This window comes from Hyla sarda, chromosome 4 (assembly GCF_029499605.1).
Source record: "Hyla sarda isolate aHylSar1 chromosome 4, aHylSar1.hap1, whole genome shotgun sequence".
Taxonomy (NCBI): domain Eukaryota; kingdom Metazoa; phylum Chordata; class Amphibia; order Anura; family Hylidae; genus Hyla; species Hyla sarda.
The window spans coordinates 101,048,441-101,336,798 of record NC_079192.1 but is presented as its reverse complement, the minus strand read 5'-3'; the positions used below and the strand labels follow the sequence as shown (position 1 = coordinate 101,336,798).

Here is a 288,358-nt window from a genome sequence, read left to right as displayed (position 1 = left end):
ACATATACAATATGTCTACTTTATGTTTGCATCATAAAATTGATGTGTTTTTACTTTTGGAAGACACCAGAGGGCTTCAAAGTTCAGCAGCAATTTTCCGATTTTTCACAAAATTTTCAAACTCAGTATTTTTCAGGGACCAGTTCAGGTTTGAAGTGGATTTGAAGGGTCTTCATATTAGAAATACCCCATAAATGACCCCATTATAAAAACTACACCCCCAAAAGTATTCAAAATGACATTCAGTCAGCGTTTTAACCCTTTAGGTGTTTCACAGGAATAGAAGCAAAGTGAAGGAGAAAATTCACAATCTTCATTTTTTACACTCACATGTTCTTGCAGACCCAATTTTTGAATTTTTACAAGGGGTAAAAGGACAAAATTTTTACTTGTATTTGTAGCCCAATTTCTCTCGAGTAAGGACATACCTCATATGTCTATGTAAAGTGTTCGGTGGGCGCAGTAGAGGGCTCAGAAGGGAAGGAGCGACAAGGGGATTTTGGAGAGTACGTTTTTCTGAAATGGTTTTTGGGGGGCATGTTACCTTTAGGAAGCCCTTATGGTGCCAGAACAGCAAAAAAAAAACACATGGCATACCATTTTGGAAACTAGACCCCTCGGGGAATGTAACATGGGATAAAGTGAACCTTAATACCCCACAGGTGTTTCACGACTTTTGCAAATGTAAAAAAAAAAAATAATTTTTTACCTAAAATGCTTGTTTTGCCAAAAATTTTTTATTTTTAAAAAGGGTAATAGCAGAAAATACCCCTAAAAATTTGAAGCCCAATTTCTCCCGATTCAGAAAACACCCCATATGGGGATGAAAAGTGCTCTGCTGGCGCACTACAGGTCTCGGAAGAGAAGGAGTCACATTTGGCTTTTTGAACGCAAATTTTTCTCTGGGGGCATGCCGCATTTAGGAAGCCCCTATGGTGCCAGGACAGCAAAAAACCCCCCACATGGCATACCATTTTGGAAACTAGACCCCTCGGGGAACGTAACAAGGGGTTAAGTGAACCTTTATACCCCACAGGTGTTTCACGACTTTTGCATATGTAAAAAAAAAAAAATTTTTTTTACCTAAAATGCTTGTTTTCCCAAAAATTTTACATTTTTAAAAAGGGTAAAAGCAGAAAATACCCCCCAAAATTTGTAACACAATTTCTCCCGAGTACGGCGATACCCCATATGTGGCCCTAAACTGTTGCCTTGAAATACGACAGGGCTCCAAAGTGAGAGCGCCATGCGCATTTGAGGCCTAAATTAGGGATTGCATAGGGGTGGACATAGGGGTATTCTACGCCAGTGATTCCCAAACAGGGTGCCTCCAGCTGTTGCAAAACTCCCAGCATGCCTGGACAGTCAACGGCTGTCCGACAATACTGGGAGTTGTTTTGCAACAGCTGGAGGCTCCGTTCTGGAAACAGTGGCGTACCAGACGTTTTTCATTTTTATTGGGGAGGGGAGGGGGGCTGTGTAGGGGTATGTGTATATGTAGTGTTTTTTACTTTTTATTTTATTTTTTGTGTTAGTGTAGTGTAGTGTTTTTAGGGTACAGTCGCACGGGCGGGGGGTTCACAGTAGTTTCTCGCTGGCAATTTGAGCTGCAGCAGAAAGTTTGCGGCAGCTCAAATTTGCAGCCAGATACTTACTGTAAGCCTCCGCCCATGTGAGTGTACCCTGTACGTTCACATTGGGGGGGACATCCAGCTGTTGCATAACTACAACTCCCAGCATGCCCGTTGGCTGTCGGTGACTGCTGAGAGTTGCAGTTTTGCAACAGCTGTAGGCACACTGGTTATGTATCACTGAGTTTGTGACCTAACTCAGTGTTTCACAACCAGTGTGCCTCCAGCTGTTGCAAAACTACAACTCCCAGCATGTACGGTGCATGGTGTACGGTGACTGCTGAGAGTTGTAGTTTGCAACAGCTGGAGGCACACCGGTCGTGAAACACTGAGTTAGGTAAAAAAAAACTCTGAGTTTCACAACCAGTGTGCCTTCAGCTGTTGCAAAACTACAACTCTCAGCAGTCACCGACAGCCAACGGGCATGCTGGAAGTTGTAGTTATGCAACCAGCAGATGCACCACTACAACTTTAGCTGTTTGTGCAAGCTGGGAGTTGTAGTTATACAACAGCTGAAGGTACACTTTTCCATAGAAAGAATGTGCCTCCAGCTGTTGCAAAACCATAAGTCCCAGCATGCCCATAAGGGAATGCTGGGAGTTGTGGTGGTCTGCCTCCTGCTGTTGCATAACTACAGCTCCCAGCATGCCCTTTTTGCATGCTGGGATCTGTTGCTAAGCAACAGCAGGAGGCTGTCACTCACCTCCAACGATCCTCGCCGCACAGGTCAGTCCCTCGTCGTCTCCGCCGCCGCAGCTGCTCCTGGGGCCCCGATCCCAACAGGGGCGCCGGGGATCGGGGTCCCCAGCACCCGGGGTGCACGTCCCGCACCCGCTCACGTCCTCCGGAAGAGGGGTGGAGCGGGTGCGGGAGTGACACCCGCAGCAGGCGCCCTGATTGGTCGGCCGGTAATCCGGCCGACGAATCAGGGCGATCGTGAGGTGGCACCAGTGCCACCTCACCCCTGCAGGCTCTGGCTGTTCGGGGCCGTCAGAGACGGCCCCGAACAGCCAGTAATTCCGGGTCACCGGGTCACTGGAGACCCGATTGACCCGGAATCGCCGCAGATCGCTGGACTGAATTGTGGGACATAATGACCCCCCTGGGCGATATGCCGGGATGCCTGCTGAACGATTTCAGCAGGCATCCGGCTCCGGTCCCCAACCGGCTAGCGGTGGGGGCCGGAATTCCCACGGGCGTATGGATACGCCCTCGGTCCTTAAGGACTCGGCATGCAGGGCGTATCCATACGCCCTATGTCCTGAAGAGGTTAAGACCAATGGAACAGAGCATAGTGAGGAAGATAATCTTTAGTGTCAAGTGCAGAGAGATCCAGGAATATCAATAGAGAGATGTTAGAGAGAGATCATTACAGACTTTAGAAAGGGCATTTTCTATAAAGTGTAGGGTGCAAAAATCAGACTGTGAGATGTTTAACCCCTTAAGGACTCAGCCCATTTTCACCTCAAAACAATCTTCGTTTTTGCACTTAAATTTTTTCCTCCTCATCTTCCAAAAATAATAATGCGTTCAATTTTGTACCTACAGACCCATATAAGGGCTTGTTTTTTGCGTCACCAATTGTACTTTGTAATGACATTACTTATTTTATAACATAATCTGCAGCGAAACCAAAAAAAATGATTTGTGGGGTGAAATGAAAAAAAATACAACATTTTTCAAATTTTTAGGGCATTCGTTTTTACGCAGCACACTTTTCAGTAAAAATAACACATTATGTTTATTATGTAGGTCCATATGGTTATAGTGATACCACATTTATGTAGGTTCTATTTATTTTACTACTTTAAAAAAATTATAACTACATGCACCAAAACTAGTATGTTTAAAATTGTCATTTTCTGACCCCTATAACTTTTTTATTTTTCCATGTATGGGGCTATATGAGGACTTATTTTTTGTGCCATGGTCTGTAGTCTTTATTGATACCATTTTTGTTTTGATGGGACTTTTTGATCGCTTTTTATTAATATTTTTATGATATATGAAGTGACCAAAAATTCCCAATTTTGGAGATTGGTATTTTTTTACGTGCACGCCATCGACCGTGCGGTTTAGCTAACCCTATATTTTAATAGTTCTGACATTTACGCACGCGTAAATCATACCACAAATGATTGTTATTTTTTTTATTACATTGTTTTATTTAAAAATTAGGAAAGGGGGGTGATTCAAACTTTTATGGGGAGGGGGGCTTATTCCCCTTTATTCTCTTATTTTTTTAGCCCCCTTAGGAGGCTTTACCATGCAATCTTTTGATTGCATACATTGATCAGTACTATGTCATAGCATAGCATTGATCAGTGTTACCGGCGCTCTGCTGCTCTAGCCTGGAGCAGTAGATCGCCGATCGGATGACGAGGAGGCAGGTGAGGACCCTCCTGTCGTCAGTAAACTGATCGGGACATCGCGATAGTCCCGATCAGCTCGCTGAGCTGCCGGGATAGTTTTACTTTCAGTTTCAACTTTGATCGCGGCATCTAAAGGTTTTATGCCGGGCATCAGCCCGATCGGCTGTGCCCGGCATTAGCAATGGGTCCTGGCTGCCCACAGCAACCGGGACCAACGGGGTTTAACCCGTTTCCATTCGTGAGAACTTTTTAAACCCTGTTAGCGGTAACGGGGGCGTACTTGTACGCCCTGCGTCCTTAAGTGGTTAAGAGCGCGTTCTACTTAAGAGATAGCAGATTAGGCAGGAATTAACGAGGGACTTTGAAGATAAAGGGGAGATTGGAGACCGGGTGATAGTTAGCTGCATAGTATAGGTCCAGAGATGGTTTCTTTCAGTAATGGAGTTATGACAGAATGTTTGAAGGAGGAGGGAAAGAAGTCAGAAGAAAGGGAGAAGCAAAAATGTTAGTTAATTGACTGATGACAGCAGACTTGACAAGGTGTGAAGGAATAAGGTCACCAGAGCAAGTTGCAGGGCAAGAGGAAGAAAGGATCCTGGAGACTTTATTCTCAGTTATTTGCTCAAAAACTGAGAGTGATGAAGAGGCAATGTGGTATTGAATGGGGTCAATACTGGTAGATTGGGGCAGGAATAGAAAGAGATTGGGGACAATGAAGACTGTTATTTGTCTATAAGTTGTTTGGTATTTATGGCGTATAGATATCTATAAAGTTAAAAGTGTACAGAGGAAGATGAGAATTTTTTATCACTTATATAGATACAGTGGTCGGCAGGACCTGCTTCTGATATTTCATATGGGTGTATCTAGTCAGGGGGCTTGAATGGATTTAACAATTGTGGCGGTGACGGTGGTGCTCAATCTCGGCAAAGAAATTGCAGAACTCCAATAAGGTAGTAATAGAAAAAATGAGAGGCCACTCACCAAGTCCGTGTTCCAGAAATCTTGCTTTATTTTCAGTGCATTAAAAATGCCAGCAGGACAGGGTCAGAGGCCTGGATGGCATTGCAACAGATGGAGCTGCAGTGTTTATAAAGCACTGTGTTAGAGCAGTGTTGCCTTTAGCTGTTGCAAAACTACAACTCCTAGCATGCGCAGACATCCTTTGTCTGTAGTTTTGCAAGAGCTGGAGGCACACAGCCAGGGCCGACCTTTGGGGTGTGCGAGCTGTGCGGCCGCACAGGGCGCCATAGCAACAGGGGCACCGGGCGGCCAAAACACAGCTCGCAGTGTAACAGGCCGGTGTGAGGTGAGATTTTCAAACCCATGCAAAAGAGCAAGGGCAGAGCACGAGGTCGCACGTCTGCATGAGATGATTAAGCCACGCCCCCTTATCTCCCCCTCCCGGAGGATGGAGGATGCAGCTCTGCATTAGACAAGAAGACACAGCAGGGGGAGAGAGAGGACGTACACAGCTCCCTCCCCTCCCCCTGCTCTGTCTTCACAGGACCTAACTTACCACGGGGAGGTTGCAAGTTTGCTCGGGGAAAACACAGAGCAGGGGGAGGGGAGAGAGGACGTACATGCACAGCTCCTCACCTCTCTAATGACATGTATGTGTGAAGGAGGACATACTGCACTGCATGGGCTGGGGATGATTTCTATGTGTGAAGGAGACATAGACTGAAGGGGAATAAATATCATCCTGGGGATCATTTCTATGTGTGAGGGGGGGACTCCTGAATGACATATGCTGGGAGTTGTAGTCCCTGTTATGTTTGTGTATGCCAGTGTATGGTGTATGAACTACAACTCCCATTGTTTGTTGTTACAAAGATTTTTTTCCTCTTTGTGTATGTTTATGGGGTAATGGGGGGGGGGGGGGGCACACGATTAGCTCACACAGGGCACCTGAACACCTAAGGCCGGCCCTGCACACAGCTCTAATACAGAGTTTTACAAAGATTGTACCCCCAGATGTTGTAAAACTACATCTCTCATCATGCGAGTTGTAGTTTAGGAACAGCTGAAGGCTGTAATGGTGCAGTGGTGATCTCCTATACTGGATGCCAACACACTTTATGGCCGGTATCCAGTATGCTGCAAAATACAGAGTAGTCTGTCTGCATAAAGACAGATGACCCCTAGTAGCGGCTGTTTTCATTTTTATTTTTTAGTAAACTTGACATTTTTTTGTATAAATGTATATAAAAAAAATCTTATCAGTAGTACTACAAAATATAAAAAGTTTTTCAAAATGACAGTGCCTCTTTAACCTGTTGGGGACGGAGGGCGTACCTGTGTGCCCTCCACCCACTCCCTTTCTATAAAGCGGGGCGACGCCGTGGGCGTCATAGCGGGTTGGGCCCGGCCTCTGACAACGGCCGGGACCCGTGTCTAATAGCGCGCGGCACTGATTGCGGTGCCGCGTGCTATTAACCCTTTAGACGCTGCGTTCAAAGTTGAACGCCGAGTCTAAAATGAAAGTAAACTGTTCCCGGCTAGCTCAGTGGGCTGGTTGGGATCGCTATGGCGAAATCGCGGCATCCCGAACAGCTGAAGGACAGCAGGAGGGTCCCCTACCTTCCTCCTCACTTTCCAATCGCCGAATGACTGCCTGAAATCCTATGAGAAATTAACTTTTTTTTGTTCACTTTTTTCTGCAGTGTTATAGCCCCCATAGCCCCCTATAACACTGCAAAAAAAGTGGAAAAAAAAGTTAATCAAGATCATTTAACCCCTTCCCTAATAAAAGTTTGAATCACCCCCTTTTTCCCATTTAAAAAAAAAACAGTGTAAATGAAAAAATAGACATGTGTGATATCGCCGCGTGCGGAAATGTCTAAACTATAAAATATATCATTAATTAAACCGCACAGTCAATGGCGTATGTGCAAAAAAATTCCAAAGCCCAAAATAGCGTATTTTTGGTCACTTTTTATGTCATGAAAAATGAGTAAAAAGCGATCAAAAAGTCTGATCAATACAAAAATAGCACTGCTAAAAACTTCAAATCAAGACGCAAAAAATTAGCCCTCATACCGCCCTGTACGTAGAAAAATAAAAAAGTTATAGGGGTCAGAAGATGACAATTTTAAACGTATAAATTTTCCTGCATGTAGTTATGATTTTTTTCCAGAAGTACGACAAAATCAAACCTATATAAGTAGGGTATCATTTCAACCGTATGGACCTACAGAATAAAGATAAGGTGTCATTTTTATCGAAAAATGTACTGCGTAGAAACGAAAGCCCCCAAAAATTATAAAATTGGGTTTTCTCTTCAATCTTGTAGCACAATAATTTTTTTCCATTTTGCCGTAGATTTTTGGGTAAAATGACTGATGTTATTACAAAGTAGAATTGGTGGCGCAAAAAATAAGCCATCATATGGATTTTTAGGTGCAAAATTGAAAGGGTTATGATTTTTAAAAGGTAAGGAGGAAAAAACGAAAGTGCAAAAATGGAAAAACCTTCTGTCCCCAAGGGGTTAAAAATTCCCAATGCAGAGACATTTAGCTAAGTATTCAGGTTTTCCCAGAGAAATGTCAGGTTTCTGTTTTTCTGTTGCAAAGTTTGACGCAAAACCAAGCAGAAGTGGCAAGCTCCATAAATTAGGTGCAAAACTTTACTTTTATTTTACTCGTTATTATTCATTTAATTTCTTAAAGGGGGTACTCCCGTGGAAAACTTTTTTTTTTTTAAATCAACTGTTGCCAGAAAGTTAAACAGATTTGTAAATCACTTCTATTAAAAAAATGTTAATCCTTCCAGTACTTTTTAGGGGCTATATACTAAAGAGAAATCCAAAAAAGAAATGTATTTCCTCTGATGTCATGACCACAGTGCTCTCTGCTGACCTCTGCTGTTCATTTTAGGAACTGTCCAGAGCAGCATATGTTTGCTATGGGGATTTTCTTCTGCTCTGGACAGTTCCTAAAATGGACAGCAGAGGTCAGCAGAGAGAACTGTGGTCATGACATCAGAGGAAATGCATTTATTTTTTGGATTTCTCTTTAGTATGATAATATGATTAATTAATTAATACATTTTCATTTACTTTCCCAATTTTTCAACTATATGCCTTTTAGTTGAATCACCTGCCTTAGAAATTAGAACTCTTCGCTATTTTTTAAATGAAAAAAAAAATATATAATATTGCATTGACTTAAAGGGGTACTCGCCTGGAATTTTTTTTTTTTAAATCAACTGGTGCCAGAAAGTTACAGATTTGTAAAGTACTTCTATTTAAAAATGTTAACCCTTCCAGTACTTATTAGCTGCTATATGCTCCACAGGAAGTTCTTTTTAAATTTCCTTTCTGACCGCAGTGCTCTCTGCTGACACCTCTGTCCTTTTTAGGAACTGTCCAGAGCAGGATAGGTTTGCTATGGGGATTTGCTCCTACTCTGGACAGTTCCTAAAATGAACAGAGGTGTCAGCAGAGAGCACTGTGGTCAGACAGAAAGGAAATTCAAAATGAAAAGAACTTCCTGTAGAGCATACAGCAGCTGATAAGTACTGGGAGGGTTAAGATTTTTAAATAGAAGTCATTTACAAATCTGTTCCCACAAAAGACGCGTTGCCGGGCACCCTCCCTAGGTGCTGTGCTGATGGGACGGAATGCACTGGTCTGCGGCAACAGATCAGGCTAACTTCAGTCGGGCTATCCCCATGCAAACAACTATAAGAGGTTGTGCTGACATGTGTGAGGCAGTCAAATGGTAATCCAAGTACAGGTAAGAAGTGAAGAAAAAACAGATCACAGACCTTTAGTTGCAGATGATCAGGAACTTCTTTATTGAAGACTTGGGGACACCATATGCTGGTGGAGCAGGACACCGGACAGTTCGTGGGCTAGGACCGTATCGCGCTTCATCGCTTCATCTGGCCCTATGAAGTGCTGAAGCGCGATACGGTCGTACCCTTGAACTGTCCGGAGTCCTGCTCCCCCAGCATATGGTGTCCCCAAGTCTTCAATAAAGAAGTTCCTGATCATCTGCAACTAAAGGTCTGTGCTCCGTTTTTTCTTCACTTCTTACCTGTACTTGGATTACCTAATTTACAAATCTGTTTAACTTTCTGGCACCAGTTGATTTAAAACAAAATATTTTCCAGGAGAGTACCCTTTTAAGTATTCGGACTCTTTACTCAGTACTTGGCAGTGATTACAGCCTACAGTCTTCTTGGGTAACAAGGTTTGGGGGAATTTTTTGCAATTCTTCTCGGCAATTCTTCTCCTCTTAAGCTCTGTTAGGTTGGATGGGGACTGTTGGTGGAAGACATTTTCAGGTCTCTCTTGAGATGTTTGATTGGTTTCAAGTCAGGGCTTTGGCTGGGCCACTCAAGGACATTGAACGTTGCCCCTAAGCCACTCCTGTGTTGTCTTGGCTGTGTGCTTAGGTTGACTGTCTTGTTGGAAGGTGAATTTTCATCCCAGTCTGAGGTCCAGAGCATTCTGGATAATTTTTTCATTAAAATGATCTCAGAACTTTTCTCCATTCTCCTTTCCTTAACCCTGACCAGTCTCCTTGTCCCAGCCACTGAAACATACCCCTACAGCATGATGATATCACCATCATGCTTCATGTAGCAATGGAATTGGGAAGTTGATGGGCAGTGCCTTGTTCCCTCCAGACATAAGGTTATAATTAACTCCTTATTTTCCTGCATGTAGTAATGATTTTTTCCAGAAGTACGACAAAATTAAACCTATATAAGTAGGGTACCCTTTTGACCGTATGAACCTACAGAATAATGATAAGGTGTAATTTTTACCGAAATATGCACTGCGTAGAAACGGAAGCCCCCAAAAGTTACAAAATTGTGTTTTTTTTCCGATTTTGTCGCACAATGATTTTTTTTTTCTAATTCGCCTTGGATTTTTGGGTAGAATTACTAATGTCACTGCAAAGTAGAATTGGTGGCGCAAAAAATAAGCCATAATATGGATTTTTAGGTGGAAAATTGAAAAGGTTATGATTTTTAAAAGGTAAGGAGAAAAACACGAAAATGCAATAACTGAAAAACCCTCCATTTTTAAGGGGTTAAGGCAAAAAAGTTTAATCTTGGTTTTAAAAGTCCAAAGAGTTTTGTATCTCACAGTCATTTTTTAGACTGTAATATTTATTGAAACAGAGGTACAATTGTACATATAACAAATGAGCAAAAAGGAAAAAGAAAGGCAATGCCCATAAGGGTCAATTAGCTATAATGAGAGAGTATCAATGTCAAAACATGGAGCAAGCTATCATGGATAAAGCTATCAGAATTAAAGAGTATTATGATAAAACAGGGCACAATCATAGGATCACACATCCAAGAGACAATACAAAAGCCAAAACAGAAAAGACATAAGGAGACACAAGAGGAAAAAGGCAGGGGAGGTGGAATATGGAATATAAAAAACCTAAACAATGTTCAGAGCATTTCATATAGGCATCCCATGGATCCCACACCGGGAGAAACTGGTCGACCTTATTGGTCAAAGAAGCTGTGATGTATTCAAGAAATCTACTCACAAACACAGGGGAGTAAATCAGACACAGAAGGGGGAGCCTGACTCTTCCAAAATGTGGTTGTCAAAGTAACTTCACCTCAGTATACTGGGACAATATCACAGCATCTTTCTTATGTTTAGAGCTTGAAGCAATATAATGACCACGGACTACCACTTTGTTAGCTTCCCTTAAAGTCATAAATGAAGATACTGAGCCTTCATTTTCAGTACAATAACAGTCAAGATAAAACTGTACAGAGTCCCGGGAGGACAGAGTTTTAAAGACAGAGTCATTAAAGAGTACCTCTCATGGTCTTGTTAAATGTTATAATCCTCCCAGTTCAATGCCCCCATCATGATAAACCACCCCCTGCCTTTACTTTTATTATTTGTTAGTTTTCTACCTTGATATTACTCTGTATTTTCTGCTCAGTTTCAGTCAGTTTCACAGACTGGAAAGGGTCGTTACCCAGCAAGCGTGACATCATCTGAAGCCATACAGAGGAGAACTTCCTCCCTTACTCTGCTACACACAGCCCAGAGCAGTTTAGTGTGTGAGATGAGCTCTTATTGGATAGGGCTGCACACACCGCTCTCAGCATTTCCTGATTTTGGACTTCTGCCAGGCCATCAGAAGTCCAAAGTCTGTGCAAAAGATGGGGGAAAATGTGCTCTGGACAAGTAGGGAGACACCTAGTGGCAGCTTTTTTAAACAAAAATTAAAACAATTTAAGTATATTAGAATTTTTTTTATTTACCATAAGGAGTGCAATAGCAAAAATTAGTTTTAATGAAATTAATTTAAGTCTCCAGTGACAGTGTCAAAATGGAGGCGATAAAAAAGAAATGGATGGTCTCTCCTGTCTTCTTTCTACAAAAATAATAGTTAAAGATTATATGAGCCATGTGTAAATATCTTAATAAAAGAGAATAAAACATTAAAAAATGTATGCATTATGCATAAGAAACATGTGGATTTATCATTATGTGATTAATTTGCCAAAGGTCACATAAGGAATGCGAGCAGATACATTTCCTAAATTCTGTGGCTAAGCATATCTGTGTAGAAGAGGAAAGGGTGAGCAGTAAGAGAGTGATATCCATAGAAGGGGAGAAAATAAGATTAAATCACCTCTGTCATATTACCTTCTAAAATGACAAAGTGGCCCCCTGGGTCTAAATGTGAGGACACCACCTGAAGAGGAGCGAGAAATCAAGACACCCACCAGAGTACCCCTTTAAGATGTCTGGGACCCCCCGCGATCTCCCTGCAGCCCCCGCATTCTATGCCCCCTCCAGTCATGTCTATAGGAGGGGGCGTGATGGCCGTCACGCCCCCTCCCATAGACATGAATTGAGGGGGCGTGATGTCACGTTCCCAGTCCCGGAAACCCAAAGGTTTCCGAAACTGGAGACACAGCCCTGCAGGGAGATCGAGGGGGGTCCCAGCAGCGCCCCCCCCCCCCCTGCGATCATACATCTTATCCCCCATCCTTTGATATTGGATAAGATGTTCTTGCCCGGAATACCCCTTTAATCCTTCCTGTACTTTTTAGGGGCTGTATACTACAGAGGGAATGCTTTTCTTTTTGGATTTCTCTTCTGTCACGCCCACAGTGCTCTCTCTGTATAGGAATGCTAGAGAAATTGATGTTAGAGAAATTGATTTATCTGTGCATTTACCCAAGAGGACAAATCATTGCAAATAAAAACTCAGCTTACAAAATAATTGAGAAAGCACCCACTGTTGAAATTCGGGGATGGCACAAACACGACTAAATTCTTCTAAACATTAAAGGGGTACTCCGGGCCCTAAAACATCTTATCCCCTATCCAAAGCATAGGGGATAAGATGTATGATAGCGGGGGTCAATCTGTCACTCTGCACCCACCTTTGTGAGCTCTCCGCAGCACTGGAGGCTCTGAGTGTGAAGCGTGACGACCACAGGGCTGGAGTATCATAACATCATGACTCCTCCCCCGTGTGATGTCACGTCTCACCCCCTCAATGCAAACCTATGGATGGGGGCGTGACCCCTCAATGCAAGCCTATGGGAGGGGATGTGATGGCCGTCACGTCCCCTCACATAGACTTGCATTGAGGGGGCGGGGCATGACATCACACAGGGGAGGAGTCGTGGCGTCATGATACTCCGGCCCCGTGGTCGTCACGCTTTACACTCGGAGCCTCCAGCGCTGTGGAGAGCTCACAAAGGTGGGTGCGAAATGACAGATTGTGGGGGTCCCCAGCGGCAGGACCCCTGCGATCATACATCTTATCCCCTATCCTTTGCATAGGGAATAAGATGTATTAGAGCCGGAGTACCTTTTTAAGGCCAAAACTGTCTGCGTCCTTAAGGGGTTAAGTGTAGTAAGCTCATTTGTTATGACTGAATATGGAGAGAAATGCGTAGTAAGTTCTCAGCAGATAATTCCCCTGCCATAGACGACTAGAAATAGTTGACATACAGAGGATTTGACACATTACTAGACTGGCTCCAGGTGGCAGACGGGTTAACAATCCCCATTACTTTTTAGTTTCACAGCAATGAGTATTTTAGTCAGATTACTCATGTCTGTTATAAGAGGACTGACTGTATACATACACAGCAACACAACCAGCTGGGAACAACCCATTCAAGCAGCACGGCTTCAGTATCCTCCCAGGACAGTGAAAAGGTCCTTTGTTCTGGACCCAAACACCTGGGTGAGCCCTGGCTGCGGCTGTTTTTTCGGAGGGTATAGCAGCTGCTACACGCATGGGAGAACATGGCTGAACCACAGCCAAAACCAGGGCTCCCACTATTCCTTTCCATCGTGTGTCCCCAGAGATCTGGTGCAAAATCCATGGTCATTATGTGGTCTCACAGATGGACAGTGACCACAGAAGATAAAATACATTTTTATATACTTTCTCTATATTTTCTATTATTCCTTTTTAGACCTATTTAGAAGCATAGAAATTAATGAAAGAATCATATTAGCTGCTGTTAAACACCTGCAATGACTGGAATTCTCAGGCAGACTTTCCAACTAGGGGCAGGGCTGTTTAAAGAAATTTGGGGGCCCAAGCAAAATAGACATGGAGCCACCCCCTCCCCACCTTACGCACGCAAAGCCTACAGGAACCACAGCATGGCCATACAGTTTAAGTTCACACCTAGCACCCCCAGATTAACCCCCTCCCCCCAGTAGGCAGGTAGTACCCCAAAATTAACCCCCTTCCCCCAGTAGGAAGGTAGTACCCCCAGATTAACCCTCTCCCCCCAGTAGGCAGGTAGTACCTCTAGATTAGACACCCCCCCCCCCCCCCCCCCCCCCGGCTGGTACCTCTGCTAATGCAGTTACTGGGAGTTCAGGGCAGAACCTTCCCCGGTCCCCAGATAAGGGCTTGCACAGCTATGCGTAATGCGCGATGATGATGTTCGCGCACGTCACACTCTCAGAATACCTTGGGCCGGCGTCAGGATGTAGTAACGCCAGCCCTTGAATTCTGGGAGGGTGACGTGACATGAGCAAACGTCAATACGAGGCCGACGAGCGTAGCTGTATGGCACTTAACTTGGGGCGGGGTCATCCTGAGTTCCCGGCAACTACAGGTGAGCTGGGCACACAAAATTGGAGCCGGAGGCCGAGCGGCTTTAGTCTCTGCCTCCCGTTCCAGGCTCTCGCACTGCTGGCCCGGCTGGCCAACAGGGCGAGCTGCCGAACCGGGATAGGGGCAGGAGGACAGCCGGGACCGGGGCTCCGCTCAGGACCGGGGCCAGCTCGGGGCCCCAAGCAATTGCTTGGTTTGCCTGTCCTTTAGCGACGGGCCTGACTAGGGGGCACTGTTCTGTACAGGAATATAGTTTATGACTGGGCAACAGGAATATTGTAACACTGCTGGATGTGGATACACTGACCTGTGTGGCTGATGACATGGGCCGTATCGGGGAGCGGAGTCTAAGGTGCTGCTGGTCTTCACCAGAGCCCGCCGCAAGGCAAGAGGGGCTTTCTGCGGCAGGCGACACCCAGGTCACTACCCCCAAAACAACTCGACCACACAGCTAGCTGGGCGAGGCGAAGTACAGTAGGATGAGGCAGAGGCGTAGTCGGACTAGCAGAAGGTCAAGGCAGGCGGCAAAGGTGCATAGTCAATAACGTAGCGGAAGTGTCAGAACACAGGCTAGGCAAACAGACAAAAGGTATGCTTAATCTCAGGCAAATGGCACTGAAGTTCCGTCAGGGAAGAGTGGGAGGTGCAGGGACTTATAGAATAGTGTCAGGTGTTGCACATAATTATGGACATACTGGCCGTGTAAATTTGAGCGATCCGGCACCCTAGGAGATGGAGACACGCGCTCCAGAGCTGAGAGGCAGCGGAAGAGGCAGCAGAGGACCGTGGTAAGTGACAGGCTGGGATTTGCATGCGGGCGCGTCCCGCGATGCGAATCCCAGCCGGCAGTAGGGGAGAGCGGAATAATGCGATCATGGCCAGCGCAAGTGGCCAGAGCTCAGTGTGTAACAAATATAAGGAATATAAAACAGTTTTTTTACCACCCTATTACAGAATGAAATTCTTATTTCTGACATTCCTTATAAAAAAAAAAAAAAAAAAAGATATTAATCCAATTCAGCCTATTATGGCTGCAATGATGTATAAGTATCTCTGTTGTCCATCTTACATAAAAGCCATGAAATGTATTTTATGTTTTGCAAAAACATAAAATCAAGATGTCCCGGGTTTCCCACAAAAAATCATATGCGTTTTGGGTTCCTACATCATGGTCCTTAGTCATGGCTTTATTTTCTATTGTGCAATGTATGCGTGAATTTCCAATTTTCATCTTAGAAAATTATTTCTCAACTCCAAATATGGCAAACAGAATAAAACCCTAAATAAGTGATTTGTCTTGAGAATTTGTAGTAATTATAGTCTGTAATATTTTTACACTCCAGAAATGTATCCAGACCCCTCTTGAATTTTTGTGAGCGAGTTCCCCATCTCAAATTCTACTGGCATAGAGTTCTATAGTCTCACTGCTCTTACAGTAAAGAATCCCCCTATGTACTGGTGTAGAAACCTTCTTTCCTCTAGACACAGAAGATGCCTCCTTTTTATAGATACAGTTCTGGGTATAAAAAGATCATGAGAGGAATGTATATCCAGCCCACTAATATATTTATACATATCTAAAAACATTAGAAACATGTATTTCATGGTCTCTATTATCATCCTTTTGCATAGTGAGAGTCCATATATGCACTGGTTCACTGTAGATCTCCATTATCCAGTGTCATCACCAGCCAGGAGGTACTCTAGGCCAATGCCTATTTTCTGTATGGGATATACTGTATGGCTATTTCTCTTTAAGGAGCTGCACCCAACTAAGATGTCTAGTAATGATATCTCATGGTAGCATACTGCCCCTATAGAGACATGCAGTATCCCATTAAACAGATTAGATTTGTTGTAAGGAAAATGAAGAAATCCAGTCTTCTTAAGTATGATGCCACAAGGTTTGCACACCTGGATTTGGGGATTGTCTACCATTCTTTTCTGCAGATTTTCTGAAGCTCTGTCAGGTTACATAGTTGCATAGTTAGTATGGTTGAAAAAAAGACATACATCCATCAAGTTCAACCAGGGAATTCAAGGGGTGTGGTGGGATAAAGGGGAAGGGATGGGATTTTATATTTCTGCATAAGCATTAATGTTCTTTTGTTCCAGTAATGTATATAACCCTGTTTTAAAGCTTTCAATTGTTCCTGCTGTGATCAGTTCCTGAGGTAGACTGTCCCATAAGTTCACAGTTCTTATGGTAAAGAAGGCGTGTCGCCACTTGCGACTAAACCTTTTCTTTTCCAGACGGAGGGAGTGCCCCTCGTCCTTTGAGTTTTTCTCCATATTTTTTGTATGGGCCATTTATATACTTACATACGTTGATCATATCCCCCCTTAAAGGACAACTGCAGCGGAATTACACTTATCCCCTATCCACAGGATAGGGCATAAGTGTTTGATCGCGGGGGGTCCGACCGCTGGGACCCCCCTCGATCTCCCTAACGGGGCGCCGCCATTAGCGCCCATGGTGACGTAGCGTCGACCTAGAGGTCGATGGTGATGCCCCCGTCTCCTCCCCTTCCCCATACAGTTCTATGGGGGATGCGGGAAGGCACGAATGCTGCCTCCCCACCTCTCCCATAGAGATGTATGGAGGAGGCGTACCGGCCGCAACGTCATGCTGCGGCTGGCACGCCCCCTGCACGGGAGAGCCGCGGCCCCATACAGGAGATCGCCGGGGGCCCCAGCGTTCGGATCCCCCATGATCAAACACTTATCCCCTATCTTGAGGATAGGGGATAAGTGTTTGTACCGCTGCAGATGTCCTTTAAAGGGAACCAATCATCAGATTTTACCCTATATAACGCTTGGCAAAGCGTTATATAGGGTAAAATCTTTATTTTCACCATTCCCGGGGGATGCTCCTGCCCCCAGGAATGGTGAAGATATGAAGTTATAAACTAGTCACCGCCGCCGCCGTAAGTAGTCACCTGGGCGGTGAGCTCTTCTCACCTACTCCTGTTCTTCGGCCGGCGGCGGTGACTAGTTTATAACTTTATATCTTCACCATCCCTGGGGGCAGGAGCGTCCCCCGGGAATGGAGAAAATAAAGATTTTACCCTATATAACGCTTTGCCAAGCATTATATAGGGTAAAATCTGATGATTGGTTCCCTTTAAACGTCTCTTCTCAAGACTAAACAATTGTAACTCTTTTAATCGTTCCTCATAGCTAAGATGTTCCGTGCCCCATATTAGTTTAGTCGTGTGTCTGAACCCTTTCCAGTTCCACAGTGTCCCTTTTATGGACTGTTGACCAAAACTGAACAGCATATTCCAGGTGAGGCCGTACCAATGCTTTATAAAGGGGAGTATTATGTCCCTGTCCCTTGAGTCCATGCCTCTTTTTATACATGAAAATATCCTGCTGGCTTTGGAAGCAGCAGCCTGACATTGCATGCTATTCTGTAGTCTGTGATCTACAAGTACACCCAGATCCTTCTCTACCAGTGACTCTGACAGTTTAATCCCCCCTAAGACATACGACGCATGCAGGTTATTAGTACCCAGATGCATAACGTTACATTTATCCACATTGAACCTCATTTGCCAAGTGGATGCCCAGACACTTAGTCTATCCAAGTCATCTTGTAACCTATACACATCCTCTATAGACTGTACCGTGCTACAAAGCTTGGTGTCATCTGCAAAGATAGAAACAGAGCTGTTAATGCCATCCTCTATATCAGTGTTTCCCAACCTTTTTCGGGTCGGGGCACACCTCAGAAAAATTTTTTTCCTCGGGGCACCGCTACCGAGGTTGTCAAGCAAGAAAAAAAAAAAAAAACGATAAAAAACGCAATGCACTATATCTATTTATGTAGTTTAAAGTGCTGCTTTATACAGCAACTCACCAATGACTTCTTCTCTAATTTGCATTGTTGCCTTCTCTTCTCCATCTGGTCTGGGCCATCATCACGATTTCTTCCACACACAATTCTTCACCTTTAAACCACCTGCAAAACAAATCTATTAGGCGCCAAACTTTTTTTCTTTTTTTTTTACATGGGTAACAGAGGGGTGTAGAAGAGTGGATATGGGTGACAGAGGGGTCAACATGGGTGACAGAGGGGTTTAGAGGGGTGTAGAGGAGCGTACATGGGTGACGGAGGGGTGTAGAGGAGCGTTCAGAGGGGTGTAGAGGAGCGTACATGGGTGACAGGGGTATAGAGGAGCGTACATGGGTGACAGGGGTGTAGAGGAGCATACATGGGTGACAGATGGGTGTAGAGGAGTGTACATGGGTGACAGATGGGTGTACATGGGTGACAGAGGGGTGTAGAGGAGTGTACATGGGTGACAGATGGGTGTACATGGGTGACAGAGGGGTGTAGAGGAGTGTACATGGGTGACAGATGGGTGTACATGGGTGACAGAGGAGTATAGAGGAGTGTACATGGGTGACAGGGGGGTATAGAGGAGTGTACATGAGTGACAGGGGTGTAGAGGAGTGTCCATGGGTGACAGAGGGGTGTAGAGGAGTGTACATGGGTGACAGATGGGTGTACATGGGTGACAGAGGGGTGTAGAGGAGTGTACATGGGTAACAAATGGGTGTACATGGGTGACAGAGGAGTATAGAGGAGTGTACATGGGTGACAGGGGGGTATAGAGGAGTGTACATGAGTGACAGGGGTGTAGAGGAGTGTCCATGGGTGACAGAGGGGTGTAGAGGAGTGTACATGGGTGACAGATGGGTGTGCATGGGTGACACAGGGGTGTAGAGGAGTGTACATGGGTGACAGATGGGTGTACATGGGAGACAGAGGGGTATAGAGGACTGTACATGAGTGACAGAGGGGTATAGAGGAGTGTACATGGGTGACAGATGGGTGTACATGGGGGACAGAGGGGTGTAGAGGAGTGTACATGGCTGACAGGGGTGTAGAGGAGCATACATGGGTGAAAGGGGTGTAGAGGAATGTACAAAGGGGTGTATAGGAGCGTACATGGGTGACAGGGGTGTAGAGGAGTGGACAGATGGGTGTAGAGGAGTGTACATGGGTGACAGAGGGGTGTACATGGGTGACAGAGGGGTGTAAAGGAGTGTACATGGGTGACAGAGGGGTATAGAGGAGTGTACATGGGTGACAGAGGGGTGTAGAGGAGTGTACATGGGTGACAGAGGGGTGTAGAGGAGTGTACATGGGTGACAGGGGGGTGCAGAAGAGTGTACATGGGTGACAGGGGTGTAGAGGAGCATACATGGGTGAAAGGGGTGTAGAGGAGCGTACATGGGTGACAGGGGTGTAGAGGAGTGTACAGAGTGGTGTTGAGGAGTGTACAAAGGGGTGTAGAGTAGTGTACATGTGTGACAAATGGGTGTAGAGGAGTGTACATGGGTGACAGAGTGGTATAGAGGAGTGTACATGGGTGACGGGTATAGAGGAGTGTACATGGGTGACAGAGGGTGTAGAGGAGCATACATGGGTGAAAGGGGTGTAGAGGAATGTACAAAGGGATGTATAGGAGTGTACATGGGTGACAGGGGTGTAGAGGAGTGGACAGATGGGTGTAGAGGAGTGTACATGAGTGACGGGTGTAGAGGAGTGTACATGAGTGACAGAGGGGTGTAGAGGAGTGTACATGGGTGACAGAGGGGTATAGAGGAGTGTACATGGGTGACGGGTATAGAGGAGTGTACATGAGTGACAGAGGGGTATAGAGGAGTGTATATGGGTGACAGAGGGGTGTAGAGGAGTGTACATGGGTGAAAAAGGGGTATAGAGGAGTGTACATGGGTGACAGAGGGGTATAGAAGAGTGTACATGGGTGACAGAGGGGTGCAGAAGAGTGTACATGGGTGACAGGGATGTAGAGGAGCATACATGGGTGAAAGGGGTGTAGAGGACTGTACAGAGTGGAGTTGAGGAGTGTACAAAGGGGTGTAGAGGAGTGTACATGGGTGACAGGGGTGTAGAGGAGTGGACAGATGGTTGTAGAGGAGTGTACATGGGTGACAGATGGGTGTACATGGGTGACAGAGGGGTGTAAAGGAGTGTACATGGGTGACAGAGGGGTATAGAGGAGTGTACATGGGTGACAGAGGGGTGTAGAGGAGTGTACATGGGTGACAGAGGGGTGTAGAGGAGTGTACATGGGTGACAGGGGGGTGCAGAAGAGTGTACATGGGTGACAGGGGTGTAGAGGAGCATACATGGGTGAAAGGGGTGTAGAGGAGCGTACATGGGTGACAGGGGTGTAGAGGAGTGTACAGAGTGGTGTTGAGGAGTGTACAGAGGGGTGTAGAGTAGTGTACATGTGTGACAAATGGGTGTAGAGGAGTGTACATGGGTGACAGAGGGATATAGAGGAGTGTACATGGGTGACGGGTATAGAGGAGTGTACATGGGTGACAGAGGGTGTAGAGGAGCATACATGGGTGAAAGGGGTGTAGAGGAATGTACAAAGGGATGTATAGGAGTGTACATGGGTGACAGGGGTGTAGAGGAGTGGACAGATGGGTGTAGAGGAGTGTACATGAGTGACAGAGGGGTGTAGAGGAGTGTACATGAGTGACAGAGGGGTGTAGAGGAGTGTACATGGGTGACAGAGGGGTATAGAGGAGTGTACATGGGTGACGGGTATAGAGGAGTGTACATGAGTGACAGAGGGGTATAGAAGAGTGTATATGGGTGACAGAGGGGTGTAGAGGAGTGTACATGGGTGAAAAAGGGGTATAGAGGAGTGTACATGGGTGACAGAGGGGTATAGAAGAGTGTACATGGGTGACAGAGGGGTGCAGAAGAGTGTACATGGGTGACAGGGATGTAGAGGAGCATACATGGGTGAAAGGGGTGTAGAGGACTGTACAGAGTGGAGTTGAGGAGTGTACAAAGGGGTGTAGAGGAGTGTACATGGGTGACAGGGGTGTAGAGGAGTGGACAGATGGTTGTAGAGGAGTGTACATGGGTGACAGATGGGTGTACATGGGTGACAGAGGGGTGTAGAGAAGTGTACATGGGTGACAGAGGGGTGTAGAGAAGTGTACAGAGGGGTGTAGGGAGGTGTACAAGGGTGATAGATGGGTGTAGAAGAGTGAACATGGGTGACGGGGGCATAGGGGTGACAGAGGGGTGGACAGGGTGTGGACATGGGTGACAGGAGGGTGGACAGGGGGTCAGAGGGGTGGACAAGGGGGTAAAAGAGGGACAGGAGTGACAGGGGTGGACTGGGGTAACAAAGGGACAGATGGGTGAACAGGAGGGTGGACATGGGTGACAGAGTAGACAACGGGGGTAGACAGGGGGGTAAACATGAGTGACAGGGATGTACAGGGGAGTGGACAAGGCAGACGTGGATGACAGGAGGGTGGACATGGGTGAGAGGGGGGGTGGACATGGGTGACGGGGATGATAGGTGGGGGGACATGTGTTAGTGCGGGTGGACATGAGTGATGGGGGGTGGACATGGGTGACAGGAAGGTGAACATGGGTGACATGGGTGACTGGGGGGATGGACATGGGTGACAGGGAAGGGTGGACATGGGTGACAGGGAAGGGTGGACATGAGTGACAGGGAAGGGTGGACATGGGTGACAAGGATGTGGTCAGAGGGGTGGACAATGGAGGGTGAACATGGGTGACAGGGATGGGCAGGGGTGACAGAGGGTTGGATGGGGGTGGACATGGATGACAGGAGAGTGGACATGGGAGACAGGGGGTCAGAGGGGTGGACAAGGGTGACAAAGGGACAGATGGGTGAACAGGAGGGTGGACATGGGTGACAGGGTAGACTACTGGGGTGGACGGGGGGGGGTAAACATGAGTGACAGGGTTGGACAGGGGAGTGGACAAGGCAGACATGGATGACAGGAGGGTGGACATGGGTGAGAGGGGAGGTGGACATGGGTGATGGGGATGACAGGTGGGGGGAAATGTGTGAGAGGGGGTGGACATGAGTGACGGGGAGGGTGGACATGAGTGACAGCGAGGGTGGACATGGGTGACAGGGAGGGTGGACATGGGTGACGGGGGGGTGGACATGAGTGACAGGGGGAGGGTGGACATGGGTGACAGGGGGAGGGTGGACATGGGTGACAGGGGGAGGGTGGACATGGGTGACAGGGGGAGGGTGGACATGGGTGACAGGGGGAGGGTGGACATGGGTGACAGGGGGAGGGTGGACATGGGTGACAGGGGGAGGGTGGACATGGGTGACGGGGAGGGTGGACATGGGTGACAGGGGGAGGGTGGACATGGGTGACAGGGGGAGGGTGGACATGGGTGACAGGGGGGGGGTGGACATGGGTGACAGGGGGGGGGTGGACATGGGTGACAGGGGGGGGTGGACATGGATGACGGGGGGGGTGGACATGGGTGACTGGGGGGGGTGGACATGGGTGACTGGGGGGGGGTGGACATGGGTGACTGGGGGGGGGTGGACATGGGTGACTGGGGGGGGGGTGGACATGGGTGACTGGGTGGGATTACATGGGTGACTGGGTGGGATTACATGGGTGACTGGGTGGGATTACATGGGTGACTGGGTGGGATTACATGGGTGACAGGAGGGGGGGGAAGGGTGATAGAGATGGACAGGGAGGTGGACAAGGCGGACATGGCTGACGGGGGGGTGACAGGGGGAGGCAGACATAGCTGACAGGGGGGGGGACAGATGGTGGACCTGGGTGACGGTGGGGGGGGGGGGGTTTAGACAGGGTTGAGAAGGTGAACAGAGGGGTGGAAAGGGTACGGTACCTTAAGCAAGCCGGCCCGCGCAGCTTGCACTTCCACAGCAGGCACGGGAGTCCGGCGCAGGTGCAGCTCGTTCCGCCCCAGGCAGGGACCCATTTTCGGCTCCCTGCGCCGTAAGGGAGAGGGGGACGGAGGGTGAAGGAGGGGGACGCGGGGGACACAGGGAACAGAGGAGGAAGGAGGGGGAACACGGGGGACGCTGGAGACGGAGGGGAACACAGGAGACGGGAGGAGATGCAGGGGGACGCTGTGCGCGCAGTGCGCACGCAGACTTCCCTTCCCCCCTGCGCCGTCAGGCCGGGGCGGGACATTTAAAAAAATAATAATAAAAAAAAATAAAAAAATCACGGCAGAATCCCGCGGCACCACGGGCAGTACTGAACGGCACACACGTGTGCCGCGGCACCGCGGTTGGGAATCACTGCTCTATATCATTGATAAATAAATTAAACAACAGCGGTCCCAGTACTGAACCTTGGGGTACACCACTAATAACCGGGGACCAATCAGAGTACGAATCATTGACCACCACTCTCTGGGTACGATCCATAAGCCAGTTTTTAATCCAGTTACAAACTAACATTTCCAAGCCCAAAGACCTTAACTTACCTGTCAGACATCTATGAGGGACAGTATCAAATGCTTTTGTAAAATCCAAAAACACTATATCCACAGCCATCCCTCTGTCCAAAGCTTATACTCACCTTTGTGGTAGAGGGTGTAATGCTAAGGGCAGATGGAATTACCCTATGGGCAGATGGCATTAACCCCTTGTATTCATGACGCAAGGGCGTGGTTTATCCTCGATACCACCCGAAGGTATACCGCTGGATCAATAATGACTCTGACACCAAGTTACGGATAACGGTAGCTTAACTGAGGGTAGACAGATGGTAAAGCCTAAACAGTTCAGCCAGGGCCCACGGAGGTGATCAGTGACTTAGAGACCTTAAGGGCTTGCTGGAACTTGTAGTAGATATGGTCAATTTAATGCAGGCAACGCTGACTTGACAAATGGTGACTGTGACTGACTTGACTGGACTGATGACTGACAATACTGAGACTGTGGCTTACTTGTAGCTGCTTGTGGCTGCAGACTGGCCTCCTATGACTCTGGACACACACTTAGGCTCGACTGCACCTCAGCAAAGACTTGTAAGGAAAGAGAGAGAGCTAGCTCCACCCAGGGCTTATATGGGGGAGACTAGCAGGGAGCCCATAAATCACCCCTGGGACCACCTGGTCACTGGTACTTCCTGGGTAACAATCACATGACAAGTCACATGGTAACAGTCTTAACCTCTTAAGGACGCAGGGCGTACCTGTAGGCCCTGCACCCGGTCCCAGTATAAAACGCAGGGTCACGCCGTGACCCCGAGTCATACCACGTCAGTCCGGACGGCTAATGACAGCCAGGACCCTGGGCTAATAGCGTGCTAATAGCGTTCAAAGTTGATCGCCACGTCTAAAATGAAAGTAAAAGCTTCCCGTTGACCAATTGGTGTTTGAATTGTCATGTCTTTAACGATTCACTTTAATGTATTCAACATCCTGTCTTGTTACTGAATACCTGACTTTATATAGTGATGGTACGCATCATATGTGTGTACCCTATCGACAACCGCGTTTCTTACGATGCCTGTTAATTGATGGTGTTTTTGTACTTTACTTGAATTTTGTACTTTGAATAAAATTAATAAAACGTTAATATAAAAAAAAAAAAAGAAAGTAAAAGCTTCCCGGCAGCGCAGTCGGCTGATCGGGACCATCGCAGTAAAATTGTGATGTCCTGATCAGCTAGAATGCAAGCGGAGGTCTCCTCACCTGCCTCCGTCGTGTCCAATCGGCGATTAAATGCTCCAAGCCTGAAATCCAGGCTTGAGCAATCGACCACCAATTACACTGATCTTTGCCATGTTAATGCATGGCAGGGATCTGTATATGAGATCGGTATGTGCAGTGAAATAGCCCCCTGGGGGCTATAACACTGCAAAAAAAAGGGTATTATTTAACACCTTACCTAATAAAAGTAAGAATTCCCCCCCCCCCCTCCTTTTCCCATTTAAAAAAAAAAAGTGTAAATAAAAATAAGAATAAACATATGTGGTATCGCCGCATGCAAAAATGTCCGAACTATAAAAATATATCATTAATTGAACCGCCCGGTCAATGGCGTACGCGGAAAAAAATTCCAAAATCCAGAATAGCGTATTTTTGGCCACTTTTTATATAATGAAAAAAATGAATAAAAATCTATCAAAAAACCCAATCAATATAAAAATGGTACCGATAAAAACTTCAGATCACGGCGCAAAAAATGAGCCCCATACCGGCTTGTAGGTGGAAAAAGAAAAAAGTTATAGGGGTCAGAATATGACAATTTTAGACGTATACATTTTCCTGCATGTAGTTATGATTTTTTTTTAGAAGTAATACAAAATCAAACCTATATAATTAAGGTATTATTTTAACCATATGGACCTATAGAATAAAGATAAGATGTAATTTTTACCGAAAAATGCACTGTGTACAAACGGAAGCCCCCAAAGTTACAAAATGGTATTTTTTCTTCAATTTTGTCACACAATGAATTTTTTTTCCCGCTTCATCATGGATATTTTGGTAAAATGACTAATGTCATTACAAAGTAGAATTGGTGGCGCATAAAATAAGCCATAATATGAAATTTTAGGTGCAGAATTGAAAGCATTATGATTTTTAGAAAATGAAAAATGAAAGTGAAAATGCAAAAACGGAAAAACCCTGCGTCCTTAAGGGGTTAAAGTGACAACAATTTCTGAACACATTACATGGTATAATACATTAGAAGCATATTTACATGGGGGACAGATGCAAGGGGGCCCAGGGGACACTGTAGGGAGGCTGCCTGACAGGGCAGCAAGGATACGGGGTAACACCTCCCATACCGGGCCACCAAATCTTCATAAAAGCAAATTAGATTAGTTTGACAACTTCTATCCTTAGTAAACCCATGCTGGCTATCACTTATAATACTATTATCCCCTATGTATTCCTGTATGTAGTCCCTTCAAACAATTTCCCACAATGTCCTTCAAACTATTTTCCCACAATGCACAATTACCGTTCTATAATTACCTGGGGAAGACCTAGAGCCCTTTTTGAAGATTGGTACCACATTTGCCTTGCACCAGTCCCTTGGCACAATACCAGACACCAGAGAATCTCTAAATATCATGAACAAGGGTACAGAAATGAATGAACTTAGTTCTCTAAGAACTCTTGGGTGTATTCCATCCAGTCCTGGAAATTTGCTTACATTTACTTTACTTAATTTATCTTTTACCATCTCTACATTAAGCCAGTTCGGTACATTACTTGATGTGTTACCAGCATTGGCCCGGCCTGTGTCAGCTCCTCCCTCTTCCTTGGTATATACAGAACTAAAGAACCCATTCAGTAGCTCCGCCTTCTCTTGATTGCCAGTGACAACTTCCCCATTATTATTATTATTAAGGGGTCCTACGTGCTCTGTCCTATTTTTTTTTTATTCATATATCTAAAAAAAAATATTTAGGATTTGTTTTGCTTTCCTTGGCCACCTGTCTCTTATTTAGAATTTTTGCTGTTTTTATTAAATTTTTTACTGATGTTAGTTAGCTCTTTGTACTGTTAAAATGCTATAGCTGACCCCTCAGATTTGTATTTTTTAAGGCAATTTTTTTGTTGTTTATTGCTCTTTTGACATTATTTGTCAGACATGTAGGATTTAGTTTTAATCTTTTATATTTTTTTCCCTTGTTTTAACTGTTTATATTTGTTCCCCTTAGGAATAAATTTAGCTGTATAGTTATTCAGAGTTGATTTGAAAATGTCCCATTTATCGTCTGTATCAGTATTTGAGAACACAGTAAACAGCAATCCAAGGATTGTATGTAATAGTCCCCTATGGGGACTAGAAAATAGTGTAAAGAAAGTAAAAAAAAAAAAAAAAAAATCATAAATGTGATTTAACTCCTTCTTTAATAAAAGTTTGAATCACCCTCCTTTTCCCATAAAAAATGCCGCATGCGTAAATGTCCGTAATATAAAAATATAAGGTTAATTAAACCGCAGGGTCAATGGCGTACACTTAAAAAAATACCAAATTCCAAAATTGCATATTTTTGGTCACTGTTTACTGTATACCCTAATAAAATGTATAAAAAGAGATCAAAAAGCCCCATCCAAACAAAAATTATACCGATAGAAACTAAAGATCACAGCGCAAAAAATTAGCCCTTACACATCCCCGTATATGGAAAAATAAAAAAGTTATAGGGTCCGAATAGAACAATTTTAAACGTGCAAATTTTCGTGCATAAATTGACGTTTTCTTTTTTCCAATTTTGTCCCACATATAATTTTCCTTTCGTCATAGATTTTGTGGTGAAATTATTGATGTCATTACAGAGTAAAATTGGTGGTGTAAAAAGACAAGCCCTCATGTGGGTCTGTAGGAGAAAACCTGAAAGCGTTATGATTTTTAGAAGGTGAGGAGGAAAAAAACCAAAGTGCAAAAATCTTAAAACCTTACAGGGTTAATGTGCTCTATGTAAGTCTAGGAGAGAATGGTTGTCACATATTTACACGAATAGCGAAAATTTTTCCTTTTTATACATTGTGTATACATTTTCCATGATTTTACAGATGCATTTTGTTTTTTACATTGAATTATGCCTGTAAATACACCCCCCTGTGTGACCATAGCCCAAGCAATATTTAACTATTTATGGTTTACCATGCAGCTTTTACTGTTTGAATATATTTTAGATGTGGTCAAAATGTTTGCATTATTTATGATATACATGGTGGTATGCATTCATATTCCCCTTATAGCTCTGTATTGTATATTTTTATATTTGCACCCCATTGAGACAATACAAAAATAATCTATGACGACGTTGATGAATCAGTGTCTGTTCATGCTTATATCTAGGTATGTAAAGTTATGTTCATGTGCATTTGTATGCGTCCAAATATTGGTCTAAAACCTGAGCCGGTTCCAACACCCACGCACACACACAGAATTTATATTTATATGTGTGTGTGTATATATTACCATTTCTTTTGTTCGCCTTTTGTTCAAGGCCGAGTTAGTAGTTATGGCTCTAGACAAAAGGAATTTCTTATAATTAACGGAATAATAGAGTGTTTCATCCTGCCATTAACCCATAACAATAGTTGGCTGATCCCAGACCCTCCCAATTAGAGAGCGTAGGATGTGTATTTGTGTTTATATTGGTTCAATTTCAAATATTTACTAATTGCTTCACACGCTGAAAGTATCACTAGCTTCACACTTCTTTAAACGGATTTTCGTACTCCCACCCATTGGCGGAGACTGGTTCCTAGGGACATCATACTGTAAAGCTGTACAATGTGCTGGACAAGTAATTACACACCCAGAATCCCAGTCTACTGCTAGAAGACTTATTAACATAATTGTAGACAGTAGCGATTTGTTGTCCTTTTCTCTTGCGTTTTAGCATTTTATTTATGATGACAATTTTATTGCTGAAATTGTTTTATATATTTCATGGAGCACGCTAATCTATTTATATATTCTACATTTATGATAGCGCTGTACATAACACAAAGGACTTGGAGGGCAGAGGGTCCTTGTGTCCATAAGATCATTATGTGGGACAAACACAACACAAGCCATGATCAGATAAGCCAACAACAAAATGAGAAACTATTTGCAAAATTGGAAAACAAAGTCACAAATGCTAGATATGTCTGATTGCTACAGGAATACAATAAAAAAAATGGCACAAAATAAAGGTTTTAAGTCATTTCACTTATAACACATATGTACATATGTGAGATCGATAATGTGCCCTAAATTCTGAAGTCAGGGCACCCAAGGTTGCATTTTTATGTTAAGGTAGCCCCACACTTGTAGGCGTTCTCCATCTATAAGAATAACATTTTCTAAAATAACATGTTTGACTCTTTCTGTATCTTTAATTTACTATAATGAAGAATTACTGCAAAAAGGTTGTTACTTCTCCCATTATCAAGATGGGTAGCAGTCAGGCTCCCACTGATCAGTCGCCTTTAAAGGAGTACTCCAGTTCTGAAAAACTTATCGCCTATCCACAAGATGGGGGATAAATGTCTGACGCTGGGAAGGGGGGGGGGGGGTGTTCGACCGTTGGGGACCCCCCAAAATCTCCAGCTCCCAACTTCCAAGATGAACTGACCACTAGAAGACAGCCCACTTAGCCAGTCACTGGCTGAGGCAAGATACTGCTGCGGCCTGTTATAAAACTTATTCAATTAAATGGGCACTGTCATATTAAAAAACCTTTGTCATGTTATAGAGACATGTAAAATGTCGTGATCAGTCTGGGTGTGCAGACCCCAACTGATCACTAGTACAAGCCAGGAGAAGCGTGCGCTTAGCATGTTTTCTCAAAGCTTTGTGTCACCTTAATGACTCCCAATGTCTGTCTATGGGACTGTCTGAGTCACTGCACAGTGAGCAGAGAGGGAAGCACTCAGACATGCTCTTCTCTCCCTGCTTGTTCTAGCAATCAGTCGCGGTCTGAATGCGTAGACCTGGACTGATCAAACTTTTGACATATCTCTAGGACAGGTCTTAAGTTTTTCAAGGCGACAAGAATACTTTAAAGTAAAAACTGGTGTAGTTGTTTTAATTAGGGATCGACCGATTATCGGTATGGGCGATATTATCGGCCCATAATCACGATTTTGGGCATTATCGGTATTGGCAATTACCTTGCCGATAAGCCGATAATGCCCCCCGCACTGCCTCACGACCGCCCTGACCTGCCGCACCGCACCCCCGACCCACCTTACCGCACCGTGTCGCACCCCCTACCGCCCCAGCCCCATTGCCTCCCCCATCCCCGGTTTTATAATTACCTGTTCCCGGAGCCCACGCTACTTCTTGCTCCTGCTGCGTCCTGCGTTACGCTGTGCGCAATGACGAGTGACGTGACGTGCACGACGTGACGTCACCATCAGTGCACACAGTGACAGTTCAGGAGGACGCCATCGGAGCCAGATGTGGACCCCGGGAACAGGTAATTATAAAACCGGGGATGGGGGAGGCAATGGGGCCGGTGCGGTGCGGGGGGGGCGGTCACGGTGCGGCGGGTCAGGGGTGCGGTGCGGCGGTCGCGGTGCGGCGGGGGGAGCGGTGGCGGTGATAGGTCTCAGGACCCCCGGACAGGCAGGGGTAGAGAAGTGGGTGGCGGCGGCCTATGGCACCGCAAAATCCACTGCAGTGCATTGATTTGAAGCGCCCACTTTAAATCAATGATCTGCAGCGGTTTCGCGCGGGGGGATAAATAGCCGATAACTTATATCGGAATATCGGTTTAAGTTATTGGCTATCGGCCCTAACCTCCACTGATTATCGGTATCGGCCCTAAACGATATCGGTTGATCCCTAGTTTTAATAGACAAAACATGATAATATATCATGTACTCACATCCTGAAGATTGTCATTTACTGTCTGGCTCCTTTATTTATGCCCATGCTCTGCACCAACTGATCAGCATGCAGGGCTTCATTCCCCGCTAGTCATTCATGCATATTTCATTTTGTTTATTGCTGGGAAATTGTGTGATGACCATACATTTTCAGTGGGTGCCCCGAATCTCTCTATTGCATTAAATGGTCTTTATAGGATACATGCATAAGAGCTAAGTTAACCAACCACATTATTACTAAAAAATAACATATATTTTTTTTTCTTTTAACAGAGATGTTTAGAAGAAAAAGACAAAGTTTTATTTAATTTTTTTTTCCAGATTTTATATAACCACTTTAACCCCTTAAGGATGCAGGACGTAAATGTACGTCATGGTGCGGTGGTACTTAACGCACCAGGACGTACATTTACGTCCTGTGCATAACCGCGGGCATCGGAGCGATGCCCGTGTCATGCGCGGCTGATCCCGGCTGCTGATCGCAGCCAGGGACCCGCCGGCAATGGCCGACGCCCGCGATCTCGCGGGCGTCCGCCATTAACCCCTCAGGTGCCGGGATCAATACAGATCCCGGCATCTGCGGCAGTGCAAGATTTGAATGAATGATCGGATCGCCCGCAGCGCTGCTGCGGGGATCCGATCATTCAGAACGCCGCACGGAGGTCCCCTCTCCTTCCTCTGTCCGGCTCCCGGCGTCTCCTGCTCTGGTCTAAGATCGAGCAGACCAGAGTAGGAGATCGCCGATAACACTGATCTGTTCTATGTCCTATACATAGAACAGATCAGTATTAGCAATCATGGTATTGCTATGAATAGTCCCCTATGGGGACTATTCAAGTATAAAAAAAATGTAAAAAAATGTAAAAGTAAAAGTAAAAAAAAAGTGAAAAATCCCCTCCACCAATAAAAAGTAAAACGTCTGTTTTTTCCTATTTTACCCTCAAAAAGCGTAAAAAATAAATTTTATAGACATATTTGGTATCGCCGCGTGCGTAAATGTCCGAACTATTAAAATAAAATCTTAATGATCCCGTACGGTGAACGGCGTGAACGAAAAAAAAAGTCCAAAATAGCTACTTTTTTAATACATTTTATTAAAATTCTTTTTATAAAAAATGTATTAAAAGTTTTTTTATATGCAAATGTGGTATAAAAAAAAAGAACAGATCATGGCGCAAAAAATGAGCCCCCATACCGCCACTTATACGGAAAAATAAAAAAGTTAGAGGTCATCAAAATAAAGGGATTATAAACGTACTAATTTGGTTAAAAAGTTTGTGTTTTTTTTAAGCACAACAATAATATAAAAGTATGTAATAATGGGTATCATTTTAATTGTATTGACCCTCAGAATAAAGAACACATGTCATTTTTACCATAAAAATTTTTTACCATTTTTTGTACGGCGTGAAAACGAAACCTTTCAAAATTAGCAAAATTGCGTTTTTCTTTTTAATTTCCCCACAAAAATAGTGTTTTTTGCTTGCGCCATACATTTTATGATATAATGAGTTATGTTATTACAAAGGACAACTGGTCGCGCAAAAAACAAGCCCTCATACTAGTCTGTGGATGAAAATATAAAAGTTATGATTTTTAGAAGGCAAAGAGGAAAAAATGAAAACGTAAAAATTAAATTGTCTGAGTCCTTAAGGCCAAAATGGGCTGAGTCCTTAAGGGGTTAAGTTAAGAGGACATAAGGTTTTCTGGGGAAAAGGGTGGGACTTACAGTATGCTGCTTTTTTTCCTGCTGGGAAGTGGTACTTGACTTTGCTGAGACTGCAAATAACACCAAACCAAACCCCATCCTAATAGATAAGCCCTTATGAAAGACTAGTTGAAGTATCAGTATAGTGCTGACCTTCTGTTTTATCTTTGTCTTACCTGGATCCTAATGACTCAGAATCCCAGTGAAAGACAACTGTAAAACTAATAAAACGTCAGATGGAAGTTCCTCAGAACTATGAGCTAATAACATAAGTCCTTTTCAGACAGTGACCAAATGTTTTGAATGGCACTTAATGTAATCCACACAAACCTAAACAATTTACATTGGTATGAGCTGGGATATGAAGATCAAGTCTACGTTTAGTTTTTCTCTCTTTTTCTCCCCCTAAGAGATTATTTTTATATCTAGTTTGGATTAGTGATATATGAATGGATTAGAAGGACTTGGATGGGGTCACCCTCTTTGTGATGTAAGCCACTACTGGGGAAATTGGGAAAGTCTAGTAATATATAATTGGAATTGAAAAGGCTACAGGGGACATATATTTGGTCTATTTTATTTTCCCTTTTCCTGGAATAATATATTTATGCTGTGTAACTAAAATTAGCAATAAGGATGGAATTTAAAACTAAATAAATGTTTACGGTAATTCTGATGTCTTTGACAGATGTGCCTCAGATTGCATGCCTTCCTATATTGTATAGCTGTCCTCAGATTGCGTGCCTTCCTGTATTGTATAGCTGTCCTCAGATTGCATGCCTTCCTGTATTGTATAGCTGTCCTCAGATTGCATGCCTTCCTATATTGTATAGCTGTCCTCAGATTGCATGCCTTCCTATATTGTATAGCTGTCCTCAGATTGCATGCCTTCCTATATTGTATAGCTGTCCTCAGATTGCATGCCTTCCTATATTGTATAGCTGTCCTCAGATTGCGTGCCTTCCTGTATTGTATAGCTGTCCTCAGATTGCATGCCTTCCTATATTGTATAGCTGTCCTCAGATTGCATGCCTTCCTATATTGTATAGCTGTCCTCAGATTGCATGCCTTCCTATATTGTATAGCTGTCCTCAGATTGCATGCCTTCCTGTATTGTATAGCTGTCCTCAGATTGCATGCCTTCCTGTATTGTATAGCTGTCCTCAGATTGCATGCCTTCCTATATTGTATAGCTGTCCTCAGATTGCATGCCTTCCTATATTGTATAGCTGTCCTCAGATTGCATGCATTCCTATATTGTATAGCTGTCCTCAGATTGCATGCCTTCCTATATTGTATAGCTGTCCTCAGATTGCATGCCTTCCTATATTGTATAGCTGTCCTCAGATTGCATGCCTTCCTATATTGTATAGCTGTCCTCAGATTGCATGCCTTCCTATATTGTATAGCTGTCCTCAGATTGCATGCCTTCCTATATTGTATAGCTGTCCTCAGATTGCATGCCTTCCTATATTGTATAGCTGTCCTCAGATTGCATGCCTTCCTATATTGTATAGCTGTCCTCAGATTGCATGCCTTCCTATATTGTATAGCTGTCCTCAGATTGCATGCCTTCCTATATTGTATAGCTGTCCTCAGATTGCATGCCTTCCTATATTGTATAGCTGTCCTCAGATTGCATGCCTTCCTATATTGTATAGCTGTCCTCAGATTGCATGCCTTCCTATATTGTATAGCTGTCCTCAGATTGCATGCCTTCCTATATTGTATAGCTGTCCTCAGATTGCATGCCTTCCTATATTGTATAGCTGTCCTCAGATTGCATGCCTTCCTATATTGTATAGCTGTCCTCAGATTGCATGCCTTCCTATATTGTATAGCTGTCCTCAGATTGCATGCCTTCCTATATTGTATAGCTGTCCTCAGATTGCATGCATTCCTATATTGTATAGCTGTCCTCAGATTGCATGCCTTCCTATATTGTATAGCTGTCCTCAGATTGCATGCCTTCCTATATTGTATAGCTGTCCTCAGATTGCATGCCTTCCTATATTGTATAGCTGTCCTCAGATTGCATGCCTTCCTATATTGTATAGCTGTCCTCAGATTGCATGCCTTCCTATATTGTATAGCTGTTCTCTAAAAGATTATCCTTTACATTGAAATACAACCCACTGTAAGGGGGTTTCCTATCATAGATCATTATAGCATATGTGGTGTCCCAGAACCAAAGACTGTCCTGTGGCTTCGGACTGCCTCGGGGGGACCTGTGGCACTGGTGTTCGGCTCCCCTAAAGGACTAGTTATCCCTATTATTATGTTCAAGCACTTTATCAGGGGTTTAATATATTTTCATAAGTATTATATCATATGTGATTTCTATATACCTTATTTCTATATGTTTTGTACCTGTAAGACTGAGGAGCAGTGCAGGCCCATGTGACCCTGTGTGCCCAATGGGAACCCCTAAATTCTTAGCCATATAGTGTAGGGGGAAGGAGTTGCCCCAGTTCACAGTTCAGTTCCTGTGTGAGTTCATGCTGAGCACAAGTGTGGTAAATGTGTGAGGTGTGTGGAGGGAAGGCCCAGAACAAATCTATCTTATCCAGTCATTCTGCAAGGATCAGAAGTTCTTGCCCTGGTGGAGATCTCTGGAGGAGACATCTACAGGACCTTGACAGAACCCTAGCCTAACCCTGGAACAATTTTCAGTCCTATCTCAAGTCAGTATCAATGTATTGGGTGAAAGCACCATAAGCCCCAACAAGGCAACAGGGTTTCCAAGGGGTTACGCTGCATCCTCTCACTCTGCACCATACTGTCTGTGTAATACCATCTGCGCCCTGCTCAGTAAAGACAGTTATCCGTAACCTGATTTTGGTGTGTTTCTTTACTCTCGTGTCTGGCATAGGAGAAGCTGTCTCCAACCCCGGACCCTGTATAGGCTAATGGTGCCCTGGCATCAGGAAGTAATAAGGTATTCCTAGCACCCCCATGGCACCACACATATATCTATGGGGCCAGCCATCAGATCTATAGCAATTCTTAGGAACTGTATTTCAGTTTCCTGCATAGTGGCATTCCTAGGTGCCTGCTATGCAGCATAGCTTCAAATCTGTGGCCCCTTCTTAATTCTCAGAATAGGCCAGGGTCTTAAAGGTAGTGACATATAAAGCCTAACTTTTGGAGATGTGGATTACTTGAGTTCCAAAGGCTTTGGTTTGGGGCTAAACTAAAAAGCAGAGTCTAACGGGGAGTGGTGCATTTGCCCATAGCAACCAATCAGATTGTTTCGTTCATTGTTAAAAAGGCCTCTGAAAAATAAAAGAAGCAATGTAATTAGTTCATATGCGTAACTGCTCCACTTTTCCTCTGCACAAGTTTTCACAAAATATCCCCCTAAGCCTAAGAGATTTTCAAGTTTTCACCCTTTAACCATTATATAAACCAGTAGATTAAGCTGCAGGGAGTCCACAGTTTGTTCCCTAGAGTAGTCTCTGTAAGCAGCAGCTGATGTTAGACGGTGCTAAAGTATGGTACCAAATCAGAAGATCAATAGAGTAGTCAGAAAAGTCATGGTGCTCATAGTTTTTTCAAGACAGTAGATAAGCTAAAGTTAATGGCAGGTAGAGTTCTTTACATACTGTAGATGGGCTGAATGGCAGGTGGAGTTCAGTAAGGTAGATGGTCACATTGTAGACAGACATGATTCAGTATCATGCCAGGTCTGCAACTAGTAGATAGGTATGTAGAACACCCTTGCACTATCACAGGTACCTTTATGGCTCCTGCAAGTGATGGGAGATGGATCTTTAAAAAGTTTTGGGGGGACAAGACATTTGTGGAGAAGACAGAACTTTGGGCCACGCTTCTTACATGACTGGGAGTGAGTGCATATATAAAATACAGCACCAGAGGTCCCAGCTAGAGGAAAGCAATGTTGGGTGATATGATATAAGGGAAGCATGGCCAATGGAACTAGAGCAGCAGTGATAGCAATAAGCTACAATATCTTAGCTTTTCAATCCTTATAATGGGAATATCCTTTTAGGAGTAATGTTTGGCATTTCTAGCTTGTAGGGTGCAAGTGGACTGTTGTGTAGATGTTTCTATCCCTGTCTTGGAGTGTTTCCTTACACAATATTGGAAAGCAGGATGCATAAGCAGTGTGGCAGTATTATATTCAAGGATATAGTGTGTGGCAGGGTTATATTTCGGGGGCATAGTGTGTGGCAGTATTATATTCAGGGGGTATAATGTGTGGCAGTATTATATTCAGGGGGTAAAGTATTTGGCAGGATTATAATGATTTTGTCTTTATACAGAGGATGAGGATCTACTGAGAAAGTGAGCAACCAATGATGTCCGGGTGGACTCTGCAGAGAAGATGTAGCTGGAAGACGTCCTGACGTCTGGACCAATTGAAGAAGAAAAGGAAAGATGTCACTCAGGTCACTTTGTATATTCTTCTGACTCTCCCATAAGCTGGAGTCACTTGTAAGGTCTGCAGTAATGATGGCTGTACCCATGCTTGGCTCTCCAGCTGTTGCAAAAGTACAACTCCCATAATGCCTGAGGCTCTACAGACATGATGGGAGTTATAGCTTTACAACAGCTGGAGAGCAACTGGAACCAAGGTGGGCTGCTTATTTTAAAATGCCCGGGCGTATTTTTGATACCAGTCCAGCCCTGCCTGTTAGTCACTTATATAGTTGTGTATTCTTTTGACTGTGTCCCATCAGTGCTGTAGTCACTGATATCTTTGTGCAGCCAAGGCCTGGTAAGGGGGTCATCCGGGATTGGGGAAGCGGGTCGTCAGGTGGTTGAAGGGCCCAGGGCAATTTTTCACACCGGGGCCCTGTGGTTTCTAATTACGCCCCTGCTTAAGGGGTTAAGCAGCACTCAGCCCACTGGCAGAGTGGCAAGAATAGTGGCAATCTGCCAAAATGTTACAAAGTTGGTGTTGTGCAAAAAAAAAATTTGTGACTTTTGTACACCAGAAAATGTCCAAAACCCCTCTGGTTAACGGAATCAAAAGCTACTCCTGTGACTTCATATTGTTCCTTGGACTTAGCAGCAAGGAACAATATTGCACCTGGAAAACAACTAGAACTGAGAACAGCTAGTCCGGCACTGCCAATGCACAATCCGACATACAAGTGAACAGTTAAAGTCTTTAATAGCTGTACAATTTGTGGTGCCCTGGCAGCTAACAACAGGTAACTTCAACAAGTAAATGAAAAATTGAAATAGCCGACACTCACCATAATTCTTCCCATATTACAAAGGGGATAGACGCAAACAGGGGGGTACCACAAGGCTACAGCATCCCTTTAAAGGTGTGAAACGGCTGCTGTAGCCTTGTGGTAGCCCCCTGTTTGCGTCTATCCCCTTTGTAATATGTGAGTTTCTATTTCTAATAAAGAAGAAGCTGAAGAATTATGGTAAGTGCCGGCTATTTACATTTTTCATTTACAATATTGCACCTGCAGAGTGCATTGACTGAATAATTGACTGGAGAAATACAGAAGGATGCAAACCCAGGGAAGGGTAGCATAGAGGTTGAAACCAGGGGTGAGAAAGACAAGGGGGTGAATAGGTTTACAGTCCAATGGTTAGAATCAGTAGAGCATGTACAGACAAAATCAGTAGGAAAAGGGGCTACCATATAATGTAGAATTCTGTAAACAGAAGCTGGAAGACTTATAGAATTAAAGCGCTTAATCTATGTGCCTTTTTTAAATCAAAATTGACAGCCATGCCAGAGCCCGGATTGGCTTGATGTCCTGTCCCACAGCTGGGCCGACCAACCCTCCTCACTGCCTATTCTCTCTGCTGAGCAGAACGACGGATCCTGCAGGAGATAGATCAGTGCCACAGGAACCCGGACAGGTAAGAATCTTATACAAATATTTTTGACTTAAAAGATTGGGCATGTTTTTTTTAGTGATAAAACACAGTAGAGAGCACAGCATGCTTGTAATGCTGCATCTCTCTGGCTTCAGCTTGGAAAAAATTGGAAAATGTGTTAATATATTCTAATTTCTAATAATTTCTAAAAATTTCTTCCTGCATATTAAAACAGTTGTTAGTTTTCTCATTGTTTTGGTGGCTTTTTTTCTAAATGCAAATATAAAGAATGAATGAGGAGAATGCAGGTGGTAGCAGTTCTGCGGTTAGTAGACTTTGATAATCGACCTTAGTGACCCTGTTAAGTGGCGCCCTCTGCCCCCTTTTATATACAGTTCTCCTGTATGGCTCCCAACTCTCATCATGATGCCCGCTCACCAGGCTCTGTAAACCTCCCATCGTTAGGAAGTGTTAGAAAGCTGGTGAAGTGACAAATGAGCCTGTGAAAGCTCGTTGTCCTAATTAAACTCTGACAAGGAGAAGTGACAAGAGGCAATGGAGGGGAAACAATGAGAACAGTGTGTAAGGACAGATCCTACGCTGGGAAAAGCTATGTGACTAGGGACAAAAGCTCTTGTTTCCATGTGGTAAACCATATAAGACCGCCAGTGCCAACATCTCTCAAGACCAAGCTCTAAGACCAAAGCCTTCCATCTTCGATGACCAACCACTTCCAATACACATGTAGGAAAACACAGTAGAAATATGCTGAAGAGAACACTGACATTGCACATATAAGAATGACATGAACTTTATTTTAAAGTGTACTTGTCACATCACAGAAAATATATATATGTTACTCAGTAGGTCATGCAGATTCTTTACATACCTTTTTATGTGCCTAGCTTCTGTATTTGGCTCACAAATCCCTCTGTTCTGCTGCTCACTCAGTCTGACATCCAGTGCTCAGGAAGGGTCATGTCCGATGCAAGCACTGAGCCGGCCTTCACTCACCATGCATTCACTTCCTTCCTTGAGTCTGCTGTGCTTTATCTCTTTATTCAATCACTGCAGGATTCTCTGTAATCCCATTCTTTCTCTTTTCATACAGGAGTCTGACAGACAGGACAGGAGTAAGCACAGAATAGTGTTATTCCTGCCCTCACTTACTGGACTTCATCCCAGACTGTGCTTTAGCTGGGACAAAGATAATGCTTCAGCCGGACAGGATTATGTTCTGGATGGTATGGTGACCCCTTAGTGGTCTTTTGTTATATGCCATTTTAAGCATAGAGTTTGTATATTACAGTACAAATTTGATTTTGCAAGAAATTATAACAATTATAGATTCTTCCTGGAATTATTACCGTATTTTTCGCCGTATAAGACGCACTTTTTCTTCCCCAAAACTGGGGGGGAAAAGTTGGCTATAACAGAGACTTGGTTGGACGATAGCTGTGACTGGGCGGTCAACATACAGGGTTATAGTCTATTCAGAAAGGATCGGACAGAACAGAAAGGGGAAGGAGTTTTGTTTGTCTTTATGTGAAATCAAGTCTGAAGGCCGCACTGCGGGAGGATATGGGAGGGAAACCATAATGGGTAGAAATATATGGAGATAAAAATAATAAAATTCTGATAGGGGTTTGCTATAAGCCACCAAACATAATGGAAGAGGCAGAAGATCAATTAATGAAGAAAATATACAAGGCAGCAAATCAGAATGATGTGATAATAATGGGGGCTTTAACTATCCTGATATAAACTCGGAGACTGAGACCTGTGAATCTCATAAAGGAAACAGGTTTTTGACTATAGCTAAAGACAATTATCTGTCCCAAATGGTGCAGGGCCTGACCAGAGGGGGCGCCCTACTAAACCTAATATTAACCAACAGACCTGACAGAGTAAATAATGTGCAAGTAGAAGGATACCTAGGAAGTAGTGATCATAATATAATACATTATAGCTTGTTCTTCAATAAGGGAATCTCTTGAGGGGCCACAAAAACAATGAACTTTAGGAAGGCAAAGTTTGATCAACTTAGAGAAGCCCTTAACATTATAAATTGTGATAATGTCCTCAAAAACAAGAATACTGACACATAATGGGAAACTTTTAAAAATATCTTAAATTCTCACTGTAAGAGGTATATACATTATGGGAATAAAAGGGTCAGAAACAAAAGAAACCAACATGGATGAATAAAAATGTCAAGGGGGCAATAAATGACAAAAATAAAGCATTTAAACTACTAAAACAGGATGGCAGTGAAGAAGCATTAAAAAGCTAGAGGGGAATATGTAAAATATGTAAAAAAAAAACTGATAAAAGCCACAAAAATAGAGACAGAAAGACTCATTGCCAAAGAGAGTAAAACTAACCCCAAAATGTTCTTTAACTATATAAATAGCAAACAGGTTAACTTTTGGACAGTAGAGATCACACTCACCTCGATGGGCCCACTGAAGGTTGGCTGGCATCATTACGGGAAGAGTTACGGCAGTTGCTCCATAACAAGTATGCTGTCAATGTAGTTCGCTTGAAGCAGAAGCTCTTTCTCCATGGAGATAAAGGGGGCAGACTGATGTCTGCCATGATCAAAAAGTGGAGAACTCAGTCGTACATCCAATTTGTCAGGACACCTGATGGGCAACATATTACTGACACTGCTTCTATTGCCTCAGTTTTCTCAGCCTACTACACCTCTTTATATAACATACCTACCGCCTATAGATCATTACCAGACAGGTCATCTGCAATACATTCCTTCCTTGATAAATTGGACTTTCCGGGTCTCTCAGGGGAGGAGTGCGAGGCGTTGCAGGCTCCCTGTACAGAAGATGAAGTAGGGAGGGTCCTTTCCTCCTTCCCGATGGGGAAGAGCCCGGGGCCGGATGGCCTCAGTCTTTCTTATTTTAGGACATTTAAAGACACTCTACTTCCCCATCTGACCGTGTGGTGTAATGCACTGCTCTCGAGGGAGTCCTTGCCGCCTCAGGCTCTGGAAGCGCACATCACTGTCCTCCCTAAAGAGGGCAAGGATGCTGCGTTCTGCTCTAATTACAGGCCCATCTCTTTGTTAAATCTAGACGTGAAGATATGGGCCAAATTGCTTTCCCTGAGGATTGGACAGCTCCTCCCGAAGCTTATTCATGTTGACCAGACAGGTTTTGTTAAGGGTAGGGAGGGTAGAGACAATGCCCATAGGGTGCTTCACCTGGTCCGTCATGCACGACACACTAACACTCCCCTACTTTTGTTAGGGACAGATGCCGAGAAGGCTTTCGATAGGGTGGCCTGGGATTATTTACAGTGTACTCTGTTGAGATTTCCTTTCCCCCAGCCTTTCGTACAGGCCAATATGTCCCTTTATTCTGATCCGAGGGCTTGTATTAAGATCAACGACACTCTGTCTCCCTCTTTCCTGGTTAGAAATGGGACCAGGCAGGGTTGCCCCCTTTCATCAACTCTGTACATCCTTGTAATGGAGACACTTTTACAGGCCCTATGTCAAGATGGGGGTATACATGGACTCAAAGTGGGGGGGTCGGACGCATCTGGTGGCAGCCTTTGCGGACGACTTGTTGATTATGACCAATAATCCCCAGAACTCACTTCCTAAAATACAAGCCATTATAGAACACTATGGTGCTCTGTCCAATTTTAAAGTAAACAATACTAAATCCGAAATTTTGAATATTAATCTTCCCTCGTCTATGGCCGCTTCCTTACGTGCTTTCTCCCCCTATCGTTGGGCTCAGACTGGAGTGAAATATTTAGGTATCACTATCCCTCGCTCCTTGGACAATTTATTTGCAGCCAATTACGCCCCCCTACTCACCAAGTTGAGGACCCAGATAGAACAATATAAGCTGTCCTATCTTTCCTGGATAGGCAGACGGAATCTATTACAAACATACATTGTCCCGATGTGTTGTACACGTTAAGGATGGTGCCTATTGCCTTAACACAGGGCTACCTTCACCAATGGAAACGACACACATTCTTGTGGTCAGGTATGAAGCCTCGGCTGCCCTACACTCTCCTTATTCGAGACAGGGGTTTGGGTTGCTTAGGTGTCCCAGATGTTTCCCAATTGTATACTGCAGTCCACTTGCAGAGGTGGGCAGAGTTGGTCGCCGAGCTAAAGCTCCCCATTTAAGATAGGTCTATAGAACACTACCAGCTGACACAGACCACCGGACTGGCCTCTAGAGCCTTGTGGCTCCCCTCAGCTCATTTGATCATACAAGTGACTAACCCATTGACGAGAGCGACCATGTTGGTTAAAAGGACATATCACAAGAGACGCACTGACGGTAGCTTGACCCGCAAACTTTTGTCTCCAGCGATGCCCGGCTCCTCAGTTCCTTTCCTGACTCACCCTCGAACGACCATGGTTGATGACATTTGGCTGCAGTTAGACCAAGTCCCTATTAGGGAATTATGCCCTAATAATGCACCTCCTTCCCACGGACATGTCCAGACGTTGTTGCAGACTACCACATTAAATTTCTTTCATGGCTATCTGATCAGAAGGGCATGTGTTGCGATGCTTCGGGTGTACGTCCTTGGAGCCGATCTTCACTGGCTGGAGAGGGTGGCCTTAGCTGCCTCCTCGTCAAAACATACATTGCGATTGATACGCTCCAACCTGGTGCAGGGGGTCGATTCCCCAACCCCACTGTTCTTACTCTCTTGGGAGAAGGAACTTGGAGTGTCCTTGACAAAGGATGAACATAGAGAGGTTCTGAGACATTCTCATGGCTTCTCTGGGTGTGTTAGGATGCAAGAGGGCCACTACAAACTCCTTACCAGATGGTTGCACACACCTGACTTGCTATATCACAGGGGTCTGGGTGCTGGAGGTGCAGAACCGACAGGGGCACCTTTCTACATATCTGGTGGTCGTTCCCGGCCATAGTGCCGTTTTGGGAAGACGTGGGCAGGCTTATCTTAAGCGGTCACCTACTTTGGTACTTTTGGGACTCTCTAATGCTGATTGTAACCTTCACAATCGATCGTTAGTGACTCACTGGCTACAGACGTTGCCGCCTACGGTGGCGCAATGGCGACAAAAGGTCCGTGACTTGTGTAGAATGGAGGAGTTGGTGGGCTGGAGCAAAGGCACACATGGTAAATTTCTGAATATTTGTCACCGTGGTTGAAATACTCTGAGAAGCAACTCCGTGACCAAGTCCTTGCCTTGCCTCCTCCCCCCCGTACTCCCTTCCCTGAGCTCTCCTGCTGTCTGCTGATTTCCGCTTCTCCCTTTTTCCAGCTTTTTCTTCATTCCCTAGCTCTTCCCCCTGGACCGGACCTCTCCTCTCTTTTTCTTCATCTCCTCTCCTCACCCTTCTCATGTCTCCTCCCCTCTCTCCCCTTCCTCTATTTTTTCTCCTTCCCTCTCACCTGCTCTCTCCTTTCCCTCTCCCTCCCCCTTTTTTGTTTCTCGCTTTTCTATAATTGCACCGCTTAAAAAAAATCTCAAACCATTTTAACAAAATTAGTATGTTTGAAATTGCCCTATTTTGACCACCTATAACTTTCTCATTTTTCCGTATATGGGGCGACATTAAGGGCTCATTCCTTGCGCCATGATCTGTAGTTTTTATCAGTATCACTTTTGCTTAGGTTTTACACATTTGGCAAATGTGGTGCCAATATTTAAAAAGGGGTCAAAAGGTGACCCAGGGAATTATAGACCTGTTAGTTTAACCTCCGTTGTATGTAAGTTGTTTGAGGGTTTTCTAAGGGATGCTATTTTGGAGTATCTTGATAAAAAATAAATGTATGACCCTCATATCAGCATGGCTTTATGAGGGATCGGTCCTGTCAAACTAACCTGATCAGCTTTTATGAAGAGGTGAGCTCCAGACTGGACCAGGGGGAATCGCTGGATGTCGTATATCTGGATTTTTCCAAAGCATTTGATACGGTGCCACATAAAAGATTGGTGCATAAAATGAGAATGATTGGGCTGGGGGAGCATGTGTGTAAGTGGGTAAGTAACTGGCTCAGTGATAGGAAACAGAGGGTGGTTATTAATGGTACTTATTCTGATTGGGTGACTGTTACTAGTGGGGTACCACAGGGGTCCATCTTGGGTCCTGTTCTATTTAATATATTGATTAATGATCTTGTAGTGGGGTTGAATAGTAAAGTAGCAATCTTTGCAGATGATACTAAACTCTGTAAAGCGGTAAACACTATAGAGGACAGTGCACTGTTACAAATGGATCTGGATAGGTCTGATGTTTGAACTGAGAAGTGGCAGATGAGGTTCAACTCTGATAAATGTAAGGTTATTCACATGGGGAAGAAAAATCCATGCTGGCATTATGTATTAAATGGGAGAACACTTGGGACGACTGACGTGAAAAATGACTTGGGAGTCTTAGTTAACAGTAAATTTAGCTGTAGTGACCAGTGTCGGGCAGCTGCGGCCAAGGCAAATAAAATCATGGGGTGCATCAATAGGGGCATAGATGCCCACGACAAGGAAATAATTCTACCACTGTACAAATCACTAGTCAGACCACACATAGAATATTGTGCACAGTACTGGGCACCAGTGTACAAGAAAGATATAGTGGAGCTGGAGAGGGTTCAAAGACCAGGGTAATACAGAGAATAGGAGGACTACAGTACCCAGAAAGATTATCAGAATTAGGGTTATTTAGTTCAGAAAAAAGAAGGCTTAGTTCAGAAAAAAGAAGGCTTATACACCAGCACAGACGGGGATTCTTTACTGTAAGAGCAGTGAGACTGTGGAATTCTCTGCCTGAGGAGGTGGTCATGGTTAACTCGGTAAAATAATTTAAAAGGGTCTGGATGCATTTTTTAGAGAATAACAACATTACAGGTTATGGATTCTAGATGTTAGGGGCAGCACTCCGGCCATCCATCCTGGCCGTGAGAGCTCCCCTCTGTCATTGCCCCATAATGAGGACGTCACAGCTAGTGATGAAACATGTTAGGGGGGGGGCACTGTAGAAGTGTTTTAATAACAGCACTAACACCCAATATTGCATACACTGCAGGTATTCCAATAGAAAATGATTATTAGAGTACACTTAATGAGTGACTGATACTGGATACAGAGTGGTGTTAGATGTGCTGGTTTTTTAATTATTTATACTCACCACTTGTCATAATTTAGATATCCTAATAAAAGTTACGTTTTAATAATTCTAGTGAGGGATAAAAGTTGACCTTTTTACTCTGTCCTTTCTTTGACAGAGTTGCCTTGCAAGCTCCCCTCTTTATGCCCGTCCCAGGACTCGCGGTGCGGGACGCGCCCGCACGCGTGTCCTGGGCGTTGCTAGGGGCAACGCTCTGGTCATTTTGTCCAGCCATGAGCGCTCCTCATCCTGTGCCCGCGGCGGCTCCGGGACTCGCTACAGGAAGCGCCCAAATGCGCGTCCCGAGTATCCCCTCACCTTGCTCTGTGCCCAGCAGTCCTTTTGTCCTCCTTCGCCGGTGCGTGCATCCCTTTTCTTAGGGCGCACGCACTAGCATTGCTAAATTTAAAGAGCCAGTACGCCCATAATTGGTTCTTCTCTGGGCGGACTCTATATCAGTCCGGCACCTCCCTAATATGGTGCCGGATCTAGAGAAAGTGTTTCTGAGCTTGTGCCATATTAGTGTTTTTGACCTCAAGCTTGTGACCTGACTTTGCACCTTTGCCGTCTGCCTCCTGACCTTGTGCCTGTGACCCGACTCTGCTCCTTTGCCGCCTTCCTCCTGACCTTGTGCCTGTGACCCGACTACGCTTCTTTGCTGCCAGCCTTCTGACCCGTGCTATGTCCGACTACGCTTCTTCTCTGTGCTAAGTTCTTCTGGGCATCCTGTGTGGACGGATCGTGCCAGGGGTAGCGTCCTGTGTGCCACCTGATCAGCGGATCCACTTCCCAGCCGTCTATGGTAAGACCATTACAGTAAGATACGGCCATGGATCCAGCCCATGTTCCTCTGCCAAGTGTTTCCGACCTCTCTACGATTGTGGCTCGACAGTCTGCACAGATTGAACAACACCACAAGCTTATCACCTGCCCTCTGCTGCACAACTACAACTCCCAGCATGCCCTTACTGTAAGGACATGCTGGGAGTTGTAGTTGTGTGGCAGGGGCGGGTGACAAGCTTGTCACCTGCCTTCTGCTGCACAACTACAACTCCCAGCATGCCCTTACTGTAAGGGCATGCCGGGAGTTGTAGTTGTGGGGCGGGTGACAAGCTTGTCACCTGCCCCCTGCCACACTAATACAACATAGGAGTTGTAGTCATGCAGCGGGGGGTGCATCCGCACATATCCCACACCTCATGACTATAACTCCCAGCATGTCCTTATTGTAAGGGCATGCTGGTAGTTGTGGCCGTGCGGCACAGGAGATGCGCGGGCAGGTGACAATAAATGTATTAACCTATTTTTCTATTTTTCTTTTTTTTTCTTCTCATTTCCGATCCATGTATCCTGTGGACTACTTCGGATTTGGTGGACTGCGTTAATGATCAGCATTTTTTTTCTTTCTTTCTGTTTAATGTTAATAAAATGGTTAACGCGGGCTTGTGGGGGAGTGTTTTTTTTAGAAATTTTTTTTTAAACGTGTTGTGTTTTTTTTTATTTACTTGACAGGCTTAGTAGTGAAAGCTGTCTTATAGACGGAATCCATTACTAAGCTTGGGCTTAGTGTCAGCCACCAAAAACAACTAGCACTAACCTCCAATTATTACCCCGGTACCCACCGCAACAGGGGTGCCGGGAAGAGCCGGTACCAACAGGCCCGGAGCATCAAAAATGGCGCTCCTGGGCCTAGGCAGTAACAGGCTGGGGAGCTCCAGTAAAAATGGTCTTCCCCACCCTGGTAACTGTTACGCCGAGCGCTCTGGGTTCCCACTCCTCCCCGGAGCGCTCGCAGCGCTCGCAGCGCTCACCTTGTCGCAGCGCCCCGGTCAGACCCGCTGACCGGGAGCGCTGCATTAGTGTCTCTGGCGGGGATGCAACCCGCGAAGCGGGATGCGCCCGCTCGCGGTTCGCATCCCAGTTTCTTACCCGACCTGTCCTCCGTCAGTTCAGTCCCGGCGTGCGCGGCCCCGCTCCCTAGGGCGCCTCTGATTGGCGCCTGGCCCAATTAGTGAATACACCTGTGTCTTGCCTATATTACCTCACTTCCCCTTCCCAGCATCGCCGGATCTTGTTGCCATTGTGCCAGTGAAAGCGTTCCTTGTATGTTCCAAGCCAGTGTTCCAGACCTTCTGCCATTATCCCTGACTACGATCCTTGCTGCCTGCCCTGACCTTCTGCTACGTCTGACCTTGCTCTTGCCTAATCCCTTGTACCGCGCCTATCTCAGCCGTCAGTTGGGGTTGAGTCGCTATCGGGTGGAACGACCTGGGGGTTACCTGCCGCAGCAAGTCCATCCCGCTTTGCAGCGGGCTCTGGTGAAAACCAGTAACCCCTTAGACTCCGTTCCCCTGGTACGGCCCACGTCATCACCCCACTGACACAGAGGATCCACCACCAGTATCCTCACAGTACCCGGATCCTGACAGTAACGTCAGGCTGTTTCTGCTTGGTTGGTATTTTGGTGAAAATAAAAAATAGGGGGAATCCTATGCATTTAAAAAAATATTTAATTATTTATGCAAAAAAAAAGCATAAGGTTCCCATTATTTTTATTCTTAGCCAAATATCAACCAAGCAGCAAAAGCCAGACGTTATCAGGGTGGGCAAGGACCATTGTTACTGGCCCTCCCCAGCCTTAATAACGCCAGCCTGTTACCACCTAGGCCCAGGAGCGCCATTTTTGAGGCACCGGGCCTGTTGGTACTGGCTCTTCCCGGCACCCCTGTGGCTGTGGGTACTGGAGAAATAATTGGGGGTTAGCGCTAGCTGATTTTGCGGCTAACACTAAGCCCGGCTTAGTAATGGACTCCGTCTATAAGACGGCTTCCACTACTAAACCTGTAAAGTAAATTAAAAAAATACACAACACGTTTAACAAAAATTTCATTCCAAAAAAACACTTTCCCAAAAGCCCTCATTAACCATTTCATAAACATTAAACAAGAAAAAAAAACACTATCGCATCTGAACCGGAAACTCAACATTGTGATGTTTAACTTTGCTGAGTTGCTTATTGTATTGCTGTTTTATGCCTTTTTGAAAAAATTCTAATAAATTCATATTGCAAAAAATAAAAAAATAAAACACTGGTCACCATAGTCCTCTGAATCAAAAGTAATCCACAGGATATGTGGATCTGAAATGAGAAGTAAAAAAATAATAATAATAATAATAATAAAAAAGGAGTAAGTACATTTAGGGTAAAAAAAAGTGGTAAAAAATTGTAATAAACATATATATATACATCACACATTTTTTTCAAAGCTGCAAATTGGTGTTTGGAAGTCATTTATTGTTTTTTGCTTATGTGTGCTAAAAAAATGGTATTCAAAAGTGATTTATTAGTTTTTGCTTATGTAAGCCAAATTTATCAACCCCCTGTGATAATATAATAAATGTGCCATACATAAGCAAAACTAAAGCAAAAATAAATGCCTACAGAACTTGCTTACCAAAGCAACGATGATAAATGTCCCCCTTTGAGTCCACAAAGACTTCTTCCTTCTTTGTAGTCTACGGTCTTCATCCTCATCCACCTCATCCACTACCCGATTCCTCTGGAGTGCGGGCTGTGGATACCTTAATCAGAGATTTTGTGTCTATTTGCCAGGAGATTCGACACTCGTTCCTATCCTCTTTCTCCCAAATGAAGTCTCAAGCGGACAAGAGAAGAAGACCTCCTCCATCTTTTTCTGATGGTGACAAGGTCTGGCTCTTTTTCAAGTATATATGCTTTAAAATTCCTAGTTACAAGTTGGGTCCTCGTTACCTGGGTCCATGTGGGATTCTTCAAAAAATCTACCGTCTCTTACAAATTATGTCTGCCCTCCGCATTGCAAATTCTTTCCATGTCTCTCTGATTAAGCCCTTTGTCATTAAAGGACATCTGCAGCATTACAAACACTTATCCCCTATCCTCAAGATAGGGGATAAGTGTTTGATCGTGGGGGGTCCGAACGCTGGGGCCCTCAGCGATCTCCTGTACGGCGCCGCAGCATGACGTTGCGGCCGGCACGCCTCCTCCATACATCTCTATGGGAGAGGCGGGGAGGCAGCATTCGTGCCTCCCCGCATCCCCCATAGAACTGTATTGGGACGGAGAGGAGACGGGGTGTCACCGTCGACCTCTAGGTCGACGCTACGTGCCTTAGCGCTCACCATGAGCGCTTATGGCGGTGCCCCGTTAGGGAGATCGGGGGGGGGGGTCCAAGTGGTCGGATAGGGGATAAGTGTGGATAGGGGATAAGTGTAATGCCGCTGCAGTTGTCCTTTAATCTCTTCTCTCAGTAAGTTGTTGCTCCCACTCCTGTTTCTGGTTCTTCAGATATTTTTGAGGTTAAGGAAATGTTTGCTACTAAAACTATTAGAGGAAAATGTTATTTTCTTGTATACTGGAAGGGGCTTGGTCCAGAAGAGAGGTCTTGGGAACCAGAGGAGAATATTTTTGATTGCAGTCTGGTTTGAGACTTTCTTAGACCCAAGTAGGGGTACTGTTAGGGGCAGCGCTCCGGCCATCCATCCTGGCCGTGAGCGCTCCCCTGTTTCTGCCTGTTCCGGGACTCGCGGTGCGGGATGCGCCCGCACGCGTGTCTCGGGTGTTGCTATTCTGTTCGGCCTTGAGCACTCCCCATCCTGTGCCCACGGCGACTCCAGGACTCGCTAGGCGGGACGTGCCCGCATTTGAGTCCCAAGCGTCCCCTCACCTTGCTCTGTGCAGAGCAGTTCCTCTGTCCTCCTTCCCCTCCCCTTAGGGCGCGAGCATGCCGGCATTGCTAAATTTAAAGGGCCAGTAGGCCCATAATTGGTTCTTCTCTGGGTGAACTCTATATTAGTCTGGCACCTCCCTAATATGGTGCCAGATCTTTGTGCTTAGCGCCCTAGAGAAAGCGTTTCTGAGTTTGTGCCATATTAGTGTTTTTGACCTCCAGCTTGTGACCTGACTTTTCACCTTTGCTGCCTGGCTCCTGACCTTGTGCCTGTGACCTGACTCTGCTCCTTTGCCGCCTTCCTCTTGACCTTGTGCCTGTGACCTGACTACGCTTCTTTGCTGCCAGCCTTCTGACCGGTGCTACATCCGACTACGCTTCTTCTCTGTGCCAAGTTCATCTGGGTATCCTGTGCGGATGGATTGTGCCAGGGGTAGTGACCTGGGTGCCGCCTACCGCAGCAAGACCCTTCCGCTTTGCGGCGGGCTCTGGTGAAAACCAGCGGCACCTTAGACTCCGCTCCCTGGTGTAGTTCAGCCATTGTCCACACAGGTCAGTGGAGACACTTCCCAGCCGTCTAGGGTAAGACCGTTACACTAGATCTATAGGGACAGAAGGTTGATCCAGGGATCTATTCTGATTGCCAAATTTGGAGTCGGGAAGGAATTTTTACCTCAAGTATGAGGGTTTTTGCCTTCCTCTGAACTCAGTAGGGACTCATTAGGGATATAGATTGAACTTGATGGACTCTGGTCTTTTTTCAACCTTATGAACTATGTTACTATGAATCGTGCCTTAGCTGTGGAGCGACACAATGCCCAGTCTGCTGGTGTGATACTCTCAAGAGCCTTCGAATAAGACAGTCGATTACTCCTAATAGTAATATGAGGGACAAAAACAGCTCAGCGTTATGTGCAGGACATCCTGCAACCACATGTGTTGTCTCTCATGGCCGAACTTTCAGCTGTTTCTCAACAGGATAATGCTTGCCCAAACACTACAAGGGTTTTCCAGGAATGTCTCTGCCAGATTGCAACACTTCCTTGGCCTGCCAATCAAACATAGCTAGTTATTGCCAATCATTGTCAAACATGGCTAGTCACCTTGTGCAACCTACAAGTATGTAGGATTTACAAGGCCGGCTGAAACATTGGTTTGAAAATGTGCCACATGATGCCATACATACCCTGTATGCCTCCATGCTTAATCATATCTTATCTTGTATCCAGGTTACAGGCAGCACAACAGGGTTCTAGAGCATACTTTCACTTGTGCAGTTCTCTCCAATAAACGTATCCTTTCTCTGAAATATTGTAATCACTTACTCATGCCCCTTAGCTGTCCTGATTTAGGTACCCACTTTTGGGACCACCATCTGCTGTCCAGCTTTCGGAAGCTGTTATCCCACTTTTGGCCCCCAGCTATAACAGAGCAAAGAGCCATTTGCTCCTTGCCCTGTTAATCTTTTCTGTGACTGATGGCTGCAATATCCAGCAGTCACAAGAGGCCGCTCTCCTCCTCTAAGCCCGACACACTAGTGACGCTATCGTGCACTGGAGCATGAGCGGAGGAAGGAGAGAAGCAGTCATACTACAGAATAAGCAGGACCCAACAACCAGGTAAGTATGTTTTGTTTATTTTTATTAATTTTGAGGGAGCAACTATCTATAGGGGGGCTACTACCTAAGCAGGAGGGGGGGCAACTAGATACAGGTAGGAAACTATATACAGGGGGCATCTGAAGAAGGTCTGCCTACAAGGGGCAACTATATATGCAAGAGGGAACTATATACAGGTGGTCAACTATATACAGGTGGTCAACTATATACAAGGGGTAAATATATATATAAGGGGAACTATCTGTGGGGGGGTCTGTTAACAGGGGTCAACTATATTTGGGGGCACTATCTAGAGGAGGTTTGCCTAAGGGGGCAACTATATACAAGGGGGTAACTATGTACAGGGGCAGCTATATACATGGGGGCAACTATATACAGGGGCAACTATATACAAGGGGGCAACTATATACAAGGGGGCTACTATATACAAGAGAGCAAATATATACAAGGGGAACTATCTGCGGGGGGGGCTGTTAACAGGGTGAACAATATACATGGAAGCAACTATATACAGGTTACCAACTATGTACAGGTGCGCAACTATATAATGGGAGAAAATATATTAAGGGGGGCAACTATATACAGGTGGGCAACTATCTACAATGGTGCAACTTTATAAAGGTAGGCAACCATATACAAGGTGAAAACTATATACAGGGGGCAACTATATACAAGGGGGCAACTATATACATGTGGGCCTCTAAATACAGGGGTGCAACTATCTAAGGGGTCTGCCTATGGGAGCAGCTAGGGGGTCAACCTACTCAGGGGCACCTATGTAATGGGGAAAACTACATTAAGGGACCTGTCTACCCACTAAAGCTACTTAACTAGGTAATGGGGGACCTACCTGCTCTTCCACAACTTATTAACCCACTATACTGTGTGGGACATCAAGGGTGGCATTATTACTGTTGAGGGAAATGTTTTCTTCCATCAGATTCTGCAAAGACCAGTCATAACTGGAAGAAATCATTAAGACAGTCTTAGCTGTGTGGAGAAAAAAAAAGAAAAGTGAGCATGTGAGTCTACCAATGTAACTGCATTGTAATATGGTCTGTTGTGGTAATATTGCTGGTTGGAGGTCTTCATAAACTCAGGGACATAATTGCTGTTAAAGAGGTATTCCTATTCCGCATGTGGCGGCGTAGCTGAGGGCGTGGATAGGGGTGTGACTGAGGGCGTTGATAGGGGTGTGACTGAGGGTGTGGTTAGAGCATGCTGAGATGCTGACTTGTCCCTCTTTGCTCTCACCAAAAATTGGGAGGTATGTTTACCTATATCATCATTACATTCAGACATATAAAGTTGCATTTGATTCCAACAACTCTTTCTTGGTATCGCCCTACAGTGTTGCAAAGTAATTACCAAAATGTTAGCCTATGTTGTTATACATTATTAGGATCTAAGGGGGCTTGTGCAATATGCTTTATAGGATTAACTGATACTAGAAGACATTGTTACTTTTTACATATGGTATACCAGTGTAGTTTATGGTTTTTCAGGACTTTCTTTTTTCTATATTGTGCTGTCTTTAGCAGATAAAAAACAAAATAAAGGCTATAACTTTTATGTTTTTTTGTAATTTGGCATTGAGGCCAGGTGATAGTGCCAGTTCTGGAGAGCTGTTTGGAAAAGGTGGAGCATATCTAAACAAATGTCCTCACCGACAACCACAGTCCCAAGATCAATGGTGAAGGATAACATTTTAACAGAGAGTATATTAAGAGATGACAGTGAGTATGGAGCTCTATTATTTCAGCTTTGTTTGTGCATTATCCCAGAGAACTCCTATAACTCTCTTGTTAACCATGTAAAAATATCATGTGAACTAATATAAAAAAAAATGGGCAATTCAGTCTGCTCTGTCAGGGGGTCACATTGATCTGACAAGACCAGATGCTACTGAATTCATGAAAACAGCTGGAATTAGGAAGCAGGTGTATTTTGGAAAGAAAATAAAGGAGAACAAGGACTTCCTTCCTATCTAATTTTCATCTTGTTGATTTATACTCATGAGATCTGTTTTCTCACTCATGTCCAAAAAAACTTGGAGACAAGAAGCAGTTCCACCGCCAATGCAGAGAGCTCTACAACATCACAGAGAAATGCTCGAAATCTCAGACTGTTCCTTATTTCATGGGATTATTACATATGTACAAGAGGTTTTAACCTCAGCCTATCAAAACCAATTCTGATACATGTCAACTCCAACTTTGTCTCTTGTTTTACTTACTTATTTAACAGAGAACTGTAAAGCTTGGTTCTGTCCTAATTCGCTATATACAGTTTGCCTGAATTCCCTTAACCGTGCCCCACTTCTCATTATGTACTGACATTGGCATATATCAACAAAAATATGGGCATCATGTACTTGTTCCAATTTATCCATCTGGACACTTCATCTGGATTTATTATATTTTACCATTGATAAATCTCCTATAGACCCTAGTTTTAACTTTCAACTCTATTTATGCTACAACTTGCCTGTAACTATACATCTAAGGCCCTTTTCCCACTGCCATTACTCCCTGTCAAGAACGGCTGTTAAAATCTCTTTTTTGTGTGTGTGTGTGTGTATATATCTTTAACGGCCGTTCTCGTGACGGGGTACAATGGGCAGCAACGGGTCCCGATGTCTCCCATTTACTATTATGGGGCCATTGGGTGCTGTTGTTTTTTGACGGGAATATCAAGAGAAAAAGATGGCGCAAGTAGTATTTTTTCTCCAACTATTCACTTCGGCTCCCCTGACGGACATCACGCTGCTGTGTCCTAACGGCAGTGTAAAAGAAGCTTCAGCTGCACTGTACATAGGTTGGGACTGGCCTCCCAAAGTTCCAAATCATTTTCCAACTGACAATACAAGAAGGAGACCCAAAGGTCCAGCAGTAAATGACCCGATCTGGAGATAACTGTAGAGTAGCCATACACATATTTTGTATAGATGGAGGTTTCAGGCTATGTTCACACGATGGAATTTCAGTGTGGAATTCTGCATTGGAATATGCCATGGAGATTCCGCAGTAGCAATTGATTTTAATGGGATTTTGCTGCACTGTTCACATAAAAACGCAAAAATTCTAATTCCGGTGTTAGCAGAAAGAATAGACATTTCTTTCTGCGGACTAGTCTTTCTGCAGACCCTGCACGGAAATGCACGTCTATGAGACAGCGCATTTCCGAGCAGTCCGTACAGACATTCACCATGACCGCGGAGCGCCAGCAGTACTGCCGGCGCTCCGTAGTCATGGGTAATGTCTGCATGGAGATTTTCTGTGCGGACAATCCTGTGTGAATATAGGCTCAGAATCAATTCCTCTATAGGGCCCAACGAACCCCAGTCTGACACAGGGTGTGTAGCATGTTGTTTGTATTCCAGGCAATAAAATACAGTATGTTATATTATGATATACTGGATATTTCCCAAGGTCTTTTGGTCCAGCTAAATGGCAAAACTCTAGAGACAGAATTATCATTTCTTTCTACAGCTGGCCTTACATTCTGTGATAATCCAGTACATGTATCTGGTAACTGCAACAAGGATGATTAATGCATCTATATTAGTAACTTGAGCCATGTCTAGAATACATTTTCAAAGGCTGCAATAATATTTTATTAAAGGAGTATTCCTGAGGATATTGTTAACATTTAGGCTGGGTTTGCACACAGTGTTTTGGTCAGTATTTTTAGACCCAAAATACTATAATTAAAAGATTTGGTAGGGTCACACATTGCATATACACAGCATATTTTATGCTGCTCAATATCCACTGGACAGAAGGAAATACGATGGGTATTCTCCTATGAGCAGACACACAGGGCTGCCTAGCGGCAGCACTATGTACGCAGTGAGGTTTGAAAGTGGGCTTTCACGTCACAGTCACCTTACTGTTTGTCTGCTCATTGGAGAATACACAGAGAATTATTAATTGATTTTAAACAGCGTGAAATATGTGTGACCCTACCCCCAAAACTCAAAACCATAAATCAATCGAATTCCTTCTTTTCAATGCATAGAACAGAAAGCCCATATAATCAGAGCTCCAACCAACTCTGTTTGAATCAACTGAGTAAACACGTGTGTAGGGCTATGGAGGTGCTAGCAGCACGCCAACATTTAAACAGCATTTGTCGTGAGTAAGAAATTTTTGCAATAACTCACATTTTTTTCAGGAAGATTCTTCCTGCTTTATTTTCCTTATTTCATATTGCACATAGACAGTCTCGCAGGACTTGGTAAGTTACATATAGCAGCAACACATAGCAGTAGTATCTGTGCTTTCACCAGTCATGGCACAACGTTTCAGGGGCGGACCCCCTTATTCATGGGCTAAGACTGCTGGGAACAAGAGCTTCTAAGTAAGTCAATCACAGCTGATACTAATTGGACTACCATTGTAAAGTGTGAACGTGCACATATCAGTTAAGAGTATTTCAAACCAACTAACAGCATAATATGACTTATAAAATTGCTTTAAAGCTACAATGTTCATTCATACCTTTAGGTATGAGAGTTTCGAGTTCCGTGATCCAAAACGTTTCACGCTGAAACAAGCGTTTTCGATTTAGATTTTCATTTGTGTGAACTGTTACCTGTTCTATCACCTACCACCTTAAATCTGATACTTGATGTTCATGTTCTTTGAAATGTCGTGCTACTGTTGTTTCACCATATTTGTTAGATGTAATGTCTGATTCGTTTTGTTCATTTTTTAGAGTTTTTCTAATTGCAGCTCTATGTTCATTCAAATTTTTATGTTCGTAGATGTCTGACCTATATAGCATTTGCCGCAAGGGCATTTTAATAAATAAATTACATTCGTAGAATTGCATGTAAAAAAAAAAACTTTAATTTGAATTTTTTGTCCTTTTGAGGGATGATGAATAACCTCACCTTTGATGATACCACTACAATTAATGCAAGAGAGACAGGCAAACGTGCCATGTCTCCGCGAAGCTAGAAATGTTTGTCTGTCTTGCTTTTTTTTTTTTTTTAGAAATATCACTTCTAATCAATTTGTCCCCTACTGACTTTCCTCTTTTATGTACATACATCGGTGGATTTATAAATAATGTACCGTTTTGGGATCTGAAGAGATTACTTCTTTTATCATAGGTGGTAACATGCAATACTCTACTTTTGGACGATGTATTCCTATTATGGCATAAAAGTGAAGAAGAATTATTGCAATTCGTTGAGAAGCTAAATAGGCTACATGATACGATAAAATTCACAATTACATATGATAGTGAGAATATACATTTCCTGGATGTAAAAGTAACAAAAACAGCAGAAGGTTTTAAGACCACCTTATACACAAAGCCAACGGATAAAAATAATATGCTTCATAGAAAAAGTTACCATTCTCCCTCGGTTTTTAAAGGGTTACCTAGGAGCCAGTTTATTCGGGCACGAAGGATTACTAGTACTGACGAAGAGTATGAAAATATAGGAACAAAAATTGTAAAAAAAAATTTTTAAGAGAAAGGATATTCAAAAAAATATGTAGAAAAAGAAAAAACAAAATTAAGGAATATACCAGACAACAATTGAGAAATCGATCAGAAAAATAAATAAAAGAAAAAAATTGAGTATTGTATGTTACCACCTAAGATAAAATAAGTAATCTCTTAAAAAAAATTAAAAAATATTGGGGTTTATTAAAAACAGATCCCAAATACGGTACCTTATTTATAAATCCACCGATGTATGTACATAAAAGGAAAGTCAGTAGGGGACACATTGATTAGAAGTGATATTTCTAAAAAAAAAAAAAAAAAAAGCAAGACAGACAAACATTTCTAGCTTCGCGGAGACATGGCACGTTTGCCTGTCTCTCTTGCATTAAAGTAGTTCTCCAACTGAAATCTTTTATCCCCCGCTGTGCCCTGGCTGTAAAACTATACTGGAACAACGAGGGATCATAGGCAGGTAAGTGAACTTTTATTATGTATAGTTTTACAGCCTGGGCACAGCGGGGGCTTAAAAGTCTTAGCTTTGAGAACTCCTTTAATTGTAGTGGTATCATCAAAGGTGATGTTATTCATCATCCCTCAAAAGGACATAACATTTAAATTAAAGTTTTTTTTACATGCAATTCTACGAATGTAATTTATTTATTAAAATGCCCTTGCGGCAAATGCTATATAGGTCAGACATCTAGGAACATAAAAATTCGTATTAATGAACATAGAGCTGCAATTAGAAAAACTCTAAAAAATGAACAAAACGAATCAGACATTACACCTAACAAATATGGTGAAACAACAGTAGCACGACATTTCAAAGAACATGAACATCATGTATCAGATTTAAGGTGGCAGGTGATAGAACAGGTAACAATTCACACAAATGAAAATCTAAATCGAAAACGCTTGCTTCAGCGTGAAACGTTTTGGATCACGGAACTCAAAACCCTCATACCTAAAGGTATGAATGAACATTGTAGCTTTAAAGCATTTTTATAAGTCATATTATGCTGTTAGTTGGTTTGAAATACTCTTAACTGATATGTGCACGTTCACACTTTACAATGGTAGTCCAATTAGTATCAGCTGTGATTGACTTACTTAGAGGCTCTTGTTCCCAGCAGTCTTAGCCCATGAATAAGGGGGTCCGCCCCTGAAACGTTGTGCCATGACTTGTGAAAGCACAGATATTGCTGCTATGTGTTACTTCTATATGTAACTTACCAAGTCCTGCGAGACTGTCTATGTGCAATATGAAATAAGGAAAATAAAGCCGGAAGAATCTACCTGAAAAAAATGTGAGTTATTGCAAAAATTTCTTACTCACGACAAATACTGTTTAAATGTTGGCTTGCTGCTAGCACCTCCATAGCCCTACACACGTGTTTACTCAGCCTACCCCCAAAACACTATAGGGAGGTTTATCAATACATTCAAGAAATCAATAAATGATTCCCCCACCAGCACACAGGCTCGCTGGATATATGTAGAGGAGCACACCTCTATATTACTCCTTCACATCGGAGGCTGCCCATACACCCTTCCTGAAATCCTAGCCAGCTCTGAGCTGACGGAGATATAAACTACAGGTACCCTTGCTAGCAAGCATAAAATGTATTAAATTCAACAACCACAGTCCCTTTTGGGTGAAACCATGCTAATTCACCAAGCGTGGCGGAGAAGAGCAAAAAGTCACATAATTAAGCAAAAATGTTCTCATTGTGTGATTTTTTTTGCCCTTTTTTTTGCCATTTTTAACAAATGTCCCACCCACCCCAACTGTACACCTTTTTTAGACATTATCCCCAGGCTTATCTTCTGCTGCTCCCAAGATGTCTGCCTTGGCTAGCGATAGGCTGAGCTGCTGTGTGATGGTTGAGCCCCAGCTCCAGAAATAAGGCCAGTGCTGGTGCTCAATAATCACACTGCCATTGGGACTATCACCGACCAAGGTGGGACATCGCTGCAACAGAAATGCATATTGCTCTTAAAAAATTGCATTCTCAGTATTTAAATTGTATTCCAGGATCTGCTTCTCTTCAAGTAACACTGGAGAACTTCTCAGACGCCTTTCATGAGGTTTTAAATGTTATATAGTTTGAAATCCATGTTCTTTTTTCAGTTTTTTTTTTTTCTAGGCTTTCACATCCCTGCAATGGTTTTTCATGTTATGCTGGAACCCTGGGTATTTCTAAATATCAAACTTATCGAGGGAGATTTATTAAAACCTGTGTAGAAGAAGAGTGGTGCAGTTGCCCATAGCAACCAATCAGATCGCTTCTCTTATCTTTCAGAGGCCTTTTTAAAAATTAAAGAAGCGATCTGATTGGTTGTTAATGGGCTGATGCTCCACTTTTTCTATGCACAGGCTTTGATAAATCTCCCCAGTCCTCCAGGAATACCCCTTTAACAATTGGCTGACAAGCTCCTTTTTAGCGATCCAGGAATGATGTTTAAACCCAGCAGATTTGTAGTACAAACGTCTGTGACTGATTAATACATATGAATTTCGGAATAAAAAAACTCTGTGCACCTACTGCTAAAACAACTCTATTTCACCTAGAAAGATTCAGAGAATTTTCTGCTTAAAAAAGCTGAATGGAGTGTGAATGGCCTTTAAATCTTCACACTCCAGAAATGGGAACGGAGGATGGGAGAGCGATATTGGCGGCAACAGGGGACTGTAAAGAGAGAGAGGTAAGTTTAGGTTTCTTTTCTAATTGCAGCAGCCAGTGCATATAGGGATTTAAAAAAAAACTAAGAATGCCGGAGGAGTACCTCTTTAAGGAGTTCACATATATCAGGCACCTGGCATAGTTTCCCTCTGGCGTGCACTGGAGGGAAACTGATGCTAGAACTGATCACATTCATTTGAATGGGGCAGTTCACAATCATCCAGCATCTTAATTTTGACTCCGGGTGGTTGGACACGCCGGAGACACCGGACAGGGGAACGCAGCAAGCTGTGCACCGTCCAGAAACAATACCGGATGCCGTACAACTGATGACAACTTGTCATCAGTTGGGGTGTCAGTTGTGCCGAGATATAGGCGGAGTTCACCTATGCCGGACATATGTGAACCCAGCCCAACCCACAATTTAGTGCATTTCATGTAAGGGAATTCTTTGGTGGAAATTGCCCCAAACTTTCACAAACACAGTATTATTTATCTCCCCCTCTGTTTTGAGATTTAGAGAAAGGGCCAGCTTTAAGGTTGTGTGGCCTTTGCTACTGTGCAAAATCATTCTCCAACCATGATGGGGGCACTGCATGCCAACATTTAAAATGGCAACCAATAAAAAAGAAAGGTACATGAAATATACATTTCTTTATGATCATAAAAAGATAAATTCATGAAAAGTTTAAAAGTCATACATCATAGAGGTAAATAGCGTCAGCACCAGACCATAACTCTGAACATAATGAAATGATGCATAGAAAATACAATTCTCATGAACATATAAAGGTGCTTAGTGCAAACACAGCAGTCACTTGATCAATGCAAGACAACAATGGTGCCAAAAAAACTGAAATAATCAATACACCATCAATAATAACAACAGTGCAAGGCCCTGGAAGATGCCATCCCAACATACATTTTAATACGTGACCTATGCCGCCAAACTAACTGGAAACATTCACAAGGCTCACTTTTTTTGCAAAAATGGCCTGGGATTGTCCCAACAAAAACTGGACTGTTGTGAAGCACAGCATGAAAGAACATACAACCAGGGAGAGTGATGGGCAAGGACTGGTATCACTCCTTCTGACAATCTAATCCTGTGCTGGGATCTAAGTTTATTTTTTGGTCTTGGTGCTGGATTACTTTTAAGGTTTGGGATCTGATTAATTTTGGGGTCTGGTCTGGGGCCTTAATAATTTTTTGTTCTTGTCTGTGGGTACTGCCATATCAATTAAAATGCAGGGTGCAGCAGTTTATGTCTAGAAAACATAATTAACAGGAAACAAGCTACAAAGAAATATTTCACACACATCCCCTAAAAATTAAGTCAATGGCCCTGATTTACTTGTCACGTCTGGGCAGGGAAGAGTAAAGCCCTAAACTCACCAGCTCCCACTTGCCCTGCCTACTTGTGTACCCGCCCTAGGCGACGGGTCCACAACCACGGTGACAGTCCCTGCCTGAATAAGTGCAGGGAGTCAAACATCAACAAAATAAACTATAATACAGACTGAGGTTGGGACACTGTATGGAAAAACACACACTAACAGAAATAATAACTAAACATACACACACAATAAACCACAGTCCACACGCCAAGTCAGTACCAAGATATAACAGATGTGCCAAATCGCAGAAACTGAAGAGGAGTCAGAGAGTGGAACCAATGGGTCAAATATGCCAGAAATACAGGATACAGATCAATTGCTAGCTAGGAGTATGAGCTCTTTCAAAGGCAGTGTATGAGAGCAGACTGCCAGCTAATATTGGAGCTAGAACAGGTGAAAACCCAACAAGGTCAGCTGACCATCAAAGAACAGGGCGTTTCCAACGTAACCAGAATAACAAAAGACCTAAGTGCAGATTAACCCTTCAGGTGGTTCTTACATTACTATTGTAGAGGCATTTGCCTCTGCACCTCTGATGACGTGGCTGGTGCCACAAAACATGTAGGGAAAGCTGTTAATATTTTAATCATCAGTATCCCAGTCAATTCTTTCAGTGCGTACTGTAGATGTCTATTATCAATACTCTCAACTGAGAGCAAGTTATATTAATCAGTGGACTGTAAGCTGAGTTTTAACTATTTGTGGAACCAATTTTAATGCATATAAATAAATGTGATAATTTACAATATACACAAGTAGGGAGGTTCAAAGATAAGGGGTTTTATACCCTGTGATCCCAGAAGGACTTGGGGTTTGGTATAAAATGTAATTTACCTTATTCTAACGCTGTTGTGTTTATAATATGTAGATAGAAAGCACAATAACATGCAGCAGAAGTGAGGAGCCAAAGACATCTGAGGGGTGAATGCTGCAGATATAAGCAGGGCCGGCCTTAGATGTTCAGACGCCCTGTGCGAGCTAAACTTGTGGGGCCCCCCACCCCTATTACCCCATAAACATACACAAATAGGAAAAAAATCTTTGTAACACATTTAAAAAAAAAAATATTTAATTATTCCCCTGCCCCCTTAATCAGTCCCATGTCCCCCTTAATCAGATGCAGTATAGTTCCCCCGCATTAGGTGCAGTATAGCTCCCCACAATAGGTGCAGTATAGCTCCCCACAGTAGGTGCAGTATAGTTCCCCACATCAGGTGCAGTATAGCTCCCCACATTAGGTGCAGTATAGCTCCCCACATTAGGTGCAGTATAGTTTCCCAAATTAGGTGCAGTATAGTTCCCCCACATTAGGTGCCATATAGTTCCCCACATTAGGTGCAGTATAGTTCCCCCACATTAGGTGCACTATAGTTCCCCATATTAGGTACCATATAGCTCCCCCACATTAGGTGCAGTATAATGTTCCCCCACATTAGGTGCAGTATAGTTCCCCACATTAGGTGCAGTATAGCTCCCCACATTAGGTGCAGTATAGCTCCCCCACATTAGGTTGGCAGTATAGTTCCCCACATCAGGTGCAGTATAGCTCCCCACATTAGGTGCAGTATAGCTCCCCACATTAGGTGCAGTATAGTTCCCCACATTAGGTGCAGTATGTTCCCCCACATTAGGTGCAGTATAATGTTCCCCCACATTAGGTGCAGTATAATGTTCCCCTACATTAGGTGCAGTATAGTTCCCCACATTAGGTGCAGTATAGTTCCCAACATTAGGTGCAGTATAGCTCCCCACATTAGGTGCAGTATATCTCCCCCACATTAGGTGCAGTATAGCTCCCCCATATTAGGTTGGCAGTATAGTTCCCGACATCAGGTGCAGTATAGCTCCCCACATTAAGTGCAGTATTGCTCCCCACATTAAGTGCAGTATAGCTCCCCACATTAGGTGCAGTATAGTTCCCCACATTAGGTGCAGTATAGTTCCCCCACATTAGGTTGGCAGTATAGTTCCCCACATTAGGTTGGCAGTATAGCTTCCCACATTAGGTGCAGTATAGCTCCCCAAATTAGGTTCAGTATAGCTCCCCACATTAGGTGCAGTATAGCCCCACATTAGGAAGAAGCAGGTTCCCCACATTAAGTGCAGTATAGCTCCCCACATTAGGTGCAGTATAGCTCCCCACATTAGGGGCAGTATAGCTCCCCACATTAGGTGCAGTATAGCTCCCCACATTAGGTGCAGTATAGCCCCACATTAGGAAGAAGCAGTTTCCCCACATTAGGTAGTAGCAGGTTCCCCAAATTCGGTACAATTGTCGTTCCCCCCATTCCCTCCCCTCCCCCCACCGACTCACACATACACAGGCAACCACACATGCACATACACACAGACAGACAACCACACATGCGCACACACACACACACACACACAGACAGACAACCACACATGCACACACACACACACACACACACACACAGACAACCACACATGCACACACACAGACACCCACACATACACATAGACAACCTTACCTGACCTGCGCTGCGCTTCTCTTCTCTCCGGCGGTGCCCTGACGGGTCTGCAGAGGTACGTCACATGTGCGACGTCCCTCTTCAGACTCCGGCCGCCAGCCAACCGGAGACGCGGAGGAGGTCGGGGTAAGTGAAGCCTTCTGGTGTAATGAAGAAAACTGTGCCCTGAAGCAGAATGTGACCCTCCGCATAGGGACACAGTTGAGGGAGGGTAGTGGGAATGTAAGGAGAGGGAGCGGCCTGCAAAGCAGAAAACTGTGTCCCTGTGCGGAGGGTCACATTCCACTACAGGACACAGTTCTCTTCATTACACCGGAATTTAGCACTGCTTGCACGAAGCAGGGCTAAATCCCAGGCGTGGGGCAATACAAATTATATATACTTGGTGCGAGCTGTGTCGGACGCCCGGCTGAAAGTCTGAGCTGAAAGTAGAAGAAAAGAGAATGCCTCCTAACATGACACCTGTGAGTGAATAGATGTGTATGTTCATTCTTCCTCTTATCTTATCAGAATGAATTAATTTTAAAGTCTTAAGCAAGATGCATGGAAAAATTTTGGAAGCAACAATCCACAGTATATCCTTATCAATTGGCAGTGCATACTGAGAACAGTGGTTGTAAATGATACAAACTATGAGCTTTACAAAGCAGGGGTTACAGTGATCTCGTAATTCATTTCTCTATCTTAGTTATGGTTCTATATTTATTTACCGTGGTCAGTTATCGTACTGTATATGTGCACTGAGCTCAGCTATAATGCAGTATTTATATAGTGAACTTGTATTATTCTACTGTGCTTGGATTGGTGCCATATTCAGAATTAAAGGGGTACTCCAGTGGAAAACATAATTTTTTTTTTAAATCAACTGGCTCCAGAAAGTTAAACAGATTTGTAAATTACTTCTATTAAAAAATCTTAATCCTCTCAATACATTTTATGGGCTGTATAATACAGAGGAAATGCTTTTCTTTTTGGATTTCTCTGATGTCACGACCACAGTGCTCTCTGCTGACATCTCTGTCCATTTTAGAAACTGTCCAGAGCAGCATATGTTTGCAATGGGGATTTTCTCCGGCTCTGGACAGTTCCAAAAATGGACAGCAGAGGTCAGCAGAGAGCACTGTGGTTGTGACATCAGAGAAATCCAAAAAGAAAAGCATTTCTTTTGTAGTATATAGCCCTTAAAAAGTACTGGAAGTAATTTACAAATCTGTTTAACTTTCTGGCACCAGTAGATAAAAAAAAAAAAATAAAATAACGTTTTCCACGGGAGTACCCCTGTAAGTTTGTTTCTTGAGAAAAAAAATATTTTTATAATTACACGCATGAGTGAGCATGAATGCAATATTACATATTTTTTTTGTTGTACATGTTGTACATGTATAGTGTACAGAACTGCCATAACTGTCTTTATGGAATTCTCGTTTAACATCAATACATTTTCTAGTGATGACTAATGGGTAGAAGAAGAGTTTGTCTTTGTGTCCATCCAACCTGAAAATGGCAGTGTGTCGGGGATTTCAGCCTCTAAATTAGGGTTCTCCAACCAGGGTGCTTCCAGCTATTGCAAAAAATACAACTCTCAGCATTCCTGGACAGCCGTTGGCTGTCCGGGAATGCTGGGAGTTGTAGTTTTGCAACAGCTGGAAGCACCCCTGTTAGAAAACAATGCTCTAGATGTAAACAGAAATGTTCTCACTGACAAACAGCAGGCAGAGATCCCAAAATAGTGATTAAACAAAATGGGAGGGAGGATTTAATAAGATTGTCATTTCATATGTCAGGCTAAATGCAAAGAAGTAGTAAGATGACAAAAAAAGGATAAGTGTATGATCGCCGGAGGTCCTACCCCCAACTATCATAAAAATGGGGGTCCAGAGTATTCCGTCTGAATGGAGAAGTATACACTAACAGTAAATTCACTGTCTATAAGACTTCCATGCATAGCCAACTACAATACTCGCTTGCTCTCATAATTGCTTGGATTCAATCATTTAGTTTTACATTGAATTCTGCAACATAAAATCTGCAGCTTCAAATCCTGCGCATCAAAAATGCACAGGATACCGCATGTGTGAAGACGTCCATTTATTTTTTATTTTTTTATATTCAGAAAGAAGTTTATTGAATAAAAACAGGGAAATACAATCCACAAGGGAAATAAGTCCAACGCAGTGGAACTATTTTGTGCAAGGAGGGTACTCTATCAGTCATTATGTAGCTAAGAGAGGTGGCTGAGACCCGGAACTAACACAGTACCCCACAAACAGCCAGCAGTAAAGGAACCACAATAACAAAAGGCATAGAAAAGGTAAGGTAAGGAGGGGGCGAGGGGATTAAGCAGGTGGGGGAAACAGGGGGAGGATGAGGTGTAGAGTAGTCGGGAGAAGGGAGACAAGAAAAGGAATGCATGGAAAGGGGGGTAGGGGTACATCAAAACATAAACCAGAAAAGCTTTGCTCCTCCAGTCACCTCCATCTCAACAGCAGCCGTCCACCATCAGCAGTCGATGCTGCTGATCAAATAATGTAGAATGTAATAATTTGGAGAAGAGGTCACTCCTAATGTCTAGAGTGTCAGTCTGTTCTGTATGGTGAGGTTTCAACGAAGGCCAACCATGGTTGCCAGACTGCAGTATATTTGGCGTTACTGCCTGAGGAATCTGCCAACAGTTCCTCCATGCGGCAGATGAAGAGTACCTCCTTGTACCAGTCAGAGATAGTCGGGGGAGAGTGTCTTTCCAGTGTCTGAGGATCACTGCCCTAGCGGCAACCAGGAGGAATTGAGCTAGAAGCTTAGACGGCGACCTCCGAGACACTGGCAGGATACATAACAGGAGTACCTTGGCATCATTGGGGTAGGACACACCAGTGACTGTTGTTATACGTGAAACCACTACTGACCAGAAAGAGGAGAGATGGGCATGACCACCAAATATGGGACATTGTACCCCAGGCACCCCCGCAACGCCAGCACAGGTTGTAGACTGACGGAAACATTCTGTGTAACACAGAAGGCACCCTATACCACCTGGAGAGGATTTTGTAATTGTTCTCCTGTGCCCGGCACGAGATTGACATCTTATAACACAGAGTGAAGGCACGAACATTTAGGGGTTAATAACATCTGCCCCTCACCTTCACACCCCGAGACACCACATGGGTGATCCCGCTGTATGCGTAGCACATCCGCTGCAGGGATGGTTACATTCAGAGCCACGCTCTTGGACATATTAATCTTATGGTTACTGAAGTGGGAATAGAGTGAGAGGGCTTGCATTATCGCTGGCAAGGAGGTGTGGGGAGAGGAAACATAAAAAAGGACAACAAAAGGAAAATCAAGTCGGCACAACCACCTCAATCCTGATCAGGATGCATATACAACCCCCTAAATGAATGCACTGCTACCGCAGCTGAAAGAAAGTCTGTACGAGTGGTGCTCAGTTCCAAGAAAGCAGTAGCTGTATAATCTGAACAGGTAGAGGAAACGAACGGCTACTCACTCTGATCCACGGTATCTTTATTCAGAACAACAGGTGCATAAGACAAACAGGCACGTTCACAGCAGGAACGACGTTTCGTGTTTGCACGCATCTTCCGGCTCACTGGTATGACGTGGTGGAGGTGCAGCTATAAAGCCGTCACCACGGCAACCAATACAACAAATGCAGGCGCATGCGCACCAAAGCGCTGCAATATGACAGATATGATACGTATAGTAGTGAATTAAAATCAATGCAGTGCAAGTAACAACAGAACATAAAATATATAGTAGCATGTTTACAGGAATACGTTCATGTCATTTTTATCATTCAATCCTGGTGGACCCAGAGCGTTGGTTCTCATTCGCTTTGGTGCGCATGCGCCGGCATTTGTTGTATTGGTTGCCGTGGCAACGGCACAGAACTGACGGCTTTATAGCTGCGCCTCGTCATACCAGTGAGCCGGAAGAAGTGTGCAAACACGAAACGTCGTTCCTGCTGTGAGCGTGCCTGTTTGTCTTATGTACCTGTTGTTCTGAATAAACATACCATGGATCAGAGTGAGTAGCCGTTCGTTTCCTCTACCTGTACGGAACATAAAGAAGAAGGTCGCCTGCAAACGCAGAGCAGAGGTGCACGTCTCCCCCCCTGGGAGAACCACAAAACAGTGGGGTCCATCCATAGTGCATTCAGTAAGTGTTCCATACAAAGAACTTAGAGAAGGGGAGAGAGCGGGCAGCCCTGGCGCTTGCCACCAGACAGAGAGCCATAGACCCTTATGTGCGCCTGCGGGTCTCTATAGAGGGTTGCTACTCCACCCAACATGAACAGACACAGGCCTATCTGCGCCAGGGAGGCCTCCATGAACCTCCAATCCACCCGATCGACCGTCTTTTCGGCATCGAGTGAGAGAAGCATCAGAGGTAGTCGTTGGGCAGTGGCACGGTGTACTATAGAGAACACTCGCACAGTGTTACGTAACGATACTCCAGCCCCTGTATTGCCCGTCATTACGCATGGAGCGAGTCTGCTCTGTGCAGTAATGATAGCAGGGTTCCACAGCCGAGATCCCGGGAGGCCCCAGCAGCGGGACCCAGGCGATCTGACATCTTATCCCCTATCCTTTGGTTAGGGGATAAGATGTTTAGGGGCGGAGTACCCATTTAAGGGTGGGAACCATAGCAAATGAGTACCTCGCGCAGCACACATTTAAGTGCTTCCCACTGCACCGGTAGTGGGGTCTGGTCAGTGGCGTGATCAGAGACAAAGTCAGCAATCGCCCTCCTCAAGTTGGATAAACAGAGTAGGGACTTATTAAGATGCCACATGAACTGCGGTGTGCTGAGAGAGGGGATGCGAACAGTACAATATACCTGGGCATAGTCCGAAAGAAAAACATGTCCTATTTGCGAGGAGGATAAATAAGGTAGATAGTAGTGGGGCATAAAGATGTAATCTAACCTGCTATACAGTAACTGCCATGTGGGCTAGAATAGTGCGTGTAGTCCCTGTCCTCCAGATGCTGGAGACACCACACATCACATAGCTGTAGAGAGTGTAGCAGGCTGCTGAGGTTACTGAGCTGGTGATAAGAAATAGCCAAGTTCTGTGTGGACACATCCAGTAGGGGTTGGAGAGGTAGGTTAAGGTCACAACCCAGTATCAACATACCCTGGGCAAATGCAGAAAGATCTTCTAGAGTCCATGTTAGAAAGGGGACTGGGGAGTTATTAGGGGCGTATATACTGTAGACGCTACTGTCACCACCTGGTCCAGGATCGTTCCTCTGACAAAAAGATTGCGAGCCTCGGGGTCGGCCCTCACGGATTGCACAGGGTAGAGTCCGGTGAAAACCTATGGAGACCCCCTTTGAGTGGTTTTCTGGAATGGTACTATGGAACCAGGTGGGGAAGTAGCGGCTCAGTCTATCCGGGACATGACCCTCCTTAAAATGAGTCTCCTGGAGACACAACCTTCTGTTTTTGCATGTGGTACAATACCTGGGACCTCTTCTCCGGGACATTGAAGCCCTGGACATTTAGAGTAGACAGCTTTACCTCAGTCATGTCGTCTGACTATAAGGAACCGGAGCACAGCACAGGACGATCGGGAGGCGAGCAACAGACAAAACAAACAAGTATCAGGAACAGACACGTATTTTGTTGCGTATTTTCTGCAGCTGATTTTGCTACCCCTTGACTTCAATCAGTATGGAAATAAGCAGCAGCAAATAGGCAGCAAAATAAGGCATGTGTAATCCTACTCTTAAGGAGTTTCAAATTGTCAGTGGGACAGCCTCTTTGAAGCACTACACCATAATAATCATTAACAGACTGAGGCTAAACAGCATCCCTGCATCCCCCCTTACCGGGAAAATCCCCCAAATACATTATGATTAGCCGTTTCACAGTGGGGATGGAAGGTGGATAAGAAGTCACTTTCTCTATGTAACTCTATGAGCCACCTATAAAGTTACAGTGAGTACAATTACTATTATTTAAATAAATACATAAATAAATAAAAGTAAATAAATACATAAATAAATAAAAGTAAATAAATAAATAAAGCCCTGAACTAACTAAGGTATGCTCAGTTATATTAGAGACCCATAATGAAGCCCTATGTATGCTGTTTAGCTGGGAAGAGAGATACTAGCAGCCTAGTACTATTCTAGATGACTGATGGTGCAGACACAAGTTCCCAGTGATCACACAAGATCAGAGCCAGTGCATACAGTCCTGTCCCTGGGACCCTTATCACTATGATATTAGGAAGTTGTGAGGGGCTGGTGGGGGTGTGGAGGGGCAGCTCCTCCATCCAATCACATCCCTGTCCTCCCCCTATGTCAGGATGCCTCTGAACTTGTGTTATTAAAGGGAGAGGAGCTTCCCTACAGTGCACAGAGCAGGACAACAAGCAGGACAAGCATCAGGATAGTAAAGAAGAATTCATATCCTGCCTTATCATGACAACCAATGGCACCATGGAAAATGGACTGTCTGACAAGAAGCTCCATATGCTGCCCAGACCCATCCCCAACCTGGAGGTCCTGCACACTCAGGTAACACCTGCTCAATGCACCTTTACCTATGCGGATAGGATGTGTGATGGCATAGAACAGTCATGGCTCCTGAGCTATGGATATATTGTATTTATGTGTTATATTGTATATACTGTTTGAACATGTTGTGATGGAACCTGATCTGCTGTAAGGGGCTCTTTATAGTAGACTGAAGATAAAAAGATAGATTTGAGATTGATTGATTGATAGATGGATAATGAATAGATAGATAGATAATGAATAGATAATTAATAGATAGATGAAATATAGAGATCTATATAGATGATAGAAAGATATATATATATATATATATATATATATGAAATAGATAGATAGATAATAAATGGATAGATAGATAATGAACAGATGGATAATGAATAGAATAGATATATAATAGATATACAGATAGATGGATATATAGATAGATAGAGACAGATAGATAGACAGACAGAGACAGATAGATAATGAATGATTGAATGAATATATAGATAGATATGAGATAGATAGATAGATATGAGATATATAGATTAATAGATAGATAGATAATGAATAGATTTATAATAGATAGACAGATAGATAAACAGATAGATAAAAGACAGACAGATAGATTATAGACAGATAGATATGAGATAGATAGATAATAGACAGATAGATAGATAGATAATAGACAGACAGATAGATAGATAATAAATGGATAGATAGATAATGAACAGATAGATAATGAATAGAATAGATATATAATAGATATACAGATAGATAGATATATAGATAGATAGACAGAGACAGATAGATAGATAGACAGACAGAGACAAATAGATAATGAATGAATATATAGATAGATATGAGATAGATAGATAGATATGAGATAGATAGATTAATAGATAGATAGATAATGAATAGATTTATAATAGATAGACAGATAGATAGACAGATAGATAATAGACAGACAGATAGATTTATAGACAGATAGATAGATAGATAGATAGATAGATATGAGATAGATAGACAGATAGATAATAGACAGATATATAATAGATATACAGATAGATAGATAGATAAATATGAGATAGATAGATAGATATGAGATAGATAGATATGAGATAGATCGATAGATAGATATGAGATAGATAGATAGATAGATAGATAGATAGATAGATATGAGATAGATAGATAGATAGATAGATAGATATGAGATAGATGAATAGATAGATAATAGACAGATGATAGATAGATAGATAGATGAATAGATAGATAATAGACAGATGATAGATAGATAGATAGATAGATATGAGATAGATAGATAGATAGATAGATAGATAGACAGCCAAAGCTTGGAAACATGAGTCCAGTTTCATTGATGTCAGTGATGTTGATCTTCAGAGGTGTAAAAAGACTAATTCATAGTCCACATCACATGCACAGATGTAGCAAAAGTAAAAGTATCCTATAATTCATCTCTGTATTGTGACATTTCACTCAGTAGCTCAAAGAAATGCAACACAAGTTGTACTAAAAAAAGCAAACTCAGCTCTGCTACATTTGTAGACTTAAAGATGTTACAATATAATAAAATAATTGTGTTTCACATTTCCCTGTGAAAGTCTGGACTTTTAATGTGGACAAGGACAAAGACATCATTTCTCCCAAATATGATAAACATTCCATCATTTTAGATCGGCACATATATATATTTTTTTTCCAGCTTGACCATCTGTCCCTCTAGATCAGTGTTTTCCAAACTGTGTTTCTAGCTATTGCAAAACTACAACTCCCAGCATGCCCAGACAGCCTTTGACAGCCTTTTGTATCAGCTGGAGGCACACTAGTTGGGAAACAGTTCTATAGAGGATTATTAAATTGATGTAAATATATTTGTTTGCCTGATCATGTATCCAAATCAGCATGTTCATTTTGACTAATATCTTTATTACTACATTTTATAACCATTGTATTGCCACAGATGCAAATGATGATTACTTTCAGGACACTATTGATTATTTGGTACAACATAGGGTGTCTATAGCTTGTATGTACTGTATAGAGAGACAGCCAGTTATTATGGAAAAACCCCAACCTGCATATCAATGTAGACAGGTAGAACTCTGCAGAATGTTCAGTATATACAATTTTATGACTATACGTGATATTCTTGTGAACATAGCACATGTGCAAGTGTGTCTGTTTTTGTATAGTTTGTACCCCCAAAATTGTAAAGTGCTGCAGAATCTGTTGCTATATAAATGAATATTATTATTATTAGTGTGATGTTTATGCTATATATATATATATATATATATATATATATATATATATGTCACACTGTATGCTGCATTAACATCTCGTTTTTTTGCAATACGGTTCCCATATTAGTTTTTTTGTAAAAAAAAACATATGTCTCAAAACCGGACCGAACCGTATACAACCGTGTACAACCGTATATACCTCTGTATGGTTTTAACCGTATACAGTTTGAAAACGGATGTCCGGTTGCATATGGTTTATTAAATTTTTACGATTTTATGTTTGTCCTTAATTAAATAAAGTTCTTCTTGTTCTATTTGTGGGAAGAACTTTCGGTGTGCACTGCACATGTGCAAACTGCAAAACCGTATTGTGCAAACCGGATGGAACCGTACGCACATACGGTTCAGTATGGTTCTCATAGACCACCATTTAAAAAAAAATAAACGTATACTGGCTGTATCCGTTATTTTACCTGGACATAAAACCATAGAAGACTACGGTTTTGTGTATGGGAAGAAAAATGGATAAAACTGTAAATGATGCAAAACGTACACAACGTATGCTACGGTTGGCATACGGTTTTCTATGAAATGTCTATATGAGCGGTTTGCAATATGGTTCAATGTGTTTTTTACCCTGAAACCGGATACGGGAACCGTATTGTAAAAACGAGATGTGAATGCAGCCTTACTGTTCCAATTTAACATGTGCTAAAATTAAATAAAAAATCTAGTCTCCCCCCCCCCCCCATCATTCTGCACTCAGTACGCTATAATGACAACGTTAGACTTCTAAAATCTGTTAATTGGATTGATATAAGTATTCAGACTTTTTACTCTGGACTAAGTTGAAGCCCCTGTGGTAGTGATTCCAGCCTCCAGTCTTCTTGGGGTTAATGCCACAAGGTTTGCACACCTGGGTTTGAATATTTTCTGTCATTCTTCTCTGCAGATCCTCTCGCTCTGTAAGGTTGGATGGGGACCATCGGTGGAAGCCATTTCTATGTCTCTCCACAGATGCTAAATTGGGTTCAAATGAGGTCTCTGGCTGGGCCACTTAAAGGGGTATTCCAGGCAAAAACTTTTTTATATATATCAACTGGCTCCAGAAAGTTAAACAGATTTGTAAATTACTTCTATTAAAAAATCTTAATCCTTCCAATAGTTATTAGCTTCTGAAGTTTTCTGTCTAACTGCTCAATGATGATGTCACGTCCCGGGAGCTGTGCATGATGGGAAAATTTCCCCATAGGAACTGCACAGCTCCCGGGACGTGAGTCATCATTGAGCAGTTAGACAGAAAACAACAACTCAACTTCAGAAGCTAATAACTATTGGAAGGATTAAGATTTTTTAATAGAAGTAATTTACAAATCTGTTTAACTTTCCGGAGCCAGTTGATATATATAAAAAAGTTTTTGCCTGGAATACCCCTTTAAGAACATTTATAGCAGTGTTTCCCAACCAGGGTGCCTCCAGCTGTTGGACAACTACAATTCCCAGCATGCTCGGACAGCCAAAGGCTGTCCGAGCATGCTGGGAGTTGTAGTTTTGCAACAGCTGGAGGCACCCTGGTTGGGAAACACTGATTTATAGAGTTGTCTCTTCGCCACTCCGGTGTTGTCTTGGCTGTGTGCTTAGGGTCATTGTATTGTTGGAGGGTGAACCTGCACACAGGATCTTTGAAGGTAAAAGTCAAAGTGATCATTGGGTCCTTGGTCACCTTTCTTACCAAGGCCCGTCTCCCATTATTAGTTTAATGGGAAGAGTCTTGGGTGTTCCAAATTTTTTCCATCTGGGAAATATGGAGGCAACTGGGCTTTGGGGATCTTCAGTGCCTTCTCTAGATATCTGCCTCCACACACTCCTAGCTCTGAGCTCTACAGGCAGTTCTTTCCCCTTTATGCAGTTGAGGAAGGCTGTTTCAAGCCAGATCGTGTGCTGCCAGCGTTCGATATATGATTTGCATCAATAAAAAAGATTTTGCTGAAACTTGTCGAGTGCCGGGATCTTTCTACATTACTTTCCCTCTTTATGACTTGGTTTATGCTCTGATATACATTGTCAGCTGTGAGACCATATATAGACAGGGCTGTGTCTTCCCAAATCCTGTCCAATCCCCTGAATTTACCCCAGGTGACTCCAATAAAGGTGGAGAAACATGTCAGAGATGATCAAGAGAAATGGGAAAAGCCAGAACTAAATGTCAAGTGCCATAGGGGGAGATTTATAAAAACTTGTGCAGAGGAAAAGTTGTCCAGTTGCCCATAGCAACCAATCAGATCGCTTCTTTAATTTTTAGGAAGGCCTGTGAAAAATGAAAGAAGCAATCTGATTGGTTGCTATGGGCAACTGGGCAAGTTTTCCTCTGCACAGGTTTTGATAAATCTCCCCCATAGTGAGGCTAAGTTTCTACATGTTTTTTTGTCCTGCTTTTTTTGTTTGAAAGAAAATGTAAGAAAAAAACACCTGAAAAAACGTCATTGCAATTCCCTGTGTCTGGCGTTTTTTCAAGTGTTTTTTCATTTGTGTGGAAATTTCATTTTTGGCTCCTTGGCAGTTTTTCCAGCCTTTCCAAGTTGGATTTTATGAACTTTTTGGCTTACTCCAGAGAAAATGGCAGCTGTTCCTATTCCTGGGAACAGACCCTTTTTTTTTCACAGGTGAAAAAACGCCAAGTAAAAACGCCAAATGCAAAACATACATGGTGGTTTTTAATGGCGTTTTTTCACTTCCATAGACTTCTATGGGAGAAAAACACCACAGTTTTGACAAAAAAAAAAAAAAAAAAAAACGCCAGTGGCTCAACATGCTGCCACTTTGGAAAACCACCAAGGAGATGAAAAACGCCAAAAAAGAGAGAGAAAATACCAAAAGGATTAAAAATAAATTAATTAATTAATTAAAACGCCTACAGGAAAAAGAAGACAGCGATTTCTCATTGATTTACAGATAAAATCTGGCTGCAGCTTTTTTTTGGCCTAAAAAACGCCATGCGGCAGATTTGGCATTTTTTTCTGCGTTTTTCCCAAAAAAAAAAAAAAAAAGTCGAAACTTAGCCTGAATGGTCTGAATACTTATGTCCATGCTAAATTTAATTGTTTTTCTTTTTAATAAATTTGCAAAAGTGTGTTAAATTCTGTCTCCACATTCTCATTATGAGGTACTGATTGCAGGTAAATGGAAGAAACGAGATTTTTTTTTTAAAGGGGTACTCCGGCGCTAAGACATCTAATCCCCTATACAAAGGATAGGGGGATAAGATGCCTGATCGCGGGGGTCCCGCCGCTGGGGACCCCCGTGATCTTCCACGCTGTCACACCCCCTCCATAGGCTTACATTGAGGGGGCGGAGCATGACTTCACACGGGGGCGGAGCCGTGACATCACTATGCTCCTTCCCCGTGATCGCCAGTAATCAGACCCGGAGCGAGCACTCTCCGGGGGCTGATTCTAACGGGGTGCGGCGTGGAAGATCACGGGGGTCCCCAGCGGCGGGACCCCCGCTATCAGGCATCTTATCCCCTATCATTTGGATAGGGGATAAGATGTCTTAGCGCCGGAATACCCCTTTAATTTTGGCACAAGACCGCAACATAACAAAATGTGAAATAAAGTGTAAAGGTCTGAAGACTTTCTGAATGTATCGTCGATGACTAAATATTGTAAAAGCCTCCTTTGTGTCAATACAGATCAGTATGACTGGGAATAGATTTCAGTATGTAGAAGACCTGTAAAATATAACTAGGGGTGAGGCTTGGCAAGCAACATGCATGTGATATTCCTATGTGGTGCAAATAGCATCTGTAAAGTATTCATACCCGTTCACTACACTTTTGTATGAAGGAATGCAAATACAGCAAACCTGTTACAGTGCTCCCTCAAGTTACAATATTAATTGGTTCCAGGACGACCATTGTATGTTGAAACCATTGTATGTTGAGACCAGAACTCTATGGAAACCTGGTAATTGGTTCTAAAGGCACCAAAATGTCATCCAAAAAATAGGAAAAAGTGAGAATTAAAGAAAAATAAGTAGATAACTAATATTGATAAAGCAAATCCCTACGTATAATAGTAATAAAGATCTGCTGGGAGCTGTAAATCACTGTCTATGTCAGTGTTTCCCAAGAAGGGAGCCTCCAGCTGTTGCAAAACTACAACTCCCAGCATGCCCGGACAGCCAAGGGCTGTCCGGGCATGATGGGAGTTGTAATTTTGCAACTGCTGGGGGCACCCTGCTTGGGAAACATTGGTCTATGTAGAGGACAGGAGCTTCTTCAGGGTCCTGTACAGTACACACAATGTCCTAAAAAAGTAAAATGGAGTCGCCATCACCTGGTGTCCAGAGGAGCAGGTAACCCTGATACAGGTAAAGAGTACAGAACATGTAATACCTCCCTGTACTGTAGGGGGCGCTGACAGACACCAGTCAGTGCATACACTTCAGTAATACAGGTAAAAAGTAGTACAGAACATGTAATACCTCCCTGTACTGTAGGGGGCGCTACCAGACATCAGTCAGTGCATACGCTTCAGGAATACGGGGGTTTTACCAGTAAAATGCCCATTCTGATTGGTCAGTTCTTCCTGCCATTGACAGGTTTCACGGATCTGGACTGTCTGTACATTGTATGTTGAGTCTGGTTTCAAGTTACAATGGTCCAGAAAATACCATTGCATGTTGAAACTATTGTATGTTGAGGCCAATGTAAGTTGAGGGATCACTGTATATTCACCTATTGCTAGAATAATTCCAATTCCATGTGTGATCATACTGGTAATGAACAACAGTCTGCAGGATCTTCAGATTCTCTCTTGATAGCTGATACATACAATTCTATGACATCTTTATACACAGAATAAACACTGTTTTATCAACAGCCAATATTTTCATGCTATCAAATGTGATGAGTGCTAAATGAGTGATTCATTTTTTTCATTACCACTCTGGTTGGAAATTGCTCTTTGAGCTGTTTTTAGTGCATTAGTTTAATTGTACATTGTGTTATACACAGACAAGTTTTTCAATACAGGTCATGTACATTTGATGTCTGCCATCTTCCACTTTATACATAATAGTTTACATGGCTATCCAAATAACAATAGTCAGAGTCAGCTTTGCCAAAATTGCATGATTTATAAATGTTGGAGGAACATGAAGAAGTCAGATAATTTGGTGATCACTTACATCCTAGAGAAATTCCCATGTCTTTGTCTATTTCCAAGAGACATGTGACAACACTGTGTACATTCATGCTAACTTCTTGGGTGCATTCACATTACATAATATATAGATAGTTATATGCAGGTGGCATTATTTAGTGGTATATTAGTACCGTACAGCAGACAGAACAGGCAGAGTGCATTGTGCTATGTAAAATACAGAATGTGACTTTTTCTATTGCGTGGATATCAGCATTAAAGGGGTATTCCAGGTTAAAAAAATGTGTGTATATATATATATATATATATATATATATATATATATATATATATATATATATCATCTGGCTCCAGAAAGTTAAACAGATTTGTAAATTACTTCTATTAAAAAATCTTAATCCTTTCAGTACTTATGAGCTTCTGAAGTTAAGGTTGTTCTTTTCTGTCTAAGTGCTCCCTGATGACACCTGTCTCGGGAACCGCCCAGTTTAGAAGCAAATCCCCATAGCAAACCTCTTCTAAACTGGGCGGTTCCTGAGACACGTGTCATCAGAGAGCACTTAGACAGAAAAGAACAACCTTAACTTCAGAAGCTCATAAGTACTGAAAGGATTAAGATTTTTTAATAGAAGTAATTTACAAATCTGTTTAACTTTCTGGAGCCAGGTGATATATATATATATATATAAAAAAAAAGTTTTTTCCTGGATAACCCCTTTAAAGGGGTACTCCGGCCCTGAGATATCTTATCCCCTATCCAAAGGATAGGGGATAAGATGTCTCACTACGGGGGTCCCGCCGCTGGGGACCCCCGTATTCGCTACCCACCTGTTTGAGCTGCACGCCTGAAATCACGACTCCGCCCCCGTGTGACGTTACCCCCTGCCCCCGCTATGCAAGTCTATGGGAGGGGGCGTGACGGCCGTCACGCCCCCTCCCATAGACTTGCATAGCGGGGACGGGGGTGACGTCACACGGGGCAGAATCCCTTGCATAGGGGATAAGATGTCTCAGGGCCGGAGTACCCCTTTAAGTAATATATGCATTGCTCCTTCTTAAATATATGTAATATAGTCTTGCATATATGACATGTCACACGTCTTTGTTTGCTGTTTATTCATTCAGATATTCCTTAACAATGACTGGCACCAGTCGGTGAGCGGCCAGTCGTTTCCGGTGTATAATCCAGCCACTGGGTCAAAGATCTGTGATGTGCAAGAGGCAGACAAGGTGAGAGAGAGAACCCCCAGAATGACACTGTGTATGCCACTCTTTTACATGAGATGCAATTCTTCATCATTTTACCTTAATACAGAACTAGAACTATAGGCAATATGTATTATATAAACTGACATTCAGAAATCCATTCCATATAGAAATGAATAGAGGTCCCTTTAGACTGCTCATTGTGTTATCTCTCTTGTAGTACAAGTAAGATTACAGAATGAACTGCTATAGGACTCTCCTTATATTCCTAACCTTTTCTATGTCTGTTCAGTATTCCAGAATCTATACTTATATAGAGATACTTATGATAGTAAGCAACAAATTCAATTGATCCAACATATCACTATTCTGATGTTGCAGATTGAGGAATTGGTGTCCTCCAAGGGATCACTCATAATGGGGCAGATTGACCAATCATATTGAGACAGAACTCTGGCTCACAAGTCTTGCTCCACATTTATTAAGTGTTTTAGAAATTTTTTGCCCCCTAGCTATGCAATGAAGTGGCTTAGTGGAAAGGGTATGGCTTACAATGCACCTCGTTGCACAAAATTTTGGTAAAAGGTAGGCCAACCATGAGATATGCCAAATTTAACACACGGCATGAGTCACTGTAATACATTTGGAGTATCCAGTCTAGTTCTAAACTACCTAAATTTAAGACAGTATTAATAAAGCTACCCCCATGTGTATGGAGAATAGATGCCTCCATACAGGAAACAACTCCATAGAAGAGACATAAAGAACAGTAAATGTAAATTCATAGTCTTCTAGCAGCTCAGTAGTGCTACATGTAGCTGCATGAGGCACTTAAGTTGTTCATTGTAGTTTCTAGGAGTATTGGTGCCCACAGTGGAGATTCCAAAATAGTTCCCCCTCCCTATTATTTTTAGTGCCTCGGGGGCAGACCCAATAGTAGCGCATGGTCAGCTGATACATGTAGTCCCACAAATTCAGCAACACGTTATCTAACAGTCACTACAAAAGTAGAATAGAGTGGCTGCACTGTACATAGTAGTTCTTTATACCGTGGGGCACTTCCCAACTAAGGATGTCCCGGCTGGTGGTAACTGGAAGGCCCTTGGTGGCAGGAGTGCTTGCAAAAACCAAAACATCAGGACTCGAGGGTGTTGCAGCAAAATGGGTAACTGTACTGAACTTCATTAATTGTTTGACTGCACTTTTGCTTGTTAACATGTATTGGCGAAGGGTACACAAGAGATAAAGGGTAGAGGATAAAGTTTGAGATTGTGGGAGTCCGACTTCTCGCCCCCCCCCCCCCCCTGCAATTTCTAGAATGGGGCCCCAACTCCTTCGTGTTGAATCGAGCAGTGGGTTGACACACGCACCATGCTTCATACAATGGCTATGGAGCTACTGAAGAATGATGAGTACATGATCTCCAATCGCTCCATAGATTTTGACTGACGCAGTTGTTTGGGTGTTGACCCACCACTCCATTCAAAACAAAGGAGTAGGGGCACCATTCTAGAGATTGTGGGGGACCCAGAAGTCAGATTCCCAATGATCTCACACCTATTCCCTATCCTGTGGATTGGGGATAAGTAAAATTATGTTGGAATACCCCTTTAATTCCTGTGTACCATTGGCTTATACATGGTAACAAACAAAAGTCCAATTAAATAGAATAAAAGTGCAATTTACATATAATACAACAACTGATCACGTGATACTTTGTTTAACCATATAAACACTGTACATAACCATGGTTACCATGTAATATTCTGGAAAGTTTGGGATGTAAAGATGATAATGGAGGTGGTCTCAGTATAGAATTTAGAAAGACTTGAAATTATCTAATAAACACTCAAGACTTAGTTGTGTATCCATTTGTATCTGTATCCATGTTTAGCACCAAAGTCTTCCGTAGGTCAGTTCCTGTGATACAGAGTTCCCAGGATTTCTTACTACCCGTTTGTTCCATAACATCATACTATTAACACAGTGTGGTATTATCTGTATAAATACATACACCTATAACAGGTTCTTGTCATATCTAGCAGACAGAGCAATATCATTTACAGATGACAAAGCAGTCCATACAGTTTTGAGATCTCTAATGGAAACTCATGTCTGTAAGGTTTTAGAGCAGAAGATCAACCCCTCTCCAAGTAATAACTCAATTTCCAGTCCTGATAGTTCTATGTGAGCGTATCCTTTGCTATGCTTGTATATTGTGTGTATGTAGACCTTATTGTTGTTCTGACACAGTGGAACAGTGAGAGGTGGTACAATCAGTTTCTGAAGAGTTTCAGCATGGTCATCCCATACGTGCCAAGGGGTTACAATGGGAAATATAGTGAGGTGAAGTCTTATAATATTGTGGTAGTGTTCGGTCATCCTCAGTTAATGTGCTTGTATGTTTTTTAATAACACAAAGGTACTTTTACCGCTTGAAGAAACAGCCATGCTCTCCAGGGACAGATCAGCTCTCAGTTTTCAATTGCACATGTCAACTGTATTCAGTTCTCCCCTTTTATCCATGATACAAATCAGCACTTGGATGGAGAATCAGCTTAGATTGGAATACAGACGTCTGCTAACATAGAACAGTTTAGCTTTGTTCGTGGTTGCTCATTGCCAAAACACTCTTGAAGAACCGAGAGCAAGAGATACAGAAGCCTATGTAATAGACTGTCTGGCCGAGCCGGATTATGGAGAGGACACAAGGGGCCTGCGCCCCAGGGCTAATCTTGGTTCACTGCAGTGCGTCCTAAATATATATTGGCATATCGTCAAAAAAAGTGATGCCAATGTATACCATGCACGGCACACTGCAGCAGGCCATTCACTTTAATGGCCCGAACGTAGTCAGCAATTGACTTTGTTCAAGCCACTTCCCGTACAGATATGTATAATTATCAGGACTCAATGGTAAGGTCTGCTGGGCTACATTCAGGCCGTTAAATAAATGGGCCATTAAATATCTATAAATCATATTGGAAAATGTTATAACTTTTCATTATACAGAAGTTGTGTTAACGCTAAAACCAGAAATGCCCCTTTAAGCACATACCCAGTATCCCTATAGGGCAAATACAAGCATATGCACAAAACAATGCTAGTAGCTTAGACCACTAATACTAAGTGTCATATGAACAACTTCTACTGCAGCATTTTCATTTTTTGTGGTATCCTTAACAGGCAGATGTGGACAAAGCAGTGGAAGCGGCAAGAGCAGCGTTCCATAAGGGATCCCCATGGAGGAGACTGGATGCCAGTGGTAGGGGGAAGCTTCTTCACAAGCTGGCCGACCTTTTGGAGCGAGACAGAGTTATTTTGGCTGTAAGATCATTTCCATTTTATTTGAGATGTGGTTATAGAATGATTCTAGGAATATTACATAGCTGTAGGGTTCATACACTCTGGGGAAAATAAATCCCTATAGCTGTGTACTTTCTTATGACTCCTTTCATGTCATTTTGCTTACGGCCAGAGCTATTGTTTTACAGACTTTAGAAACGATGGACACTGGAAAACCATTCCTCCACGCCTTCCTCATTGATCTTGAGGGCTGTATCCGGACCTTGCGCTACTTTGCTGGATGGGCTGACAAAATACAGGGAAGGACAATCCCAGTGGGTAAGTTTTTGGTTTATTACTTTATGCATAGCTTTTGTGTTCTGTTTACATGATACATTTATTACCTGCATTGTTGCAGTGTAGATATGACAAAAGTTGCATATATCTGCAGATCTTCAGTGGTTATTTAGGATTAGCATTTTATTATAATCCCCATTGAGATAGAACTTTGTTTACTATTAGGAAATACCGGTGTCATAGAGGGGATCCCCTGCTTTGGAGGGGAACCACAGTGCATGAGCCGCCAATAAGGAGTGGCTCTGGCTATGGCAGATCTGCTGCATCCATGTAAATTGCATCAAATCAACTGGCTCCAGAAAGTTAAACAGATTTGTAAATGACTTCTAATAAAAAAAATCTTAATCCTTTCAGTACTTATGAGCTGCTGAAGTTGAGTTGTTCTTTTCTGTATAAGTGCTCTCTGATGACACATGTCTCGGAAACTGTCCAGAGCAGAAGCAAATCCCCATAGTAAACCTCTTCTACTCTGTGCGGTTCCCAAGACAAGCAGAGATGTCAGCAGAGAGCACTGTTGCCAGACAGAAAAGAACAACTCAACTTCAGTAGCTGATAATTATTGGAAGGATTAGGATTTTTTAATACAAGTTATTTTCAAATCTGTTTAACTTTCTGGAGCCGTATGGACACGGAATGATATTCTCAAATGAAAATGTGTATGCAGCTTAAAGGGGTACTCTGGTGGAAAACAATTTTTTTAAATCAACTGGTGCCAGAAAGTTAAACAGATTTTGTAAATGACTTCTATTAAAAAAAATCTCAATCCTTCCAGTACTTATCAGCTGCTGTATGCTCTAAAGGAAGTTCTTTTGTATTTCTTTTGTCTGACCACAGTGTCCATGTCAGGAACTGTCCATAGTAGGAGCAAATCCCCATAGCAAACCTATCCTGCTCTGGACAGTTCCTGACATGGACAGAGGTGTCAGCAGAGAGCACTGTGGTCAAACAGAAAGGAAATTAAAAAAGAAAAGAACTTCCTCTGGAGCATGAAGACGGTTGAAACTATATTTTATTGTTACCCCAGCAAGTTAAAAAAAAAAACATTTCTGGCCATACCGTCTATTTAATAATCCTGCTATGGTTGACAATGAAGAATCAACAATATAGCGGTATATAAAAGTTTACAGTTATTTTACCATCGCTGAATTAATTTTTTGCTATGATATTATCTTGACACAGTTATCACATGGTAATACATTTAGAACAAAGGTCCTACTTTCTAAGCTCCCTGAATGGTAGGACCACCCCCTCTAGCAGATCGAGTGTAAACTACAGGCCATGTAAAGACCACATTTCCTGAACGTACAATGGCCCTCATTTACTAAGAGTATTGTGTAGGTTTCTTTGTGGGTTTTAATTCCCTACAATTTATTTTCCACGGTATTTACTAAGGTTTCCCTACATTTTCCACTTTCCCTACATTTTGCTTTTTTACACATGCTCTTATCTGTCAGGTTTTCCTCAGCTCAAATCCACCACATTTTATAAACCTTAGTAAATATGTTGGGTTTTTGTGAAAATATCGGGAACACGCCCCTTTTCCGAGACAACGCCCTTTTTTCCTGGCAGCCACGCCCCTTTTTCTGGTTTTCTTAGCAAAATGGAGAGTTAGGCTGGGTTCACACTACGGTTTGTAACTACGGTTCCCGTATACGGCTGGGCTTAATCACGGCGCCCGCACTCAGCCGTATTCGGGAACCGTAGTTAATGTATGTCTATGAGCCGACCGGAGTGAACCGCAGCCTCCGGTCGGCTGCTTTTTCGGCCGTATGCGGTTTCCCGACCGCAAGCAAAAACGTGGTCGACCACGTTTTTGCTTGCGGTCGGGAAACCGCATACGGCCAAAAACGCAGCCGACCGGAGGCTGCGGTTCACTCCGGTCGGCTCATAGACATACATTAACTACGGTTCCCGAATACGGCTGAGTGCGGGCGCCGCGATTAAGCCCCGCCCACCCATCCTCCCAGCCGTATACGGGAACCGTAGTTACAAACCATAGTGTGAACCCAGCCTTAGTCGGGTTTTTTCAATTCTGGCACAAATTCTGGCGCAATGCGACAGAATCTGGTGCAATGCGACAGAATCTGGCGCACAACCCGACAAAACATGTCGGGTTTGCAATAGTAAGTGAGGGCCAATATACGGTGGCAGCTTTTATCTCCTGCCAAGCATTCACAATGTTTTATCACAAGTGCCCCACCTTTTCTTTGTGCCATAAAATATTATTATGTTCTTTTAGATGAAAGTTATCTCTGCTATACCGTACATGAGCCTATTGGAGTTTGTGGGGCCATCACACCTGTGAGTATCCCTTGTATTTGCGAATAGCTCCTTTTACCAGCAGTGTTTTCCAAAAAGTGTGTCTCCAGCTGTTGCAAAACTACAACTCCCAGCATGCCCGGACAGCCGTTGGCTGTCCGGGCATGCTGGGAGTTGTAGTTTTGCAACAGCTTGAGACGCACTGTTTGGAAAACACTGTCATAAGGAAATATCAGGACATTGTAATTTTTATCTAATATATCAACATATATAATCCTTACAGTGGAACTTTCCCCTGCTGATGCTGATTTGGAAGATGGCCCCAGCTCTATGCTGTGGGAACACCTTGGTAATAAAGCCGGCTGAGCAAACGCCACTCACGTCACTTTATATGGGATCATTAATAAAAGAGGTAGGCTTATATATCGGTGTAATGCTCTATATTTGGCTACAGAGCATCATCATGGCAGCTGTCTCTTTTGTGAAACTGAAAAATCTATATATTTTTTTAATTTATATGGCACCAACATATTTCACAGAGTTGTACACAGCATGTCATCATTCGCATTGGGGTTTATACAGTATTTAAAGGGGTATTCCAGGAAAAAAAACTTTTTTATATATATCAAGTGGCTACAGAAAGTTAAACAGATTTGTAAATTACTTCTATTAAAAAATCTTAATCCTTTCAGTACTTATGAGCTTCTGAAGTTTAGGTTGTTCTTCTCTGTCTAAGTGCTCTCTGATGACACGCGTCTCGGGAAACGGACAGTTTAGAAGAGGTTTGCTATGGGGATTTGCTTCTAAACTGGGCGTTTCCCGAGACACGTGTCATCAGAGAGCACTTAGACAGAGAAGAACAACCTTAAAGGGGTACTCCGCCCCTGGCATCTTATCCCCTATCCAAAGGATAGGGGATAAGATGTTAGATTGCCACGGTCCCGCTGCTGGGGACCCCGGGGATCGCCGCTGCGGCACCCCGCCATCATTACTGCACAGAGCGAGTTCGCTCTGCACGTAATGACGGGCGATACAGGGGCCGGAGCAGCGTGACGTCATGGCTCCGCCCCTCATGACATCACGGCCCGTCCCCTTAATGCAAGTCTATGGCAGGCGGCGTGACAACCGCCACGCCCCCTTCCCATAGACTTGTATTGACAGGGGCGGGCCGTGACATCACGGGGGGCGGAGCCGTGATGTAACGACGCTCCGTCCCCTGTATTCCCCGTCATTACGTGCAGAGCAATCTCGCTCTGCGCAGTAATGATAGCGGGGTGCCGCAGCAGCGATCCCTGGGGTCCCCAGCAGCGGGACCCTGGCCATCTGACATCTTATCCCCTATCCTTTGGATAGGGGATAAGATGTCTAGGGGCGGAGTACCCCTTTAACTTCAGAAGCTCATAAGTACTGAAAGGATTAAGATTTTTTTATAGAAGTAATTTACAAATCTGTTTAACTTTCTGGAGCCAGTTGATATATATATATATATATATATATATATATATATATATATATATATATAAATAAAAGTTTAACCCCTTTAAAACTTCAGTTTATTTGGGTTTATACAGTACTTAAAAGTATGTTTATATAGCGTGGGAATGATCCAGGGTACCCAGAGAAAACTCACACAAACAGGAGAACATACAAAGTCCATGCAGATGTTGCCCTTGTTCATATTTGAACCCAGGACCCCAGCAGTTTTTTCACCCTATAAGATTTAAAGGAGAACTCCGGTGGAAAACATTTTTTTATTATTTTTTTTAAAATCAACTGGTGTCAGAAAGTTAAACAGATTTGTAAATTACTTCTATTAAAACATCTTAATCCTTCCAGTACTTACCAGCTGCTGATACTACAGAGGAAGTTGTTTTTTTTCAGTCTGACCACAGTGCTCTCTGTTGACACCTCTGTCCATGTCAGGAACTGTCCAGAGCAGGATAGGTTTGCTATGGGGATTTGCTCCTGATCTGGAGAGTTCCTGATATTGACAGAGGTGTCAGCAGAGAACACTTTGGTCAGACAGAAAAGAAATTAAAAATGAAAATAACTTCCTGTGGATCATACAGCAGCTGATGGACGGATGGAGTACTGGAAGGATTAAGATTTTTAAATATAAGTAATTTACAAACCTTTTATATTTTGGCACCAGTTCATTTGAAAAAAATAAATAAATAAATAATATATATATATATACATATATATATATATATATATATATATATATATATATATAGATATATACATAGACTTACATTGAGGGGGCGTGTCATCAAGACAACAAGAAGGGGCGTGGCAGTTACGTCACGACCCCCGCCGCCTGCTCCAAGGGTTTGGAACAAAATGTTCACGACCGCGATCAGACATCTTATCCCCTATCCTTTGGATAGGGGATAAGATGTCTGGGGACGGAGTACCCATTTAAGTGGAATTTACTGTTTTGTATTTGTTTTTTATGTTGCAGGCTGGTTTCCCTTCTGGTGTAGTGAATATAGTGCCAGGTTATGGGCCCACAGCTGGATCTGCCATATCACATCACCCTGACATTGACAAAGTTGCATTCACTGGCTCTACAGAAGTAAGTATGGAGAATTGTAAACTTAAAGGAGAACTCCAGCCAAATTAACTTATACCCTATCCACAGGATAGGGAATAAGTAGAGGATCGCGGGGGGTTCAAGCGCTGGAACCCCCGCAATCTCCATAATGAGACCCTGACTCTCTCGGTGAGGAGTGCATGTCCATTCATTTCTGTTGGCGCGCCGATGATGCCCGAGTGCTGTACTCGGGTCTCCTCAACGCTGCCATAGAAATGAATGGAGTGCATGCTTTCTGCAGCACATGCTTCTCATTGAGCGCCGGGTCCCATTCCTGAGATCGCAGGGGGTCCCAGTGGTTGGACCCTCACAATTAGCTACTTATCCCCTATCTAGTGGATAGGGGATAAGAACATTTTTGCTGGAGTTCTCATTTAAAGCTAAAGTAATTTGTACCGTGTGCTGTGCATAAGCAATGTGTGATCTAATGGAAAATACAAATGATAGATTTTCCTGACCTCATGATACCATAGTTATACCATTATTTTGGAATTCTTTTACATGATAATATCTCTTGAGATTTAGTGTCAATAAGAACTTTATTTTACTAAGCACTTTAAGATATGGCATTTGTGTAAGGGTTAAAAAACAAGAAAAGTATAGTAGGCAATATCATGTGCTCTATTGCACTGTTGTTACTAATATCTAAGTTTTGTAAATTAGCTCTCCTTTACAAGTAAGAAGATTATAACATATTAGTTAAAGGGGTACTCCGCTGCCCTGCTTCCGGAGCTCCGCTCCCCAGCGTATGGAAGTTTATTGTTCCGAACGCTGTGTGCGGGTTTCCGTGTTCAGGGCCGCCCCTCGTGATGTCACGCCGGCCCCCTCAACGAAAGTTTTTGGGAAGGGGGAGTGACGGCAGTCGCGCCCCCTTCCCACAGACTTTCGTTGAGGGGGCGGGCATGATATCACGAGGGGCTGGGCGTGACGTCACGAGGGGCGGCCCTGAACACAGAAGCCCGCACACAGCGTTCGGAACAATAAACTTCCGGACGCTGGAGAGCGGAGCTCCGGAAGCAGGACAGCGGAGTACCCCTTTAAATCAGAGTCTCCTCCAAAACCAAGAGTCTCTGATATGTATACAGCTGTTTTGGTGTTCTTACCCCTTTTCTGTACAGAGAAAATACTGTTTGGCTACAGAAATAACTAAAAATGTTTGATCAGATGACAGCTATCTCTCCTGATTGGCCCATACACATTTATACTTGGCTCTTCTGAGTGTGCATGTGGCTTCAATGGTGGTAAGAGGACAGTAATCGCCCCATATGATGCCATTTTGAGATGGTGAAAAATGTTATGGTGGAATTATCCTTTAAATCACCGCTAAGAGTTCAGTGTCAGGCTTGAGAATGCGTATCTGCAAGTGACAGACCTGTTCACCCTTTTACTGCCAAGTGTCAGGGTTAGAATGGAATTGAATTTACTTCATTTATTATACTTCATGTACTAATATACCTTTGCTATCTTTTTTGTACATTTCAAAAGCTGAAAATGCAAATAAAAATGAAGTTCCAGAATTAAACTAGAAGAATGGTCAGAACTCTGGCAACTGAAATTTAATGTGGACAAGTGCAAGATAATGCACCTGGGGCGTAAAAACTCTTGGGCAGAATATAGAATATTTGACCCAGTCCTGACCTCAGTATCTGAGGAAAGGGATTTAGGAGTAATTATTTCAGAAGACTTAAAGGTAGGAAGACAATGTAATAGAGCAGCAGGAAACGCTAGCAGAATGCTTGGATGTATAGGGAGAGGTATAAGCAGTAGAAAGAGAGAAGTGCTCATGCCACTGTACGGAACACTGGTGAGACCTCACTTGGAGTATTGTGTGCAGTACTGGAGGCCGTATCTCCAGAAGGATATAGATACTCTAGAGAGAGTTCAGAGAAGAGCTACTAAACTAGTACATGGATTGCAGGATAAAACTTACCAGGAAAGGTTAAAGGACCTTAACATGTATAGCTTGGAAGAAAGAAGAGACAGAGGGGATATGATAGAGACATTTAAATACATAAAGGGAATCAACACGGTAAAGAAGGAGAACATGTTTAAAAGAAGAAAAACTACCACAAGAGGACATCGTTTTAAATTAGAGGGGAAAGGTTTCTGCAGTAATATCAGGAAGTATTACTTTATTGAGAGAGTAGTGGATGCATGGAATAGCCTTCCTGCCAAAGTGGTAGCTGCAAATACAGTGAAGGAGTTAAACATGCATGGGATAAGCATAAGGCTATCCTTCATATAAGATAGGACCAGGGACTATTCATAGGATTCAGATTATTGGGCAGACTAGATGGGCCAAATGGTTCTTATCTGCCGACACATTCTATGTTTCTATTGGTGAATAGTAAAAATAAAATATTTGTTTACAGATTCATTAGAAATATAGTTTATATATTACCCACCTTTCATATAGGTCTTTGTGATTACAATGAATAACATTATAAATTACACCTTCATCTGTTTTACAGGATATAAAATAAGTTATGTGCTGTATAAACCCTGTAACTTACATAATACAGCTGAATTGTATGAAAAATAACCTTAGAATGTAATTGCCTCTAGTGGTCATAGGTGGTAGTATGGCTATTATTAACGTTAGTGCTTTGTTGACTTATAACTGCAATGCTTGAAATATTTATTTTATTTTGTAAAAAAAAAAAAAATGATTTTATGTAGAATAAAAGTGTTAAGTAAAACATTTCAGAATACTTCTTTAGTTTTCTGCTTATTTGCTATCTTTGAAAACTCAATGCAATATATTTGTGTAAAGCAATGGCGCCATCTACAGCTTCCAGCTGAATAATGAATGTTACAATTTGTGCTGGAGAATAAAATGTGACTTTATTTGTGATCTTCTGCATCCAGGTTGGAAAACTGATCAAAGAGGCAGCATCTGCGAGCAACCTGAAACGCGTCACTTTGGAACTTGGAGGGAAGAACCCCTGCATTGTCTTTGCCGACGCTGATTGTAAGTTCTAATGCACTGGGAATCATGTATCTTTTTCCAACTTATAAACTTATTTTCCCTCCAATTGTATAGAAGTAAAACTTAACTTTTTTTATATTTACTATAAATAGTATATTTTGGCTTTATAAAATAGGACATCTCAGCATTCTCCAATTTATTCTGTTTTTGGCAGTGGAACTGGCTGCAGAATGTGCACATCAAGGCGTCTTCTTTAACCAAGGACAATGCTGCACAGCCGCCTCCCGAGTCTTCGTAGAGGAATCAGTGTATCCAGAATTTGTCAGGCGGAGTGTGGATTATGCAAAAAGACGGCTTCTTGGGGATCCTCTTGACCCCAAAACAGAACAGGGTCCTCAGGTACAGGCATAGAGCAATGATGTACTTATTATAAGACAATAGATCATGATGAAAGTTAAATATGTAGAATCGCAGAATTCGAAATGAACAATTATACTAGAAATTATGTATTTAGCATAAAGATTCTCAATATGTAATTAATGATAATTATATACAACCAGGTAAGTATATATCCACCCAATGTATCAATTAGTGCTGTAGGATGGCACAGGAACCCAATAAGGATCCCTCACCCCATTTTCCACTGTTCAGATCATGTGCCCTCAGCTGTATGGGGCAATCACTCATCATTAATTCATATCATGTACCCAGATGTGGGGAGCGGTAAGCGATGCGCATTTCCCTGGCTGGTTAGGTGATGTAAAAGAAAACATGATTCATTAAACCAGACCTTCTTCCATTGCCCCATGGTCCAGTTCTGATGCCCATATGCCCATTGTACTTTTGGCTGTAGACATGGGTCAACATGGGCACTCTGACCCCTACACAGTTATAAATAGTAAACTGAGATGCACATCTTTGTATCATAGCCAGCACAAATTTTTAAAGGGGTACTCCGCTGCCCCAGCATTGGGAACATTTTGTTCTGAATGCTTCGAGTGAGTGGCAGGTGTCGTGACATCATGGTCACGCCCCTTGTGACGTCACACCACACCCCCTCAATGCAAGTCTATGGGAGTGGGGGGGTGCCTCCCGCACCCAGCATTCCAAAGGAATGCCGGGTGCTGCACAGAGATTGCGTGGGTCCCAGCTGCGGGATTCTCGTGATAAGTCATCTTTTCCCCTATTTTTTGGATAGGGAGTAAGATGTCTAGGGGTGGAGTACCCCTTTAAGGCAATTTGTACTACAGTGGCTCTTCCCTAGGATTGGACCAGATGTGCTAGCCTTGGGTGCCTATGACCCTCTCTCTAATTCACTGGGGGCCCTTACAACCTTTGGTAGCTGCTAACCACTGTATAGTGGGACATCCCACAAGACCTGCCACTTCCGTGATGCTCTCACAGTTTAGCCTGTGACAAAATCTCTTTTTGCCTTATGCCATTTTTTTCTGCATACTGCACAGCAGCTTCTAGAACTAATTGTTGCTGCCTCATTTATTTCACTAGTGGTTTTAATGTTATGGCTGATTGGTGAACAGATACAACAGATGGACTTTTAGTGTCTTATTTACATGTTATGGCTGTATAGATACGTCAGATGGACCTTTAATGCCTAATTCGTGTTCTGATCACATCTGTCCCTATGGTCCTCAGATTGATGAAGAGCAGTTCAACAAGGTGCTGGAATATATACAGAGTGGAAAAGATCAAGGTGCGAAATTAGAGTGCGGTGGCTGTGCCCTTGGAGAACGAGGATTTTTTATTAAGCCCACTGTATTCTCTGAAGTGACCGATGACATGAGGATAGCAAAAGAAGAGGTAATTTAATCGAATGTTTATCTGATATATTGGTGTTCAAACAATTGATGACTAGTGATGAGTGGCAGGGGCCATATTCGAATTCGATATTTTGTGAATATATTGACGATTATTTGTCCTATGTTCACGAAATTCGCATATTCGCTATGTTCGATCACTTTTTTTTCCATGCGCAAATTCGCATGGAAAATTCTTGTATAAATTAGCATGTGAAAAAAACTAAAAAAAAAGGAATATTCGTCATTACGAATATACAGCACTATATTCTAAATATTCGCGAAATCGCGAAGTGCCGATATTTGCAAAAAGAATTTGCATTAGGAATATTTGTGCTCAACACTATTGATGACCCTATTAACATGCAAGCACATATTTATCCAATAGAAGAGTAAGATGTTGCCACTTATAAAGTGTCTACTATAATAGCAACAGACATGCAGGGTCTGAGCTTCAGTTTCAGGAGTCAAGAGGAGAGCGGATTAGTGTTACTGAGACCCTGACTGATCAAAACTGTGTAACATAAGAATAAATTACATCCAGCATCCACATCATGTATTCAATTTTATTGTGGCAGCATTATATTACAAGCAAGGTTTCGACTCTTCCCATTTGTATGGGTTTTTGTCAAGCATACTCATAGGAAGGGTTGAAAAGTTTCTTGTAATGCTGCTGGAATTAAATTGAAGATGTATAGTGGATGCTGGCTGTCATTGTCACGATGCCGGCTGGCAGGTAGTGGATCCTCTGTGCCAGAGAGGGATTGGCGTGGACCGTGCTAGAGGATCGGTTCTAAGTCACTACTGGTTTTCACCAGAGCCCGCCGCAAAGCGGGATGGTCTTGCTGCGGCGGTAGTGACCAGGTCGTATCCCCTAGCAACGGCTCAACCTCTCTGGCTGCTGAAGATAGGCGCGGTACAAGGGAGTAGACAGAAGCAAGGTCGGACGTAGCAGAAGGTCGGGGCAGGCAGCAAGGATCGTAGTCAGGGGCAACGGCAGAAGGTCTGGAATCACAGGCAAGGAACACACAAGGAACGCTTTCACTGGCACTAGGGCAACAAGATCCGGCGAGGGAGTGAAGGGGAAGTGAGGTGATATAGGGAAGTGCACAGGTGTAAACACTAATTGGAACCACTGCACCAATCAGCGGTGCAGTGGCCCTTTAAATCGCAAAGACCCGGCGCGCGCGCGCCCTAGGGAGCGGGGCCGCGCGCGCCGGGACAGAACTGACGGGGAGCGAGTAAGGTACGGGAGCCGGGGTGCGCATCGCGAGCGGGCGCTACCCGCATCGCGAATCGCATCCCGGCCGGAGGTGGTAACGCAGCGCCCCGGGTCCGTGGAACCGACCGGGGCGCTGCAGTGAGGGAAGTGTAGCGAGCGCTCCGGGGAGGAGCGGGGACCCGGAGCGCTCGGCGTAACAGTACCCCCCCCCTTGGGTCTCCCCCTCTTCTTGGGGCCTGAGAACCTGAGGATCAGACTTTTGTCCAGGATATTGTCCTCAGGTTCCCAGGACCTCTCTTCTGGACCACAACCCTCCCAATCCACTAAAAAAAAAGTTCTTCCCCTGACCTTTTTAGAGGCCAAAATCTCTTTGACAGAGAAGATGTCCGAGGAGCCGGAAACAGGAGTGGGAGGAACAGATTTAGGAGAAAAACGGTTGAGGATGAGAGGTTTAAGAAGAGAGACGTGAAAGGCATTAGGGATACGAAGAGAAGGAGGAAGAAGAAGTTTGTAAGAGACAGGATTAATTTGACACAAAACTTTAAAAGGACCAAGATAGCGTGGTCCCAACTTATAGCTCGGGACACGGAAACGGACATATTTAGCGGAGAGCCATACCTTGTCTCCAGGGGAAAAAATGGGAGGAGCTCTTCTTTTCTTATCTGCGAATCTCTTCATGCGAGAAGAAGCCTGTAAGAGAGAATTTTGGGTCTCTTTCCATATGGTGGAAAGATCACGAGAAATTTCATCCACAGCGGGCAGACCAGAGGGCAAGGGGGTAGGGAGGGGGGGAAGAGGGTGACGGCCGTACACCACGAAAAACGGAGATTTGGAGGAAGATTCAGAGATTCTGAAATTATACGAGAATTCGGCCCAAGGTAGAAGATCTGCCCAGTCATCCTGGCGGGAGGAAACAAAATGTCGTAAATAGTCACCCAAGATCTGGTTAATTCTCTCTACTTGTCCATTGGATTGAGGATGGTATGCAGAAGAAAAATTTAATTTAATCTTGAGTTGTTTACAGAGAGCCCTCCAGAATTTAGACACAAATTGGACGCCTCTATCCGAGACGATCTGTGTAGGCAACCCGTGAAGACGAAAAATGTGTACAAAAAATTGTTTAGCCAACTGAGGCGCTGAAGGAAGACCAGGAAGAGGGATGAAATGTGCCATTTTGGAGAATCGATCAACGACCACCCAAATAACAGTGTTGCCATGGGATGGGGGTAAGTCAGTAATAAAATCCATACCAATCAGAGACCAAGGTTGTTCGGGGACAGGTAGAGGATGAAGAAAACCAGCGGGCTTCTGGCGAGGAGTCTTATCCCGGGCACAGATAGTGCAGGCTCGCACAAAGTCCACCACATCAGTCTCTAGAGTCGGCCACCAATAGAAGCGAGAGATGAGTTGCACAGATTTCTTGATGCCCGCATGACCTGCGAGATGGGAGGAGTGACCCCATTTGAGGATCCCAAGGCGTTGGCGTGGAGAAACAAAGGTCTTTCCTGGAGGAGTTTGCCTGATGGAGGCTGGAGAAGTGGAAATCAGGCAGTCAGGAGGAATGATGTGTTGAGGAGAGAGTTCAATTTCAGAGGCATCTGAGGAACGAGAGAGAGCATCGGCCCTAATGTTTTTATCAGCAGGCCGAAAGTGAATTTCAAAATTAAATCGGGCAAAGAACAGAGACCACCTGGCCTGACGAGGATTCAGCCGTTGGGCAGACTGGAGGTAGGAGAGGTTCTTGTGATCGGTGTAAATAATAACTGGAAATCTTGATCCCTCCAGCAGATGCCTCCATTCCTCAAGTGCTAATTTAATGGCTAGAAGCTCTCGATCCCCGATGGAGTAGTTCCTCTCCGCCGGAGAGAAGGTCCTGGAAAAAAAACCACAAGTAACAGCATGCCCGGAAGAGTTTTTTTGTAGAAGGACAGCTCCAGCTCCCACTGAGGAGGCATCAACCTCCAATAGGAAGGGTTTAGATGGGTCAGGTCTGGAGAGCACGGGAGCCGAAGAAAAGGCAGACTTGAGTCGTTTAAAGGCGTCTTCCGCTTGAGGAGGCCAAGACTTGGGATCGGCATTTTTTTTTGTTAAAGCCACAATAGGAGCCACAATGGTAGAAAAATGTGGAATAAATTGCCTGTAATAATTGGCGAACCCCAAAAAACGTTGGATGGCACGGAGTCCGGAGGGGCGTGGCCAATCTAAGACGGCAGAGAGTTTATCTGGGTCCATTTGTAGTCCCTGGCCAGAGACCAAGTATCCTAGAAAAGGAAGAGATTGGCATTCAAACAGACATTTCTCTATTTTGGCATAGAGTTGATTATCACGAAGTCTCTGAAGAACCATACGGACATGCTGGCGGTGTTCTTCAAGATTGGCAGAAAAAATCAGGATATCGTCCAGATATACAACAACACAGGAGTATAGTAGATCACGAAAAATTTCATTAACAAAGTCTTGGAAGACGGCAGGGGCGTTGCATAGACCAAAGGGCATGACCAGATACTCAAAGTGTCCATCTCTGGTGTTAAATGCCGTTTTCCATTCATCCCCCTCTCTGATGCGGATGAGATTATAAGCACCTCTTAAGTCCAGTTTGGTAAAAATATGGGCACCTTGGAGACGATCAAAGAGTTCAGAGATGAGGGGTAGGGGGTAGCGGTTCTTAACCGTGATTTTATTAAGACCGCGGTAGTCAATGCAAGGACGTAGAGAGCCATCTTTTTTGGACACAAAGAAAAATCCGGCTCCGGCAGGAGAGGAGGATTTACGGATAAAGCCCTTTTTTAAATTTTCTTGGACGTATTCAGACATGGCAAGAGTCTCTGGGACGGACAGAGGATAGATTCTGCCCCGGGGTGGAGTAGTGCCCGGGAGGAGGTCAATGGGACAATCATAAGGCCTGTGAGGAGGTAGAGTCTCAGCTTGTTTTTTGCAAAAAACGTCCGCAAAGTCCATATAGGCCTTAGGGAGACCGGTTACATGAGGAAGCACAGGGACACGGCAAGGTTTACTGGGAACCGGTTTTAAGCAGTCCTTGGAACAAGAGGGCCCCCAACTCTTGATCTCCCCAGTGGACCAATCCAGGATTGGGGAATGGAGTTGAAGCCAGGGAAGTCCAAGAAGGATTTCAGAAGTGCAATTGGGGAGGACCAACAGTTCAATCCTCTCGTGATGAGATCCGATGCACATTAGAAGGGGCTCCGTGCGGAAACGTATAGTACAGTCCAATCTTTCATTGTTTACACAATTGATGTAGAGGGGTCTGGCGAGACTGGTCACCGGGATGTTGAACCTGTTGACGAGAGAGGCTAAGATGAAATTTCCTGCAGATCCAGAGTCCAAGAAGGCCACAGCAGAGAAGGAGAAGGCAGAGGCAGACATCCGCACAGGCACAGTAAGACGTGGAGAAGCAGAGTAGACATCAAGGACTGTCTCACCATTGTGCGGAGTCAGCGGACGTCTTTCCAGGCGGGGAGGACGGATAGGACAATCCTTCAGGAAGTGTTCGGTACTAGCACAGTACAGGCAGAGATTCTCCATGCGGCGTCGTGTCCTCTCTTGGGGTGTCAGGCGAGACCGGTCGACCTGCATAGCCTCCACGGCGGGAGGCACAGGAACAGATTGCAGGGGACCAGAGGAGAGAGGAGCCGGGGAGAAGAAACGCCTCGTGCGAACAGAGTCCATATCCTGGCGGAGCTCCTGACGCCGTTCGGAAAAACGCATGTCAATGCGAGTGGCAAGATGGATGAGTTCATGTAGGTTAGCAGGGATTTCTCGTGCGGCCAGAACATCTTTAATGTTGCTGGATAGGCCTTTTTTAAAGGTCGCGCAGAGTGCCTCATTATTCCAGGATAATTCTGAAGCAAGGGTACGGAACTGTACGGCATACTCGCCAACGGAAGAATTACCCTGGACCAGGTTCAACAGGGCAGTCTCAGCAGAAGAGGCTCGGGCAGGTTCCTCAAAGACACTTCGAATTTCCGAGAGGAAGGAGTGTACAGAGGCAGTGACGGGGTCATTGCGGTCCCAGAGCGGTGTGGCCCAAGCCAGGGCTTTTCCAGACAGCAGGCTGACTACGAAAGCCACCTTAGACCTTTCAGTGGGGAACTGGTCCGACATCATCTCCAAGTGTAATGAACATTGGGAAAGAAAGCCACGGCAAAACTTAGAGTCCCCATCAAATTTATCCGGCAAGGATAGTCGTATTCCAGAAGCGGCCACTCGCTGCGGAGGAGGTACAGGAGCTGGCGGAGGAGATGATTGCTGGAGCTGTGGTAGTAACTGTTGTAGCATAACAGTCAGTTGAGACAGCTGTTGGCCTTGTTGCGCAATCTGTTGTGACTGCTGGGCGACCACCGTGGTGAGGTCAGCGACAACTGGCAGAGGAACTTCAGCGGGATCCATGGCCGGATCTACTGTCACGATGCCGGCTGGCAGGTAGTGGATCCTCTGTGCCAGAGAGGGATTGGCGTGGACCGTGCTAGAGGATCGGTTCTAAGTCACTACTGGTTTTCACCAGAGCCCGCCGCAAAGCGGGATGGTCTTGCTGCGGCGGTAGTGACCAGGTCGTATCCCCTAGCAACGGCTCAACCTCTCTGGCTGCTGAAGATAGGCGCGGTACAAGGGAGTAGACAGAAGCAAGGTCGGACGTAGCAGAAGGTCGGGGCAGGCAGCAAGGATCGTAGTCAGGGGCAACGGCAGAAGGTCTGGAATCACAGGCAAGGAACACACAAGGAACGCTTTCACTGGCACTAGGGCAACAAGATCCGGCGAGGGAGTGAAGGGGAAGTGAGGTGATATAGGGAAGTGCACAGGTGTAAACACTAATTGGAACCACTGCACCAATCAGCGGTGCAGTGGCCCTTTAAATCGCAAAGACCCGGCGCGCGCGCGCCCTAGGGAGCGGGGCCGCGCGCGCCGGGACAGAACTGACGGGGAGCGAGTAAGGTACGGGAGCCGGGGTGCGCATCGCGAGCGGGCGCTACCCGCATCGCGAATCGCATCCCGGCCGGAGGTGGTAACGCAGCGCCCCGGGTCCGTGGAACCGACCGGGGCGCTGCAGTGAGGGAAGTGTAGCGAGCGCTCCGGGGAGGAGCGGGGACCCGGAGCGCTCGGCGTAACAGTCATTTATTCCTTTGTCTGGAAGTCTGCTGGATTCTGGTCCATTTGGCCTGTCCATGCATTCGTTGTGATTATTTGAGTGTTATAACCTGTGAAAAGTTGATCATTGATTTTTAATATGTTGTAGGATTTATGTTAAGCAACAACTTTCTAATATACTTCTTTTAAAATATATATGTATATTTTTTTTTATTTTAAAATAGACCTGAAGTAGTGGCCACCAGGGGTCTCCCTTTCAGGTACCACCGCATTCCCTATCACCTTGCGCTGGGATTTTGGTCTTCTGCTAGCCTGGCAGGAGACCAAAATCAGGAAATGCAGGCGGGACCTGATTTCAGCACAGCACTTACTCTCTTTGTGGTGGTGGCTTACGGTAAGAAATTACCCTGTTTGTGCACACCAAGAGTTTTGTGGTGGCCACTAGTGCAACTGACTGAGGTGCAGTGTGTATAGATCCTGTTCGTGACTCAGGGTGGTTGGATGTGCCACATTGTGACGCCAGGGCACCGTTAACCTACATGTCTGAGGATACGACAGCTTCTCCTGGGCCAGATGCGGGATAATAAATACACCAATGCCAGGTTACAGATAACTGTCTCTTTACTTTGCTCTAGGTAGCAGAACTTAAAAAATACAGACTTTGGTTGCAGTGGGATGGGCAGAGTGGAACCCGGGGAGACTAACGCCTTGCTGGGAGTGGCTATTGAATGCAGCTTTTAGATTAGTAGCAGCACATGCTGACTTGAAAGACGTAACTTGACTGACTGAAGTAGAGATTTTCCCCAAGAGCTTTTCTTACCACCAGGCTTTGACAATTCACCTGAGCGCAGGGGTCTTTTCCTGAGATTTGGCATGGCTGTGGAATTTTGTAGACTTCTTCTCCCTTTCTCCGTTAGGCTTCTCCTCAGCTTGCTAGCTGGAACGCACTCTCCTTACTTTAACTGCACTGGACTGTAGCTCCTCTCACACGAAACTCTCCTCACAATTGAACTCTCCCCCCCCCCCTCCTACACTGAATTAAGGGCTAGGTTTGAGGGTCTCCCATTGGGTACCAGAGTCACCTGATCCCTCTGCCACAATCCCTTAAAGGTACAGAGCAGGAATTAACACATAACATGACACAGCAATAAATCATATTATTACAGGTTAGACAATGCAGCGATGGGCCCAACATACAGACAGCAGGCATGCCCGAGGCAATCTTTAGCCCACAGGAGAGCCTTTTGGTGCTGGGACACCACATCTGCCTTTCAATCATGCAGGGGAGAGTGAGCGCTGTGTGCAGCGTGGCAGGTCTGCTCCGATCCCCATCCTCTCTGTATTACACATGTACGAGTGTAGCATAGAAGAGAGAGGGCGGAAGTTCTCCCGGCAGGGTTTCAGATGATGTCGTGACTGCTGGGGAACGCCTCCTCAGGAGTGCTGGAGACAGAGGGTAAAAGAAGGAGGAGGGATAACAGGATGGGGGGAATTAATGAAAAAACTTTATAATGACAGGTACGCTTTAAATCAAGTTTATATGTTAGACATATTTTTACAGAATTTAAGATTATGTATTTTCTAATTCTCCATTTTACTATATTTATTTTAAAATAATGCTGAAATCTTGCAGCTTCTATTCTCACCATTAAACATAAAACTAAGCTGACACTTCCTGTTCTGTCTGTGGTGATAAGGAGGAGGCTTCTTGAAAGTGTTCAGGCCAGAACTACAGAAAAAGGTGACACCAGCAGATAGAAAATACAATAGATGAAGCTCACAGCTTCCCTACCTGTAGAATGACCTTTGCAAAGGTCACAGAAAATGGCCAGTAGTGTTTTCCATTCATGTCAATCTGACAGCTTCTGTCTATTGTTGGTTATGTCTATGTAAAGCATATCTTTAAAGATGGCTGCCCCAAAAAAAATGTACAACGAGCTACATATTTTATTGACATGAGAACTAACACACCTGCCAGTTGTTTAATACAAGTAAATGATTTGCAGGCCATAAATGCTAGTTCCGTCACTAAGTTTGCCAGACCAACTCTGCATATCAGGACATTGTAACATAAATCCATCTGATAGTTTATCTCTGTGCTTCCTGCAGATTTTTGGACCTGTTCAGTCCATTCTGAAATTCAAAAGCATAGAGGAAGTGATAAAGAGAGCAAACAGCACAGAATATGGACTGACAGCTGCTGTGTTCACAGAAAGCCTGGACAAAGCCCTCAACGTCGCCTCTGCCCTGCAGTCTGGAACAGTATGGTGCGTATTGGGGATATTGGGTGGTGTGTTTGTTTTTTTTCTAATATTTTCCTATAATTTATATTTTATTAACTTGGCCCACATTTACTAAATTGTTTATACCAGTTATTGGCGTAAACTGCATCAGAATGTGGCGTGTGATGCATTTCTGCTAAATTTGAAAAGTGATGAGATGAGCGGGAATGGTTTCCAAAGAGCCAAGGCAAATGAGTCAACACTGGAAAATACAACCATTTGTTAAATTTGGGGCAAATCACATCAACTACCACCTTCATTTTATCAAACTGCAAAGAAAGAATGAAGCTGCGCTCAACCACAAATGTAGCTTGAATTACTTTTATTCCTTCATGTTAAAAGGCAACTTTAGGATATCAATCCCTAGTGGGGAGCGAGAGACACAGTTCTCAGTTGCGGGAGGAGTACCACTGGATTTACTAGTTTTGCATCATAGAAGACGCTTCTTCCGGTCAGTTGTGAAACTGGTCGATCCAGTGGTACACCTCCTGCACCTGAGAGCTGTGTCTCTTGCTCCCCGCAAGGGATTGATATCTCGAAGTTGCCTTTTAACATGGAGGAATAAAAGTAATTCAAGCTATGTTTGTGGGTGAGTGCAGCTTCATTCTTTCTTTGCCATTTGTTGGATTGTTGGACTATACCTGTTGGTTACTAGCACCCAACTCGCATTACAGTCAATACAGGTCACTTCCAGAAAACGTTTCAGAGCATTTAGTTTGCTACCAGGTGCAGTGCCTGATTGGGGTTGGTTCTTGTATTCTTGTGTTATTTACCTCCTTCAGTTTGATTGGTGTAAAAAAATCCAACCTCACTATGTTTGGGCTATTGACTGTTCTTCAATGGGGTCCTCACACTGAGCAGCCTCTATTACCAAAATGATGTGTAGGAAACCAGGTGACCCTTGTGGAATATTGTTACCTAACTAATGTAAAGAGACTGTGGGATAAAGAAGACCTTAAGTGGACATAATTCTCTGTTCCCTCCAATTTATCCTTGATGTATCAGGACATCAGCTATCCAGAGAGAGAATCCAGGAGCCAATGTCTTTATCCAATACATTTGAACCAAGTATGAGTTGCCCCAGTTCCATATGCCAGAGTATATGGATGTCATAAAAGGGGTCCCCAGTACACACCCCCTTCTATTAGCCACACTGCAGAGCCAATGTTAAAGTGTCTGATGGACCTGGCCAGTGTGTATATTGAATAATCATTTATTCAGTTTAATGGTGTAATACTAATATAAATGTGTAACACTAAATGTTGCTGCTGCATGAAAAATAGGGTATAGCTAGATGTGACGGCTACCACCCATGTAGCTGGATCTGCACAATCAGCTGATCACCCTGTTAGCTTTATTCCTAATGAGAATTCTCAATAATTAATTCCTTGTCTGCATGTTCCCTATTACACTAAGGTGATGTGCAGCTAATGAACAGGGTGTTTTAAAGGGGTTGTGTCATCAGAATATTATTGATTGTTTAAAACAAGTTTTTGTGTGAATTTTTCGTGTTTTTTTCCTTATAATTCTTCATTTGCTGTCTATATTTTTAATACTGTCTATATTTGCTAAGCCTATAACTAAGTTGAGACTTCATCTAAGTGGCCACCATTGAAATCCTTAGGCTCTATCACCGTACGGACCTGCATGATTACCACTGACAGCAGTGCAGTCTGTGCATTTTTGAATTTCTGCAGTGGAACGGAAGACCCATTCACACCAATGTGAATACAGTGGAATCCCCATAGTAGTGGAGATTCTGTAGTGTGAACATACCCCTATTATCACAGATAGAATTGCAGTAAGAGAAGATTCCAATAGACAGATAAGACAGTAGATAGTGTTTACAGTTCAGTCTTCTCCCTGTAGAATGATCTCTGCAAAGGTCACAAAGCATGCCTAGAAATCTTTCCCATTCATGTCAATGGGACAGCTCCTGTCTATTATTGTCTATGTCCATAGGAATGGCTGTAAATAATATTTCTAAATGCTTTTAAAAACAGCTCAGGCAAGATGGCTGCTCTCATAATAATGTAAAAAAAAATTAAAATGAAAAAATTACAATCAGAAAATAACAGATTCCAAAAAAAGAACTTGTTTGTTTATCTGGCCCTACTATAAGAACCCTAGGCTATACTTTCCCTTTAATCCTATCAAAACCATACCGGGCCTTTTACACATGGCAATTATTGGCCTGTTTTGAACAATAATCACCCTGTGTAATAATCACCCTGATTTATATTGTAGATAAGTACAGTCAGACTCATGTGTATTGCATAAAAGGGTTTATTCATGTAGTTTTCTTTTTCCTTTTAATTCTTTATTATTATATTTCAATTACAATAATTATAAGTTCTCTAAAAAAATTCACCTTTACTTTAATATCTTCACATATTGTAACAATTTACAAATAGAACCCCCCCCCCTTTACAATTCTCAAATCTGGGTTCAGTGCCCTGTCCAACCCACATATATTAATTTCATTTACTTCTATCACAAATCCCTCCTCTTCTCTCCCCCTCCCCAACCCCAAGGCTACGGAGAAGAAGAGAGTAGAAGAGGTAAAAAAATTGCCTTCACTCTTTTTCTTCTCTCTCTCTTTTATTTATAATAAAAAATAATTTTTAAAAATGATTTTCCCTCTCCTCCCCACCGCCCAACCTTCCAACTTTCATTTTGGGCCCCACCACACCACTCATTTTGCCTCCTTCCACTTTCACAACCATCCTTTTCCTCAGGTTCTCGGCTGCTTTTTGTTTTCAGAGCTATCTACCATCTCTTATTTTCCTGTCTATTTTAGCTTGCTCCACTTACCAGCAAGGAGTGCTGCACTTCCGTGCAACCTCCCTTCCTGACTTCCTCCCGATCTACTGATGGTATGTTTACTACACACCATCCATGATCAAAAAGCTCGACGAGAAGCCACTATTCACTCAACTTATCTTATTTTACTCGCTGAACTATTTAGCAGCTTTTTCTGTTTTCTTTCTTTTCTCTTTTTTTTTTTTTTACTTTCCTTTTTTCTCTTTTTTTTCTTTTCTTCCCATTTTTTTCCTTCTTCTTCTCTCCTCTCTCTCTCTCCCTCCCTCCTTCCATCTTCCTTTCTTTTTAAAGGAGGCAAATCCTCATTCATTCCTACACCAATTTAGCACATATAAGCCTTTATACTCACTCCTTAACTTCTTTTGCAGGATTAATTGCTACAATGCTCTCCATGCACAGGCTCCATTTGGAGGCTTCAAGATGTCAGGAAATGGCAGAGAACTGTAAGTTGAATTGTTCAGGCTATAGGAGGATACTTGTCTCGTACATAAGCAGTGTGTGTAGTAGTCAATAGTAGAGAATATGTCAAATGATAAAGCTGGTTTGTGTGGTCAGGGGACAGGGAAAAAATGATTGAGGTGCAGAGAGGGTGGCTTTGCTGGCAAGCCCAGGAGCTTGAAGAACCTATTAAAGGGGTACTCCGGTTGAAAAATATTTTTTTAAATCAACTGGTTCAAGAAAGTTAAACAGATTTGTAAATTACTTCTATTAAGAAATCTTTACCCTTCCAGTACTTTTTAGCAGCTGTATGCAACAGAGGAAATTATTTTGTCTTGTCCACAGTGCTCTCTGCTGACACCTGATGCCCGTATCAGGAATCCCCATAGCAAACCTATGCTGCTCTGGACAGTTCCTGACACAAACAGAGGTGTCAGCAGAGAACACTGTGGACAAGACTAAAAATTCAAAAAGAAAATAATTTCCTCTGTAGCATACAGCTGCTAAAAAGTACTGGAAGGGTAAAGATTTTTTAATAGAAGTAATTTACAAATCTATTTAACTTTCTGGCATGTTTCAAGTGTTTATTGAGTAAATTTATGTGTATTACTAGATTTGTATCATATATTTAATCCCCACTATTTTCCATCTGAAAATGGGTAGCAGAGAATAGGACAGCATCAGGTGGATGCAGGTATGAGGCCCACTAAAGCAGGGGAAGTTATCTGCCATGATATCAGAAGTGGATCTACTTCAGTATTTGTCCCTTGGGTGAATATAGTGGCAGCGCACATGCTCAACTACAGCTTCATTTACTCACTATGGAACGGCAGAAGATAGCCACACATTGTACTCTTTGACAGTCCCATAGTAAGTGAACATGGCTTTCAAGCATACCCGCTACTGCTCCATTTACCCTTGCCTTCTACTGCACTATAGGATATAGCCAAAGCTAGTGAACGGAGAGGGGAAAACAGCACAGCTGAGCTGCAGGAGTCAGATTTATGCCAGGCACCATCACCACCATTAGGAACTTGCTATGTTTAAAAGGGCACTCTGTGCCCCAGCGTTCGGAACATTTTGTTCCGAATGCTTGTAGCAGGTGGTGGGGGTCGTGATGTCACAGCCCCGCCCCTCGTGACGTTACGCCCCGCCCCTCAATGCAAGTCTATGGGAGGGGGCGTGACTGTGGCCATGCCCCCTACCATAGATTGGCGTTGAGGGGGTGTGGAGTGATGTCACAAGGGACGTGGCCATGACGTCACGACCCACCACCCGCACCCAGCATTCTAAATGAACGATGGGTGCTGCACAGAGATCGGGAGGGTCCCAGCGGCGGGACCCCCGCGATCAGACATCCTATCCCCTATCCTTTGGATAGGGGATAAGATGTCTAGGAGCGGAGTACCCCTTTAAGAGACTGTGCCTGGGACATGAGTAAGTATTACAAGGTCTTCCCAAATCACGAAAGCTCATATACATGTTATAATAAAACTAAAAGATTGATATTTATGAGTGGCATTCCAATTTAATTTGTCTATGGTTTAGTTTAATATCATCCGATCCTCTGTGTCAGACCATGTCAACCTTGTTTTCCCATAAGTGCTGACTGGGGGCCCGATGGTCCTCCTCAAACATGAGAGGTGTGCAGTACCATACAGTGCATACCAAAAGATGATAGAGGTGACACTGGTACAGATTTTGCATTAGGGCTGAGGAACTACAAGCTACACATGAATGAGACGATATATGCAGTTGTATACTAGCAAGCATGATTGCATTTAAAGTTGATAAGCTATATACACTGGAGTTGTGCTTGCTTAATATATGCTCATAGTTGTGTAAGCCCATGTGGACATCTGCTCTGTATGCAATGTGTTCTGCTGTACAATACTCTTACTAACAATTCTTTGCCTTGCAGGGGTGAATATGCCCTGGCAGAGTATACAGAAGTCAAAACTGTGACAATCAAACTATCATCGAAGACACTGTGAATAGTAAAGGGCGACGTGGCAGTGGTACACGATTCTGCTTTAGCAGGACACACAACTCTAAAGAACAATAAAAGGAATATTTTTATTGTTATCATTATACATTCCAGAAATGTCTTCTTTACCAATCTGACCCCTGGCTATGGGAACATTCTAATCCATGTGATTCTGCAGAGAGTATGACAGTGTCTTAGACAGCTTTACCTATACTATGGTCCCGGTTATATGTCACCAGAACACCTCTTCATGACATGGACGCAGCACATGCCACCCGAACACCTCTTCTTGACATGGACGCAGCACATGCCACCCGAACACCTCTTCATGACATGGACGCAGCACACGTCACCAGAACACCTCTTCATGACATGGACGCAGCACACGTCACCAGAACACCTCTTCATGACATGGACGCAGCACACGCCACCCGAACACCTCTTCATGACATGGACGCAGCTCTGGAAATTGCAGAGTTCACATAAGTTGACCCTGAAACATACCTGTATCTTGCTTTCTGAACTCTGCTATGGCGTCTTTGTGATTTGGAGAAAATATAAGTAATTTAGCAGATTTCGATTTTTAGCTCTAGATCTAGAAAAGGAGACGCATGTGGCATTTGAATTAGACAGCTTCTCACTAAGAGCTGTACATAACCTCCAATTACTTGACTGGACACAGACCACTACTCCACTGCTGGCCAAGAGTTTGTTTTTAGGATCAGTGGTGAGCCCAACAAAACAGGTTGACCTCTCACCATCATTCTTGGCTTTATGTTATTGAAATTATTTAGATTTTTGACACAATGTCTCTTAAGGATTAATTTTTGCCTATATTTGTGAAATCCCTCTCGTCATTCCCCCCCCCCCCCCCCCCCCATCAAAAAAAAAAAAAAGTTCAAAGAAGAACCACTTCCTTCCTTAAACAGGCACTACAATACACCATGTCTGAGAGAAATAGCATCATAAATTTAACTTCTACTAAACAGAAATGGCAAGCTCAGGAGGTTTAGCGGTAAATCTTTTTTTTAACTCTTTATTTTTCCAATTCTTTCCATTTTTCCAGCTTGCATACATTTATAATACATATATACAGGAAAATCCAAACAAGACGAAAACAAAAAAAAACCAAGAACAAGATACAGGTACAACTTAACGGAGGTTGTATAAAATCATGTGCTTAGTTTGACACTTAGATTGACTCTAGTTTAAAGAGGACCTGTGGCCAACGCAAGGTTTTTTAGATTTTAGTGCCATTGAATAGAGTACAGTGCCCTGAACACACACCTGTTTACAGTTTCTTGATGTGCCTTCCTCTTATTAAGATATGTTGATTTATAATACGTGTGACAATTCAGAGAATCAGTCAGATAGGCGTGAATATAATTTTAATGACGGGATTGAATATCAATGATGGGCATGATTATATAGTCAGGGGGTGTGTATTAGGCATACACTTACCTTAATGTAAAACATTCACACCCACTGACTGTATAATGCACCCATCACCTGATATTCACTTCTAATATTAAAATTAAGTTTACACCCATCTGACTAACTACCTGAATTATCAAATTATAAACCATCATATCTGGGGAACAGAAGGGTGTATCAAGAAAATATAAGGTGTGTGACCAGGGTACCCTAAGCTATTTAAGGATCATGCAATTTCATTTCTTGGGGGTTTAGCCACAGGACCTCTTTAAAGCAATGCAGTGATAGTAAGAGGGCCAGAAGCATGTCCACCATATATGTCCAGAGGAGGCATCTACTTTTGTATAGTCTGAATTTTTTTTGCACTTGTTTATTTATATGGCCAAGTTCTATAGCTCAGACATACATTTTGGTTGTGGAACTAAAGATGCCAAAAATAGTACATCCTATATAGTTACAAGGAGAGATGGTATATAATGCCAACCTTAGTGCTCCCCTGCTACCACACTGCTTTGTATTGTATTTATATTAGAAATACAGAAAGGGAAAAAAAAAAAAAAAAAAGGAAAAAATGTACCCCAGAGTGACTCCATTTTTTATTTCATTTTAAAGAGTTTGCTGGTCTTAACAAATTGCAATAATGTTTTATAGCACTTAACATGCTTAACTGTGAGGGTAATATAGAAATTAAAACCTATTTCCAATCTGTTTTTCACCTTAAGGCTTAAACCATTTGACCACTTGGTGAGCCCATCACATACTCTGAGTGTCTTCCCAAATATGGTTTATCGAAAACCTCCTCTGTATCCCTTCTCTTTCTGTCAGTAGGATCAAATATTTTGTCGTTGTTACTGTTAGGTAAAATTAACCCATGAAACACACCTTATCACACCTATCTTGCATAGAAGTTTTACTGCTTTGCAAACACTCAGGGGTGGTAGCAGATTTTTTACCACGTACCCCTTCCCCAAAGTGGAGGTAAGAAAATCAAAAAGGTCTATGTGGTAAGCCCCGCCTTATTTAAAACTTTTTAATTTTTAGATAAAAAAAATTACAGACATAAAAATAGCTCATTACACTTGGATAATAATGCAGAACAAGATCCCGGTTATATCAGTTTGCTATTCTCCCCAAAAATCTGAAAATATATCACAGTGAAAAATAACATGTACATAACCAATGCGTTATAAGTTCGGTGTTGCGTATTTTTGGATTATTATTTTTTAACATGTAAATATGTCTTTAGTCATTCCCCAAATAAGCACGCCATAAACATCCTTTGCATAGAATTCAACCAGGATAACTTCGTCCTTCCTAAGCATCTGAAGGACCTCAAGTTCCGTTAGCTCTGGGGGACTCGCAATGGTCCCAGTTCTTTGCTTAGATCTGCTTCAAGATACAATGAGTTCTGGCCATAACCTCCAGATTATACTGACTATATTCCTAGTAGTGCCATATGTGTCACCCAACCTTTTAGTAATACCAAGATGCCGGCTCCTAGTACAGCCTATAGTGCCAGATCGTAGTTAAAGCTCAATGAGGTTAAAGCTCAAAGTTCAATTCACACAGTGCATTTTATCCACCGTATATACTCGAGTATAAGCCGACCCGAATATAAGCCGAGGCCCCTAATTTCACCCCCAAAAAAACAGGAAAAAAAAAAAAAAAAAAAAAAAAAAAAAAAAAAAGTTATTGACTCGACTATAAGCCTAGGGTGGTAAATACATCATCCCCCCATGTCATCATCCCCCCTCCCGTCATCATCCAGACCCCCCCCTTTAGTTTTCTACTCACCTCCCCTCGGTGGGAAGTTAGGGTGAGCTGGTCCAGGCCATCTATGCTGCAGGGACTGTCCAGTGGGGAGGGTTAGTCGTTCCAGGCTGTACATTTTCACCGGGAGGCCCTCTTCTGCGCTCGCTCCGGGCCGGCCCCGGACTAGTGATGTTGCCTTGACGACGATGCACAGGGACGTTCATGCGCATGAAAGTCCCTGTGCGTCGTCGTCAAGGCAACGTCACTAGTCTGGGGCTGGCCCGGAGCAAGGGGAGAAGAGGGCCTCCCGGTGAAAATGTACAGCCCGGAACGACTAACCCTCCCCACCGGATGGTCCCTGCAGCATAGATGGCCCGGACCAGCTCACTCTTCCTTCCCACTGAGGGGAGGTGAGTAGAAAACTAAGGGGGGGGGGGGGGGGTCTGGATGATGACGAAGGCCCGCGCAGTGGTCTTCAACCTGCGGACCTCCAGATGTTTCAAAACTACAACTCCCAGCATGCCTGGACAGCCGATGGCTGTCCGGGCATGCTGGGAGTTGTAGTTTTGCAACATCTGGAGGTCCGCAGGTTGAAGACCACTGATGAAGGGATTGACAGGCCGAGAGTTCACTCGAGTATAAGCCGAGGGGGGCGTTTTCAGCACGAAAAATTGTGCTGAAAAACTTTGCTTATACTCGAGTATACACGGTATGCTTCAAAATGAGCCTTAAATTTTGGGGTATAGTTCCATATTTCCATACCATTGCCAATGTCAACATGTTCCATGTAATGTCCTGTTCTGGATTTTTGTGCATCAGCAGAGCACACTGTCCCACTCCTCTACTACCTGGTTATATCACGGTTATGATTCTGTTTTTTAAGGTTTATGTTAAGAAGAGATTCAAAAGAGAAAATTAGTAAAAGCTAGAATATTACTCCTGGTTTTTCTTACAACCAGACAGTATAAACCTGGCCTAAGACTGCACCATATTGCCAGCAGACACATATATGTTCCACACATGTTGCTGTTTATATGTTATTTCTGGGTACAGAATATTTTATATTGTGATAAGATTATGTACTTTTGTGCTTTTTTTTCTATGAACCAGTAAAATATAAAAGATTATATATTTATGGAATAGACTGCAATTAATCATCTATGTTTTTTGTATTTTCATAGTGTAAAATAAATACTATATAATGTTTCAACAATTGAGTTTTATGTTTTTATTTTAGCATCAATGGAATCTGGAGTCTAGAGATAATGGGGGGAATTCACAGGCACTGTCTCATTCTAAGAGTCAGTTCACACCTATTCAATGTAATCTCTGTAATACCTCAGCAACCCAGCAACCTGGGCCTATTCATTTTATGTGTTGAACATAGTCTAAAACTGGCTGCGTTCGGAACAACTGCAAGTGTTTATTGTTTTTTTTGTAGGACTGAGGAGTGGTCAACCATGCTTTAAAGAGTATCTGTCATCAAAATATTTTCTAAACTAACTAAGATTATATTCCATAAATACTCCTAACACCTCTCTTTCCCTTATACATTTTTTTTGGAGCTTTAAAAATTTCTGTGTCATACCTTTCCCATTGCTCTCATTGTGTGAGCTCCCAGCAGAAGAAAGTGGGCGTTCCCCATCAAACACGATGTCACTAAAGCCTGTGCCTCGCCATGCCCTGCACAGGCTTCCAGAGTTTGGTCTCCTACCAGGCCGAGAGGAGACCAAACTAACTGTTTGACTTGCGGCAGGGAACAGAACAGAGCCACCTAGTGTCCATTTTTTTCAATAACATTAGAAACATATAAAGGTTGATAATTTTAACAGCAAGTAAATAGCAAAGTGTCTTATAATTACATACGGAACAATATATTAAAAGTTTAGTTTGGTGACAGGTACTCTTTAAGTTCCGCAAAAAAAAAAAATATATATATATGTTAACAAATGTGAATAACAAAGTCACTTTTGGACTATGTTTGGCACTTTGAAATTAATGGGTTCAGAGAGGACACTCTGTGGTCTCTGGATTGCTGACATTTACCACAGAATCTCACATTGGATAGGTTTGCACAAAGCTTAACACAGCGCAAACTTAGACGACAGACTACAAATGTGCCCAATTTACCACAGTAGCTCAGGCAGTTTAAAAAATCTGGCACATCTTTGGATGGTCTTGTCTAACTTTGCACTGTCTAATTTAAGTTTCACCAACTATTGGCAAATCCTATATACCAAAATATTGGTGTATGGCACAGTTCATTTTTGGTGCACTAAGCATAATACAGTGGTCCCTCAACATACGATGGTAATTCGTTCCAAAAGAGCCATCGTTTGTCGAATCCATCGCATGTTGAGGGATTCGTGCAATGTAAAGTATAGGAAGCTGTACTCACCTGTCCCCGTCGCTCGCGATGGTGTCCCAGCCGCTCCCGATGGTGACCCCGGGCCTCTGCTGGGCTCTCCGCTGTCTTCTCCGGTCCTCTGCTGTGTTCCCCGGTCCTCTGCTGTCTTCCGCAAGGCCTTACTGGGCCTGCGTAGCGACGTCATTACGCCGCTGCGTACGCCATTCCTATTGGATGATGTGCGCAGCAGCGTATTGACATCATCGGAGAGGGCCGAGAAGACACCGGAAGACCAGCGCTGGACCCGGAGGGCACCCTGGAGCATCGTGGAGGGGATAGTAATACTTACCGCACCACACGGGGAACATTAAGCTGCTATCCGGCAGCAGCTTGAGCATTTTGCGCTGCCGGATAGCACTTAATGCGATGGCCCAGACATAAAAAAGCATTGTATGTCGATGCTGACATCGACATGCGGTGGCCTCTGAGAGGCCCTCGTATGTCGATTTGATCATATGTCGGGGCCATCGTAGGTCGGGGGGTCACTGTATATGTTTTGGCACATTTGTAAACCAATATGTTTCTGTACGATAGAGCATAATTTTGATAATAGTTTAAAAGGGTACTTAAATAGGCTCTGAAAGGAGCCTGTGCTGGGGACAGCATCCGCTCCATTAATTTCCATGGGAGCGCAAAAGAGACCCAAATACAGCACTGGAGCTGTATGCTCCTTTCAGAGAGCAGGGGCCCATGCAGGAGATCGCAAGGGTCCAATCAGTCGGACGCCCCCCCCCCCCCACGATCAGACACTAATCTCTTATGCTGTGGAACTATACATATTTGATATCACTGTATTCTTAGCAATCTGTATAATAAAGGGAAGTTCTTTTTTTTTTTTTCACACAATAAACAGCTGGGAAAAAAAGTGGAAAAAGTATGGTGGAATTGCTGCGTTCATCTGCATTTCCTTCTAAAAATGTATTAAAGATTATCAGTAGTTTATATGTAACCCAAAAGGGTTTCACTGAAAATCACAATGGGGGAGATTTATTAAAACCTGTGCAAAGGAAAAGTTGTCCAGTTGCCCATGGCAACCAATCAGATCGCTTCTTTCATTTTAACAAGGCCTTTGCAAAATGAAAGAAGCGATCTGATTGGTTGCTATGGGCAACTGGGCAACTTTTCCTCTGGACAGGTTTTGATAAATCTCCCCCAATTTGTCTGACAAAAACTTGATAAATAAATCACACGTAAGCAAAACCCGGGAAACCCACTTACAAAAACATTTTTTAAACCAGAAAAGTTTTCCCTTATGTTAATAGCCAAAGTTCTTTATCTTCCCTTTATTACCAGTAGCGTTGCTAGAGAGTGACGGGGAGGGGGGACGTACCGCATCGGGTGACACCCTGACTGGCCGGCCTGGCACTAAATAGCTGCACTCCAACTATCCCGCAACAACCCATCCAACCTCCACAGAAATTAAAAAATATTAAAAACATACTATGCCACACCAGGAATATCCGTACTCTCGAGGCTTTTTTGTTTAATATTGAGCCCGCATTTTGTGACGTTGGTGGGCGGAGTCTTGCGTCGCTATGCTAGGCCGGAGTTTACGTCAGGAAGCAAGACAGCGCAGCACTAACAGGCACATAAAAAATTGTGAAGCCACAAATAAAAATAAAAAACGGCTCAGTACATTACCCACCCCAAAATGTCCATGAAGCTGTATTACAATGTATGTTTCTTTTTTTAAGGAAACATTTTACGTAGTCTGTAAAAATTCTTACACAATTATTTTGGGCCTTATTGTATTTTAACACAACATAAATTTTTAAATTTAGTGGGTACGCCAGTGGGTACCACCGTGTCCTAAAATTAACAAGGTTTGTGCAGTGTGTATTTTCAACCTTAATATTAATAGTGTTATTAGCTTTGTTTCATGATGCAGAACAAGAACAGTTGTTAGAGTGGGTGTTAATTTCCTTTTCTGCAGATGTATGCACTTTCTGTAAGCCAGGTTGGACCTGGAATACATATGCGACTTTTAGATTCAAAAAAGTTTTTATTTTTTGTATAAACAAAGATAACAAAAACAAGAGAAAAAAATTGAAGTAGGCATAAATACTAAACATGCGACTTTTAAACGGAGATACGACTTTTTTCTTCATAAATAGCGACTATCGCATTTAATAAATGCATTACCACTGCAAAGTAAAAAAAAAAAATTACTACATGAGCAGATTTCAGAAATGTGCTTTGGAGTAAGCAAAAATCAAAAAGTCGCAGCATGTATAGAAAAGTTGCACGTCTGCAAGTACGTGCAACTTTTTTACACAAAAAAAATCTACTACGGAGCTTGATAAATCTCCTTCTGGGAGACCTTATTTTTTTTAGATACAACCGCATATTTTTTTGTTTGATTATTGCCTATGTGAACATACCCTCAAGAAGCGAAATGGGTAACACAAACAACATGGATGCAAATTCCCTTTAAGTCTTTTAAAGTAATAGGTGTCTGATGTTTGATTGCGGGACCCCCTGCCATCTCCCTGCAGCACCCAGCGTTCGTTTAGAAAGCCGGCTGCGGCTCGGGAGGCTTGTGACATCACGGCTGCGCCCCCTCAATGCAAGTCTATGGGACAGGGCGTAGTGGACTTGCATTTAAAGGGAGGGCGTGATGTCATGAGGGGGCGTGGCTACAAAGTCAGCGCCGCATTGCTAGTCATCAGGCACGGAGCAAAGTTCGCTGTGTGCACCGAATGACTACGGTGCCACAGCAGAGATCGTGGGGGTTCTCAGCGGCAGGCCCCCCCCCCCCGCAATCAGACATCTTATCCTCTATCCTTTGGATAGCGGAAAAGATGTCTAGGGGTGGAGTACCCATTTAATAGCAGATGCATTCACACCATGTTTATGAGATCCTGCTGCCAAAGTGGGCGCTCCCGTATCCCAGCCTGGAGCGGTGCCAAATCAATCGACGCCAACTCATTTAAATGAGCCGAATGGAGTCAGATAGTGACTCCGCTCGGCTCATTTTAGCCCCGTATCTGGCTTTGTGGCCGGACTGAAAACTGTAGCATACCACGGTTTTCAGTCCGCCCGCCATAACCAATCCGGGGCAAAAATGACCCGACCGGAGTCACTATCTGACTCCATTCGGCTCATTTAAATGAATGAGATTCGGCACCAGATCTCATAAATGTGGTGTGAAAGCCCCCTGGGGGAGATTTATCAAAACCTGTGCAGAGGAAAAGTTGACTAGTTGCCCATAGCAACCAATCAGATCGCTTCTTTCATTTTCCACAGGTCTTTTAAAAAATGATCTGATTGGTTGTTGGGCAACTGGTCAACTTTTCCTCTTTACAGGTTTTGACAAATCTCCCATGTGGTTCCCCCCCACCCCCACCCCCCCCCCCCCACTTTTATTATTGCGTGAGTGTCTGTGGGCGTTTTTAATCACAATTTCAAAGCATGTTGGATTTTAAAAAAAAATATATTTCTTCCCCAACAATAAAAATTCGAAATAACATTCCAAATGAATGATTGCACACACGTTTATATATAACAAGGGAAACTAGTACCAAGCAAAATCACTTGGAAAAAACAAAACCGAAATATTCCCAAAGGTCAGAAGTGAAAGGATTGGGTAATGTGGGGTTGTAGGGATTTTGTTTACACTTGTTTCACACTACAAAATGACCGTACGAAGTTCCTTCTAAAAATCAGCTGAAAACGGGAGTTAAAAAATCCTATACAGCCGTTACAAAATCCCATTATAGTCTATGGGATTTTTCTAATAGCCGTTTTAACCCGTTATTAATAACGCCCGTTATTTTGTGACGGAAGATGGTAATGGGAGAAATAGTGCATGCATGCCGTCATATTTTTTTTTGTAGAAAACATGCATAAACACGTCGCTTTCTTATGCCAAATTGTTGCCACTCCCCTTTTTTAGGGTTTTGTGAAGTTTTTTTTGTGTATTATGGCATCTTCATGTTGCACAAAAAAAAAAAAAATACAAAAGAGCTTAGTAAATGAAGGCCAGAGTGTTCCCCGACTTGTTGCACTTCAGCTGTTGCTGTCAGAACATGATGCCAGTTGTAGTTTTCAAACAGCTGTTGCAAAACTACAACTCCCAGCATGCCCGGACAGCCAACGGCTGTCCGGGCATGCTGGGAGTTGTAGTTTTGCAACTGCTGGAGGCTGAGCTAGAAAACCATAAGTTGAGGAACACTGCTATAGAGAACATGATGGGAGTAGTAGTTTTCCAACAGCTAGAGAACTGCAGGCGGGGAAACACTGCTATCAGGACTTGATAGGAGATGGCGTTTTTCAACAGCTGGAGGGCCACAGGTTGGGGGGGGGGGGGGCACCATTAAAGTTGTGGTAAAATCTGGTGTATTTTGTTAAGGGGGTCAATACAAAACGACACTGGGCAATGAAAACCCCTCAGCAGCAGCAGTATGGCTTCTATTCCTCATCTCTACAGCTAGGCGATATTAGCAGACCGAGATTCTATGCGTCTGTGCAGACGATGCGATTTCCTGGTACAGTCCTACCAGTCTGAACACAGCATCACGAGTGTCGCGACTTCCCTGATGGAGGCAGTCGGCACCTAATAGCGGAACTCCAGCCCGCCCGCCATCCTCCATCTCTAGGAAATCGCCACACTCGCTCCTCCCCATAGGGATTGAGGAAGTGCAGACAGAGCCCTGTGCAGACGGGATGAGGTGCCGTGACCGGACCTACCGCTGACTGCGACACCGGGGGGAGACAGGTCAGTGGTCCCGGCGAGATGGGCAGGGGGCACAGTCAGCTTATGGGCACTTCTTTCTGAGGGTTACTTGATGATCTTCTGCACTGGATTGCACTTCTTATGCACAAGTATGCGCTTTCTATGCACAAGTATGCGCTTTCTATGCACAAGTATGCGCTTCTTATGCACAAGTATGCGCTTTCTATGCACAAGTATGCGCTTTTTATGCACAAGTATGCGCTTTTTATGCACAAGTATGCGCTTTTTATGCACAAGTATGCGCTTTTTATGCACAAGTATGCGCTTTTTATGCACAAGTATGCGCTTTTTATGCACAAGTATGCGCTTTTTATGCACAAGTATGCGCTTTTTATGCACAAGTATGCGCTTTTTATGCACAAGTATGCGCTTCTTATGCACAAGTATGCGCTTCTTATGCACAAGTATGCGCTTCTTATGCACAAGTATGCGCTTCTTATGCACAAGTATGCGCTTCTTATGCACAAGTATGCGCTTCTTATGCACAAGTATGCGCTTCTTATGCACAAGTATGCGCTTCTTATGCACAAGTATGCGCTTCTTATGCACAAGTATGCGCTTCTTATGCACAAGTATGCGCTTTTTATGCACAAGTATGCGCTTTATGCACAAGTATGCGCTTTTTATGCACAAGTATGCGCTTTATGCACAAGTATGCGCTTTTTATGCACAAGTATGCGCTTTATGCACAAGTATGCGCTTTTTATGCGCAAGTATGTGCTTCTTATGCGCAAGTATGCGCTTCTTATGAAAGTCAGTGTGAATAAAGCCTAAAACTGACATGTTCTATTTATTCTGTGGGTCAATATGGTCAAAATGATACCCATAGTTACATGTTCATCTATTATTGTACTACTTTCAGAAAAGTTTAACTTTTTGTAAGAAAATTAGTATGTTTAAAATAGTTCTATTCTGACCCCTATAATTTTCTTATTTTTTAGTATACAGAGCTATATTAGGGTTCATTTTTTTGTGCTGTCACTTTTGCATTTATATGTGACTTTTTGATCAGTTTTTATTTATTTATTTTTGAAGGATGTAATGTGACCAGAGATCAGCAGTTTTTTTTTTACTTTGGTATTTATTTTTTACGTTTATGCTGTTCACAGTACGGGATTATTAACATTATATTTTTAATAGTTCAGACACTTCCACACATGGTGGTACCAAATATGTTTGTTTAATGGATTTACATTTTTATTTATTTGTAAAATGGAACGAGGGTCATTTCTTTTTTTTTTTTTTTTTTTTATTAAGGGAGGGGCTTATTCATATGTATTAACTTTTTTTTATTACATGTTTTAAGTCCTTGTAGTGGAATTTTTATAGCAATCTTATGATTGCTAATACTGTTCAGTGCTATGCATAGGCATTGAACTGGTCAGTGCTATTGGCGATCTACTTCTATAGACTATAAAAGAAGATCACCTGAGCCGGCCAGGAGCTGCCATCTTGACTCATCGGATCCCTACTATCTCGCTGCAGGTGGTCCAATGACTCATCAGATACCACAACTTCTTTAGGTGCTGGGATCAGTATTGATCATGGCAGTGTTCCACCTTGGCCATTGATTCAATAAGCAGCAATGTAATGTATTGGGCCCAGATACCAGAAAGAATACCAGGGCTGAGGTTCAATACAATCACATTGCCGCACAGTCAGTCACAGGTCAAGACAGGATACTGACCTGCACTGTGACATCTCAGGCACCAGATCCAATAGGATCACAGCAGAGGTCGGGGCAGCAATACAGTAGACACTTTTTTTTATTATGCCATCAGCATGGGTATGATTTAAAAAATTAATTAAATTCGAGCCAGTGTACCCTTTAAGGAGAAAAAAAGGGGCAGAACCACTCGTATAAAGCTTCAGGGACTGCAATTGTTTTTTTTATTTTTTTTTATTTTTTTCAATTGCTGTTGTTGAAATGTTGTTTGTCTATGATGCAGATTTGTCAGTGGTAAAACTGCAATAGATGATAAAAAACCACAAAGTGTGAAATGATTACGAGTGCGCTGCCGTTGCGGCCCAGACAGTGGCTGGCAGCGCCACTCTATTAGGAAAAAATCTTTAAGGAGTTGCAGGCCTTATCATCTCTTCAGGGTCCCGGCCGTCGGACCATCACCTATCAGAAAGTGATCACATATTCTAGCTATGGACTTTGTAAGGGGAAGTGGAGTGGCCAATATATATTCGAGTGAACTTGCAGTAATGTGACCTCTTCCTACTATTGGATCAGTACTAGGGAAAATTCCTAGAACTATTCAAAAAGGAAACAAAAAGTCTACAATAAAACTTCAGTATTGCGACATTGTTTTTCTTGCTGTGCTCTTTGGTTGTGGTGTGACCGCAGCCTTATACTTTACATTGCTTATCATTTCATATCTTTATGTGCAGAAATACTCTGACTGTAACAATCTATCCAGCTGTTAATATGCCTCTTCGCCATCCTGCTAAATTGAAGGTTCGGTGGGCTATACAGAGGCAATTCTCTGTACCCTCTCATCTAACTCTATAGAGCAGTGTTTCCCCATCAGAGTGTCTTGAGCTGTTGCAAAACTACAACTCCCAGCATGCCCGGACAGCCAAAGGCATGAGACATGCTAATGGAGCTTTGTGTAGATAGATTTTTATACTATTTCTCACAGAAAAGGATTGCAGTAACAAGTGTTTTGCTATACACATGTTTATTCCCTTTGTGTGTATTGGAACTAAACCAAAAAAGGGAGGGAAAAAATCAAATTGGACATAATGTCACACCAAACTCCAAAAATGGGTTGAACAAAATGATTGGCACCCTTTCAAAATTGAGGAAATATAAGATTGTTTCAAGCATGTGATGCTCCTTTAAACTCACCTGGGGCAAGTAACAGGTGTGGGCAATATAAAAATCACACCTGAAAGCAGATAAAAAGGAGAGAAGTTCACTTAGTCTTTGCATTGTGTGTCTGTGTGTGCCACACTAAGCATGGACAACAGAAAGAGGAGAAGAAAATGGTCTGAAAACTTGAGAACCAAAATTGTGGAATAATATCAACAATCTCAAGGTTACAAGTCCATCTCCAGAGATCTAGATTTGCCTTTGTCCACAGTGCGCAACATTATCAAGAAGTTTGTAACCCATGGCACTGTAGCTAATCTCCCTGGGCTTGGACGGAAGAGAAAAATTGATGAAAGGTGTCAACGCAGGATAGTCCAGATGGTGGATAAGCAGCCCCAAACAAGTTCCAAAGATATTCAAGCTGTCCTGCAGGCTCAGGGAGCATCAGTGTAAGCACAAATTATTCATCAACATTTAAATGAAATGAAACGCTATGGCAGGAGACCCAGGAGGACCCCACAGCTGACACAGAGACATGAAAAAGCAAGACTACATTTTGCCAAAATGAACTTGAGTAAGCCAAAAATCCTTCTGGGAAAACATCTTGTGGACAGATGAGACCAAGATAGAGCTTTTTGGTAAAGCACATCATTCTACTGTTTACCGAAAACGGAATGAGACCTACAAAGAAAAGAACACAGTACCTACAGTGAAATATGGTGGAGGTTCAGTGATGTTTTGGGGTTGTTTTGCTGCCTCTGGCACTGGGTCCCTTGAATGTGTACAAGGCATCATGAAATCTGAGGATTACAAACAGATTTTGGGTAGCACTGTACAGCCCAGTGTCAGAAAGCTGGGTTTGCATCCGAGATCTTGGGTCTTCCAGCAGGACAATGACCCCAAACATACGTCAAAAAGCCTCCAGAAATGGATGGTAACAAAGCGCTGGAGAGTTCTGAAGTGGCAGCAATGAGTCCAGATCTAAATCCCATTGAACACCTGTGGAGAGATCTTAAAATTGCTGTTGGGAAAAGGCACCTTCCAATAAGAGACCTGGAGCCTTTTGCAAAGGAAGAGTGGTCCAACATTCCGGCTGAGAGGTGTAAGAAGCTTATTGATGGTTATAGGAAGCGACTGATTTCAGTTATTTTTTCCAAAGGTTGTGCAACCAAGTTAAGGGTGCCAATAATTTTCTCCAGCCCATTTTTGGAGTTTGGTGTGACATTATGTCCAATTTGCTTTTTTTCCACCCTTTTTGGTTTAGTTCAAATACCCACAAAGGGAATAAACATGTGTATAGCAAAACATGTGTTACTGCAATCCTTTTCTGTGAGAAATAATTCATTTTCTTGAAAAATTGTACGGGTACCAACATTTACGGCCATAACTGTATCTCGTGACAGCTTTTGTTTTTGAGCAATTTAAATTTTTTTTTTTTTTTGTCAAAATGTAGCTCTTTTAGCCTAGGTTCTGCCATTGTGCTCCGACATTTGGATGGGTTGGAGCACATCTGACACCACTGGGTCCTGACGGATCTAATTGACTTGAATAGCATCCGTCTGGTGTCTGTATTGTATTCGGGTGTATTTTAGAGGAGTTAAGCAGGGACTTCTAGGAAATGGGCCGTCTCCATAGATGGAAATTCATTTCCAAGCAGATTATGTTAAAGATGATGTTCAGCGGTAATAAATAGAGATGAGCGAACTTACAGTAAATTCGATTCGTCACGAACTTCTCGGCTCGGCAGTTGATGACTTATCCAGCGTAAATTAGTTCAGCCTTCAGGTGCTCCGGTGGGCTGGAAAAGGTGGATACAGTCATTGGAAAGAGTCTCCTAGGACTGTATCCACCTTTTCCAGCCCACCTGAAAGCTGAACTAATTTTATGCAGGAAAAGTCATCAACTGCCGAGCCGAGAAGTTCGTGACGAATTGAATTTACTGTAAGTTCGCTCATCTCTAGTAATAAACATTCCCTATCCGCCGGTCTGATTGCGGTGTTCAGACCCCCTCGTGTTCTGCTGTACGGGGCCCTGGCTTGGCCCCAACTCAGCTCCTGTGTGTGATGTTTCGTGCACAGCAGGACAGCTGATCCAAACAAGCCCCCTCCTTTCATTTCTATTGGAGAGGCTGGGGACGCAGCATTTGTGTGTCTCCTCCTCTCCATAGAGATGAATGGAGGGGGCTTGTTTCGACCAGCTGACGTGTTGGGTACAAAATTCACTCTAACAGAGCAGAGCCGGGGTCCTGTATGGGAGTTTGCGGGGGCTCCTTCAGATATGGGATAAGTTTATTACTGCTGGACATCATCTTTAATTCTTTTTGCAGAAACTGGAATCTGAATTTCTGTAGTAGATGTTTCCGCCACGAAAATTCCAAAATGTGCACAGCGCAGCAGGATCCCATTGAAAACAATGGGACTCTGCTGCAACGAAATTTCCGAGCAGAATTTTTCTGCCGCATTAAGCTCAGAAATTCCGGCATGTGAACATAGACTAAGGCTATAGTCATATGTCTTTGTTTTTCAATAGGCAAATCTAGTATGCATTTACAGGAGGATCTGTTGCAGTAATCCAAAACTAAAATTCAGATTTCCATGCAGATGTTCCAGCTGCTTCCTTAGTGCATTCTCTCCCCCCCCCCCCCCCCCCGACTCTGTGTCACAGTACACTTTAGTAGACATTTTTTTTTCCTTTGGTACAGCCAGAAACCTGTGCAGATTTGTTTGTAATGCATGTGAACACGGTTGCAAAAATCCCGTTACATGTATTGAATCATGTATTGAATGCAGCAAGTTAGTAAATTTGGCCTAGAATCTGCATCAAAATCCAGAACTTTTGACCAGGGGCCCTTTAGAGCTTTGTGGATCTGTCGGACTAGAACTCCCGTGGAGGACACGTCTACATCACAGTTGGCTTAGTAAGTGTGAGATCATGTTTAGTTTTTGTTTTCAATAAAGCTGGAATGAATCATGAAGTAATGTGAAGATATCTATTGGCGCAGAGAGAAGATCTAGTACTGTGGTCTTCAACCTGCGGACCTCCAGATGTTGAAAAACTACAACTCCCAGCATGCTGGGAGTTGTAGTTTTGCAACATCTGGAGGTCCGCAGGTTGGAGACCACTGTTCTAGTAGATAAACAAATGTTACTCTGACTCTCACCATAAAGTATTCCAGCTTATTGTGGCCAAACATGCAAATTGTTTGCAAAAATGAAGGCGTTACTGTAGCAAAACAGCAGCTCACGTGGGTGGTTTACAGAGCAGAAGGTTACAGACCAGAACAGCTACATTTTAAGAACGCCACCACTGCTTTCGGTTTTAAGGTATTTTTACCTTTTATTTACACGGTACGTTCATTTTATAATTCTTTATTTTAAAAAGGGATTTATCAGCCTTTTAACACCAGTTTTATTCCCTGTTCTTTGTTCACATTAGCAGAGACAAAATAGCTGTCTGAGGAAACTAAAAATGCCCTGGTACCTAACGTACCAGGATGTACATTTACGTCTTGTACATAAAGCGACTGCAGGAGTTGCGCTTACTTCATGCACGGCTATCAGCAGCCAGGGACCTGCCAGTAATGGTGGACATCAGCGGTCACACTGATGCCCGACAATAATCTTCAATACTGATCACGGCATCGGAAGTATTATGAAGGGCGTACAGACACAGGGCCACTGGAGCGCTGGTTAAAAAAAAAAAAAAAAAGCTTCAATAATTCAGTAAAAGTACCGTATGTAAGCCCCTTCCCCAGTAAAAATTTAAGTTCCCCTCTTTTCCCATTTTACTAAATAAACAAATAAGTCTACATATTTGATATGCTATGTGCATAAATGTCCCAGCTATTATAATAAAATGTAAATTGTTTCATACGGTGAACAATGTAAACGTAAAAAGAAAAACTTAAAATTGCTGAATTTAATCACATTTCAGAAAAAAACGTGATTACAAAGTCATATATGTGAAGAACGACATAACATGGCGCAAAAAATGAGCCCTCATACAGCCCTGTTTATGGAAAAATGAGAAAGTTATAGGGGTCAGAATGCATCAATTTTAAACATACTTATTTTGTTTAAAAAGTTTAAGGTTTTTTAATTGTCCATGTCAATTTGGAAAAAGTCTGGGTGACATGTCTCAGAGCTGAGACCCCCACTGATGAGCAAGAACAAGCAGGGAGAGGTGCGGTGCCTGGCATTGCTGTTCACTCCCTGCTTGTAGAGATCTTGCTGCTCACTGCTCTAAGTCTATGGAAGAGCGAGACAAAGATCCAGCCAGGGAGTAAACTTAATGTATATAGGGTGCGCCTTTCCATAGTTTGCCTCTGGCAGCAGAGATTCACCCTGAATATAATACACTACATGTAGCAAAAGGTTTTACAGAAGCCATTCACACACTGTGGAACAGATCTCTAGGGAGTTGAGGGCATAATGCAGATTTTCAGGTTTCCTGTTGTGGATATCTCAGACTTTACACACTGCAATGGTTAAATGTGGTATCCCGGTACCGTATTGCATACCGTACCTAGTGTAGAGGTCCCCAAAGTCAGAGTTACTACGTTCAGGTAGGGTTCCTCAGGTGGGACAGCCCGTAGTCACCTCTCCTCAAGTCTATCTCTAATAATAATAATATATGTATATATTTAATAATTATATATATTTTATGGTAATGTATAGTAGAGAGCACTGTGGACAAGACAAAAAAGAAATTCAAAAAGAATTTCCTCTGTAGCATACAGCTGCTAATAAGTACTGGAAGGATAAATATTTTTTAATAGAAGTATTTTACAAATCTGTTTAGCTTTCTGGCACCAGTTGATTTAAAAAAAAAAAAAAGTTTTCCACAGGAATACCCCTTTAACAAACACTAGGTTCCTGCAGCAGTGGTCGTGATGTCATGGCACAACCCCTCCATTCATGACTATAGGAGGGGGCGTGTCAGCTGACACCCCCCCTCCCATAGACATGAATGGAGGGGGTGTGGAGTGGCATCACGAGAGGCGTGGCCATGATGTCACAATCACGGCCTCCAGCTCTGAGCGTTCTAAACTAAATGTTTAGAACGCTGGAGCACTGGAGTACCCCTTTAACCAGTTAAGGACCCGGGGCGTACAGGTATGCCCTAACACCCCTCCTATCCCTGATATTGGTCATTAAGAAGCGATGACCAATAGCAGATCGGGGGTGGGAGGGTTAACTTTCAGTTCCCCCGTTGTGCCCACCCACAGTAGGCTTGCCAGAATGGGGAAAGCGACAGGGACTAGTACCGAAGTCCACTTAAACATCGGCGGAGGCGACGATCGGCGGCAACAGAGGACGGTGATGCTGCTCCCTGGATCCTACAGAAGACGGTGAGTTGCCTATACAGTGGTCTCTACACTGTAGCCCTCCATATGTTGCAAAACTACAACTCCCAGCATGCCCAGACAGCAAACAGCGGTCTTGGCATGCTGGGAGTTGTAGTTGCGTACCTCCAGTTGTTGCATAACTACATCTCCCAGCATGCCCTTCGGCGATCAGTACATGCTGGGAGTTGTAGTTTAGCAACAGCTTTTAGGCACACTGGTTGGAAAATACTGAGTTAGGTAACAGAACCTAACTGAAGGTTTTCCAACCAGTGTGCCTCCAGCTGTTGCAAAAATACAACTCCCAGCATGGCACAGTCTGTCAGTACATGCTGGGAGTTGTAGTTTTGAAACAGCTGGAGGTTTGACACCCCCCCCCCCCCCCATCTGAATGTACAAGGTACATTCACACGGGGGGATTTACAGTAAGTTTCCTGCTTGAAGTTTGAGCTGCGGCAAATTTTTCGCCGCAGCACAAACTCCTGGCGGGAAACTCACCATAAACCCCCGGCAGTGTGAATGTACCCTAAGAACACTACACTAACGAATAATAAAGGGTAAAACACTACATATACACCCCCTTACACTGTTCCCTCCCCCCCAATAAAAGTGAAAAACGTATCGTATGGCAGTGTTTCCAAAAAGGAGCCTCCAGCTGTTTCAAAACAACAACTCCCAGCATTTCTGGACAGCCACTGACTGTCCAGGCATGCTGGGAGTTTAGCAACAGCTGGAGGCACCCTGTTTGGGAATCACTGGCGTAGAATACCCCTATGTCCACACCTATGCAATCCCTAATTTAGTCCTCAAATGCGCATGGCGCTCTCTCAATTCAGAGCCCTGTCGTATTTCAAGGAAACAGTTTAGGGCCATATATGGGGTATTTCCGTACTCGGGAGAAATTGCACTACAACTTTTGGGGGATGTTTTCTCCTTTTACACATTATGAAAAGGAAAAGTTGGGGTCTACACCAGCCTGTTAGTGTAAAAAAAAAAAAAAAAATGTTTGCACTAGCATCCTGGTGTTGCCCCATACTTTTTATTTTCATAAGCGGTAAAAGGAAAAAAAGACCCCCAAAATTTGTAACACAATTTCTTCTGAGTACAGAAATACCCCATATGTGGGCGTAAAATGCTCTGCGGGCGCACAACAAGGCTCAGTAGTGAGAGCGCACTATGTACATTTGAGGCCTAAATTGGTGATTTGCGCAGGGGTGGCTCATTTTACAGCGGTTTTGACATAAACGCAAAACAATAAATACCCACATGTGACCCCATTTTGGAAACTAAACCCCTCATGGAATGTAACAAGGGGTATAGTGAGCCTTTACACCCCACATGGTGGTTGAAGAATTTTCATTAAAGTTGGATGGGTAAATGAAAAACAAAAAATGTTTCACTAAAATGCTAGTGTTACCCTAAATTTTTCATTTTCACAAGGGAAAATAGGAATAAAGCCCCCCAAAATTTGTAACCCCATTTCTTCTAAGTAAGAACATACCCCATATGTGGATGTAAAGTGCTCTGCTGGCGCACTACAATGCTCAGAAGAGAAGGAGCGCCATTGAAGAGAAAATGTGTCCGGAAATGAAGGCCACGTGTGTTTACGAAGCCCCCATAGTGCCAGAACAATGGACCCCCCCCCCACATGTGACCCCATTTTGGAAACTACACCCCTCATGTAATGTAATAAGGGGTACAGTGAGCATTTACGCCCCACAGGTGACTGACAGATTTTTGAAACAGTGGTCCGTGAAAATGAAAAATTTTATTTTTCATTTGCACAGCCCACTGTTCCAAAGATCTGTCAAACGCCAGTGAGATGTAAATACTCACTGCACCCCTTATTACATTCTGTGAGGGAGTGTAGTTTCCAAAATGGGGTCACATGTGGGGCGGTCCACTGTTCTGGCACCACGGGGGGCTTTGTAAACGCACATGGCCCCTGACTTCCATTCCAAACAAATTCTCTCTCCAAAAGCTCCTCTCCTGAGCATTGTAGTGCGCCAGCAGAGCACTTGATGTCCACACATGGGGTAATTTTCTCCTATTAACACTTGTAAAAATGTAAAATTTGGGGAATAACCAGCATTTTAGTGAATAATTTTATTATTATTTTTTTTTTTTATTTACACATCCAACTTTAACAAAAAGTGGTCAAACACCTGTGAGGTGTTAAGGCTCACTGTACCCCTTGTTATGTTTCTTGAGGGGTGTAGTTTCCAAAATAGTATGCCATGTGTATTTTTTTTTTTTTTGGCTCTTCTGGCACCATATGGGCTTCCTAAATGCGACATGCCCCCCAAAAACCATTTCAGCAAAATTTGCTTTCCAAAATCCAAATGTGACTTCTTCTCTTCTGAGCATTGTAGTGCGCCAGCAGAGCACTTGATGTCCACACATGGGGTATTTCCATACTCAGAAGAGATGGGGTTACAAATTTTGGGGGGCACTTTTTCCTATTACCCCTTGTAAAAATGTAAAATCTAGGGGAAAACCAAGCATTTTAGTAAAAAAAATAATAATAATAATTTACATTTTCAAATTCTTCATCAAATTTTGGAATTTTTCACCAAGAAATGATGCACGTATTGACAAAATTTTATCACTAACATAAAGTAGAATATGTCACGAAAAAACAATCTCTGAATCAGAATGAAAAGTAAAAGCATTCCAGAGTTACTAATGCTTAAAGTGACAGTGGTCAGATGTGCAAAAAATGGCCGGGTCCTACAGTAAAAATTGGCTGGGTCCTTAAGGGGTTAAGGAGCCAGTTTATTCTTCTCAGAAGATGAGCAATAAATCTTTTATAGACATCACCACCATAGTTTTTTGACAGGTGCTTTATATGGCCTGTCTATCTGGTCCCGTTAAACCTACAGAGATCAGCAAAATTGACCTTGTGTTGGTTCATTGTGGAATCTGAAACCAAGATATAAAAGAGGAACTTTTACGATTCAGGGTGTGTACAGTGCAGACCGTGTGCCCTTGTCTCGTATGGATTCTTTCGTTTTGTATTGTTAGCTATTACTATCGTCAGGAGTCGGGAGAAATAGGCATTAACTCAAGCAAGAAAAAAGCATGCCGCTACGAGAATGTGGTAAAAGGGGGCAGTAGTGAGGAATGAGGACTCGGTGTTGTTCACATCATGATTTTAGTACATGTTTAGAACAAGAAAAACTGACAAACATATGCAGTTTTATGTCTGCACTTACTTTTTTTTAGCCATCTACTTTTAGGGTACATTCACATGTGCGTATTTTCTGTTGCAGATTTGCTTCAGGATATTTATCTGCCCATTGACTTCAACAGGTAGCAAAATATGTCACAGCAGTCCTGCAGCAAAAAATATGCATGTTTTAATGAGTCACACGTGTCATATTTTGCTGCGTATTTGCTGCTGCTTATCTTCCTACCCTTTAAAATCAATAGGTAGCAAAATCGGCTGTGTATTTTGCCACCCCTTGACCTCATGGGGTAGGAAATTATGCAGCAGCAAGCAGCAGCAAAATACAGCACGTTTGACCATACCCTTAGGGCTCGTTCATGCGAGCGGATTTTGCTGCAGATTTTTAGCTGCTTATTTTCTGCTGCTTATTTTTTGCTGGTAAGTCAATGATAAAATAAGCAGCAGAAAATAAAAAGCAGCATATCAGCCTGCGGAAAATCAGCACAAAAATCTGCTCATGTGAACGTACCTGTCAGGATTCGGCAGGCTGGAGGTGGATCCTCTGTGTCAGAGAGGGATTGGCGAGGACCGTGTCGGTGGACCGGTTCTAAGTTGCTACTGGTTTTCACCAGAGCCCGCCGCAAAGGGGGATGGTCTTGCAGCGGCGGTAGCAACCAGGTCGTATCCACCGGCAACGGCTCAACCTCTCTGACTGCTGAGATAGGCGCGGTACAAGGGATTAGACAAGAGCAAGGTCGGACGTAGCAGAAGGTCAGGGCAGGCAGCAAGGATCGTAGTCAGGGGCAACGGCAGGAGGTCTGGAACACAGGCTAGGAACACACAAGGAAACGCTTTCACTGGCACAATGGCAACAAGATCCGGTAAGGAAGTGAAGGGGAAGTGAGGTAATATAGGGAAGTGCACAGGTGAACACACTAATTAAAACCATGCGCCAATCAGTGTCGCGCCGGGACAGCACAGACGGGGAACGAGTCTGGTAAGCGGGTCGGGATGCGCACCGCGTGCGGGCGCGTCCCGCATCGCGAATCGCATCCCGGCTGGGGACATTATCGCAGCGCACCCGGTCAGCGGGTCTGACCGGGGCGCTGCGAACAGGAGAATGCTGTGAGCGCTCCGGGGAGGAGCGGGGACCCGGAGCGCTCAGCGTAACAGTACCCTTATATCGTAGTAAAAAAAACATGCTGCCAATAACTGCATAAAGCTGCCACAGAAACTTGAAGTAAGATACAAAGGGGGGAATTTATCAAGGGTGGTGTAGGTGAACAATTTTAATTACACCTAATAATTTGTGTTGATTTGCCAAATGTATTAAATGGTTGCATGTCATGTGATAAATATGGTGCTAGTATGCGTGTTTTGGGCCTGGGCTGGTGTAGATTTGTGACAAATTGAGGACTAGTTGGGCAAAAAGTAAAACCAATTGGTAAAACCAATGATAAATTCCCCTATGTTTTTTAAATGGGTTGTTTGTGTTTCTTAACATACTTTGTGGAACCCAACCCTAGGTAAGACCTACACGCAGACTTTTGTAGAGAGATTATCCCATTTTAAAGCTTTTTTTTTTTTTTTTTTAAATAAAGGTTAGGCCATCAATAGCTCTTCGGCCACCCCACCGATCAGATAGATGTGCCACAAAGCTGTGGCGCCAGAAGTAAACACAGTGGGGGGAATTCATCAAAGTGTTTACCCTCTTTTTACTCTATTTGTCGCATTTTTTGTCGCTTGTCGCTGCCTGTGACAAATCTTTGCACTAAACCATTTATGCAGTTTTCCAGTCCCGACTTTACTACGTGTTAATATAGCCCTTTATTTGCAGTGGTCACGAATTCATCATGTGCGACAAACAGCATAAGTCGCATGTTATGTCGCATCCTATGTTATTTAGGCGCAATTATACACCAGGTCTTTTCTGGTGTATAAAAAAACTCTGTCCACAGCTACTTTCTAAATTTTCATTATTTGATCTTTTAACCTGTTACTTTCAGTAATTTTTATTGAGAATTTTTACATAAAAGAGATACATTGAAACATAAGATCCAAAAGGATCAGAAACATAAACAGTAAAACAATGTCCAGTGGACAAAAATACTAGATACATGTTTCATACATCCAACGTACAACAAATGGGAAAGTGTACATAAAGTAGAAACATAAAGCTCGTCCAGCCCTGTGGATAATGGGATAAGCCTCTGGGTGATGAGCTATATACCTATGAAGACAGAGGTCTTATGCCTTTAGTAGACATGTAATTGGAGTGTGTGAGTTATCAAAGCCTTAGGTGAGGGAGGGAGGGCTCTATGGGTTTATACAATAAGGGGATTCTATCCAATCAAACCATGTCTTCTCAAATGACGAGAATGTGCAGGAAACGGAGGCCAAAATCTTTTCAAAGGTGTAGGTGGTGTTTATTTTATGTATAATATGTGTCCTAGTTGGAACATCAGAGGATCTCCATAGGCCCGTCAGTAGATTTTTTGCAACAATATATGTTATACATAATAGGGCTCTCATGTTGTGTGGGAGTAATTGAATGTTTAAAAATAAAAGGGCAGATTGTGGGGACCATGGTGGGGGTATGTCCAAGACTTCTACAATAAGGGTTCGACAAGTGTCCCAGTAAGTTTGTATCAAGGGACAGGTCCATAAAATGTGATAAAGTGTGCCCCTGTTGCCGCATCCTCTCCAACACTCCCCTGAAGATCTTTTAACCTGTTGATGCAAGTCCTTTAGCGGCGGTGGTCATTTGAGTCCTTTAGTGGCGGCAGTCATGTGGGTCCTGTAGCGGTGGTGGCGGTCATGTGAGTCCTGCGGTGGCGGTCATGTGAGTCCTGTAGCGGCGGTGGCGGTCATGTGAGTCCTGTAGCGGCGGTGGCGGTCATGTGAGTCCTGTAGCGGCGGTGGCGGTCATGTGAGTCCTGTAGCGGCAGTGGCAGGGGTCATGTGAGTCCTGTAGCGGCAGTGGCAGGGGTCATTTGAGTCCTGTAGCGGCGGTGGCAGGGGTCATTTGAGTCCTGTAGCGGCGGTGGCAGGGATCATGTGAGTCCTGTAGCGGCGGTGGCAGGGGTCATGTGAGTCCTGTAGCGGCGGTTTCAGGGGTCATGTGAGTCCTGTAGCGGCGGTTTCAGGGGTCATGTGAGTCCTGTAGCGGCGGTTTCAGGGGTCATGTGAGTCCCGTAGCGGTGGCAGGGGTCATGTGAGTCCCGTAGCGGTGGCAGGGGTCATGTGAGTCCCGTAGCGGTGGCAGGGGTCATGTGAGTCCCGTAGCGGCGGCAGAGGTCATGTGAGTCCCGTAGCGGGGGCAGGGGTCATGTGAGTCCCGTAGCGGGGGCAGGGGTCATGTGAGTCCCGTAGCGGCGGCAGGGGTCATGTGAGTCCCGTAGCGGCGGCAGGGGTCATGTGAGTCCCGTAACGGCGGCAGGGGTCATGTGAGTCCACATGTCTGTCACAGTTTGGAGATCACTATACAGGGATCTCCCAACTGTGGCCCTCCAGATTTTGCAAAACTAAAAATCCCAGCATGCCGAGACAGCCGTTTGCTGTCTGGGCATGCTGGATTTGTAGTTTTGAAAGATCTGGCAGGCCACAGTTGGGAGATCACTGTGCAGTGATTTCTAAACTGTGACCCTACAAATCTTGCAAAACTACAACTCCCAGCATGCTCAGACCGCCGTTTGGTTTCTGAGCATGATGGGAGTTGTAGTAGTGCACGAAACATTAATATAGGCAAAATACCAGTTGAAAAAAAAACGACCGAGAAAAGACATCGGTGAAAGAATTATGCCACATGAAACCAGATATGAATTACCCCCAGTGTACAGAGCCATTTGCCTCAACTCCATGGGGGGAGATTTATCATTGCTTTTAGAACATTTTTTTTGTCTATGTTTAGGCGCAGTTCAGGCGCAAGCACTAGGCGCAGTTCAGGCGCAAGCAGCATATTTAATGACTTTTATGTGCCTTTTGATATAGACAGTTTCACTCTTTTTGTCTACCCGTAGAACTTTTTCTTTTTGACCATACAGTCGTCACGTATTTATCGTTTGCCACTTTTGTCAAAAGTCGCTATTTTGTGCACAAAGGTACTTTTTTAGGCGCAAAGCTACACCACCTAGCAGTAGGCGTGAGAATCACTTCTACCTTCTGCAATTCAACCTTTAACCTCTGGTGGACGACAGCTTCCCACTCCCCTTCTATGACACGCGCTTAGGAGCTGAGCAGGGGTCATAGCTGGGTATCTGCCACCAGGACCCATCTTTAATGCCAGACATCACCGATCACAGTGATGCCCAGCTTTAACCACTTAGACACTGCAATCAAATTTGATTGTAGCATCTAAAATGCAATAAAAAATGTCCAGGCAGCTCTGTGAAAGTAAGTAAAAACACCTAACCTGCCAAATTCAGGACCCTGGAAGTGTCTGCTTCCTCCCTCACAAGCGTCTAGAAAAAGTGTATGTGGTAGAGCTTTTCCCACCACAGCAGAGCTGCACAAAATTCATCATCCTGCTGCACCTTCTTGATAAATAAGATGCATGCTAGTCAAACCCATCACCCAAATAAATATGGGAAAATAGCTCTACTGTAGGCATTCTTTGATAAATCTAGGCCCATATGTTTAGAGGTGGCGTTGGGTTACTGTAACTCAGCTCTCATTGAAGTAGATGGCCGATGCACTGGAGTAACCCGGCACCATCCCTACACGATGTACAGATTTGAGGCTTCGAGTTCTGTACACGGTGTTGACGTCCAGCTGATTGGTAGGGGTGCTAAGGGCTGGAAAACCCTATTAAGTAACCGTTGCGTTCCACAGGATTGTGCAGGATACATGCAACTCAGTGTGTCCCTTAGGACAGCACTGCTAAATAGGAAAATCTCAATACAAAACATCTGTGTGTAGCCTCAGCCTTAACCTTGAACGAGACGACTAACAAGATGTGCGAGCATGAATAATTCATCTGAGTGCTCCTGCAAGCTGCAATCTATAGCTATTAGGCGCATCCCTTCACAATAATATGATTTGTTCCTGTTAGATGAGTAGTGATATCTCTGTACATTCTCCATGATACATTACTGGTATGTTTTTCCCACTTTTTGCTCTAGTTGTGGCTGAGATGCCTAGAAAGACATGCACATCTTATCTGCTAGCTCATGGTCGATTTATTTTTTTTGCCTTGTTTATTCACACAGTGTGGTTACAACAAAATTTTTTGCCTCAGTTTTTGCAAAATCATGACTTTAGCGTGTGAATAAGCACTTAAAGGGGTACTCCACCAAAAAACATCTTATCCCCTATACAAAGGATAGCGGATAAGATGTCTGAACACGAGGGTCCCTCCGTTGGAGATCTCTGCGATCTCCAGTGCGGCACCTCGGTCATCCGTGCACAGAGCCAACTCTGCTCCGTGCCAGATGACTGGGGACTACAGCCACCACGCCCCCTCCCATAAACATGAATGGAGGGGGCGTGGTGTGACGTCACGAACACAGAAGCTCCCAGCTTCCGTGTTCCAGGTGCCTCCACTGCCGACTCGGAGATCATGGGGGTCGCCAGCGGCGGGACCCCCGGGATCAGACATCTTATCCCCTATCCTTTGGATAGGAGATAAGATGGTTTTCGGCGGAGTACCCCTTTAAGGAATTACATTCAGATAGTATAAGAGAGCGGCAACAGGAGATCAAGTTGAATACAACTGCTCTTCTGGTGCTGTCTCAGAATGTGGGCTTCATTGGTCCAGGTTCCCATGCTGTGGCAGCTATATGTGGATGAAAATATGCCCACGTGCATTGTGCAATGACTGAATGATCTTGCAGGTAATACCGCAGCAGGAGAACCTGATCTTACAACACCTGTGCTCTTAGTGGGGGATGGGCACATCTTAACTGTTTGGATGTCTAACAAATCTTTATAGATAAAACTAAATAGAGGAGAGTTATAAAAACCGGTGTAGAGGAAGAGTGGTGCCGTTGCCCAGAGCAACCAATCAGATCACTTCTTTCATTTTTTTTATAAAGGCCTCTGAAAAAGTGATCTGATTGGTTGCTATTGGCAACTGCTTCACTCTTCCTCTACACAGCTACACAGGGTTAAATAAACCTCCCAGTAGGTATATGTCTGTGTGTGTAGGTATGTGAATGTGTGTATGTTCCAGCACCACTTTTATACGGCTAAAGATATTTTAATGAAACCTGGTACGTTAAAGGGGTATTCCAAGATTTTTTTTTTTATTTGACTATGCTACAGGGGCTGTAAAGTTAGTGTAGTTCATAATATAGTGTTTGTACCTGTGTGTGATGGGTTACTCACAATTCTTCTGTGATTTTCACCCCAATATTTATTTTTAACAGCATACAAAATGACTGTTTTTCCACAGGTTGCAATGCGGCCGAGACCTGACTCACTAGTCAGCTGATGACAGGGAGCCTGTCTGCTTCAGTGGGTGGAGCGATCGCTTGGTGGGAGAGAGATCAATCTGCAACTAATGCAACAGCTGTAGGCACCCTGATTGAAAACCACAGGTCTTTTGATGGATGCAGCTCATTTATGTTTCAATGGGTGGGGTGGCTGATGGTGTGGGAGGGAGGAAAATGGAATTGTGGGATTTGTAGTAAAAAAAAATAAAAAAAAAATAAAAAAAGTCAAACAGGAAATACCAGTTCACAAAAAGCTAGCCACAGTATTATGGTAATCTCACAACATAGCCATTTAGCCCCAAGCACAGATCCTTCCTAAGCATGTCCATTACTGTCTGCCAGGTACGTACTAAAATCGCCTTATAGTGGATAACCCCTTTTAACCATAACCTGCCCTCATTTGCGAGGGTCGGGGATTTTGTGTAAAGTCCCATGCAAGTCTATGAGAAATGTATGTATGCTCCAGCATAACTTCCAAATGGCTGGAGATATTTGGATAATACTTGATATACTAACCCTAACCTACCCTCTTATGTGAGGGTGGGTTTTTTGTCTAAAGTCCCATGCAAGTCTACGTTACGCCACAAGCTCTGCATCTCTGGGTGAGTGCTTTTGTTCCGCACGCAAGCCACACCCCTCCCATGTCCATCCACAAAGCCACACCCCTCAAGCAAAGCGACACCCCATCCATTTCCGACCCCTTTATGTGCGTTGGCCCGGCTTGACCCCTTCTGTTTTCGGCTTACAATCTGTTTATCAAAACTCAGTCCCACCTGAGGTCGGGATCTGGGATGGGATATGCGGTTGGGATATGAGAAGGGCATATGAGGACAACAGTTTACTCCTATGTTGCTTTTCCTCTTCCACAAGGATTAGGTAGGAGAAACCAAAGACACAGAGTACTCTGCTAGTAACATATATATAAAAATTCAAAGAATTTTGTCCGGCACTCAAGGTAGGAGATAAAACAGGCTTGTCTTTATTGTAAAGGAGTTCACATACAGAAAAATGGTCTGACGCTTTTCACCCACTGCGGGGCTTAATCGTAAAAAATTCAACATATGAATGTTCCAGCATTACTTTCAAATGGCTGGAGATATTTCGATGAAACATACACATTACTTGTAAGTCAACAAAAAATATAGAAGAGTCAAATCAATCCTAACCCACCCCTTTATGCGAGGGTGGTGATCTTTGTTTGACATCCCATGCAAGTCTATGGGACTTCTAGTACATCTTATCGGGTTACACGTGTCAGATTACAAAAATGGGGCTTGGTCATTAAGTTCAATACATGCACCGTCATTAAGGGGTTAAATATCCTTCCGACTGTCCAGCAGGAAGGTGCAGAGAATAGTTAGTGCAGGGGAAGGGATATGAGGATAAAAGTGTCATTATTGCGTTTAGGTTTAGGTAGGAAAAGTAGGCATCGCCAGGTACTTAGCTAGGATATGAATGGTAGGCAAATGATTCATTTTTAGAAATGATTTCTGCAAAAGTATCTTATTTGGATTGGTTAGCTATAACACTTATCTTGACTACGTGGTTTTTCTAATCTAAGGGACCAGCATACTATACCTTAGATTATCTATCTAAACTAGGACATATTCTTGTTGTTATTGTTATTTTTATTATCATTATTGTTGTTATGTTTATCATTGTTGTTGTAATTACTATTATTATGATTATCATCATTATTAATTGATATTCTTTGATTTTCTGACAGATGGACATTGCAAGCAAGACAACTTCTGGATGATCTGTGCCAACAAGGTGGTGATCGAAGATGTACTGGTGTGTGGGGGCAGAAGCATGTGCTGGGAGTCGAGCTGGAAGCATGGATTCACACAATGGTGACTATGCTGTCTTTTTATTTCATTTTTTATTTTATTTTGTATCTAACAATTTTCATATAAATAAAATTGAGACCAGTATTGAGGTAAGAGGAAATGTCACCTATACACATTCCACAGCTAGCACAGGTCAAGTTTAAAACCACAGCACTTTATATACCCACAAGTATGGGGTTGCCCCTAAGATTAGGGTTTTCAGCCACACCTAGTGCAAACAGGTGCATAAAGTTAAAGGGGTACTCCACTGGCCAGCATTCGGTGTTTAGTGTTCCAAGGGTCGGTCATGCCCCTCGTAATGTTGCAGCCACGTCCTCGCAATGCAAGTCTATGGGAGGGGGCGTGACGGTAGTCACGCCCCCTCCCATAGACTTGCATTGAGGGTGCGTGGCCGACCCCAGCAGCGCAAAAACAGCATTCAGAACATTTGGTTCCGAACTCTGGCCAGTGGAGTACCCCTTTAAGCACACAGACAGACAATCTTCACGGACATCTTTTGGCAGTAGTTTGGGTTGTACTGAATAGTTTTGTGACTTGTCATAACTTTCATGCTGCCTGAACCACGAGTTAATAGGATGGCACCTTAACCACGAGTTTGTGAAATTTCTGATCTGTTTCATTTGCCCCAGTGACCGTTAAGTGCAGGTTCTATATGGCATCTGGTAGAACACTTTACAGCAGAAATTGCAGTTGGTCCTGTAGATCCTGCACACTGGTAGATTGCTGAAGTTGTTTTCCTATAAATGCTTGATTGGGGATAAATTTGGAGGTCGGGCAGGCCAAGGAAGTTTTGCTATCTGGTTAAGACATTTCTGAGAAACCCTTGCTGTATGTGGGTGAACACTAACATGCTAAAAAATACCAGCTGGAGGCCCTGCATTGAGAGGTAAAACATGTGGCTGCAGGATACACATATCTTTGACCTTTTAGAGTCCCTAGTATCACTATTAGGGGGGGACCGACTGTCATATGCAATGACTTCCCAGATTATCACATCAGCAGTTGTGGCTGTGTACTATAACATAATAAAAGAAAGCGTTTACCAGGGTTCGCAAAATATGGAACTTTATTGAGGAGAATAAAATCTATTTAAAAATACATGACATAATTTCCGACACTGAACCATTAGTAGAGGCTCATAGCATAACAATAATGAAAGGATTTTACATAATATAAGTGCAAGTGCATATAATAATTACATATATAATAATAAATATACATGCCCAGTGGTTTACAAAAGGAGTAAGGAATGAGCCTTTACAGCCCGACGTTTCGCCAGCGGCACTGGCTTCGTCCGTTGTGGCTGTGTGTCGCTCTATAGAGAAGGCAGGATTAAAGCGCTCAACATGATCCCAGACAGAACCTGAATGTATTGCTAAAGACAATGCAGTTACAGTCCAGAGCAGTCCGGCTGATGGTCGCTGGGTGTCAATGGCAGGACACATGACCAGTGATGAGTTGGTAAGAGAAGCAATTACAGCTTCCTGTCGCAGGAGACTACACAGGAGTAGGAGTGGCTGTCACAGCTGTCAGGTAAGAGCTGCTGACTGCTCCTTGCTCCCTGTCTGTATGAGGAAAGAGGAGCAATGAAATGAAAATTTGGGACAGTGGGGGAGATTTATCATTGTTTTGCTGTGCAAAGTCCTTTTTTGTGTAGTTATTTTGCACAGATTTTTGCTGTTGTGCGCTGGCACTAATTTTATTTCACCTCACAAACGGCTGTGATCTTTCCCTCAGACTGAGTTGCCTGTGCTCCGGAGACCTGTGTGCTCCATACAGAAGGGGCTGTCATGGCAGGTTGCCCTTCTTATGAGTGTTTAATGTTAAAAAGTGTTTCTGCCTGTCTTATAACTTTTTGTATGTTGCAGGTCCTTTTCTGCCTTTTTACCCTCAGACAGAGTTGGCCCTTCTTAATCGCCAATTGTTCAATAACATAACAACCTGACGTGCCCCAAGTTGGAATAACAGAGATCTGTTGCGTCTGTCTGTTAAGACACACGCACCAACCTTAAGACTAAACGCAGCTTACCTGTTTCTCAACCAGGGTGCCTCCAGCTGTTTCAAAACAACAACTCCCAGCATGCCCGGACAGCCAAAGCATACTGGAAGCTGTAGCTTTGCAACATCTTTATGCACACTGGTTGGGAAACACTGGCCTAGGCCATTATGACTAGGATTGTCACCACTCTCTGGTCTCAAAACTTGGGGCTCTCACTTTGCGCTCTCCAGTTTATTAGGTGAGTGACAATTTAAGGCGATTAGGCTCACAGAGCAACCCAAATATATGAATAGTTTCTCCAGCTGGTTGTTAGAAAATACAAGGACAGCAGTGGTGTCTCCAGCTGTTGCCAAATGTGAAATAAAATCTAACCTGATAATAGTAGATTGTTTGGCATGTCCTAATGGTATGTAATAATCTCTATTAATATATTGATCTTTGTTAAGAATAATGTATTGATATTAGGGATATCCTGATACCATTTTTTTAAGTCCGAGTACCAATAATTTTATTCTTGTACTCGCCAATACCAATTACGAGTACTATTATTTTAAAGGGAATCTGACAGCAGGGTGACTCAGTTCTCCCATACTCATCACTGCCGCTGCCCCGTTCTGCCATCCATAACATGGCGTCTTGTGGAGGCGCATGTGACATACACGTTACTCTGCTTCCTCTGTAGCATTACACTGGGCGCAGTGGAGTGACGTATGTGTCACATGCTCCTCCATAAGACACCATGATGTGGATGGGAGAACAGTGCAGCGGCAGTGACGCGGACCAGAAAACAGGGCAGCGGAGCACAGGTATCTGATTTGGTATCAGGGACATTAGATGAGTCCCCGATACCATGCAAATACCTGGTATCGGGACATCCCTAATTAATATATTAGATGATCTGATTAGGTCACACAACCCTGCTTGGAGCTTAGGGGGAGATTTATCAGAACCTGTCCAGAGGTAAAGTTTCCCAGTTGCCCATAGCAACCAATCAGATCGCTTCTTTCATTTTTGACAAGGCCGCTGCAAAATAAAAGAAGTGATCTCCTCTGTACAGGTTTAAATAAATCTCTCCCAAATTTAGTTCTTCCTTGATTTTGCTTACTCTGTAAGAACAGATGTCTCCTTACTAAATAACTGGCCCCCCATGCTTGAAAGTAATTTCACTGGGGTGTGACATTTTCTTAAGTCAAGTTGGTCATGGTCTACATTTGCTGTGTTTTGAACAGGGTTACGCAAAATATTTGTGCCTTTTTAACAAAGGCGTAGTTAATAAATACTGTCCACTGCATGGGCAACTGCACAGCCCTGCAAACCACAGCCAGTTTTTCCAAAAACGTCTATTTCAAAAAGGTGCCCAAAAATTGCGCAAGATCACAAAATTTGCGCAAATTGCACCTTTTTACAGCCAAACAAAAAGACGGATCAGCTTGATAAAACTCTCCCCGATATGTTTGGCAGGAGTGGGGGAAACCTGCTCTGGTGCCCCAGGGTAACAAGCATTTTCTTGGGGGGGGGGGGGGGGGGGGGCAAGCTTCACTACTTGCCCTGAATATGTAGAACATATAGCTGCAGCATCATGTGTGCAATGTCATTGCAGCACTTTAATTGGGGGAAAACAGAGTGGCAGTGGAGTGGTGGTAAGCTGAAGGGTGAGTGCAGCTTTTTTTTCTGTCCCATTCCCTGTCCATAGCCAGTTACATAAAAAAAAAAATATATATATATGTAAATAAAAAAGGGGCTTGTTGACACAGACTAAAGAATGCTGGAAATTCAGCCTCTGAGTCTGTTTCAGAAATCAAAGAGATACATAGTTAGTATGGTTGAAAAAAGACATACGTCCATCAAGTCCAACCAGGGGATTGAAGGGAAGGATGTAAGGGGATAAGGGAAAGGGATGTAGTTTTATAATTCTGCATAAGCATTAATGTTATTTTGTTCCAGGAATGTATCTAACCCTGCTTTAAAGCTGTTAATTGTTCCTGCTGTGACCAGTTCCTGAGGTAGACCGTTCCATAAATTCACAGTCCTCACGGTAAAGAAGGCGTGCCGCCCCTTTAGACTAAACCTTTTCTTCTCCAGACGGAGGGAGTGCCCCCTCGTCCTTTGGGGGGGTTTAACCTGGAACAGTTTTTCTCCATATTTTTTGTATGGGCCATTTATATACTTATATACGTTTATCATATCCCCCCTTAAACGTCTCTTCTCAAGACTAAACAATTGTAACTCCTTTAATCGCTCCTCATAGCTAAGATGTTCCATGCCCCATATTAGTTTAGTCGCGCGTCTCTGCACCCTTTCCAACTCCGCAGTGTCCCTTTTATGAACAGGCGACCAAAACTGAACAGCATATTCCAGGTGAGGCCGTACCAATGCTTTATAAAGGGGGAGTATTATGTCCCTGCCCCTCGAGTCCATGCCTCTTTTTATACATGACAATATCCTGCCGGCTTTGGAAGCAGCAGCCTGACATTGCATGCTATTTTGTAGTCTGTGATCTACAAGTACACCCAGATCCTTCTCTACCAGTGACTCTGCCAGTTTAATCCCCCCTAAGACATACGACGCATGCAGGTTATTAGTACCCAGATGCATAACTTTACATTTATCCACATTGAACCTCATTTGCCAAGTGGATGCCCAGACACTTAGTCTATCCAAGTCATCTTGTAACTTATGCACATCCTCTATAGACTGTACTGTGCTACAAAGCTTGGTGTCATCTGCAAAGATAGAAACAGAGCTGTTAATACCATCCTCTATATCATTGATAAATAAATTAAACAGCAGCGGGCCCAGTACTGAACCTTGGGGTACACCACTAATAACCGGGGACCAATCAGAGTACGAATCATTGACCACCACTCTCTGGGTACGATCCATGAGCCAGTGTTCAATCCAGTTACAAACTAAAGTTTCCAAGCCCAAGGACCTTAACTTACCTGTCAGATGTCTGTGAGGGACAGTATCAAATGCTTTGGCAAAATCCAGAAACACTATATCCACAGCCATTCCTCTGTCAAGGCTTCTACTCACCTCTTCATAAAAGCAAATTAGATTGGTTTGACAACTTCTATCCTTAGTAAACCCATGCTGGCTATCACTTATAATACTATTATCCCCTATGTATTCCTGTATGTAATCCCTTATAAGTCCTTCAAACAATTTACCCACAATGCACGTTAGACTTACCGGTCTATAATTGCCTGGCGAAGACCTAGAGCCCTTCTTGAAGATTGGTACCACATTAGCCTTGCGCCAGTCCCTTGGCACAATACCAGACACCAGAGAATCTCTAAATATCATGAACAAGGGTACAGATATTACTGAACTTACCTCTCTAAGAACTCTTGGGTGTAGTCCATCCGGCCCTGGAGATTTGCTTACATTTACTTTACTTAACTTACCTTGTACCATCTCTACATTAAGCCAGTTCAATACATTATATGATGTGTTACCAGCACTGACCTGACCAATGTCAGCTCCTTCTTCCATAGTATATACAGAACTAAAGAACCCATTCAGTAGCTCCGCCTTCTCTTGATCGCCCGTGACAACCTCCCCATTATCATTATTAAGGGGTCCTACATGCTCTGTCCTTGGTTTTTTTGTATTTATATATCTAAAAAAATATTTAGGATTAGTTTTGCTTTCTTCGGCCACCTGTCTCTCATTTTGAATTTTTGCTGTTTTTATTACATTTTTACAGATTTTATTAAGCTCCTTGTACTGTTTAAATGTTATAGCTGACCCATCAGATTTGTATTTTTTTAAGGCTATTTTTTTGTTGTTTATTGCTCTTTTAACCTCATTTGTCAGCCATGTAGGATTTAGTTTTAATCGTTTATATTTGTTCCCCTTTGGTATATATTTAGCTGTATAGTTATTTAGAGTTGATTTAAAGATGTCCCATTTACCTTCTGTATCAGTATTTGAGAACACCTCCCCCCAGTCTATGTCCTGTAGTGCAGCCCTCAGCCCAGGGAAATTTGCCTTTTTAAAGTTATATGTTTTTGCTTTCCCCGTCTGTCTTTGTTTTCTACATTTTAAGTCAAAAGTAACTATATTGTGGTCGCTATTACCAAGGTTTTCCCGCACAGTTACATTACCAACCAGCTCTGCGTTGTTGGAAATGATCAGATCCAACAAGGCATCACTTCTTGTTGGGTCCTCCACAAACTGGCCCATAAAATTATCCTGCAATAAATTTAGGAATTTTCTCCCCTTTGTAGTTTCAGCCAGCCCCCGGCCCCAATCTATATCTGGATAGTTAAAATCTCCCATTATTACCACTGTACCTGCCCGGGCGGCCCTCTCTATTTGTTTATACAGCCGACCTTCTATCTCTTCAGTGATATTAGGGGGTCTGTAAATTACACCAAATATTATTTTTTCAGTATTTCCCTCCTTTTGTAATTCTACCCACAGTGATTCCACCTCCTCAGAATCATCACACACTATGGCATCGTTCACATTGACTTTCATACCACTTCTTACATACAGACAGACTCCACCACCTTTTCTGTTCATTCTATCCTTGCGAAACAATGTAAACCCCTGCAGATTAACAGCCCAGTCATGCGAGGAGTCCAGCCATGTCTCAGTGACCCCAACTATATCAATATGTTCCTCCAGTATCAAGGCCTCAAGCTCCCCCATTTTATTTGCTAGGCTTCTGGCATTTGTGAACATACACTTTACATTTCCATTAAGTTTTACACATATAGTCTCACTAATGGGATTTTCAGAGTTATTGGGGTTAATGTCATTTTTTGAGTTATAAGGGCTAATTGTACTATTTAAGTTATTGGGGCTAATGGGATTTTTTGAGTTATTGGGTCTAACGTTATTATTTAAGTTATTGGGGCTAATGGGATTTTTTGCGTTATTGCGTCTAACGTTGTTATTTAAGTTATTGGGGCTAATGGTATTTTTTGAGTTAATGGGGCTTATTGTAGTTATTGAGTTATTGGGGCTAATGGAATTTTTTGAATTATTGGGATTACAATTTTTCAGGCTACATTTATTTTTACAGCTGGTTTGTAACGCATGAATCTCCTTATCCACTGTTCTTAACCTCCCCCCACAGGACTCCTCTCCACCCGCCATTATGTCCTGACCCCTCTCTAACCTATCCATCCCACTGTCTGCTTTCTTTGCTTTATTATCCTCCCCCCACTCACCTAGTTTAAATACTCAGCCACCCCTTCCAGGATTCTCTCCCCCAGCACAGCAGACCCCCTTCCATTCAGGTGCAAATTATCCGTAGAATAGAGTTTGTACCCCAATGAAAAGTCAGCCCAGTGCTCTAAAAAACAAAACCCTTCCCCCTCACACCATGACTTAAGCCATGCATTTAACTCCCTAAGCTCCCGCTGTCTTTCCTGCGATGCGCATGGCACAGGAAGTATTCCAGAGAACACAACCTTAGAGGTCCTTCCCTTCAGCTTGGCACCTAGTTCCTTGTAATTATTCTTCAAGGACCTCCACCTACCATGTATTCTGTCGTTGGTTCCCACATGGACCACGACAGCTGGGTCATCCCCAGCCCCCCCTAGTAATTTGTCCACCCTTTCCACCACATGCCGAACCCTGGCACCAGGGAGACAGCAAACCATTCGGTTGAGGTGGTCTTGGCGACAAATTATTCTATCCGTCTTCCTGATTATAGAGTCCCCTACCACAACTAACTGTCTTGGCCTACCTGCGTTACCATCCCCCACACTACTAGTTGAGCTGTTCCCCCGGCTGTTAGGGAGACCAGTATCCACTAGGGTTGCCATCTCTGATACTGAGGCCCTCGCATCATCGCCCAACTTGGCAATTTTACTTGGGAGATCAGAAGCAGAAGTGACCTTCCTTTTCCTTGCCCCCTTTCCAGTCCCTCTAACTACATTAACCCAGCTCCCTACTTGGGCCTCCTGGCTAGTTTCTCCAACCTCCATTTCTGCCCCACTAACTGCTTGCTCTGTAAGATTGTCAATCGCCCTCAATGTTGCATTTTGCTCCTCTAGATCTCTAATACGAGCTTCCAGGTGGGCAACATGCTCACATTTGTCACAGCGGTATGCACCCTGAAGCTGCTGCTCCAGAGATGTATACATGTGGCACAATGTGCACTGAAGAAAACCTCCAATCCTGCTGTCCATATCCTTGGTGACAAACAGCTGTTATTAACTATTAAGAAAAACTACTTTTATCAAGGGAGTGTAATACTTACAGTTACAGTAGGTCCTGCTTACAACTCCTGCTTTCTAAACTTCTGCTTATAAAACTTCTCAAATGTAACACTTAATAATACCACACTTTAGAATACAGACCCAGCTTCAGCTAGACTCAGTCAGAGCAGGGCTCACAGAGTTTCCCAGTTAGTTTTATACACCTGAGAGCAGTTAATCAATTAACCCCTCCCCCAGGTGTGCTACAGACAGGAGGAAAAAAAAAAAAAAAAAAAATGCAAGGGCTATGCAACCGCTGGAGACACCCTGTTTGGAAAACAATGATCCACAGTATACTTAGCACATGAACTTCTGCTTATAAAACTTCTCAAATGTAACACTTAATAATACCACACTTTAGAATACAGACCCAGCTTCAGCTAGACTCAGTCAGAGCAGGGCTCACAGAGTTTCCCAGTTAGTTTTATACACCTGAGAGCAGTTAATCAATTAACCCCTCCCCCAGGTGTGCTACAGACAGGAGGAAAAAAAAAAAAAAAAAAAATGCAAGGGCTATGCAACCGCTGGAGACACCCTGTTTGGAAAACAATGATCCACAGTATACTTAGCACATGAACTTCTGCTTATAAAACTTCTCAAATGTAACACTTAATAATACCACACTTTAGAATACAGACCCAGCTTCAGCTAGACTCAGTCAGAGAGATGTCAGAGAGATGTACTCTTGGATTTCTGATGAGGATTTTCACATTGTGTGTTGTGGATTTTGTCAAGGTTTTAGATGTGGAGTGGCATCATACAGTGCGACTAATCCACTTCCTCACTACCCAATGCATTATTTGTTGCAGAAACATGTAAAAAAAAAGTTTTTTTCCTCTCAACAAACAGATATTTAAATCCATGTTGGAAAAATCTGCACCATAAAGACTATGGTGTGGATTCTTCTGAAAAGTAAAAGTGGCCAAGGACGCTTTTTTGAGTGAAATCAGTGTTGATTTCAGAGCAGATAAGGCACAACTTCCACACCCCAAAACTATGTTTTTTTTCCTTTCATGATCTTGTTAAATTCTATAATCCTCCCAGTTCACTGCCCTCATCATGATAAACCACCCCCTGCCTTTATTTTTATTACTTTTTAGTTTTCTACCTTGATATTTCTCTGTATTTTCTGTCTGTCAGATTCACAGACTGGGAAGGGGCGTTACCCATCAGGTGTGATATCATCTGAAGCCATACAGTGGAGAACATCCTCCCTCACTCTGGACACAGCCCAGTGCAGTTCAGTGTGAGATGAGCTATGATTGGCTAAGGCTGCACCCCCCCCAAGCACTCCAGACTGCATTTCCTAATTTTGGACTTCTGCCAGGCCAACAGGAGTACAAAGTCTGTGCAAGGGATGGGGAGGGGGAAATTTGTTCTGGATAGGTAGGGAGACACCTAGTGGCAGCTTTTTTTAAACACAAATAAAACATAGAAAACATTTTTTTTTTTTTTTTTTTTAAAGAAAGTACATTTGAAACATTTTTTATTTAACATAAGAAGTGCAATCGCAAAAATTAGTTTTCATGACCGTACCCATTTGATTTTGAGAGACCCCATTGACCTAAATAGGGGTTTGTTTCCCCTTATTTTAGACAACAACAATAAGCACAGTCTGCAATGCTGCTCTTAATAAATACCAGAACCCCAACAAAGGGGGGATTTATCAACCCTTGTGCAAAAGAACAGTGGTACAGTTATATCAGTGATATCGGCTTAAAAAAGGGATCTGGCACAGTGTTCGTGGCTCAGGGGTGTGAGGATGCTGTGCGGCAGCGCAACATTGTTATTACTAGTTTCTAAAATAAACTTCTGGGAAGGAAAATGTTACAAGATTTCTTTTATGAACAAAGAAACTAAACATAAAAAAACAATACAAGGAACATTTTATTCTGTGGATTTCAATTCCAGGATATCATTAAATTCACATAATTCTCTTGAGGATAATATTCAGTGGTGTCACCTTTTACTTACAAAGGAAAGTCTCCTATGCCAGCCAAGCTCTGCTCCTCAATTGCAGTGTTTTTAAACCAGAGTGCCTCCAGCTGTTGCAAAACCACACTTCCCAACATGCCCGGACAGCCAAAGCCATTGATTGCTGCTCTCCTGCCTCTGCCATCAGCCATAGGATTGATTCTCTTCTTCCTTTGCCATCACCCATTTTGTAATTGCTGCTCTGTTCTAGTAAAGATACCTACTCTGCCTTCTTTCATCTTGTGATATGTGATCTATAAGAAAAAATTGTCAGAGCTCGTCATGGGACAAGAACCGTTTGGTATAGGTAGTGACAGTGAGAGAATGATTACAAATAACTATTCTGCTCACCTTGCTCAGTTGTGTAATAGACACAGCCAACATATGCGCATGTAATAATACCAGGTGGTGCAGCCTCCCAATGTCGGAACCTGGAGTGATCCTGTCCGAAAAGCATGAACTCAAGAATAGGAGAAAATATTACCGGGTTTCTGGCAACTCCACTGCTCAGCGTTTGGAACAAACTGTTCCGAACGCTGGAGCCTGCGCCGGGGGGCTTGTGATGTCATAGCCCCGCCCTCTTATGATGTCCTGCCCCTCCCATAGACTTGCATTGAGGGGTGGAGCATGATGTCATGAGGGGCGGGGCTATGACGTCACGACCTCCCGGCGCTGGCTCCAGAGTTTGGAACAGTTTGTTCCAAATGCTGAGCAGCGGAGTACCCCTTTAAAGTAGTTTTATTAGCCAAGCATGATGCGTTTCGGAGCATAAGAGCTCCTTCAGATGAAATGGTAGTTCACCTGAAGAAAGAGGTCCTATGCTCCGAAACGCGTCATGCTTGGCTAGTAAAACTACTTTAAGGATACTTTGCTTTATCTGTTTGGTGAACTGTCAAGAAACCCAGTAATATTTTCTCCTATTTCTGAGTTCATTCATCTTGTAATAAAGCTACATAAGACGTATATAATAGATACAACATGCCATGTAACATGATTGTAGTCATGTTCCACCTTCTAAATTCAAAGCAGAAATCTAAAAAAGTCACTCACCATCCATGTTGGAAAAAGCTTCTCAAGTCTGTATTTTCTTATGTGCATCAGTGAACCTTGCAGCAGGGAGCTGCGAACAGACCAACATACCAAGTCCCCTATTGTTCTGTAAGCAGCTCCCTGCTGCAAGGTTTAGAATTGGACCTGATCTTTATATAATAAAACAGGGCACCACCAATATAGTGGTATCCGTGAATATCAATAAGTATGGCATAGCCTTCCTACTAATGTGAACTGAGGCCTAATCACAGGAGTGCCAGACTTTGCCTATCCATTAGCATTTTCCACTTTCTGCATTTTCCACCTTCTTCTTGATCTCATATCCTATCTCTCAAGCAAATGACATCACATCTTGTTCTGGTGACCCCCTAACGGAGCAGAACAAAAACAAAAAACTAAATGAAATCGGAGCCAGGTGGACTCCAGCTATACAATATTAGGATTTCCTAATATAGCAGGGATTCCCCTCTGCTAATATAAACCTTTCTCCTGGCTTGACAGCATAGTGAGCAGATAAGGAACCATTGTAATCTCATTGTCTTCCTCCTTTCATGGTAAACATTTACTTTTCCTCGTATTTATATTTATTTTTACACTTTTCCATTCATGATGGTTGAAGGGTGATGTGGACATCAAACATATTCCTAGCACATATACTTGTACTAATGTTTTGCTGACTTGGTGTTCACATTTCTATGTTTCAAGGGTCCACAAAACAAAGTACTTTCCCTTTTATAGCCTAATTGTTCCTATGTTTGCCATTACTATATTATCTACTGCAAAGAAACAATGAAAGTGTGGAAATTTATTCAGAAAGGAGCCATCGAGGTGGGCCTAATATTTTCGGTCGTGGGCATTAGAAAGTTGTCAGCAGATCCTGTTGACAATCGGATTTCTATAGAGCTTGCCAGCGCCTTGTTCAATACCCTCTTTTATGGTGGAAAAAGAACTGTAAAGGTATGTAAGAGCTGTTCTTCTCACCCTGCCTCCGTCAGCCTACAGGCTCTGCCAACATAGTACTGTGTTGGATAGAACTGACCCTTTTCAGGCAAAATGGACCACTGAAATTCAGCAGAGGAATACAAATGTTGACATTACAGGAGTGCCCCGGCAGCACTATCCTTATGTTTTTTCTTGCTAAAACCTCTCTGAAGACTCTGAAGCTTATGTTACACTACTCTAATGGGACAGGGAATTGAAAATTGCCAGGAAGGTTTCAGACGAAGCCGTCTTCCCCTCCCTTTCTCTCTTATCTCCGCCTGTCTGAGGTGAGCAAGCCTCCTCACAAGGTCCTTGTATCCAGAGATGCTTTCATTGCAGGAAGGTCATTTCCTTCCATCCTGAGAATATGACGGTACTAATGATTTGTGGAAGATGCCTGATTTCTTGTAGTCCATTCCATTCAACCAGCTGATGCTTCCAAATGATAAAAAGGTCAGTTGTTTTCATGCTACCTGTATTCCATGTGCATGATGTGTAAGAAGCAGAGCGCTTCTGCCTGAAGACTGTGTTATTGCTCTCAGTTTCTTCCCATGCGTTGCTGTGGAGAAAGCAGAGTTGTCCTGGATTCCGTTATCACAATCTGTCATGTGTGCAGTAGAAATGTCTTCTTCCCTTCTCGCTGAAGGTCGAAAATGTTGACATCAGTTTAGTATCTGTAAAAGTTGTTGTTAAATGAATCTCTGGAGATGGCAAAAGAAATGAGTTAGAATGTTTAGCAGGTAAGTACAATGCTTTTTGTTTTTTTTATTCTACTAAACAGTTAAGTACAAGAATCCAGTTTTATCTCTTTCAGTGTACTGCTCTGCGTGCTGTTGGTCCATGGTTTGAAGACTAAGGCTTCACACTATAGGGCAGTAGGAACTCTGTGTGCCACGGATCCGTAATATGGCAACCAATGGAAGATGCGGCGACTTCTGTTGTATTTCATATGAATGTGAAGAAGCCTCTGTACATATAGTAACATCCCCCATATCACAGCTATGTAAAACTCAGAGTTGGTGCTGAGCCATTATATTTGTGTGCATGAGGCCATTGGGTGATTTGTTTATGACAGGAGAGAAACAAGTATATCTTAATATACCTGTGTAGGGTCTTATTTACACACGGGATAGCGTAGCTATGATATGAAAACTACTTGCTTAATACTGTGTCACCAGAATAGCACTGATCAGTTGAGACATGGACTCCACAAGACCTCTAAAGGTGTCCTGTGGTATCTGGCACCAAGTCAATAGGAGACCCTATAAGTCCTGTAAGTTGTAAGATGTGGTCTCCATGGGTTGGACTTGTTTTTCCTGCACATGCCTCAGATGCCTGATTGGACTGAGATCTGGGGAACGTAGTGGCCAAGTCAAAACCTTGAACTTTGTCAAGTTCTTCAAACTATTGATGAACAGTTTTGCCATGTAGTAGGTGATGTTATGTTGCTGAAAAAGGCCACTGCCATTAGGGAGTACTGTTGCCTCGAAGAGGTGTACTTGGTCTGCAGTGTTTAGGTAGGTGGTACGTAACATCTACATACATTTCATGACCCAAGGTTTTCAAGCAGAATATTACACTGCCTCCTTCACCTTGCTTTATTCCCTTAGTTCATCCAGTGCCATATCTTTGCCAGGTGACATGCATGCACCCAGGTGTGCCTATGATGTAAAATAAAATGTGAGACCAGACTATCTTCTTCCATTACTCCATGGACCACTTTTGATGCTCGCGTGTCCATTGCAGACATTTTCATCTTGGGTATTCTGAATAGCTCCTCAGCCTCATATGCAGCAAGATGTGAGGCACGGTTTGTTCTGACACTTTTCTGTCGTAACCAGCATTAGCTTTTTAGTATCTTCTATGGGATTACACAAGGTGGCTAGCTTTCACTCCCCACATACATCAGTGATCCTGGGGTTCCTATGACCCTGTCCTAAGATCAGCAGTTGTCTTTCCTTGAACTGCTTTTAGTAGGTACTAATGTCTATATATCTGAAAACCCTCACAAGGCCTGCCATTTTGGAGATACTCTGACCCAGTCGCCTAGCCATTACTTTGTGGTCCATGTCAAAATCACTCAGGTCCTAATCCTTACTAAGTATTCCTGCTTGCAACACATCACCTTTAAGAACTGACTGTTTGCTTGATGTCTAATATATCCCACCCCAGACAATATCACAAGATTGCATTACATGCAATTTATAGCACTATTTGATATGTTAAATACATAGAAAAAAAACAATAGCATAGGGTACCCCGCTCAAACTCCTTCTATGTTTTTAATATAGAGATACCATTCCCATTACAGACATGAGGGTTTATAGTTTCTATGACAGTTAAGGGTCGCAGTCAGATGGGTGCGAACTTAATTGTAGTAAAAGGAGTGATTATTAGGTGATAGGTGAGATTATACCATCAGGGGGGGGGGGGGGGGGGGTTGTACATTGAGTAGCATGTATACCTAATTTACACCCCCTGACGGTATAATCACTTAATATTCAATCCCATTATTGAAATTAAGTTTACACCTATCTGACAGATTTATTGCTCTATGTAGTAGTCCCCTTAGATATGGAAAAATTAGCTACCAGAAAGTGTTTTTTCAGGGACAAAAATCACAAATTTTCTTTTCTTGGGTTCAAAAGAGTTAAGAGAATTTGTCCTTCAAAACCGGGAGATGCGGCTCAGAAGCGGGCGTGCTATTGATATAAACCTCAGGAGTCCTCTCAGATGTCTTGGTGACTTGAAATTTGCTGAATAATTAACAAGCGGCAATAGTCAGAATCTGTCAGCGTTATGTAAGGCTGACAACTAGAAGAGAGCTCCTGCCTCCCCGCAGTTCACGTTTTAACAACAATCTTTCCAGTACTAGACTTCCTGGGACTCTTATAATTCATGTTATTTTGCTTCTTCACAAGTATTGTCCTTTTATGAACAAATCCCTTATTTATTACCCATTTAATTTTGTCAGTATTTTCCAGTTGGCCTTATCTATTTTAAGATAGCAAAACAGCGATTCTTGTGGCTTGTTAACTACAGTCCAAAGCTTCTATATTTAACTTGTATAATAAATGCTAAGAAAAACTCCATCTGTCAGGATCGCTGTTTACTCCAAAAGTTGTTTACATCCTCATGCTTTGTATGCACTGCCTGCGTACATAACAGAAAGGGAAACGCCAGACAGAGGAGAAGCTCGAAGCGTCTTGGCAAAATCTATCAAGGTCATTTTGATGTCATGTCACGTAATTTGCTGCCTTTTTGGGTGGCAGATGTTACGCCGAGCGCTCCGGGTCCCCGCTCCTCCCCGGAGCGCTCGCTTCACTCTCGCTACCGCAGCGCTCCGGGCAGCTCCACTGACCCGGTGCGCTGCGATACCGTCTCCAGCCGGGATGCGATTCGCGATGCGGGTGGCGCCCGCTCGCGATGCGCATCCCGGCTCCCGTACCTGACTCGCTCTCCGTCTGTCCTGTCCCGGCGCGCGCGGCCCCGCTCCCTAGGGCGCGCGCGCGCCGGGTCTCTGCGATTTAAAGGGCCACTGCGCCGCTGATTGGCGCAGTGGTTCCAATTAGTGTGTTCACCTGTGCACTCCCTATTTATACCTCACTTCCCCTTCACTCCCTCGCCGGATCTTGTTGCCATTGTGCCAGTGAAAGCGTTTCCTTGTGTGTTCCTAGCCTGTGTTCCAGACCTCCTGCCGTTGCCCCTGACTACGATCCTTGCTGCCTGCCCCGACCTTCTGCTACGTCCGACCTTGCTTCTGTCTACTCCCTTGTACCGCGCCTATCTTCAGCAGCCAGAGAGGTTGAGCCGTTGCTAGTGGATACGACCTGGTCACTACCGCCGCAGCAAGACCATCCCGCTTTGCGGCGGGCTCTGGTGAAAACCAGTAGTGACTTAGAACCGGTCCACTAGCACGGTCCACGCCAATCCCTCTCTGGCACAGAGGATCCACCTCCTGCCAGCCGGCACCGTGACAGTAGATCCGGCCATGGATCCCGCTGAAGTTCCTCTGCCAGTTGTCGCCGACCTCACCACGGTGGTCGCCCAGCAGTCACAACAGATAGCGCAACAAGGCCACCAGCTGTCTCAACTGACCGTGATGCTACAGCAGCTACTACCACAGCTTCAGCAATCATCTCCTCCGCCAGCTCCTGCACCTCCTCCGCAGCGAGTGGCCGCTTCAGGCCTACGACTATCCTTGCCGGATAAATTTGATGGGGACTCTAAATTTTGCCGTGGCTTCCTTTCTCAATGTTCCCTGCACTTGGAGATGATGTCGGACCAGTTTCCCACTGAAAGGTCTAAGGTGGCTTTCGTAGTCAGCCTTCTGTCTGGAAAAGCTCTGTCATGGGCTACACCGCTCTGGGACCGCAATGACCCCGTCACTGCCTCTGTACACTCCTTCTTCTCGGAAATTCGAAGTGTCTTTGAGGAACCTGCCCGAGCCTCTTCTGCTGAGACTGCCCTGTTGAACCTGGTCCAGGGTAATTCTTCCGTTGGCGAGTACGCCGTACAATTCCGTACTCTTGCTTCAGAACTATCCTGGAATAATGAGGCCCTCTGCGCGACCTTTAAAAAAGGCCTATCCAGCAACATTAAAGATGTTCTGGCCGCACGAGAAATCCCTGCTAACCTACATGAACTCATTCATCTAGCCACTCGCATTGACATGCGTTTTTCCGAAAGGCGTCAGGAGCTCCGCCAGGATATGGACTTTGTTCGCACGAGGCGTTTTTTCTCCCCGGCTCCTCTCTCCTCTGGTCCCCTGCAATCCGTTCCTGTGCCTCCCGCCGTGGAGGCTATGCAGGTTGACCGGTCTCGCCTGACACCTCAAGAGAGGACACGACGCCGCATGGAGAATCTCTGCCTGTACTGTGCCGGTACCGAACACTTCCTGAAGGATTGTCCTATCCGTCCTCCCCGCCTGGAAAGACGTACGCTGACCCCGCACAAAGGTGAGACAGCCCTTGATGTCAACTCTGCTTCTCCACGTCTTACTGTGCCTGTGCGGGTATCCGCCTCTACCTTCTCCTTCTCTACTATGGCCTTCTTGGATTCCGGATCTGCAGGAAATTTTATTTTGGCCTCTCTCACCAACAGGTTCAACATCCCGCTGACCAGTCTCGCCAGACCTCTCTACATCAATTGTGTTAACAATGAAAGATTGGACTGTACCATACGTTTCCGCACGGAGCCCCTCCTAATGTGCATCGGATCTCACCATGAAAAAATTGAGTTTTTGGTCCTCCCCAATTGCACTTCCGAAATTCTCCTTGGACTACCCTGGCTTCAACACCACTCCCCTACCCTGGATTGGTCCACTGGGGAGATCAAGAGTTGGGGCCCCTCTTGTTCCAAGGACTGTCTTAAACCGGTTCCCAGTACTCCCTGCCGTGACCCTGTGGTGCCTCCTGTAACCGGTCTCCCTAAGGCCTATATGGACTTTGTGGATGTTTTTTGCAAAAAACAAGCTGAGACTTTACCTCCTCACAGGCCTTATGACTGTCCCATTGACCTCCTCCCGGGTACTACTCCACCCCGGGGCAGAATTTATCCTCTCTCTGTCCCAGAGACTCTTGCTATGTCTGAGTATATCCAGGAAAATTTAAAGAAGGGCTTTATCCGCAAATCTTCCTCTCCTGCCGGAGCCGGATTTTTCTTTGTGTCCAAAAAAGATGGCTCTCTACGTCCTTGCATTGACTACCGCGGTCTTAATAAAATCACTGTAAAAAACCGCTACCCCCTACCTCTCATCTCTGAACTCTTTGATCGCCTCCAAGGTGCCGACATCTTTACCAAACTGGACTTAAGAGGTGCCTATAATCTCATTCGCATCAGAGAGGGGGATGAATGGAAAACGGCATTTAACACCAGAGATGGACACTTTGAGTATCTGGTCATGCCCTTTGGCCTGTGCAACGCCCCTGCCGTCTTCCAAGACTTTGTTAATGAAATCTTTCGTGATCTCTTATATTCCTGTGTTGTTGTATATCTGGACGATATCCTGATTTTTTCTGCCAACCTAGAAGAACACCGCCAGCATGTCCGCATGGTTCTTCAGAGACTTCGTGACAATCAACTGTATGCCAAAATGGAGAAATGTCTGTTTGAATGTCAATCTCTTCCTTTCCTAGGATACTTGGTCTCTGGCCAGGGACTACAAATGGATCCAGACAAACTCTCTGCCGTCTTAGATTGGCCACGCCCCTCCGGACTTCGTGCTATCCAACGTTTTTTGGGGTTCGCCAATTATTACAGACAATTCATTCCACATTTTTCCACCATTGTGGCTCCTTTCGTGGCTTTAACCAAAAAGAATGCCAATCCTAAGTCATGGCCTCCTCAAGCGGAAGACGCCTTTAAACAGCTCAAGTCTGCCTTTTCTTCGGCTCCCGTGCTCTCCAGACCTGACCCATCTAAACCCTTCCTATTGGAGGTTGATGCCTCCTCTGTAGGAGCTGGAGCGGTCCTTCTACAGAAAAATTCTTCCGGGCATGCTGTTACTTGTGGTTTTTTTTCTAGGACCTTCTCTCCAGCTGAGAGGAACTACTCCATCGGGGACCGAGAGCTTCTAGCCATTAAATTAGCACTTGAGGAATGGAGGCATCTGTTGGAGGGATCAAGATTTCCAGTTATTATTTACACCGATCACAAGAACCTCTCCTATCTCCAGTCTGCCCAACGGCTGAATCCTCGCCAGGCCAGGTGGTCTCTGTTCTTTGCCCGATTTAATTTTGAAATTCACTTTCGGCCTGCCGATAAGAACATTAGGGCCGATGCTCTCTCTCGTTCCTCGGATGCCTCGGAAGTAGAGCTCTCTCCGCAACACATCATCCCCCCTGACTGCCTGATCTCCACTTCTCCAGCCTCCATCAGGCAAACTCCTCCAGGGAAGACCTTCGTTTCTCCACGCCAACGCCTCGGAATCCTCAAATGGGGTCACTCCTCCCATCTCGCAGGTCATGCGGGTATCAAGAAATCCGTGCAACTCATCTCTCGTTTCTATTGGTGGCCGACTCTGGAGACGGATGTTGTGGATTTTGTACGAGCCTGCACTGTTTGTGCCCGGGATAAGACTCCTCGCCAGAAGCCCGCTGGTCTTCTTCATCCTCTGCCTGTCCCCGAACAGCCTTGGTCTCTGATTGGTATGGACTTTATTACGGACTTACCCCCATCCCGTGGCAACACTGTTGTTTGGGTGGTCGTTGATCGATTCTCCAAGATGGCACATTTCATCCCTCTTCCTGGTCTTCCTTCAGCGCCTCAGTTGGCAAAACAATTTTTTGTACACATTTTTCGTCTTCACGGGTTGCCCACGCAGATCGTCTCGGATAGAGGCGTCCAATTCGTGTCAAAATTCTGGAGGGCTCTCTGTAAACAACTCAAGATTAAATTAAACTTTTCCTCTGCATATCATCCTCAATCCAATGGGCAAGTAGAAAGAATTAACCAGGTCCTGGGTGATTATTTACGCCATTTTGTTTCCTCCCGCCAGGATGACTGGGCAGATCTTCTACCATGGGCCGAATTTTCGTATAACTTCAGAATCTCTGAATCCTCCTCCAAATCCCCATTTTTTGTGGTGTACGGCCGTCACCCTCTTCCCCCCCCTCCCTACTCCCTTGCCCTCTGGTTTGCCCGCTGTGGATGAAATATCTCGTGATCTTTCCACCATATGGAAAGAGACCCAAAATTCTCTTTTACAGGCCTCATCACGCATGAAGAAGTTTGCTGATAGAAAAAGAAGAGCTCCCCCCATTTTTTCTCCTGGAGACAAGGTATGGCTCTCCGCTAAATATGTCCGCTTCCGTGTCCCTAGCTACAAATTGGGACCACGCTATTTTGGTCCTTTCAAAATCTTGTGCCAGATTAATCCTGTCTCTTACAAACTTCTTCTTCCTCCTTCTCTTCGAATTCCTAATGCCTTTCACGTTTCTCTTCTTAAACCACTTATCATCAACCGTTTCTCTCCTAAGTTTGTTTCTCCCACTCCTGTTTCCGGCTCCTCGGACATCTTCTCCGTTAAGGAAATACTGGCCTCCAAGAAGGTCAGAGGGAAAACCTTTTTCCTGGTCGATTGGGAGGGTTGTGGTCCTGAAGAGAGATCCTGGGAACCTGAGGACAATATCCTAGACAAAAGTCTGCTCCTCAGGTTCTCAGGCTCTAAGAAGAGGGGGAGACCCAAGGGGGGGGGGGTACTGTTACGCCGAGCGCTCCGGGTCCCCGCTCCTCCCCGGAGCGCTCGCTTCACTCTCGCTACCGCAGCGCTCCGGGCAGCTCCACTGACCCGGTGCGCTGCGATACCGTCTCCAGCCGGGATGCGATTCGCGATGCGGGTGGCGCCCGCTCGCGATGCGCATCCCGGCTCCCGTACCTGACTCGCTCTCCGTCTGTCCTGTCCCGGCGCGCGCGGCCCCGCTCCCTAGGGCGCGCGCGCGCCGGGTATCTGCGATTTAAAGGGCCACTGCGCCGCTGATTGGCGCAGTGGTTCCAATTAGTGTGTTCACCTGTGCACTCCCTATTTATACCTCACTTCCCCTTCACTCCCTCGCCGGATCTTGTTGCCATTGTGCCAGTGAAAGCGTTTCCTTGTGTGTTCCTAGCCTGTGTTCCAGACCTCCTGCCGTTGCCCCTGACTACGATCCTTGCTGCCTGCCCCGACCTTCTGCTATGTCCGACCTTGCTTCTGTCTACTCCCTTGTACCGCGCCTATCTTCAGCAGCCAGAGAGGTTGAGCCGTTGCTAGTGGATACGACCTGGTCACTACCGCCGCAGCAAGACCATCCCGCTTTGCGGCGGGCTCTGGTGAAAACCAGTAGTGACTTAGAACCGGTCCACTAGCACGGTCCACGCCAATCCCTCTCTGGCACAGAGGATCCACCTCCTGCCAGCCGGCACCGTGACAGCAGATAAGTCTTTGGCCCTCTTGAGGTATTGGGCACCAGGTGAGATTGCAGTCTCTGCACCTCCATAGTTGTAGAATTGATTCAAGACAGAAATGGAAAATATTCCTTGGTTTTTCCCTTATGGTGAAACTGCTGGTGATATTGTAAGTCTCCTGAAATCAGTTGGATCAAACTCTCCTCCTGAATGGGCATGTTCGACCATTGCAGGAAGCAGCAGCCAACAGCGGAGAGCTGGAGATTGCAAAGTGCAGCGCTCCGGCTCTCCCATAGAGCTACATTGAGGGAGTGTGTCTGCTGCCGCTTCGTGTGGCGGTCGAACATGCCCCATTCAGGAGGAGAGTTGCGGCCCTGTACAGGAGATCCCGAGGGGACCCAGCGGTCAGACCCCTCGCGATCTGATACTTTTCTCCTAAACTTAGACTTATTCCCTTCCCTAGAATTAACATTTTTTTGCACCTATCACCTCCATCTGACATTTCCTGTAGCTGCAAATTATATTTTCACTATGTTGAGGAGGAATTTTGGACCATCCCTACCTTCAAAAGGGTTTCAGTGCATCTATTTTTAGGATTTGTTTAGCTGATTTACTTTAGGCCATGGTCTTGTGTGCTTTGGGTAATTGTCTTTTATTACATAACCCAATGTCTCTTCAACCAGATATCCAGTAGTGAAAAACTTATCCCCTATCCTAAGGGTATACGTTTCAGATCATGGGGGGGTCCGACCGCTGGGGCCCCCGCGATCTCCTGTACAGGGCCCCAACAGCCCGCGGGAAGGGGGCATGTTGACCACCGCACGACATGTCCCCTCAATACAAATCTTTGGCACAGCCGGAGCGCTGCTTTCGGCAATCTCCGGCTCTGCCATAGAGTTGTCTTGAGGGGCCGTTTCGTTCGGTGGTCAACACGCGCTATCTGGCTATATTAGGATAGGGGATAAGTTTTTCACCACTGGACTACCCCTTTCAGTTCGAGCTCATGGACTGATGCCCTTACATTCTTTGTTTTAATACACATTTAGGGTTATTGTTCCATTAAAGGGGTATTCCAGGAAAAAACTCTTTTATATATATCAACTGGCTGCAGAAAGTTAAACAGATTTGTAAATTACTTCTATTAAAAAATCTTAATCCTTTCAGTACTTATGAGCTTCTGAAGTTAAGGTTGTTCTTTTCTATCTAAGTGCTCTCTGATGACACCTGTCTCGGGAAACACCCAGTTTAGAAGAGGTTTGCTATGGGGATTTGCTTCTAAACTGGGCGTTTCCTGAGACACGTGTCATCAGAGAGGACTTAGACAGAAAAGAACAACCTTAACTTCAGAAGTTCATAAGTACTGAAAGGATTAAGATTTTTTAATAGAAGTAATTTACAAATCTGTTTAACTTTCTGGAGCCAGTTGATATATAAATTAAAGTTTTTTCCTGGATAACCCCTTTAATGTCCTGGACCCAAACTATGATGTGTTTTCACTATGCTTAACATGAGGTTTTGGTGGTGTTGGTGTTATAGCAAGGTGCATACAGTCATGGCCATAAATGTTGGCACCCCTGAAATTTTTCTAGAAAATAAAGTATTTTTCACAGAAAGGGATTGCAGTAACACATGTTTTGCTATACACATGTTTATTCCCATGGTGTGTATTGGAGCTAAACCAAGAAAGGGAGGAAAAAAAGCAAATTGGACATAATGTCACACCAAACTTCAAAAATGGTCTGGACAAAATTATTGGCACCCTTTCAAAATTGTGGAAAAATAAGATTGTTTCAAGCATGTGATACTCTTTTAAACTCACCAGGGGCAAGTAATAGGTGTGGGCAATATAAAAATCTCACCTGAAAGCAGATAAAAAGGAGAGAAGTTCACTTTAGTATTTGCATTGTCTGTCTGTGTGTGCCACACTAAGCATGGACAACAGAAAGAGGAGAAGAGAACTGTCTGAGGACTGGAGAACCAAATTTTGTGGAACAGTATCAACAATCTCAAGGTTACAAGTCCATCTCCAGAGATCTAGATTTGCCTTTGTCCACAGTGCACAACATTATCAAGAAGTTTGCAACCCATGGCACTGTAGCTAATTTCCCTGGGCATGGACGGAAGAGAAAAATTGATGAAAGGTGTCAACGCAGGATAGTCCGGATGGTGGATAAGCAGCCCCAAACAAGTTCCAAAGATATTCAAGCTGTCCTGCAGGCTCAGGGAGCATCAATGTCAGCACAAACTATCTGTGGACATTTAAATGAAATGAAACGCTATGACAGGAGACCCAAGAGGACCATACTGCTTACACAGAGACATAAGAAAGACTTTTTGGTAAAGCACATCATTCTACTGTTTACCGAAAACGGAATGAGGCCTACAAAGAAAAGAACACAGTACCTACAGTGAAATATGGTGGAGGTTCAATTATGTTTTGGGGTTGTTTTGCTGCCTCTGGCACTGGGTGCCTTGAATGTGTGCAAGGCATCATGAAATCTGAGGATTACCAACAGATTTTGGGTTGCACTGTACAGCCAAGTGTCAGAAAGCTTTGCTGCGTCCGAGATCTTGGGTCTTCCAGCAGGACAATGACCCCAAACGTATTTCAAAAATCACCCAGAAATGGATGGCAACAAAGCACTGGAGAGTTCTGAAGTGGCAGCAATGAGTCCAGATCTAAATCCCATTGAACACCTGAGGAGAGATATTAAAATTGCTGTTGGGAAAAGGCGCCTTCCAATAAGACACCTGGAGCAGTTTGCAAAAATAGAGTGGTCCAACATTCCCACTGAGAGGTGTAAGAAGCTTATTGATGGTTATAGGAAGCGACTGATTTAAGTTATTTTTTCAAAGGGTGCGCAACCAAATATTAAGTTAAGGGTGCCAATAATTTTGTCCGGCCCATTTTTGGAGTTTGGTGACATTATGTCCAATTTGCTTTTTTCCCTCCCTTTTTTGGTTTAGTTCAAATACACATAAAGGGAATAAACATGTGTATAGCAAAACATGTGTTACTGCAATCCTGTTCTGTGAGAAATACTTTTTCAGGGGTGCCAACAATTACAGCCATGACTGTATGTGCCACTGTGGTCTCATCTGTCCTTTATTTATTGGCAAATGGAAAACTAAGTTTAAAGGAAAATTAATCTTTTAAAATCAACTGGTGCCAGAAAGGTAAACAGATTTGGAAATTACCTCTATATAAAAATCGTAATCCTTCCAGTACCTATCAGTTGCTGTATGCTCTATAGGAAGTTGTATAGTTCTTTTCTGTCTGACCACAGTGCTCTCTGCTGCTACCTCAGCCCAGGTCAGGAACTGTCCAGAGTAGGAACAAATTCCCATAGAAAACTTCTTCTGTTCTGGACAGTTCCTGACCTGGACAGAGGTGTCAGCAGAGAGGACTGTGGTCAGAAATTAAAGGGGTATTCCGCCACTAGACATCTTATCCCCTATCCAAGATTAGCCCCCACGATCTCTCCTGCAGTACCCCGAGTCATCAGCTCTCCGGGGCTAAGTTTGCTCTGTGGCTGATGACAGGGGCTGACGGTTTGTGACATCATGGCTCCGCCCTCTCATGATATCACACCACGCCCCCTTAAAGTAAGTCTATTGGAGGGGGCGTGATAACCGTCACGTCCCCTCCCATAGACTTGCATTAAGGGGGTGGGGCGTGACATCATTAGGGTGCGGAGCTATGACATCACGAACCTCTGGTTCCTGTATCGTGAGTCATCAGCCACGGAGAAAAAGTAGCTCCGGAGAGCGGATGACTCGGGGTGCTGCAGGAGAGATTGCGGGGGTCCAGAGCAGCGGAACCCTGCGATCAGACATCTTACCTTGCATAGGAGATAAGATGTCTAGGGGCGGAGTACCCCTTTAACTATACAACCTCCTCTGCAGTATACAGCAACTGATAAGTACTGAAGGATTAAGATTTTTATATAGAAGTAATTTACAAATCTGTTTAACTTTCTGGCACCATCTGATTAGAATTTTTTTTATTTCCCACTGGAGTACCCCTTTAATTACCAGAGGAAACCAGAAACACAAACTCAGAAGTGGTAGAAGTAGACACTGTAGTAGCAGGTGATGACTATATGAATACCATATGTATAGTTCAGAGGGCTAAGATCAGATCCAGAAACATGCCAGGTCAAAATTCATTTGAAGCAGACTCGGAAAAAGATCAGGTTACAGGACTCATATGCAGGTTTCGGGGTGAGTTGAAGCAATTAGCAAATGGACTTTGGATGGGACCAGAAGATAGGCGAAAATGAGCAGGTATTCAAGCAAGATCTCAGGACAAGAGGCTGGTCTATATAGCAGAACCTGATGTGTAACAAGGGCTAAGGCCTGGATGAACACAGACCGAACTGAATACTTATTCTTCCTGCTAGTTCCACAATGATTAAAAACTTTTTAACACGTCTTTATAGCATGTCAATAGTTTTAATTTTTTTTTTAAGCACAGTAAGTAAATGAAAAATAATAAAAAAAGAAAAAATCTCAGTTCACCCCACTGCTCGCCGCTGAGGCTCTAGTGTTTTAATGACTAGGGTAGTGGTGGTGAGCTTGGCTTATCGATGGATATTTAGTCACATTGTAATGAACTGAACTTGCATTGCATTAAACCTTTTTATTTGCTTTAGGCTCCACCACAGGTATGGGAAACAAACAGTCCATTCCCGGGGAGCTAGTGGTGAACCAGAGCCCAGTGATAGCAGAGATCCAAGCTGCGTACTCTGAAGGGGAGAGTGATAAAGCCCAGGACCTGGTAAAAGCTGCCTGTGAGGAGAACCTTCCACGGCCTGAAAAGGTATGGATTCTTTCATGCATCGGGGAACATCGCAGTGAAACAAAAATGTCCTTCTGTTCCATGTGATAGGACTTAAAGGGGTACTCCGGTGGAAAACTCTTTTTTTCAAATCAACTGGTGCCAGAAAGTTAACCAGATTTGTATATGACTTCTATTAAAAAAAAAAATCTTAATCCTTTCAGTACTTATTAGCTGCTTTATGATCCACAGGAAGTTGTATAGTTCTTTTCAGTCTGACTTCAGTGCTCTCTGCTGACACTTCTGTCTTTTTTAGGAACTGTCCAGAGTAGGAGCAAATCCCCAAATCCCTCCCCTGCTCTTGACAGTTCCTGACACAAACAGAGGTGTCAGCAGGCACTGTGGTCAGACTGAAAAGAACAACTCAACTTCCTCTGTAGCATACAGCAGCTGATTAGTGCTGGAAGAGTTAAGATTTTTTAATAGATGTAATTAACAAATCTGTTTAACTTATTGGCACCAAATTATTTTCCACTGGTCCATTATTTTCCCTTTAATCTACAGTCACATGACAGTGGAAATAACTTTTGGATTGCACATCTATAGAGTAAAAGGTTTGCTGAACAGTAGATCAGTGTACAACATGCAAATGTGCAGCCATGTCTTTTGTTTTCTCTCCATAGAGCAACATTGGGAATAGAAGTAGTTTATATTAGTTCCAACTACCTTTTCAGTCGTGAGAAAGTTTCCTATTTACACACAGAATAGAAAAGGACTTCAAAAGGACCAGGATTTTCGGCGCTGACCACGGAGGGATAGACGGAGCCCAGGTAAAGAAATCAAGGTTTAATAGCAACGCATTTCACCGCGCTTGCGCGGCTTCATCAGACTTAACATACAACAGTTGTTCAGGGGTTATATGCCCACACGGAGTTAACCCATAAGATGCACAATAGTAATACAATACAGACAATATATGTATAAAAAATATATATATAAAAAGCATAATACTGATCAAAACATATTATAAATGCAGAACATAAACACAATAAACCAATTATAACATATTAATATAGCCAAAAAATCTAAACGCATAATGTGAATTAGAACCTAAACAAGGCTGAGAATGTTAATCCCGCAGGGCGTATCAGACTCAGTCAGGGGCTCAAGAAATTAACCACATAGTATATATAGAGAATCTATAATAACCTCCACTGCACACTCTATGAAGTGTACTAAGCCTAGGGAAGAAAATATCTAACTCTTGGTGTGTCATTGGAGAACATGTGCCGCATTAAAAATATAGATATATAGATCTAAAGGAAAATAAATAAAGTAAAATAAAAAATAAGATAAAAAATATATATATATAAATAGAAATAAAATCAACGAACATTTTCAATTGTCTCATTTAACAAATAAAAAAATGTTAAATGAGACAATTGAAAATGTTCGTTGATTTTATTTATATATAATATATATATTTTAATTTTTTTTAATTTTTTTTTTACTTTATTTATTTTCCTTTAGATCTATATATCTATGACACACCAAGTGTTGGATATTGCCTCTTGCGTTTTCTTCCCTAGGCTTAGTACACTTCATAGAGTGTGCAGTGGAGGTTATTATAGATTCTCTCTCTCTCTATCTATATATATATATATATATATATATATATATATATATATATACATATATACTGTGTGGTTCATTTCTTGAGCCCCTGACTGAGTCTGATACGCCCTGCGGGATTAACATTCTCAGCCTTGTTTAGGTTCTAATTCACATTATGCGTTTAGATTTTTTGGCTATATTAATATGGTTATAATTGGTTTATTGTGTTTATGTTCTGCATTTATAATATGTTTTGATCAGTATTATTACATAGTTACATAGTTAGTATGGTTGAAAAAAGACATACGTCCATCAAGTCCAACCAGGGGATTGAAGGGAAGGATGTAAGGGGATAAGGGAAAGGGATGTAGTTTTATAATTCTGTATAAGCATTAATGTTATTTTGTTCCAGGAATGTATCTAACCCTGCTTTAAAGCTGTTAATTGTTCCTGCTGTGACCAGTTCCTGAGGTAGACCGTTCCATAAATTCACAGTCCTCACGGTAAAGAAGGCGTGCCGCCCCTTTAGACTAAACCTTTTCTTCTCCAGACGGAGGGAGTGCCCCCTCGTCCTTTGGGGGGGTTTAACCTGGAACAGTTTTTTATAATTATGCTTTTTATATATATTTATATATATTGTCTGTATTGTATTACTATTGTGCATCTTATGGGTTAACTCCGTGTGGGTATATAACCCCTGAACAACTGTTGTATGTTAAGCCTGATGAAGCCGCGCAAGCGCGGTGAAAACCTTGATTACTTTACCTGGGCTTCGTCTATCCCTCTATGGTCAGCGCCGAAAAACCTGGTCCTTTTGAAGTCCTTTTCTATTCCATAATTCTTCAGGAAGGCTGCAGACTACAGGATTGTGATCCTTAAATCACACGCGATCAGCATTGTTGTGTATGCCACTACACAACTTAGCAGGGTGAGCACGGAAATGTTTCTTTTCCCTTTCCCACCCTCGGGCTGGCTATATTCCACAGGGAGCGCCTTTCTTCTTTCTCTTTTTCCTATTTACACACAGAAATGTGACTTTCGGAGTCCTGAAAGAAAGTTGGTCTGGTTAGTTTGGATTCGCTGAATTGACAGGGAAAAGGTAATATGCGCTTGTTAGATTTGGCCACTTCACCGGAACGGTATTTCTATGTTAGTTTAAAGTCTTCTTTGTGTTGAACATAAGGACGTCCAACTGGAAATACTGGTTTTCTTCTAGGTATAAACAAATAAGTGGGGAAGGGACATCAACTGTAAGGTCACGTGGACTTGAGTCTTATAATGTATGTGACCGGAATTAGGAAATATATACATGATTACATGTATCGAGGACATAATGTTTAGTTACACTTCCATATACAAGAACTGACCTATGATCTAATAGGAGTACCCAACAATTTTTAGATACTGCTATACTGGGAGAGAAGGATGGGCAGGTTAAATTTCAGGATTCCCAATTCTTCATTCCAAAAAGGCTAATTTTTTACTTAGGACATCTAACAGCACTTCTTTCCATTGATCTAAACATGCATGTTTGGCCCAACCTAGAGAAATAGTTGACATCTCTCTTTTGTGTACGACCAGCTTAAAGGGGTACTCCACTGCCCCAGCGTTCAGAACATTTAGTTCCGAACACTGAATGTTGGCTGCGGGGTCGTGATGTCACGGCCACGCCCCCTCAGTGCAAGTCTATGGGAGGGGGCGTACGCCCCCTCCCATAGACTTGCATTGAGGGGGCGTGGCCACGACATCACGACCCCACAGCCAGTGTCCGGAACTAAATCTTCCAAATGCTGTGGCAGTGGAGTACCCCTTTAAGTATTTGTCAACAGAGACCTACTCCATAAAGTTACACCAAGTACAACTGTACTGGGCTTATTGGTGGTATTTATGTACCTTTTTGACATGTAGTACCGCGTACAGGGACTCCAACGCTACAAATAGGAATAATAAAAGTAAACAGTATAGAAATCTACTGTCTGTCTGTCTACAGGAGAGCTTATTTTGCTCCTCGACTAAACAGTCCTGTAGAAATCTTGCAGATGACACCGTAGTGGATTTCCTTCTAGCCCCTTCCATTTTTAAAGGGAAAACTGGCAGCAAGTTCACCCACACTAAACCCAATACACTGGGTAATAGTGAGGGTGAAACGGAGTTGATACAGGGGTCACTTACTTTTTTTTGTCCAGTAGCCGCCGAGTTATGTGCCTGTAAAGTTTCTTCTATCTATAATATGCGCTTCAAGGCGGGACCCCCGCCGGCCGCCTGCTCTGGCCTCCCACACTGAAGCATCTAAGTCCGCCCCCGTTTTATAAATATACATCATCTTCAACTCCATGTCCTAGCTAGAGATGAGCGAACTTACAGTAAATTCGATTCGTCACAAACTTCTCGGCTTGGCAGTTGATGACTTTTCCTGCATAAATTAGTTCAGCTTTCAGGTGCTCCCGTGGGCTGGAAAAGGTGGATACAGTCCTAGGAGACTCTTTCCTAGGAATGTATCCAACCTTTTCCAGCCCACCGGAGCACCGGAAAGCTAAACTCATTTACGCAGGATAAGAAATCAACTGCCGAGCCGAGAAGTTCGTGACGAATCGAATTTACTGTAAGTTCGCTCATCTCTAATCCTAGCGACGTGGAGTCACACATCCCTGAGCGCGGCGCTCGGATTATAATGCAGCCAATGGCTTTACAGCCACAAAGAGACATGTGAGAAGGATGAGGGGGGACAGTCTTCTTATATCTTTATATATTTGTGAAGTTTTGCTGCTTTTATATGCTTTGTATTTTAATTCCTCACTATTATTATTGAGGCTGAAAAGGTCCTGACCTAATCGGACACAGACAGCTAAGGTTTTTTTTTTTTTACAGTTTTTTTCCAGCTGTTTGAGCAGGACTAGGTTCAGAACAGTTTATAGACTATAGATGTGAACAAGAAGGATGTGATTCATTGACAGCAATCATAGATCTTGTACATGGTAAAGCTTTACTTGCTAAAAGCTAAAAACAAATAAAATACAGTGGTCCCTCAAGTTACAATATTAATTGGTTCTGGGACGACCATTGTATGTTGAAACCATTGTATGTTGAGACCAGAACTCTATGAAAACTTGGTAATTGGTTCTAAAGCCCCAAAATGTCATCCGAAAATAGGAAAAAGAGAGAATTAAAGAAAAATAAGTAGAAAATTAATATAGATAAAGCAAATCCTTACATATAAAAGTAAGAAAGATCTGCTGGGAGCTGTAAATCACTGTCTATTTCAGTGTTTTCCAAGCAAGGAGCCTCCAGCTGTTGCAAAACTACAACTCCCAGCATGCCCGGACAGCCAAAGGCTGTCCGGGCATGCTGGGAGTTGTAGTTTTTCAACAGCTGGGGGCACCCTGCATGGGAAACACTGGTCTATGTAGAGGACAGGAGCTTCTTCAGGGTCCTGTACAGTACACGCAATGTCCTAAAAAAGTAACATGGAGTCGCCCTCACCTGGTGTCCAAAGGAGCAACTAACCCTGGTACAGGTAAAGTGTACAGAACATGTAATACGTCCCTGTACTGTAGGGGGCGCTACCAGACACCAGTCAGTGCATACGCTTCAGTAATACAGGTGTTTTACCAGTAAATTGCCCATCCTGATTGGTCAGTTCTTCCGGCCATTGACACATTTCACAGATCTGGACTGTCTGTACATTGTATGTTGAGTCTGGTTTCAACTTACAATGGTCCAGAAAAGACCATTGTATGTTGAAACTATTGTATGTTGAGGCCATTGTAAGTTGAGGGATCACTGTACAGTGCACAGTAAAGATAAAAGCAAACACGATAAAGTGTACACAGGCCCAAACCAGAACGACTACTGAGATATCCAAAAAAAGGACAATGTAAGAGGGTATAGGAAGTAAACAAAAAGGGGAAAAGACAAGCAGGCTACTCCCCCATACCCATGACCCCCATTCTCCAAGTTTCAAACTCAAAGGGAGGTTGGTTCAGTTGGCAAAAAAGAGCCTTCACCTAAACAGAAAGGAGTGTGACTGCGGGGTTAAACTGCACAGTTTGTATGTCGTCTTGTGGATATGCTATGAAGGTCTCCGATTAGAATACAGCTTTAAGATTAGTGCAAATACTTTGTCTTTTTTTGCTCAGCTCCAGCTCCTGCGAATAACAGCTGCTTATGGCGATGTGCCCTCCGTACGTTATCTGCTACACGAGGCTAAAGTGATTCTACCAACAGAACCTGGCGATGAAAATCCAGTTGTTATGGCGGCTCATTATGGTCACGGAGATGCTGTAACATTGTTACTTGATTCCTTACCAGGTACAAATCAGATATTTTTAAGTACTGTTTTATTAAATGTTTAAAGGGTTACTCTGCTCCCCAGCGTCCGGAACTCAATATTCCGAACGCTAGGTGCAGGCTTCCGTGTTCGCACCCACCCTGTGACGTCACTCTCCGCCCCCTCAATGAAAGTCTATGATAAGCGGGCGCGACAGCTGCCACGCCCCCTCCCATAGACTTGCATTGAGGAGGCGGGACGTGACGTCACTGGGCGGGGTGTGACATCACGAGGGGGCGAGCATGATCACGGAAGCCTGTACCCAGCGTTCGGAACATTAAGTTCTTCAGGACTTTTTCATTCAGGATCTATCTTCAGGATAGACCCATAACATCTGATCAGTGGGGGTCCTACTGAGTACTGAGCTGTCCGCTTCCATCTCTGTTCACACTGTACATCTGGGAACAGTGGTTGTGGCAAACAGCTGTGTGTGCGTGTGTGTGTGGGGGGGGGGTGGTATCTTGAGGATAAGTTGGGGGTGTCTTGAGGATAAGGTGAGGGGATCTTGAGGATAAGGTGAGGGGGGATCTTGAGGATAAGGTGAGGGGGGGATCTTGAGGATAAGGTGAGGGGGGGATCTTGAGGATAAGGTGAGGGGATCTTGAGGATAAGGTGAGGGGATCTTGAGGATAAGGTGAGGTGGGATCTTGAGGATAAGGTGAGGGGGGATCTTGAGGATAAGGTGAGGGGGGGATCTTGAGGATAAGGTGAGGCGGGATCTTGAGGATAAGGTGAGGGGGGGGGGTCTTGAGGATAAGGTGAGGGGGGGATCTTGAGGATAAGGTGAGGTGGGATCTTGAGGATAAGGTGAGGTGGGATCTTGAGGATAAGGTGAGGGGGGGATCTTGAGGATAAGGTGAGGGGGGATCTTGAGGATAAGGTGAGGGGGGGATCTTGAGGATAAGGTGAGGGGGGGATCTTGAGGATAAGGTGAGGGGGGATCTTGAGGATAAGGTGAGGGGGGATCTTGAGGATAAGGTGAGGGGGGATCTTGAGGATAAGGTGAGGGGGGATCTTGAGGATAAGGTGAGGGGGATCGAGGATATGGTGAGGGGATCTTGAGGATAAGGTGAGGGGGGATCTTGAGGATAAGGTGAGGGGGGGATCTTGAGGATAAGGTGAGGGGGGATCTTGAGGATAAGGTGAGGGGGGATCTTGAGGATAAGGTGAGGGGGGATCTTGAGGATAAGGTGAGGGGGGATCTTGAGGATAAGGTGAGGGGGGATCTTGAGGATAAGGTGAGGGGGGGGGATCTTGAGGATAAGGTGAGGGGTGGGATCTTGAGGATAAGGTGAGGGGGGATCTTGAGGATAAGGTGAGGGGGGGATCTTGAGGATAAGGTGAGGGGGGATCTTGAGGATAAGGTGAGGGGGGATCTTGAGGATAAGGTGAGGGGGGATCTTGAGGATAAGGTGAGGGGGGATCTTGAGGATAAGGTGAGGGGGGATCTTGAGGATAAGGTGAGGGGGGATCTTGAGGATAAGGTGAGGGGGGATCTTGAGGATAAGGTGAGGGGGGATCTTGAGGATAAGGTGAGGGGGGATCTTGAGGATAAGGTGAGGGGGGATCTTGAGGATAAGGTGAGGGGGGATCTTGAGGATAAGGTGAGGGGGGATCTTGAGGATATGGTGAGGAGGGATCTTGAGGATAAGGTGAGGGGGGATCTTGAGGATAAGGTGAGGGGGGATCTTGAGGATAAGGTGAGGGGGGATCTTGAGGATAAGGTGAGGGGGGGATCTTGAGGATAAGGTGAGGGGGGGATCTTGAGGATAAGGTGAGGGGGGATCTTGAGGATAAGGTGAGGGGGGATCTTGAGGATAAGGTGAGGGGGGATCTTGAGGATAAGGTGAGGGGGGATCTTGAGGATAAGGTGATTGGGGATCTTGAGGATAAGGTGAGGGGGGATCTTGAGGATAAGGTGAGGGGGGATCTTGAGGATAAGGTGAGGGGGGATCTTGAGGATAAGGTGAGGGGGGATCTTGAGGATAAGGTGAGGGGGAGGGGGGATCTTGAGGATAAGGTGAGGGGGGATCTTGAGGATAAGGTGAGGGGGAGGGGGGATCTTGAGGATAAGGTGAGGGGGAGGGGGGATCTTGAGGATAAGGTGAGGGGGGATCTTGAGGATAAGGTGAGGGGGAGGGGGGATCTTGAGGATAAGGTGAGGGGGGATCTTGAGGATAAGGTGAGGGGGAGGGGGGATCTTGAGGATAAGGTGAGGGGGAGGGGGGATCTTGAGGATAAGCCATCAGTAAAAGAATCCATGTAAACCCTATTATTTTTTTCATACTTTGTAAGTTGCTGCATGAATACATTTTCGTCATATACAGATTATCGTATTTTGGGGGGATCAGAATACAGTAAATGAAATAGTTTGTTAAACGTCTTTTGAAAAAGCGCAGCTGTTCAGGAAGTGGGAGCTTAATCTACCACAATGCTGTTACTATTTTTGGCTTCTTACTATGAAATACATTTACATATATATATATCAAAATGACCAAACTTATTAAGAAGCTTTTGAAGTGGAAGAATGTATAGAATACACATTTGCTTGACATATGTCATATCCATCCCTTACATAAGTTATATTGTGATCTAGTTTTGTGCTTCTGGATCTTGCTGTGGGTTTGGATATTGGGGGCATGCACCCATAAAAAACTTCTGTTGTCACCTTTGATGCCAATAGATGGTCATATCTGTTTCTTTACCCGGATACTGGAAAATGTCTTCATCAGAGCGTTGTTTTATTTCCATAGAACCATTACATTGATCTTGTCATAGTATGAGCGCAAGAGCCCGGGCGCCCAATCACTTATAGCATCATCACACATCTTTCCTAGGTGAAGCACAGCTTGTGGCATATTGCTTTTTGTTGTGTGCTTTCACATATGACATTACGCATTCCCACATCTATCAGTAAATATTGGCTACATTTCCCATTGTATTATAAAGGCTATGTACACTTCACAATATTATTTTATTGATTCAGCACATATATATATATATATATATATATATATATATATATATATATATATATAACTCAATGTGTGTATGTATGTATGTGTGTACATAGGGGGCAGGTTTTTTGTTTAAAGTCCTATACAAGTCAATGGGAAATATATGTAAGTGCATAACTTCCAAACGGCTGGAGATATTTCGATAATACTTGGTCACATGTTACTTATATGTCCATTTAAAATATAGGATAGTTAATTTAACCCTTAACTGCCCCCATTTGTGAGGGTCGGGGTTTTTGTTTAAAGTCCCATGCAAATCAATGGGAAATGTATGTTCCAGCATAACTTCCGTACGGCTGGAGATATTTCAATACCTGGTACACAAATTACGGTTCGGGATAGGAGGTCGGGATAGGAGGACAGGATAGGAGGGCGGGATATGGGGTTGGGATATGACAACAATATATGGGGATAGGATATGAAGTCAAAAGCTTCCTCCTTTGTTTATTTTCCTCCCCAACTAGGATTAGGAAGAAAAAAACGGGCAATATCACCCTACTTTTTGAGTTCTGCAGCTGACTTGCAAGCCTATGCATCTCCATGATAACAGAGTTAAAGCAAATCTATTGTAGTCTGATCCTGCAGTTATGTCATCTTACATTTTCCACGGCTTCTTGCTAATTTACTGAATATATCTTGGCAAAAATTAGGAGACAGATGGAAGGGAGTATGGCTGCAGGATCAGACTACATAGAATTTGGTGACACATAGGTCTGCATAGGAGCTGTAGAGACTAAATGGTAGTAGTAGTAGTAGTAGACTAAAGGGAGTATTTTTAAACCTATCCATTTTTTTTTTACTTAAAATGCATTGTGAGCAATAAAGAGGATGAACAGAGCCTTAAAGTAAAATATTGTTTCACTTTTCAGTATTTCACTTTTCTAAGAAGCTCCATTATATGCTGCTGTTTGCTTATTTGCACAGAGAGGGTACATTCACACGTACAGGATCTGCTGCATATTTTCTGCAGCTGATTTTGCTACCCATTGAAGTTAATGGGCAGCACAATCTGCTGCACAAAATGAACATACCTAAAAGCGTGAACATACCCAAAAGCAATAAAGTGGAAGAAGAACTATCATCAACTATGACTACTATAACCATTTTCATTCTAAGATGTATGCTGGGCTCACACCTGCATTAAAGGCCTCTTTGGATTCTGTCAAAAATACTAGATAAAATAGTGCATCTGCTCTGTTTTCTTTGGAAAACTTCCGGACACCATGCTGGAAAGCCCACAGATCCCAATGGGAATGTGTTTAGTATGTTACAGATCCACCAGCCCTGTTTTTTTTTGTATTTATTTTTTTCTCCATTGACAAAATAAAATAAAATGAAACAATAAAAAATACAACACAGGTGTTAACCCAACCTAACACAATTGTGGTTCTGCAGTGAAAAATTCGTTTTTGCAAACAGCAGCACAGATTTGAGCTTACTGGTTAAAGGGGTATTCCAGGTTTATACATCTTGCCCTATCCAAAGGATAGGGGATAAGATGTATGATCGCAGGGGTCCCACCGCTGGTGAGCCGTGCGATCTCAGTTCAGCCCCCGGCACTCTGTGCCAGGTGCTGCCTCCGAGACAGGGCCACGCCCCTAGTGACATCACACCATGCCCCCTCCATTCATGTCTGGATGGAAGGAGCGTGGCGTGACGTCACTAGGGGCGTGGCCATGACTTCACATCCCTGTCTCGGAGACATCGCCCGGCACAGAATGCTGGGGCTGCACCGAGATTGCGGGGGTCCCCAACGGCAGGCCCCCTGCGATCATACATCTTATCCTTTGGATAGGGGATAAGATCTATAAACCCTATAAACCTGGAATACCCCTTTAAAAATTACTTTGTAGATAAAACCCACATTTTTAGGGCGAAGCCTAATGGTGGAGTAATGTTTAGTGATCTGTATATGATGAGCACATACTGTATCTTTGTATTTATTTCCCTCCTCTGCAGATACATCCAGCCATAAGCCTCTCCTGAACTGGCTTCTGGTCACCTGCTGCGAACAGGGTCATCTCAGCCTAGTGAAACTCCTGATTCTCACATATCACGCTGACCCTGATTGTTATGCAACAAGAAACAATGAATTCCCGGTTCTCCGCAAGTTGCCTCTCTATGCCACCTGTATGGCAGGTAATGTATAAATCTATACTTACATCTTATTGCATGATTTACTATAAATACAATACATCCTTTACAAACTATATATGTACCCTGATAGGCTCTACTTATACCAACTATGGGGAGAGCAGAGACTCCTTTCACAGACAGCTTCCTGCAAGTTTGTTGTGGCTGCTCTTCTGTGGAAAGAAATGAGGCTTCCTCTGTTCCCTTTTCGATTGTGCACGCCTGTGAGAAGGGAGTCTGCTGCCGCTGCTGGCAGTGATAACTTTGTTATTTTGGTGATTGTTCCAGGACATGAAGATATTGCAGAGTTCTTACTGCAGAACGGTGCTGGTTTCTGTTCGTACATATTGATGGATAACCCAGAGCTGACCCAAAAACTTCTCAGGAAAAGAAGCTATGGTGACCCTTCAGTTCCCAATGACCAGGAAACATCGGTAAGCATTGTGGTTGTAAGGGTCGTTCCATTAGCAAAATATAGAAGTATATGATAAATGATCACTTTTCTAATCCACCTAAGCTATGAAGGTTTATGGGGCTACAAAAGACCTTTTTCAAGTTTTAATTTAAAATATTTTCATCCTATATTCTTTCATTATTGCAGAAAGTGTTCTTAAGGGATCAATGTATTCCTCAAGTGATCTTTTCAAATGGAGCCTGTCATGCTGCCTTGGTGGGGGACTCTAGGGGCTCACCAGCCTTGACTGATTTTAGCCATGACTGATTTTAGCTAACTTGACCTTGATTTTGGTCATTGTCATGTTGCTAAATCTAGGAGTGTCCTATGCACAGCTTTTGTATAGAAGAATACACCTTGTCTGCCAGTATTTTCTGATGACATGCCGCATTCATCTTGTCATCAATTTTCACAAGATTCCCCCTGCTTTTAGAGCTCATCCCCCCCCCCCTCCCTAAAAACATCAGCGACTACCACCATGCTTCACAGTGGGGAAGGTATTCTTGTTGCTATTGGCCTTGTTAACCCCTCTCTAAACATAACGCTTGTGGTTGTGACCAGTGTGGTATTAGCGCAGTAAAGGCTTTCTTCTGGCAGCTCATTTTTCTTCAGGTATCATTATATTATGCTCCTTGAAACAACAACACCTTTTTTTCCATAGCAGCTTGTATTTATTAAAATTTTTCGTGGTTTACCTAAGCTCAGCTTGGTATCAAGAAATTCCAGAATTTTCATCTTTTTAATAAGTGATTAAACAGTACTGACTAGCTTTGAATATCTTTTTATATCCTTGTCCTATTTTCTAAAGTTCCAATACCTTGTTATTATAGAGCTTTTGACAGATCTTTTCTGCTCCCCATGGCTTAGTATCTTGCCTGCTCAGTGCATCCATGTGAGAGCTAACAAACTCAATTACTTTTTTACACAGACACTAATTTCAATATCAAAAGTCTAGGTGTGGGAAATTAACATTTAATTGCCATTTTAACCTGTATGTGTCACCTTGCGTTCTGTAACAAGGCAAATCATCCAAGGGTATGTAAACTTTTCATCAGGGCTATTTGGGTGACTTCTGTTATTAGTTTAAAAGTAGTCAAATGACTGTGTAATTATACCTTGACAACTTATCCTGTGGAGAGGAGATAAGTGACTGATCGCGGGGGTCTGACCACTGGGACCCACACAATCTGCAGAGCAGCACCCAAGATTGTGCACGCTGGGTTGACATGCCCCCTCCATCCATCTCAATGGGAGCGCCGGAGATACAGGAGTACAGCTTTAGTGTATCTCTTGCCCTCCCATAGAGATGCATGAAGAGAGTGTGTCGACCATATACATATACAGTAAGGTACCATTCAGGAGATTGTGAGGGGCAGCGTTCGGACACCCAGTGATTAAATACTTATCTCCTTCTAATAGAATACAGTTTAATTGCAAGATTATTTTCAAGATTAGTGCCAACATTTCTGCCAGGGTATGCAAACTTTTGAGCACAACTGTATGTAGTTATGCAGAATCAATTTAAGACCTTAGATTAAAAAATTACAAGTAAGGTTGTCAAAAATTAACTTGCATTGAAAGTAAGGAAAGTCCCAGACCATGCAGTACATTTAGTTCCTTAATGTTAACCATTGCTTCTACTGTAGTGACTATTTGCCTTTTTGCAGCATGGTTTTAAGATTCCCTGGTAGCAATGTGTGTCTGTCACAGCAAGCTAAATGAATAAGACAAGGCAGTAATATTGGACATTATTTAGAAGCACAAAGACACTGCTGTCCTTTATAGACTGCATCAATATCCCTATTGTGAACAACATCTTTAAATAAACAAAAGAAAGTGTTCTCTTGTCAGACTACACAATGCTTTAAAGTGTAACTCATGTTTAATTTATAGTGTTAGTGTCATTAATATAAACTTTATACATGTTGTCCTGACATGTAAAAAGTTTAGATCGTATTGGGTATCAGACCTACTGCAATTGTGAGGAATAGCCACTTCATTCCCCGGCTGACCATTAGATTGGACTCCGTAGACCAGGGGTCCTCAAACTACGGCCTGCGGGCCACATGCGGCCCGCGGAGCGCATTTACCCGGCCCGCCGGGCGTTTTTGACTCAGGACATCCATGTGTTCCGAAAGATGCTTTCGGAACACAAGGATGCCTCTGTTAAGTCCCTGCGGCCCGCATTTACTTTAAAAACGCGGGGACCGCCGGGAACAGACGCACGCAGCGACGCCGCTGATGTCCCATGCGTGTGCCCATGGCAACCGAGCGGAGGAGCGGAGAAGCAGAGAAGAAGCAAGGACGCGCGCTGGAGGTAAGTGTTTACCAGCGGCGCGTCCCTTCGGTGTTCTGACCACCGATCCTCCGGTCCTGCTATGGCCGGAGCGGTGGTCGGAACACTGAAATGGGGGAGTACACAGGCATGCAGCCTCCAGCCATACTGTATCGCTGGAGGCTGTATGCCTGGGGGGGGAACATACTGCCAACGTAATTTGGGGAGCTATACTGCCAACGTAATTTGGGGAGCTATACTGCCAATGTAATTTGGGGGACTATATTGCCAGCCTAATGTGGGGGACTATATTGCACCTAATATGGGGGACTATACTGCCAGCCTAATGTGGGGACTATATTGCACCTAATGTGGGGGAACATAATGCCAGCTTAATGTGGGGGAACTATATTGCACCTAATGTGGGGGGACTATACTGCCAGCCTAATGTGGGGGACTATATTGCACCTAATGTGGGGAAACATACTGCCAGCCTAATGTGGGGGACTATATTGCACCTAATGTGGGGGACAGAGGCGGCTCTCTAATTAGGCGATATAGACGGCCGCCTAAGGCCTCGCGGCCGCCTAAATCGTGTAGTAGTTAGAGCAGTGATTTTGGCGACATTTTTTATTTTTATTTTTTCAAATGTCCCGGCCTGCGTGCAGGGGGAAGGGAAGTCTGCGTGCGCACTGCGCACATAGTGTCCTCCTGCGTCCCCTGCGTGACCCTCCCCCTTGCCGCGCAGTGAACCGAAAATGGTGCCTGACGGCAGAGCGAGCTGCATTTGCGCCGGACTGGCGTGGAACTGCAAGCTGCGCGGGCCGGTGTGAGGTGAGATTTCCAAAGGTACCGTACCCTTTCCACCCCCCTGTTACCCCTTCTCAACCCTGTCCAAACCCCCCCACCGTCACCCAGGTCCACCCTCTGCACCCCCCCCCCCCGTCACACATGTCCACCCCCCTGTCATCCATGTCCGCCTTGTCTACCTCCCTGTCAATCCCTGTCACCTATGTCTACCCCCCCCGCTGTCACCTATGTCTAGCCCCCCTCAAACCCCCGCCAGACCAGTGTGTTTCCCAACCAGGGTGCCTCCAGCTGTTTCAAAACTACAACTCCCAGCATGCCCGGACAGCCTAAGTCTGTCCAGGCATGCTGGGAGTTGTAGTTTGGCAACAGCTGGAGGCACCCTGGTTGGGAAACACAGATCCAGTCCATACTCATCCCACACTATGGTCAGTTGGGATGTCAGGTGTGTACACTGTCCGTAATAATGTTATAATAACATGTCCACCCTCCTGTCACCCCTGTTCACCCCCCTGTCACCCCTGTTCACCCCCCTGTCACCCCTGTTCACCCCCCTGTCACCCATGTCCACCCCCCTGTCACCCATGGTCACCCCCCTGTCACCCATGTCCACCCCACCCGCTCACCCATGTCCACCCCCCTGTCACCCATGTTCACCCCCCTGTCACCCATGTCCACCCCACCCTCTCACTCATGTCCACCCTCCTATCATCCCGTCACCCATGTCCACCCCCCTGTCACCCATGTCCACCCCCCTGTCACCCATGTCTACCCCACCCTCTCACCCATGTCTACCCCACCCTCTCACCCATGTCCACCCTCCTATCATCCCGTCACTCATGTTCACCCTCCTGTCATCCATGTCCGCCTTGTCCACTCCCCTGTCACCCATGTCCACCCTCCTGTTCACCCATCTGTCCCTTTGTTACCCCAGTCCACCCCTCTGTCACTCATGTCCCTCTTTTACCCCCTTGTCACCCTTGTCCACCCCTCTGACCCCCTGTCTCCCATGTCCACCCTCCTGTCATCCATGTCCACCCCCCCATCCAACCCTCTGTCACCCCTGTCCATCCCTGTCACCCATGTCCACCCCCTATTCACCCCTCTGTCACTCCTGTCCACCCCTCTGTTACCACCTTGTCACTCCTGTCCACCCCTCTGTTACCACCTTGTCACTCCTGTCCACCCCTGTCACCACCCATGTTCACTCTTCTACACCCCTCTGTCACCCATGTACACTCCTCTATACCCTTCTGTCACCCATGTACACTCCTCTATACCCTTCTGTCACCCATGTACACTCCTCTATACCCTTCTGTCACCCATGTACACTCCTCTACACCCCTCTGTCACCCATGTAACCTCCTCTACACCCCTTTGTCACCCATGTACACTCCTCTACACCCCTCTTTCATCCATGTACACTTCTCTACACCCCTCTGTCACCCATGTACACTCCTCTACACCCCTCTGTCACCCATGTACACTCCTCTACACCCCTCTGTCACCCATGTACACTCCTCTATACCCCTCTTTCATCCATGTACACTTCTCTACACCCCTCTGTCACCCATGTACACCCCTCTGCCACCCATGTACACTCCTCTACACCCCTCTGTCACCCATGTACACTCCTCTACACCCCTCTGTCACCCATGTACACTCCTCTACACCCCTCTGTCACCCATGTACACTCCTCTATACCCCTCTTTCATCCATGTACACTTCTCTACACCCCTCTGTCACCCATGTAACCTCCTCTACACCCCTCTGTCACCCATGTACACTCCTCTACACCCCTCTGTCACCCATGTACACTCCTCTATACCCCTCTGTCACCCATGTACACTCCTCTACACCCCTCTGTCACCCATGTACACCCCTCTGTCACCCATGTACACTCCTCTACACCCCTCTGTCACCCATGTACACTCCTCTACACCCCTCTGTCACCCATGTACACTCTTCTACACCCCTCTGTCACCCATGGGAAAAAAAAGTTTGGCGCCTAATAGGTTTGTTTTGCAGGTTTAACGGTGAAGAATTGTGTGTGGAAGAAATCGTGATGATGGCCCGGACCAAATGGAGAAGAGAAGGCAACGAAGCAAATTAGAGAAGACGTCATTGGTGAGTTGCTGTATAAAGCAGCACTTTAAACTACATACCCACTGATAAATAGATATAGTGCATTGTGGTTTTTTTTATCGCGCTTGGGGGGCCTCAGATATATTTTTGCCTAAGGCCTCAAAAAGTCTAGAGCCGCCTCTGGTGGGGGAACATACTGCCAGCCTAATGTGAGGGACTATATTGCACCTAATGTGGGGGAACTATACTGCCAGCCTAATGTGGGGGACTATATTGCACCTAATGTGGGGGAACATACTGCCAGCCTAATGTGGGGGACTATATTGCACCTAATGTTGGGTAACTATACTTCCAGCCTTATGTAGGGGACTATATTGCACCTAATGTGGGGGGAACTATACTGCCAGCCTAATGTGGGGGACTATATTGCACCTAATGTGGGGAAACATACTGCCAGCCTAATGGGGGGGACTTTATTGCACCTAATGTGGGGGGACTATACTGCACCTAATGTGGGGGAACTATACTGCACCTAACGTGGGGGGAACTATACTGCACCTAATGTGGGGGAACTATACTGCCAGCCTTATATGGGGGACTATATTGCACCTAATGTGGGGGGAACTATACTGCCAGCCTAATGTTGGGGACTATATTGCACCTGATGTGGAGAAACATACTGCCAGCCTAATGGGGGGGGGGGGAACTATACTGCACCTAATGTGGGGGAACTATACTGCACCTAACATGGGGGGAACTATACTGCACCTAACGTGGGGGGAACTATACTGCACCTAATGTGGGGGAACTATACTGCACCTAACATGGGGGGAACTATACTGCACCTAACGTGGGGGGAACTATACTGCACCTAATGTGGGGGGAACTACCCAGTTCCCATTGAAATACTGGTAAGTTTGTTGATTTAACTTTACTTGTTCTTCATTTTAAATATTGTATTGCATATGCAGTGTGCATAGGAATTTGTTCATAGTTTTTTTTTTTTTTTTTTTTTTTTTAACTCCGGCCCTCCAACGGTCTGAGGGACCACGAACTGGCCCCCTGTTTAAAAAGTTTGAGGACCCCTGCCATAGACTAATGCATTGAATGTGTAAGATTTGACTTACTAACATTTACTGCCTGGCTATGAAGCGAGCTAAGGAGTTGTGCTCACTATGTAGTAGGTGAGCTCCAGCTGCTATCAGGTAATAGTGGTCATCAACAATCATGCTGATGTCCTCCCTAAATTCTAAAGATGCTGATCACTGCTAAATCAATGCTGATCACTGCAACTATAGTGAAAATAGAGAGTCGGGTGGGCTTATCGGACTTCCACTGTGCAATTGTGGGGTGTAAGATGAGCGCAAATGGTTGCTGGAAGTCTCTCATCTTCCTCAGATGTACATGATGGCCGATCATCCTGTGCAGCCTGCAAAGCCAGGCTGTACAAGAAGATCACCGATAGTACTGATCAGGACTATAATATTCCATAGTATGGAGCAGTACATAGCAATGTCATGATTACTATTAATAATTATTTATCTCCTGAAGTATAAAATAAATATACATTTTTTTAAAAATATATATAAAAGTCACCCCTCTTGCCCCATAGAAAAATGTAAAAAATAGCAATAAAACTCAACATATTTAGTATCACCGCGTGCATAATTGTCCGACCTCATACAGCCCCTTGTACATGTATATGTTTGTGTACTTTCTCTAATATCCGTAAACACATTGTTTGAAAACACTGCTATAATGTTTTGTGTAGTTTCTGTAATACTCAGAAATCAGCAGTTTTTTTCCTGGGGGAATCACATCTGACAAGTGTATTATATTTGGCCTATCAAAGGAATACCCAACTACCGTATTTATCGGCGTATAACACACACTTTTTAGGCTAAATTTTTTAGCCTAAAGTCTATGTGCGTGTTATACGCCGATACACCCCCAGGAAAGGCAGGGGGAGAGAGGCTGTTGCTGCCCGCTTCTCTCCCCCTGCCTTTCCTGGGGTCTAGAGCCCTGCTGCCGGCCCTTCTCTCCCCCTGGCTATCGGCGCCGCTGCCCGTTCTGTCCCCCTGACTATCGGTGCCGGCGCCCCATTGCCGGCGCCGATAGCCAGGGGGAGAGAAGCAGCGCCGACAGCCAGGGGGTGCCGGCGCCGCTGCCCCGTTGCCTCCCCCCATCCCCGGTGGCATAATTACCTGTTGCCGGGGTCGGGTCCGCGCTGCTGCAGGCCTCCGGCGTGCGTCCCCTGCGTCGTTGCTATGCGCTGCACGGCGTGGCGCATGACGTCATGCGCCGCGCCGTGCATAGCAACGACGAAGGGGACGCAAGCCGGAGGCCTGCAGCAGCACGGACCCGACCCCGGCAACAGGTAATTATGCCACCGGGGATGGGGGGAGGCAACGGGGCAGCGGCGCCGGCAATGGGTGCCACTGCCCCTTCTCTCCCCCTGGCTGTCGGCACCGCTTCTCTCCCCCTGGCTATCGGCGCCGGCAATGGGGCGCCGGCACCGATAGTCAGGGGGACAGAACGGGCAGCGGCGCCGATAACCAGGGGGAGAGAAGCGGCGGCAGCAGGGCTCTAGACCCCAGGAAAGGCAGGGGGAGAGAAGCGGGCAGCGATTGCCTCTCTCCGCTACCTTTTCTGGGGGTGTATCGGGGTATACACGCGCACACACGCACCCTCATTTTACCATGGATATTTGGGTAAAAAACTTTTTTTACCCAAATATCCTTGGTAAAATGAGGGTGCGTGTTATAGGCCGGTGCGTTGTATACCCCGATAAATACGGTATTTAATACACGGATGCCAGGTTCGACAGAGTAAGAGACATTAATTGTGATTCCCTATTCTTGCTTGTAATGGGGGTCCCAAAAGGTCTAAACAAACTTAGTGTTCTTGAGGGAAATAGTAGTCATCTTAGTTGGATTATATAGACAGAACGCAATATATAACTGGCTACAGAGATCTGAATATCTTTACTATATCCATGACCAAAGTATAGGTGACGTCATTTCCGTATAGTTGTTGTAAAATATCATTAGAAAAGTCACAAACAGTCAGTTAGCTGCTGGAATCTGGAAAATGGTGCTAAATTTAAAGAAGGAAATACAAATGTTTTTATCTGTATTGTTCATCTATTTGATGCTAATGGTCTCTGTGGTCTCTGCAGAGCATCTGTGTGAAGTGGTCCAGCCTCCGCCTGCCTTGGGTAGATCTCGATTGGTTCATAGACATTTCCTGCCAGATAAGAGAGCTGGACATCTCTTCTAATTGTTTGGCTTCCCTTCCATCAGTCGTTCCTTGGGGACTTCTCAACTTACAAAAGTTGAATTTAAGTGACAACCAGTTATGTGATCTACCCAGTGTCCAAAGCTCAGAGGAAATCATCTGCTCAAGGTCTGTATATCCATGTATTCTGCACATGACACATTTTGCAATTGGGCTTTGGAACTTAGCTCTGTGTCCCTTTTTTCTTTTAGATTGGCTGAAATTGATGTTTCTAGTAACAAGTTGACATGTCTGCCCCCTGGGTTCCTTCATCTGAGTCGGCTTCAGAAACTCTGTGCATCCAAAAATTACTTGGTGAATCTCTTTAAGGAAGATGGTATGGACTTACTACTACTTTATAGCCTACATCTATGGAAAATAGTTTTTTTTTTATTCTCATGAACAGTGGTTACTCTACTTACAATTGCCTCCGGTTACAATATTTTCAACATACAATAGTCTTTTCTGGACCATTGTAACGTGAAACCAAACTCAACATACAATGTACAGACAGTCCAGATCTGTGAAACATGTCAATGACTGGAAGAACTGAGCAATCAGAATGGGCATTTCACTAGTAAAACACCTGTATTACTGAAGTACATGCACTGACTGGCTGTCTGGTAGCGCCTCCTTACAGGGTGGTATTACATGTTCTGTACTATTCTTTACTTGTGCCAGGGTTAGCTGCTCCTTTGGACACCAGGTGGGGGTGGCTCCATTTTCCTTTTTTTTTTTAAGAAACTGTGTGTACTGTACAGGACCCTGAAGAAGCTCCTATCCTCTACATAGACAGTGATTTACAGCTCCCATCAGCTCAGACGTTCACAGTACAAATGCAGGTGCTCAGGAGGTGTGCTCAGAGTTACAGCTGTTTCATGAGAATGTGCTTCATCAGAACATCTTTTTTTTTTTTGCACTGTAATGGACTTTTGAACAAGTTTAAAGGAGAAATGCGGCAGAAAACATTTAACATCCCCTGTGCCCACACTGCAAAAATGAACTTTAACTCCCCTTCCTATGTTCCCCGTTGTGCCTATATTTGCATCCCGTTTCTCCGGCTCTGTCCGGCTCCCTGCTTCTTAGGCTCGGAACGTCACACTGCAGTCAGCATATCGCCATCCACAGCGATGTCCTGCCTCGGACGATGATAGGCGGAGCGTATGTAAGGAGTCAGGGCAGAAGGCGGGGCCCGGGCTCCTTACATGACAATGCACTCAGAACATTGCTGCGGCAAGCAATACGCTAACTACAGTGTGACGTTCCGTGCCTAAGAAGCAGGGACCCAAGCAGCGCCTGAGGAACGGGACGCCGATATCGGTGCAATGGGGGAACGTAGGAAGGTGAGTTACAGTTTGTTTGTTTTTTGGCAGCCCGGGCACTGGGGATGTTAAAGTTTCGGGCACATTTCTCCTTTCATAAAGTACCTGTTTTTATCTACGACACAGTGGGTAAGTGCCATGAACTGTACCTTTCTACTTAGAATTTTTACTTAATCTGTATTAGTTATCTACTTATTTTTCTTTAATCATCACTTTGTCCTATTTTTGGATGACATTTTGGGGCTTCAGAACCAATGATCAGGTTTCCATAGAGTTATGGTCTCAAGATACAATGGTCTCAACATGCAATTAATATTTGTAATCTGTGGGACCACTATATTAGTAACAGTATTTGGGATATAACACTCTTATCCCTTTTAACAAGAAGGTCTGCAGCAGCTGAGGTGTGCATTGTGTTATTTTGCAGGACAGTAAATGACAATTAACCAGTAGTTGGCACGGAATGTTTCTACACCACTTATGACTGTATAGTTGTCAGGTTCAGACATCAAAACCTACAAAAAATATTTTACTCTAAATTATCATGGAGCATGGACAAGAGCTTTCACCACTCCAATATGCATTTTGGGGAATATTCTATAACAATTCTTAATAAAATAATTATTATATATGCAAAACAGGCACTTGAATTAGAGAGATTGCATTGTCCATGTACAGTCCTATTACAGAAGTTTCTTTAAAGCCTATGGATTCTTTTGAATTATTTTATTTTATTATTGTATTATAAGATAATTTGTGTTTTAAAAAAAAACAGTATGTTTTTATTTAAAAGAAATTGCTGCATTTTTCTTCTGAAGCCGGCATGTTTTTCTTAAACATAGGTCAGTTTTGATTTTGACATAAATTGGTTTAGTACGGGAAAATCTAAAACCTAATTCATGACATGACAGGCACCAACAGTGACCACGGTCCTGGTGGCCAACATTTTGCCAGAAGCCATACACTATGTGGCAGATTTTGCATTAAAGGGGTACTCTGCTGCCCTAGCGTTTGGAACATTTTGATCTGAACACTTGGAGTGGGTCACGGTCACACCACTTGTGACATCACGCCCCTTCCATAGACTTACATTGAGGGGGAGGGGCATGGCCATAACATCATGACCCCTGCGCCCGCACCCAGCGTTCTAAGCGAATGCCGGGTGCTGCACAGAGATCACGGGGTTCCCAGCTGCGGGATAGGATTGGATAGGGGATAAGATGTCTAGGGGCAGAGTACCCCTTTAAACTTAGCTTTAGTCCCAGAGAACACCTTTAAGAGATTTGCATTTTAAGAGGTTTTTGAAGTAACACATTCAGTACCCACGGTATATAAATAAGACAGTATGTTTCTCATTTACAGATATGTTTTATCCATAGGAATCAACTGGATAGGTCTGCGGAGGTTACAAGATCTAGATGTGTCTGATAACAGGCTCCCAGAGCTCCCCTCCGCTATCCTGCATTGCCTCAAGTCTTTAAGGAGTTTGAATGTCTCTGGTAATAAAGTTAAGATCTTCCCAGAGCCTTGGGCCTGCCCACTGGTAAGTGAGACCAGAAGCCAATACATGTCCGATTTATTATGAGACGACTTTAATGTCATGCCATTATGCAATTTTTCTCCTAATGATATTTTCAGTATGTTATATAGATAATATATTAGAAGTTTTCAGTCTTACTGTCTCTTTCAGAAATACTGTAAAGCTTCTAGGAATTGTATTGAAAACATCCCAGATAACCTGACTATCTTTTGGAGGAATCACCTGCTAGAAGTAGACTTCTCAGACAATGCCCTGAGGGATTTACCCAGAGACCTACTCCAAGTGGAGGTAACTTTCCCTGCTGGGTATTAATATCTGGCATGATTACAGATTATTACCGAAGGTACTCCCTTTTTTGTGAATAGTGGGGGTCCCAGCAGTCAGACCCCCACAGATCAGATACTGAATGTAGAAGTGGTTTAGCATGCACACTTAATTCACTTGCTACAAAGCTGCTGTAAATAGACCAGCGCTGTACGCTATCCCAGGCAGTGCTTCACTTTTTGTATGCACCCGTTTTTGTAAATCTCCCTCACTGTATTAAAATACAGGCCAAAATATTTTTTAATAGACATTTTATATATATATTTTTTTTAATCAGATATTTTTTATAAAAGTTTAACAATTTTAGTTACCAACAGAAAAACACGAACCCCAGACCCCACCTCCCCGACACCCCGAGCAAAGTTCTAGTTCTTACCCAGACTATACATAGAAAACGGTGCAGCATCTTGTGGCCTCGTAAGGGCACCTATTTCCAGGATATGTATAGAGACTCGTCCCCCATCTTTTGCCATGAACAACCTACCCATGGGGCATACCGTCCCCTCCCCACACACACACACACACACACACACACAAGCTGGCTAAAGAGGTGTTGGATTCTCTGAACGTATATATCTTTGCTAGCCACACGGGTGAATTTTGTAAAATGAAATGTATAGCAACTGAGGCATCAGCACCATTTTAGCTAGATTGGCAGGGCCCACCACCAATAGAGGCAATTTACACCACACAGAGACTTTTGGGAACTCCGGCCTAAAGCCAGTAATCATTTGTATATTATACTCTGCAACCTGGGGGGTCAGAGGTAGCGGATCCAGGGGCATGAGGACTGATTTATCCCAATTGATTAGAAGGCCGAAAAGGAGCCATACTCAGAAATAACACTCATGACAGGGGCTAGAGATTGCACTGTATCCCCCAAGAACAGCAACATATCGTCAGCATACAATGCCACGCGCTCCTCCACTCCACCATACCTAAACCCGAGTATGTCCATAGACACCCTTAGCAAACAAGCCAAGGGTTCTATGGTAAGAGCAAATAGAAGCGGCGACAGAGGGCACCCCTGTCACATGCCTCTGTAGTTCAAAGGGATCAGAAAGTTGTCGATTTACTCTAATGCGGGCCTTCAGGTGCAAATCCAACAGCTTCACGTAGGACATAAATCGAGACCCAAATCTCATGCACTCCATAACTTTCCATAAGTAGTTCCACTAGATGCTGTCAAAAGCTTTGGCAGCATCGAGTGAAAAGATAGACCTAGCACCTGCCCCCTCCTGTGTCATCTGCAAGTTGAGAAACACCCTGCGTATATTGTCTACTGTAGATTTCTAGGGCATGAAACCAGTTTGATCTCCTTGAAGCAATGTTAGAACAACCTTCCCCAGACGGTTTGCGAGCACCCGAGCCAGCAGCTTAAAGGGGTACTCCAGTGAAAAACAATTTTTTTTTTTTAAATCAACTGGTGCCAGAATGTTAAACAGATTTTTAAATTACTTCTATTTAACAATCTTAACCCTTACAGTACCTATCAACTGCTGTATGCTCCACGGGAAGTTCTTTTCTATTTCAATTTCTTTTCTGTCTGACCACAGTGCTCTCTGCTGACATCACTGTCTGTCTCAGGACCTGTCAAGAGCAGGAGCAAATCCCCATAGCAAACCTGCCCTGTGACAGTTCCTGAGACAGACAGAGGTATCAGCAGAGAGCACTGTGGTCAGACAGGAAAGATATTTAAAAAGAAAAGAACTTCCTGTTAATTATACAGCAGCTGATAAGTACTGGAAGGGTTAAGATTTAAGTAATTTACAAATCTGTTTAACTTTCTGGCACCAGTTGATTTAATAAAAAAATGTTTTTCACCGGAGTATACCTTTAACATCAGCACATAATAGGGATTTTGGTCTGTAAGATCCTGCCTGCAGCGGATCCTTCACGGGCTTCGGGAGGAGCACCACAACAGCCTCAAGCATAGAGCCAGGAAGGGTGCCCTCCAACTCTGCCAACTCGAGTACCCTCAACAACTGCGGCAACAGAACTCCCTGAAACTGTTTATAAACCTCACTGGGAATACCATCCACCCCTGGGGATTTTTCATTTGCCGAGTACTTCAAAGCCATCTCCAGCTCCTCCAGAGTAAGAGGCAAGTCCAACTAACCTTGGTCTGGGGAGAGGGAGGATCAGGGAGAGACCATTCACAAATGCATTCAACTCTGCCGGAGCACAAGCAGTCTTAGAGGTATACGCGTCCCGATAGAAATCAAGCATCACCCACAGAATGCCACTATCATCCCCTGTGAGTCCTGCAAGCAACCAATAAACACTACCCCCAGTTGGGCCCGAGTAATAGATGCATGCAATCTACCATAGGCCTTTTTTTTCTTTTTCAAGCATACCTCCAGAGTTGCAGTGCCACTCACTCTGCACCGTTCGGCATGAAGAGACACAGCTCATGCTGGGCAGTTGAGTAGCTGAGCCAACCGTATGACACCCAGCGAGTTCTGTGCACAAGTCCTATTAATTAGTAAAGGGCTTGTGCACGGAACTTGCTAGGTGTCATACAGTTGCCTTAGCAATCTGACAGCCCAGCAGGAGCTGCGTCTTTTAATACCGAACTGTGCAGAGTGCGTGACACCGCAACTCTTGAGGTACGCCTTAAAATACACATTAGACATGAGCATTTATTCACATTGCCACTGAACATTTATAGACAATGTATTTGGTTAGCACTTTAAGTAAAATAATGGGCTGTATATTACCCATTGTGTTACATCATCAGGGATTACAGCAGCATGTTTCTGCTCACAGTTTCAGAAAGACTCACACCCTCACTACATTATTCCTGTCTAGTCTTTTGTATGTGCAGTACATTAATTTCAACACAAGGGGGTGCTATAAGTACATAGTTTGCCAATAGTACTGGGGGGGGGGGGGGGAGGAAATACTGGACCTTCGAATTAAGAACCATTTTTATGGGTGTAATATTTAAATTTACATTATAACCTGGAAAAAATAAGTTTTTTTTACCTGAGTTGCTGCTGTTGATTCCCCAGGCGTTACAGTGTTTGAAGCTATCCGGCAACCAGTTAACGTCTCTCCCACCGCCTGACACCTGGACCTGCAAGCATCTCAAGTGTCTGGATTTATCCAAGAATCAGCTTGGAAGGTTGGTCAAGTCTTAATGCAGTCTGATACACTACATTGTATTATAAAACATTTATATAGCGTGTATCTTCTTTGATAAACACTGATATTCTACATATATGGGCACCAATATTTGTAATTTATACATTTTATAAACTTTACTCATTGCTTTGCAGAAATGAGGAGGGAATGAAGACAAGGCGGGTTCCATTTTTCTCTACCAAATACAGAACACGAATCGGGACTGATTCAGGTAGGTACTGTAAGAGCTATGGTAAGATGTAAATAACATACAGATAAAGGATGACTGCATATGTTATGTTCTTGTATTGTAGGTTTCTCTGTGGAGTTTCCTTTATGTCTGAAAGATTCTTTAGAAGTTTTATATCTTAATGATAACCAACTAGATGTCTTTCCGCAGTCAGTTTGCCAGCTGAAGAGTCTTACGGAGCTCTATCTGGGGAAGTAAGTAATATAATAGGGTCCAGTAACACAGGCACAGATCTTGTAGTGTCATTTGCCTTTTTGTACGGCTGATTAATAATGTGTATGGAAACAGTGTATCTTGCGGTGTTATACTGCCATTAAAGTCAATGGGAGTTTCAGATGGCTTCCTGACCACACCAGTTGATATGCTATGAATGTACCAGATAAGAATCCCCCTTAAGCTTGTCCATACATTTCAGATAACTGCATTCTCTCTCAATTCCCATACACACATATGCATACTCAGCTTAGCCGAGTGTACTAGGTTCCAATAGGGACAGGGGAGACTATTTTGGTGGTGACTTATCTCCCAAAGGACAAAAGGTTCTTGCAAGATGAAATTCAGCATAGCCAAACGTTGTCTCTCTCACAACATCTGCAGTCATAGGAGTGTACGGATGCCAACATACCTTTTAGGGTGCATGCACACCACCTTTTTGCTATACAGTTCTCGTATACGGTTTCAAGTCAAAAACTGTACTGAACCGTATGCATTGTTAACCGTATGTCAAATGCATCATCCGGTTTAGTCCATTTTGTGTCTTATACGTTTTTTGTCCGTTTTTTTACCCGTACCCAAAACCGTAGTCTACCACGTTTTTTGGTCCGGGTGAAAAACCACATTAAGCCATATGTTTTTTTAACATGGTAGTCAATGGGAGCCATACAGAACCGTATGTGCGTACGGTTCCATCCGGTTTGCACCATACGGTTTTTGACTTTGCACAGTTTTTTTTCTTGGAATTTCAATCAAACCAGTGACCTCTAAACTGTAGCCCTCCAGATCTTTCAAAACTACAACTCCCAGCATGCTTGAACAGCAAAAGGCTGTCTCACCATGCTGGGAGTTGTAGTTGCGTACCTCCAGCTGTTGTATAACTAAATCTCCCACCGTGCCCTTTGGCGGTCAGTACATGCTGGGAGTTGTAGTTTTGCAACAGCTGGAAGCACACTGGTTGGAAAATACTGAGTCAGGTAACAGAACCTAACTGACGGTTTTCCAACCAGTGTGCCTCCAGCTGTTGCAAAAGTACAACTCCCAGCATGCACGGTCAAATTTTTTGCCGCAGTGCAAACTCCTAGCGGGAAACACACCGTAAACCCCTGCCTGTGTCATTGTACCCTAAAACACTACAATACACTAACACATAATAAAGGGTAAAACACTACATATACACTCCCTTACACTGCCCCCCCCACAATAAAAATGAAAAACATATAGTTCGACAGTGTTTCCAAAACGGAGCCTCCAGCTGTTGCAAAACAACAACTCTCAGCATTTATGGACAGCCACTGACTGTCCAGGCATGCTGGGAGTTTTGCAACAGCTGGAGGCACCCTGTTTGGGAATCACTGGCGTAGAATACCCCTATATCCACGCCTATGCAATCCCAAGCACTTAACGTCCATACATGGAGTATTTCCATACTCAGAAGAGATGGGGTTACAAATTTTGGGGGACATTTCTCCTATTACCCCTTGTAAAAATGTAAAATTTGGGGGAAAAACAGCGTTTTAGTGAAAAAAAAAAATATTTATTTACACATCCAAATTTAACAAAAAGTCATCAAACACCTGTGAGGTGTTAAGGCTCAATGGACCTCTTGTTACGTTCCTTGAGGGGTGTAGTTTCCAAAATAGTATGCCATGTGTTGTTTTTTTTATTTTTGCTGTTCTAGCACCATAGGAGCTTCTTAAATGCGACATGCCCCCCAAAAACCATTTCAGAAAAACTCACTCTCCAAAATCCCATTGTCGCTCCTTCCCTTCTGAGACCCCTAGTGCACCCACAGAGCATTTAACATACACATATGAGGTATTTCCTTACTTGAGAGAAATTGGGTTATAAATTTTAGGGTGATTTCTCTTCTTTTACCCCTTATAAAAATTGGGTCTACAAGAACATGCGAGTGTAAAAAATTAAGATTTTGAATTTTCTCCTTCACTTTGCTGCTATTCCTGTGAAACATCTAAAGGGTTAACACACTTAATGAATGTCATTTTGAATACTGTGAGGGGTGCAGTTGTTTTATTGGGGTCATTTATAGGGTATTTCTAATATGAAGGCCCCTAAAATCCACTTCAAAACTGAACTGGTCCCTGAAAAATTACGATTTAGAAAATGTTTTGAAAAATTGGAAAATTGCTGCCATACTTTGAAGTCCTCTGATGTCTTCCAAAAGTAAAATCATGTCAAATTTATGATGCAAACATAAAGTAGACATATTGTATATGTGAATCAATATATAATTTATTTGAGATGTCCATTTTCCTTATAAGCAGAGAGTTTAAAAGTTAAATAAAAATTCAACATTTTTAAATTTTTCGTCAAATTTTGGAATTTTTCACCAAGACGAAAATTTACGCCTAACATAAAGTAGAATATGTCACAAAAAAACAGTCAGAATGAAAAGTAAAAGCATCCCAGAGTTATTTATGCTTAAAGTGACAGTGGACAGATGTGCAAAAAAGGGCTGCGTCCTTAAGGTGAAAATGAGCTGCGTCCTTAAGGGGTTAAAGGAAACCACCCGCACTAACCAGCGGTACTGGCTTATCAGTGCTGGGGACACTGATCAGTTTGATGTTTACTGTGCCTGGATCCGCCCTGCTGTTCTGCCGATATCTTCGTTTTTCCCTATATGCTAATGAAGTGCTAACTGGCACAGGCGGCGTTAACTGGCCCAGCTCATCAATATTCCTCCCTTCTCTCTTCATTACAGAAGAGGGAGAGGCGGAGGGAGGGGAGGAACATTTATGAGCTGGGTGGCACTGCGGCTGGCGGCGGTGACGTCAGAGTGCCAGTTAACGCCGCCTGTGCCAGTTAGCACTTCCTTAGCAAATAGGGAAAAACAATGATATAGGCAGAACGGCCTGGCGGATCCGGGCACAGTAAGCATCAATCTGATCAGCGTCCCCCCACTTTCAGCCAGTACCGCTGGTTAGTGCGGGGGGAGCAAGCTGACAGTTTTCCTTTGACCGTATATGGATTAGAGCTTGTACACACGTTTTGATACAGTTTAGTCAGGTTTTGAGGAATCTGTTTTTAATCAAAAACCTGATATGGGAACTGTATTGCAAAAATGTGGTGGGCATACACCCTTAGCGGGAGGCCAAGACCAGAACATTTGGCAGGTCTAGTTGACTAATCTAATGTGCATGACCAGCTTTTACTATGAGACCTAAGACCAAAAGGTTGGATTTGATTGACAGCCAGGGAGTGCAGGACCGATTAATTTGTATATATTTATGAAGTCTAGTATATATGTCTTAATCTCTGTGACTCCTTATTTCTTTATGTAGTAATCCAGGAATAAGAGAGCTTCCTCCTGAACTTGGCCAGCTTGCATCTTTATGGCAGCTAGACCTTGAAGACCTAAATATCACAAACCTACCTGCAGAGATTAGAAAAGAGGGTTAGTGGTTTATTGTTGTCCGTGTGATGTACGGTCAGTATGACTATGGTATGCATGTTTACACATCTTGTTATGTAAAGGACCTGTGACCATCTTGGCATATCTGCGTGCCCAGCTGAGGAAAGCAGAGAGGTGTCCACTTGTCAAGATGATCATTGTTGGACCACCACGCCAAGGAAAATCTACCCTTTTTGAGGTTCTACAAACTGGCAAAGTATCCCAGCAGATGCAGGGAGAAAGTACTATTAGAACTACTAGATGGGAGCTGCAGAAACCTGTCGGCACTAAGGCAAAGGTAACCGTCATAGTCTGTTAAAGGGCAAGTATACAGGAAATTCATATAGTGTTGCATTTATAACTCTGCATTCCAGGTAATTCCCATGTTCAGTGTTTTTTTCTCCTTAATTGTTGTAGTTTTACTTGATTTCTGGTTTCCCTTCTGTTTGCTGCCGGCCTTGCTCTGTGCTATGATACTTCCCTGACCTCGCTTTCTGCAGGATTACATGTTTAGCTCTCATTTTGGTTTTACATTGCTATTCTCCAGCTTGTCTACATGTCAGCTGTTGATGTAGCTAATGATTACTATTCTAGGATTGCAACCAAGGGATGCCCATCAGGAAAGCCCTTACCTCCATGATTGGGTTAAAGGTGAAGAAAGGATAATCCCTTACAACATGCTCACTAGTTTAGCCTATGCCAAATCCGTTAGTAACTTAGGTTCACTGCCGTCTGTTGGCATCTGTGACAACTTGTGTCCTGCTGTTACTGATGATATAAGGCAAGAGCTTTAATCATATGTTTTTCCTTATTTTTAATAATAATAAGGATCTATTCACATGTACAGTATCCTGCACATATTTGATGTTCAGGATTTTAAGTTGCAGATTTTATGCTGCAGCGTTTAGTGTAAACTGAATGACTGAACACAGCTTCAAATCTGCAACATCAAATTCTGTGCATCAAATATTAGGATATGGTCACATGTAGTATTTCACGTTGCGGATGCGCCGACGCCATTCACGAGTGTGCTCCCTGCTGCGGCCCACTCTTCCTGTATTTGTCTCCGCACACACAGGCTATAGCTGCAGGGAAATTTTCAGTGTGTAGGGGTAATTTTGCAAGTTAGGAATACCCCTTTAGAGTAGTGACACGTGTGCCGTATTTTGCTGGTTTTGCTACCCATTCAATGTGTAGGAAAATTCACTGCAGCAAATATGCAGACAAAATTAAGCACATATGACCCTACCCTTAATGTGTATTTTTCCACTTGTACAATGATTTGGGAAACCTGTGCTCATTTCTAATACAAAGGCTTTACAGTTAGACAAATACATATTATCACCTAAACCTGAGCGATTTACTAGAGGTCCTCCCGGCTATTTGATCATATCAGGTAATTGTGGATGGATACATAGCTTTATACTATTTAGCCAAATAATGTTGGATCCAGTTCTCACTGAGCAGCAATTGCAGATTTTGGTGAAGTATTCATGTGTGTGAGCGCTTGCCTTAAAGCCAGAAAATTCTTCTGCTTATGGTAATTATTATTATTATTATGAATAGATGCATTGATGGCTTTATTCTTTCTTTTCTTTTATGTTTAAATAGATTGATTCTGTGCACTTTCATGTTTGGGACATGGGAGGTTCTTCTCCAATGTCAGCAGTAAACCAATGCTTCTTCACCGACAAAGCCTTGTACATTGTGGTGTGGAACCTGGCGCTGGGGGAGGAGGCTGTATCTAATCTTCAGTACTGGCTTTTAAATATTGAGGTGAGGAAAGATTATTGTAAAGTTCAGGCTGATAGGATTGATACACGGGATCATTTACTGTTCATGGTGGTTATAAGGCTTTAATATGTTCCTCATTTTAGTTACATGTAATGAGAATATGTATTATCCCATGGTTTATTTTTTGTTTCTTTGTTTTTTTTCTTTAGGCCAAAGCACCAAATGCTGTGGTTTTAGTAGTTGGAACACATCTGGACTTCATTGAAACCAAGTTCCGTTTAGAGAGAATTGCCACCCTTCGCGCTTACGTTCTGGCTCTCTGTCGCTCCCCTTCTGGGTCTAGAGCCACAGGATTCCCAGATATTACCATCAAGCACTTGCAGTGAGTATTGCGTATATTGTCTCTTGTTCTGTGTCCTTAGTAGCCCTCACTGAGATGTTCATTGCTATTTTATGGTCTAATCTATATCTTTTAGCTACAATAATGCTTTAATAGTCGATTGCAAGGCTAAATAAAATATTCATGACATTTTAGACGTGTTCCTGGTTGGCCTTGCAAATAAAATGTTTTATTCTGCTCAGCTACTAATATTGGAACATCCAAATAGGTACAATGTTGTTGTGGGGATATGTTTTATTAATAAGGTAGTCTATTTATAGAAAAGAGTTTCATGGCCAACTTAGGCCCCTTTCACACTACTGTAATGACACTGTATTGTGAGGCTGTCGGGACCGCCGGGGAGAATAGCAGGAGAAAAAAATACAGCTTGCACGGTCTTTTTCTCCAGCTATTCTCGCTGAAAAAACAGCGGTGCCCGAGGGACCCCATTGACTATAATGGGGTCCATTGGAACCCATTGTTGCCCATTGCTCCCCGTCAAAATGACGCCCGTCAAACCCCCCCCCCCCCAAAAAGAGAGTTTGACGGGCGTTCATGACAGGGCGCAATGGTAGTCTGAATGTAGCCAAAAAATGCTTGTTGGTTATCTTGTTTTTTTTGTTCTTCTTTTTAATAGCTTCATATAATGTTTGTAAATACTTGTTCACAGTGAACTTTCATGCAAGACATTGGAAGGCCTAGAAGGCTTACGGCAGCTCATATTCTATGCTGCTTGCAATATGAAAGATGTGGGGAGCACAATTGGGTCGCAGAAACTAGTTGGAAGGCTGGTAAGTTGGCTTAGTGTCCTATGCTTTATACGCCCTCTGTCTTTGGTCATTACTTTTATACAAAAAATGACCCTGTGCCTGTCCTTTTAAGGGTGACATTTTACAGCAAAATTGCATGCTTATACTTGTGTGCAGGTTATCACCTATAGCTACTTGGTCTGGGGATGGTATCTTCCATTTCTTTTTTTATAAATATTATTTTTTAAGTTTTGCAACTATTAAAGGCATAGTCTGGAGAGGGTTACGTAAAAAAAAAAAAATAATCCACTCTTACCTTTCATGTTCCCGTGCCACCACCTCTATAACAGTGCTTCGCTCCTATCTGTTTGTCACTTCCGGATTTGCGGGGAGCGTGATGTCACACGCCTTCTCAGCCAATCAGCAGCTGAGGCAAGACATCTATGTGGCTGTTGAATGTGTAAGCAGGTGTGTGACATCATGACAAGAAATCCAACAGTGAGGAATGTATGAGGGCGGTAAGAGTGGATTCTGTTTTTTTGTTTTGTTTTTGTTTTTTACTGAACACCTCCCTAGCTTGTTTTTAAAAATATGTTAATCACTGGACTACCCCTTTAACAACATGGAGTTGCATAATATGGGGATTGTATTGTCCATTTATTTGAGAATCAATTATGCATAACTGAGAGGCTGCAGACGGCTGCTTTGTAGATTGCCATAACATTATATTCCACTTCTTGACATATTACAGTATTAAGAAGTATACAGTAGTCACTTGTCATTAAATAGGATGTCTTATTAGAAACACCCTGGTCTTTATGCAGAAGAGGACCATAGCAACTCCTCGAGGGAGGTACCCATCTGGATTCCCTTCTATAACCCAGTGTCTCTAGCTTCATATTATAGGGGTTGTCCTTGATGAAACATTACCTTTAACAGACACTTGCTGTTCAGTAAAACTTAGGTTTACATGGGCAAAACCCACACCCCTTTGAAGTGCTGAAACATGGCTCTCCATGGGTCCTGAAGCTTCCATTAACTATAATTTGGAATGTAACCATGTGGGAAAGTAGTAATGTGTCACTTATTTTTTGTACAGTTCTTATTAAAATCAGTGAGAGCAGCATTTTTTAACCTCGTGGGTTTTTGATTCTAAAATTGTCACAGCTTCTGCATCAAAAATCTAAATTACCATGGATGTGTAGCTAATTTCGTTTATAAGAAAGTTCTATACATCAATAACTTAAAGTGTAGCTGTCATTTCATTAAGCTCACCTGGGTGTGTACACGAGAAGCAGCACTATTTCTGTACATTATATAACTTGTTTCTGGCATTTTTAGCAGATGTCTGCTCTGTAGGCTTCATCTATAATTTGCAGTTCTCCCAGAGCTCCCTCCTCCGTAGACTTGTATTGCTTGTCTTGCAAACACAGGACAAAGATCAGCTGTATTTCAGAGTAGAATAATTTAGCAGTAAGATAGGGGGAGAGGAAATTTGATAATGGGAGAAAGATGCATTTTTTTGTCTAATAAGATATGTTACAAGGTTTCTTATACTAACTTGTACATTTGATCTATGCAAAGTTTGTTTAAATGGCAGCACCTATTAAAAGGTTAAAGGGGTACTCCGTTGGAAAACAATTTTTTTTATTTTTTTATCAACTGGTACCAGAAAGTTAAACAGATTTCTAAATTACTTCTATTTAAAAAATCAGCAGCTGTATGCTACAGAGGAAGTTATTTTCTTTTTTAATTTCTGTCTGAGCACAGTGCTCTCTGCTGACACCTCTGTCCATGTCAGGAACTGTCCAGAGTAGGATCAAATCCCAATTGCAAACTTATACTGCTCTGGACAGGTCCTGACATGGACAGAGGTGTCAGCAGAGAGCAGTGTGGACAGACAGAAAATAAAGAAAAGAACTTCCTCTGTAGTATACAGCTATTGATAAGTACTGGAAGGATTAAGATTTTTAAATCAAAGTAATTTACAAATCTGTTTAACTTTCTGGCACCAGTTGATTTAAAAAAAAAAAAATATTTTCCACTGGAGTACCCCTTTAAGAAAGGCTGCTATAACGTGGAGTTTACTATTGTAGAATATAGAGTTTACAAATGTTATTGTGGTAGATTCATGTGATCTGCATTCAAACTAAAATAAATATGCTTAATCTCTTGATACAGATTCCCAAAAGCTACCTGAACCTGCAGGAAGCCATAGTGAGAGAACAGCAAATAAGAGTTCATGAGGATGAGGTACAATATCTGACAGATGAGCAAATAGAGCAGATCATAGAGCAGAGTCCTGGGAACGACATCCGGGACTATGAGGACATGCAAGCAGGTATAAAAAACAACTAGCGTCAGATGTTTTAATGGTGTCCTTATCTAGAAACGCTCAATACTATACACCGTCCAGCCTCATGGTTTTATTTCTTTTGTTTCTTTCAGCAATTGGATTTCTTATAGAAACTGGCACCTTGCTTCACTTCCCAGACACCAGCCATGGACTGCGGAACCTCTACTTTCTGGATCCTGTCTGGCTCTCTGAATGTCTGGAGAGGATCATCAACATTAAAAGCTCAAAATCTGTGGCAAGAAATGGGGTCATCAAAGCAGAGGACCTCCGGATGCTGCTAGTTGGCACTGGTTTCACCAAGCAGACAGAAGAACAGTACTTTCAGTTCTTGGCAAAGTTTGAGATTGCCCTTCCTGTGGCCAACAACAGGTGAATACATGTTACGAGTGTATTGACCACATGATTGTGCATACAGATGGAGAAAAGGATAGAAACCCTATTTATTACAGTTAGGTTTAAAGGATTAAAGATGTACTAACCTTTTGTGTACAGTTTTTACAGACCTTTGCAGCACCATAGTTACAGACTACAAAACTGTGTGCAGTCATGTTACTTTCCATCCATCTTCTTCTATTTTCTGTATCTTTTTTTCTCTATTGATGTTTTTGCTGAGTCAAGACAGACACAAAGTGCGGTGCCCATTGGGGTTTATGAATTTTGGCGACTTTTTTTCCAACTAGCTTTTTTTTCAAGCCTGAACACATTTCTAGGGTAGAGAGGACAGCAGCAAACTAAAGGTGTGGTCTTTGCTTTTCCTATGAGAAAAAGAAAAGTATGTCGTAATCACAAGAAGATGTTGTGCTGTATCAGGCTTTTAAAGGGCCAAGATCAACTTTACATAAATTAATGTACCTGTGTAAGATGAGCAAGAATGCCATACACTTTCATTTTCGATTCTGTCTGTGTCGTCTGTAACAGCTGCCTAATACAGTGATCCCTCAACTTACAATGGCCTCAACATACAATAGTTTCAACATACAATGGTCTTTTCTGGACCATTGTAAGTTGAAACCAGACTCGACATACAATACTACAGACAGTCCAGATCGGTGAAACGTGTCAATGAACTGACCAATCAGAATGGGCAATTTACTGGTAAAACACCTGTATTACTGAAGTGTATGCACTGACTGATGTCTGGTAGCGCCCCCTACAGTACAGGGAGGTATTACATGTTCTGTATTACTCTTTGGGCCAGGGTTAGCTGCTCCTTTGGACACCAGGTAAGGACGACTCCATGTTCCTTTTTTAGGACATTGCATGTGCTGTACAGGACCTCGAAGAAGCTCCTGTCCTCTACATAGACCAGTGTTTCCCAAGCAGGGTGCCCCCAGCGGTTGCAAAACTACAACTCCATCATGCCCGGACAGCCTTTGGCTGTCCGGGCATGCTGGGAGTTGTAGTTTTGCAACAGCTGGAGGCTCTCTGCTTGGGAAACACTGACCTATACAGTGATTACAGCTCCCAGAAGATCTTTCTTACTTTTATATGAAAGGATTTGCTATATCTATATTAGTTATCTACTTATTTTTCTATAATCCTCACTTTTTCCTATTTTTGGATGACATTTTGGTGGCTTCAGAACCAATTACCAGGTTTCCATACAGTTATGGTCTCAACATACAATGGTTTCAACATACAATGGTCGTCCTGGAACCAATTAATATTGTAACTTGAGGGACCACTGTATAGACGACATTTTGGCCAGCTCCGGTGGATGAATTCAGGTTGACCCCCAGAGTGCTTAATCTTAACTTCCCCATCCTGTGACGTGTATCCGCTGCCCCGATCCTGTGATGAGTTCCTGCCCCCATCCTGTGATGAGTCAGCCATGTTCACCCCCCTCCATTAAATTATATAGACAGCTTTGTATTTTCTATATATATATTTAATCTGCTAGATGGCCGCAGCTGTCAGAGGTGACAAACATGATTCAGAGCACAGGTTGTTCTCTAATTTAGTGTGCTTACGGTGCTGTTGACGGCCACAGTCACTTTGCGGATTGAATATATATATAGAAAATATAAAGCCGTCTATATAATTTAATGGAGGGGGTGGTCATGGACAGCTTATTACAGGATGGGGGCCGGAAGTTGCAGCGGGTACATGTCACAGGACGGGGGAGTGAATAATCAGTTTAGTCACCACTCTGTAGGCCGGCCTGAATTCATACACCGGAGCTGGCCAGGTACCTTTGTGGGGACGGGTCATCTGTATTAGGCGGCTGTTACAGATGACATAGGCAGAATCGAAAATGAAAGTATATAGCACACTTGATCATCTTATACAGATATTATACTAAAGGAATGGGCCGAGACCCCCTGCTGTATATAATCTCAGTATCACCATTCTATCATAACAACTTAATCTCAAGTATTATCACTTCTGATATCCTTCATCTAATACTTTCCTTATCAACGGAGATTCATTTTAGGTTTTCTGATCTTCTTACCTCGGGTCTGAGAAGATTTGCTGTTACTGCCATATGTTACCTCTATGGTGTTAGTATCTGATGTACCAATACCTGAGTGCCAGCTACCATCCATATGACATTATGTGGATGTGAGAAACCTTTTGCAACTGTGTGTGGGGTACTGTGGGTTAACCTGCAAACTGTTTTATACATTACATTAATAGCATACCCTAAGTTATAACAATAGTGTAAGGGTTTAATATTTAAAATATGCATATGCCTTGTATCAGATGAATGATGCCTTAGTCACATAATGCTTCCTAGCCTGTCCCTATATAAACTTCTAGAAGCCTGTGGGGAGAGTTCCTATTCCATTCTCCTCCCAGAGAAGTGGGCTCAAACCAGTCTAGGCCTGGCTTTTGGCAGAGCAATATCTCCCATCTCTGCTCCTGCTAGGCATGCATATAACTAGGCAAAAGGGTTACTGTTCAAGATAGTCTACTACATGCAAGTCACTGGGGGAGATTTATCAAAGGATTTAGACTGGTTTTTCCTGTCTAAATTTGTTCCACAGAATGTCGCAGTGCAGTCTAAATATGTGCGACTTTTTTGCTTTAGAGGATTTTTAGAACATGATGCATTCTAGTCTATTTTAGACAGAAAGATGCATTGGTGCTGAAATTATCAAAAGCGACTTTTCAGCGACAAGTCGCATGGGCTGAAAGTACGCTGAAATGTCAGACCATGTTGGAGCAGGTTTAAATACAGTCTAAAGTAGGGATGCACCGATATATCGGCGACCGATACATATCGGCCGAAAATAGCTATTTCGGCAAAATGCCGAAACAACAAAGAATGTGCCGATAATGACCACCTCCCCTGCCCGCCCACAGCACAAGTTACAAACACTGCCAGTGGCAGAGGCACTCGTGGGGGGTGCAGGGGGGGGGGCGGCCGCAACATCTGGGGGGGGTGGGGGGGGGGGGTTGGGTTTGCGCTCTCCGGGATAGGATTAGGAATACTTCTTTTTATGTGCCCGGGCCGGCTCCTGTGTGTGGCTGCAGGCGGGGGCCGGCCAGAGCATATAAAAACTAATACTGTGTACTAAAAACCAGGGGGCCTCCAGCTGTTGTGAAACTACAACTCCCAGCATGCCCGGACCGGCAAAGTCTGTCCGGGCATGCTGGGAGTTGTAGTTTCACAACAGCTGGAGGCCCCCTGGTTTTTAGTACACAGTATTAGTTTTATATGCTCTGGTCGGCCCCCGCCTGCAGCCACACACAGGAGCCGGCCCGGGCACATAAAAAGAAGTATTCCTAATCCTATCCCGGACATCCCTGTGTCCCGAAAAATCTTTTCGGGACATAAGGATGTCCGGCGGTCACTCACCATTCCCCGGCGTCCTCCTGCGATCCTCCCGCGATCCTCCTTCGGTCCTTCGCTTCTCCGCCTCTATGGTCGTACGCACGGGACGTCACTGACGTCCCGTGCGTACAACCATAGAGACGCAGGAGGACCGCAGGATCGTCGCGGGAGAACGCACGCTGGCCGGGGCCTGGTAAGTGACAGTGTCATCTTGTTCAGTGTTCCGGTCACCGCTCCTCCGGTCCCGGCACCTACTGCTATGGTCCATAGACCATAGCAGTAGATGTGACCCCGGGCCGGAGGAGCGGTGACCGGAACACTGTGGGGGCAGCAGTACAGACATACAGCCTCCAGCCATACACTGTATATGGCTGGAAGCTGTATGTCTGTGGGGTGTGGGGGAACTGCTGACCTAATGTGGGGGGGAGCTGCCTACAAATGTGGGGGGAGCTGCCTAATATTGTGTGTGGGGGGGGGGAGCTGCCTAATATTGTTGGGGGGGGGGAGCTGCCTGATATTGTGGGGGGGGGGGGGGAGATGCCTGATATTGTGGGGGGGGGGGGGGAGATGCCTAATATTGTGGGGGGGGGGGAGCTGCCTAATATTGTTGGGGGGAGCTGCCTGATATTGTGGGGGGGGGGAGCTGCCTAATATTGTGGGGGGGGGAGCTGCCTAATATTGTGGGGGGAGCTGCCTAATATTGTTGGGGGGAGCTGCCTAATATTGTGGGGGGAGCTGTCTAATATTGTTGGGGGGAGCTGCCCGATATTCTTGGGGGGAGCTGCCTGATATTGTTGGGGGGAGCTGCCTGATATTGTGGGGGGGAGCTGCCTGATATTGTGGGGGGGGAGCTGCCTACAAATGTGGGGGGAGCTGCCTAATATTGTGGGGGAACTGCCTACTATTGTGGGGAACCTGCCTACTATTGTGGGGGAACTGCTGACCTAATGTGGGGGGGAGCTGCCTACAAATGTGGGGGGAGCTGCCTAATATTGTTGGGGGGAGCTGCCTAATATTGTGTGGGAACTGTCTACTATTGTTGGGGGGAGCTGCCTACTATTGTGGGGGAAATGCTGACCTAATGTGGGGGAGCTGCCTACTATTGTGAGGAACCTGCCTACTATTGTGGGGGAACTGCTGACCTAATGTGGGGGGGAGCTGCCTAAAAATGTGGGGGGAGCTGCCTAATATTGTGTGGGAACTGCCTACTATTGTTGGGGGGAGCTACCTACTATTGTGGGGAACCTGCCTACTATTGTGGGGGAAATGCTGATCTAATTTGGGAACCTGCCTACTGTTGTGGGGGAACTGCCTACTATTGTGGGGGAGCTGCCTACTATTGTGGGGGAGCTGCCTACTATTGTGGGGGAGCTGCCTACTAATGTTGGGGAACTCCCGACCTAATGTGGGGGAGCTGGCAATCTAATGTGGGGGAATCTAATCTAATCTAATGAGCGGAGCGCTGCATTTTACCAGAAGACGAGGAGAAGTCATTTTCGGTATCGGTTTCGGCCGGACATTTTTTTTTTTTTTCCGGTTTCATTTCGGTTCTGAAATTTCCATTTCGGTGCACCTCTAGTCTAAAGCATAGATCTCAAAGTCTGTGCACAGAATTTATCAAGAGCCGTGCACCTTTTGATAATTTAGGCTCAGAATAGACCGGCCTAACCCTCTGTAGTTTGGTCTATATTGATGCGGGACATAGACAGCTTTGATAAATCTCCCCCACTGTTTTGTTTCAGTCCATACTGTGAAGGCATAGTGTTCAAGTCTTCAGAGCCAAGAAGAGTATTATCTTAACCAGAGGAGACTAAAGTTGAACAAGGGCCCCTCTGCATTCACTAATCTCTTCACTGGCCTGTTATTGAAGTTAGTTCTGTGTGGTTGAACACATCACAGATATCATCTGCGTAGGCACTAAAAAAACTGGTTATCAAGCTGCACAAATCTGTGTTTAAAAAGTCCAAATATTGTATCACAGTAAGCCATCCTGTGTAGGCCTCCCACAGTATAGTGCAAGCTAATTGGACTGTATCCTATCTGCAGCTGCATCTACATTTGTAACTTCACCTACACGTATTAAAATGCTCTAGAGACTTTCCATTCAGTATAACTCTTAAAGTGACAGTAACCAAATATTCATTCATCTCCTGTAAAAGCTGCAACATTTTACTTTGTGCCAAAGAAAATGTATTGCATTTGGATTTGTTCAAAAGATTCAGTAAGTTGTACAAGTTGTTCTTACATAATCCTGGTGTTCAGAGGCCTTATTCCTGCCCTTTGCACTATGGGCACTATTTGACAAGAGTTGTTGGGCTCACAGCAGACGACTAGGTTAGCTACTACACCCTACCGTGTGACACGACCATCTGCTTCCCTACGGGACTACTACTCCTAGCTGTTTTGCATGACTCCTATTATCCCCCTGAGTACAACATTTGTATTCCTGCCTAAGCCACTTGTTTTACTTCATGGGCCACATCCACCTTAAGGACTTGTTTGTAAAAAGGATAAAGCAAACTCGAAGTACATTGCACTTCTATCAGCATAAGGGCCGAATACATTTACATTTTTATTACTATGTAAGAAATATCTGTCTGTGCAAAAAAAGTTAGTGTCTTCCTATCCTGGAAAGATGTTCAGGACACAGTAATTTGCCCTATTATGAATGGAAATGAGCCTTTATTAAACCTGATCGGCACTTTTCATCTCTATCATGTAACTCTGGAATTCATTGTGAACTGAAATTAGTGACATCTAAGGACAATGGAAATCTTATGTTCTGGAAAAGAAGAATCCTCACTGCGTTTTGTGATGTCGCTTGTAACTTTTATTGAAGCTGGAAAAGATTTGGAATGATAACAAAGGACACATGTCCCATTTCACAAGTGCCAAGGCTGTAAAGGAACACCCATTGTTAAAAATGATTCCTGGTGTTAGTGATGGTTCTAGCTGAATATTTGTACTTTCTTGGTATGTCTATGCTAGCACATTGCATTGCTTCTTAAAAGGTTATTCCCATCTCCCTTTACAACAACCTATTATGTTTAGTTTTTCCTACAATCCATTGGTGAGATTCACTGTGGCCTTGTCGACTCTTTGTTCCCTGGCGTCCACTGGGTAGTGAGCAGTACTTTTAACGTGTACACACATGACTAGCTTCCTTGTATATGTCCATGCATTGTCCATGCATATGTCCAAGTACAGTGTACTTGCTCCAAACTCAACTCTGTCATCTCTGTATATACATATACTTTTACATGTATGGATAAAAGATTGGGGCAAGCAGGCTCTGCAGCTATGTGTCAACTATAAGAAGGCTCCAGGTTTACTGCCTATACCTGGGATCAGTCCTAACCACTAATATAGAGCAGGACAGAGGTGTCCATGCGTTCTGTAAGAATACACGCTGCTGAGAACTGGTTCAACCCCAAAGACATATAGAGAACAGGAGCTGCATAAATGTGGCAACCACTGCCGGACCAATGCAAACAAGTCCTTTACAAGGCTAGGGACATGGGATGAACTATAGTAAAGATCTCTAAAATGACCCAAATGCACGCAAGTATTTATATTCTGCAAATCAGGACACAGTCATTGGCCCTCATTTGTGTAGGTTTCTTTGTTTGGTTTTAATTCCCTACAATTTATTTTCCACGGTATTTACTAAGGTTTCCCTACACTTTCTACTTTCCCTACACTTTGCTTTTTTTTTTACACATGCTCTGATCTGTGCTCTGATCTGTTGGGTTTTCCTCAGCTCAAATCCACCACATTTTATGTGGAAACCTTAGTAAATATGTTGTTGTTTTTTTTTGTGAAAATGTCGGGAACACGCCCCTTTTCAGAGGCCACGCCCCTTTCCCTGGCAGCCACAGGGTTTTTCAATTCTGGCGCAAAACCTGGCACAGATAAATTTCTGGCGCACAAATTTCTGCCGTGGCGTGACGTCCCCAGTCCCGGAAACCCGGAGGTTTCCGAAACTGGAGATTCAGCACCCGCATAGAATGCAGGTGCTGCAGGGAGATCGCGGGGGGTCTCAGCAGCGGGCCCCCCGTGATCAGACATCTTATCCCCTATCCTTTTGATAAGATGTCTGATCAGGGGGGGCCCGCTGCTGATACCCCCCGCGATCTCCATGCAGCACCCGCATTCTATGTGGGTGCTGAATCTCCAGTGTCGGAAACCTCCGGGCTTCCGGGACTGGGGACATGATGCCATGCCCCCTCCATTCATGTCTATAGGAGGGGGCGTGACGGCCGTCACGCCCCCTCCCATAGACATGAATGGAGGGGGCGTGGCGTGATGTCCCCAGACCCGGAAACCCCAAGGTTTCCGAAACTAGAGATTCAGCACCCACATAGAATGCGGGTGCTGCAGGGAGATAGCGGGGGGTCTCAGCAGCGGGCCCCCCCTGATCAGACATCTTATCCCCTATCCTTTGGATAGGGGAGAAAATGTTTTTGCCCGGAATACCCCTTTAAGGCTTAGCTGATCTTGGTGAGCATACTGTTTCAAATAAGATCATAAGGGTGAGTTACAATGAAAATACTTCCCTGGCCATTTTCCCTCTATTGTTGGACCCAGACCACTAAGCCAGCTGTCCCTTTTTATGTAAATGATGGATGTACAGTGCAATCTCCACTCAGACCATTGTGTAGTCTGATCCTGCAGTCATACTCACTGTATATCTGTTCCCCACTTTTTATGACTTACTAGATGTAAATTAGCAAAGAGTAGAGAACAGATTGAAGTTAGTATTGTTGCAAGGTTACACAGGGTTTACCATGGGGATGCGTTGGGCTGCGTTGGGCTGCATAGAAACTGTAGAAGAAAGAGTTGTCCAGCAGCAAATGAAATGCAGAATGCTTCTTTATTGTATCAACATAAAAGTAGTACAGAGACTGATACCCACCAGTTTAGTGTCTTAGTGACCCTTAATCATGGTATAGAAACTGTAGACACCAAATGGTTGGATGCTTTGTTTACTGTCTATATATTGTTAATAAAAAGACCTTGTGATATTGGCCTACTTTATTGCAAGTGATCTATTAATTGTATATATTATTAATTTAGTATGTTTTACTATGTTTCCCACAGCTACCTCTTACCTCACCTGCTGCCGACCAAGCCAGGCCTGGATATCCACTCTTTGCAGCAGTCTACAGGGAACACTGTTCAGAGGCTGTTCAAGATGAGTTTTGTTCCTGTAGGATTTTGGCAGAGATTCATTGCTCGGATGTTAATCAGTTTGTCTGAGATGGATCTTCAGGTAAGATACGATCATCTCCTAAAAATGGGTGAACATTCAGACACCTCTTTCTTTGTAATGTGAGATTACGATTAGAATGGTCCGATTAGGAAATGGATATTTAATTGGTGTTGTAGGGTGCGTTTGTATGTTCAGATTTTTTTATGTGATTTCTCGATTTACACTCACGTCGTATAATAATTGATGCAGTTGTTCTCAATAAATATAATCATTACCATCATGATTATAAAATCAGTCTCCTAAATGTATGACTTCAGACAGATTTAATTATTTTGTGTGAATAGTTGTCTTTTTAGGAATGGCTTCCACTATCAAACTGATCAGTGTTATCAGAGAATTCAAAATAGTGTCAAGGATGGCATTACATTTACTCCTATGGTATTAGGAAAGTCTTTCCTGATGAAAGCTTTGAAAAGAGCTTTCTCAATCTAACAAGAAACGATTAGATCCAACCTAGGTGGGCACCACCTAAACATGATGAGCAGGGTGCAAGGAAAACTTTGCCAAAAAAGGAAAAAAGGCTGGTAAAAATGAAATATCCTGTACACCTCAATGTATCCAAATAGTACAAACTTAATTAAATAGAAAAAAGAATTACTTCATAAGAAAATTTTATTTCCTTTTTAAAGAAATCATGGCTTATAAAATCATGACTTTGTCCAAGCTGAAGCACAGGCATGGACACAGTCCAGTAAGTGAGGGTGGGCTAGAACGCCTCGGTTTGATTGGACAGGAGAGAGCACAGAGGAGTGCTGTCAGACAGGAGAGAGCACAGAGGAGTGCTGTCAGACAGGAGAGAGCACAGAGGAGTCCTATCAGACAGAAGAGAGCACAGAGGAGTACTATCAGATATCAGACAGAAGAGAGCACAGAGGAGTACTATCAGACAGGAGAGAGCACAGAGGAGTGCCATCAGATAGCAGAGGGCACAGAGGAGTCCTATCAGACAGGAGAGAGCACAGAGGACTCCTATCAGACAGGAGAGAGCACAGGGGAGTACTATCAGACAGGAGAGAGCACACAGGAGTACTATCAGACAGGAGAGAGCACAGAGGAGTGCTATCAGACAGGAGAGAGCACAGAGGAGTGCTATCAGACAGGAGAGAGCACAGAGGAGTGCTATCAGACAGGAGAGAGCACAGAGGAGTGCTATCAGACAGGAGAGAGCCCAGAGGAGTCCTATCAGACAGGAGAGAGCCCAGAGGAGTACTATCAGACAGGAGAGAGCACAGAGGAGTACTATCAGACAGGAGAGAGCACAGAGGAGTCCTATCAGACAGGAGAGAGCACAGAGGAGTCCTATCAGACAGGAGAGAGCACAGAGGAGTGCTATCAGACAGGAGAGATCACAGAGGAGGGCTATCAGACAGGAGAGAGCACAGAGGAGTCCTATCAGACAGGAGAGAGCACAGAGGAGTGCTATCAGACAGGAGAGAGCACAGAGGAGTGCTATCAGACAGGAGAGATCACAGAGGAGGGCTATCAGACAGGAGAGAGCACAGAGGAGTACTATCAGACAGGAGAGAGCACAGAGGAGTGCTATCAGACAGGAGAGAGCACAGAGGAGTGCTATCAGACAGGAGAGAGCACAGAGGAGTGCTATCAGACAGGAGAGAGCACAGAGGAGTGCTATCAGACAGGAGAGATCACAGAGGAGTACTATCAGACAGGAGAGAGCACAGAGGAGTGCTATCAGACAGGAGAGAGCACAGAGGAGTACTATCAGACAGGAGAGAGCACAGAGGAGGGCTATCAGACAGGAGAGAGCACAGAGGAGTACTATCAGACAGGAGAGAGCACAGAGGAGTGCTATCAGACAGGAGAGAGCACAGAGGAGTACTATCAGACAGGAGAGAGCACAGAGGAGTGCTATCAGACAGGAGAGAGCACAGAGGAGTACTATCAGACAGGAGAGAGCACAGAGGAGTACCAGTCCACCCTCACTTAATACACTTTGTTCATGCCTGTGCTTCAGCTTGGACAAAGCCATGATTTTATAAGCCATGATTTCTATAAAAATGAAGTAACATTTTCTTATGAAGTAAATTAGTTTAATGTTTTGCCAAGATGTACAACATGCAAAAACATTTTTTTTTATTTCACAGTGCCCATTTAAAGTTGCTGTTAACATTCCTAATGGAATTTAGGCAAACATAATCCAGCAAATCCAGCAGTACAATAATAATTGTAGTAGAAGAATTAGACACTGTATAATTTTGTCTTGTTTATGGCAATCTCTCTGGTTTGTATACGATATGTATTGATAATTTTTTAATTATAATATAAAAATTTATTTTTTTTACTAGCTGTTTGAGAACAAGAAAAATACAAAGCCACGCAATAGGAAGTCTGCAGTGTACAGCTTTACAGGCAACCAGCGAAACCGGTGTAGCACCTTCCGGGTAAAGAGGAACCAGACCATCTACTGGCAAGAGGGGTTGATGGTTACTTTTGAGGGTGGCTACTTGAGGTACGAGACAATAGTCGCTACCATGAAGACTACTTTACACGTCACATCACTCACCAATACTCATAAAGTCTACTTAATTCTTTGTGCTAAATATTTTTTTACTGTTGCCATTTACAGTAAATTCGATTCGTCACGAACTTCTCGGCTCGGCAGGTGATGACTTATCCTGCATAAACTAGTTCAGCTTTCAGGTGCTCCCGTGGGCTGGAAAAGGTGGATACAGTCCCAGGAGAGTCTTTCCTAGGACTGTATCCACCTTTTCCAGCCCACCGAAGCACCTGAAAGCTGAACTAATTTATGCGGGATAAGTCATCAACTGCTGAGCCGAGAAGTTCGTGACGAATCAAATTTACTGTAAATTCGCTCATCTCTAGCTGCCATACATCTTAAAAATACATTAAAAACTGCCAAAAGATATTGCTGTTGCCAAGATAATAGTTATAATAGCTTATTGTTATGTCAACTATTTATCTCCTTCTATTTATTTTCCATCATCCTTAGTGTGGAATCATCTGATGTTAACTGGAAAAAGAAGAAGAGTGGAGGCATAAAGATCATTTGCCAGTCAGAAGTCAGAGATTTCTCAGCTATGGCCTTCATTACAGATCATGTCAACTCCCTGATTGATCAGTGGTTTCCAGGTAACGCCAGCGCTGAAAAAGGGCCAGTTAATAGTTAGGCTTTATCCACATCATGTGTCCAGCCCTGTCATCCTGGCATCCTGTCCTGACAATTCATAGACTTGAATGGGTGGAACGTAGTCTGTGTTCACACTAATTCCGTAAGAGGTGTATGTCCAGAATCCTATCCCGTATAGCACCACTTTATTATTAAATTTTTTTTTTACTGTGTCCAACTGTTTAGGAAAGTGTCGCAGACTACAAAAAAATAACGTCTGGTAGGGAGGGCCGCGCATGCGCCGCGTTCCGTACACCCGGAAGCGGCATTCTCCCCCCGGCTTCACTCGAGCTGCGGCCCAATACAAGTAAGAAGACGGGCTGCATAAGTGAAAAGCCGGGGAGAGAACGCCGCTTCCGGGTGTACGGAACGCGGCGCATGCGCGGCCCTCCCTACCAGACCTAAAAAAAGGAGTTAGACTACGAGGATAAGTTTATGAATATTCATGAGCCGGGCGGCCGCTCCGCCCAGCTAGAGTGACGTATAGCCGAGTCCGAGATGATAACACCTCCCACTGAGTCCCAAGCCAGGGAATAACAGAAAACTAAAAATAAAGATATCTGAAGAACAGCTGAACCATTTTTAACCAGGTAAGAAGCATTTTAATCAGGATCACCGGCACTACAAGCCTGTGTAACAGGTTTAGTGCGGGTGATTCTGATGACAGATTTCCTTTAAAGGACACTCTGGGAAGCTTTTTCTGTTGCATACACAACATTGGCTCACAAAATGAAGTTTACACAGTTCCAATGGTGATATTAAAGAATACCTATCATTTCAATTGTCTGACATGTCTGAAGTTTGTACTGGTGGGGGTCCAGGTGTTGTGACACCCACCACTCGCTAGAATGAATGGACAGAAGCATTAGGTTGCTTACTCTGTGTCCCTTAGTCTTCACTCACTTTGGAAAGCTGAAGCAAATGGAATATGCATTTACACTGCAAGGCTATGAGACTTACATATGCGGCTCTCTTTAGCTTTTTGAGCTGCTGAGAGCGGAGATGTAGGGGCAAAGCGTGTGCAGCCAAGCGCCTTTACCCCTTCATTTTAGCAATCAGTGGAAATCTCAGCACCCGCAACCCCCACTAATACAAACTTGTGACCAATCACAGTGACATATTGTTGAAATATTACGCATTAAGCATAATTTTAGTTGGTGCATACATTGAGCGTCCTAGATTTATTGCTGACCTTATGGGTTTAAATCTCATTTTAAAAAATTTTCAAAAAAGTTATAAAAACATGCAAAACACTGGCTTATTACCAGAAATAACCGCTATAGCCGCAGCAGAATGATACATCTCTAGAAGAAAGCTGCCAGATCCTATTAATTTACTTCCCCAATCCACAACGCATTAATTATACCATCTAATACCACTGGATGCCCCTCTCACCCAGAATCCCCTCACTAGATGAATACAGAACATGCATATGAAGGAGCATAACAACAACAAAACAAACAAAAAATGTAATTAATATATCTCACACCCCCAGAGATACCCCCTACAGGAGCCCCAGGAACGCTAGTGATTTAGAAAATAGTATCCAATCGCTCCATGTCCTTCTAAACACCTCATGGCAGCCATATGGAGGGAATCCTCAATCTAGCAGTAACCAAAAGACTTCTCAATACCCCCTCTGTAAGCATCCAGGGAATGCAGAAGGAGTGACAGCAAAGCTGTCTGCGGAGTGTTAACTACTTTGATTTCTGAAAATTCTCCCCAAAAGACTGCACTTCTGGTCATCCCCACCACGCATGAACCAGGGTCCCCTCATCCTTTCCACATCGCCAGCACCTGCCCGATCTTCTCTTGACATTCTTATGCGTGATATAGGACAGCGATACCAGCGTGAAAATATTTTGTAATTTTTCTCCTTGACTCTTGATACCGATGACATTCTGCAGGATATAGAGGGGATTTTCTGCAATACACACAATAATTTGGGGAGGGTAACCATCTTGAGCACATTCAACCGTCCAAACCATGATGCGTACCCATTCTCATACACCTGTAGGAAATCGAAAATCTTTATTTGTAGGGGAAGATAATTTAGTAAGAATAGTGACTAAAACAGTAGGAATTTGGATATTTAAAGGGAAAAACTTTTTTTTATATATCAACTGGCTACAGAAAGGTAAACAGATCTGTAAATTACTTCTATTAAAAAAATCTTAATCCTTTCAGTACTTATGAGCTTCTGAAGTTAAGGTTGTTCTTTTATATCTAAATCCTCTCTGATGACGCCTGTCTCGGGAAATGCCCAGTTTAGAAGCAAATCCCCATAGCAAACCTCTTCTAAACTGGGCGTTTCCCGAGACAGGTGTCATCAGAGAGGATTTAGACAGAAAATAACAACCTTAACTTCAGAAGCTCATAAGTACTGAAAGGATTAAGATTTTTTAATAGAAGTAATTTACAAATCAGTTTAACTTTCTGGAGCCAGTTGATATATATAAAAAAGTTTTTTCCTGGACTTCCTCTTTAAATATGTGATCCTTTACTCATTCCATTTAAATGAAAAATTGCTCTTAAGCTTCCCCATATTCTGAGGAGGTAGAAAGATATTAAGCCCCTCAGTTTTACCAAAATATACTGTAAAATTGCTCAGCGCCGAAAGTGCTCAAGCACCTGTATAATTGGAAGAGAAGTATGTACAAAGTTATATACATTAGCAAATCACCTAAAGGGCAATTTGTTGTTGATCCTGCCTAGTTTCTACCTCTTTAATATCAGGGTGATTATGTAAAGCATTCGCCAGATGTTCCATAGTAAGAATATAAAGTCTTGCACCATTTATAACATTAAAGGCCTAATTATTATAAGGTAATTAAAGGGGTACTTCAAATCAACTGGTGCCAGAAAAATAAACAGATGTGTAAATTACTACTTTTTAAAAATCTTAATCCTTCTAGTACTTATCAGCTGCTGTATGCTCCAGAAGAAGTTGTGTAGTTCATTCCAGTCAGACCAAAGTTCTCTCTGCCGCCACCTCTGTTCATGTCAGGAACCTATACAGAGAAGGAGAGGTGTTCTATGGGAATTTGCTTGTACTCTTGACAGTTCCTTACACAGACAGAGGTGGCAGCAGAGAGCACTGTGGTCAGACTGAAAAGAACTAGACATCTTCCTCTGGAGCATACAGCAGCTGATAAGTGCTTGAAGGATTAAGATTTTTAAATAGAAGTAATTTACAAATCTGTTTAACTTTCTGGCACCAATTGTTATGAAAATGCTGCAACCCAGCTGAGTGCACTTGTCACATTGTATAATAGTACGTCTACAAGCAGAACTACATTGGGACAAAACAAGAAGGACAAAATGAACTTTTTGCTGCTTAGATTTAACATAGTTCATAAGGTTGAAAAAAGACCAGAGTCCATCAAGTTCAACCTATAACCATAATAAGTCCCTATTGAGTTGAGTTGATCCAGAGGAAAGCAAAAAACCCTCATACTAGAGGTAAAAATTCCTTCCGGAATAAATCCCTGGATCAATGTTCTGTCCCTGTAAATCTAGTATACATAACCAGCGATGTTGTTATTCTCCAAAAATGCATCCAGACCCTTTTTGAACTCTTTTACAGAGTTCACCGTGACCACCTCCTCTGGGAGATAATTTCACAGTCTCACTGCTCTTACAGTAAAGAACCCCCGTCTGTGCTGGTGTAGAAACCTTCGTTCCTCTAGATGTAGAGGATGCCCCCTTGTTATAGATACAGTCCTGGTAATAAATAGATCATGGGAGAGATTTCTGTACGGTCCCATGATATATTTATACATAGTTATTAGGTCGCCCCTAAGCCTTCTATTTTCTAAACTAAATAACCCTAATTCTGATAATCTTTCTGGGTACTGTAGTCCTCCCATTCCCCGTATTACCCTGGTTGCCCGTCTTTGAACCCTCTCCAGCTCCACTATATCTTTCTTGTACACTGGTGCCCAGTATTGTACACAGTATTCTATGTGTGGTCTGACTAGTGATTTGTACAGCGGTAGAATTATTTCCTTGTCACGGGCATCTATGCCCCTATTGATGCACCCCATGATTTTATTTGCCTTGGCAGCAGCTGCCTGACACTGGTCACTACAGCTAAATTTACTGTTAACTAAGACTCCTAAGTCCTTTTCCACGTGAGTCGTCCCAAGTGTTCTCCCATTTAATACATAATCCCAGCCCGGATTTTTCCTCTCCATGTGCATTACCTTACATTTATCAGTGTTGAACCTCATCTGCCACTTCCCAGCCCAAACCTCCAACCTATCCAGATTCATTTTAATAAGGGTTAGAACTATACAATAGTTTGGTAATAAGGGTTAGAACGGGTTTAGTTGAAGTACTTACACCTTGTACCTTACAGCCCTGACAGCTACAGAAAGTGATGGGACCCTTTTGATGGAGCAGTATGTCCCTTGCAACTCATGTGCTGCTCTGTCACATCATCAGGAAGGGGAACAAGATGGAAAAGAGCCTTACTACTTCAACATGGAGGATTGCGTACTGACTGCGGTAGACAAGGACTATCTGCAATGTCCCAATCACCCCGAGGACCCCGCTCCCTTGCAAGAACTTGTCCCTGAGATTTTTATGACAGATTTTCCTTCCAGGTAAAGCAGCAAGTTCTTAAATGTATTATTTGTATCATTAAATGGATGACGCCATTATAAGCCACAATGCCTCCTCCTTGTACCATATGAGTGATTGGTAATGTATAATGTTTGCATATCCATTATTTACTGATTTGTCTGTGTGCTACTTCAGGCTGTTTCTTGATATCTACAAAAGAATGGGATGGAGTACTAGATTGATAAAATATTATGACTTTATTAATAATTCATTACATTATAAAAACAAAAACAAAAAAACATCATAAAAGGGGAAAAACCAACTTGTGGTGGAAAGAGGGTGTCACTCCAGAAGGTCCACAATGTAAACTACAGTATTAAGCACTTTTCATATGTTGCACTACTGCTCATTCTATTGAACAATCCCATAGAGGATATACCTCAACAACTATAAAGTGCTTAGAGACAGTATACAGGTGCAAATGAGAGAGGGACCGCTGGAGAGACGCCACCCCAATGTACGTTTTGGGTTATCCTTCGTCCTTCGGCCTCCTTGTACCATATGAGTGATTGGTAATGTATAATGTTTGCATATCCATTATTTACTGTTTTGTCTGTGTGCTACTTCAGGCTGTTTCTTGATATCGAAGACCTGGACTATTCAGAAGAGAACACTAATGTTCTGGGACAAGGAGGAAGTGGAACCATTATTTACAGAGCTGTGTACAAACACAAGCCTGTGGCATTAAAGATGTTCCAGATTAAGAAGTATCACACCTCCGCCGATGTCATCAAAGGTACATAGTAATCATTCTTTCAGAATGTGCAATGTATGTTTATAAACATTTATAATTGTTTACTACATCTGCACTCTTCATTTTCCTGTTAGGGTATGTTCACACTGAGGAAATTAAAGGGGTTATCCACAATAAGGTGATTTTAGTACGTACCTGGCAGACAGTAATGGACATGCTTACGAAGGATCCGCGCTTGTCTTGGGGCTAAATGGCTATGTTGTGAGATTACCATAACACTGTGGCTAGCTTTTTGTGAACTGGTATTTCCTGTTTTAGTTTTCTTTTTTTTTTTACTACAAATGCCATAATTCCATTTTCCTCCCTCCCACACATCAGCCACCCCACCGATTGAAACATAAATGAGCTGCATCCATTCAAAAGACCTGTGGTTTTCAATCAGGGTGCCTACAGCTGTTGCATTAGTTGCAGATTGATCTCTCTCCCACCAAGCGATCTCTCCACCCATTGCAGACAGGCTCCCTGTCATCAGCTGACTAGTGAGTCTTGGCAGGTCTTGGCCACATTGGAACCTGGGAAATATCCGAGACAACAGTCATTTTGTATGTAATTAAAAATAAATATTGGGGTGAAAATCACAGAAGAATTGTGAGAAAACCGTCACACACGGGTACAGACACTATATTACGAACTACACTAACTTTACAGCCCCTGTAAAATAGTCAAATATAAAAAATTCATGGAAAACCCCTTTAAGCTAGAAAAAAGTTGGTGCCGAATTTCTCTGTGGATCCACAATCTTCCTGCTCCATGGTAAATGGAGCAGAGATGATCCAGAATAAGCACTTATGTCTGCGGTAATGTGTGACATGAGCGCCATCCCTTCGACAAATGGTATCTCTCTGGCGGATTCCACCAGAATCTTCAACTTTAGCAGAACTTTTGCTATATGCACACAGCAGCACTAATCCCTATAAAGTCAATAGGATTTTGTGACAAGGTGGAAATGACATTGAATTCCTTGTGGACATTCCTCTCGAATTTAGCCTTGCAATTCCATAGTGTGAACATACCCTTAAAGATTGTGGCCAGAATTGTTTGACAATCTGTCATGGAACTCTGTGTGTGACTCTTTACAAATTTGAAGGGACTGATTTGGTCCTCAGGATTCAGCTTACCTTCTTTACCATCTTCTTACACAGATACAATGTTCAAGCACTTACAGGCTATGGACGCTATGAGAAACTTCTCCGAATTTCGTCAGGAAGCTAGCATGCTTCACTCACTGCAGCACCCTTGCATCGTGTCCCTGATTGGCATCAGCATCCATCCACTATGCTTTGCTCTGGAGCTGGCACCACTGGGCAGCCTGAACACTGTCCTCACTGAAAACAGCCAAGGTAACCAAATGCTTTATTTCTTCATTGGAATTAGAACATGTCTATAATGCAAAGAAGGGTATCGTATTGGAAAGATTACACTTAAGTCATTGACTTTATAACTGCATCTTGGAGGGTATATGAAGGGTATAACTGCATATTGGAGGGCATATCATGTAGTCTCGATCTGTAATTTTGCAGTATGACATTATGGTCTTGTCCATTGGTTAAAATGGTAAGCATGCATGCTACTTTTATAACATTGATTATTAAGGTGGCCGCACACATTAAATTTTATATTAATAATCCTTTAATCTATAAACATGTACACTCGGCTTGCTTATTTCAGTTGACTGAGGGGAATAAGTCACTTCCGTACACAGCTTATCTTCTGCAGGGGATCCTTCTTTCTCCCAATATTTGCAGTTGGGAAAGAGTCACGTAACCCCCTTACACTTTAGATCTTTGGCCAATCCCACCAAAATGGGTCTTATGTGAATGAGCCCCTTATATACAGGGTAACATGAAGTTATGTGTTTCCATTAGTTTGCAACACACACTCACCAGATATCTCTTTTTCCGTTTTGGACAATAGTAAAATGATTAGGATTTTAAGGTATTGTTGCCTATACACATGGGATCAGCTGACTTGCAGTAGCTTTCGCCTCTCTTCCCGCTTAGAACACATGTATGCTTTACTAAGGTGAACGTGTGTAATTGGTATGGCCATATTAGGATGTTTAGTCATTAGTTGCTGCCTTATAATGTGTAGACAAATTGAGACTAGATAACATTTTTCCATTCCTGGGTCAATTTGTGTAATGTATTGTACCTGTATCTAGTGGTTTCTCAGAATGTGACAATTTTTCATGTATTTTGTTACTTGTTACAGGATCCCCCTCGTTCATGCCTTTAGGTCACATGCTCACACAGAGAATGGCCTATCAGATTGCATCAGGCCTCTCATACCTGCACAGGAAGAACGTTATTTTCTGCGACCTTAAATCTGACAACATTCTTGTCTGGTCCCTGGATGTCCGAGAAACTGTGAACATAAAACTGTCAGACTATGGTATCTCCCGTTTTTCGTTCCATGAAGGAGCCCTAGGTGTAGAGGGCACACCTGGATACCAAGCACCTGAAATCCGTCCTCGGGTTGTCTATGATGAGAAGGTTAGTCATACTTTTTTATGGATAATTGACTCTTTTTTTGTTGTTATTCAACCTCTTAAGGACGCAGAGCGCACCTGTATGCCCCACTCTCGCGATATAACGCGGGGTCCTGCAGTGACCCTGCGTCATATCGGGTCGGTCCCGGCGGCTAACAGTAGCCATGACCCGTGGCTAATATCGGACATCACCGATCGCGGTGATGTCCGGTATTCACCCTTTAGACGTGGCGATCAGAGTTGATCGCCACGTCTAAAGTTAAAAAAACAAGCATTCCCGGCAGCTCAGTCTGGCTGAACGGGACTAGTGCAGTGAACCCGCGGAGTCATGATCAGCTGTGCAGACACGAGGAGCGTACCTACCTGCCTCCTCTTTGTCCGATCGCCGAATGACTGCTCCATGCCTGAGATCCAGGCAGGAGCAGTCGAGCACCGAAAACACTGATCAATGCTATGGCATAGCATTGATCAGTGTGGGCAGTCAGTGTAATGCATGTTATAGTCCCTATAACATTTAAAAAAAAAAGTTAATAAAGATGATTTAACCCCTTCCATAGTAAAAGTTTGAATCACCCCCCTTTTTCCACAAAAAAAACTGTGTAAATAAATATAAAAATATGTGATATCGCCGCGTGCGTAAATGTCCAAACTATAGAAATATATCCTTAATTAAACCGTCCAACATTAATCAAAAGTCCAAAATTCTGTATTTTTGGTCACTTTTTAATACCATAAATTAATGAATAAAAAGCAATCAAAAGTCAGATCAAAACAAAAATGGTACTGATAAAAACCTCAGATCACAGCGCAAAAATGAGCCCTCATACATCCACGTATGCAGAAAAATAAAAAAAGTTATAGGGGTCAGAAGATGACATTTTTAACGTATTAATTTCCGTGCATGTAGTTATGATTTTTTCCAGAAGTACGACAAAATCAAACCTATAAAAGTAGGGTTTCCCTTTAAACGTATGAACCTACAGAATAAAGAGAAGGTGTCATTTTTACTGATAAATGTACTGCGTATAAATGGAAGCCCCCCAAAAAGTTACAGGGGGGGGGGGAATTCAATTTTGCCGCACAATTATTTTTTTTTGAGGGGGTTTTGCCGTCGATTTTTGGGTAAAATAACTGATCTCATTACAAAGTAGAATTGGTGGCACATAAAAAAAAAACATCATATGAGTCTGTAGGTGCTAAACGAAAAAAAAAACGAAAGTGCAAAAACTGGAAAACTGAGTCATTAAAGGGGTGTTTTTAAAGACTTGCATAGACTTGCATCGAGGGGGTGGGGTCTCGCGTCACACGGGGGGGTGGAGTCGTGGCGTCACGATATTCCGGCCCCGGCTGCGGAGAGCTCGCAAAGGTGGGTGATGAATGACAGGTTGCGGGGCTCCCCAACGGCGGGATCCCTGCGATCATACATCTTATCCCCTATCCTTTGGATAGGGAATAAAATGTATTAGGGCCTTAACCCCTTTAAGGGGTTAAATGTGTATACCACATCCTATAAAAAATACACACACATTACTAATAATATTAACATTTAAAGTGTCCTTGTCATTTAAGAAAAAAAGGCTTTTGACATGTCACAGAGAAATGTCAAAAGTTTTGATCATTAGAACAAGCAGGGAGAAGCATGCGGTATCACGCTTCCCTCCCTAGTATACAGCGATTTCCATCCAGCTTCACTAGATGGTTTCATTCTAAAACCTAAGTGCACATTGCTCCATGCTTTTTGGAATGATCGGTGAAGGTTTAATTAGGACCTTCTGGCTTTCTTCTTAAAGGGGTATACCAGGATTTAAAAAAAAAAACAGGCCTTTTTTCTTTCAAAGACAGCGCCCTCCTTGTCTCCACTTTGGGTGTGGTATTACAACTTGGCTCCATTCACTTCAATGGAACTGAGCTGCAGAACCACACCCCAACCGGAGACAGATATGTATAGGTCTTTGAAAGAAAAAAGCCTGTTTTTTTTATTCCTGGAATACCCCTTTAAATAACAGGGACACTGAAATTTACTGTTTTTATCAAAGAATTGGTAAAGTGCCTACCAGCTACCATAACTAACTACTAGAACTTTTACAGACTTTAATAAGTTGTATCCACTTCTCAACTTAAAGCAGGACTGGTGTGCGCAATAATTGCAAATCACCGACCACTACAAAAAAGCTAGCCATGCCATCGATTTTTTTTCTTCTAACACCAAAAAGAAGGGTAAAACCAATGATAAATTTCTCCCATAAAGTATATTAGAACAATTTTAATTCTGCAGTGCTTTGGCATTAATGGCATAAGGAAACCTTTTTCTAGCAGTGTTGGGAATAAAGGTTTAGTAACATTTAGATTACAGATGACTTTTGTTTAGTGAAGTTATAGTTCAGTGAATACTCTGACATTTTCCATCCCGAATGGTCTCATTAGAGGCTCCTTCCCCAGTTTATTACTCTCAGACTTCCCTTTCTCTTAGTTTAGCAAACATTCCAATAACTTTCAATTAAATAGCATTCTGGAATGTTTGAAATGAGGAAATTCCAGTGTCAGCTATTTTCTTTTGTAGATCTGTAATACATAATGACATTTTGGACCTGCTCATCTTATGGAGCCTTGACCATTAAACAGTAGCTGTTTTGTATCTATAAGGAAGGTTCTTCAAATGAAGATTCTTTTGGCCTTTTTTATTTTTTGGCTTGTATTAACACCGTGTTTTTTTTTTTTTTAAGCAAGCTTTTCCTTTTTGTGATTTCTATTTTAATAATACAGGCATTTTGACATGCATTTTTAGGTGTTTATTTATTTTTTATTTTTTTATACAGAAGTCTATACAGAAACACCTGATTTTATATACCATATATACTCGAGTATAAGCCAACCCGAATATAAGCCGAGGCCCCTAATTTTACCCCCAAAAAACAGGAAAAGTTAGTTATTGACTTGACTATAAGCCTAGGGTGGGAAATACATCATCCCCCCATGTAATCATCCAGACCCTTGTCATCATCCCCCCCTTCATCATCACCGCCTGTCAATCCCTTCATCAGTGGTCTTCAACCTGCGGACCTCCAGATGTTGCAAAACTACAACTCCCAGCTACATCCCCCCCCCCCCCTTTTGTTTTGTACTCACCTCCCCTTGGTGGGAAGGAAGGGTGAGCTGATCCGGGCCATCTATGCTGCAGGGACCATCCGGTGGGGAGGGTTAGTCGTTGCGTGCTGTCCATTTTCACCGGGGCGGCCTCTTCTCCACGCTTTGGGCCCGGACTAGTGACGTTGCCTTGACGACAACGCACAGGGACGTTGCGCATGATCGTCCCTGTGCATCGTCGTCAAGGCAACGTCACTACTTCGGGGCCGGGCCCGAAGACTGGAGAAGAGGCCCCCCGGTGAAAATGGACAGCCCACAACGACTAATCCTCCCCACCGGACGGTCCTTGCAGCATAGATGGCCCGGACCAGCTCACCCTAACTTCGGGCCGAGGGGAGGTGAGTGCAAAACAAAAGGGGTGGGGGGCTGGATGATGATGAAGGCCGCAGTGGTCTTCAACCTGCGGACCTCCAGAGGTTTCAAAACTACAACACCACTACTCAGCTCATTCCAAAACATTGGGTGCCATCTCCAAAGCAACCTGATCAGGGTCCTCACAGCTATTTCCCAAAAAGAAGGTGCAGCACTCCATATAAATCCAAGGTGAAAATGTATTCACTTCATGTCAAGCAGCAACGTTTCAGATCACACAGGATCCTTTTTCAAGCTTATCAGATACACACATTAAAGGGTAATATATACTCATGTGAACAATTACCAATCACAAAACAGTTCAAGTGTCAATCAAATATAAATTCATATAAAGTGCAAGAAATGTGCATGATCATACATATAAACATCAATAGCTGTGTATAAATATACATATAGTGTCAGATAGTGTATACACTATCTGGCACTATATGAATATTTATACGCAGCTAATGATGTTCTCTTTTTGGAGAAAAAAAAAATATATATATCATTTTTTTTTTCTTAATTTATTTTTAAAACCTGTATAAACGTCAGATGTATGCTTGTGGGTAGTATAAAGCATGCTCAGAAGCTGAGCTTATTTTATATATGGTGAATGCTAGTTGCTATCAGTAGGAGACTATCACAGTTGGTGACTAGCATCAGAGATTACTCTGATCATGTTCATTTTAACCCCCTAAACGCCACAGTGAAAAGTGTCCGCTGCATTTAAGAGTTGGCCTTCTGAATGCCTCCATGAATATCATGTCAGATCAGCTTTTATGGTCTGTTTCACAGTTCAGTACAATACATATACATTGCATTTAACTGTATAAGCAATATAATAATTGTCCAAAGGGGGACTAAAAAAGTGTAAATATATTGTTTTTTCATATAAAAAAAAAAAGACTAAACTCCAAAAAATTTGGTATGGCTTATGTGTTAATTGGAGATGAGCGAACTTACAGTAAATTTGATTCGTCACGAACTTCTCATAAAACAGCTTACAATTGCGTGGTCTGCAATGGCAAGAGATACTCAACCCCAAGTGCAGTTGTGCACTCTACGCTGGGGTGGAGGTCCTGCACCTGTGATCCATTGCTATGGCCGATCCCCAGCATGATATGCATACAATGGAGGATGCCTGCAAATGGTCACAAGTACCACAATAGGCATCCTACACCTGATAAACATGTGGATGCATGAAATTTACACATTAAACAAATTCACAGATGAGGTCTAAGATGGCAGATGATCCTCAACCCCAAGTGCAGTTGTGCACTTTAAGCTGGGGTGGAGGTCCTGCATCTGTTGACCACAATATAGGTTCACTGCTGTGGTAGATGTAAACAATGACATTAACTGACCCTCAAAACTGATGTTAAAATTGAGACATTAGCCAATGTATCCTTATATGAAGGACATACCAGAGCGTCACGAACTTCTCGGCTCGGCAGTTGATGACTTATCCTGCATAAATTAGTTCAGCTTTCAGGTGCTCTGGTGGTCTGGAAAAGGTGGATACAGTCCTAGGAAAGAGTCTTCTAGGACGGTATCAACCTTTTCCAGCCCACCGGAGCACCTGAAAGCTGAACTCATTTATGCAGACTAAATTCATCAACTGCCGAGCCGAGAAGTTTGTGACGAATCGAATTTACTGTAAGTTCGCTCATCTCTAGTGTCAATATCCAAACTATTAAAATTAAATATAATAGATCCCTAAAGTGAGCCACATAAACAGAATAAAAAGCGATCAAAAGGTCCCAGCTACCACAAAATATTACCAGTAAAAACTACACATCAGGGTGCAAGAACCCTGATACAGCTCCATAGATGAACAAAATAAAAAGGTTATAGGGGTCAGAACAGGGCAATGCAAAGCACTTTTCATACTATTAAAATTATTTAAAGCAGTAAAACAAAACAAAAACTATAGATTGGGAATACCATATTTTTCGCCCTATAGGACGCACCGGCGTATAAGACGCACCCAATTTATAGGTGCAAAATCTAAAAAAATTAAGATTTTGAACCCAATAGTGGTCTTCAACCTGCGGACCTCCAGATGTTGCAAAACTACAACTCCCAGCATGCCCGGACAGCCAACGGCTGTCCGGGCATGCTGGGAGTTGTAGTTTTGCAACATCTGGAGGTCCGCAGATTGAAGACCACTGCATAGGAGGTAATACTCACGTGTCCCCGCGGCTCCGGACCCATCACCGCTGCCCTGGATGTCGCTTCTTCGCTGTCGCCGTGTCACTGTCGCTCCGGAACGTCTCTGCTGCCGGCCGGGTATCCTCGCTCTCCGTCGCCGCCATCACGTCGTTACGCACGCCGACGCACGTACGCGACGACGTGATGACGAGGAAGGAGAGCGCCGGCCATACAGGGGATCCCTGAACAGAGAAGACACCGAGGAGGCAGGTAAGGTCCCCCCCAGTGTCCTGTAAGCACTAACCCGGCTATTCAGTCAGGCTGTTCGGGACCGCCGCAGTGAAATCACGGTGGTCTCGAACAGCCCAACTGAACAGCCGGGTTAGTGTCACTTTCCCTTCAGACGTGGCGGTCAGCTTTGATCGCCGCGTCTGAAGGGTTAATACAGGGCATCACCGCGATCGGTGATGTCCTGTATTAGCCGTGGGTCCCGGCCGTTGATGGCCACAGGGACCGCCGCGATAGGGGTGTATTCGCCGTATAAGATGCACCGACTTTTTCCCCCCAGTTTTGGGGAAGAAAAAGTGCGTCTTATACAGCGAAAAATACGGTAGTTGCAAAAAAATAACGTTACTATTACTTCATCATAAAAAGAGTACTGTATAAGCAAAATGAAGCTTTATTTACATTTGCATGTCCAACAGCCCCAACTCTTATTCTAATTATTGCGTTCTGCTATGTCTGAATCCACCATTCATATCTAACTTAAAAGTAAATAGGTAAATACCATGGGACAGACCGGTTAATAAAAGTCACAACCAACTGCGCATGACCAGATTAGGTCTCCATCTTACAAGTTGTACAATGTTTTCCTGATATGTGATAGAATGCTACAGATCCAACTGGTCTTGTGCATACCAGTTGTTATGGTAGTAGTTAAGTATCTCACGTTTCTGGAAGCAAATAATGTGCCATAAGATGGTTAGAAGTTATGTCTTTCTGAGCTGGGGCTTTTGATTCAGACAAACCAATGATAATGAGTTGTGAATTGATGAATATTTTAGGTTTGGAGGAGTTGTTTTTTTTTTCGTTTCACTAATATTCTTCTGTTAAGGTGGACATGTTCTCCTATGGGATGGTTCTCTATGAGCTGCTTTCTGGTCAGCGACCATCTTTAGGTCAGCATCAGCTACAAATCTCCAAAAAGTTGTCCAAAGGCATCCGGCCTGTTTTGGGGCGTCCAGAGGAAGTGCAGTTCTCCAGGCTGCAGGAGCTGATGATGGAGTGTTGGGACACAAAACCAGAAAAGGTAAATCCTGTATTACACTTTTTTTTTCCCTTTACATACCGCATATACTAAAACTCATAGTGACCAGTTAACCGGATGATATTTATGGAAAGTCTTGGAGAGCTTTGGTTTCGAGCAATTTAATCCATTCTACATATTTTTTATCAGCATCCTAGAGCTAGAGTCAGATTTCAAGGAGAACTGACCAGGGACTTTGAATTAACAAGAGGCACCAGACAGGGTTGCCCCTTGTTGCCGCTACTATACACTCTGTATATGGAGCGATAAGGGGCAACCCGGAGATTGACGGATTCAGAGTATGGGCCGAATCCGATAAAATCTCACTATACGCAGACGCTACAATGCTGTTTGTCAGGAACCCCCAAAAGGGGATCCCAGAGATTATTAAAAATTTTTAGAGGTTTGGTCGTCTTGCAGGATTAAGGATAAATTGGGGTAAATCCTCGTGTTTGTCTTCTGATCCATCCAGGTGAACCTTTTTTTGATGGCAATATGCAGCAGATAACCAGGGAGAACCCGATGGCTTACTTGGGAATAAAAGTTTCAGGAAACCAAGGTGATTTTGTGGACCTTAACTTGAAGCCACTAGTCAACAGTTTAAATAAGAGATTAGATATCTGGGCGAGGTTGCCCTTCTCTATAGCCGATCGATTATCCCTTATAAAGATGAACATACTCCCCCAAGTCCTTTTTGTCATCAATGCTACCCCAACATGGATACCAGATTTCTGGTTTTAAAAAAATTCATCAGGTTTTTAATAAATTTATTTGGGGCAGAGATTAAAGTATCTAACTTTTACAGCACAATTGGAGGATGGGGGATGAGCAATGCCCAACCTCCAGTTATATTTCTATGCTAGGCAGCTGGAGGGGTTTATTAATATTGAATGTAATCACTGTTATATTTGCTGCAGTTTAAAATTCCTTTAAAACCATATTCTGGGCCAAATTATAGTCTGTGTCCGTAAAAATGTGCCCATTTGTATTGTAAAATGTGTCCTCATCTTGTGAGTAAAAAGGAACTGGTACTGGGCTTAGTGTCCGTCCATCTTCCCCAAGGCATGTTGTTTGTACAGCAGCAATATTGTAAATCTTATTTTCCTAATTCTGGTGTAATGAGCCTAGAAAGGATTGTCATGTGTAATGTCCTCATAGCACAGCTGCTAGGATCCCAATATTGACTTACTGTTGCACTTTTTTGTTGTCACCATCTGCTGGAGATTAGCCCACCATTCCCACACATAGACATATTAAATGATTACATGGGTTCACATGAGGGAACTGAAGATGAATGGAAATACTTTCTTGCTTTTGTCTCCAAACATACAATGGAACATTGTAGTACTTCAGACTAAAAGATTAATAATCAGCTCATTGAACTTGTTTGAGTGTGAAAATATATGAAAGGCACAATGATGTAATAAAAAAAAAATTTAAATGACCACTGTCATTTCAAACAACTTCCCGCCATGTAATATCCTTTGTAATCCTTAACATATTTGTAAATCATATAATTTACCAAAAATGACTCTTTAACCTAGAATAAGAGCTCTAAAATCTTGGCCACTAGGTGTCCTCCTTCCTTGCTATCTATTGTCCACTGACAGTAAGGGGAAATTTGCCTATAGTAACAGAGGAATACAGTACATAGGAAGTGGGGGTGGGGCTTAGCATGTGATGAGTGCAGGAGAGAGAGGTAGGAAAGCTTGGGCTGTGTAACTGCATACTGAGCCTGTCTGCCTGCTGAAGGTGATCCACACTGTTTCTAAAAGGTAAATTTCTCCTCAACCTTCACCACCCAGATAAAACTAAGGTCAGCTGTGGCGTATATACAGTGGGGATCAAAAGTTTGGGCACCCCAGGTAACAAAATGTTATTAATGTGCATAAAGAAGCCAAGGAAAGATGGAAAAATCTCCAAAAGGCATCAAATTACAGATTAGACATTCTTAATATATGTCAACAAAAGTTAGATTTTATTTCCATCATTTACACTTTCAAAATAACAGAAAACAAAAAAAAAAAAGTCTGCAAAAGTTTGGGCACCCTGCAGAATTTATAGCATGCACTGCCCTCTTTGGAAAGCTGAGACCTGCCAGTGTCATGGATTGTTCTCAATCATCATCTGGGAAGACCAGGTGATGTCAATCTCAAAGGTTTTAACCCCTTAACGACAAAGGACGTATATTTACGTCCTCTGCCGGCTCCCGCGATATGCCGCAGGGTCTTGCCGCAGGGTCATATCGAGTCAGTCCCGTAACAATGGCCAGGACCCCCGGCTAATACAGGACATCACCGATCACGGTAATGCCCTGTATTAACCCTTCAGACGCGGGTCAGTCCCGGACGCTGTCAACGACCGGGACCCGCGGCTAATACAGGACATCACCGATCGCGGTGATGCCCTGAACTAGCCCTTCAGATGCAGCGATCAAAGCTGACCACCGCGTCTGAAGGGTGCTCAGTCGAGCTGTTCGGGACCACCGCGGTGAAATCGCGGCGTCCCAAACAGCTTACAGGACACCGGGAGCGCCCTTACCTGCCTCCTCGGTGTCCGATCGGCGAATGACTGCTTTGTGCCTGAGATCCAGCCAGAAGCAGTCAAGCGCCGATAACACTGATCACAGGCGTGTTAATACACACCAGTGATCAGCATGAGAGATCAGTGTGTGCAGTGTTATAGGTCCCTATGGGACCTATAACACTGCAAAAAAAAAAAAATTTTAATAAAAATCATTTAACCCCTTCCCTAATAAAAGTTAGAATCACCCCCCTTTTCCCATAAAAAAAATCAGTGTAAATAAAAATAAACATATGTGGTATCGCCGCGTGTGTAAATGTCCGAACTATAAAAATATATTGTCATTGGCGTACACGGAAATAAATTCCAAAGTCCAAAAAAGCTTATTTTTGGTCACTTTTTATACCATTAAAAAATGAATAAAAAGTGATCAAAAAGTCAGATCAAAACAAAAATGGTACCGATAAAAACTTCAGATCACGGCGCAAAAAATTAGCCCTATTACCGCCCTGTACGTGGAAAAATATAGAAGTTATAGGGGTCAGAAGAGGACATTTTTAAACGTATACATTTTCCTGCATGTAGTTATGATTTTTTACCAGAAGTACAACAAAATTAAACCTATATAGGTAGGGTACCATTTTAACCATATGGACCTACAGAATAATGATAAGGTGTCATTTTTACCGAAATATGCACTGCGTAGAAACAGAAGCCCCCAAAAGTTACAAAATGGCGTTTTTTCTTCGATTTTGTCTCACAATGATTTTTTTTTACCGTTTCGCTGTGGATTTTTGGGTAAAATGACTGTCACTTCAAAGTAGAATTGGTGACGCAAATAATAAGCCATAATATGGATTTTTAGGTGGAAAATTTAAAGGGTTATGATTTTTAAAAGGTAAGGAGGAAAAATTTAAATGCAAAAACTGAAAAACCCTGCGTCCTTAAGGGGTTAAATGCCCAGACTAATCTGACCTTGCCCCAACAATCAGCACGATGGGTTCTTCTACGCAGTTGTCTAGAAATCTGAAACTGAGAATAGTTGACGCTCACAAAGCTGGAGAAGGCTGTGGGAAACTAGCAAAACGTTTTCAGATGTCAATATCCTCTGTTCGGAATGTAATTAAGAAATGGCAGTCGTCAGGAACAGTGTAAGTTAAAGCAAGATCTGGAAGACCAAGAAAAATATCAGACAGAACAGCTCACAGGATTGTGAGAAAAACAATTCAAAATCCATGTTTGACTGCACAATCCCTCCAGAAACATCTGGCAGACACTGGAGTTGTGGTACACTATTCCACCATAAAGAGATACTTGTACAAATATGGTCTTCATGAAAGAGTCATCAGAAGAAAACCTCTTCTACGTCCTCACCACAAAAATTAGTGTTTGAACTTTGCAAATGAGCATATAGACAAGCCTGATGCATTTTGGAAACAAGTTCTGTGGACTGATGAGGTTAAAATTAAACTTTTTGGCCAGAATGAGCACAGGTACGTTTGGAGAAGAAGGGGAACAGAATTTAATTCGAAGAACCTCTGTCCAACTGTTAAGCATGGGGGTGGATCAATCATGCTTTGTGGTTGTATTGCAGCCAGTGGCACAGGGAACATCTCACGAGCAGAAGGAAAAATGGATTCAATAAAATTTCAGCAAATTCTGGATGCTAACTTGATGCCATCTGTGAAAAAGCTGAAGTTAAAGAGAGGATTGCTTCTACAAATGGATAATGATCCTAAACACACCTCGAAATCCACGTGGGATTACATAAAGAGGCGTCAACTGAAGGTTTTGCCATGGCCTTCACAATCTCCTGACCTCAACATAATTGAAAATCTATGGATAGACCTTAAAAGAGCAGTGCGTGACAGACAGCCCAGAAATCTCAAAGAACTGAAAGACTTTTGTAAGGAAGAATGGGCAAAGATACCTCAAACAAGAATTGAAAGACTCTTGACTGGCTGCAAAAAGTGTTTACAAGCTGTGATACTTGCCAAAGGGAGCAGTACAAGATATTAACTCTGCAGGGTGCTCAAACTTTTGGAGACGCAATTTTTTTGTTTTCTGTTATTATGAAAGTGTAAATGATGGAAATAAAATCTAACTTTTGTTGACATATTATAAGAATATCTAATCTGTAATTTAAAGCCTTTTGGAGATTTTTCCATCTTTCCTTGGCTTCTTTATGCACATTAATACAAATTTTTACCTGGGGTGCCCAAACTTTTGATCCCCACTGTAAATACCAATGTATTCACTCCTGTAAGTCCACAATGCTGCAGTGTAATCTCCCCTTTCCTTTAGTCTGCAGGCTTGATATCATCACCAGAAGCAGTTTAGTGTAACCCCTTCTTTGCTGTGCTGCTGCTGTTTGTTTTCCTTTCTGCTCACATAGCACCTTTTTATAGCCAGTGCTTCAGTAAACCCCTTCTCTTCGTTGCCATCTATAGCACTGTACTGTGTAAACAAACAGCACCTTGTCAGCCTGTTCAGTCCAGTGCATTCCCATCTGCACTATGTTGTAGCATAGCAGTAAGAAGTATGTGCTGTGATTAGCCAGTGAAGTAGGGAAAAGGAAGTGCCCGTGTGCATACTAATGGGAAATAGTGGGAGCCATGTGTATGGAAAAGATCTTAGCAGCTAGCTTGTACCCACCCTGGAGCTGAGCTTACACTGTGATGTGGAGTCAGCGCAGGGGTAAACAAAATAGTTCTACTTCTTATGAACACACATGACACATCCTGAAGAGTTATCTGAAATGATCGGTATGCTTAACGGAATTTCAGGTGAATTTTACAAGAACGATAAAATATTTACAATCTATTGCCTGATGGCAGCAAGGAAGGTAAACTGTCATATGTGAACCATAAAACAACAGTTTGACATAGCATGTGTAGTACTGCTTAATAACATATTTCTTTAGATTGTGGCTTTTATGTACCACATTTAAAGCTAAGTTGATACTTTTAATTTTTTATTATGTATGGCTTAATGCATTATCTTAAATTTAAACTATTTTTATTGTTGCAATTAAATATAAACCAATCCTTTTTTTTTTTTTCCTAGCGCCCTCTAGCCGCTTCAGTGGTCAGACGTATGAATGATCCGAGTTTCTCCGTTTTCAAGTATCATATCATGTGTGGAATGCAAGAGACTTTCTGTGCGTCAAGAGAGCAGGACAATACCATTGTGTTGTGGGCAGGAAGTGGACAAGACAGGTACATACTCTGTTCAGTCAAATGCATCTCTGGGCATGCTGGGGGTTGTACTTTTGCAACAGCTGGAGACACACCAGGACTAGACTGCAACTCTGTTCAGTCAAATGCATCTCTCGGCATGCTGGGGGTTGTACTTTTGCAACAGCTGGAGACACACCAGTTGGTAAACACTACTTTATAGTATAAGTAGAGATCACACAGACTAAAGGCAGTTGTAGCAAATTTAGCTGTAAAAACCATTAGGTCTGTAAGGGATTTAATGCTTGGAATGTAATGAAGAATGTTCCTATTTACTGACAGCATGCAGAGATAAAAAAAAAAGGGGAACGCAAAAAGAATATAAAGCATTATACAGTGATCCCTCAACTTACAATGGCCTCAACATACAATAGTTTCAACATACAATGGTCTTTTCTGGACCTTTGTAAGTTGAAACCAGACTCAACATACAATGTACAGACAGTCCAGATCTGCGAAACATGTCAGTGGCCGGAAGAACTGACCAATCAGGATGGGCAATTTACTGGTAAAACACCTGTATTGCTGAAGCGTATGCACTGACTGGTGTCTGGTAGCGCCCCCTACAGTACAGGGACGTATTACATGTTCTGTACACTTTACCTGTACCAGGGTTACCTGCTCCTTTGGACACCAGGTGAGGGTGACTCCATGTTACTTTTTTAGGACATTGCGCTTACTGTACAGGACCCTGAAGAAGCTCCTGTCCTCTACATAGACAAGTGTTTCCCATGCAGGGTGCCCCCAGCTGTTGCAAAACTACAACTCCCAGCATGCCCTGACAGCCTTTGGCTGTCCGGGCATGCTGGGAGTTGTAGTTTTGCAACAGCTGGAGGCTCCCTGCTTGGAAAACACCGACATAGACAGTGATTTACAGCTCCCAGCAGATCTTTCTTACTTTTAAATCTATATTAATTATCTACTTATTTTTCTTTAATCCTCACTTTTTCCTATTTTTGGATGACATTTTGGTGCCTTTAGAACCAATTACCAAGTTTCCATAGAGTTCTGGTCTCAACATACAATGGTTTCAACATACAATGGTCGTCCCAGAACCAATTAATATTGTAACTTGAGAGACGACTGTATAGTATCAAGTTGGCCATACAGATTACATAGTAGAATGTTTGGCTTATAGATGTTACTCCTACCTCTGCCCTAAACATGCACGCTTATTGAATAAACCACCAGCTGATTGTTGGGCATCCTATGGCAAGCGAAGATCTAAGAATTGGTGATGTATTTTGTATAACTTTACATTATGCAGTGAATAAACTTTGGTAAAACCAGAGGCGTGGGAAAAATGTGGTCAGGCATCATGCTTCATTGTGCTGAAAGCATCTAGAGTAAAATGTCTTTAATCCGGTAATTCCTGTACTCCCGCATGTCAGGCTCGGCTTCTCATTTCTCTAATTAAAGCGCAAAAACTGACTCTCTTATTTCGCAGGAACTACACAGTTGTTGATGTGGGGAAAGGTCAAATGGAAGTGCGGGGGCTAAGCTGCCCTGGGCTGAGGATGTGCACCCAACTAAAAGTGCAGAATACTTTGTGGATTTCTTCTGAGGTCAGAACAAAACTAACCTAGCAAGTCCAAAAATCATTTTTTGGCAAAAACAATATTTTAGAAAAATATTATCATTTATGTCTCAGCTTTAACTTCCATATAATTCATATTCCAAGTGCTATAGAAGTCAGTAGGAAGAAATCATTCTGTTTAGTTATTTCATTCATAGGCTAGCGCATATAGTTTATACTGACAGACTTTAACATTTTATGTTGTACTTCTTTAAACTATTGTTGCAGGACCAGAAAATCTCAATTTACAGTCTGCAGGGTATGTGCCCACTAAGTGCCCCCCTGAAAGTAATTGACACGCCAGCAATTGTGACCTGCTTCCTGACAGTTTTTAAGGTAAAGGTAGGTCCCTGGGACAAATACTTTAGCATAATGTTACTTATTGTCATTACCAATGCCGATACAGGCAGGACTAAAAGAGGAACAGGTATACAAGGTAGGGCTGAGCGGTATACCGGTTCATACCGAATTGTTTGGGCTGCACGATATGAATTTTCCCCCATACCGCAATACCGGTTGGGCCCCTCCCCCCTCGGGAATGTATTATCAGCCTAGCGCAGCGCTGTCCCCACATCGGGGGAACTAATCCTATGTGACCCGCCAGCGCAGTTCTGCCCCCTCCCCCCCCAATTAATGATCAGCCCAGCGGGGTACTACTCCCAGATGTCAAGCACTGCCCTCCTCCTCTTTGTTGGGGGATGCTGGCGCTGGAACTCACTGTACGCCAGTGGTCTCCAACCTGCGGACCTCCAGTTGTTGCAAAACTACGACTCCCAGCATGCCCGGACAGCCAACGGCTGTCCGGGCATGCTGGGAGTTGTAGTTTTGCAACAGCTGGAGGTCCGCAGGTTGGAGACCACTGCTGTCCGCTGCATCCCTATGCCCAGGCTGCAAAACATAAAGAAAATAAACTTTAAACTCACCTACTGTCGGGGCCACACGCTGGGGACTGGAGAGGACAGCCGTCAGCCTATCACCGGCCGGAGCGATGTGCCGCCCCTGCCAGTGATAGGCTGAGCCCACTGTCATGTAAGAAGCCGGCCAGAGCTTCTTACATGACAGTGGGCTCAGCCCATCACTGGCAGGGGCGGGACATCGCTCCGGCCGGTGATAGGCTGACGGCTGTCCTCCCCAGTCCCCAGCGTGTGGTTTAAAGTTTATTTTCTTTATGTTTTGCAGCCTGGGCATAGGGATACAGCGGTCAGCAGTGGTCTCCAACCTGCGGACCTCCAGCTGTTGCAAAACTACAACTCCCATCATGCCCGGACAGCTGTTTGCTGTCCGGGCATGCTGGGAGTTGTAGTTTTGCAACAACTGGAGGTCCGCAGCTTGGAGACCACTGGCGTACAGTGAGTTCCAGCGCCAGCGGCCCCCAACAAAGAGGAGGAGGGCAGTGCTTGAACGTGACATCTGTGAGTAGTATCCTGCTGGGCTGATCATTAATTGGGGGGGGAGGGGGCAGAACTGCGCTGGCGGGTCACATGATTTGGGGTGGGGGGGGTCGCTGAACACTGCACGCGGGTCACATGATTGAGGGGGTGGGGTGAAAATACCGTTATACACCGTGGAACCGCCGTAAGTTAAAAAAAATTACCGTGATACACATATTTGGCCATACGGCCCAGCCTTATACAAGGTCATATGACCGTGACTTGGGAGTTCTTGATTCCAATATGCATAAGTGGGGAGCATGAGGATTCAGGCCTTTTGTAAAGCTATATGAAAATTAAAGGGGTTCACCCACCAAAGACATAAATGGCATAGCCACAGAATATTTTATAAATATATAAAGGTGTTGTCATAGAAACTCAGAATATGTGGGCATATATGAACCATTCGGCCCATCTAGTCTGCCCAATAATGTGAATCCTATGAATAGTCCCTGGCCCTATCTTATATGGAGGATAGCCTTATGCCTATCCCATATATGCTTAAACTCCTTCACTGTATTTGCAGCTGCCACTTCTGCAGCAAGGCTATTCCATGCATCCACTACTCTCTCAGTGAAAAAATATTTCCTCATATTTACTTAATTTTTACCTCTAATTTAAGACTATGTCCTCTTGTAGTAGTTGTTCTTCTTTTGTATATTCCATCCTTTATTGTGTTGATTCCCTTTATGTATATAAAAGTCTCTATCATATCCCCTCTGTCTCGTCTTTCTTCCAAGTTATACATGTTAATGTTCTTTAACCTTTCCTAGTAGGTTTTATCCTGAAATCCAAGTTCTAGTTTAGAAGCCCATTCTCTGAACTCTTTCCTAAGTATTTATAGCCCCCTGGAGAAATGGTCAAACTGGAATGGGTGGGTGGTGAATCAGGACACTGATAATGTAATAGATTGAGCCCCTAGATGTGAGAGCCCTTCCCAGGCATTTCTGGTGGCTATGACATAAAAAATCTAATTGCACAAAAGTGACTGAACCTTTACATTTCAGACCATATTTTGCATATAGCACGTGCAAGGTCCAGAGCAGTTAGCTGATTTGCACAAAGAGAGGAGATACTTTCTTATGCCCAATGATATCCTGGTAAATAGTTTTTCTTTTTTTCTGCTTGTTACAGAACTCCTCACTGGTATTTGCCGGCCTGGCAGACAGCTTGATTTCTGTATTCCCAGTAACCAGCGGCATTCCCGGCACAGATTGCTCATACATCTGTTCTCGCACAGCCAACCGTGCCATGTTCAAAATAGGAGATGAAGATCCCAGACAGAATCCATACCCAGTATTGGCCATGGAGATCTCCAACGGAGGATCTGAGGTCTGGTACAGCAATGGACCTGGTATCCTAATAGTGGATTGCACATCATTGGAAATTACTAAAAGACTTGAGCCTTACACTGCTCCATCATCTATAATCTCTATGACAACCATTTCGGACTGCAATGGAGAGGAGACTGTTTGGTGCTTAGACAATAGGACGAACACATTAGTTATGTATCATGCAGCTAGTTACCAGTTCTGTGCCCGATACTTCTGTGGTGACTGCAGCCCTTTAAGAGACTTGTTTACAGTAAAGGCTAATTCTGAGCTACCACCAATCACCTTACCGGGGGAGAATTGTAACAGTCAATGCCAGACCAATATAAGTATCATCTACAGCCAGGACAGAGGGACTCAGCTCATCAGCCACCAGGACTCTCTAACAGACTATTGTTCTGTGTCCTCGTTCTCTTGTTCTTCTGTTCCTCAAGGGACAGCAAAATCTTCCTCCAGCCTGCCCAGTACACCAGTCAGTTACAGTAGTGTCCTTTTCTCCACTGACAGTGAAGACCCTGAGTTGTCCCGGGAACAAAGGCCCAGAATTCCTAGTGAGAGCTGGGGAAGTAAGGCCCCGCCATCTGAGGAGGAGAAATTGCGCTTGCAGGCAGTGCGGATAATCGCTGTTAAGGATTTACTTTGGATTCCAAGGTGAGCCTTACTCCATTTTCAAAGTAGTGACTGTGTAAAGATGGCCAATAGCTATGTTTTGACTAAAACCTCTGATAATTTGACTTGTATAGGGGCTTCTTGTCCTCAGTGTACAAGGTGTATGTTTGCAGGGGAAAACCCTTTACTAGAACCCCCTTAAAAATATTAACTTTATTAGTCTATTAAAATATCCCCCACAATTATATTTTAAATTCCAGCGGTAATTGAGTGATCTATATGTAGTGAGTATTGGACATTTACTTTATAGGGGGCATAGGCTTGGGTCCAGATGATTGCTTGTTACTGTGTGCTTAATGTACAGCACCACTTAGCTACTGGTGCCATATCCCTTTCCTTTTTAGGCCCCAATAATATCCGCTAACCAACTAATAGCCTCCCCGACGTTTCGCTGAACAAATCAGCTTTGTCAAAGGTAGCGAGGCTAAATGGCCCTTTAGCCTCTCTACCCTTGATAAAGCTTATTCGTGAAAGTTAAAAGGGTTATCCAGGAATAGAAAAGCAGAGGTAATTTCTTTCAAAAACAGCTCCATGCCTGTCCCCAGGTTTTGTGTGGTATTACATGTTGGCCGCATTCACTTCAATGGAACTAAGCTGATGAACCACACCCAACCTGGAGACAGATGGGAGCGGTATTTTAAAGAAATTAGGTCTGTTTTTCTATTCCTGGATAACCGCTTTAAAGGGGTACTCCGATGGAAAAAAAATGTTTTTAAATCAACTGGTGCCAGAAAGTTAAACAGATTAGTAAATTACTTCTATTAAAAAATCTTAATCCTTCTAGTACTTATTAGCTGCTGAATACTGCAGGAGCTCTCTCCTGACATCATGAGCACAGTGCTCTCTTCTGACATCTGTCCATTTTAAGAACTGTCCAGAGTAGGAGAAAATCCCCATAGCAAACATATGCTGCTCTGGACAGCACTGTGGTCATGATGTCAGGAGAGAGCTCTGTGTCCAAGAAGAAAATAATTTCCACTGTAGTATTCAGCAGCTAATAAGTACTGGAAGAATTAAGATTTTTTAATGGAAGTAATTTACAAATCTGTTTAACTTTCTGGCACCAGTTAATTAAAAAAAAATAAAGTTTTCCACCGGAGTACCCCTTTAATATCATGTTTTCAATCCAAACAAGTTCACTAAAACACCTAGAGGATCCAGCCATCATTTGATTATGGAACATATCATATAATTCAGGAAAATTCCTCAGCCAAATCTTGCTACATGTTGAACCTTTCTGATCCAATAATTTTGGAATTAGGCTAATACCAGATTATAGAATTTTAGGATTAGAGATATTTTGGAATGTAATACTTTTCAAGTAAAATGCTCTGTCAGCTTAAAGAATGTTCCACCATGGTTGCAAGTCATCAAAATGAGTGCAACACGTGTCCCAGTACATATTTTGGTGAAGTTGTATTGGAATGTAAAACACAGCTAAATGGAAACTTTACAAAAACCAATGAGACCAATCTATACAATGAGAATTGTCATCATGGGCCGAGAATGGCCTATCCTCTGGAAAAAAAAAAAAAAAAAATAAATATATATATATATATATATATATATATATATATATATATTTTAGTGCATATAAACATCAGAGGAAATGGTACTGTACTGGACCTGTGCTGTCCTTGTATGACATTGCAGCAGTGCAGCTGTCTGCCGGATGTCTTAGTCTACCTTGTAAATGTGGTTTTGTCTACATTTCCTCTTGCATAATTGTATAAATCTGGCTCTGTATACATGTGAGCCCATCTTTTATCGGTAACATAGTGCTATTTGCAAAGTGAAAATTACAGCTAGATGGAGGACAATTTGAGCACCCGAATTTCTTTAGCAGTTTAAGCTGACTATGACCAGGGCCTTGAGCACCTTCTGTATTATGAGATCATCTTTTATACCATATCAAGGTACAGACCTGTTTATATATTTCCTTTTCACAATTCATTTATTTAGTTCTATGGAATTTTGGAAAGGGTCACGGATGCAGACTTGAGCAGACCCACCCAGCATTAATATAAAAATATATAAGAGACCATGACGCATCTTGGCTCTTATGACTAATGTAAACCACAGACTAAGCTAAACTACTTTAAGAGGTGGAAAACCTTGTGATGTTGTCCGATCACCATATTTGGCTATAGTCTAGTACGGGAGAATTCAGGTTCAGAGGCTGTCTCATCCTGCAGTACGTTCGTAAAACATTTTTTAGAATTTTATCATCTTAACCATTTTTAAGGAATTCACAATTGTAAACTGATCAAACGGATAATCTATTGTTGTTCCTAATCGGTATTGTATCTACAAATCTGTGCCTACAGGCTCCTGAGATGTAGAGGATTGAAGGTACATACCTTCCACAGAGAAAATGGAAATACTGCTGGTGCGGACATCAAAAATGGAGTCAATCCAAAGCATTACTCCTGGCAGTAATGTTCCAAAGCAAGTTGACATTTATTGAAGATACGGTAACAAGGAATTAAGCAATAATACTAAATGAGTGTATCTTCAATAAACTTCAACTTGCTTTGGAATATTAGTGCCTGATCAGGAGTTCTATATGGGGTTGACGCCATTGTTGTAGAAGGTATGTACCCGCCATCCTCTGCACTTCTCATACCAGTATCCAGTGATCTCAAGAGAAGAAACACGTTCTACTAAATGCTTCAATATGAATTTTGCCACACACACATAGGGGTGTTCTGCACATAAAGCACTCTTTTGGTTTTTCTCCTCTTAGGCTAGGATTCCACTGAGGTTTTTCATGCAAAAACGCCAATAAAAACACCCATTTTGCCGCACGTTGTTTTTTCTGTGAAAAAACTCAGCGGCCAGATGTTAGCTGCAAGTCAATAGTGAACTGCAAAATGTCAGATCCACTTGGCGTTTCTTAGTTTGGTGTTTTTTTAATCCTTTGGGCATTTTTCAGTTCTTTTTGGCTCCTCTTCAGTTTTTCCAAAACAACCTTTTGTTGAGACTGGCGTTTTTATTCAGGAAAATGTTGGCGTTTTTCTCCCATAGAAAATGGTGCAAGCCTATGGGAGGGGGTGTTACAGCTGTCACGCCCCCTCCCATAGGCTTGTATTGAGGGGCGGAGCGTGACGTCACACGTGGTCGCCGGTAATCAGACCCGGAACGAACATGCACCGGGGACTGATATTAACTGGGGTGCTGCGTGCAAGATCACGGGGGTCCCCAGCGGCGGGACCCCCGTGATCAGGCATCTCATCCCCTATCCTTTGGATAGGGGATAAGATGTCTAAGCGCCGGAGTACCCCTTTAACTGCAGGTACTACTGCTCCCAACATTGAGCGCACACTGCTCCATGATGAGAGCTGTAGTACCTGCATTAATAGACAGATTGCAACAGGTGTCAGAAGTGACACTTGCTGCGATCTGTCTATTAATGCAGGTACTACAGCTCTCAGCATGGAGAAGTGTGCGCTCCATGTTGGGAGCAGTGGTACCTGCAGTTAAGGAAAGATCACAGCGGGTGTCACTCCTGGGTGACACCCGCTATGATCGTCCTTCATCCCTGAGATGTGGAGCGGCTTTCTCCTGCCCTCCGCATCTCGTCACTATACCCCGGCTGGCCAGTGATGTGAATATATTCACACCACAGATTCACATTTCCAGCTGAGAGCAGGGATTGGCTGCCACCATCCGTCCAATCACCACTCTGGGTGGAAAATATGAATGAGTGATGTGAATTTCTATTCACATAACTGGCCGGCCGGAGTATAGTGCAGAGATGCCAGCCCTGTAGAGAGCCGCTCCACATGTCTGCAATAGATAGGACGATCGCATCGGGTGTCAGGAGTGACACCCGGGCGATCTGTCTATTAGTACAGGTACTATTACTATTAGTAGTAGTACTACCTAAAAAATTTTAAAATACTGGGGAAAAAAGTGAAACACGCACTTTATTAAACACATTATCAAAATACATTACTAATAAAAAAATTATAAAAAATATATTATTTTTACATTTAAATGGCCCTTTTCTACATTTTTATTATTGTCACCTACATTTTTCGGTCCCTGCTCGCAAACATAAATTGGCCCCTGTTTAAAAATTTTGTAAAATTTAGTTATAAAAAATAAAAATTTCATTAAATACATTTTTTTCCATCCCTACTGGATTTTTTTTTAATTATTTTTTTTGGTACCCAACTAATTTTGAAAAAAACACCAAAGGGGCCAAAAATGAATAAAATTTTGCTTACCTAAAAATTTCAATTCCTGGAGTCCATAGGCAGCACAGTATGGGGTTAAACTTGATTCCCCGAACTTGTCAGAAGAGATAATCAGCATACTAATTAACAAATTAGCATAATTAATAGACACCTCCTACTCCTATAAATACCCCAATGAAACCATATACCACAGAGTAATTTTATAGCATGCTTTTATTAAGGGCGGGAACTCTGTGCTGCCTACGGACTCCAGGAATTGAAATTTTCAGGTAAGCAAAATTTAATTCATTCCACGTTCCTGGACGTCCTACGGCAGCACAGTATGGGACTAAAGTAGCAGAAAACAATAAAGGGAGGTTATTACTTCTTAAACGCTTCTTCCAACACTGTTTTGCCTAAGGCCGGACTATTAGAAAGGTCCAAACGGTAGTGTTGAATGAAAGTAGTTGGTGTTGCCCATGTAGCTGCTCTGCATATTTCTTGCAATGATACATACGAAATCTCTGCCCATGATGTTGCAGTTGCTCTCGTAGAATGGGCTTTAAGATCCTTCACAGGATCTAAGCCTTCTTTCTGGAAACAGAAGTTGATAGTATTTTTTATCCAGTTAGTAATTTTAGACTTCGCTGCTTTGGAACCTCTGGATTTCACACCAAATTGCACAAATAGATGCTCTGAGAGTCTAAAAGATTTTGTCCTAGAAATGTATTCTAAGACCGCCCTTCTTACATCAACCTTGGATACTTCTTCATTTTTTGAAAGAGCCGGCAGTATGATCTCTTGTTGTAAGTTATTAGCCGAATGAATCTTGGGTATAAATCCCGGTAATGTACGTAGAACTAATGCATTTCCTAAATCTTGGAGATAAGGCTCTCGACATGATAGCGCCTGAATCTCACTAATGCGCCGTGCTGACGCAATAGCTACCAAGGAACATGTTTTCCATGTGGGGAACTTCAAATCAATAGTCTCTTTGGGTTCAAATGGAACACCAGCTAGGCATCTGAGTACTTTAGGAAGATCCCATGAGGTAATTGGTTTATGAACTTTCGGGCATAGGTTATTGACCCCTTTGAAGAATCTCTTGATTAATGGTTCCTTGGAAAATTGGACTTTTAGTGTTGACTGTTCCAGGCCTTTTTTTCAGGCCTTGTTGCAGGAAATTCAGGATTACTGGTACTGTGATTTCCTGGTCTATGCAAAATGATTTGAATAGCTTCCAGACTCTTGAATAACATCTTTTTGTACCTGGTTTACTGGAACTATTTAACATTGAGATCACTTCTTCCTTAAGGCCTTTTGTGTTAATTATATTTAATTCACCTTCCACGTCGTCAGTTTCAGGAAGTCTAGATTCTGATGATACATTCCTCTCTGTTCTAACTGGTCTCTCATCTTGGGCACATGCCAGAAATTATTCTGGGCAAGCTCCTAGATCATTGAGAACCAGGACCTCCTCGGCCAGTATGGTAGGATCAATATTGCTCGAGGTTTTTCTTTCTTGGCCTTCCATAAGGTCCTCTGAATCAGAGCTGGTGGGGGAAAGAGATATACAAATGTCTTCTTCCATGATATTGAGAGGCCATCTTTGTGGACTGGTTTGTCCAGTGGAGACAGGGAACAGAATTTCTGTATTTTGGTATTCTGTTTTGTCGCAAATACATCCAGCTCTGGTGTTCCAAACCTCTTTGTGACTTGTTGCAAAACCTCCTGGCTTAGCTCCCATTCTCCCCGATGTAGGGACTCCCTGCTGAGAATATCCGCTTTCACGTTCAGTGTTCCTTTTAGATGGACTGCTGTTAAGTTCCTTATATTGTCTTCTGCCCATTGAAAAATCTTTGCACGCTGCTTCATAAGTGTGGGGCATCTTGTCCCTTCAAGTAAAACACTGTAGGGAGATTGGCTGACCTTATCAGAACATCCTTGCCTGATAAGTAAGGGGAGAAGTGAAGCAGAGCTAGGTATACTGCCCTTAGCTCCCTCATATTTGATGACCGCATCTTCTCCGTTAGGGACCATTGGTCCTGTACCCAATGATCCCCAGTGTAAGCTCCCTATCCATGAGCTGATGCATCCATTGTTATCGTTATTGTATGTTGGTCCGGTAGTAATGATTTTCCCCTTGAAAATCTGTTTGGAACGAGCCACCATTGTAGATCTTGACACAGGTCTGTTTGAATCCATATGGATTTTTCCAGTGTTGCCTTTGACCTGTTCCATGATGATAGCACCTACGTTTGGAGGTTGCAAATATGGGCATTCGCCCACTGAACTGCATCTATCATGGAGGTTAGAATACCCAGTATCTTCATAGCTTGGTGAATGGTAACCATTCTGTTTTTCAAGAGAAGGTTGACTTGATTCCTCAATTTCCTTTCTCTCTCCAGAGATATAGAAATCCTCATGGATACTGAATCTATCATGAAGCCTAAAAAGAGGATCTTTTGAGATGGGGACAGGTGAGATTTTTCTTTGTTGACGATAAATCCACGATTTTGAAGAAAATCTATTGTCGTGGCTACTTGACATGCTAGTTGTTCCTTTGACGCTACTTTGATCCACCAATAGTCTAGGTATGGGACTATGTTGATATCCTGAATGCGTAGGGCTGCTGCCAATATGACCACGATTTTTTGTGAACACCCTTGGTGATGAACTTAGGTCAAATGGCAGACATGTGAACTGGAGGTGCCACACATTATCCCCTACTTCGATTGCAAATCTCAGGTATTTCCTGAAGAGTGGGTGTATTGGAATATGTAGATACGCATCGGCAAAATCCAGAGTTGCCATGAAGTCCCCTTGGTTCAGTATTTGAATTAGAGACCTTATGTTTTCCATTTTGAAATGTTTTCTTTCCATGAATTTGTTTAGATAAGTTAGATCTATTACTAACCTCCACTTTCTGTTGGTCTTTGGGACTGCGAAGATCCTTGAGTAGACTCCTGTAAAGTACCACTCTTGATTCGGTACCCACTCTATGGCATTTTTCGCAAAAAATTCTAGTACTAGTGGCAGTATTTCCAGTGGTTGATTTAGGAGTTCTAGTTTGTAACCCTTCTTTATAATAGACAGAACCCACTTGTCTTCTGTTGTTTGTTCCCACATGGGAAAAAAAGGCTCCTAACCTTCCTCCAACTTTGGGTAATGTTAAGATGGCATCATAACTCTTTTTTTCTTTGATGGAGGTTTGCCTTTGTTAGATGTATTGTAATTCACATTCCTTTTTTGTGTGTTGAACTTGGGTCTCGTATAGTTCCCAGACTGATAATTTTTCCTATAAAATGTTGGCGACCTTTTCCACTTTGGTAGTCCGTTGAATTACTCTTTCTTTGATGTTCCCGGGAATGTATCATTTTCGTCATTCATAACTTTCAAGATTCCCTTTAAATTGGGACCGAACAAGGACTCTGGAGAGAAAGGTAAGGAGCACAGAAGTTTTTTTGCTGCCACATCCCCCTTCATCCATTGTTTTATCCATAATGATCTCCTTATGGAGTTTGTTTCAGCCATATTTTGTGCTGGTGTCCAATGGTGCATCACACAAAAATTCAGAGGCTGACTTTATAACTGGTATTTTCTTTAGGATATCCTCCCTAGGTACTCCTTCTTGAAGGTCTTTGGTCATTGGGCTAAGCCAAACTCTTAGTGCCCTTGCTACAGTTACCGATGCCATGGCTATTTTTGAGATTAAAGACGCCTTGGAATACGCTTTTTTTTGCAAGAGAATCCGAATTTTGTCCAATCCATAGGGTTGGACAAAAGCGATGTATCCTCTTAGGGAAAATAGGATTTTTTCACCAATTTAGCCACTGGCAAATCTATCTTTGGCAGGTTATACCAAGAAGTGGTTACCACTGAAGAGAGTCTATACACCGATTTGAAGTGTGAAACTACATCTACCAGTTTCTCCGTTTTTTCCCAGTTGGATTTAAACCACTTGGTAACACATGGGTGTGAGGGTAACACCCTGTCATTAGATACCAGGAAGTAGTACAGACTCTCTTTTGGCAGTTTCCCCTCCGTAGAGCGATCAGATTCTAGAGCATGTTTGACAGATTTGATCAAACTATGCATATCCTCCTTATGAAAAATGTAACAATCCCCCGGAGAATCCTGTGAATCAGCGGAAGCATATGATATGGAATCATCTGAATCTGATGGAGAAACTGCCCTATGATGTATCTTACGTTTTTTGTTCTTGCTGGAGTGGTATCATCTGGTAAGAACGCCGCTATAAGTTTTTTGAACCAAGAAAAAAAACAGGCAGGCAGGACCAACCATCCTTATCCTTCTTATAGGGACAAGCCCATTGAATGAGTCCGTGCATCCTTTGCAAGACCCGCCCCCTCCGACGTCACCTCCGGATGCCGGACCACGTGCAGAAAACCGTGCATAGTGTTTTAACTGTGCCGATGTCTCTTCCGGACGCCGACACCTAGATCCAGTAACGTGCGCATCGTAAGTTTGTTTACCTGTGCCGACGTTACTTCCGGACGCCGGCACCACGCGCTGGTAACGCGCGCGTCACATCTCTGCATATCCCAGCTGGCGGGCCCGCTCTCGTGTCTCCGGACGTCTGCAAGGGATAGGATCTTTGTAGGTTTGTGTTAAACAAGTACTTCACAGTACTTACCATTGACTTTAGTTATGAATCCCCAATTTTTTGCCCACCAAGGTAAGCACTATGTCATTCCAAGTGATACTTATCCTTATGCATATTTGTGTTGTAGGGACTATCCCTATCTCTGCATGTCTAAAGAAAAACATATAAGAGACATAGATTAATATGCTAAAAAAGACCTATTTTTTCTGTACCACTAAATGACTACCCCTTCTGAAAGCAGTAGAAAAAAAACTCTGTGGTATACGGTTTCATTGGGGTATTTATAGGAGTAGGAGGTGTCTATTAATTATGCTAATTTGTTAATTAGTATGCTGATTATCTCGTCTGACAAGTTCGGGGAAACAAGTTTAATCCCATACTGTACTGCCGTAGGATGTCCAGGAATGCAATTTCCACTCAAAGGCAAAAATGCCTGAAAAAAATGCAAAAACGCAGGGAAAATCTGTGGCAGTTTTCCTGGCGTTTTTTCTGGCATTTTTAAGCCTAAAAAATGCAATCCAAAAACATCAGTGGAATCCTTATATAGTTTCTTCTGCAGGCATAGATTGTGTGACCCCTTTGGACTCTATTAGACAGCCCAATGCTTGGTGTAAATGAGCGACGATCTCATAGATGGGCACTATTACACTGCTTGAGCATTTTTTCATTAATTGATGCTGCACATAATCTCATCATTACTACAAGACTAGTTCTCATTTCTTTCAGACGTGGAGGTGACATTATCATCATAGGACTAGAGAAGGAATGTGGTGGACAGAGAGGCCGAGTCATTGCGGTATTACAGTCTGAAGAGCTGGCAAAAGACGGGTATGTTTTCAAAGAGGCAAAGTATCTGTTTCATGGGACTTCTTTTTCACATGACCTGTTGCTTAAATCAGGTTTTTACGTTTAATTCTTCTTAGAATTTGTTTTTGAAATTCCGGAGAACTTGCAGTTTTCATTTTGGGCTCTAAGCCTTGCAATAGGCTGATCTAATCTGTAGAGATTGCTTCTCATCAGTCATCTTGTCATCATTATACAAGGAAAGGAAACACCTTTTTGACTAAGTTTCCACTTGGTTTTTTTTCTGGCAGTTTTTGAAAATCTGCCACTGCAGTTTTTGAGCCAAAGCCAGAAATTTATTCTAAAGGAATAGGACATATATAAAGGAAGGACTTACACTTCTCCTTCCTTATGGGTCCACTTCTGACTTTGGCTCAAAAACTGTAGTGGTAGTATTCCAAAAACTGCCAGAAAAAAAACCAAGTGGAAACTTAGCCTTACAATAACTGATGGTCACAGCTCTCCTCCCCCTCCCTGCACACTGATAAGTCACTCATAATGCCTAAAACACTCTACATCTAATTGACTTTTCAAAAATGTTAAATTTTACACCTCTCCGTCCTATAAAATAATACCAATCAATTAATGACTAACATATAGGCTATTTACATAGGTCTTCCTCTTATAATAGTATGGAGTAATTTCTTAGCTATTTATGTGTAAGTCTTCCTCTGATCATTATGACTGAGTAAATCCTTAGCAGATATGAGAGAATAAAATACACTGGTATATGAGTAAGGTGCACTGTGCAGAGTTTTGACAGCCTGGAATGCAATCGGGAAAGAAGGAGATTGGAGATCAAGAAGCATGTCACTTAGTTTCCTTAGGCGATGCCTATAATAGTCATTGACACATAAGAGAGGTGGGCCTGGGCCTATGATAGGGCACGGGGGACCACATGGTAAAGAAGGAATGGAGCTTGCAGCATAAAACAGCAGACACCACCCTGAGTGTCACTATGCGCAGCTGTTTTATGCCACAAGCTCAGCCCCTTCCTCATCATGTACCTGTATGTGTATGTTATCAATAGCTGTACACATTCAACCAAGTAAGCATGTCCCTGTGGAAAGAGAGACTACAAGGTCCCTGATGATTACTTAAAGCAGGAATCACGTTGTACCAAGAAATGGACCATAAGAACTATACCATGGATGGCAAAATCGCAATGGCTAAATGTGTCTTGTAGATATAACTGCACCACAGTACAAGTGGTGTGATTTATGGAGGAGGACTAATTCATCTGCTTATGTGCCATATATTCAGTTACCAAATTACATTATCTGCCAGGATGATGCATATGACTAACTGATGGGATGTGCATCTAATGCTATCTAACCTTGCTTACCTATATACAGTATCTCATATAAATGAGTCAACCTCTCACATTTTTCTAAATATTCTATCTTTTCATGTGACAACACTGAAGAAATTACCCTCTACTACAATGTAAAGTAGTGAGTGCATATCCTGTATAACAGTGTTTAAACGGGTACTCCGCTGCCCTGTGTCCGTCACGCCCCTTCCCATAGACTTTCGTTGAGGGGGCGGGCGTGACATCACGAGGGGCAGCCCTGAACACGGAAGCCCGCACACAGCGTCCGGAACAATAAACTTCCGGACGCTGGGGAGCGGAGCTTCCGACACAGGGCAGCGGAGTACCCCTTTAATGTTGTGCCCCCTCAAAATAACCCAACACAGCCATTCATGTCTATACCTTGGCAAGTGAAAACACCCCTAAGTGGAACTATCTAAATTGGGACAGGGTTGGCCAGTCTAGGTCTGGACATTCTTAGTCAGTCCTTCACATTTACCCTCAGCTGCTTTAGCAAGGTAGGGGTCATCTTGGGGTCTTTATCATATTGGAATACTGCCCTGTGGCACAGTACCTGAAGGAAGAGGATCATGCTCTGCTTCTATATGTCACAGTACTTGCTAACTTTTATGGTTCCCTCGATGAACTGTAGCTCCTTAGTGCCAGAAGCACTCATGCGGGCCCAGACCATGACACTTCCACCACCATGCTTGACTGTAGACATACTTTTGAACTTCTCACCTTATTACCACCACACACACTTAACACCATCGGAACCAAATAAGTTTATCCTCCTCTCATCGGATCACAGGACATGGCTCCAGTAATCCATGTGCCTAATCATAGTGTCTTCAGCAAACTGCAGGCTTTTTCTGAGCCTCCTCTTAAGAAGCAGCTTCCTTCTAGGACGACAGCCATGCAGTGTGTGGCATATGGTCTGACCACTTACAGACTGACCCCCAACTCCTTCAATCTCTGCAGCAATGCTGGCAACACTTACACGTAGATTTCCCAAAGACAACCTCTGGATGTGAAGCTGAGCACGTGAACTCATAGTTACATAGTTAGTACGGTCGAAAAAAGACATATGTCCATCAAGTTCAACCAGGGAATTAAGGGGTAGGGGTGTGGCGCGATATTGGGGAAGGGATGAGATTTTATATTTCTTCATAAGCATTAATCTTATGTTGTTCCAGGAATGTATCTAATCCTGTTTTAAAGCTGTTAATTGTTCCTGCTGTGACCAGTTCCTGAGGTAGACCGCTCCATAAATTCACAGTCCTCACGGTAAAGAAGGCGTGCCGCCCCTTTAGACTAAACCTTTTCTTCTCCAGACGGAGGGAGTGCCCCCTCGTCCTTTGGGGGGGTTTAACCTGGAACAGTTTTTCTCCATATTTTTTGTATGGGCCATTAATATACTTATATACGTTTATCATATCCCCCCTTAAACGTCTCTTCTCAAGACTAAACAATTGTAACTCCTTTAATCGCTCCTCATAGCTAAGATGTTCCATGCCCCATATTAGTTTAGTCGCGCGTCTCTGCAACGTCTTTGGCCAACTATGGCGAGGCCTATTCTGAATGGAGCCTGTCTTGTGAAACCGCTGTATGGTCTTGCCCACCGTCCTGCAGCTCAGTTTCAGGGTCTTGGCAATCTTTTTATAGCCTAGACTACCTTTATATAGAGCAACATCTCAAATCCTCGGAGAGTTCTTTGCCATGAGGTGACATGTTGAACTTCCAGTGACCATTATTAGAGAGTGTGAGAGCAATAACACCAAATTTAAGATACTGTATGCCAGTGCTTCCCAGCAAGGGTGACTACAGCTGCTGCAAAACTACAACTCCCAGCAGGCCCGGACAGCCTCTGGCTGTCCGGGCCTGCTGGGAGTTGTAGTTTTGCAACAGCTGGAGGCACCCTGGATAGGAAACAATGCTGCATGCTGTACACAAAAGTGCATAACGGTACAATAATCCCTTTTCTGTTATCTTCTCAGGGCCTGTGTGGAGGCCGCGGCTGTGTCCAAAGATTCAATAGTATGTTGCATGCAGAGCGAAGCACTGGGCTGGTTCCTGTCTGTCTGGAGGGGATGGGGGGCCGCAGAGTTTGAGATTTTCTATCATTCAGCTGATGAACTGAGGCGACTGGAGACCTGCATGAGAAAGAGGAGGTAGCGTAACAAACAGAATGCAACATGCGCCCACAAGCTCTGAACCTACCGCAGCTTCATTGTCATCTTTATCAGCTGACCCTCTATGAAGCCAGTGTGGTATGGAGAAATGAAGTGCAGTAAGGATACGTGCTGCCGATGTAGCGCAGGAGAGCTGAAGTTCAAAGGGATTTGTCACCTAGAAGGACCTTTTCTCTGTTGGTCTGGGACCGCAGAAAGCATCCAAAGATTTCATAATCTCAACCATTTTTAGTGCTAACACTAAAGTGAAGAGTATCCAAATGTGGACAGGGAGCATTTGTATCTCAGGTATATCCGAAGCCCCCGAATATTATTCGCTGACTTTAGTACCATTCATTTCCAAACTCCTATAGCTGGATTCCATTACTTCAATAGCCTTTACTAATGCTGCCTTGTAGACTTTAAAGGAGAACTCCAGTCAAATGAAATGACCTTTATATAGCTGCACATCTCCAATTGGCTGGAGGGCAACACACCCCCCTACTGCTCACTCTCACAACAGCTCCTGCCCAATGTGAGGAGATTTTTCCTGACACAGCAGATTTTCCAAGGTCTGATTTTGAAACAAATTAGCTGGGATGCCTTGTAGAGTCATGGTGAGCCTATATATCTTATTTAAGTTGTTTTTTTTACCACTTTTGGCTGGATATCTCCAGGAAGGCCGGGTTCATACTATGGAATTTCCGAACAGAATTCCATTTGGAAATTCTGCTTTTAAAATTCCGATGCAGCAGAGTCCCGTTGCTGGCAGTGGGATTCCGCTGCACAGTGCACACTCCAGTGTTTTTGAGGCAGACGTTCCGCCCGGAAAATCTACACGAAAAATTCTGTCAGAACATTGAACTTGTTCCGCTACCGGATTTACACTCCACAGACCTTGCCGTCTATGGGGACAACAATATCTTTCTGGTCCTAGCTGACCACGCTTGAAAGCTCCGGAAGGAAAACTTTTGAAGTGTCAACCCAGCCTTAAGAAAATAATTTATTCTTTGCACTAGCTGAGCTGGATTGCAAATCATTACATCAGAGATACTGGTATTGCTATATGTTCATGTATACTTTTTATATCGAACCTCACTGCCTGTTAGGTGCTTACATTGTGCAATATTATCAGCATGTCCCCAAGGACGTCAGCAGCTCTCACACCCTCCTCAAGAAGACTGAGAAGAATGCTTGCTCCCAGTGGCAGTAGTGTTGTAGCTTCAGCGAAGAGTTCAGCGGGTTCCCAGATTACGCAATGTGTTGGTGTGTCCAGCTGTTTCTTCTAGTTTTCTCTTGTCATGTGGTAGACTGTAACACTTGGACTGACTGCCACGTTTTGTGCACTAAATTTCTGGCTGCAGAGGAATGACAGCAGTGTGTACATTATTCCCTGGAGCCTCACTGCCACCCGTCTCAAGATCCACCGTTGTTTCTTTTAAGAACAGGATGTTTTGTAATTGTATAATAACGTTTTGTACAAATATTAATGTATATTAAAAACTGAAAGAAAACACATGGTGGCAGTTTTAATAATTGATGCTTGAACTGAAATATCTGTCTTAAAGGGGTTATCTAGGAAAAAACTTTTTTATATATATCTATATATATATATATACCGTATTTATCGGGGTATACCACGCACCGGCCTATAACACGCACCCTCATTTTACCAAGGATATTTGGGTAAAAAAAGTTTCTTACCCAAATATCCATGGTAAAATGAGGGTGCGTGTGTGCGCGTGTATACCCCGATACACCCCCAGGAAAGGCAGGGGGAGAGAGAGGTTGTCGCTGCCCGCTTCTCTCCCCCTGCCTTTCCTGGGGTCTAGAGCCCTGCTGCCGGCCCTTCCCTCCCCCTGGCTATCGGCGCCGCTGCCCGTTCTGTCCCCCTGACTATCGGTGCTGGCGCCCCATTGCCGGCGCCGATAGCCAGGGGGAGAGAAGTGGCACCGACAGCCAGGGGGAGAGAAGGGGCAGCGGCACCCATTGCTGGCGCCGCTGCCCCGTTGCCTCCCCCCATCCCCGGTGACATAATTACCTGTTGCCAGGGTCGGGTCCGCGCTGCCTCAGGCCTCCGGCGTGCGTCCCCTGCGTCGTTGTTATGCACAGCGCGGCGCACTGACGTCATGCACCGCGCCGTGCAGCGCATAGCAACGACGCAGGGGGACGCACGCCGGAGGCCTGAAGCAGCACGGACCCGACCCCGGCAACAGGTAATTATGCCACCGGGGATGGGGGGAGGCAACGGGCAGCGGCGCCGGCAATGGGTGCCGCTGCCCCTTCTCTCCCCCTGGCTGTCGACGCCGCTTCTCTCCCCCTGGCTATCGGCGCCGGCACCGATAGTCAGGGGGACAGAACGAGCAGCGGCGCCGATAGCCAGGGGTAGAGAAGACGGCAGCGATGGCCTCTCTCCCCTACCTTTCCTGGGGGTGTATCGGCGTATAACACGCACATAGACTTTAGGCTAAAAATTTTAGCCTAAAAAGTGTGTGTTATACGCCGATAAATACGGTGTATATATATATATATATATATATATCAACTGGCTCCAGAAAGTTAAACAGATTTGTAAATTACTTCTATTAAAAAATCTTAATCCTTTCAGTACTTATGAGCTTCTGAAGTTAAGGTTGTGCTTTTCTGTCTAAGTAATCTCTGATGACACGTGTCTCGGGAACCGCACAGTTTAGAAGAAGTTTGCTATGGGGATTTGCTTCTAAACTGGGCGTTTCCCGAGACACGTGTCATCAGAGAGCACTTAGACAGAAAAGAACAACCTTAACTTCAGAAGCTCATAAGTACTGAATGGATTAAGATTTTTTAATAGAAGTAATTTACAAATCTGTTTAACTTTCTGCAGCCAGTTGAGATATATATAGAAAAGTTTTTTCCTGGATAACCCCTTTAAGGCCATACACATTAGATAGAAGTAAGTTGATGACTGCACAACTATTGAACAAAAGATCTTCTCATACACATTTTAGTCCATATTGTCTATTACAGTTGTGTTTCAGGGCTTGCGAGCCCCTTTGTCAGGTGATTACAGCTGTAGAAGGGTCTCCCAAGCCCTGAAATGCATTTTGTTTGGTTTTACATTTCACTGTGAATTTAAACATCCTTCTCCACCTGGTGGATCGCGCCATACAACTGGAATTTCTCTCCCCTCCAGACTCGCTGCTCTCTTCCGTAGGCACGCACCGTCTATACCAGTGGTCTTCAACCTGCGGACCTCCAGATGTTGCAAAACTACCACTCCCAGCATGCCCGGACAGCCATCGGCTGTCCGGGCATGCTGGGAGTTGTAGTTTTGAAACATCTGGAGGTCCGCAGGTTGGGCTGTGCGGGCATGCTGGGAGTTGTAGTTTTGAAACATCTGGAGGTCCGCAGGTTGAAGACCACTGGTCTATACTATGCTTATGTAGTGGTTGTGTCTAGAGATGAGCGAACTTACAGTAAATTCGATTCGTCACGAACTTCTCGGCTCGGCGGTCGCTGACTTTTCCTGCATAAATTAGTTCAGCTTTCAGGTGCTCCCGTGGGCTGGAAAAGGTGGATACAGTCCTAAGAGACTCTTTCCTAGGACTGTATCCACCTTTTCCAGCCCACCGGACCACCTGAAAGCTGAACTAATTTATGCAGGATAAGTCATCAACTGCCGAGCCGAGAAGTTTGTGACAAATCGAATTTACTGTAAGTTTGCTCATCTCTAGTTGTGTCTGTTATACAACCCACTCAGGTGAGCGAATCCCTATATGGGGAATTATTTATGCCTACATTTATATTAATATGAGATATACTGCCCTATGAGGAGCTCTGCTTTAATTTTTCCTTTTTAGTTATACATACTTGATCAGTGACACCGGGCAAAGGATGAACAGATTACCAATCTTTCTGGGAATATTCTGAGAATATTCTCTCTTGAAAGATGGTTCTTGGACAAAGATTTCCAGAATGAAAGATCTCGTTTGAGTAACCATCAAAAGTTTTAATACAGCCAACTTCTTTTCCGACAATGATTCCATTGGTCCACTAAAACAATTGATCGTTGTTAAACCCCATGAAGGTTCCTGTTTGGCCTGGTTCAGGTAATGGAGGTCTGTGGTCTGTGGCTCCCTTTATTGCATATGCCTGGACCTATCCCAGTGGTTACGTCATCAGTAGCTATAGCTGACACATGGCAGTCCTGCCTATCAGCCACAGCGCTCTGATGAAAATAATGTTCAAGACCTGGAAGCCTTGGGTCTGTACGTTGTGTACTGGTTGTGCGAGGCTACTACAGGACAGCTCCCATTGAGGGGTCCACCACTACACACTGTACAGGGTCAGTGCTTCTGACGTCCTTACATTTGTTGCATTAGGTTCTGCAGCTGTGCAGAACAGCTGATATGTGGGGGTGCCATGTGTCAACACCCCGCTAATCTGTTATTCTAGGCCATCCTGTGGATAACTTCACACAAACAGGGAACACTTGTGAGCCAATTACTGGAGTTCAGCTTTACTGTTTTTATGTGTTTTTTAAACTTAATGTTAAGTTTAAAGATTTCTCCTGTGTTGTTTTAGCAATTCATGTACTGTTGTCCTAATTAGGGATCGACCATATATCGGATTGGCCGATATTATCGGACGATATTCACGATTTTGGACATTATCGGTATCGGCAATGACCTTGCCGATATGCCGATAATGCTCCACACCCCAACATCCACCCCCCACCCCCACCGCGCCTCCCCGGCCAGAGACCACCGCCGCCACTTCCCCATTGCCTCCCCCATCCCCGGTTTTATAATTACCTGTTCCCGGGGTCCGCGCTACTTCTGGCTTCTGCGGCGCGCTGCGTAGCGCAATGATGAGTGACGTCCTCAATGCGACGTCACAGTCATTGCGCACAGTGACAGCTCAGGACGACGTTGGAGCCAGGAGTAGCGCAGACCCCGCAAAAGCCTCTGCAGTTCATTGATCTAAAGCGCCCACTTTAAATAATTGATCTGCAGCTCTTCTGCGGGGCCGGGGTGAGGGGGGGGGGGGTGGAGGGCATAGCAGATAACTTATACCGGAATATCAGTATAAGTTATTGGCTATCGGCCTGAAAGGTCACAGATTATCGGTATCGGCCCTAAAAAATCGATATCGGTCGATCCCTAGTCCTAATGCCCATCTAAACTGACTAAGAGCTACACGATAACAAGCACCAATCTCTATGATCAGTGTTAGTTTTAAAGGAGTTCTGTAGTGAAATATAACTTATCCCCTATCCAAAGGATATGGGATATGTTATAGATCGTGGGGGTCCGAGCGCTGAGACCCCTCGCGGTCTCCTGAACTGGGCCCCAGCAGTCTGCTGGGAGGGGGCGTGCCAACCCCCACACGGAGCAGCGGCCGACACACCCCCTCCGTGTATCCCATAGAGATTTCCTGCAGGGTCGGAGCAGCCGCTTCCAGCAGACTGCCAGGGCCCCTTTAATTAAAAGCATACTGTCATGGACCGGAAAAAAAAATGTCCCAAAAGCAAGGGAGGGGCACACAAATGGACAGGTTTCATTAACATATAAATGGCATGTGTTTAAATTTTATTCTGTTTATCTACTTTTCAAACTTTGATGTAGTTTTAGGTCAAATGTATGCTGAAATGTACAACATTCTGAAGGCTTCACAAATGTTTAAGCACCACTGGTACTAAAGGGGTACTCCGCCCCTAGACATCTTATCCCCTATGCAAAGGATAAGGGGTTAAGATGTCTGATCGCGGGTGGTCCAGCCGGTGGGACCCCTTGCGATCTCCAAGCCGGCACCACAGCGTTCTGAACACAGAAGCTTGGAGCTTCCATGTACATGACTTCACACCGTGCCCCCTCCATTCATGTCTATGGGAGGGGGGGGGGGGTGTGACGGCTGTGGTCGCACATCTTCCAGCATGGAGTGGAGTTCGCTCCGTGCACCGGGCGGCTTTGCTGCTGCTCCGGAGATCACAGGGATCCCAGTGGCTGGACCCCCACGATCAGACATCTTATCCCCTGTCCTTTGGATAGGGGATAAGATGTTTAGGGGCAAAGTACCCCTTTAAAGTAAGGTAAGTGTTGTTATGCATGTTCATATGTAAACTCTGACACATCTGATGTCATAATATGTTATATGTTACATTTCTTATGTTTATAAAATTCAATAAAAACATTGTGAAACTAAAAAAAAAAATAAAAAAATAAAAAAAATAAAGTAAGGTAAGTGTAATCAAATCCATTTAACAAATTGTATTGTTTATTAGAATGTTCTTAAAAATACATTCATTTTAGGAACAGTGTTTCCCAAGCATGGTGCCTCCAGCTGTTACAAAACGACATTTCCCAGCATGCCCGGACAGCCAAAGCCTGTCCGGGCATGGTGGGAGTGTAGTTTTGCAACAGCTGGAGGCACCCTGTTTGGGAAACACTGTAGGAATGTCATGATTCTGCAGAACTGGCTCGGTTAAGACCATGTTCACCTCATTTCTATTCTTCCACTCCATCATAGAAGCAATGTGATGGAAACCAATGGCTCATAACAGACCCTATGTTTTTCCGCCATGATGTCTGAATGCTGCACTAGTTTGTCCAGGAGACACTTGTCTGCTACTACTTATGTTTTTCCCGTAATGTTGCTAACTCCTTTCATAGTAGCTGTTTTTCTCCTTTAAAGGGGTACTCCTGTGGAAAACGTGTTTTATTTATTTTATTTTTTTAATCAACTGGTGCCAGAAAGTTAAACAGATTTGTAAATTACTTCTATTAAAAAATCTTAATCCTTCCAATACATTTTATGGGCTGTATACTACAGAGTAAATGCTTTTTGTGGGGGGATTTCTCTGATGTCACAAGCACAGTGCTCTCTGCTGACCTCTGCTGTCCATTTTAGGAACTGTCCAGAGCAGCATATGTTTGCTATGGGGATTTTCTCCTTTTCTGGACAGTTCCAAAAATGGACAGCAGAGGTCAGCAGAGAGCACTGTGGTCATGACATCAGAGAAATCCAAAAAGAAAAGCATTTCTTCTGTAGTATACAGCCCCTAAAAAGTACTGGAAGATTTTTAAATAGAAGTAATTTACAAATCTGTTTAACTTTCTGGCACCAGTTCATTTAAAAAATAAAGTTTTCCACGGGAGTACCCCTTTAAAGTCAGCTAGAAAAGACACAATATTTATTGTGGAAAAAAACTGTGGTGGATAAGGCATGCCATACATGCTATGGGCCATTTTTTGTCCGTACCTTAAAGGACATCTATAGTGCAAAATAACTTATCCCCTATCCGAAGGATAGGGGATAAGTTATAGATCACGGGGGGGCCGAGCGCTGGGGCCCCCTGCGATCTTCGGTACGGGGCCGCGGAAATATACAGGAAATGGGGCGTTCTGTCCCTGCATGACGCTGTGGCCGACACGCCCCCTCCATGAATCCCATAGAGATACATGGAGGGGGAGTGTCTGCCGCGGCTTTCTGCTGGGGACGAAACTTCACTTCCGGCAGACTGCGTCCAGGAGATCCTGCGGACTCCGTCCAGGAGATCCCGGGGGGCCCCAGCGCTCGGACCCCCCCCCCCCTCCTTTGGATAGGGGATAAGTTATTTTGTGCTGGAGTACTCCTCTAACACTATTAGAGAATACTTTTTGTTAACTCCTATATACCGCCTTTGTTGTGTGTAGTTATGTGACTTCTTTTGTTTTGTGTGTTGCGTCCTTTAATTCCCAAACTGAGAGGAATCCCTGCCAAACGCTCCCTGTCTGCTGCGACATGTATCTGATGTTCCGAACTGTCTGGACCTTTGTTTTATTTCAACCAGAAGAAACATATGTGGGAGGGAGACATCTCTTCTCAATTGAGGCTGCTGGATTGTGTTAAAAGTTGCAATGTTGTTATAAAACCCCTTCAAAGGAGGCCACTGCCTTTTAGTGCGTATCATAGCGTGCAGTGCAAGCTTTCCACTGCGGCGTTATCTTTGCCTACAGATTAATTTGTTCTGGACTGAGACTTCCCGGATGTGTAAAGTATCTGTGTATAAACAGAATTACTGGAGGTCACTGCGCCCTATCTGTATGGAAGCTTTACTGTAAGACTTTTCTCAGCCCCTTCATCCTATTAACCCAACGGAGTCAAGAGATACTGTCATATGTATTAATGAAGCACTAATTCCACTGACAGATTAAGGGGTTTTATGAGATTAGAAAACAAGTTCAACTATTCCTTTGAATTGGCCTGGGCTGCAGTACCAAACAATGCCATGAGTGGTGCTGTTATAATACATGTGAGCTTTACTCCTAAATGCAATCAATCCATTGACACCAAACAGTCCACGTTGATATATTGTGATACATTATAAGCACCTGGGGGATTTAATCAATAATCTGATGCTATTGCTATTCTTTAATTTCTTTCACCACCCCCTCATGCTCCGCCCTAGGTATACAGCAGGTGAAATAAGTATTACATTTGTCCCAATTTTTCCCTCACTAAATACTGTTTCTTTGAGACAACTGTTAATTCCAGTGTTTTTTTAAGCTCTCGACAAGTGTTCATTGGCTCTTGGACAACTCTTCTGATTATTCTTTTCACTCCTGTCAGCAATCCTGCGAGGAGCACCAGGTCACAGCACATTTATGCCAAAATGATTGTCCTTCCACCCCAACAGTGCTCACTAGGTCGATCAGAAGCAATGGGCCTGTAACCAACACCATCATTATGTTTTGCAACAGTAAGTTGTAAAGGTCTTGAGACAGCTCTTTGCTTTTACCCATCATGAGATGTGTCTTGTGTGACACCTTGGCAATTAGACCTTTTTTAGGCCAACAGTTGGGACTGAACCAGCTGATATAAATTTTCCCTGACAAGAGGCTGCATTTCTTTTTAATTCATGATAGATTTCAGCTGTTGCCTTGGCTTTGCCGGCCTTTTTGCACCAACTTCATGTGATTTAATACTTTTTCACTGTGTTATTTAATGTTATTACACATAGCTTAAAGGGGTATTCTAGGCAAAAACATCTTATCCTCTATCGAAAGGATAGGGGATAAGATATCTGATCGTCGGGGGCCCGCTGCTGGGACCCCCCGCGATCTCCCTGCAGTAGCCCGCATTCTATGCGTAGCTGTGTCTGCAGTTTCAGAAACTGCCGGGCTTCCGAGATGGGGACGTGACATCACATCACGCCCCTTCTATTTCCCCTATCCTTTCCATAGGGGAAAATATGTTTTTGCCCGGAATACCCCTTTAATTTCTGAGCTTATTTGTTTTGGTTTCTTCGTATATTTAGATTTCTTTGGTTGTGATTAATCTCTAATCACAACTAAAGAAATCTAAATATACGAAGAAACCAAAACAAATAAGCTCAGAAATTAAAGGGGTATTCCGGGCAAAAATACATAAGCGAACTTACAGTAAATTCGATTTGTCACGAACTTCTCGGCTCAGCAGTTGATGACTTATCCTGCATAAATTAGTTCAGCTTTCAGGTGCTCCGGTGGGCTGGAAAAGGTGGATACAGTCCTAGGAGACTGTTTCCTAGGAATGTATCCGCCTTTTCCAGCACCTGAAGGCTGAACTAATTTATGCAGGATAAGTCATCAACTGCCGAGCCGAGAAGTTCGTGATGAATCGAATTTACTGTAAGTTCGCTCATCTCTAGTTGTGATCAACATCTGGTGTTCATTTTATGTCAATAGCACCTTTGGAAATATATTTAGTGAGAAAAATTGTGACATGTTCAATACTTATTTCACCCGCTGTATGTCTGTTTTTCCTTTTTAAAGGCGTTTTCTCATCTCCAGAAATTATGGGCCGATGATTTTCAGGCAGGATGATTTATCGCATGGTTCAGAGAGATTTTATTTTCGTAATTTTCAAGGGTCAATAAAAATATAAACTAACAGTCCAATGCAAGAAGGTGTAACAAATATGTAACAAACCACATTTTTTAAATAAAAATCTATCTTGAAGGCGATGACATGGTCATCCTATGGGACTTTGACTCAGACATAGAATGATCCAGAAAAAGGAGGGGACAAATATGATTTATCACTCTGTGGAGTCATGTGTTCCTGGTGTTATCTCTTCTTTTTGTGGAATTTGTGGTATTCTCTCCTCTGCTCCAAATACTGGGCAACATACAGTCGACTCTACCGAATCTAAGCAGTTAAAGGGGTTAACCAGGAATAGAAAAACAGAGCTACTATCTTTCAAAAACAGCTCCACGTCTGTCTCCAGGTTGGGTGTGATTTTACAACTTGAACTTCACTTCAATAGAACTGAGCTGCAGAACCACATCCAACCTAGAGACAGATGGGGAGTGGTTTTTAAAAGATGGTAGCTATGTTTTTCTATTTCTGGATAACCCTTTTAAGCAGTGTGTCAGAGTCCTATAAGAGGGGTATGTAGGCAGCTGTAAACAGAGGCCAATGTCTGTGAGAGGAAGCATGTGAACTGTACGGTCTTTACATTGGTAATCATACCAAGAAGAAACCCTGCAGCATGAACACAAAGGTGCTCCACAGAGCAAACAAGATGATAAAAATGGAAACTAGTTTTGATATATATACACAATACACATATTGTCTGTGTGTGTCTATGAAGAGTCCAAATACAGAAAGTGAGGGTACGACAAACAAGACTCTGTGCAGGCTCCTGGCTTGTCAATTATCCTGCTGTGTGAGCCGGGGGCGTGTCATAGAGCCTCAGTGCACAGAGCCCTGCTTGTCCTCAGTGTACAGAGCCCTGCTTGTCCTCAGTGTACAGAGCCCTGCTTGTCCTCAGTGTACAGAGCCCTGCTTGTCCTCACTGTACAGAGCCCTGCTTGTCCTCACTGTACAGAGCCCCGCTTGTCCTCACTGTACAGAGCCCCGCTTGTCCTCAGTGTACAGAGCCCCGCTTGTCCTCAGTGTACAGAGCCCCGCTTGTCCTCAGTGTACAGAGCCCCGCTTGTCCTCAGTGTACAGAGTCCCGCTTGTCCTCAGTGTACAGAGCCCCGCTTGTCCTCACTGTACAGAGCCCTGCTTGTCCACCCTCACTTCCTGTATTTGGACTCCTCATAGAGACACAGACAATAGCTGTAGGGGCAATATTACACACATTTTTTAACCAATGTATATTACAAATATACATATAATGAATGGTATTATCTACATTATATAAAAAGTTTTTGTTGACAACAGGTACACTTTAATGGATCTGTGTTTTGCTGTACAGTGCCTCTGTGAGGTGCCACATTTTACTTTTTCAAGAAATTGAAGAATAGCTTATTTTGCAACAAACTGTGTATATAACCATGCGTGTCAATATACCCTTATTGCGTAACCTACAGGCTTACATTGACATGTCTGTACTGAAAGTCATTTGTTTAGTCAGTCACTTCCTCCCACATACTTGATTTGCAAGCTGACTACTCATAGTGTTCATATCATCTGTAGACTGGATTTTCTGTGACAGATTTTGAGTTCTTAATTTACTATGAATTATTTTAGAAAACTACCTCCCCATGTTTGTGCAATCTTTGGGTGGTCGTCGTAAAGAGGTTTACTGTAAACTATCGAAGGTTCCCTATAATGTTGACTAAGTTACTAAAATATTTTAATTCAGCATTGTTATTTTTAGATAATGGTGGCAGAAATATTATGTAGTTAATGATTACAGGGTAAAAACTTGACATCTATGTTAAGCATTTACATTGTTCTTTGCCATTATAGGAACATAACATTGAGTGATGGCAATGCCACATCCATTATATAACAATAGTTCACCTCGCCCAATGGACCCCATTGACTGGTTTCCATCATTGTGTCCAGAACTATGTCAGACCAAAAAAAAAGTGCTAAATGCTTTATTATTTTCTCCATTTTTGCTGGGACCTGCAATGGCAGCTCCAAGCATTGTAGTAAAAGGGTTGTATCCATCAGGTTAAAAAAAACTTGACACATCTATGTATGGTAGAGATCTTAGAAAGTTTCAAATGTGGAATACATGCACAATTTCACTGACCTGTATAGCATAATATATATTTTTTTTTTACAAAGCCACAGCAAAAACTCAGCAGGAAAACAGCTAAAAGGCAGTTTTTTTTCTCCCGTTTGTAACATTTATCATGCGGGATCAATAATGTTATATTTTAATAGTACAGACAATTCCGCATGTAATGATACCAGACATGTTTTTGTTTTTTTTTTTGTTATGGAAAAAGGAGTGATTTAAAATTTTATTGTGGGAGGGGTTTATATATATTTTTTAAAACTTTTTTTTTTTAGTCCCCCTAGGGACGTGTATAAGACATCAGTTGATTGCTTGTATAGATCAATGCAGTACATATGAGATCTGTAGCTGCTATGCATAGCAATTCAGTACATAGGAGATTTGCAGGCTCTGTTAGTAGCAGAGTCTCTGCAGATATGTAGGCCTAGCATAGTCCTTGCGCTACCATGACAGCAAACAGCTGCACTACCAATGGCACTTTGTAACAGCCATTTAGATGCCGCTGTCAACTTTGACAGTGGCATCTAAATGGCTTATAGACAAGTGGAGGTTGCTACAGCTATTAGTGGTAGCACTGAGGTTTTTAAAGCAGCTGGGTATAGAGCCCTGTGGCCTCTCAATACATCCTCACTGCCCTCCCACTGCAATCACAGTGTAGGTGAGTGGGCAATTAATTGATAATGAAAATCCTTTACAACGATTATCAATATCGATTTGTTCTTTCAGCCCTACATAAATCATCAATAGCTGGGAGTGGAGTGATAGACGCAGTGCTTTTTCAGGAGGTTTAAACATAGCACAACTGGTCCCCCGTTGCATAGAGTAGTGGAACTGAGCTCCTGGTGCACCCAATTTTATTACAGACCTTTATGGCTGATTTTTTTAAATAGGATCAGAAGAGAAGGGGGATTGTCCAGCTACTTAAAATAAAAAAAAATGATTTGAATGGGGGAAAACGGCAAAACAAATAACATTACAGGCGGCAATCCTTGACTGTAGTGGGTACCTGCTGTAGCCAGTAATCACTGAAGTAGTCACATGTCTGTCTCAAGAGGGCCCAGGAAACACTGAGACGAGAAGGGGACCCAGGAAGCATTGGAACTGGATCAGCAATAATAATTGCATTGTTATTTTACACCATTCTGGTCAGTTTAAAAAATTTGCCGGGATTCTCAAGATTTTTTTCTATTTCTGTATTTGCTACATTGTGTTAAATAAAGTTTTGCTTTTATGTTTGATCAAAACAAAATGTAAAACACGTTTGTAAATATTTCTCTAACTATAGATCCCTCCCCCCCCCCAACACTGTGTCATGGAAATCCTTTTTGTTGCTTCTTTTCTCAGTTATTTTCACTTTCATGTGTTGCAGAGGATGACTGAAGGCGCCACAACTTTACTGTCCTGTCCTCATGCCCAAAGCTTTGATCTCCTCTAAATACCAACCCCCAATTAGAAGGAAATCTGTAAGCAATTCTCCCGACCTAAGAGTGTACTCCATATAACTGTGTGCAGTGTGCTGCCGGCCCCGCACCATCAAAGGCCCATTGATTCTGGGATTGCAAGTCCCTGCACACACCTCCCACTGTACAACCGGACTGGGGCTGATGAATCATTTCCTAGAAAAAAAAGTTACTTTCTTTAATCCTTTCCTGGAACACGGAAAAATCCCTTTCAAAGATAATAGTCCTAAGAATATTCCCAAGGGATTTGAGAGTCGGCAGAAACAGGCTGCATACGAACGGAAAATGCATTCCTTATAGATTCCTCTGTAAATTACTAACTTTTTTCAATTGGCAAAAATAAATTCAGAAGTCAATAGTTATATATTTTCAAAATGTTTAAATAAAAACAAAATTCAGAGAAAATGGTTGAGCTTCCATACCATTTAATAATAATAATAATAATCCTTATTATGTGCGTACTGTTCCATCCGGTTTTCACCATACAGTTTTTGGCTTTGCTCAGTTTTTTTTCTTGGACTTTCAATCAAACAAGTAAAACTTTATTCATAATGGAGTGAAAAGTTTCTTAACCCCTTAACGACGCAGGACATATATTTACGTCCTGCGCCGGCTCCTGCGATATGAAGCGTCATATCGCGTCGGTCCCGGCGCTCATCAACGGCCGGGACCCGCGTCTAATACCACACATCGCCGATCGCGGCGATGTGCGGTATTAACCCTTTAGAAGCGGCGGTCAAAGTTGACCGCCGCTTCTAAAGTGCAAGTGACCCGGCTGCTCAGTTGGGCTGTTCGGGACCGCCGCGGTGAAATCGCGGCGTCCCGAACAGCTGACCGGACACCGGGAGGGCCCTTACCTGCCTCCCGGTGTCCTGTTAATAAAGGTCATTTAACCCCTTCCCTAATAAAAGTTTGAATCACCCCCCTTTTCCCATAAAAAAAATAAAACAGTGTAAAAAAAAAGAAAAATAAACATATGTGGTATCGCCGCATGCGTAAATGTCCGAACTATAAAAATATATCATTAATTAAACTGCACGGTCAATGGCGTACGCGCAAAAAAATTCCAAAGTCCAAAAAAGCGTATTTTGGTCACTTTTTATACCATTAAAAAATGACTAAAAAGTGATCAAAAGTCCGATCAAAACAAAAATCATACCGATAAAAACTTCAGATCACGGCGCAAAAAATGAGTCCTCATACTGCCCTGTACGTGGAAAAATAAAAAAGTTATAGGGGTCAGAAGATGACATTTTTAAACGTAGAAATTTTCCTGCATGTAGTTATGATTTTTTCCAGAAGTGCGACAAAATCAAACCTATATAAGTAGGGTATCATTTTAACCGTATGGACCTACAGAATAATGATAAGGTGTAATTTTTACCGAAATATGTACTGCGTAGAAATGGAAGCCCCCAAAAGTTACAAAATGGCGTTTTTTCTTCGATTTTGTCACACAATGATTTTTTTTCCGTTTCGCCGTGCATTTTTGGGTAAAATGACTAATGTCACTGCAAAGTAGAATTGGTGACGCAAAAAATAAGCCATAATATGGATTTTTAGGTGGAAAATTGAAAGGGTTATGATTTTTAAAAGGTAAGGAGGAAAAAACGAAAGTGCAAAAACAGAAAAACCCTGAGTCCTTAAGGGGTTAAAAACGGATGCAACCAGACATCCTTTTTCAAACCGTATATGGTTTTCAACCGTATACAGATAAAAATTTGTACACATGTTTTGATACAGTTTAGTCAGGTTTTGAGGAATCCGTTTTTTTTTTATCAAAAACCTGATACAAAACTGTATTGTAAAAACATGGTGTGAACCCAGCCTTATTCTGTGCAGGTGGCCAGGATGCGGATTAGCTGTGCAACAATACATTTCTCACGCACTGAGTGAACATAGCTGGAGATTGTTTATGGTTGTATAAGTTACTGCAGTTTTTCCCTTTCAGTGATTATGTAGATTTCAACAAGCATGCAAAAGCTTTTGTCGTATATCTGTCTTGTATGCAAGAGCAAAGATTTTTGTCTACTGTATTGGAAAATTGTCAGGGTACAAGTAGAATGTAAAATAAGGAAATGTACTTTTAGCTGGAAACAGTGGTTGGTGACAAGGGGTCATGCACATGTGGGAACTAAAATCTGGTCGGTTTCCACAGAAGAGACACAAATTGCTGAAATGGTTCCTATTATATATATATATATATATATATATATATATATATATATATATATATATATATATATATATATATATATATGTAAATACCAGAGTGGTTGCAGCACTTCCAAAACAATGCATGTAGGTGCCAAGCGTCCTAGGTCTGATCGGGACCCCTTAAGATATCCAACAAAAAATGGCGCAGCACTCCAACGAAATTTCCAAACAAAAACTGTGAGTTTATTCACCACATGTTACCAACAGCGATGTTTCAGCTCAACACTAGAGCCTTTTTCAAGCATGAAAAAGGCTCTAGTGTTGAGCCGAAACGTTGCTGTTGGTAACATGTGGTGAATAAACTCACAGTTTTTTGGGGACATTTTGTTGGAGTGCTGCGCCATTTTTTTTTGGATATATATATATATATATATATATATATATATATATAATGTCAGGAAGAGATGTGAGGAAGAGATAGCACCAGGATGCACTATGGCAGTGGTCTTCAACCTGCGGACCACCAGATGTTGCATAACTACAACTCCCAGCATGCCCGGACAGCCGTTGGCTGTCCGGGTATGCTGGGAGTTGTAGTTTTGCAACATCTGGAGGTCCGCAGGTTGGAGACCACTGCGCTATGGCAATGTTTTCCAACCAGTGTGGGGGAGATTTATTAAACCCTGTCCAGAGGAAAAGTTGCTGAGTTGCCCATAGCAACCAATCAGATCGCTTCTTTCATTTTTGAAAAGGCCTTTGAAAAATGAAAGTGATCTGATTGGTTGCTATGGGCAACTCAGCAGCTTTTCCTCTGGAAAGGGTTTTGATAAATCTCCCTTATTGTTTGGAAAATGCTGCACTTTGAGAAGAAGGCAAACTAGCGGAGGCAGTGTGATGCTCTGGGCGATGTTCTATAGGGTCCCGCTCGGCTTTCATAAATTCAACAGCCCGGTCTATCCTCCTATAACATGGGTGAATACCTCACCAGACCCAGTCTAAAGTCTCATATAGTACGTTAAAAAAAAAGTTTATCAAAGGCAGCACACAAGTTCAAATTCCTTTTATTACACTTCTTAAGAAACATCTATGAATCATTGCATGGTATAATAAAGGGAATTTGAACTGAGAGTGCTGCCTTGGATCAACCTTTTTGATGTGGTGTCCCGGTACCGTACCTTGTGTGGTAAGTCCCCAAAGTCAGATTTCCTGCGTACTGGTAGGATCCTCCTAATGGCATAACTCTTAGTCACCTCTTCCTTCTTTAATTTTATGTGTTTGGTGTATATCATTTGTATATAATTTATATATATGTATAGTACTTCCAGGACCATAGGTCACATGACTGCTAAGCCTACTGTTAGGTTAAGCTTAAGGACCTTCCAGGTCACGTGAGTGTGTCACATGATGTACCACAATGCTTTTTGAAAGGACTGACAGTTGGTGGGAACCAATAAGCTATGAGTCTGCCCCTTTCCATATAAGGGCGCTGTTACCCAATCATCGCTCTCTTTCCCTTGGGATATGACAGCGAGCGGAGCTCTGTACAGTTTTGCAAGAGAACTTAGGCCTGAAGCCTGCTCACTTCAGCCGAATACCAAACCGTGAGTTCAACTAAACTCAATCCTAAATCTACCTGACTACTGAACCTAAAACCTTCCCTAAATTCAGTGGAACAGCATTCAGAGCTTATTCCCTACAAGGTCCCAACCAACTGTGAGGAACTTAAAGTCCGGTCCTATGTAAAGACTGTTACTACTGTTAACCTGCATAAACGTTGCAGTTAAGTTAGTTCCAGTTTACCAAACCTATGGTTGTGGACAATCCTTTATTCCTCCCTATCGCTCCTGGGACAGGTGGCGGTAGGATATATATACAGTGGTCCCTCAACATACGATGGTAATTCGTTCCAAACGACCCATCGTTTGTCGAATCCATCGTATGTTGAGGGATCCATGCAATGTAAAGTATAGGAAGCTGTACTCGCCTGTCCCCGTCGCTCCGGACCAGGTCCTCACCGCTCCCGATGCTGTCCCAGGGGCTTCCGATGCTGTCCCGCTGCTCCGGTGTCTTCTTCGCGATCCTCCGGCTTCTTCTGCATCTTCTGCAGGGTCCGGGCCTCGCTTTCTGGTGACGTTATTACGCTGCTGCGCCGGCGCGGCGTGCGTAGTGACGTAATAACGACGCTGGAAAGCAAGGCCCGGACCCTGGAGAAGATGCGCAAGACACCGGAGGATCGCGAAGTGGACCCGGAGCAGCGGGAATAGGTAAGCAAACCTGCCAGGGATGCTTAAACTGCTATCCGACAGCAGCTTAAGCATTTTTCGTTGTCGGATAGCAGTTAATGCGATGGCCCCGACATATAAAAGCATCGTATGTCGATGCTGACATTGACATGCAATAGCCTCTGAGAGGCCATCGTATGTCGATTTTATCATATGTCGGGGCCATCGTAGGTCGGGGGGTTACTGTATATATGTTTAGAGGAAGAACCCGCTCCCTGGCATCACGACAGTTAAGGGTTAATCCAACACCCTTTCATCACTGCACAGCTACACCCTTCCTACCCTACATCCCGTATCATGATTTATTCTCCTATTCCGCTTGCCAGTGTGCTAGATCTATAATTTGATCAGGGATGACCCTGCATATGTTTGTATATACATACCTTATTCTTTGACTAGTAACCGGCACTTGTACGGGTTAACAGGACGGAAGATCAGTCACTCCCGAGGGCGTAACTACCCACGAGAGTCAACCGCGCCCAGCTATGATGCGGCGGCTAGAGCGCGGCACCTAACCTTCCAACCCAGATGTGACGCAGACGCCGCACGCCATTTAACTCGGAGCGAGTCTCCGAGTAGTTACCGCTCAGCCCGCTACCATTGAGCCGGCAAGAGCGGTGATCTCTCCACCGGGAGCACAACAGTGCTCACTGTGTCCTATCTCCAGACCAGGCATAAGGTAAACTCTTCTGAATTTGAATAGTTGGTCTTGTTAACAGTAATGGGGAGAATTAATCTTTGCGCTGGGAATTAATGCGTTTGCCCCTACATTGTTTGTTTATTTTAGGCACCACCAGCCTGGTCAGATATTCAAGTTCCCCTACACTACTGGTACCTGGACCCTGAAATGTTGGGTATCGTGAGTACCTTGGGGGGTATTTGAATGATTAAAATTAGTGTCTAACCATAAGTTTCTTATGCATGTAAGAAATATATATTGCAATGTCCCATCACCAAGGGCATATTTAGAAACAGGTTGACATTAGGAGAGATCACAGTGTTTTTCTTATAATTCTATTTTTTGTGGAACAGTGATAACAGAGACTGCTTCATTTGCGCCTGATGCACCTATGTGGAATAGTGCATCCGCAACTAATCATTGGACCTGAATTAATACTTTTGTGGATTCATTCCCATATAAATGTATTTATTCATGTTTTGATTTTCTTTATGGATATTCTAAGCTATACTATCTCCAAGCATTTCCCCTGATGACTCTGCTGACATAAGCAAAAGAAACGCGTAGGGAATCTAGGGGCATATAAAGGGAATTCTAGGGTCAGGTTCCTGTGTGGGGCCGCCCTTCTAAGGGCGATGCAACACTTGCCAAGAAGGGAGGTCTAGGGTGAGTTTAGAGACAGGTCAACATTAACTGACGGTCCATACTCACTGCCTCATCCCCACACATATCTGTACCCATACTCAATTTGTGTTCACACTTCACCTTGAGTTTGATCAGCACGTAATTTCAATTTAATAATATTATTGTTTGTGTATTCGGTCCAAGGACTCTTTAACTGGATTGTTAAAAGTAAAATTTTATGAGTTATGCATTTCCTCAATAGAGATTGTGTCTACCCTACATCCCCACAAGATCACCACATTGACATTTATGTGGATGACATATTTCACCTACCTGAAAGTTGTATAGGCCATTTACACCCCTTTATGGCAGTTTTAATCCCTAATAACAGGGCCTCCTTTAGCAGTATAATGCCCCAGCCAGGGCCAGCTGTGCCTATAGGCAAAATAGGCAGCTGCCGCTCTGCCTACTGCAATAAAGTTAGCCAGCATGCAAAGCACCCGCCCATCCAAAGCACCTGCCCATCAAACAAAACCCAGCAACGCTTCCCCCACCCCACCAGTACTATAATAATCAGCATTTTTCAGCCTGCTAGAGGAGCGCAGTGCCATCTCCGAGGCAGATAGGAGCAATCACTAAGGTCAGGTCCGTCCAACATCCTGACATCGCAAAATTAGCTTTCACCTAGGGTGGCAAAAATTCTTGCCCCAGCCACACTAAAAAAATGATGCAGAAATTTCTGTGTGGACATTTCGGACACTGGCATAATGACCACCACGGGGTGTGAAGGATGTAGGTGGATGGGGCAGATGGTATAGCCCAGGGGCAAGGTGTTATTAACCCCTAATGTTCGTGACGCCATAGTGGTTTTTTCGGTAACCAGTCGAACGGTAGCACTGCTATCCCAAGGTTAGGCAGGGCAATAATAGTCCAAGACCAGGTAAGGGTTAACGGTAGCTTTACTGAGGTAAAACAGTTGTTAAAGTCTTTACAGCTAGGCCAGAATCCCAGAGAGTCGACCAGTAACACGGAAAGAGCCTTGCAGCTTCCTGGGACTTGCAGTACTTTTGGGTCAGACTTCAACACAGTCACTCTGACTATAATTGACTTGACTAGTGACTTGACTTTGGTAGAGACTGCAGACATAGATGAGATGACTTACTGACAATGTGGCTGGTGTACAGGCTTTATGGCCTCCAGGTGTACTGAACACAGGATCTGGGATGTCTGTGCTTTGCTGTTCCTCAGCAGGAGTGTGGTAGAAGAGAGAGATTGTAATGGCTCCCCCTCTTATAAAGGGGGGCTGAGCAAGAAGCCCATAGGTCAAGCTGCAGGTGGTGCTCTCTGGGTAACATAATGTGGTATGCCTCGGGGGGTGTAAGGTTGCTGGGGTGTTGCTGAGCAGGTATCAGGGATTAATTAACCCTTGTCACGCGTGACGCCAGGGTGACAAGGGTTAAGTGCTGAGGTAATGCTGGGCCTATCGCCACCCTTCCCAAGAGCGATAGGTGAGTGCAGAATAAGATTGTCCACAACCAGTGCTTAGCTGAAAACTTGTTGAAACTTTACTGTAGATTTTCTGTAACATGCAGTAACCGGTAAGTCCAGATAGCAGAGTCTATATACAGCTGAGAAGCGATTGACAGATGGTTGGAACCTTGTAAGTTCTCTTTAGTTTAGAATGAATTTGTAGCATAGATCCGCTGGATTTAGGGGTAGATTTAGGTCCAGTGATCTTGCGGAGTTAGCAGGGAATTGTAAGAACTCAGTCTTTAGCGTATGCCGAGGCCGCAAGGCTCTGGCCTAGTAATTGTCTTTGCAAGTTACGGAGGTCCTACCTTATACAAAGTCAGCAACCCAAGAGAGCGATTAATGGCTGCAGCTCCCTTATATGGACAGGGGCTGGCCATTTTGGATTGGTCCATACAGCTGTCACTCACTTTTACATGGAATTGTGGGTGAACACCTGACACAAGAACCACCAAAGGTCCTTCAACAAACCATAGAGTTCTGAACACCGAGTCACATGACCTAAGGTCCTGCAACGCTAACAGGTAGGCATTTAAATATACATATTTACATTTATATTTGGACGAATATTAGCTAACTGAGGGGTGACGAGGGGCTAACTGTAAAAGAGGGACCCCACTGTTCCTAGGAACTCTGACTTTGGGGACCTCTAACAAGGTACGGTATGCAATACGGTACCGGGACACCACAATAACACATCATGTGAACATAACAGGTGATACCTCCAAAGGTCCTTAAAAGTCCTTTATACTTTATATAACTATACATAACATTATGCACTATATTTACAACACTATACATAACATTAGACTTACTACTATGGGGGAGATGCTGCAGGAGAGCCCCTAGGACAATGAGGGACTCAACCTGACAGGGCTTAAGTACTGTACAGGAGTATATCCTGTACTGGGACATTACACCAGCGCTAGGACCGCACTGGAATGCGCCGTCCCATAGATAGCAATGCATTCCATGCGGAGTCCGCAGAAACTATGAACAGGATTATTCTTTCTGCGGACACCGGAATCAGAATTTCTGAGGTGTGCACAGTGCAGCAGAATCCCATTGAATTCAAAGGGACTCTGCTGCTGCGGAATCTCCGGGCAGAATTCCAATGCAGATTTCCGCATGGAAATTCCGACGTGTGAACATAGTCTAAAGGTTCACTTACTATTGTCACAGATATGCAACATTGGATCATTTACCTTAACCCCTTCCCGCAGAATGTCATATATAAACGCCGGGTTGTGCAGTGCGTTCGCGCATCCCGGCGTTTATAAATGACATTCAGTTAACCCGGCGATGCGCAGCATCGCACGGGTTAACTGGCAGAAGTCCCGCTGTTTCCAGCAGGGGACAACTTCTGCTTCACCCCCAGGACCATCAATTGATGGTCCTGGTCAGCGATCACTGTGATTGGTCCCTGTGGACCAATCACAGTGATCTGGGGTGAAAGTTCAGATCCCCCGCACTGCCCGCCCCTGGAAGTCGGGCAGAACGGGGGACGAAGGCTGCAGGGGCTCGCGGGGACCTGCGGCATTCGGGGGGAACACGTGGGGACCGGCGGACTTACCTGATCCAGCGGCGGGACCGAGGAGCAGCGCGGGACCTGCCACGTGGACGAGCAGCGACGGGTAAGTATGTGGTCCTCAGAGGCAGCAGTGAAGATCTTCACTGCTGCTTCTAGGAGTCTCAAAACTACAACTCCCAGCATGCCTAGACAGCCTTTGGCTGTCTGGGCATGCTGGGAGTTGTAGTTTTGCAACATCTGGAGGGCCTCAGTTTGGAGACCATTGTATAATGGTCTCCAATCTGTGCTCTTCCAGCTGTTGCAAAACTACAACTCCCAGCATGCACTGACTGTCCAGGCATGCTGGGAGTTTTAGTTAAGCAACATCTGGCCCTTCAGATGTTGCCGAACTACAACTCCCAGCATGCCCTTCAGCTGTCTGGGCATGCTGGGAGTTGTAGTTTTGCAACAGCTGGAGACACACTGGTTGGGAAACATTGTTTCTAACTCAGTGTTTCCTAACCTGTGTGCCTCCAGCTGTTGCAAAACTATAACTCCCAGCATGCACTAAAAGACCATGCATGCTGGGAGTTGTAGTTTTGCAACATCTGGAGGGCCCCAGTTTGGAGACCATTGTATAATGGTCTCCAATCTGTGCTCTTCCAGCTGTTGCAAAACTACAACTCCCAGTATGCACTGACTGTCCAGGCATGCTGGGAGTTTTAGTTCAGCAACATCTGGCCCTTCAGATGTTGCCGTACTAGAACTCCCAGCATGCCCTTCAGCTGTCTGGGCATGCTGGGAGTTGTAGTTTTGCAACAACTGGAGACACACTGGTTGGGAAACATTGTCTGTTTCTAACTCAGTGTTTCCTAACCTGTGTGCCTCCAGCTGTTGCAAAACTATGACTCCCAGCATGCACTAACAGACCATGCATGCTGGGAGTTGTGGTTTTGCAACAGCTGATGCAAGCCCCCCCCCCCCCCCCCCCCCCGCCCCGCCCCGCCACCCCCGTGAATGTACAGGGTACATTCACATGGGCGAGGCTTTTACAGTGGGTTTCTCGCATCTTGAGATGCAGCAAATTTTGCGCTGGGAAACTCGCTGTAATCCCCTGCCCATGTGACTGTACCCTAAAAACACTACACTACACTAACACAAAATAAAATAAAAAGTTAAAAACACTACATATACACATACCCCTACACAGCCCCCCTCCCCCAATAAGAACGTCCGGTACACCACTGTTTCCAAAGCAGAGCCTCCAGCTGTTGAAAAACAACAACTCCCAGTATTGTCGGACAGCCGTTGACTGTCCAGGCATGCTGGGAGTTTTGCAACAGCTGGAGGCACCCTGTTTGGGAATCACTGGCGTAGAATACCCCTATGTCCACCCCTATGCAAATCCCTAATTTAGGCCTCAAATGCACATGGCGCTCTCACTTTGGAGCCCTGTCGTATTTCAGGGCAACAGTTTAGGGCGACATATGGGGTATCGCCGTACTCGGGAGAAATTGCGTTACAAGGTTTGGGGGGCTTTTTCTTCTTTAACCCTTCATGAAAAGGAAATGTTGGGGTCTACACCAGAATGTTAGTGTAAAAATTTTTTATTTTTTACACTAACATGCTGATGTTGCCCCATACTTTACATTTTCACAAGAGGTAAAAGGGAAAAAAGCCCCCCAAAATTTGTAACGCAATTTCTCCCGACTACAGAGATACCCCATATGTGAGCGCAAAGTGCTCTGGGGGCGCACAACAAGGCCCAGAAGGGAGAGCGCACCATGTACATTTGAGGTGATTTGCACAGAGGTGGCTGATTGTTACAGCGGTTTTGACAAACGCAAAAAAAACAAAACCCCACATGTGACCCCATTTCGGAAACGACACCCCTCACGGAATGTAATGAGGGGTGCAGTGAGAATTTACCCCCCACAGGTGTCTGACGGATCTTTGGAACAGTGGTCCATGAAAATGAAAACTTGTACAGCCCACTGTTCCAAAGATCTGTCAGACACCAGTGGGGGGCAAATGCTCACTGTACCCCTTGTTACGTTCCTCAAGGGGTCTCGTTTCCAAAATGGTATGCCATGTGTTTTTTTTTTTGCTGTTCTGGCACCTTAGGGGCTTCCTAAATGCGACATGCCCCCCGAGCAAAATTTGCTCTCAAAAAGCCAAATATGACTCCTTCTCTTCTGAGCATTGTAGTTCGCCCATAGTGCACTTCAGGTCAACTTATGGGGTACCTCCATACTCAGAAGAGATGGGATTACAAATTTTGGGGAGTATTTTGTGCTATTAACCCTTGCAAAAAGGTGAAATTAGGGGGGAAACACACTTTTTAGTGGAAATTTTTTTTTTTTTTTTTACATATGCAAAAGTCATGAAACACCTGTGGGGTAATAAGGCTCACTTTATTCCTTATTACATTCCTCAAGGGGTCTAGTTTCCAAAATGGTATGCCATGTGGGTATTTTTTGCTGTTCTGGCACCATAGGGGCTTCCTAAATGCGACATGCCCCCCGAGCAAAATTTGCTCTCAAAAAGCCAAATATGACTCCTTCTCTTCTGAGCATTGTAGTTCACCCATAGTGCACTTCAGGTCAACTTATGGGGTACCTCCATACTCAGAAGAGAAGGGGTTACAAATATTGGGGGGTATTTCCTGCTATTAACCCTTGGAAAAATGTGAAATTTGGGGGGAAACACACATTTTAGTGAAAAAAAAATATTTTTTTTTACATATGCAAAAGTCGTGAAACACCTGTGGGGTATTAAGGCTCACTTTATTCCTTGTTACGTACCTCAAGGGGTCTAGTTTCCAAAATGGTATGCCATGTGAGGGTTTTTTGCTGTTCTGGCACCATAAGGGCTTCCTAAATGCAACATGCCCCCAAAAACCATTTCAGAAAAACGTTCTCTCCAAAATCCCCTTATCGCTCTTTCCCTTCTGAGCCCTCTACTGCGCCCGCCGAACACTTTCCATAGACATATGAGGTATGTGCTTACTCGAGAGAAATTGGGCTACAAATATAAGTATACATTTTCTCCTTTTACCCCTTGTAAAAATAAAAAAATTGGGTCTACAAGAACATGCGAGTGTAAAAAATGAAGATTGTGAATTTTCTCCTTCACTTTGCTTCTATTCCTGTGAAACACCTAAAGGGTTAAAATGATGACTGAATGTCATTTTGAATACCTTGGGGGGTGCAGTTTTTATAATGGGGTCTTTTGTGGGGTATTTCTAATAAGAAGACCCTTCAAATCCACTTCAAACCTGAACTGGTCCCTGAAAAATAGTGAGTTTGAAAATTTTGTGAAAAATTGGAAAATTGCTGCTGAACTATGAAGCCCTCTGGTGTCTTCCAAAAGTAAAAACTCGTCACTTTTATGATGCAAACATAAAGTAGACATATTGTATATGTGAATAAAAAATTTTTTTATTTGTAATATACATTTTCCTTACAAGCAGAGAGCTTCAAAGTTAGAAAAATGCAAAATTTTCAAATTTTTCATCAAATTTTAGGATTTTTCACAAGGAAAGGATGCAAGTTACCACAAAAATTTACCACCATGTTAAAGTAGAATATGTCACGAAAAAACAATCTCGGAATCAGAATGATAACTAAAAGCATTCCAGAGTTATTAATGTTTAAAGTGACAGTGGTCAGATGTTCAAAAAACGCTCTGGTCCTTAAGGCCAAAATGGGCTTGGTCCTGAAGGGGTTAAAGAAATTACAAAGTTTAATGTTTTTGACTCATTTGTTTCTTTTGATTTGGTTCTCTTTGTCTACTTTTAGCACAAGGATATGTTTTCCCATATGTATTTTAATCAGTATTCGGTCAGTGTTTTTAGCCCAAACACTAAAAAGGTGCAAATGCTTCCATATTAGTTTTCTCTGTGTTGATTTCACTACTTGTTTTGTCTACATTCTGACAAAAATGACAACCAAATATCGATCAAAATACTGACTGAGATACTACATGAAAACCCAGCCTGAAACACCCAGCACATTATAGTCATAAACATTCTGCAGAATTTTTCTGTACAGAATTTGACCTGCAGAACAGCTTTTAAATTCTGCAGCATGTCAATTATTATTATTATTTTGCATGCTGAGAGTGGTAGTATTGTTGGGAAACACTGTATTAAATGAGTAGTCCAGTTTAGGAAAACTTATCCCCTATCCGCAGTATAGCCGGAGATACAACGGTCGTGTATAGAAATGTGGTGTTGGGCTGCGATATGAGGTGTGGGGGCAGATGGTGTTGCCCAGGGGTAGATGGTGTTAACCCCTTAGTGTTCGTGACACCAGGGCATGGTTTGCCTATGTAACCACACGAAGGTAATCAAGTTAGTCCTAGGTTAGGCAGGGGTAAATAATAGTCCAAGGTTAAGGTTAACGGTAGCTTTACTGAAGTTGAACAGGCATAACAGTCTTTACAGGGCAGTAAGGATCCCAGAGAGGTGACCAGTAACACGAGGGACCTCGCAGCTTGCTGGGACTTGCAGTGACTTGACAGACTATAACGCAGCCACACTGACTATAACTTATTTGACTTGACTGAAGATAGTGACAGCAGATAAAGATGACTTGACTTATTGACTTGTGGCTGCAATTTAGGCTTGAGGCCTCCAGATGTGCTGGACATTAGCTCTGAGATGTCTGGACTGGACTTGACCTCAGCAGAAAGTGAAACACAAGAGAGAGAGATTGTAGTACATCCCCCTATTATAAAAGAGGACTGAGCAAGGAGCCAATAGCCAACTGAGGGTCACCTGGTGCTCCCTGGGTAACAAACATATGACTTAAACATGTGACAAACGTTATCATGTGATGAACAACCATGTGACCATATCAAAGATCCTTTACACTAAATATACAACCTTTACACAATATGGGGGAACACTGCAGGAGAGTCCTGAGGACGTACAGGGACTCAACCTGACAGGACTGTAGGAGCATATCCTGTACTGGGACATCACAAACCTCCCTACTTAAGCAAAGTCGCCCTCGACGTCTGCCCTAGAAGGCTTTGAGGGGCAAAATGGCCTCGGGCCGCAAGCAGTCCTGGAGCATAGTAACCAACATCCATTTCCAGGCTGTTGACATGAGCTCATAATACAAGATAGTCCCTGTATCAATGTCCATACATGTTCTGTTAGATTTGTGTAACTGAAAATAACCATGGAATTACTAGAGAATAAGGACAATGTATATTAATGACAACGTACCTATGACTATAGTATAAACATGACTTATTGACTATGACTATGCATTTGATGACATTCAACTATGCATATTATGACAGTTGACTAAACATATTACATTTGACTATACATATAACACTCTATACATGACTAGACATGACACTGTCAGATTGGGTTGCCGGAGGCTCTCTGCCCAATGCCTTGGCTACTTGGGTCCCCTGGCATTACACACTTCTCCCCAGAACACTAGTTATTTATATGCTAGACATTTTCTTATGCTAGAGACTTTTTTTTTTCAGATAACATTTGACATTTGTTACCTTTTGAATTTTGAATTACATGCTTTTGTGGGAACAGGAATGCCTTCTGGCCAGCAAAGACATTTTAGACATATAAGATTTAAAAACATTGCAATGGACTGTGTGGTAGTGAGTGTTACAGCCCTGATGTACAGTGGATATGTGTACAAGACTTTATGTGTACTTTTGGACTATGTGTAGTACACGACTTTACTCTGTACATGATGTTAGCGATGGGGTGAAATGTTGCTTCTCCTGATTGGTTCAGGATAACCCCTACAAGAAAACTGCCAGATATCAGACAATACGGTACACTACGACTTTTTGGTGTACAACAAATTATATACATTTTTATCATACTATAACAATTATAGCACAGGACCGAAAATATTTCCCTTGTGCATAAAGGTGAGAAAAGATATATTACTATGGCAATATTAACACAGATGTCCATGTGTCACTCAGTAGTCCAGATACACTATAGAGTTCAAGTGCTAAGAGCTTAGGCTCTGTCAGGTTCCTGAGGAGACTCTCGGCCGTAGCCAGGCACAACACTTACTAAATTGGTTACCACAAAAACTTTCTTGACTAGTTTGTCAGGCACTGTGCTTAAACGTTGCTTGTAAACCTGGAACAACAAAAAGATTATGCTTGCACATAGAAGTCAATCATATGAAGTTTGGTAAAGTTACTGTACATGAGTTCACAAATAGAACATTTCTCTTACATATGTACTCTTCCATTCCAACCTCGTCGGTCAGACTGCTTTCTAGGCTGTGACATATACCTAGGACTACGAGACTGGGCCCCCTCCATGGGGTTGACATGTGTGTTCCATGAGACATGGGACAAACGGGATTCAGTGATGGTCGGACTCACAGTGACTACCACTTGTACAGCAGCAGATTGCGCCACTGAGGGAATGACAGTTGGTGCCTGTTGGTCTGGCCAAAACCCCTGAACAGCTGGAGTAGGCCGAAGCCCTTTGGTTGGTGTCCGCAGGTCAGGCCAAACCTCTGGCGCAACCAGAGTAGGCCTGGGCACTTGCGTTGGTGCCTGATGGTCAGGCCAAACTTCATCAACAACAGGAGTAGGCCTGGGCACATCTGTAGATGCCCGTGGACCCAGCCAAACCTCTGTGGCAGCAAGAGTGGGCTGGGTCAATTCCCGAACAAATTTAATTTAGGATTTTTCAGCATCTTGACTTTACGGACACAGACGTCATGGAGAGGATAGATAGAGTAGCAGGCCCTTTTCAATGTCTTATAGTACAAAAAGAGGGGGGCTCACCAAATCATAACATGGGTGCTACTGCTCAGTAAGCAAAAAAACTTGCTATACAAGGGTAAGAATTACTGTAAAGAGTGCACACCACAAGGCCAATATTTATATATATATATAACAAATTTTATTAAGTATCACATAAAGAATGCAAAAAAGACAAAAAGGGCTAAAATCACTTAAAAAGCTCTAAATCGAGCAACCTCTACAACCTGGGAGAGGGGCCATGAACCCCCTTCTCACCAAAGTCCCGTCCCTCTGTGATAAGATATAATGGCTCAAGTAGTGGTGCTAACTGAAAAAATGATACACATGCAACATTAATCTCGTCACCACATCAAATAAACTTAACACCAAATGATATGGAATACGCAATGTGCAAAGAGAAAGTAATAATAAATTCATATCACCAGTGCATAGTGACCACAGAACAAAGGAGCCGAAATAGTGAATGGCGGGACGGGACCCCTAAGCCCCACGCGTTCTGTCACCGTTTGTGACTTCCTCAGGGGTGTTTCCTTTTCAATGTCTTGGCCTATGCTGTCTGGGATCAGTTTGTTAACAGCTTCCTTAAAGTCATTTGTTTGCACTTTTTGGGTCATAATTTCCATCATCTTGGTGCGAATTTGACAGACTTGTTGATGCTGGGCATAGGATACCTTTCTGATCTGATTGTTGTGCGCCTTGATGGAGCCAACACAGAAGAGACTGAGAAGGTAGCCATCTGTAGCCTTCCCATCCACCTGCGCTTTAATTCGGGTCCTCTGTTTTTTTTTTACAACTGGGCCCTCTTGCAACCTGGGGAGTACTGGCCCTTTAAGATGCTTGGGGAGGTGCTGCAGCTTAGTCTGTCTGGGTTGAGACACCCTGGGTGGCGAATCCCCCCCATGATGGCAAGTACTCACCACCGGTACCAACTCCCCACCAGTACCGGAGACTGACTTGTGAGTGTTGGTATCCGCGGCTTACTTGCGATCGTTGGTGTCTGCAGAGCCTGCACTGCAGCGGGTACCTGGACAGAATTAGCAGAGTTGGACACAGCCTCCGGGATTCGCAATACGGCTGCGCCCTGGGAACTACCTGTTGTAGTCCGCTCGGCAACGGGCTCCAGTAAAATGACCGCCGTCCGGAAACACGTCATCAACTCAGCACTGACTTCTTCCTGTCCCCTGGCAACAGGAGGCGGATCTTCACAGTTCCACTTTGGCATGGACACAGGGACATGACTTCCATGCCCAGGGGCGGGACATTGACCAGTGCAGGACAGTCTCTTTTATACCATTATGTCATAATTTTCATCAGACATCAACCACTCCAGTTCATCTGTTTTATTGGTTAGACTTTTGGCATTAGTCAACATGCAATTCAAAGGTGAATGTTTTTTTTCCCTATGAAGCCTATCCCTATTAACTATTCTAACCCCTCCCTCTGCTCCACCCCCAGGTACATTAATAAGTCCCCCCTCTCTATCTACACTATCTTCCCCCTCTATGTTGTAGATTCCCTTCCCCCAGTCCCTAGTTTAAACACTCCTCCACCCTTCTAGCCATCTTCTCCCCAAGCACAGCTGCACCCTCCCCATTGAGGTGCAGCCTGTCCCTACGGTAGAGCCGGTATCCAACAGCGAAGTTGGCCCAGTTCTCCATGAACCCAAACCCCTCCTTCCTACACCAGCTTCTGAGCCACTTGTTTACCTCCCTAATCTCCCACTGCCTCTCTGGTGTGGCTCAAGGTACAGGTAATATTTCAGAAAATATTACCTTGGAGGTCCTTGCCTTAAGCTTGCGGCCTAAGTTCCTGAAATCATTTTTAAGGACACTCCACCTACCTCTTACTTTTTCATTGATGCCAATATGTACCATGACTGTTTGGTCCTCTCCAGCCCCAACCAGCAACCTGTCAACCTGATCCGCCCTGTGCCGAACCCGGGCGCCAGGAAGACAACACACTGTTTGACGATCCCGGTCTTTGAGACAGATTGCCCTGTCTGTCCCCCTAATAATTGAGTCCCCCACTACCAGTACCTGTCTGACCTGCCCTGCACTCCTCCCTCCGTCCTTACTGGAGCAGACACCCCCCAGGCGGTCAGAGGCAGAGTCCTGCTGCAGTACTGCTAGCTCTGAAATGGCATCCCCCTCATCTGCCAATCGGGCAAACTTGTTGGGAGTGTTCCAGTTCAGGACTTTTTTCAAACTGCACATGTATAAACCCCCCCCCCCCCCCGGTATGCATGTTCCCCCTCCCTGGCATGAGGAAGAGGGATGCAGACCCCCTCGAAACGCATTGTCAACCACTGTATACTGCAATAAAAGAACGCTGTTCATCTACATCTGTAGTTAGCTGTCTTCATTTCACTTTACCTCCTGAACCAGTAAGCGCCGAAAAAGTATCATTTTTTTCTACAAGGATTTCTACCAGTTCAGGACTAGCCTCCCTGACACTTGTCCCTCTACCCCGTTTTCTAACTGTAACCCAGCTAGCTGCCTAACTGTCCTGCACCTTTGTCCCACTATCCTCCCCCACCTCTACCCCAGAGTACTTGCTCAGTGAGCAGGAGACTCCTCTCCAAGTTGTCAATGTGTCTCAGTGTTGCCAGTTGCTCCTCAAAATCCAGGATCTGGGCTTCCAAATGAACAACTCGCACACATCAACTGCTCAAACACCTTCAAACTGCTGTTCAAGAATTGCATACATTGTGCAAGATGTACACTGGACTGCCTTTTCCAACATGGAGGCCTTACTAGATTTAGGGATTGCAAAAATTAACAGTAAAAAAAAAAAATCTAATATTTCAATTAAACTCCCTGAATTTAAAGTCCCTCAAAGAGATTATGCACCATAAGGTGATTTTAGTACTTACCTGGCAGACGTTAATGGACATGCATAGGAAGAATCTGCGCTTGTCTTGGGGCTAAATTACTATGTTGTGAGATTACCGTAACACTTTGGCTAGCTTTTTGTCAACTGGTATTTTCTGTTTTAGTTTTCTTTTTTTTTTTTTTTTTACTACAAATCCCATAATTCCATTTTCCTCCCTCCCACACATCAGCCACCCCACCCATTGAAACATAAATGATCTGCATCCATTGAAAAGACCTGTATTTTCAATCAGGGTGCCTTCAGCTGTTGCAATAGTTGCAGATTGATCTCTCTCCCACCAAGTGATGCCTCCACCCATTGAAGCAGACAGGCTCCCTGTCATCAGCTGACTAGTGAGGTCAGGCCTCAGGTCTTGGCCGCATTGCAACCTGGGAAAAATCTGAGACAGTCATTTTGTATGCTGATAAAAATAAATCTTGGGGTGAAAATCACAGAAGAATTGTGTAGCATAGTCAAATAAAAAAAATTCCTGGAATACCCCTTTAATTTTAAGTCCCTCTCACTTTTATACTTACACTTACTTTTATACTTCACATACTTGTATACAGACACGCAATCACTAGCTCAGACAATCGCGTAGTATACTTTCTTTATAGTTACCAAACACCACCTCTCTCTTCCACTGCCTGGAAGTGAATGCAAAGGCGGCTATCTATTAAGTTTTTCTGATGAAACACTGCTATCTCAGGCTCTCCCATAGAGAAGCATGGAAGGGGGGGGGGGGCATGTATGCCACCGCTTCGTGCCATGGTTGACATACGTATATTCATGGGGACAGCTGGGAAATTGCGAGGGGTCAGACCGCTGGGACCCCCGCAATTTCCCAGCTGTATCTACCTGTTGGATCTCCGTTGTGTTTTTTTCCTACTGCATATAAAAACACAATTCAACTGCAAATGAGAGTAAGGAGTAAAGAATACCAAAAGCATACCTTGCTATATAGTGTTACTTCTATATACATTCTTTGCATTCACAAATAAAGCTCTTGGTCTTATTTGATCTTTAGATACAGGTAAGTAGTAGTTTGGCACTGGTATCCTGGTTGGTGCCCGTGGACAACAAAGTACACAATAGTGGTAATAAATCCTGGCACTGGTAAGTTCTTTATGCGATTTCTTTTATTAAGGCATTATCTCATGCAAAGTGAATGCAGCACGTGTTCCGGCACAGTGGCCTTTATCAACTGTATATTATTGATCTTAATCATATTATTGATTATTTGATCTTTAGGCAATGTTCACACCTCGGAATGTCTGAACGGAAAATCTCTGTGCGGACATGTTATGCCTAGAACGGCACGGAAATGCACCGTCTCAGACGGCTATGCATTCCGTGTGGCGTCCACAGAAAGAATGAACAGGTTTATTCTTTGTGCTGACACAGAAATTGGAATTTCCGCGCCACATGTGGCGCGGAAATTCCAATTTCTGTGTCAGCACAAACGCCATGTGCCCAACGCAGCAGAATCCTGTTGAATTCAATAGGACAATGCTGCAGAGGAATCTCCGTATAGAATTCCAACTCAGAATTCCGCATGGAAATTCCGAGGTGTGAACAGAGCCTTAGAGTTTGAACACAATAATATTTAATAAATTATTGTAAAATATTTATAGTGATGATTCAGTTGGACGAATAGGAATGATATCAATGTAGGTGTGAATAGGTGTGGTAATGTGTGTAGCTTTTCTCTTCATTGCTGTGTTATCCCCCCCCCCCCCCCCCATGAGGGATCTATTGAATTTCCCTTCTGGATAACCATGTGTTATATCTAGTACGTGAGGGATTGGCAGGATATAATAGCTGTTTGCAGAACCTTGAGGCTGTATATATACAATTCCCTTGTGTCATATAATTATACAATATGCAGTTTGACCTTTAGAATGGGGGTTAACTTTATGGTGCCCTGGTGGGTATGGAATGTTTGTGCCCCCCTGAATGTTGACAGGATATAAATCAGACCTGTATAAGCAATGGCTGTGATTCCAGTTAAGTCTAATAATGTTTATAAGCGAACAGCCACCTTGTATTCTGTAGAAAGTTGTGTCCTCGCGTTGCTTCCCAGGGCTGCTATCTACGTTTTTCTGATGAAACCCTGCTAAAACACAACAGAAACACTGCTTGGAATATAGTCAGCAGACGTTGCTTTACCGCAGGCTTTTACATCATTTACTGGCAATTGGATTACTGGCTTTACACCAGCCACCATGTAATGACCGTAAATCTCTGTAACTGACCACTAGGGGGCACTGCTCATATATTACTTCTGCCATCAATGGCTTTTCTGTCTTTTTCAGTGAGTCTACAGTTCCAACTCAAACAGAAAGTTTTGTGTCATTTTCTCTCTCGAGTTCTGCTCCTGGCTGTGTGGAAGTGAACAATGTAAAGGATGATTCAGTTTATTCCCGTACACGCTATGATTTAGCTTTTTTTGAAGGGCGTTCTAAACTTTATGTAGGTTTTACCTTTGGGGTTGTATTGCTGAGATGTTCCCACTTCCAAAAGAAGAGATTATAGCAATTTTTTTTATTTTTTTTAAAATGAAATGGATATGTTTATATTATGGTATTGCCATCAAAGGATAGGGGATATGTTTTAGATCGCAGAAAGTCCGACTGCTGGGACCCCCCCCATGGGACCTCTGCTCTCCCCAGCAGGGGCGTGTTGACCCTCGCACGAAGCAGCGGCCTACATGGCTCCTCCATATATCTCTATGGGAGAGCTGTTTGGCTACCTCCGGCTCTCCTATTAGAGATATATGTAGGGGGTGTGGCGGCCACCACTTTGTGCGGGGGGTCTTGACGCTCCATTCCCGGGGAGAGCAGGGGCAGGTGTGATGTCCCCCCACCCCCACCCCACATACAGGGTACATTCACACAGGCAGATTTACAGTTAGTTTTCTGCTTAACCCCTTAACGACGCAGGACGTATATTTACGTCCTGCGCCGGCTCCCGCGATATGAAGCGGGATCGCGCCGCGATCCCGCATCATATCGCGTCGGTCCCGGCGGTAATCAACGGCCGGGACCCGCGGCTAATACCACACATCGCCGATCGCGGCGATGTGCGGTATTAACCCTTTAGAAGCGGCGGTCAAAGCTGACCGCCGCTTCTAAAGTGAAAGTGAAAGTGACCCGGCTGCTCAGTCGGGCTGTTCGGGACCGCCGCGGTGAAATCGCGGCGTCCCGAACAGCTGATCGGACACCGGGAGGGCTCTTACCTGCCTCCCCGGTGTCCGATCGACGAATGACTGCTCCGTGCCTGAGATCCAGGCAGGAGCAGTCAAGCGCCGATAATGCTGATCACAGGCGTGTTAATGCACGCCAGTGATCAGCATTAGAGATCAGTGTGTGCAGTGTTATAGGGCCCTATGGGACCTATAACACTGCAAAAAAAATGTTAAAAAAAAGTGTTAATAAAGGTCATTTAACCCCTTCCCTAATAAAAGTTTGAATCACCCCCCTTTTCCCATAAAAAAAATAAAACAGTGTAAAAAAAATAAAAAATAAACATATGTGGTATCGCCGCGTGCGTAAATGTCCGAACTATAAAAATATATCATTAATTAAGCCGTACGGTCAATGGCGTACGCGCAAAAAAATTCCAAAGTCCAAAAAAGCGTATTTTGGTCACTTTTTATATCATTAAAAAATGAATAAAAAGTGATCAAAAAGTCCGATCAAAACAAAAATCATACCGATAAAAACTTCAGATCACGGCGCAAAAAATGAGTCCTCATACCACCCCATACGTGGAAAAATAAAAAAGTTATAGGGGTCAGAATATGACATTTTTAAACGTATAAATTTTCCTGCATGTAGTTATGATTTTTTCCAGAAGTGCGACAAAATCAAACCTATATAAGTAGGGTATCATTTTAACCGTATGGACCTACAGAATAATGATAAGGTGTAATTTTTACCGAAATATGTACTGCGTAGAAACGAAAGCCCCCAAAAGTTACAAAATGGCGTTTTTTTTTCGATTTTGTCGCACAATGATTTTTTTTTCCGTTTCGCCGTGCATTTTTGGGTAAAATGACTAATGTCACTGCAAAGTAGAATTGGCGACGCAAAAAATAAGCCATAATATGGATTTTTAGGTGGAAAATTGAAAGGGTTATGATTTTTAAAAGGTAAGGAGGAAAAAACGAAAGTGCAAAAACGGAAAAACCCTGAGTCCTTAAGGGGTTAAAGTTTGGGCTGCGTCAAATTTGTCGCCGCAGCACAAACTCCTAGCAGTAAACGCCCTCCAGTGTGAATGTACCCTAAAAACACTACACTACACTAACACATAATAAAGAGTAAAACACTACATATACACCCCCTTACACTGTCCCCCCCCCCCCCAATAAAAATGAAAAACGTATCGTACGGCAGTGTTTCCAAAATGGTGTCTCCAGCTGTTGCAAAACAACAACTCCCAGCATTTCCGGACAGCCACTGACTGTCCAGGCATGCTGGGAGTTTAGCAACAGCTGGAGGCACCCTGTTTGGGAATCACTGGTGTAAAATCCCCCTATGTCCACCCCTATGCAATCCCTATGAAGTCCTCAAATGCGCATGGCGCTCTCTCACTTCAGAGCCCTGTCGCATTTCAAGGAAACAGTTTAGGGCCACATATGGGGTATTTCCGTACTCGGGAGAAATTGCACTACAAATTTGGGGGGCTGTTTATCCTTTTACCCCGTTATGAAAATGAAAAGTTGGGGTCTATACCAGCCTGTTGGTATACATTTATTTTTTATTTTTTACACTAACATGCTGGTGTTGCCCCATACTTTTTATTTTCACAAGCGGTAAAAGCAAAAAAAGACCTCCAAATTTGTAACGCAATTTCTCCTGAGTACGGAAATACCCCATATGTGGGCGTAAAATGTTCTACGGACGCACAACAAGGCTCAGGAGTGAGAGTGCACTATGTACATTTGAGGTCTAAATAGGTGATTTGCACAGGGGTGGCTGATTTTACAGTGGTTCTGACCTAAACGCAAAAAAAATTAAAATACCCACATGTGACCCCATTTTGGAAACTACACCCCTCACGGAATGTAACAAGGGGTATAGTGAGCCTTAACTCCTCACAGGTGTTTGACAAATTTTCATTAAATTTGGATGGGAAAATGAGAAGAAAAAAATGTTTTCACTAAAATGCTGGTGTTACCCTAAATTTTTCATTTTCACAAGGGAAAATAGGAAAAAAGCCCCCAAAATTCGTAACTCCATTTCTATTGAGTAAGAACATTCCCCATATGTGGATGTAAAGTGCTCTGCTTGCGCACTACAATGCTCAGAAGAGAAGGAGCGCCATTGGGATTTTGAAGAGAAAATTTGTCCGGAATAGAAGGCCACTTGTGTTTACAAAGCCCCCATAGTGCCAGAACAATGGACCCCCCCCCCCCCACATGTGACCCCATTTTGGAAACTACACCCCTCATGTAATGTAATAAGGGGTACAGTGAGCATTTATGCCCCTCAGGTGTCTGACAGATTTTTGGAACAGTGATCCGTGAAAATGAAAAATTAAATTTTCCATTTGCACAGCCCACTGTTCCAAAGATCTGTCAAACGCCAGTGGGGTGTAAATGCTCACTGCACCACTTATTAAATTCTGTGAGGGGTGTAGTTTCCAAAATAGGGTCACATGTGGGAGGGTCCACTGTTCTGGCACCACGGGGGGCTTTGTAAATGCACATGGCCCCTGACTACCATTCCAAATGAATTTCTCTTTCCAAAAGCTCAATGGCGCTCCTCCTCTTCTGAGCATTGTAGTTCGCCCGTAGTGCACTTCAGGCCAACTTATGGGGTACCTCCACACTCAGAAGAGATGGGGTTACAAATTTTGAGGGGTATTTTCTGCTATTAACCCTTGCAAAAATGTGAAATTTAGGGGGAAACACATTTTAGTGAAAAAAAAATGTTTTTTTACATATGCAAAAGTCGTGAAACTTTTTGTGGTGGGGTATTAAGGCTCACTTAATTCCTTGTTACGTTGCTCAAGGGGTCTAGTTTCCAAAATGGTATGGCATGTGTTTTTTTTTGCTGTTCTGGCACCATAGGGGCTTCCTAAATGCAACATGCACCACAAAAACCATTTCTGAAAAATGTACTCTCCAAAATCCCCTTGTCACTCCTTCGCTTCTGAGCCCTCTACTGCGCCCGCCGAACAATTTACATAGACATATGAGGTATGTGCTACAAATGGGCTACAAATATAAGTATACATTTTCCCCTTTTACCCATTGTAAAAATTCAAAAATTGGGTTTACAAGAACATGCGATTGTAAAAAATGAAGATTGTGAATTTTCTCCTTCACTTTGCTACTATTCCTGTGAAACACCTAAAGGGTTAAAATGCTGACTGAATGTCATTTTGAATACTTTGAGGGGTGCAGTTTTTATAATTGGGTCATTTGTGGGGTGTTTCTAATATGAAGACCTTTCAAATCTACTTCAAACCTGAACTGGTCCCTGAAAAATAGTGAGTTTGAAAATTTTGTGAAAATTTGGAAAATTGCTGCTGAACTTTGAATCCCTCTGGTGTCTTCCAAAAGTAAAAACACGTCAATTTTATGATTCAAACATAAAGTAGACGTATTGGAAATGTGAATAAAATTTTTTTTTTGGGGGGGATATCCATTTTCCTTACAAGCAGAGAGCTTCAAATTTAGAAAAATGCAAATTTTTCTAATTTTTCATCAAATTTTGGGATTTTCCACCAAGAAAGGATGCAAGTTACCACAAAATTTTACCACTATGTTTAAGTAGAATATGTCACGAAAAAACAATCTTGGAATCAGAATGATAACTAAAAGCATTTCAGAGTTATTAATGTTTAAAGTGACAGTGGTCAGATATGCAAAAAATGCTCTGGTCCTAAGGTGTAAAATGGCCTGGTCCTTAAGGGGTTAAAGACTGTACCATCTGTCTACCTCAGTAAAGCTACCGTTAACCCTGACATGTCCTTGGACTCTTATTTGCCCTGCCTAACTAGGACTAGCAGTGCTACCGTTTGGGTGGTTCTCGGTAAAACTACGCCCTGGCGTCACGAACATTTAGGGGTTAACACCATCTGCCCCATGGCTACAACATCTGCCCTATCCACCTCTCATTGCACCCCAGTGACGTACTACACAGGAGACTGCTGGGGGTCCCTCCCAGCGGTTGGACCCCTTACGATCTAAGGGGGAAGAGTTATTAAAACCTGTGCAAAGGAAAAGTTGCCCATAGCAACCAATCAGATTGCTTATTTTATTTTGCACGGACCTTGTTAAAAATGAAAGCAGCAATCTGATTAGTTGCTATGGGCAACTTTTCCTCTTTTGCTAAATCTCCCTCTAAAGGTTTTGCTAAATCTCCCTCTAAAACTTTTATGCATGATACTTCTCCTTTAACCTGTTAAGGACCCAGGGCGTACCTGTACGTCCTGAGTCCGCTCCCGTTCTATAACTCGGGGCCACGGCGTGGCCCCGCGTCACAGCGGGTCGGGCCCGGCCTCTAACAATGGCCGGGACCCATGGCTAATAGCGGCAGCACTGTTCGCAAAGTTGAACGCCACGTCTAAAGTCAAAGTAAAACCATGCCGGTTAGCTCAGCGAGCTGTTCGGGATATTCGCGGCGAAATCGCGGCATCCAAAACAGTTTACATGACAGCTGGAGGATCCCTACCTGCCTCCATGCTGTCCGATCGCCGAATGACTGCTCAGTGCCTGAGATCCAGGCATGAGCAGTCAAGCAGCAGAATCATTGATCAGTGGTTTCCTATGAGAAACCAGTGATCAATGTGAAAGATCAGTGTGTGCAGTGTTATAGGTCCCTATGGGAGCTATAACACTGCAAAAAAAAAAAAGTGAAAAAAAAGTGAATAAAGATCATTTAACCCCTTCCCTAATAAAAGTTTGAATCACCCCCCTTTTCCCATTTAAAAAAAAAACTGTGTAAATAAAAATAACAATAAACATATGTGTTATCGCTGCATGCGGAAATGTCCGAATTATAAAAATATATTGTTAATTAAACCGCACGGTCAATGGCGTATGCGCAAAATAATTCCAAAGTCCAAAATAGTGCATTTTTGGTCACTTTTGATATCATGAAAAAATGAATAAAAAGCCATCAATAAGTCCTATCAATGCAAAAATGGTACCGCTAAAAACTTCAGATCACGGCGCAAAAAATGAGCCCTAATACCGCCCCATACACGGAAAAATAAAAAGTTATAGGGGTCAGAAGATGACAATTTTAAACGCATTAATTTTCCTGCATGAAGTTATGATTTTTTCCAGAAGTACAACAAAATCAAACCTATATAAGTAGGGGGTCATTTTAACCGTATGGACCTACAGAATAAAGATAAGGTGTCATTTTTACCGAAAAATGCACTACGTAGAAACGGAAGCCCCCAAAAGTTGCAAAATGGCGTTTTTTTTTTCAATTTTGTCTCACAATGATTTTTTTTTCCATTTTGCCGTAGATTTTTGGGTAAAATGACTGACACCATTACAAATTAGAATTGGTGGCGCAAAAAATAAGCCATCATATGGATTTTTAGGTGCAAAATTGAAAGAGTTATGATTTTTTAAAGGTAAGAAGGAAAAAACGAAAATGCAAAAACGGAAAAAGGGGTTAAGGGTAGAGTTACACGTGCTATATTTTGTTGCATATTTGCTACTGGGTATTTTCCTACCCATTGACTTTAATGGGTAGGAAAATATGCAGCAGCAAAATACGGCACGTGTGACCTTACCCTAAAGGGGAACTCATTGTTATGAGCTA

At 43.4% G+C, this 288,358-nt stretch overlaps 2 protein-coding genes across 6 annotated transcripts; both read left to right on the top strand.

Annotated features, from left to right (window-relative positions):
• Positions 1 to 69,511: 69,511 nt before the first annotated feature.
• Positions 69,512 to 106,416, top strand: ALDH1A3 (aldehyde dehydrogenase 1 family member A3). The gene is made up of 13 exons (XM_056571791.1): positions 69,512 to 69,841; positions 78,375 to 78,479; positions 81,642 to 81,782; positions 81,950 to 82,079; positions 84,337 to 84,398; positions 84,640 to 84,768; positions 86,821 to 86,934; positions 89,821 to 89,923; positions 90,096 to 90,280; positions 91,535 to 91,699; positions 100,130 to 100,287; positions 103,494 to 103,568; positions 105,485 to 106,416. Exons 1-13 carry the CDS (start codon positions 69,746 to 69,748, stop codon positions 105,555 to 105,557), a joined length of 1,536 nt encoding a protein of 511 aa, XP_056427766.1. The 5' UTR covers positions 69,512 to 69,745; the 3' UTR covers positions 105,558 to 106,416.
• A 9,122-nt stretch (positions 106,417 to 115,538) lies between these two features.
• LRRK1 (leucine rich repeat kinase 1) lies at positions 115,539 to 249,200 on the top strand. 5 transcript variants are annotated; one of them, XM_056571789.1, is made up of 34 exons: positions 115,539 to 115,860; positions 135,370 to 135,496; positions 161,254 to 161,420; positions 167,129 to 167,300; positions 172,296 to 172,475; positions 172,758 to 172,903; positions 181,269 to 181,495; positions 181,579 to 181,703; positions 184,068 to 184,231; positions 184,379 to 184,516; positions 187,567 to 187,679; positions 187,834 to 187,910; positions 187,993 to 188,122; positions 191,444 to 191,556; positions 191,637 to 191,851; positions 193,165 to 193,329; positions 193,497 to 193,669; positions 194,337 to 194,457; positions 196,597 to 196,756; positions 196,864 to 197,140; positions 205,650 to 205,821; positions 208,128 to 208,291; positions 208,793 to 208,932; positions 213,330 to 213,576; positions 214,165 to 214,331; positions 215,492 to 215,689; positions 216,561 to 216,841; positions 223,601 to 223,795; positions 229,382 to 229,533; positions 230,999 to 231,116; positions 231,356 to 231,463; positions 233,692 to 234,539; positions 244,092 to 244,193; positions 247,518 to 249,200. In XM_056571789.1, the coding sequence occupies exons 2-34, from the start codon at positions 135,430 to 135,432 to the stop codon at positions 247,693 to 247,695; spliced, it is 6,000 nt and encodes a 1,999-aa protein (XP_056427764.1). In that variant the 5' UTR covers positions 115,539 to 115,860; positions 135,370 to 135,429; the 3' UTR covers positions 247,696 to 249,200. The 5 variants fall into 5 exon arrangements, with proteins under 5 accessions (XP_056427764.1, XP_056427760.1, XP_056427762.1 ...); XM_056571785.1 differs by having other exon boundaries at positions 231,356 to 231,469; XM_056571787.1 differs by lacking the exon at positions 115,539 to 115,860 and adding an exon at positions 122,030 to 122,046 and having other exon boundaries at positions 231,356 to 231,469.
• Positions 249,201 to 288,358: the final 39,158 nt, after the last annotated feature.

Bases quoted from the DNA above. Each gene is read 5' to 3' on its own strand.
- ALDH1A3 (XM_056571791.1), top strand. From the start codon at position 69,746: ATGACAACCAATGGCACCATGGAAAATGGACTGTCTGACAAGAAGCTC. The intron at 69,842-78,374 runs GTAACACCTGCT...TTATTCATTCAG, and splicing joins TGGAGGTCCTGCACACTCAG to ATATTCCTTAACAATGACTG. The intron at 90,281-91,534 runs GTACAGGCATAG...TATGGTCCTCAG, and splicing joins AAACAGAACAGGGTCCTCAG to ATTGATGAAGAGCAGTTCAA.
- LRRK1 (XM_056571785.1), top strand. From the start codon at position 135,430: ATGTACTGGTGTGTGGGGGCAGAAGCATGTGCTGGGAGTCGAGCTGGA. The intron at 188,123-191,443 runs GTAAGTAATATA...TTCTTTATGTAG, and splicing joins ACGGAGCTCTATCTGGGGAA to TAATCCAGGAATAAGAGAGC. The intron at 193,670-194,336 runs GTGAGTATTGCG...ACTTGTTCACAG, and splicing joins ATTACCATCAAGCACTTGCA to TGAACTTTCATGCAAGACAT.